Genomic DNA, 288,358 nt, shown 5'->3' with positions numbered 1-288,358 from the left:
AGTCTTCATTGCTGCCGGTGTGTGCTAGCTTTTATACAGAAAGAAAGGAACAAAAGCTTACTTGCAATGATGGATAGGAAAGGTTTGTCAGTGATCTGCTTGACACCACACAGTAATAGCTCTGACAAGACAGGACAAGATGACAAGATGGCTGACACAGATTGGTTCGTTAAATCTGGGTGAAACAAAAAATTGAATCTCACAACTATATGCTTAAAAAAATCAAGAGGTATTTTAAACATACAATCTATTTGTGACCCAACACTCTACCTAGTACCGTAGTTTTTACAACTGATTGATGCTATGCATTTTTCTGTATAAATATAACACTGAATGGTTTCAAACATGATAAAAAACGCTAGGTTTCATTTTTACGCACCCTAGATGCATGGCTGGTAGAAAATAACATTATAAAGAAGTCAAAGGATTTTAGGAGGTGAGCTCTACCTGCATTCCAGCTGACATCCAGGATTTTAAGCCTCTTGAGTCTAGGTGCTACAGATTCCATGAGATCCCCTGCTATACAACTAACTGAAGACAGGCCAACGTCCTCCAGGTTTGGACAATTATCAGCGAATGCCTGAAGCGTTTCTGATCGCATGAAGCGCTGCCTTAGGAGTAAGGTCTTCAGAGATGGGCAGTTAAGGGCTATCTTCTCAAGACCAGCATCTGTAACGTCTTCACACCATAGTAGCACCAGCTCTTGAAGCTGAAAATGAGGGGAGAAGAATAGAGAGTTGTCCAAAAATGCAGGATTACTAAATGGACTATTCACAAGAGTAATCTGTAATGCCCTACAGAATTAATACGACTGAATTCAAATATCATAGTAGAGTATTCTCTTCTAGTAAGTGAAATAACAGGGAGAGGAAAAACCTGTTTAAAAAAGGGTCTCAATCATGTTACTGACAACAATGACAATTGTCAAAAACAACTTTAAAGAGGTTTTCCAAATTGTTCCTTTTTTACTCATTGAACATACCTTTGGACCGACGGTTGTAGCAATTCTGTACAGGGTGATATCAGTGATACAGGTCGCTGACAGGGTGAGGTCCATGATACTGTTCTCTGCCAGCTTGATGGCGCTCAGTCTGCTGTTAGCGCCATCTTCAAAGAGGGGGTATATTCCTTGATCACCAACATGGCTCAGGCCTGAATTTAAAGAAGTGTGTGAAAACTATAGTAGTAACCAATGAAAACGATTCCACAGGAGGGAGGGAGATAATGGCAGTAGAAAGGGCGACCTGTTCTTGTCTTTTTATAGTTATTGTCTCTCAACCTGATATTGACCTTACAGGTTTCTGTACCTGTGATTATCTATGAATAACAAGAGACATCTAGCTTCTGACCACAGCATCTTGTATGTATTAAAAAAAAACTTATTTATTGGTTTTAAATGACATGGCCTGTCCCTGTTAAGTCATGCCTTTTTGCAATCTCAACTCAAATGCACTCATTCATAATTGGACCAAAATCTCATGATTTGAAGAATTACCAGCCCAAACCCTCTGTAGTAATGCAAACACATATTACCGGTAGTCCTACAATACTGGCTAAAACTGTTGGTCAAGCCTGTTACCGGTATACTCTTTGTTCAATAACAATAAACCTCCTGTGGAAAACAGTCCTGTCATGTTTGCAATGTCAGTCTGTAATTATGACAGTATAAAATTAAATCCTTACATGTTCTTCATATACACACAATAGGGACTTTTAGATTTGCGTGGACTGATACGTGTGACGTCCATTGAAGGCAGTGCATTACAAGGACGTTGATCGTAGCGTAGACCTATTGTCTTCGTGCGAATCTAAAAGTTTCTATTGTCAAATGTTTCTCCTACTTGACTTTCATTTTTCCATGTATCTTCCTCACTAGCAAGATACAAATCAGAAAGTCTAGAAAAAACTTTGTAGTTTATATGCAATTCACAGAATCAAATATGTGGCTCACCTTGGATATCTAGGTGTTGGAGCTTGGGACATCCTTTCAGGAATGATGCAAGACCTTCATTGCTGATTTCAGGACAGTCAAACTATGAGTATGAAGCATAAATATAATCATGCATACAGTGCCAGGGCTTAGCCCTGTGCATGACAAATATAACAGATGCAAATTAATAGAAATGAAGAAAAAAAATCATTCAGGACAGCTAAAATGATCCAGGTCTTTTGGTATTGTATTGCATTTGTGTACCTATGGAATTCACACAATCATCAAAAACAATAAACTTTGTTCAATATCAATGCCTCAAAAAGTAAAAATCTTTGAATGACCGGTTTTACCATACCGGTACTCGTTTTCCCCAATAGACTGTAGTGTTATGAAAACCGTTAGGAAAACACAAAATTGTGTTTCGATTTTCAATCAAAAATATCTTGATAATCAGACAGATTAGAATATTCTGTATGTTGTTTTCAATGCCAGCATGGTGGCTTTTTGCATTGTAAGAAAGTTCGTACGCGAAATGCATGGTATTGATTCCATTTTTTTGCATATCATATTAAATGTATGCATACAAGCGTATGCAAACTATACAGTCACTCGTATGAAAATGCTTACCATACTGTAATGTCTAAGTTCCTTGACGTTTTTAGAGATGATTTCAAGCGTGGCATTTGTCAGACCTTTCTGTGACAGGACCAATTTCTGCAGATGACGATTAACTGAAAAGAAGTCTTCCAAACATGATGCAACAACAGCATGGTCCCAGTCAATGAAACTAATGTCCAGGGAGACTATGTAAGGTTCAAAGAGGCGAGGTAGTGTTTGCATAGCAGCTGGCAATGATGGGTCAAGGCCTTCTCTAGGTTCTGAAGACGTACCAGCCTGCAGGGTGTCATCATCATCCGAGACCTCCATGGTGGATTGCATATTGACAGGAGATCCAGCAGTATTTGTAACCCCGTCACTCAGAGATGAACTCCCAGCTCCACTTAAATTGCTGTCTTTTGTTTCGATTGCACAACACACGGCAGTAGCTTCAACATGTAATGTTTGGCTACTACTTGAAACACTTGCCTTATTCATTTGTAAGCTTCCTTCATCTCCACATAAGTCTGTGGTTTCCATCACGCAACGTGAAGCTGTAGAAGAAGCTGAAAACCCTGAACATTCAGAAGCACCTTCACATGGCAAGGGAACAGCATCCAGCGAGACATTTTGTCCACTCTTTCCACAAGATATATGTTCACTACATTCCACAAGGGATTGTGTAGGAGTGAAAGAACTTGCTGATGTGTTTGTGTTATCCTCTACACCAAAACAAGAAGAGGGAGTATCATGACATAGATTACAATTACTTCCTAAAGCAGAACTTGAATCTTTGTTCATAGGTTTGGGGAAGCTTGAATTCAGAGCTGTTCTCTGGTTTTGGTTTATACCACTACATCTGCTTTCCGGTGTGTCACTGACTGACATTTCACTTGTGATACCGACTTGAATATCGGGCTGTGTTGGCAGAGTCCCAGTCTCACCTGAGTCACCTTTTTGTTCTAGAATCTCATTTGCTGATCCCGTTTTACCTAATCTGTGAGTTCTATTGTTATGGCAACAAAACTGGCATTGCATGTTGACATTGCTCGGATACTTGACATTCATGTTTCTATCAGCTGTTACATGTACCTTGTCGTTTTCATCTTCCAAATTATGAAGCTGATCAGATCTACTTGAATTCAACAAGTCACATGCACCACTGTTTGCTTGGTCTTGAGCCATTGATGCTTCACCAAGTTTAACATTGGCATTGGTATTTACCATATCATCCCTTTCTTGTGTTTGTTCTCCAGAATCCATTTCAAGAATGACATCTTCAATGCCACATATGTTCCTGTCTTGTCTTGTATCCATATTTGGGCCATTATATGTTGCAGAGCACATTGAAAACTGGATATTTGGGTCAATTCCTAACTCGGAAGTCAGTCCTGATTGACCAACCTCAGTGTCCCTAGACACCACAAGGTTTGCTCCAGAGCTGATATCTAGGGCATCAAGCTGTGATGTTACAACTGAATCAAGGTCTTCCACCTCGTCTCTTGCTGCGGCAGTATCAGTATCACTTGATGCTAAGCTTGGTGGACAACTACTTCCTGCAGCTGCATCCTGGCATTCATCTGTTTCACTTTCTGATACAGTACTTGATTCAACCATTCCATCAATCTGCTTTTTTGAAGCTGTTTCAGAAGTCACAGATGACTCTCTGTTCCCACCGACTTCTCTGGGGTTATCCTGTACAAGAGTTCCAACATCAGATGATGCACCTTGAGGGCCATCAACCAAGGTACCTCTTTTAATCTCATCTAGTCTCTTCTGTGATGCGTTCAAGGTCTGCAGAAGCTGTTTGACGGCCAATACAGTGTATGGCTCTACTTGGTTAATTGACTTTAGTGCCAATTGAACTGTTGAGGACAAACTATAACCGGACAGGTACCACAGGACAGTGCAGTCCATCTGAAGAAGGAACAAAAAACACATTATCCTTTCACTGTGATGATGTCACTTAAGATTGAAAAACAGAAAAGGTTATGTTTAATCATACTTGATTGACTATAACCTGTTATTTTAGAAATTGACCTCTGAACCCAAAATCTAATCAGATCAACTTCCCATATTGATACATATTATCACCAATTTGAGCCTCATATATTTAGTGGTTTTTGAGATATCGGGAAAACAAGGCTATATCTTGAATTTCAGAAATTTACCTCTGTGACCTTTGACCTAGTTACTCCAAAATCTATTCATATCGTCTTCCTATAGTGATACATATTATCACTAATTTTGAGTTTCATATCTCTATTAGTTCTTGAGATATTGCGATGAGGCGAATACATGGAATTTAAAAAGTTGACTCCTGTGACCTTTGACCTAGTTACTCCAAAATCTACTCAGATTGTCTTCCTATGGTAATACATTTTATCACCAAGTTTGAGCCTCATACCTCTAGTGGTTCTAGAAATTTTGCAATACCAAGTCTAATATCTAGAATTTCATAAATTGACCTCTGTGACCTTTGACCTAGTTACTCCAAAATCTATTCATATCGTCTTCCTATAGTGATACATATTATCACTAATTTTGAGTTTCATATCTCTATTAGTTCTTGAGATATTGCGATGAGGCGAATACATGGAATTTAAAAAGTTGACTCCTGTGACCTTTGACCTAGTTACTCCAAAATCTTATCAGCTTGTCTTCATATGGTGATACATACTATCATCAAGTTTGAAGTTCATATCTAACGTGGTTCTTGAGATATCGCATTAACGAGAAAGCAGGATGGACGTACGGACTCACAGACAACCCGAAAACATAATACCTCCGGCACCACCTTCAGTGGGGGGAGGCATTAAAAAGAGGCTGCCATACACACTTAGTGAGAAAACTGCACCGGAAGATCCATTCTGCATTTGGTTTTGAAAGACATTTGAATTGACATTAAGCTAATGTTAATGGAACTAGATGAAGTGAACAAGATTGTTCTTGTTTCTGAATCCTGTCAATTAAGGAACACTTACTCCTGTGTAAGAAACATTGAGATTCCTCAGGTTAGGTCCACAGAGCTCCAGCAGATGTCTTATACAGGTATTGGTCAGCTTCTGACACCCAGAGAGGTCAACGGATGCAAGATGACTCCCGGGAAGAATGAAATCTCTGAATGGCGCGAGCTCTGAAAGTTGATTCTGACCGAGGTAGAAGACATCATCCGTCAGTCCAGCACACTTGGACAGCTTCAGGGAGGTCAGATGAGGTAGTCCCCTCAACAACATCTAACAGGAGAAAATAGAACAATTAAAAATCATGCTTCTTTCATGTAGAATACAAATTGCCTATAAGTATGAGCTTGCACGGTGATGTAGATTTCAGGACTTCCCAATCCTCCCCCTCTCTCTCTCACATGGTGCAACCGCAAGCCTACTGTATAGAATAGAAGTGTTGGTCACTGTCATTGGTTTGGTTAAAAAATTGTTTTTCTTGGTGCACTGAAGTGATCTAGGACCAAACCAATAATTGTTATTTTACAAAAGCTTTGGAAGTAAATGGAAAACTCTTTCAAGTCAGGACCATGCTTTCTCCTGCAGAAACACCATTCTTCTATGGGAACTTCAAATTTGTCTCATTGGTAAGATTTAACAACACAAAACTACACTTCTTAGTGGCAATATCTATGTTTACATTTATTTTTTTAAAGACTCACAGTCGATGTAAAACAATATAACTGTAAACTGAGGGTCATGTTCATCCTTCATATAATCCATTCTCCTTTGGGAACTTCAAATAGTTTTCCTTAGGTTCACTCTGACACAAACAACAACAGTTATTAGTGAAAAAGTCATGAGACAATAGAAACTTAATCAAAACAATACTACATAATTATCCACACAAATAAACAATGTACAAACGCTTACATGAACATGCTCATCTTCCATTATTGACATATGTTCCAAAGATATTGACATAAGTTGAGGAGCTGTATCAACAATGGCTTCCATCAATGTTTCAATGCAGTATCCATCACTTCTCCTTATATTATCCAGAATCAGGGTTTTCAGATGCATGCATCTGTATGGAAAGAAAACAGTAATGTCATCAGTTCTTTTGTTTGAATTTCATAGGCACTGATAATTTACTTATTTCAATACTGAAAAAAGTAAAGGGATTACCACAACATGCGCACCTCAGCTGTCCCATTCAAACAGTGGAAACATTTGTTGTGTGGGCATATCTAAAGAAAGTCAGTCAGGCGATAAAAACTCTAATCCATCCCTTGAAATTTAAATTGCACTGCCCCTATTGTGTGCTCTTTTTCACAGAAAAGCCCTCAGATTATGCATTCCGCATCTTATTCGGACACAACATTCAATATGGGATCGATGCCCACATTATTGAGTTTGAAACGCACTACTGGTCAAGAATGGCGAAATAATCCATTTAGATAAAAGGGATTAATCCTTAAAGATAAAGACCAGTCATGGTCATGCGATTGCATTGTGAAAGAAACGTTGTGGAATCGATCAGAAAAGGTTGATCATCTAGCATATACGGCAAGGTATTGGTGTGTACTGCAAGGTTCTAGAATCATCTAAATGATAAGAAATTTGGCCCAGTCTTGGTAAAGTTGCAAGCACTGCACAGAAAGATGTATATGGGACAACGCAACAAGTGCGCGACACGTGCGTGATATCTATCAGGTCCAATTAGATATAATAATTTACCAAATATATCAATTAGTAGGCGGTATCTCTCAGACTCTGGCCTGCATGAACTCACTTTGAGAGTGCTTTTCGGAGAACCTGCAGGTCATTTTCAGGCGTTCCGATTTTATGGCATCTTGTGAGATCCAAAACTCTAAGATGAGGTGGAGCTAGGAGGAGCACAAGATCCGATGAGACACGAGACGGATACCTCTTCACAAACATCTTCAGCACATCACCGCTGACAGAAGTAAAGACATTGCTCTCTAGCTGCTTTACGAGATGCTTTCCTGTCCTCCGATTCTCTTCGGAATGTGGATCGCTGCGATCAAGCAATGTTCTAACAACCACAGTACAAGCTGTCTGGTGTAAGGGCAAGATGCTGCTTCCCATTCTGAACTGTGAAAGAAGAAGAAGAATTTAAGGAAGAATACAAATACAAGCTCAATCAAACTGTTTAACATCTAGATCTATGATAATTCTACAGCAGTAGAGTCACAATAAGTGAGATGATCAAGAGTATGTTGGCCTAGCGGTACTGTCCGTGTTACGGCCAGCTCTCTGTCGGATCCAGCCCAGTTTCAAAATGGAGTCATGTCTTTTGAATGGCGACGTTAAAGCCCAAGGGTTGGTCCCAGACGTAATTCACATCTGATTGATACACACCTGTAAAAAAAGAAAAATTAGACCTCAAGAGGTCTACACACATACACACAATCGTGGTACTGGTAACCGCAAAGTTACTATTCTCTGCTAATAGTACTACTACAGTATTACTACTAATACTTTTTAGAGTTAACCTAGCTTGCTGTTATCTGGTTTTGTAAGATGATGACGCCATACAACTTGGATCCTAATCAAATGATTGGTTGAGAGCGTACACGTGACAAGGCATTTGTTTTGCCTAACACGTAATTTTGATAATGACCGGTCATTAGTAAAATCATGTTATAAAAGTAACAAATAAAACATAATCTTATAACACAAATCTAATATGAAAAAAATAAATAGACATAATTTTGTTCGTGAACGTTCGGGCTATAGTAAAATCACCCACACTTGGTACCTTTTTAACAGTCCAAACACCCTCAACCATCGCTTAGGGCGTACGTGTTAGACTGTTCCAAAGGTACCTTGTGTGGGTAATTCTTAATAATGGCAATGCCATATATACCCTCACTGCTAGCTTTGTATTATGTGTATAAATTAATAGTGTTACTCTTTACTAGTTTAGACGTACCGCGGCATGATTAAACATTAACAAATTGAAAGTAGCAAAAATAGGAGATTCAAATCTTGAGAAATTGAAGACACAGAACAGGTCGACTATATAAATAGTCATAGTCAATTCATGTAATGTAGACCCAGCCCTATGGTTATAAATTATAATCACACCTGACGTTGACTTACCTTTGGCTTTTGTCTTTTGTCTTTTGAAACTGAAGACAGTGAAAGGGCCCGGCCCGGTTTGGGATCGCGGGGAGTCACAGACACAGTGCAGTCGCACTGCCACTGCACTAAGTTTAGTTCAACGCATCCATATTATTAATAACAAGTGCTTAGCTTAGTCAATATAAGTATTAATTGCAATGACGTAGCTGATATTCTGAATCACATCAGCTATAGACCAGTTCACGGTTAGCACATTACTGCAATGACCCCGAATATCCACAGATCTTCAAAATATGAAGAGGTCCCACTTTGTACATTTTGAAATAATCACTCCTACAGCGATGGAGGTGCTATATAAATAGCCTTTGTTTCCCCTTTTCAAAGAATACTTCCACCTGTGTATCAAGGAGTGCACTGAAAGTGCATGAATGAATAATGATTACATAACTTTCATGAGCAGTATCCAGTATTTCGTCTCCGTGTATTTCAAAATATGTTCTGCAATGACCTTTATCTGCTCATGCTCAGACTCCAACCGTGAACTGGCTTATTGACACCGTCGTTGCATAAATCAGGCTACGAGTACGAGTGAGCTACCACCAGTACGAGTACCAGTATGAGTGATACGGTACGGTACGCTATACGGCCATTGGTCGGCTAGCAGGAGGTATATAAGCCGTTCGTGTTGCTTCCGCAGCGGGGCCCCGAGACTTGACCGAGGGTTTACGGTACAAGTACGCACGTCAAGACGATGGTAACTGGTGCAGCTGTGTGTTGCTAAGCCGTATATGCGATATAATACCAATACCATAGCCACGCCCATTATGAGCGCCTCGCCAGAATGGTGGGGGGGGGGGGGGGGGGGGGGGGGGGGGGGGAGGGGTAAGTTATGGCACCTCCCCGTTCCTCTTCACAAGGACAAAAATAAAATGACTAGGAATTACCAATTTCTAGAATAGAAAATATTGTAACGATCCGCTCCGCGGTCGTGACGTAACAAAGAGGCCTAACTTAAATGATTGTTGTTTTCAAGCGCGTCATCATACACCGACGCACAATGTTTACGTTAATAATTTGCATACGAGCGATTGACATTTGGATCCATTATTGAGATGCTTTAAGATGTATACTGTAATTGTTTATCAATCTATCACATGAATTTGGATGGAAAGTTGTTTAGACAATGTAACTTGTTAATATTTACTGCAACTAGGTCATTCAGAGTGTTGTATTTAATTAATGGTAAAATAAGAGATTTACTTAGATATTTTGCTCTGAACTAGCACAGTCTTCATGTTAAGTCCATTTTCGCTGCGCGCGTACTTTCCAAGATCGCTTAGCGCACCGATTTCCCCCACGTCCGCATTATGCCTTTATAACCCGTAACATTTCTAAAACGCGAGGAGTTGGAATTGGACGCTCGTCGGAATCAGAACTATTAGTCTCTCCCTGGAAATCCCCCCCACCTAAGGACTTGTATTGGAATTGGGCGCTCGTCGGAACCGGTACCACACATAAGATCTCTCTCCCTCCCTGGAATATAAAGGTACACAAGGAAGTCTACGCTGGAATTAAGATGCTGGAATTAATGAACCACTATAATTAAGATGCAGGAATATTCTAAGTCCACCTCTCCCCCTATGATGCTATGGAATTAAACTAAGACGGAAAACTCCCAAGTCCCATAAATCCCAATGAATCATTGCCCTTCACTTTTTACATGTATTCGAATATAATAACGACAATCGTATAAATTTATTAAGTATAACTATGAGCACAAGGTATTTGTGACAGTGGTGATATAAAGATGTAAATATTTGAAGTACATGCATTAATAAAAATTGACCATTTTCTTTTGTCTTGAAACTGAAATTATGAGTCTATAAACACTTTGTCTTTCTTCTTGACTGGTACTCCTTCATAGTCGTATATTTCGACGAAACGAACGTAAATAAGTATTGTAGCTTCCCCCGTCTTTCCTCAAATAAAAGATAAGATCTAATTACTCTAACCGCTCGGACATTATAAATAATGTCGGCTGACGAATATCCTGACAGATATAAAGAATCAGTTTCCCCAGCTGGAAAGAGAATAATCCCGACGTAGAGGTCGAGGTTGGAGACGGAGGCGGGGGCGGCCGCCACAAATTTGGTGTCAGAAGTGGGATTATTAATATGGCGGAGGTACCAGAGTCTAAGAAAGAAATAGATGAGCTAAGTTGCTCCTCAGATGAGACAATGTCTAGTACAAAAAGTTCAAAGAAAAAGAAGAGTAGGTCAGAGAAATTACAAAGTCGGATATTAAGTCAACTAACGAAGTTAATGGGGCAAATGATGAAGTTGACAAAGAAACCAAGGAAGAGGAGTGTTGGCCCAGACTCCACCACGGAAGAACTATCTGATTCTTCAGATGATGAAGTGGAATTCAACTCCAAACCAAATAGACGACTGATAGGAATGGAAGTCCAACATGGAGACGAGGAAGGAATATCTCATGTCGATGAATCAAAGACGAGGAAACTTAAGGAAGAAACTAACCAGATGAAAACACAAAAGAGGAATGATGACATTCGCTATGCCAAAGAAGATAGAATTCGGGAAACTACTCATCGACCACTGATCATGCCGGACAAGTATGATGGAAGTACCGACTGGAAAGACTACGCCTCGCATTTTGAATCTTGTTGCGAAATCAACAACTGGAAAGATGAGGAATCTGCCAAGTATCTAGCTGCTAGCTTGAGAGGTCAAGCTCTGAGATTACTAGAAGAACAAAGAGGCACCAAGTGGAACTTTGAAGAAATAAAGAGTAAACTGTCATTCAGGTTCTCTTCTGCCAAACAGGCGGAAAGCTATCTGTTGGAACTAAGGAATCGTAAGCGACGACAAGGAGAATCACTTCAGGAACTAGGACGTCATATTAGGGAACTAACTGATAAGGCATATCCAAACTTTGAAAGTCAAGGGGTCGATAGACTAGCTAGGATTCATTTTACTGATGCTATTCGTAGTAGTGAGATTCGTATGGGAATATTTCATGCTAAGGCAACAAGCTTAGATGAGGTAATTCAAGCAGCAATAACCACTGAGACATTTCTACAGACGGAGACTGAGAGGAATGGATGGAAGGTTAAGCCTACTTACAATAGAGGAATCGGCTCTGAAGTGGATCTAGAGAAGATGATCAAAGATGAAGTCAACAAAGTCCTAGGCCAAGCTATGGAAAGTCAACCTAACAAGGAAAGATGTCAGGGATATGTGAAGAAATCAGGAACTAATCAAAGACCAAGCCAAACAGCGCATGAAGGAAGATTTGATGTGAAAACCCAAAAATGTTTCTATTGTGAGAAACCTGGCCATTTCGCAAGGGAATGCCGTGAGAAACAAATGGATCGAAGAGGAAGGAACTATCCAAGTGGTGAATCTAACTGGTCAAGACAAAGATATCAGCGTCAGTCAAACGACAAGTGGTCGCCCCAAAGGGTCGTGGCGCGGCCAATCGTCCAAAATTAATTGAGACCCAAACTAGCAAAACAAAGACAAGTTTCATACCCAGTATAAATCAAAATGTTGATGGTCTTTATGTTCCAGTGCATATTCAGGACAAGGAATACAAATTTCTAGTTGATACTGGTGCTTCAGATTCTTACATTTCTAGACGATCATATGAACAATTAGATGAAAAAGATAGACCCCCTCTGCAACATCGTAGCATAAGTGCACAGTTAGCAGATGGTTCACCATTAGCCATTTATGGAGCAATAACTCATGAGATGAAGATAGGACCAAATAAAGGAGTAATTACAGTTTTGGTAGCAGATGTGAGTAGTGATGGAATCCTCGGTTTGGACAATCTAACAAGAATGGGGGCTAGCATTGATCTGACTAATTTCCAACTCACCACAAAATGGGGCAAAGTAGAGTGCAAGAATGAAAGTGGAGAAAGACTATCCTGCCGCATAACTGCGTCAGAAACTACTACAATCCCCGCAGGACATGAAGCTGTAATACTTGGATCAATGAAGGAAGGAGATCGAATTAAATCTAACACCCTAGGTTTAATAGAGGCTGGAAATGTTCAACAACAATTAGTGAAGAAAGGACTCATTACAGCTAGAACTCTAATCAAGACAGGGGAGGAGTTAGTGCCTGTTAGAGTATTCAACCCATCTACTTCCAACAAAGTAGTAAAGAAGAACACACCAATCGCTATGATGACCGTAATAGATACAAGTGAAGTACAAGAAGTCCCCAAGTACACCACTGTTGGTGATGGAAAAGTTCCGGAACATTTGAGGGATTTGCTAAAGAGAAGTACAGAAGGAATACCAGATCAGTATCGCCAAGACGTGGCAAAGTTATTGACGGAATGTCAGGATGTATTCTCAAGAGGAGATGATGATATTGGAAGGACTAATTTGGTACAACACAAGATAGATACTGGAACTCAGCGACCAATTAGACAACGACCACGCAAGCACCCTTTTGGGCAGAGAGACGAAATCAAGGAGCAAGTGGAAGGGCTACTACAGAAAGGTCTTATTGAACCAACTGATAGTCCATGGGCTTCAAACATTGTACTCGTAAAGAAAAAGGACGGAACTCAGAGATTTTGCGTGGATTATCGGCAACTGAATGCTGCCACGATCAAGGACGCCTACCCCCTACCTCGTATAGACGAAACATTGGATGCTTTGTCAGGAGCGCAGTGGTTTTCAACCCTGGACTTGGCAAGCGGATACTGGCAAGTAGGCTTAAGCAAAGATGCTAAGGAAAAATCAGCTTTCGTAGCTGATGGTGGACTCTACTCATGGAACGTGATGCCTTTTGGACTTTGTAACGCCCCAGCCACTTTTGAGAGATTAATGGATAAAGTACTAACCGGATTGCATTGGGAGACATTACTTGTCTACTTAGATGATTTGATTATCTTTGGTAAATCGATACCAGAGGAACTTTCACGGTTACGTCAAGTATTCTGTAGACTACGACAAGCCAACTTAAAGTTAAAACCAAAGAAATGCTTTCTGTTCAGGAAGAAGGTGTCCTATCTCGGACACGAAGTATCAAGCAAGGGAGTCTCAACACAGCCAGAGAAGGTTGAGTCTGTAAAAACATGGCCGACGCCGAAGAATGTGACGGAAATTAGAAGTTTTCTTGGTCTTGCATCCTACTACAGACGTTTTGTTGAAGGTTTTGCTAGTATAGCCAAACCTCTTCATCAACTCACGGAAAAGCGCCGTGCCGGACAGTTCGAATGGAGCTCTGTCTGTCAGGATGCGTTTGAAGAGTTGAAAAGAAGATTGATTACTGCACCTATTCTGGGATACCCAAATACGGAAGGTGCATTCATTCTTGACACAGACGCCAGTAAGGATGGGATTGGAGGAGTGTTGTCACAAGTACAAGATGGAAAGGAAAGAGTAATTGCTTACGGAAGTAAAGTGCTAAGTAAGGCAGAACGGAACTACTGCGTTACAAGAAGGGAACTACTTGCAGTTGTCGTTTACTTGAAGCATTTCAGACAATATCTCTACGGTCGACATGTAACGGTGAGAACAGATCACGGAGCTTTAAGGTGGCTAACAAATTTCAAAAACCCTGAAGGACAGCTGGCAAGATGGCTTGAGGTCATCGCAGCTTATGATATAGAGATCATTCACAGGGCTGGTAGAAGTCATGGGAATGCAGATGCATTGTCGAGAAGACCATGTGGCCAGTGTGGAAGAGGACTGGAGTGCGAGTTCAAGGAAGAAACAGCCAAAGCACGTGTAATAATGATGACAAATGAGAAGAGACTGTCTGAGATGAGGAAAGATCAACTAGACGACCCAAATATAAAGCCTGTGCTAGAGGCTATGGAAAGGAAGACCACACCACCAAAGGAAGAAGTTTCCGCAATGTCTAAGAAAGTTAAAGTCTTGTTAGAGCATTGGGAACAACTTGAAATCAGAGATGGAATACTCTACCGTAGATGGGAATCAATAGATGGCAAAGAAGTGAAGTGGCGACTAGTATTACCTGGAAGGAAAATAGATGAAGTTTTGAAAGAACTTCATGGTAGTGTTTTAGCTGGTCATTTGGGAGCAACTAAGACACTGAAGAGTAGTCAGATGAGATACTACTGGGTAGGAATGAAGGCAGATGTGAGGTCTTTCATCCGTAAATGTGAATCTTGTGCTCGACGGAAGTCAGCTGGTAAGAAGAGGCGAGCACCTCTACAGCAGAGAAGAAGTGGAAGTCCGATGGAACGGATCGCTCTTGATATACTAGGACCTTTGCCAGAAACGAATGACGGAAATAAGTACATAATGGTAGTAGCTGATTACTACACTAAGTTCGTAGAAGCTTATCCCATACCTAATGAGAAAGCAAGTACTGTGGCACCCAAACTAGTTGAAGAGTTTATATGTAGATACGGGGTTCCAACTGAGATTCACACAGACCAAGGAAGGAACTTTGAGTCACAGTTGTTTAAAGAAGTTTGCCAGATCCTGGGAATAAAGAAGACAAGGACGACGGCATATAACCCTAAATCAGACGGTATGATTGAACGCTTCAACAGAACATTGCTCGATATGCTTGTTACGCTAATAGAGCCTGGAAAGAATCAGCGAGATTGGGACAAGTATGTACATATAGCTACAACGGCATACAGAAGTTCAGTTCATGAGACAATAGGAGAAACGCCAAACATGATGATGTTCGGAAGAGAACTGAAAATGCTTTCAGATCAGTACATGATCCAACCAGATATGGAAGTTGGAACAGACTACGTCGAGGAACTACGAGACAGGATGGATAAAGTCTATACAAGGATTACTGAGCACAGTCAGAAGAATCTCCGAAGACAGAAGAGAAACTACGACAAGAAGATTACTGGAAGTAGTTACGAAGAAGGAAATTTCGTTTGGTTACGAAATAATCAGAGACACAAAGGCATCAGTCCCAAACTAAGTTACAGATGGAATGGCCCATTCAAGATTAAGACGAAGCTGTCTGATGTGACATACAGAATCCAAAAGAGCCCTGGAACCAAGATGAAGGTTGTACACTTTGACCGTTTGAAGCCATGTGAAGGAGACGAGCCTAAGGAATGGAAGACAGCTCATACTAGACGGGAAGACGCTGGAAATGATGCCAGAGAGATGGAGTCCAACTCTGAAGAGGTTGATCAAGATTCAACGCCTGACGTGACTGTAAATAGAAGACAAGAAGATACTCGACGCTATCCACTGAGGAATAGAAGACCCGCAAATTTCTTTTATTAGAAATGGTTTTGTGGAAATAAAGTTTAGAATAATATTTGTTTTACTTTGGATCTGTTTCCTTCTCCTCTTTCCTTCTCTATAACTTTCTATCTCACTTCTTTCTTTCTTCTATTCAACTCTGTTTTCTCATCTATATCTCTTTCTTATACAGATTCCATTGCTTGTATTGTATATACATGTACATTATTGACATTGTAACACCACTGAGTAGGTTTAAGAATTAGAATTTATTTGTGATAGGTAATCTAGGGCGATGAAAATTTAAGAATATATAAGTGCACGTTCCATGTTGCATAGGAACAGAGAATTGACAAGTTTTGGAAGAAAAGCAGATGTGTTATGTTGTAGATGTATATTTGATTGATGCTGGTGTTGATAGAGAGATTGTGATGTAACAGAGAAGGAGAAGAAAAGTGGGCAAAATAAGACAAGTGTTTTCTTCCAAATGTCACCTACCTTATTGGTAATATTGAGTGAAGTTATTGTTGTTTTTGTATATACTTGCAATCGAAATTAGACAAGGTTGCATCGTAACAAGTTATCGCCCAGGAAAACCTAATGTCTTAAATGCGAGGACGCATTTTGTAAGGAGGAAGGCTGTGTAACGATCCGCTCCGCGGTCGTGACGTAACAAAGAGGCCTAACTTAAATGATTGTTGTTTTCAAGCGCGTCATCATACACCGACGCACAATGTTTACGTTAATAATTTGCATACGAGCGATTGACATTTGGATCCATTATTGAGATGCTTTAAGATGTTATACTGTAATTGTTTATCAATCTATCACATGAATTTGGATGGAAAGTTGTTTAGACAATGTAACTTGTTAATATTTACTGCAACTAGGTCATTCAGAGTGTTGTATTTAATTAATGGTAAAATAAGAGATTTACTTAGATATTTTGCTCTGAACTAGCACAGTCTTCATGTTAAGTCCATTTTCGCTGCGCGCGTACTTTCCAAGATCGCTTAGCGCACCGATTTCCCCCACGTCCGCATTATGCCTTTATAACCCGTAACATTTCTAAAACGCGAGGAGTTGGAATTGGACGCTCGTCGGAATCAGAACTATTAGTCTCTCCCTGGAAATCCCCCCCACCTAAGGACTTGTATTGGAATTGGGCGCTCGTCGGAACCGGTACCACACATAAGATCTCTCTCCCTCCCTGGAATATAAAGGTACACAAGGAAGTCTACGCTGGAATTAAGATGCTGGAATTAATGAACCACTATAATTAAGATGCAGGAATATTCTAAGTCCACCTCTCCCCCTATGATGCTATGGAATTAAACTAAGACGGAAAACTCCCAAGTCCCATAAATCCCAATGAATCATTGCCCTTCACTTTTTACATGTATTCGAATATAATAACGACAATCGTATAAATTTATTAAGTATAACTATGAGCACAAGGTATTTGTGACAGTGGTGATATAAAGATGTAAATATTTGAAGTACATGCATTAATAAAAATTGACCATTTTCTTTTGTCTTGAAACTGAAATTATGAGTCTATAAACACTTTGTCTTTCTTCTTGACTGGTACTCCTTCATAGTCGTATATTTCGACGAAACGAACGTAAATAAGTATTGTAGCTTCCCCCGTCTTTCCTCAAATAAAAGATAAGATCTAATTACTCTAACCGCTCGGACATTATAAATAATGTCGGCTGACGAATATCCTGACAGATATAAAGAATCAGTTTCCCCAGCTGGAAAGAGAATAATCCCGACGTAGAGGTCGAGGTTGGAGACGGAGGCGGGGGCGGCCGCCACAATATGTATAAATAATGGGAATAAATATACTGCTCGGTAAATGCATCGATTGAAATATATTTGGCGCAGCTAATTCATATTCAGCATGCATTTTTGATTCTGAGGTGCAGGAATAGGGAGGGGTAAGTTATGGCACCTCCCCCATTTCTCTTCACAAGGACAAAAATAAAATGACTAGGAATTACCAATTTCTAGAATAGAAAATATGTATAAATAATGGGAATAAATATACTGCTCGGTAAATGCATCGATTGAAATATATTTGGCGCAGCTAATTCATATTCAGCATGCATTTTTGATTCTGAGGTGCAGGAATAGGGAGGGGCGAGCTTTGGATTAGATGTGAGGGGGGTGGGGGAGATTCGCACAGGGGCGACGGACATGCCTGGCGACGGAGCAACTCGCAAAGTGCGGAGGGCACCAACAAAAAAGGGCACTTAGGCTGGAGGGGAAAAGGGCAGCTATACAAAGGGAAATATCAAGGCGAAATGTACCCCTATATTTGTGATAACATTACATCCGGGATTTTTTCACTATTTGTTTTTCTTAATACATCATACAAGATATTGCTTAAGCACAGGGGCGGATCTAGCTTTTTGCTAAGGGGGGGGGTTTGACCAAAATAATGACGATGCGGAGCATCGTCCACGAGCCGCGAAGCGGCGAGCCGATTTTTTGGGGGGTGTTTATTTGAACCCCGTAAGTGATGTTTTCCTGGCATCTATTAACACAATGGAGACCATAAAAAGCAGTGCATGATAACGTCTTTTTAAATCAAGTAACAGTTTAATACATAGTTATATCCAGAGTTATCATGTGTTTGGTTAAGTTACCAGATGAGTTGAATATCTTCTCACAATATTTGCACTTGAAAGGGTTTCTCTCCAGCGTTTGTCTTTTTTCTTTCTTTTTTTCTTTCTTTTTTTCTTTTTTTTTCCTTTTTTTTTTTTTTTTTTTTTTTTTTTGGGCCGCCCAAGGGGGGGGTTGCAACCCCCCCCAACCCCCCCCCCCTGGATCCGCCACTGAAGCATCATACTTTGCAGTTGGGTGTGATGGTTCATTTGCGATTGTGAGGTCGCAGTGCAAACATAGAAGAAAAAATCCTGTTGCGGTTATAAACACATTCTCATAACGAAAGACTAAACAAATATTTGATAGGTAACAAAATATTATTATCTATACATGCGAGCGTATGGCCAGCCGTTTTAACATTTATTCCTATTTCTTGAGATCAACAAATGATCTTTATATCAAGAAATTATTTTCTGTTGTATAAAGCAATGATAATTCTTGATCAAGAAAAAGGAATAAATGTTGAAAACGGCTTGCCATACGAGCGAGTGTAGCGAGCAAGCTTTGGGGGAAATTGGTCTTAGTCGCTTTAATTAATGGGCACCTTAATGATGAGAGAAAAGGGGGACACTAATCGAAAGGGATAAATTAAGATACAGTTAGAAAAGATAAGGAGCACGTGTCAATTAAAGTACAAATGGTAATTATCAGAGGTAAACGTGGGGCATTTATGAGAATAGGAATTGGGCATTTGGCAACGGAAAAGGAGCACCCATCAGATTTTAATATAGGGTCGTTGTTGTTGTTGCTTTTTAATTTAGGCAAATCAGTCAGTTTTTACCATTATTACCGAATACCATAACAAAGTTGTTTTGAATTCAAATTTACGTATATACAGGGCCGGCATTTGTCCGAGGTTTAAAGGGGGACAATAAGGAAAAGGGAAAAGGGGATAGGTCTCTTATTAGAAAGAAAAAGGGGCATGTAGGGAAACATCAGAGGTGAAAAGGTGCACTCATCAGAGATTTTTAAAAGAGCACTTATGAGGAGGGGAAGGGGCACTCGTCAAAGTAAAACGAGTATCTCTTACATTTGAATAGGGGCAATTATCGGAAGGGAAGTGGGCACTTATCTGAATTGAAAAGGAGTGACTTCTCGTACATGGAAAGGGTCATTTACCAGATGAAAAGGGGCACTTATGAGAATGAAAAAAGGATACTTTTCATATAGGTGAAAAGGGGCTCTTTTTAAATGGGGGCATTTCATAAGGAAAAGGGGCACTCATTAGACAGGAAAAGGGGCAAATGTGAAAATAAAAGGTGTGCTTATCCAAGTTAAAAGGGGTATTTAATAAAAGGGAAAGGGTAGCTTCTTACAAAGGAAAAGGGGCACTTTTCAAAGTAAAAGGGGCACCTCTCAGATTCGAATAGCAATTATCAAAGGTGAATGGGGACACTTATTGCCAAGAACTCAATAGGAACTTGTTGAAGGAAAGGGGGCATGTGTCAACATAAAAGGAGCTCTTATTAGAGGTGAAAGGGGCACTTTTACAAAGGAATAGGGGCACTTTCCTATGTAAAAAAGGGCACTTCTTACAACGAAAAAGGGGCACTTCTTACAAAGTAAAAGGGGCACTTCTTACAACGAAAAAAGGGCACTTCTTACAAAGTAAAAGGGGCGCTTCTTACGATGGAAAAGGGGCTCCGCCTCTGCTGTGACAGCTATCGGAGATGATTTCATTGGACCACCAATATAAAAGCAGAATACTATATCCTTGGCTCGGAATAAGCTAGGCCTAGGCCTACGCCCCATTACGATGACTATAAATTTACTTTGAAGCTCAGTCCGTTTGAAGACTTCCCAAGTTATTTGTTTGTTCGTAATATTCTTTTATTTCTTTCATTTAATTCTCAATATTCTGTACTAACCTGAAGGAGAAAAAAACACTCATGACAAGGTGTAAACCCCTGTGTATAAACATGTAGCTTCAGAATTGTCTTCATCATTACGTATTGTGTACATAAGAAAACGACAGATACGTTATACATCATTAACTTAAAACATCATCTTATTTGAATCATATAGCCTAGTGTATATAATTGAAAGTACAGTTTCAATTCAAAATGCCGTTTTCTCAATTTGTATCACCAAAAGAATTTATAAAAGCCAAGCTTCACCCGTAACACAGATGCCAGTGCCACACCCCACACCCCTACGATTGTAAATCAAAAGTTTGAGTCAAGTGCCCCTGTGACCCCCCCCCCCCCTCCCCCTACTTCCGATCCTCTTCCGCGCGCAGATCAAAACATGCAACGTTGCCCATAAAGATCGGCTTGCCTCTTTCAAAGAAATGATGACAATAAATTATTGATTGATCAATAAAGTTCTGAGAATTAGTTATACATTTCCAAATTTTCACGATAATTTCATGAAAAGTGGTATGAAAAAAGATATTCCACCTAATATGGGCAGTGTGTAGCAAAGTTTAGCCCGTGATATATTTCCATCCCGCCCCCCCCCCCCCACTCCGGGGTCGGAATGACCCCATGCGTGTTACCAAAATGTCCGGTAAAGGGGTACTTTTTGTGCGACAAAGTCCGGCCCGAGAATTGTAAAAAAAGGGGTGTCTTAACTTTTCACCCGGAGATTTCTTTAAAGGGGGTGTTTTTTCTTTTTTTTTCTCTCGTCTCTTTGGACTCCTGAGAAATTATTCCGAATTTAGGGGGGTACATTGAGCATTTTTCATGATTTAGGGGGGTCTCCAAGGCAGGAAAAAGCCCGCGTAAGGGGTTCGGAAATTTTGGCAGTCCTCAGATAGGGGGTGCTTTCAAAAAGAGGGAACGAGCATATGCGTACCCTAAATAACACTGAGTGGGGGGGGGGGGGCCGGGATTTCCATATTGTCACGATCATTTCATGGACAGTGGTAAGAACAAAGCTATTCCAATCTTATGGGCAGTGTATAGCGAAGTTTAGCCCATGTCTCCCCTATAGATCGTCAATCTCTGTAGATACTACCTGCACGGTTGATAAGTTTGAACAACACAAATAAATGAATTGCATACATTACTTTTTTAAAGATATAGGTCTATAATTATGTTCAATTTGTGGACCCCTACGGTTTTTTACCAACAATCTTATCATGAAAAATTGCACCCTTTTACTTTTTAGGTGGGTCAACGGAAATTTGAATAAAGCACGTAACCCTTTCCCCCAGCTCTCACCCGGCCCTCCCACCAGCTTGACAACTTTTGTCTAGATTTTTAGACTAGCCGTGTTGTTTTTGTTTCTTTTTCTTTTGTGTTGTCCGACGTCAGTTGCCGCGTTTTCCTCGCCCATTTTTCCTCCGTTTCGCACGTGATTTACCATCGGTATCTTGTTTTACATGGCGAGTGTTGGCTTTTGCTGGCTTGTTTTGAAAGTTTAGTTTATTAACCCTCTAAATTCCTCAAGTATTCTAAAAAGTGTTTCTAAGGCTTCTTAACGATGCAGAATGAGCTTCAAAATAATCCTGGAATGGAAACAGATGTAATAGCTGCTGCGTGGGTTCAAGAAGCTGGCATGACTGATCCAGCAGAAGAAATTGTTCATGCTCATGATGATGATGGTGGAGAATCAATTGACGGAAAAACGCCCAAAACGCCGAAGTCCAAACGTTGGGGAAAATACTCAAGGAGGTACAATAAGTCCTGGGAAAAAGAAGCTGATTTTACTCAGTGGTTGATGCCTGTCGTTGGGGACGAAAAATCAGCTACTTGTCGATTTTGCCGGTGCACACTTCGAGCTCATCACGCTGATCTCAAACAGCATTCTCGTACGGACAAGCATCAAAAGAACGCCACTAAATTCACTACGGTAAGCTAGCTGGCAGCACTGCACGGGACTTCCGCATGCATCCAGGTGCATCGCGAGCTCGCGATCAGCCCGGCGCTGCCCCATTGCAGTGAGCATGGCTCAACCCACACATAGACTCTAGCTGCATTTCTATCCTGGCTGTGTATACCTGTTCTATTGATTCTCAACATTTCAAACACCACTGTACAAAACTCAACTGATTTCACTCAAAATCGTTTTTTTTAGGGTTAAGTAACAATTGATGACACCAAGTAAAATAGCAGTAAAATACAATTTTGTCAAACTGACAAGTGACAGGTTACAGCCACATGATCGTCTTCATAGTGTGCATTTGTGTGTTATGTGTGTATTGAATATTCATGTGTGCAATAGCTACCTATTACTATAGCACGTAGTACAGTGCTAAAGAGGTCAATACGCATTAGCATCGACTCTGTATGCTTTGCTGGAGTGACTCAACCGGGCACCAATTTAGAAATAGAAGTTCGCAAAGATTTAGTGATCTTTTTTCTATCAAATCCTCAGCACATTTTTGTAGCAATATTGGCACATTCTATTGAATTTATCCCCATTACCATCATCCTATTCAATATCTATACATTTCTTTCTTGGTATTATTATTTTGACAGCTGATAGGAAACTATTTCTCCATGAATTCCAAGGAAGTTTTGACCGCTGCCAATCAGCTTGTATCTTTCATCAACAAATCTCCATCACCATTCCATGGTAAGCATGTCTTCACAAGTTCACATTCACATTGTTTTTAATTGATGTTGGATTTGGAAATAAATGATTTGATTTGATTTTGATTTTGACATTCAATTTTTTAGACAAATGTGAAAGTCAACACCCTGTCAAAGATAAAGACCAGTTATGGTCATGCGATTGCATTGTGAAAGAAACGTTGTGGAATCGATCAGAAATGGTTGATCATCTAGCATATAAGTATTGGTGTGCACTGCAAGGTTCTGGAATCATCAAAATGACAAGAAGTTGGGCCAAGATTTCGTAAAGTTACAAGCACTGTACACGGAAAGATGTATATGGGACTACACACACGTGCGCGACACGTGCGTTTATCTTTCACATACATGTACCAATAGATAAACTAATTCACCAAATATATCAATTAGTAGGCAGTTTCTCGGCAAAGTGTTTATCATGCATTGGTCAAAACATATTCTTTCACATGATTGGTAATAAGAGCTTCCATTTCATTTCTTGAAATTGGGGCGTTTCCAATACTGGTCTTTACCTTTTAGAACTTTGATCAGGTACAAGACACTTGAAGGTGCCATATTAATTTTTTTGAATTAAACATTAATCATTTTTTTGTTATCATCACGATCATCATCTTCATTATATATATTGGAAGTCAAATCCTCCCTTAAAGAATAAGACCAGTTATGGTCATGCGATTGCTTTGTGAAAGAAACGTTGTGGAATCAATCAGAAAAGGTTGATCATCTAGCATATAAGCATTGGTGTGTACTGCAAGGTTCTGGAATCATCAAAATGATAAGAAATTTGGCCTAGTCTTCGTAAAGTTACAAGCACTGTACACAGAAAGATGTATATGGGACTATATGCACACGTGTGTTTATCTCTCACACACCAATAGATAAACTAATCGACTAAATATATCAATTGGTAGGCGGTTTCCCGGCCGTAGCATCAAACATAGTTGACAAAAGACTTAACTCCGTTTCGTTGAAGATCAGCCATGCATCAGGTCTTTCATCTTCTTTGTGCATGGCTGATCGTCAACGAAACGGAGTTAAGTCTTCTGTCAACTCTGTTCGTTGCAACCGCAAGAAGCCAGTAAAAATGAATCTGTTTGATCAAATTATGGAAATGCAAGCATTACTCTAAACAAACAGAACTTTGTTATTCCTGGCTCATTTTTCCTGATTGAGGTGTCATATGAAAGGGGAGAAATTGAACTTTATAGAAATGTAATTTTCCCTTTAAAATTCAGATACCGCCCGCCAAATGACTTTTTGGTTTCCTCTCTTCAAATTGCTTTTAATCACTCATGCATGAAATATGCATCATATGAGTTACATCAAATGAAAGAGGAGGATCTAAGCTTTCCAAATATGTGTCATTTATTAATTATAATTGTAATTAAGTTATGATAAAACATTGATGATTCTCGGTTTTGTTTTTTCTGGGACGCACTGTATTTGTAGGTGTATGCCTCAATATTTGTTCTTTGATCTAGTGAAAATTTGAGGTGAAATTTTCTAAATTAACCAATATAGTTTGTAAATGTACTTTGTGTACACACCCGACACCTGCAATCTACCATGACCTACATTATGTCATCATACAGCTGTACAAGCATGTCGACTAAAACTGAAGGATGCAGGATTTGAAGAACTCAAGGAAAAGGATACCTGGTATCTTCATCCAAAGAAGAAGGTAATCAAGCGTTTCTGGACCCAGCTGTTTCATAAAACTTTTTATCGATATCAATAACAAATGTTAAATTTCTATGACAAATTTGCTCTCAGCCAAATAAAATGTGACGATTTCAGTAGCTTATAACAGTCATTGTGACTTGTTATAGGTAACAATTTTTATGAAACAGGGCCTAGGTTTGAATAAGATGCATAGATGGGCATGGTTTTCATTATTGTTGTCTTGTTTATCTAAGTATTGGAAAACATTGAGATTAAAGATGATCGTTTAGCAAATATTCAACAGTAAGAAGTGATGATGAATTAAGTGAAGAGACTTCTCACAGCACTGCTCACAACATGTGATCAACTTATCAAAGAATCTCCCTCCAGACGTCATCAATATCAGTAGTGTAAATTCATTTTTAAGTCAAACTTTAGAAAAAGCATAGAAACATCTGCCATACATGGTAAATACAAATCAGTTAGTCAATCATGTAATGAGCCATGTAAGCAGAATGAATTTGGCTTTTATGTTGACTGAAAGTACCCATCTTATAAGATATACTGCACTTAAAGGTAATGCAAAGTTTTGGGAAATGTTGAAAATTGGATGGATAGTAGTTTTTTACAATTTTGATATATTTCGAAGCCCCTGTGGATGTATTATAAGCACTAAAAACTGTAGCTCCTAAAACACTTCTGCTTTTGAGAAATTGAATAATCAAAAATTTACCGGTTCTCCCGGTAAATTTTGAATATTTCAATTAGCGCCTAAGGCCACTCCATGGTAACTGCGATCATGAAAATCTCAGAATATGCAGTTCTGATATATAATTTCCAAACGGGAATAGCAAATCAGTCGAATGTAGTCAAGAAACATTGTTTCAAAGCGGAAGTAATATCAGTCTTCAGAGGGCGCTATACAACATAAAGAGTTTATTATTTACAATGTCATCACTTTAGACTCGATTTCAAACGCGACAACAATCATCGAATATTGTAAAATCGTATGCTTCCAATATCCTCATTTAAACCAAATTCATGACCCCATACCAAAACTTTGTATTACCTTTAACAATGTTTGAAGAAAGAAATATACAGATACCTGTATAACATTGGGAATATTCAACACTATTTAATGTTGAGACCGCTATTGCCACCAGCATCACCAATAATTTCTGAATAGTGAAGATTGAACAATTCTCCAAATATCTAATGTTTTAAATTTTTGTTTGAATGTTTTTGTCGTCAGTACTTCTTTACAAGGAACCAGTCCACCCTGATAGCATTTGCTGTTGGAGGAAAGTATGCTGCAGGGAATGGTTTTTCTATGATAGGAGCACACACAGACAGTCCATGTCTAAAAGTAAGTAGAAATACCATGAGAAAGAACTCCCTCTAACTACTTTCCGGGGTTGATCTTACAAAGTAGATCCATATTGAGCTACCCGGTACAGATATAAAATGTGTTGATTCTTATCTTGAGAATCCATATATACTATGGCACTGTAATTATTATTGTGATTGATATCTCAAGTTTCCCATATAAAAAATAGTGTTTTTAGAGTCCAGGTTATAATTCCAATGATTTTCCTGATGTTTTGAGCCATACCAGGACTCAAAACATGCTTTATTGAAGCTATTTACCAATAAATATCTACCATTTAACCTATCAATTGAAAATCTGCCATACAGGTATTTTTTAAACCAAGTTTGCTAAGGGATATTTAGATAATTATATGGTTTAAGATTTGAAATATGTTATATATGATAGCACAATTTGTACATTTATTCTTTGTTTCTAAGAAACTTCTCATTTTCATTTTTTTAAATATACTTCTTCCATGTGTCCTTACACTCAGGTAAAGCCTGTTTCTAAGATAGAGAAGCATGGATATATGTCTGTTGGAGTAGAGACTTATGGAGGTGGGATATGGAACACATGGTTCGATCGAGATCTTACCGTCGCTGGACGTGTTTTTGTCAGGGTGAGTTCAAATCGCTGTCTGCTGTGATTTTTATATGTATGGTTATGGGAAAAGGGGGCTTCAGTAGAAAATTATTGTTGTAGAGACCTGGGCCCTGTCTTACAATGAGTTGCGTTTGATCCAAATCAATCGCAAGTCCTCTAATCAATCCCAAATTTGCAGTCTCCTATCTCTTATGTACATAGTTGCGATTGATATCAACTCTTTGTAAGGCGGGTCCCAGGTATTTGGTCCAGGCTTTATTTTGTCATAGACATATGGTTTAAAGGAAACCTCACCCCAAAGAATATTAAAGTGTACCGTAATTAACGGTGTATTAACCGCTGAGTCTGCAATTTTTTTATTTTTTTATTTTTTTGGGGGGGGGGGGGCAAAAAAAAGGGGTGCGGTTAACACACGAGGGCCGTTTATACACCGTTAATTACGGTAGGCATGCTGAAAGATGACATGTTTTCCTGCCTTTTGATGTGCAATATTCCTTGCAAAAGTGTAGTTAAGAGATATATAAATGAAGATATTCTTGCTGTGATGCAGCCATTGGGTTTTAGATCAGGTTAAATGTTTGGGCTTTGTATCCAGTTTGCTCCTGGTTCCTTAATGGACATTAGGAATTCTGTGTGTGTACAATATTCGTTCCAGAGCTTGTGTTGTAGAACCCTTTCATGCAACTTGTACTCCAACATCATAATTCATTGCATTTAGTAAATATGCTATGTATTGTTAAGGCGGGATGATGATATCATACATATCTAACGTTTCAACGTAAACTGAATGAATAAGAAACTATGGTTTTGGATCATCTATCAATCAATCTTTTGTTTGTTCAGCACATTGCTTTTTACTTTAGTGAAATCCCTGAGTTTCATGCCTTTTTTTTTTTCTTCTTCCTCAGAATGGTGAGAAGATTGAGCATCGCTTGGTCCACGTTGAGAGACCAATTATGAGAGTCCCTAATCTGGCCATACATCTCAACAGAGCTGTCAATGATGGCTTTGCCCCCAACAAAGAAAATGAGCTGTAAGTCTTTCACAGACCCTTAGAATGAAAACCTCATCAGGGGTATCACTGTAATGTAGAAAGCTTAGGGCTAATTAGTAAACGTAGTATTTTTCTGATTTGTTTTTTGTTTTTTGAGTTGATTTTTTTCCTTCTGTTTTTGCCTTTTCTTTTCTCTTTTTCTTCTGTTCTTTTACTAGAGGAAGAATGATATTGTGCTAGTTGACCATCACTATTAAACAAACTGATTGATCTTTAGATTCGGACATTCATAGAAATTGTGTAAAAGCAAAATACAAAAGTACATGTACAACCCCTCATTCAAAAAGTCATTTGAAATAACAATGACATTTGAGAGCTAATTTTGAAGAAAAAAACAATTCTTGCATTATTTAGTCTTATTCTAAAAATCAGATCAAGCTAGAGTAGAAATATTTGGATTAGCACTCCAAATTGAATCAGATCTTGATTGCTGCATCATTTTATGTCACTGTAGGAAGCCCATCTTGGCCACTAGCATCACCGCACAGCTTGAGAAAGGTTTAGTGGATGAGGATGGCAAGCAAATTGCAGTGCTTTCTGAGGTAAGTGCTGAACAGCAAAACAACAAACACTTTCACTTGTCTTCAAAGTGAGTAAATACTCAATGTACATAAATTGGTTTACACAAATTAGTTAAAGGGGAAGTCCGCCCTGATATTAAATCGGTTTTAAAAGAAGCAAAAAAGTGAGAGGAAAATGTCAGTGAAAGTTTGAGCGAAATCCGATTGAAGAAAAGAAAGTTATGAATTTTGAAGTTGCGATCAATCAAATACAAATTGGCAACTCTGTGACATAGAAGAGGGGAAGGTTTGGGTGTTGTTGCTTTTTGTCCATCGTACATTGATGGCCTCTATAATTATGAAAAAAGGTCAACAACAAAAAACACAGAAGTTTATATATATGGAAACAAATCAATAAGAGATTTAAGACATAAAATCCTTGTCATTTTGCAATATGTTGTTTGTATACGTCTAAACTCATAATGGAATATGGTGCATTACCGTAATTGTCTCTCTTTTTTCATAGGAGAATGAGAAACATTCCTCCATCCTGATGAACCTGCTGGCAGCAGAACTAGGAACCGCTGCATCGGATATCATGGACTTTGAGCTCTGTGTTGCTGACACACAACCTGCAGTATGTACCTAGCTGTCTTTACCATCATTTGAACTTTGTCCAAACTTAAAGAGAAGGTTGAGTTCTGGGAAGAGGTGAAAAATAATTTGTGAGCGTTATCTTTGTTATCATGCAAGTGTGGAAGAACATCAGATAAAACATGCTCCCTGAAAAGCATGGCTCTTCAAATGCCTTCATATTCTAAATATGGCATGTAACATCGTAAAAATCAGGACGGATTTTTACGCCATGTGTTCATGTAGTCCCATATACATCTTTCTGTGTACAATGCTTGTAACTTTACCAAGACTTGGCCAAATTTCTTATCATTTTGATGATTTCAGAACCTTGCAATACACACAAATACTTATATGCTAGATGATCAACCTTTCTGATCGACTCCACACCATTTCTTTCACAATGCAATCGCATGACCAGAACTCAAATTTATCTTTAAAGGGTGGTATTCACAAAGCAAACCAACTTTAGTCCATGGTTTAATCCATCGACTAAGTATGGAATGCCGAGTGTCCATATGAATATATTTTTGAATAATTTGAAATGTCCCTAAATTACCATGATAACATAATTATATCATAGTTAAATTGTTTTTTATTAATTATGTTATTACATTTTATTTCAATTAGGTGACAGATTGAATTATTCAAAAACAAATTGATATGGACACTTGGCATTCCATTCTTAGTCATTTGATGAAACCATGGACTAAAGTTAGTCTGCTTTCGAGAATACCACCCATAATGTGTATACATTGTGATATACTTCATCAGATAGTAAACATTGAGTATGTGTGTCAATAAAAAAGAAATTCCTCATTCAACTCACAAATTTCTCAAGAAAACTAATTACATTGGCTTAAATCCAATATGTTGGTTATCATAGCTTCTAAAACTTGTCCCCATTTCACATGTTTATCTTTTAGATACATTCAAAATCATCAGTATCATTAAGTTGATAACATTAAGATGATGCCAGAGTATGATTACTTTTATTAGATAAATATTATTGTTCATCAAATGGGCATTCTGAATTTCATGATGATAAACATTCAATCATTTCATGTTACTGAATTTAGATACTGGGGAACATTTCTGCTATAAATTTAAAAGATGAAAGATGAACCGATTCCACATTGATTTTCATGTTAGCTTGTAAATTATTTTTTTGTTATAGATTTTGGGGTTGGATGGTATTCACAATTTGATTATCTTTAAACAAATTTAAATTAAGACGTTATTTTTTTATGATCTAGTTTGCAATGTTTTTGTCGTTAACAGGTAATTGGAGGAGCCTTACAAGAATTCATTTTCTCACCTCGACTGGATAATCTCTTCTGCTCGTTTGGTGCGATTCAGGTCAGATGATTTTGAGTTAATGGCTGTTAATGATTATTTAGTTATTGAGTTAAAGGGTGCAGTTCTTTGCCAAAGTGGTGATCCAGTATCAGTTGATCCTGAGAAATATAAGAAACACTGACTTCCTTATTACATCATGGGGTATTGCAGGGCTCCACACTAATTTTTTTTTGGGAGTGTATCAAAAAGACTAAGATCGACTTTAAGTTGGACTTAACTATGGCAGGCCGTTCATTCCACTGTTTGCTCTTACCATTCACTGGTATTGGTGTCTCAAGGGACGTACAAATCATGGACTCAAATCGACAGAATTTACATTCTTTTGATTAAATATCTAAATGTCATAATGGTGAGAGCAACCGGTGGCATGAATGGCCAGCCATAGTTAAGTCGGCCTTAGTCTTTTTTTAAAACACCCCCCAGGATTGAAAAATTGTTGTGGTTCCAGACTTCAATTTTGGGAACCCATGTGTCCCAGGCGCCAGTGTCAAGCCCTGGGAATTGTATTAAGATTAAATGTAATTAATTAATTTTCTCAAATAGAAATGGATCATAAATAGTTTTTGCTGTGCATCTTCCTATCTAAAGCCATAGTTTTATATTACAATTTAAATCTGGTCTGCCACATTCCATTGATACATACATCATCCAAATGGTTCAATGAACAAGGTTATTGGCCCTATTGGAAGTGAAAAATGAAATAGATGAATTATATAATTCATCTATTTCATTTTTCACTTCCGACAGGCTCTTAACATTCTTCCTTGAACTATTAAATATCAATGAATAGCTTATAAGCCATAGATTACATTCATTGATATAAAGTTGTATTTTCATTGGATAGGGTCTTTAAGGTTTATGAAGAAAACTGATTTAATTGTTATCTGTAATTTGATTCAACTGTGATTTTGATTCATTTCGTCCATTGCAGAGCTTAATGGCATCATGTGAAACTCCCAACAGTCTTGAAGAGGATCCTAATGTCCGAGCTGTCATGCTCTTTGACGATGAAGAGGTAACATATACATTTTATCACAACATCGATGAACATCATTTAATGTTTTCTTGCAATTTTTATTTTTAATGTAAGCACAAAAATTTCCTTCCATGAAGTGATGTTGATGTCCTTTCATTGGTGCATTACTTCTGTACATATGAAGCCCATGCCATGTGCTAGTCATGTGAAAAATATATAGTTCTCTTGAAACCGGACTTGAAAGTTAAAACCAATGACTATTGTGGTTGCTACAATTCAGAGGGCCTAATCTTATAAGACGATGATATTAAATCACAGAGGGAGCTATCAAGTCAAGTCAAGTCAAGTCATTATTAGTGAAATGGAGACAGAGCCAATTAAAAGCGTAACGGTACTTAGGATCAATGAGGGATTTAGCTCTGAGAAACCAAAAATCAGTATTATAAATTAACAATATACAACAATATCAATGTGATAAATCTTGTTCTTTAAAAAGTCAAAAAGAGCTACTGAAACATAAAATAGTATAGAGATATCGACTGCTTGGAGAGGCCTGTCACCCAGGCATGCCTCGGGTTCATTGCAGGATATGTGCACGTTCCCTTGAGCCTATAAAAAGCCAGACCTCAAATATTAAAGGTACTATGTCCCATTTACAGGCCAAAAAAAATGAAAAGGTTAAATTCCAACGGCATTTGAAAGATAATACTAATTTAAAACTTTCCTAAAAAAAGTGGGGCTTGAAAATGTCTTTTAGTGGTAAAATAACGACTATTAGTTGTCGAATCGACGTAAGAGCTATAGAGCCAGTAAGTAATAGTCTGATTTTCAGACCATTGTACCGAATGGTCGTTCATATTGTGCTGCGCAAAGAATCATCAGTTTAATTTTGGCCATTACAAGAAGTGGGTTATTGATGTAGACAAATGCTCATGTACCCTTTACAGCTCATTTTATGTGTGTTTTTACCAATGAAGAAAAAAAGCCAGTCAGTCACTCAATAGTGTCTGACAGTGAAGTCTAGCAAGTAAACAGGTTTCCTTGCATAATTTGAATATTAGGACACTGCTAACGTTTAAATTTCACAGATAGGACATACATGACGTATTCATAATTCCAGCAAAGGTCTACAGAATGTGATGTTGGCTGCAAAAGGGACATAGTATCTTTAAAGCAGTCAATATGTCTTTTATATGCCGAATTGAAACAAAAAACTACCAAGAATTCTTACCTTATCTTTTTATTGAGTAAAGATTGGCTAAAATATCACAGAAAATCTGAGACATTGTCTGTTAATCTTTGCCGGAGAAATGGCTGAAAATTTCAATCATTTGGGAATTGCAAACAAATAGCACTGTACGGTGCCTGCGCTCGCACAAAGACAGTTTTAACACGTTAAACCAATGGGGATCGCAGCATGAGGGCATAATTTAAAAGACTATTGACCGGTAGGCGGGTATGAGCGCAATTTTCACAAGACTAATGACTGGTAGGCAGGCATGGCTAAAATCACGACTCCAATTTCGACCAAACATATGGCTAGATTTTTAAAGAGAGGTATATGATATCTTTTACACAGAGACAAACTGAATAAAAATGTGTCTTCCTGTTATCATGTGTGAATTGAAATTTGCTGTGATCTTTATTGAACGATGTAGGTAGGTTCAACGAGTGCTCAAGGTGCCCAATCCTCTGTGGCTGAATACTTCATGAGGAGAATCTCTGCCGGCAGTCACCAGACGGCCTTTGAAGAATGCGTCCCAAAGTCATTCCTTCTCAGTGCCGACATGGCCCATGCAGTCCATCCTAACTACCCGTAAGTATGGAAATAATATACATCTCGTAGATACAAATTGTCGTCAAGGACAGGGTTTTTTGTTATGATTTGAATACAAATGCAAAATGATAAAATGATTCCTGAGCTAGACAAATCATGTAAGCCCCATTTTGAGGCTGTTTCCTTTCTCATTAATGGTTTAGCTGAAATAATATCCCACACTTATCTAGAACGTCCTGATGGAGAAATCTAACTGTATAGCCTACATACAGTAATAGCTGTATCACAGAATAAGTAAAATTTATAATTTGACATGCATGGGCCAAGATCAAACATAGTAAACTGTATTTCTCTTCCCCCTTTTTGTTCTCTCTCTCTCTCTCTCTCTCTCTCCCCCTCCCTCCCCCTCCCTCCCCTTCTCTCTCTCTCTCCATCTCTCCCTTCCCTCCCTCTCTCCATCTCTCCCTTCCCTCCCTTCCCTCTCTCTCTCCATCTCTTCTGTCCATTACAGAGAAAAACATGAAGAGAATCACAGAATTAATCTACACAAGGTAAGAGTATGATGTAATGATTGCTCAATAAATAATCACATTCTGTATTTTGTGAAATGATGAGGCAGGTATTTCTTCATCCTCTCCCATTGCATTTTAGCTATGTTTCCATGTAATTTGGTGGTAATGATTGAATTGGTTTGTTGTATTGCAAAAACACATCAAACAATCAGCTTGCAGGTTGAAAATGTTCAATTTACAAACAAATTTAAGATATAGAGAGATATAAACATATACAAAACTAAAATACATATCAGGGCTCGAATTACCTGCCGGCAATCAGCAATTTGCCGCCATGCCCCTCTCACTGGCCGGAATGCCCTTTTTAAAATCAAATTATGGCCACAATATTTTAATCCACAAAAGTTTTGCCGACATTATAGTCATCATAAGTCAACCCCGACTTGTAATGTTAAAAAAGACAAGGTTTTGTTGCCCCTACGGAGATCTAAAAACAATAATTATCGGCAGGGTTTTGTTGCCCGTACGGAGCTCTAAAAACAATAATTATTGGCAAGACTTTGTTGCCCCTACGGAGATCTAAAAACAATAATCATCGGCATGCCTTCGCTGCCCCTACGGAGCTCTAAAAACAATAATTATCGGCAAGACTTTGTTGCCCCTACGGAGATCTAAAAAAACAATAATTATCGACATGCCTTCGCTGCCCCAATGGAGCTCCAAAAACAATAATTATCGGCAAGACTTTGTTGCCCCTACGGAGCTCTAAAAACAATAATTATCGACAAGGTTTTGTTGCCCCTACGGAGCTCTAAAAACGATAATACTCGGCAAGGTTTTGTTTCTCCTACAGAGCTCTAAAAACGATAATAATCGGCAAGGTTTTGTTGCCCGTACGGAGCTCTAAAAATAATAATTATCGGTAAGGTTTTGTTGCCTTTACGAAGCTCTAAAAACAATAATAATCGGCAAAGTTTTGTTGCCCGTACTGAGAACAATAATTATCGGCAAGACTTTGTTGCCCCTACGGAGATCTAAAAACAATAATTATCAGCCAGACTTTGTTGCGTCAAAGGGGGAAACTCCCCACACCCTCCACCCACCTTACGGTCAGATCCAGCCGGCAGGCGGGGGAGGGGACCAAAGAGGGGGCCCCCGGCCCCCCCCCCACTCAGGTTTCGAAATGACCGCTTGCGTGTTCCAAAGCTCTCCGGCTCGTAACAAAAGAAAAAGGTCGACCCGTATTGACTTTACACACCGGACTTTTGCTGAAAGGGGGGGGGGGGGGGTGCTGGAAAAATCTTGTATAACAAAAGAAAAAGGTCGACCCGTATTGACTTTACACACCGGACTTTTGCTGAAAAGCTGGGAGAATATTTAGTGGCGAAACAGCCAGCCTGTTAATAAGGGTAGGGGGGTAGGGAGCACTATTTTTTTTTGCTCCCAAAAATTGAAAATCGCGCCGGCCGATAATTCGCTCAGTTGGGGGGGTGCAAATACCCCCCCCCCCCCCCCACCACGAAAACGGCATGAGGTGATTTTACGCACACTTTCGCCTTAGTGCCCCTTAGGATAGATTTGTTCCCCTTTCAGTGGATTTGTGCCCTCTCAAAAAAGTGGCCTTGACCCAAATTTGATGTAATTCGAGGCCTGACATATTGTAAGTCAACTTTTGCAGAAATTATTTAGCTGTGGTAAGATGAAATCAAAATTGCAAAACAAAGTTATAAGTTTAATGTAATAATACACTTTTATGTTGAAAGACCAAGACTGTGAAAAGGAGAGGATGGAGAAAGAAAAAATGGAAGTTGTTTGAGCGAAAGAGTTGAGAAAGTATGTAACAACTGCTAAACAAACATGTCTATTACAAAAATTGAAATTAAGCATAAAAATACGTATTGGAAGAGATGAAATTATACCGTAAAAATCAAAATGATCAAAATTAAAATTATATTTTGCCTCCTATGTGCTTTGGACTCCACATTGCAAAAAAAAAGGAGAAAATGTTTCGGGGGAATAAGGATAATATATGCTCTAATAGCATAGCACATATGGCATAAATATCAAGACTCTGTGTGCTTCCCAAGAGCTTTAGCTTAGTGTAAGTATTTTGCAATTCATCTGTTTTGGGCAAATCAAGAATGATGTTTAAGATGTTAGTTTGTCAATATTGATACTTATTTGTTTGTTTGTTGTTCAGGGCCCAGTTGTGAAGATCAACAGTAATCAACGCTATGCAACCACAGCAGTCTCATCAACCATTCTCAAGCTGATTGCTGAAACGGTTGATGTTCCCCTGCAGGTGAGTGAGAGATATGAAATCTAGACCACCCTGTATGCCATTGTAGCTGTGTACTTGCTTTGAAATGTACAATAACAATGTACACTTTTTTAAAAGTGGTTATTTATATGGGCTGTATAGAGCATTTACAGACATTAGCAAAAGGAGTAAAGTCATGTATCCAAGCGGGGAAAATAATATCTTGTGTGCAAACATAGAATCATCCTTTCCTAATATTGAGAATGACATGGACTTTATTATAGTTCTATATACTTTGTATTCTTTACATGTAATCTCCATATAATCGTGTTGCTACTTGCCTGGCATGGTTCAGAGTTGATTTTTTTTTTTTTAAACTTGGATGAAATCAGTGTTTGGAATATATCTCAGTAGAACAGTGGTTTGTCAAGTTATTCTCTTTTTTATGTAACAGATTATATCATGCTTTTTGTGGTTCTGAATAAATGAACTGAACTGAACTGAACTGAATTGTTGCTTATCAAGACATGTTAGCTGATTACACTGAATGCTCTGTATATCAGACTTTATTCACATTTAGATTAATTCTCATATTCTACATTAACAAGTCAACAGGTGAACATTATTAAATGCTTGTATTTGAAAGAACTGATAACATTAATATGACATTACACTGACTATGACATGTTGTTATTTCATCCATATACATTGTGTCTCTTTCAATTAGGAATTTGTTGTGCGGAACGACATGCCATGTGGAAGCACCATAGGTCCACTCCTAGCAGCCAACCTTGGATTGAGAACGGTTGACGTTGGCTGCCCTATGCTTAGCATGCATTCCTGTAGAGAGATGAGCTGCACTTCAGGCATCGTCCAACTCATTCTCCTCTGCAAGGTAAGACTACCCAGGGGGTGTTTCACAAAGATCCTAAGTCGATCTTAACTCTAAGTTGGACTTGAACATTATGGAGAGCAGTTTGTAGCTTTAAAATATACCGGTATTCAAAAGCAAACATTCAAATATTTAGACTTTTCTAAAGTTTCACATTAAGAACATGAAATCTCCTTGATAATAAAAAAATATGAATGATTTGAATCGTCATTTTATGCCTTTTAAAATAACTTTTACAAAATATGTTCAAAGATGCTAACGACTTTCCATAATTGTTAAGTTCAACTTAGGATCGTTGTGAAACACCTCCCAGTATAGCTAGAAAATGTTTAATTTCTACTATCATAAATCAAATTCATTTCGAATGGCAGTATTTTAGGTATAGTATAGTAGTAGTAATAGTAGTAGTAGCAGTAGTAGTAGTGATTGCAGTAAAAATTAATATCAGTTACATTGAAAGTAGATGTAGTAGAAAATGTGTGCTTTCGAATGGTGCTTCAATTCTTGTGTGAGGAGGGGGGGGGGGGGGGCTTACAGGAATCCTGGTCAGGGTTTGGTCCTTTACATTCACTGTGATATAAGTTATTTCCGCCGTAAGTAATATTATTTATAGCCTGAAGCCTCATATCTGGAGTATTTTTTTTATTTCAGCTTGGTTGCTCCATAGCATGAAGGTTTACTGATATCTTCATTCATATTTTACACAATGCCGTACATGGATATATCAATGATATCAACTAATGATAATTCTTAAGCCATTTTGAGTTTAGATACAGAATTTCATATAATGCAAAATGTGATGCTTCACATATTTTGTCAATATGAAAATTTACTGCATGGTTACAGGGTCGCCACGCCCATGATAGTTTTCTCATTGGTTCTTTTAACATAAGCGTTTTATATATTTCACTCTCTCTTGATCCCCAGGCTTTCTTTGAAGAGTTCCCTGCTGTCGATGAACGTGTTATTGTGGACTGAAACTGATGTTGAAGATACGGAGTGCAATTGTATACTGTCGGATGTCCTATTTTGAACTTCTAAGTACTGAAATAGCCGAGATCTATATATCTATCATAAACTTGATACTTTGTTTACATTTCCATGCCTTAAGTTTTCTCATAGTACATACTACATGTAGAAGCAAACAGAGGATGTGTTATTTTTTCAAAAGTGGTATTAAACTAATCAAAATGACATTTGACTATTTCTACATTACTATATTTCTATATACCGGGTACATGCAGGTATTTCCTCTTTCTTTGTGTGTTCAGATGTAAAACGTTACATTGATTTAACAAATGAAAGCAGAGAATACAAATGTATGTGATTATTAAACTGCCAAACAGCATGGCTTGTATTAGGTATTATACATTTAACTAAGTTTTTTCTTTTTATTAATTTACTGTCCTCAAGCTCAAGATGAATTGAAATTAAAAAAAAAGCTTTTGCTGAGCACGGGCAAACATGCATGGTGTACATGCATTAGGTGTTTTGGTCGAGCGAACATGTCCTGGATTACTGGTTCATGGTACGAGTCATAGCTGTGGCTTTAATACCAAGGCATTAATCTACATTTGCCACTCTTAACTCGGGGTGTAGCCAATGGGTACCTGGTAGGAAGTATTTCCTTGAATGCTTTCAGCACCTTATAGGGCAGCTAAGCTAAATTCATGGTAATGTTAGTAATTTGCAGAGAGAGGAATATTTGTGTGTGATTGGTAACCTTTAAAGCCCTACTGCACCGCTTGTAGCTACTTGCACCCTCTATACAGCCAACAATGCCTAAGCGGTACTCATTGAATCCCCATGGTCCCCTTTTTCTTATGTTACGGGTAATTGAGAGCTGATTTGATGAGATAACCACCTGCCATTTACCTTGCAGGGAGGTCTAATCCATCCATGCCATATTAGTGCAGAGGGGCTTTAAAAGTCTACATTAATTTAATGTTTGATGCATATCAATTCTATAGCCTGTTTAGCTTGTGTTATGTGATAATAGGCAGGAAAAATGTCATGCTTTTTTAATATGATCTCTGACAAGTAGAGTAAGTGGAATATTGTTTGACTTGATGGGAGCAGAAAATTCATCTTGATGAATGCAAGATTCATATTTGTATGGGCAGTGTTAATGAACATGTAGGTGATAGAAGCACAAAGTACAAACTGAATTTCAACAATTACCGTGTTTGTTAAACCTGGTATGGCATATCGTGCACCTGATGTCAATTGATGTTTCACAAAACTTGTCATTAGTGACAAATGACAGTTATTGTTATTAGCTACTGAAATCCTTGCTTCTGATTGGTTATCAACTGATTTGTCACTGATTTTTGTCATAATTGAAAAAAGGCTTTGTGAAACGGGTCCCTGATGTCACCAGTTTTTATGAGTCACATTTTTTGTATCAAAAATGACTTATTTAATGCCATTCTTTATATTTTGGTTTAATTTTTGTTTTTAAAGAGAGGGTTATATATATATATATATATATATATATATATAAATGGATTTAAATCCATTCGCCATTAGTTAAAATTATGACTTGAAATAGGGATAAAGGTACACTGGACATGATGAGCAATCGGCATTCATTCTATTACTGGCAGGTCTTGTTCATCCTATAAACTATGAGTTTGCTGTGTAAACCATACCATTCATACCTTTACTAATGTTTATGTTGTAAATATAAGCTGTTCCATGAAAATAGTTTTTAAATATGACATCCAGCCCTGACGGTGGTCAAATTTTATGTGTGTTGATCTTGATATTAGTGGTTGGATAGTCATATATTAAATTTATAGTTTATGGAATTATATCGTAAATGATATATAACAAATGCAAGTTACCAAACAGTCTTGCAAATTTGGAATAAAATATATCACAAGAATATTTCATTTTCTTTTTGATTTCTGTTTTGTGTGTGTGTGTATGTTTGTGCATATAAGCTGGAAATCAGTAAGGTTTTGTATGATTGTGAGTAAAAAAAACTCTGATATTTACAGGTCCAAATGATTGTATTTCTCAAAACGAATCCCCACAGACATCATACTTTTTGTAAGGAGCCAATTGATTATTGAGGATGAAAAGACAGGATCTCACACATGCAGATTGGCAAATGATTATCATTCAAATATATAAACAAAAATCTCATTCATTTTATTTATTTGTTATATTCTTGTATTCAATGCCAAAGCCACCCTCTCCATTTTCTATGGTCCAGAAATAAAATAATTGGTACTAACCAACATGGGGTTGTCCAGATACATTAGCCCCCCACCCCCTGAGTGGCTGCCCATTTTTCATCTTGATATACAACTGCTTTCTGCTAAATGAATTAAATCATTGGCTTGAGAAGTAATTTTCACATTCATGTTTTCATGTTTCATGAAACAATTTAGTCAGCGCTGACTAAATGTGACCAATTACAGGCCTGGAAAAAAGTCGATGACAAAAGAATTGTCGGTGAACATGATATTAGTTGTTGAAAACCACCGACTAATTGTTTAAGGAAACCCCCCAGGCTTTGCATTCATAATGTGCTGATAGCACTCCCTATAAAGATTATTTTAATGGTTGCTGACCCTCAAAATAATTAAATTCGGGTGCTGCAGCGGTCCTGGCTTTAAGGTCCATTCCAACAGTAAATGACTATAAATAATCAACAACCACATTCCCTAGCTCAGCTCAACACTCTGGCCACGTAAAGTGTCTGAAGATGTAGACTATTTGACATCCCGGGAATCGGACATCTTCGGACTGTTTCGGTGTAGCGCGCGCTTTTTCGAAGTTTCGAACTGTTTTTTCTTCGTTACGGGTAAGCTTTATTTGTTCTGAAATTACAGATAGTATTCCTTTGTGAAATATCGATGTAATAGGAGTCAAAAATCTTTTCAAATTCTGAATAAGTTTTGAAAGGAAAATACCAATCCTGGCTGAATGAGTGTTGATTAAATTAACCCAATACTTTCGATCTATTTAGCTTACTTGTTTGACTTCGGTCCCATCCGTTAGACTTCGAGTATTGTGCAATGAATGTGATGTTGACATGCATGTTGTTGCATTTGGTTTGAGTTTGAATAGATATCTAGATCTAGACTATTAATATTTTGTTGAATTTTGTATTGAATCGTCTTTCTTAACTCAAGTTTAGAAATGCTGAAAGTAGATCTAAATGTTTTGTAACGATCTAGATAATCTAGTTAAAAGTTTGGGCGCTAGTGTAGTTCCGTATCCATTTTTTAAGCAGTTTTTTTAGCAGTTTAATATCGATTCTTAGCAAAGGAATTTTATCTCAATTTTTTACTAATTTTAATCATAATCATATAGGTCTATTGCATTTTCCACCTGAATTTGGATCACATCCAACATCAGGAAGCCTCCGTTTAGGGCTTCGATGTCGACGTCGTCGCTCAGTACCGTCTCTGCGCTAGACCTATATAGCTCTGCACCTCAAACTGAAGCTAAAAGTATCAGTCTAAAATTATGCAAACTTCGCGTATGCTTTATGGTATTACGCACATGCACGATACCATAAACTAGGCGAGAAGCTTGTTGTATTGCCCATTAGGTGCCAAAACATCGGTCGGCGGGTCAGAATTTTTTTTTTTAAAACTTTTTTTGTCGCCCTCTTTGGGCCTATATTTTTCAGTTTTTAATGCTTTAATACATGTGTTTCAGAGTCATCATTCCATTCATATCTTTTTCACCTCATAATAATCCATGGTTTGCAATGTTGTGTTGAGACAACACTCTGCGCTTTCCTGCTGACGAAGTTGGTTTTCAACTACCTGTAAGTGTAAAACTTGCTAGCAATGTGAAGATTGTTTGGAATAATTTGATTTTTTGCATTTATATCCTAAGTCAAACAAAATACGTATTTTTTCATTCATTAGTACAAAGAATTCTAAAAAACGGTTTAAAAAAAAAAACTTTTTTAAAATGCCGACTGTAGATTTTCAGATTTTTGGGTCGGTCGCAAAGGGCGATACAACAAGTTTTTATTTTAGGCCTTAGATTCTAGGTCAAGCTTTATTGAAAATTTCTCTGTAGCTGAGTCACCAAAGTGCCCTTAAAATTATACTTTACCTCTTGCAGCCACGAGGGAACAAGTTTGTTGGAGGTTGGATGAAAAAAAAAACAACAGTTATATTGAGGGTTAGGTCTTGGGTTGCCTGTGTAACAGATTTTAGTTAGTCTTAAACCTTGGTGTATGACTTTCATGTCTTTCTTGATACTTTATAATAGGTAATCCCTTTGGCAGCTCTAGACTATCGTCTACTACTAGGAATAGGATGAAGGATGAGTTTTGTTTTATGGGGTTGTTTATTTTGCTGCCCATAAATTTGTGGGAACCTATTTTCCAATATATTTTTTTTAATACAAAATGATATGTAGGCCTACTTCTATTCATCTTCAATATGAACTGTTCATACTCTCATACTCTTTCAGTTTGCTCCACTGAATTGGAACCAGCACCATGGTGACATGCAGCAAAGAAAAGGAGCTGTTTTTGGCAGCTTGCCAAGCAGACGATTGTCAGTCCTTCCTGGAATTTTTGGAAAAACATGTGAGTGTCTTTCAGAAGTTTTTGCATATATGTTACACATACCCTTTGCTCCAACATGCAGATTTTGTTCAATGTCAATATCAGTGCTCGATTTATGCATTTCATTTCAATATTTTGAAACTCATGTCATATAAATAACTTTTAGTTTTTCATTATTGATAGTATACCACTTTGGATATCATGGCATACATGTAGGACACTATAAATCCTGTTGTAAAAAAAAAATATGTTGACACCTGTAATAAATTTCTTCCAAAGCACTTTTCTAGATTTCTAAAAAAAAAATTCCAAATTTGTTTTTGTCTAACACAGTTTCATTGAATATTGATGACTGTTTACATCATTATATCTCTGTTCATAGAAATCCAAGTCGGACGACTTTAACATCAGTGACATGCTGTTGAGTGTCTCTCGGAAGCAGCATGAGAAGCTTTGGAGCGGACTCTTCGATCTCTGCGCTAGGACACTGGCCAAACTCAATCCATCTGCTGACCCTATCGAACAGGTATTGTCATCATTCCTGTCCAAATTTGAAATTGGAAAGAGTATATCATCAGGGACCCATTTCACAAAGCCTTTTTTCAATCACAATGACAAAAATCAGTGACAAATCTCCTGATAACCAATTAGAAGCAAGGATTTCACTAGCTTATAACAAAAACTGTCATTTGTCACTGATGAAAAGTTTTGTAAAATGGGGCCTTGGTGTAAACCCTGTTTAAAGTTTTATGAGTTAGCACATTTCTGGCTCCGAGCAGGCGATACCCTCTATTTCAGTTATACAGTTTATCTCTGCTGATTGTGCAAGTAAAAAAACCTTGAAGGAATCTTTTTGTTGGCTTTTTGGATTTTAGTCACAAATGTGTAATTTGTTCAGCCCTCTAATTCTTGGATTCAATCCTAACTGTTGTATTTTTCCAAACAGTAAAACAAATGCCATCTTATCTATTCTTCTGTTTCACATTTCTGTTTAGTCAACGTTGGATGTTGTCCTAAAATGCCTTCAAGGAATTGTGACCGTTGGAACATGCTGCCTCGGCACAGAGAAACCTGTAATTGTGGACAAGATGCTTGAAACCATGACAGTTCTACATGGTGAGTTTTTTTTTCTTTTCTTTTACAACTTTATTTATCAAGTAATTTGTACATACATCATGATAACAATAATCATATCTACATGGTGAGTTAACAGTAGCTTTATTTGTCAGATTATTTTTCACTAGAATTGAAAATGTAACGAAAGTCAACACCAGTTGTGAATGTGCTGTTATATCTTTTATACATCAAAGTTGACCACTGTTTTTGCTCTGCCCCTCAATCTACCTCTCACTCTCTCATTCATTTTCTCTCTCCTCTGTTTCTGTTTCTCTCAATATCTCCCTCTCAAACTTATTTCTGATTCCCTTCCTCTTTTTAATCCAATTCTGTTTTCCTAACACCATTATTTGAATCAGAATAACTTTAACAAAATTGAATCCTTGTCTTTTCTTTCTTCTCAATCAGGCGTTCTTCTCGACCTTCCTGATTCAGCAAGCAAGCTGCAGCATAACATTGCAAAATTGTGCCACACATGGTAAGTTTCTTTCAATAAAAGACATAATCTATGAGTAGGCAATAGACTAACAACTCGTCTGTCCTATAACTACACATATTATTTCGTCTGTCATCCCTCTTGACTCCCAATACAAACAAATAACACTATAACACACTTCAATTATTGTGGGATAGCCTGACAACATTGGGTCCAGCAATACCGCAGCCGCCCTTGTGGACCAACCAGCTGTCCGGCCTGTAAACACCTTAGACTGTTAAGGGGTGAACTTGCGGACATTAAACTTCTTCCTTGAAGCTTCCTTGCCCTTTTTCTTCTTTTGAACCCTTGAATCAGCTCGATTGATTCTCTTCTCATCAGCCGAGTCGTCTGCCAAACTGTTCCTCAAATACTTGTCTACGGTGTTCCATCCTCCTTTGGAACTGTCCACAATTTTGATTAATTTTTGACGATGATCAAGCATTTGAACACCTTCGGCAATCTTTATGTGGGCATCGTCCTTGTCAGCTCTCCCCTCTTCTATCAGCATCGACTTTGTACTGTTCCTCATTACCATGTTTGTAGAACTTGTACACGTCCTTATTCATCTCCTCAATTTTCGCTTTTTGAGAATCGCTAAATTCTCTCTGATTGTCGTTAATACGCTGCTGAAAAGTTCCTGATTTATTGGGAGTCAACGAATCGAGCTGGCTTAGAAGCCCCATCTGGCTTCCCAAATTTTCGTGCTCATGAGATCAGCAACTTCGGCCGGCTTCATGGTAGTTGTCTCATTGAAAGTTCAAGCTAGAATGATTCAATTACACACTAATTGATGCCACTCCCTAGTCTCCATGGCAGAATTAGCTCGCACACCTGTACGAGCTGCCTATACAAATTACATTCCATTGGGGCAACAGCCCAGAACTCAACTTATGTATGCATTCATTAATGATACAAACATTTGCCTGCTACACAATCGTACCGCAGACAAATAATATTCTTATACTGCGATTCATGCAAGTAATGAAACTTAAAGGATGTTTAAAGAATAGGAATGTAAAATTCCCATATCTTTTAGATAGAGATGATGTTACTACATGACTATCGTGATTACACAAGTAGTGACCTGATAGCTACTATTGTTTACAGTGAAGAAAAAAATAGTTTAGAAATTAAGAAACATTTCTGATAAAAGATGAGTAGTATTGATAAACACTGATAATCACCTTAAACAAATTGATGGCAGTTCAAAAATATCAAACATTTATTGACATTATGATGATATACAAACTCTGTTTTCCTTGTGGCTTATCAACAATTTTCATTATAATGTGAATCTGAGCTTCTTCAGTCTAAATTTCCTGTAAAGTCATATTAATGAAGTTTCCAGTATCTTTTGTCAAACATAAATTAAATAGTGACTTTCTTCATATATGTCTTAATTGATTTTTCAGGTGGAGTGCTGATTTACCTGAGCGAGAGCTACTAGTGCCAAATACGATTATGTACTTGCTGGTGAAAACACTTCAACCAAGTGGTATGGTAAGTTTGTCACAGACACATTTTTATTTATATGAGGGATATTACACACAAAACTAGCCAAGGCATATACAATTAAAGCTCTATAAATTAAAAATATGTGATCCCATTAATTTCCATTCCAGTATGATCTCATTTCAGATGTAAGTTTATTGCGATCTATGTAGTTTCTCAGCCATCTGCAATGATATGATTGCAGGTCCCTCAGGGAGAACAATATTAATACCCTGGGTAGACAAGACATATTATCATTATTATTATAATCTGTTCGAACATACAGGTATCGGATGTGAAGCTGCTATGCTCCATGAGAGAATCATTCTCCCAACTCAACCTGGCTGATGAGAGTAGTTCTTCACTAAAAGAGTTGCTGGAGCAATGCATCATCAATTCCACCTTCCTCAAGAATGATGATGTAAGTTTCTAACAATGAAACATATCAACACTTTGTTTGTTTTATTTTCTGTATAAAAAAGACAACATGCATTCAGTAAAGCAAAAACGAATAGAGTTTATGAATTACAAGATGAAATAAACGGCTTGATAGCCCATATTCAGCAGTATCGTTATGATGCTGGGGACCAGAAATGGTACAGTAAAACAAAACAATTTACATTGACAAACAACAAAGAAAAATGGCAAAACATAAATTCCCAAGCAAAATATAGTAAGAACTAAGAAATTAAATATCCAGGACAGACAGTAGAGAAAAGAATTGAGTTTTTATTGAAACAGAATTGTGTGAAGGTAAATTACAGATAAATGTGAATTCTCGACGTGCTCTATACTGTCACTAAGGTCTCAATATAAGGTTCACATTATAGCTACAACAACAAAATATACAATTATCTAGGTCAAATGTCTCTTTGATTGCATGTGCCCATGTTGAAGGGCTGCAGTATTTTTGTTTAGGTGTTTCCATGCTTCCTTTACAGCCCATTTGAGGCCTCATACTTCAGAATATAATTTCAGATTCTTTGGTAAAGAGAGTAGATTGCTGAAAATAACAGAGCCCAAACTGTGTAGGATTTTTTTGTCTCTTCCTGTGACAAAGACAAGAATTTAGTTCAGTTTTAAGACTTAATTTATTTATTTTTCCCATTGACCTATAAATAGCTGTTTATACTGATCTACTATGTTTTCTTTGTATTTCATTAATGTTAAATGTTATGAAGGCAAAGGATAAACTATAGACTGTTTTGTCTTGGCTCCTATACTTCTCATTGATAATAAAGCAATTATTTATTGACAAGCGTTCAGTAAATCATTATCAACTTCAAGTTCAATTTAATTGATCATGCACAATTACACAACATAAAAATCATTTTCCGGCTGTTTCTCAATTTATATCTATTGTAATTAATAAGATATTATGTCCTTTTTATTTAGGGGCGTAAATTCTTGAGCTTCATCTTCTGTCTGGACAGTGATCTTGCGGAGCGTCTTCATTCAGCCATCAAGAACCAACTTCCATCATGCCCAAAGTAAGCTCTCCTCAATCACCTTGGTAATACAGTCAAACCTGTCTATAGTGACCGCCCAAGGGAAACACAAAAAGTGGTCTTTGTAGACAGGTTCCTTTAGTACATGTTTCAATGAGAAACCATTTTCAAGGGAAACAAAAATTGTGTTCTTTGTAAACAGGTGGTCACTAAAGCAGGTTTGACTGAAGCAGCTTCAATCCTGCCCAAATTTACCGGTAGCTTAGTTTGATGTTTGTGAAATTCGCTCAGCCAGTAAAAACTAAATCTCATTAAACTTGATGAATCGATCAGAAATGGGTATATCTGTGAAAATCAACAGTGAATATTGATTCTTTAATAATACCAACCTGTGAAGGCAAACTACTTCTTACAGGTTCTGTTCTACCATCTTAGGTGTTTCCCAAACCTTAAGAAAACAAGGAATTGTACTGCAATACCCATATTGTCTTTGAACAAATGGTTTATTATTGACATTGTGTGCTAATAGATCAAACACTCAATAGATTATTCATGTAGATTTCTCTTTACCATAAGTATGCCTAAATACCACTGACTAGTACAGTTTATTCCATTAACAATCAAGTGTTTGGCGGGACAAAGTGGAGAATGTGTTTTGATATATTCTTTTTTACTTCTCGGTACTGTAGGAGTATGATCAATTATTACGGAGAGGTGTACTTCAAGGCGTGGCGGAACTCTGCACCCCCTGTGACGGCCAAACTGGAGACGTACTGTATTCAGGACTTGATGCACTGTGCTGTACATGCAAGGCGTGTAGGAACACGTAACCTCTCACTCACACTCAGACAGGTACATCTCATTAGAACACCGATAGGTCTATTTATTTATCTGTACTTCAAGTAATTCTGGACTAAATGTCTATTGTGCTAAACAGATATACTTGCACTTTAAAGGATGATCATAAGATTTTGATGTTCCAGAACCCAATTTCTCTGTCTTGATAAGAAACTGGGGTGTGATGTTTTAAAAGCATCGTTTAACAATGTTAAATCTGAGATGCATGGCCCTATGTCTTATCAGTGTCTTTGATATGGTGTAATATTGAAGCCCTAAAAAAATTCGCTTCAAAATGATCATGAAGTGCCTCAAAAAAGTAAAAACCTTTGAGTGACCAGTTTTACCATACTCGTTTTCCCCAATAGACTGTAGTGTTATGAAAACTGTTAGGAAACTGCAAAATTTGATTTTGATTTCCAATCGTAAATATCTTGATAATCAGACAGGTGATCCTAAAGATTTATAATTATCATTGCAGCATGAGCTAAATCCAGGATTTTGTTTCAGAATATAAAACAAAGTTACCCAATCCCTTTAATGCTTAGTCTTTGTTTTGTAATTTTGTCTTTATGGGATACTCAACATAACAAACACAACTTGTTATCAAATAATATCATTCCTTATCTTTGGTGTTGATTTTATTATTCAGCTTTTGAGCTACTTCACCAAGCAGAAGAGACAGCAAGGGGTAGACCGCATGCTGCTCACTCTGTATCAACCTATACTGTGGAGAGCTTTCAAGGTATAGTTTGCTTAGTGACATATACTCAATGACAAATGAGATAAAAGTAATATAATATGCTTTATGGTGTCGTCAATGCTGCTAACTCTATCAACCTATACTGTGGAGAGCTTTCAAGGTAAAAATTTGCTTAGTGACATACTCCTTGACAAATGAGATAACAGTAATATAATATGCTTATATGGTGTCATCAATCCAATGTAGAGTAACATACCATGAAGGCAGGATATTCCAAAAATATAAGTTCATTACTTCACAACCGTACAGAAACCAGTGTTGAAAATTTGTATGTCCTGTGGTTATGTGGTCTCTCTCTCTCTTCCTCTCTTTCTGCTGTACAAGGAATGTTACAATAAAAAAATTAAATTTGTCATTTCGGGGAATCAAAATTTCAAATTCAGCCTCGGCCTCGGCCTCCTTTTCTTATTAGATAGAAAGTAAAAAGCTCTTATGCATGGGGGAATCTCTCCTTTCTCTATGCCTAAATTTTCAGACCTTGTGGTTATCTGAAAATTGAATCAGTTTGTATGACTCAGATAGTTTAAACTGTCGTTTGGCATTGAAAAGCTTGATTATAAGAACTAAATAGAAATCCATTACAATATAACTATTGTTTTATTATTCTAGGTTGCTAATGCATCTGTACGAGCCAATGCAGCAGCTCTTCTCATCGATGCTTTCCCTCTCCAGGATCCTGAGGCCAATAAGGAGGAGACCGATGCACTCCTACAGAAACAGATTGACATTCTACAAGTAAGATACTCATTGTGCTAACCGGATTATTGTCCTGCTATAGGATGAATCATTGACAAGCTGATTTAAAAGAAATGAAGATGTGATGAACTCAAAGGATTACATCAATGCCAATTTAATTCATTTGAATAAGAAAATTAAATTTGAATTTAAATTGAATTATATATTAAATTAAAAATGAATGACTAAAAACAAAAAACAACAAAAAGTGAATTCCAATATTTTTTTTAAATAATCAATGCATAGTAATTTTATTTATATATTCCTTTTCCATGCAGCACATATGATCTATATGTGACATTTCAGTAGATGGTCAGAGGGTATTTTAACCATTCACATTTCTTAAATTTGTCTGCATTTATAAAGGTTTTCCTGCATAACCCACTACCCATGTCCATTGTTGAGAGTGACCGGTGTCAAAGGAGTCTGTAGGATCCTGACCATGTCTTAATTTTCTGTGTTTATAAAGGGTTTCCTGCAAGACCCATGTCCAGTGTTGAGAGTGACCGGTGTCCAAGGAGTCTGTAGGATCTTAGGAATGTTCTGGGAACTGATTCCGGCCCATGTCTTGACCATGTCTTAATTTTCTGTATTTATAAAGGGTTTCCTGCAAGACCCATGTCCAGTGTTGAGAGTGACCGGTGTCCAAGGAGTCTGTAGGATCTTGGGAATGTTCTGGGAGCTGATTCCGGCCCATGTCTTGACCACCTTCCTATCCAAACTGATCCAGGACATGGCCTTTGATGCAAGCTCTAGTGATGTCAGAGTTTCTGTGTTCAAGGTGTGATAATGTAGCGTAGGATGCCTATTTACTGTAAGACCAGGCTGTTTAGTAGATAATATACTATTTTAAAAAAGTGGAAGTGTTTTCGTTATTTGTCTTTCTTATATTTTGCCTCAATACTTTTTATTTTGATTTGGTTTTGTTGCTGGAAGCAAAAGGTATCCATTTATGACTAAATAAATTTTGTTATTGCATTTTGGTACATCTGGGTCCGTCTTGTAAAGAGTTGCGATTGATTATACTCAATCGGAACTTAAAATGAATCGCAACTCCTATCTCTTAAGTACACAGTTGTGATTGGTTTGAATCAAAGGCAACTCTTTATAATACAGGGCCTAGATCTCTCTTATGCATTCTACATGTGATTTGTGTGAATTCATGTTCTGTAAGAATATGTATCCACAATGTGTAAATGTGAAGCGAATTGAAACCAGGTTTGTTGAAATTGCCAATTCATCTTGGCCTGTTTCTTTGATGGGGAATGTGGAACTTTAAAAAAAAACATATATATATAATTTTGAAAGTATAAGTTCTTTTTCAATGAAACCTTGGACTAAATGGTTATCAAGTATCCCCGATCATGTGACACAAATTCCAGGTCACAAAGTCAAGGTTAAAGGTCATTTTAGGTCAGTAGACTTGGATTATGTTCACAACTTAATATGAGCTTTTATAAATCAATTTTTGTTATTTGTTCATATTTCATGAAAGTTATCAATCTTGGTACAAATAATAGTAAATAATTCATCTGATGATTCTTAGTCAATATTCACTTCAATATTCTGATTATATTCAAAAGATTTTATTTTGGGGAGCCTGCTAATGGGCCATGCATCCTGCCCAGAAATAATGTCTCAACCTCAATTTTTCATCATATCAAAATGCCTGATGCAGGCGAGACCGCAGAGAGCGTTTCCCTTGTTTAAATTTTCATTTTGAATTCTGTGCAGGGTTTGATGTTTGTGATTGACAACCCTCTGAGCCATCCTCTGCTCAAGAACTTGCTTCCATCTCTCAAGAGCTTCATTCATGACACCTCGGAGAAGGTCATCCTTGCATTTGTTGACCTCCTGTTAAAGGTCAAAGGTCTCAAGACAATCAAGGTGAGCCATGGATCCATCCCCAAATGTTAAGCAGCTTTTCTGAATTCTGATTACAAAATTTTTGTTTGAGAAGAATACCATTTAGCAGATTGTTAACTGCCTTTTATTCTGCATTCATCTCAATAGAAGAGGCCAAATAATGATCATTTTTAATGTGAGGTATTGATGTACCAAACACACATCGTGTTTCTATTAAGAGTTCATAAAAGTTGCTTGAATGTTCTTTAGTATGAAAAGTTTAATTGAACTTGCCGTTCTTTTGGTCTACAAGAAGATCCTACTTGAAAGTATGATTCTTTCATACTATATTAGAATCCCTAGAAACATTTAAAAAAAATCTAAAGTCACATATGTTCGCATGTTATTTTTTAGTTAATTATACGTTGAATATACATCTACGCATTTAAAAAAAATATATATATCCTCTTCTCAATTCTCTATGTAACTCATTCTAATTCTATCCCTCTGCGCCTCAGAATAGTTTACTAGATCGATGGCGCATAACAAATGCTGTATTATTATTATTATTGTCACCCCAGGCAGTCATGTATGTAATCCATTCTATCACCTCCTCTAGGTATGGAGTATTGTCCCAGTGGAAGACCTGTTGGCTAGACTGGAGATGGATTCGCCTCCCGTATCTCGTAGGCTTGTCCAGCTGCTCTTCAAGTCCTTCCAGCCGACGGATCGTGATGCTAGCGTTCAGATAGAACGTGTCATGGCCCTTATCTGCATGAATGGAGGGGCAGCAAGGGTTTTCTACCAGTATGCTCATAAGCACATGTCTGTCGACACTGCAGGTTTGTCCCGATTCACATTCTTAAGATCACATTGTGCTTTAATAAGAAGCAAAGTCACACACACACACGCACAAATGTTCGTTGATATTTGATATTTGATATTTGATATGTGTGGCATAATTTATTTTGTTAGGGATGTTATTTGGATTTGCAAAGACCTAATTAATACCCAAATCCCAATTGTTTTATTCAAGCATCACATTAGCCACTTTGGCGCAAGTCGATTTTTGCACTCTTGCAAACAATGCCTCCTGTTCTTCTCCATGGTGCAGATAATGTCAAATCTGCAATAATAGCATGTTTTAATTTAACTTCTTGAAAGTGCATGATGAAGATTAAATAATGCGATATAACCTGTATGCTTTGATAAACCTCCTATGTCAGGATCATTCAACTACATTATGATATGCAACCCGAAAAAAAAGGCAACCAACTATATCTTGTGATTTCTTTATCATACTTGTACTTGCAGCTGATTTCATGTTGCTCCTATCCCGCTGTGTGCGAGGCTGTGTCAACCAGGAAGAGCATCATAACTCCTTGGTGTCAGCAGGCGGGGATGCCTCTACAGAGGAAGAAGAGGAGGAAGAGAAGGAGGGCCTCTCTCTCAAAGATACCGATGTTATTGACGGGATGCTGGAGATTATTGCTATACTGTGGACTGGTATTGCTCAGCAACTAGCGAAAGTAAGTCCATGAGACAGTAATATGAATCTTAGTCTCGGTTTAATGTGTTTAATTATCTGGATTTGGTTAAGGTCGATATTGTAGTTTACATGTATTTGCATAGCATATTTGCTGTAAAATTAAGGAGATCATATAAACCTCACATTCTTTTTTCATGCATTTAATCTTATGTTGTCTTGTTAAAATGATGTTGCACATAGATGATTAATGAATTCAAAATGGGTTTTAAAAAAGAACTGTATTAAGCAATTTTTGTTGATGTATACATACAAGATTGGTCTATATGAATACCTCTCTGTCCAAAATATGTACAATTTATTTATTTTGTATTAATTCATTCATTTTTTCTTTGTTGTTGTCTTCCCATTCTAGCCTGTGAATCAGACAATCATGCAGAAGCTTGTTCACCGATTCGGTAAAGATCTACCCAGATTTATCGCTACTTTCAAGGTAAATGTTAATTTTTAAATTCTTGATACGCATGACTAATATCTTTACTAAGCCTCTGCCATTGAAGCAAGGGCAAGGATATACTGGAAGGCTTCTGCCATAAGATCAAGGAACGTCACCTTTGCATTGTTGCTCTCTATATGATTGGTTAGCTGTCTATTAAATTGGTGCTCAGGTTTTGTTCCAATTTTTGCAGTATTGAAAGTACCAATCCTGGAGTTATTACTGCTTGAATTTGGGAATGGGAATTTGTTTTCTAAATTTCCATTAATTTATTGAGTAATTTTTTAGTATGTTTGTATTACCATTCATATTTTCTGTCTTGTTTTTTCCATAGGATGGGAGATCTCTGTCTGCTGTTCTGATACTTGTTTCCTTTCTTCCTGCATCATCAATTCCAGCTTTTAGGTATGTGCTTAAGATAGTCTGACTACTAGAGTCACCATGGACATCTTAAAAGTTGTTACAGAAAATCAACTGCCAATTATAATTATGTAATATCAGAAGGTCACATCTAGATTACCTAAATATTTCTTTCTCCTAGTGAGCGCAGACTTTCTAGAACATCACCATGGAAACTAATTAACTTGGTTTTCTGATCTACAACACATTTTGTTTGCAATAGATCCTAGTGTCTCCTATGTGCATGTATGAATATTTTAAATTGTGTGAAGATGATCCAATCCAGATTTACTTGCACCTTTTCAAATAGTACTTCATGAATAAATTTTGATCATCCAATATTTGGAGATGATCCGGGCTCTAAGTTAGGTTGTAGATGGTCTCTTGGAAAGACCAATATATTGCATGCTAGGTGCCTTGTCTGTTTCCAGACATTGTCTACTTTTTTTCTACTTCTATCTCTTGTTCTTTGTAATGTGACCATATAATTATTCAGTTGTCATTTTCCGACTGTGAATGTTTGGACATTGTTTGTCACAATTGCCTGTATTTGAAGAGCTTAATTCCAAAAGGAGCTAAATCCACTTTTGATGAAAATTGAATATTGATATCAGAACATTGTTCACTTAAGCGCCCGTCTTTCAAACAAATTATTTACCTACATTTTGGGAGCAATCATGAAAAAAAGCACCTTGTAATATCACTTTTCCATAGACGCCTGTACAACATCTGGTAAACAATTTTTTTTTTTTTTTTTAAGTTACAAAAATGAATTTAGCTCCTCTTGGAATTAAACTCTTCATATACAGCTGTCTTTTCCAACTGTGAATGTTTAGATATTGTTAGTCACAGGTGCTCATAGATTTTTGTTGGAATTTTCACACTTGTTTTTCTTCTTGCATTATCCTGCAGCCATAGTTGTTTGTCTAAGTTGAAGAGCATGGACCCCTTGGCTTCCTCTGATGCCTACAGTCCTCTCATTCAATGCCTGGTATCATGGGGGAAGGGTAATGATGTCATCAGGCTCATCTCTGATTGGCTAGAGGCAGCCATCAATCAAACTGATAAGGATAGGGAATCTGAAGAGGAGGAGGAGGAGTCTGAAGATCAGGTAACTATGGAGGTTGTATATGATGCTTTTAGGTGGGTTAATCAGTGACCAACCTGTTTGTACGGTTCACAGGGATCTGTCTATTTCTTGGGATGTTTGATGTTATCTCAGACATACAAGCATTAGTCTAAAAAAAGATTTTTTTTTTGCTCCAATGATGATCTGAGTCTACTTGACAAAAGAGTATTTCAAAACACCTTTGAAAGGTTGAAACACTGATTAATATTTTATCATCATTGTTAGTTCATGTGTGTTAGACCATATAGTTCATTTTAAATAATTTGTTGTGATCGCAGTCTCATTTTCTGCACCAAACCCCTGCCTAGCGGTACTTAATACATCTATTAGCTTCAAGTAAATAAGATAATGTCATCTGTAAGAACATAATTTTGTAATAATATTTTTTTCAGATGTCGGGTAAGCTGAAGAAGAAGAAGGTGACGTTCAACGAACCCCTTAAACCTCAACCTAGATTGGCCCTGGCTTACCTAGACTGGTTGCTATCTAACTACTCATGCCGTACTCTACTGCTGGATACATCGGGGAAACCACTCAAAGAAATGGCTACCATTCTCAAGTGTATCCTCGTAAGTATTAAAGGGAGAGTTGAGTTTTGTTGCAGAGGGCACTACACCAAAAATATTTTTTTGTGAGATAATAAAAAACTGTGTGTCAAATTTGAAAGAACATAATATTTAAAATGACATAATCATTTTTGTTTGATCGAAATCGGTTCAAAGACGGCTAGAATATCCAAAAATATAACCATTTCTAATATTTATATTTGAACTAGCCGTTAAAAAAAAAAGATAGCGCCTTATACGTTTTATTCCAGCCAATGCGAATGTCGGCTTTTTTAAAAACTTTTGCGTGTTCCACAATTGGCATTTAATCATAGACAGGTTTTTCTATTCTGTTTTTTAAAAAAGCACAGAATATTCAAGACTGGCAAAGTACTGAATTCTTGTGTTTTCATTTTGCAGCCCTTGATTGAGAAGCGACTGATGAACCCTGGACCCCTGAATGACCTGATGTCAGATGAGATGCTCGTTAGCATCATTGAAGGATACTGCAGGATTAGTATTCATCTACAATCACTTGAGGTTTGTAATTCTAGGACACATACACCTTTTAATGTATACATAGATAATATTCTTTGTTGTACAAGAATGAGGATGACCCTCCATTAAAATATCCAATTTAACGCCCTTCTGGCTCTGAGCATGTAAATAAAGTATTTGTAAATCACCATCAATCTTGGCAGGGTCATTGGAGGCTTGATGGCTCTGTGGTTTAGAGCAGAGGTGTCGTAACCAGGAGGTCCTCAGTTCAAAATCAAGACATTAAACTACTGCCCTTCAGTAAGGCATTAATCTTCATACCCTCTAGCCTCCCTCATATTTTTTCTTTCAAAGCGATAGGTCTGATTGGTTGTTTCCATAAGGATTTGAGTTCCTGGCTATGATTTGAACTCTCATATTTAGCTTGAAGAACTCATCTCAACATTCCTTCTACTTAAGATTATATATTGCATCAAGTAATTGCTTATCATAACATATCATCGTCAATTCATTTATCATACTTGTCATTCAGATATCATGAATTGAATCTTTTTTAAACACTGATTTTCTTTCCACTTTTTAGAACTCTGAGCCCAGTAGTCCCACAGCCAGTGAATCAAGTCATGTTAGTGCTCAGTTTGATGAGTTGCTTGCCTGGTGCGACAGGGAGCTGCTGTCTGCCCTGCCCCAGAGCTCAGGGGAAGAGTGCAGTGCAAAAGCTGATGAAGGGGTCAGAAAACTAGCCAAGGACTGCCTCATGGTAAGGAGAGAGTTAATCAATGTTTGGGGATAAGTTTCTGGAAGTAAAGCATATGCTTTTTTATTCTAGAAGTGCAGGTTAAATGATATATTATTTGGGATTCATATTTTGTTATTTACTTTTTTCCCCCTGTTTTAACATAAAAGTGATGTTTATATATGCACAGTTGACTAATCTTGTGGTCTTTGAATACTGTATATAAGTTATGGTATTTTGTTGTCTGTTGAGTAGAAATTAAGAAGGTCCTCTTTACAGTCTTAAGGGTATGATGTTGTGTTTGGCATCTTGGTTGATAATTTATATGAGTTTCTTATGCAAATATCAACATATTTTTGTGCACTTTCCCAAATTGTTTCTGTTGTAGGTTGTACTGCGGTTTGCTTGTGACGTGGTAACTCTTGGACTGGGATCGGATTCATTCTGCTCTCATCTTGCTGATTTCTGCCATCTTGTTCTCAAAACAGGTAATAATAATGTTTTCCCTTTCAATTCCATATTATTGGAGACAAAGCAGTACACAAACGGTTTAAAGATGGTAAACACAATGTATTAAAAATTGATTTGACCAAACAGTATTCTTTAATCATACTCATCATGGCTCTAGCATCACTTATTTCTTTTAGGTTACTAGCTGGGTGACTTTGACAATTCTGTAGGTTTCCAGTTATATCTATGGTGATCAGTAGACAATACACCTGACGGTGGCCTTTACTGCAACTGAGGAAGAGGAAGAAGAATTTCTCTGAAATAATAGCATAATATCAGGCCTGATAAAAACCCAATTTAAATCGGTTTCCCGATTTTTTTTTATTTTTCCCGATTTTTTCCTGATTTAAAAAAAAAAAAAAAAAAAAAAATTACCAATTTTTTTTTTCTTCCCTATTTTATCCGGATTTTCCCGATTTCACTCTTATTTTCTCTATTCTTCCCTATTTTGCACTATTTTTTCCCCAATTTTCTTACTCGAAAGAGGGGGAATGTTGTTAGATGCCATTTTCCCCCGCGAATCTTCTTCTTTTTTTTTTACTCAAGGGGGGCGTGGTTGAGGGGAAAACAAAAAACCTATATTTTTTTTAGTGCTCACTATCACCCCTGTAATATACAGCAGGATTACAACTATCATGCATAATAAAGCCTCCAAGTATCAAATTTCTACAAAAATGGGTCACGTCTGTTTCTGATTGTATTTATGTCATAAACGTCAACCAGCAGCACTATTTCATTAACATTATCATATGTTTATTTGACAGAGGATAATGTGGAGTTTGTCCCTCTAGTGGCCAAAGTTATGTGCCACCTTGGACGCGGAGGATCAGTCGTTGATACCAAGCAGCAGGACCTGGTAGCAGACCTCTTTACCAAGTTTATCAAAGCTGTAGGTACGACGGTCAGTCAGGAAGAAAAGGATACCACTCAAATACAACAGGTATAGTGATAGTCGATCATAAGATATTGGATATTATGTAGTAACTGTTCATCAGCCTTCTGGTGACTTGGAGGGGAAAAACAAATATAATCATAGTGACCCTCATGTCTCTCCTCCCAACTTATTTTTTTCTTTGTAATTATTTTTTACAAGGCGTTGTGTGGGATGTGTCCGGGTTGTGTACTGTATGAACCAGACTTGGTTCATGTGGTGCACAACTTTTTTTAATTACCTTACCAACTTTACACAACACATATACAGTGTATGCACTCAGAGAGCAAAATAATTATTCTGTTTATTTACTGATGTAAAGCGCTTTGAGCATGTTTATGTAAAGGCGCTATATAAATATCAATATGTATGTATATATGTATACCAATAGACCAAGTTTACACCGTAAAAATTTCAAGAAGTGGTGTGGCTTCATAACATGCATATGACAAGACTCTCATTTAGAAGTTTACAGAAGACCTTATTTAATGGCTTCTCTAAGGGATAGTGTATTCCATTGTTTCCTGTCATGTGCTTTATGAATAGGGGAGGGGCACGTCTAGACATAACTGGTGATAGAGTTTATGGCCCAGCAGGGTATAGTTCCCCCCCCCCCCCCCTCATATGAGAAGTAGAATTATACAATTTGTGATTTCTCCTGTATTGTACCAGCAAAACCGTGAAAGTATCAAAGTCAACATTGAATCATGAATAGTACGGTAACTGTAAATTCCTCATGCTCCTCACTATTTATTGTAAAGTCTTTCTTTGACAAATACTTATTGGGAGGTATGTCAGAAAACTTGAAGGACTCTCTTTTGTCCCACAGACATTATCCAGCATCAAGCCAGCCGTATCCGACATCCTCAGAAACAGCAGCAAATCCAACGTTCGTTTCCATGACGATGTCCTGGCATCCAGCATGGCTGCCTGTGTTGGGGAGATGACGAACACGGTAGCCAAGTCAGAAGGAACATTGGATGCGGCTCAGTCATCGGGAGATCTGCCTTTCGTATCGGGGTTCTTGGTTGGTGTGGTGTCCAGTAACAAGGAGCTGCTCAGGTTAGTAGGTTACCAAGAAACTTTGAATTCAATCAGTTTTTTAAGAGGGGGAAAATGTTGCAATCGGCAATTGCATCTGCAAGTCAAAGACTTGTTTTTTTTGTGTTTTTTTTGTGACTGGCACTCTGAAATAACTTTCCACCCCTCTGGAACCTGTTTAATTTTGTCAGGGTATCTCTGAGTAGTAGGATTGATTCAGTCCATTAGAATGATGCGAAGTAGGTGCTGTACAAGAAATGTGAAAAAATGTTAAATGTGGAACAAACCTTCCTGAAATTCATTCATCACTATTAAAATTGCCTATTTAGTGGTGGTCCGACAAAGAATGAGAGAATCCAAACTTCATGTATGGATGACAACTGTTCCTTGTAAGATCTGTTTGTTTTCTTACAGGTCGTTCGTGTATGAGCTTGAGCGATGTGTATCAGTGGGTGCCTTACAGACCTACCCAGCCCTCCTAGCAGCCTTACACATCCTACATCCATTGAGTCAAGATAAGAGAAGAGGAGGAGGAGGTCGAGGGTGTGGCATCAAAGAATGTCTCACAGCTGTGAAACTACAGATGGATAAACTCCAACCTTCTGAAGATGCGAGCAAGGACCAAGATGAAGATGATGATGATGGACCCAACGATCATAACAGGTGCAGTTTTACACTTGTTTAGAGAACGAAGTATCTATGATTCATTTCTCTCAGCAATTTCATTTGTGAAGGGTTCATATTAAGATTTCTATTGCAGAGGGGGTTGGGGGGGGGGGCAGGGGATGAAAATAGTCACTTGGATTATACATGTATATAAAGCTGTTTTGCCATGAGTGAGACACAAAGAAGGACTCAATTTGGAACATCCAGTACCTCAACTGACTGATCTTCACTTGGCCAAATTTGTAATAGGAATATTCATCCTTACTGCTAAGATATTGTATGTTATTGTGTTTGAGAGCCAGAAAGGTGCTAACTCTGTTAAAGTAAATGAGATAACATCCTCCAGGCTCCAGGCTATCGACAGACTTTTATCTTTAATTTGTACGATTTCAAGAAAATGAAATTTCAAAAAAAATGTTACCCTATCTTCTTACAGGTTTATGTTTGACCAGATGCAGTCCCTTGAGAAGCAGATATCAGAGGCTATTGGGGCGGTTGCCTAGGTTACCAATCACTTTACACGGTGTGGTATTCAGCATCTCACAAGAAGATTGATAATCACCATGAAGGAAGCGCATCTATAGTGTCGGAGCCACAAGTGACAGAAATGGGATTTGAACCAGCCTAGTTTAAAAACAGCTGGGTCATTCAGTGGAGACGGGATGAATCGCCTCTTATCTTGTTTTGGATGCTAGCATCTCAAACTAGCAGGAATATTAACCCATTTGTAAATGTGCCCTAAAAAGTACATTTAAAACAGTATCAATATTAAGCAGTATTTTTTCACCCATGTTCTTGGTTAGAATAGAGAGTGAGAGATGATATTCTGTTTACTTATATAGTTATTGCAAACTTGGCATTAAGATCTCAAACAGAGCTATCAAGACACTATTGTTGATGTTTTATCAGAGTACCAATAGATATTTTCAGGTTACATAATGTGGGAAAGCAACAATTGCAAATATAAACTTTGAATAACTGTTTAATTTCATCGATTATAATTAAGAAAGAAATATATGAAATATTGAATTATATATTACATGTTTTTGACAGGATTATTAAATATAAATGATTACCATTGCAACCCCCCCCCCCCCCCCCCCCCCCCCACTACAGTAATGTTTCTTGGAAGTATATTCCATTAGGGATGTAAAACAAAAATATTGTTTTATTATTTGTAAGTTTCTAAACATTTTCTTTGTAGTGCGTATGCTTATATCTGCATTAGATTAATTTTTTAAAGATATAGAATACATATAGAAGAGAATTAAAATACCAAATTAGATGAAAGTATATGATGAAGCCAAGACATGGCACTGTACAAAATACATCACATGACCAGTGCAAAAATATTTTCACACTCCAGAAGGTATCAAGAGGGGAGTTCTAAGATCTGGGGAAAACAGGTGACAATTTAGAAGAACTCAAATCTTATCTATATGCACTTTGCATTGTCTGTATCTTTCCTCTTTAACTTGTACATGATTCATTATTCATCGTTGTAGGCAAGGTAGAGCAGTGCGATTACAGTATACTAGGGGACAACCACAGCACAGATCTTTTGCTCAAGAGTAATTACTGTCATTGAGGGGGAACAAACTACCCCATGCAGAAAGTTTGAAAAGAGAAATCCTGTTATGTCCAATAATGGTGTGTAACTTTCTTCTTTTTTTGGGGGGGGGGTGGACGGAGAGCAAACCTCCTTTTCCCTAGCAGTCCCTGGAAACTGGTCTTCTTGAATATGATAACTGATGTGCTGTAATATAATAAATATGATTTTTATATTTAGGCATTTGGCCGAAAAGAAATGTATGTGTGTACATTAATAATATTCATACTATATTCATACCATATTTGATGGTGAAAGGCTCGTTATATTATTGATGATGTATTATACTTGTGAATTAAGTTTTATACGATTGAGGGGGAGGGGAAGCAGAGCAGACCATGACCTCCCGGCCAGTCCAAGCTTTGGTGTCCCAGATGTTACAGACCACTTGTCTAAGATTTTAGTATATCTGATAAACTGTTTTGAGGTGACAGCCCAACTAGAGATATAATTGACGAAGTATCAAATAAAATGATAAAATTTATGTTCACAATGCCATAATATAATGTATGGGACATACCGTACTAGATTTAGACTTGTTCATCTAATAATTATATCACTATCTTTTCCTCTCGAAAAATTCTGTCCTCTGGTTAAATGGTTTATACGAATTAAAATCACTGCACAAGATACTTAGTTGTCTGAAATAGTTTATTGTTAATGTTCAGTGTAAATACATTAAAATTATGTGATTTTTAATCTGATGATACATTATATCTATATTCATTTTATTCATTTTTAAAATCAATTTATGTACATGTACACATCATCGCGACAATGTCTAAAAGGGTAGATAGAAGCATCAAAGGCCCTCTAAAATATTTATATTTATATATCCCTTAATATTATGACTTATGTCATGATGATCCTTGCGATCGATCGATCAGACTCATTTATTCAAATTCAGAATGGACTCATAGATTCAAACGTGAAATTATTGAGGTTACTGGTTTTTCAAATAACCTAACATTTTCAAAGTTTCAAATTCAAGTGAAATTAGACTTACATTATCTCTTAAATTTACTTACAACTTCATACAATATTTGATTGTGGACAAACCACAAGAAAATAACTTCCAATAAATTCCTATAGCGTTATTACTTATGAGTAATTCTTATCAATTTGAAGAATGTGTTACATGGCATCTTCAATATATAAATGAATCATTATGACATTTAAAAGAACATTACAGATACAAATATTATAGAAGAATTTTAAGAAGTACAAGAAAACAAGCAATAACCTATGACCAAAACAAAATGGTGTAAAAACTTAAAAGTAAACGAACTATGGCACAGTACACAACCATACAGGGAGGGAGACGCATTGGGTAGCTGAGCCCACCAAATTATTAAAAAAATTACAAGAATTATTCTGATATTAATAAAACAAATTAAATCTTCATGCATTTTTCTTCCCATTTCCATCACTTGGGGTTTAAAAGACATAAATTACAGTGAACTTTTAGCTATTGTATTTTGCATGCGGATTTAAAAAAAAGAAAACATGGCACAGAATAAAATTGTAAAAATGTGCATGCATTAAAAATATTTGATCACATCAAAGGATTATATAACATTTTAAGAAATACATTATTCAACAAGAATTATTCTGGCAAGAATCTTAAATGGAATATATTGGACATGCGACAAATGTATGAATTACAATATCCTACAGAGAGGGCACAAGTGAATTAAAAGATTTAGTACACATGCATCCTTTTACTACCAAGACTTTTATATACCGGTTAACCATAACTTTTTAGCTTGCACAAATTTATTCAAATGTAAGATCATTGTCTGAACGAAAGTACATTTGCTAGATCGACAGATCGTTCTCTTGTAGTCAAACAGTGATCCGCTGAGACCATACCATATTCCAATGTCCCATCTTCATTGTAGAGTTGTCCATACCAGGGTGGTCATTTCAAAATATGCACTTGCATCATGACATTTCATCCTATTATTCAGCTTCTTCATGACTTGTCAATCAATCGGTATACAATTTTTGTTCTATCAAATCAAAGTTATTAATTATTGCAAAAATTTTCATTTAACTCCATCTCCCTGCCCATTCTTTGTGCCTGATTGGTCTGTATAATTATATTTAAAAGATTCTATTGACAATCTAAAAAAACAGCTGCTTTATTGTCTCCTCTTTACTTCAATTCCTACTACTCTACCTGACCATTCTTTGGAGCCTTGGTACAAGATGTATGAATCATTGTTCTACAAAGTTCCTGCACACTTGTCTCTTCAATGCTACTGCCTTGTTCATGCATCTCCTGTGCCTGTTTGGTCTACCAACAACACTGATTCAGATTTTAACATAGCTGCCTCACTGTACAGCTGCATTCAACTCTCACTATTCTACCAGTAAATGGCGAATCATTCTTTGGCTTGTTGTTGTTATGGAGATGACCTCTTTCTCTAGTCTTCACCTCTCCATTCGGGGTCATTCTGCTGAGCAACTTGACTGAATCCAAGCTGCTCTTCTGCTTCTTCCACTGCAATTAAAAAATATGACCAAAAAAAGGGATAATGATAAAGAGGCACATACTTTCATTTTCTTTTGCTCATGCTTCTTAAAACACTTATCAATTAAAGTTTTAACGTGACTATGCTTCCAAATCACTTCTACTTCAAGCAATGAAGAATAGTCCTCTACAATAGGTAATTAAAGGGATCCGGTAACTTTATCTTAGATCCTTTAAAAAAATCCTTGATTTAGCTCATGCTGCAATGATAATGATGACTTTTACAAGCCGATCGCCTGTCTGATTATCAAGATATTTATGATTGAAAATCAAAATCAAATTTTGCGTTTGCCAAACGGTTTTCACAACACTATAGTCTATTGGGGTAAATGAGTATGGTAAAACCAGTCACTCAAAGGTTTTTACTTTTTTAAGGCACTTCTTGATCATTTTGAAGCACAATTTTTTTAGGGCTTCAATATAACACCATATCACAGACACTGATTACACGTAGGGCCATGCATCTCAGATTTAACATTGTTAAACATTCCCTTTAAGGTACTATGTCCCATTTGCAGACCAAAGTCGATAGATAACTAGTAATACCTGTGGGTACACTTCCCAGATGAGCCTTCTGCAAGAGTTGAACGAGGGAGTCCATATCACTCTCCTCTGAACTGTAAGCACATCCTGTGTAGCCTCCTTTCTGGATGCAGAACTCCAACATTCTAGCAAAATGAAAAGTAACGATCAAGTCAAGTGTTTGTGGACCACTAATACTCATGATTGATTGATATCAATAACGAGTCTCTATTGCTTTACAGATATCATTGCCCCGGTCATCGGATTCATTCACGCACAATATGCACCATCTCCACACCCTGGGGAGTATTCCTACCATATGGTCACCGTGAGGGCATAGGCAATTACTAACGTCATCCTACCAGGTCCCCATATCTCTCTTGGGTATTGAGTGGCAAATGTAGATTAATGCCTTGCCAAAGGACATTAGTGCCGTGTCGGGGATCAAACAATATATATCTCTTTTTGCTGGCTGAGGTAAAGGTAGTAAGGTCAAGGTGATTACATTGAAAACATCCTTTATTTCTTAATTCTATGGTCTTCTTTTAATATATTGAACCAATCAAATTTTGATGAATGAAACAATTTTTACCATTTCCAACCCCACCTCTTCTCATGTTTTTTTCTTCTAATTATTAAAGGAATTTTAGAGCTCTGGAAGATGAAGCGTTATATGTCGATCCTAGACACAAAGTAATGTGATAGGGTGCTCAACTTTTAAATCAATTGGGTGGTTTTCAGATCATCAGACAAAACACTTTGGCTTATATAATGTTCTCTTTGTTGCATATGATCATATATTATGCAGACAAAATAATCACTTTTGTTATAAACCCAACACCTTGACCAGTGCGGTTTACTTTTATTCTGAAAAGCTAATTTAATGGTGATCTACATGTACTTACGGGTTCCAGTGTTCATCTTTGCTGAGCATGAAGGGGTTTCCTACGATGATTAGAAGGGCTTTGGCTCTGGTCACTGCCACATCGAACCTCTGAAACAAGATGCACATGCCATATATACGTTAATACACAAAACCTGTATACCGTTGATTGCAGAACATGAACAAATAACCTGTATGCTACACGGTAAAGCACTGTTCTTAGAGTTAAGTGTACTATTCTTCATGACCATATTAACAACAACAACAACATCTACATCCACAAACTACACATATCGCATGAAATATAACTCTGGTAGAATCCTATAATGACTAATTATCAGTGGTTCGCTTGTATATGACTGTGCACTAGAGATAATACAAACACTAATTGATCAATGCATGTAAAAACAAATTTTCCCGCACTAGACAATCTTGTTTAAAGCACTCACTTATGTATCAATTCTGTCAACCCTTTAGCAACTAAACCGCAAAAAACCCTGTGGTAATTTTAAACATGCGTAATCCTTACGATTCTGCATAGAAAAATAGCGCATGTTTCATATTGTTCAGAACAATATCAAAATGAGAGCAATATTGCAACATCTTGAGTAGGCCATTTTTACAAAATCTCTAGTTGCTAATGGATTAATCCATATTGCTCATGGTGAGACTTCATACCTTGGGATTCTTCAAGAAGCCGAGTTTGAAGTCTATCCATCTCAATGTACTCCGCCTTGGTGCTACGGACGGTGGAGATGATGATCACCGTCCTCTCCTGACCTTGGAACTCCTCCACCGACCCGACCTTGATGTTGCTGTAGCGACGCTTCTCCAGGACCCGACGTAACTTCTGAACCTGTACAGTGAGGAAAAAAAGATGCACCATGGTATTAAAACCTTGACGATATTGGCTCTATCTCTTCCATCCGTAGCCAAAAATTTTATGAATTCTGGAAAAATGTAGATACAAATGGTGAGATAACACCAATGTCCTCTTGTTTGATCTTCTGTCCTCCTCCCTTATCCATCACCTTCTTCACATAATCCACTACAATCTCAATCTCAATCACTATGATCTACACCTCTCAATTTTCTTACCTGTTTCCTGTATGGTGAGATAACACCGATGTCCTCTTGTCTCATCTTCTGCCCACCTCTCTTGTCCATCACCTTATTCACATAATCCACTACAATCTCAATCTCGGACTTGTTGAAGAAAGATGGACTCTGTTCCTCTCTCTCATCCTGACCCTCGACTCCATGGAAGATGATTGGGAAACCCTGAGGAGAGAGATATGTTACAATAGTTATGATAAACCGGAGTGTTGGCTCAGTACCGGAGTGTTGGCTCAGGCAGTAGAGCGTCCGCCTCACAACCGGGAGGTCGTGGGTTCGATCCCCGGCCGCATCATACCAAAAGACGTTAAAAGATGGGAGTTGCTGCTACCTTGTTTGGCGCTCAACAATAAGGGATAGAGCAACGTCGATCTGGCGCTGCTCAGTGGCTGCCGGGCTCACGATCAATTGGGCAAAAAGAATTTTCATTTCGGTTTAATAAAATTTGGAGTGGACTAAAAGATTATTATTATTATTATTATTATTATTATAAAAAAAATTCGACAAGGGTCATCGTAATTATGTAAAATGACTTTACAGAACTAGAAGTATGTTCACGATTTATTCAATAAATATTACAAGTCCAAAAAAAAACAAAAAAAACTACAAGATGTACAACAGTATCAGTCCTATACTCCTTTGCCCTGGATAAACAAGTTCAATATCTGTTACGGCACCTTTGAGTAAATTTCAACTTTCTGCAAAGTGGAATCATAGGCTTCTGCTCAGTAATCAAATGGGCCACTTCTTTAAAATAGTTCTTTGACACTGTCCTAATTACTATAGTTAGTTCCAAGCTCGGAGAGATTTGCATCTCAATTCATTACCTGTTTTGGCAGTTGGTCCCATGTGCAGAACGAGTTTCTGACCACCTCATTGGCGTGGACCTTGAGCTCCTGGTCGTAGAACATCTTGTTTGGCAGCTCGAGGATGTCCGGGTGAGAGCGGTAGTTCTGCAGTAGCTTAGTCAAGATCCTCTGATCGTAGTGTGCTTCAGAAGTCCCTGCAACTGCCTTCCGGCTGTAGGCTTTGCACTGGGTCATCAGCCTCTCAAGGAACGATAGGACTGATTGGTGAATTTAAAAATATGAATTGAGGGTTCAGTGACACAAAAACGTAACTCCATATTTTTCCAAAATGAGTATTTGATATCAAAATGTTCGGAAAATGTGGGCTTTCCGGGAAACACAAAGACTTAAATCCATCCAACACCTCATTGAAGTCAATTAATTGCTAGAGATTATGCGTTGATCTGTCTGAGTTTGTGTTTTCTATCACATATGAGCTACCTGTAATGTTAGTCTGGCCACTTCAAGCAATGAACTCTATAGGACCGACTTATCAAGACTGTCTTAGATATGAGGCCTTAACCTTATTAAGCGTCATATGACGCGTTTTGACACGTTTTTTCAAACCAGGTTTGTAAAAAACGCGTAAAAACGCGTCATATGACGTACATAAGCCTCGGTTTGTCGACAAACCTCCTTTGTGAATTCGGGCCATCAAGACTGCATTGGATGTGAGGCCTCAACCTTATTTAGCACTGAACTCTTCAGGACCAACTAATCAAGATTGTCTTCAATGAAAGGCCTTATTGACCTCATCATGCACTGAACTATTTGGGACTGACTTATCAAGACTGTCATAGATGTGAGGCCTCAACCTTATTGAGCACTGAACTCTTTGGGAATGACTTATCGAGAATGTCTTAGATGTGAGGCCTTGACCTTATTAAGCACTGAACTCTTTGGGACTGACTAATCAAGACCTCATAGATGTGAGACCTTGGCTTTATTTAGCACTGAACTCTTTGGGACCAACTTATCAAGACTGTCTTCAATGAAAGGCCTTGACCTCATCATGCACTGAACTATTTGGGACTGACTTATCAAGAGTGTCTTAGATGTGAGGCCTCAACCTTATTAAGCACTGAACTCTTCAGGACCAACTAATCAAGAGTGTCTTCAATGAAAGGCCTTGACCGCAAGCACTGAACTCTTTGGGACCAACTTATCAAGACTGTCATAGATGTAAGGCCTCGACCTTATTTAGCACTGAACTCTTCGAGACCAACTAATCAAGATTGTCTTCGATGAAAGGCCTTGACCTCATCATGCACTGAACTATTTGGGACTGACTTATCAAGACTGTCTTAGATGTGAGGCCTCAACCTTATTAAGCACTGAACTCTTCGGGACCAACTAATCAAGAGTATCTTCAATGAAAGGCCTTGACCTCATCAAGCACTGAACTCTTTGGGACCAACTTATCAAGACTGTCATAGATGTAAGGCCTCGACCTTATTAAGCACTGAACTCTTTGGGACCGACTTATCAAGACTGTCAAAGATGTGAGGTCTTGGCCTTATTGAGCATTAAACTGAGTTAGCCTGACTTACCTAGACCATTCTCAATGGCCAATGGTGACCTGAGCACAGGTCCAAGCTGTTTGGGGTCACCAGCCAAGATGATCTGGCCACCATTAGGGTTATCAAGGTTTATCAGTCCAGCCAAAGCAATCAGGGCTTCTGGCTCGGTGGCATGACCTGCCTCATCAATGAATACATGGGTGAAGAAATTCTCTGGAAACTGGGCCAGTGCCAGCCTGTAATAGACAAATGAGCGTTATAAGCCTTAATTATTACAATAAAAATTATTATGTGATTATGTCAAGAGTGTCTTACAAGTTATAACAGATTCGGGGAGGAATAAACTTTTCCATCATCTTTCATCAATCTTTTTGACAAAATTGTTTTGTTTGTGGCAGAAACACATTCTATACGATATCTTTTTAGCTTTTCACAGCATTTTTAGGAAATCAAAAGTATCTCAGGATCAGATATAAACCAGGAGATGGCTTTTCACAAGTACAAGTCGACCTCTGGGAGCCAGAAGGGCATTTACTCTTATATTATCATACATAGTCAACACTTTTCTGGCTCTTAACAGACAGAGTATTACATAGCAATACACATCAGTATCCATACAGAAAAATCATCAATTTGGGTAAATATGTAATTTCCATCAAAATGATAATTCGCTCTTGTATGAAATAAGTATTTCCACTGACCTTCCTGAATTAACGAGGGTTGTGACGACAACTCTCTTTTCCAGGATCTCCTCTTTAGATGGTATGTAGAGATCATACGCTCCAAGGTTACAACACTTCTTCTCCTACCACACAAGGCATGCAAGATAAAATAACAATTAATTAAGGTAACTAGACTATTAAAATTGAAGAGGAAATTACACACAGTAGACTAGTCTCCATTATTTTTGTCAGGTGAAAGCAGTGATCTCATGACATAAATCCTCCAAATTTTCAACTGTGAAATATAAGACAAATCTATTACTCCTGGGTGTTACATGAACACATCAAGTGTTCTTTCAAAATCATTCAAAACGATATGGGCTCGTCATACACGCACAAAAACAAAGCCCTAGTAAACCTTGCAAACAATTTAAACATCTAGTTAATACATGTAAATAAATGGCAATGAAGGTGAGACAAAAGTATCTGCATGTAACAATAGCCTTGAAGCACACTCACTTACCCTTGTTTTATTAAATATGAATATGTGAGGTGCACTATGCTTGGCTCATTTATATTGCTGTGGTAGTTTTTTTTTAGGTGGTTTACCATTGTATATGGGAATACGGCAGTATAGTGTTGCTATAAACTCTAATATACACTGTGATAGCTCTTTAAAAACCCAAATCTTTGAGCGAATTGCCGGCGAATCCTTCCACCTCGCTCAGTACAACAAAAAAACAACCATCAGCAGTCGCAAGATCTTGAGTAAATGAGTAAAGATGTCAAAAATCTAAATAAGAAGTGGCGTCTGGAAAAATTCCCTATAAAAGATCTCTTTAATGTGTGTCTTTCAAAATATTTATTTACATTATTTTCATACTTTATCTTCGTAGCACCAAAAATACACCATGAAACAGAGCCAATGATACTGATTAGATTTTAGGGTCATGAGGTCAAAGATCAAAGGGTCATACAGTAAGACCTACCTTGAGAACATGATCGAGGGCGATGAGAGGTCTGCTGGGAGCATACATTCTCATAAGGTGTGTCTTAGCAATGGGTGTTCCTGTATTGAGCAGACGGACAGCAACTAAATCAGCTGCACTGTTAGAGGGCGCACTAACAAGAACTCTGCTCTCGGGCAACAACTTGTAAACCTGTGGAATATATATTGTCAAGTTTACTCATTAGCAACGATTCCATTTGAAACTGATGGCACTCAACCTCTCTCATATTGAATAGCTAATAGATGCTCAACCTATTTGAATATACTACCAGAGACACAAGAATTGTAGCAAGATTCTTACATGCTTTCACACCTGGGACCCATTTCACAAAGCCTTTTTTCAACGACAAATGAAAAAAATCAGTGACAAATCAGCTGATAACCAAACACAAGCAAGGATTTCACTAGCTTATTACAAAAACTGTCATTTGTCACTGATGAAAAGTTTTGTGAAATGGAGCCCTGCTATAGTGACATATTTTACCAATTGTGCACAAATGTAATAATCCATTACATAGTTTGAGTTTTTAATAATTGTATACAGGCATGACATAAACTGGCAGCAGGCAAAATATCAGCTCACACTCATTTAAATGATTTCAAAACAGATTTATAAACATAGCCTTCTTCGTAGATACAATTTACAGGAAAAGAAAAATGTCCAGGGAATCCTTTTGACAGGGCTTCATACTAACCTTTTTACACTTGAGTCTGGATTACAATTTAAAATGTTGGTATGCATGGGCCCCATGTTTAAATTTTTTAATGTTATAATGCAGGAGCCTATGTACACTTGGACCTTGGTTTGGGGGGTAATGTATGCCATGAAAAATTGCCTATTGTTTCAAGACTGTTGAAATGTAAGAGGTAGCACCTGCAGATCAATTAACCTACCTGCTTTGCAGCCTCCACGATGGTTACAGTCTTCCCTGTGCCGGGAGGTCCAAAGACCAGGTACGGAGCTGGTCTAGCGGTTCCTGTCACAATCTGGTGAACAGCCTGGACTTGTTCCATGTTTGCAGACAACTTCTGATCAAAGAGGGTCCTCTTGAAAGCCCTGTAGAAAGGTCAAATGTTAAATTGGTAATGTAATGAATGTCAAGATTTAATAAAAGAAAAGTTAAATTCACACTTTACTCATTTTTTCTTTGTAAAGTAATCTTACACATCCCTATATTAAACTAGCCTATAATCATAACACAGCTGAGAGTTGAAAGTCATGGACAGTGCACTACCTAAAAATACGTTTTGCAGGTACGTAAAGCCAAAATACCCATTTAACAAACCAGAAGTGTTTGAAGTTTATAGGAGTAGAATTCAAGCAATCAGTTTTATTATTCAAATTCAAGACATCAAAAAACAAATATATCTTTTCATGTTGCTTTTGTCTCTCTAACCCAAACCGAACAAAACCGAGGAGAAAACACAAAATAATCCAACATTCAGATACATGGACACATCCCCACGATGAGAATCAAATTCACTTACTGTAGTTCTGGAATCTTTGAAAGCTGGCCTTTACTCCCGACTTGACTCCCCGTCCCTGGAAAGAGCGCATCACTAAGCCTGCCCTTTACTGTGGCCGTCTCTATGGCTTGATGCTCATTACGTATGGGGAATCGGGTGAAGGTGAACTCAATGTCAACCTTCCTACCTGTGATGTACTTGCTCCTGAAGCTGAATAAAGGGAGGCAGAATACATTCAGAAAGAATGGCATTAGAAACTCCTAGACAGACTACAAACTTTGCAACACCAGAGGGAGGATGGTTAAACATGAAATGTTATTTGATTTCACATTCATTAAGATGCACTAGCAAAATATTAGGTCACTTCACATATCCATTTCCCACTGCATTGGAAAACAAGACAAATGTGACTGCGTCTCCAATATGCCTCTGCCCAAAATTAAGTAAGGCAAATGGATGGAATATCACGTTACTAGATGGAACTTCGACTGCGCGCAGTCGAAATGATGCCTCCGTCATAGAGCAATTTACAAACCAAAACAGAAGAAATTTTTCAAATTCAAGTTCAATTGTAATCCATTAACAGGTTCTCAGAATATTGTGATTACAAGCAATTTTTCATATACATATATGACCCTTTGATATTTGACCTCATGACCCTAACATCTACTCAGTTCATTGGCTCTGCAAGATGTCCCGAGTTAATCCATCTGTCTGTTCTAATGAGAATGTGTTCACAAGCTATTTTTGCATACATAATGAGCCCATGACCTTTGACCTTTGACCTCATGACCAAAGAATCTACTCGGTTCATTGGCTCTGCAAGATGCATATATACATGATCTAAGTTTGGCAGGAATCCATCAATCTGTTCTAATGATAATGCGATCACAAGCTATTTTTGCATACATAATGAGCCACATGACCTTTGACCTTGACCTCATGACCCCAAAATCTAATCAGTTCATCGGCTTCGCAAGTAACATACATGACCTAAGTTTGGCAGGAATCCTTCAATCAGTTCTTGAGATAACGCAATCAAGAGCAGTTTTTTCAAACATAATGCGCCCTGTGACCTTTGACCTTTGACCTCGTGACCCCAAAATCTATTCAGTTCATCGGCTCTGCAAGATACATACATGACCAAAGTTTGGCAGGAATTCATCAATCGGTTCTTCGGATACGCGATCACGAGCTGTTTTTGCATACATAATGAGCCCTGTGACCTTTGACCTTTGACCTCGTGACCCCAAAATATAATCAGTTCATCGGCTCTGCAAGATACATACATGACCAAAGTTTGGCAGGAATCCATCAATCGGTTCTTTGGATAACGCGATCACGAGCTGTTTTTGCATACATAATGAGCCCTGTGACCTTTGACCTTTGACCTCGTGACCCCAAAATCTAATCAGTTCATCGGCTCTGCAAGATACATACATGACCAAAGTTTGGCAGGAATCCATCAATCGGTTCTTTGGATAACGCAATCACGAGCTGTTTTTGCATACTTAATGAGCCCTGTGACCTTTGACCTTTGACCTCGTGACCCCAAAATCTAATCAGTTCATCGGCTCTGCAAGATACATACATGACCAAAGTTTGGCAGGAATCCATCAATCGGTTCTTCAGATAACGCGATCACGAGAACGGGACGTACGGACGGACGGACGGACAACCAGAAAACATAATGCCTCCGGCTACTTCGTAACGGAGGCATAAAAAGCCTATAATCAAATGTCAATCAACGACTATGATCTTGACCTACTAGCCCCAAAATTTAATTGGATCATCTTCTTATAGTAATACTGGCCCCATGTTTAGAAATTGACCTTTGATCTTTACCTTTAACTTAATGAGACTTTCTAAAGTGATATATACTATCAATGGTTCTTAAGATATATCCTGATAACAAGGATAAAACCTGTAATTTTAGAAATTGACCTCTATGACCTTTGACCATTGACCTATTTCCCAAATGTCTAATCAGATTGTCTTCCAATGATATGATACATAGTATCACTATGTTTGAACCCCGTATCTCTAGTTGGTCTTGAGATATCGCAATAGCAAGGTTACAACCTGTAATGTCAGAAATTGACCTCTGTGACCTTTGACCAACTTACCCAAAATCTGATCAGATCATCTTCTTATGGTAATACATATTATCAAGCAGTTTAAGCCTCATATCTCTAGTGGTTCTAGAGATATCGCGATATTACTAGAAAGCTGGACGGACGAGCAGGATAACGAGTCTAATAGCTAAAATAGCCTCAGGCACCATCTTCGGTGGGTGTAGGCATAAAAAGGTGACTTTTAGAAGAGTTGGACATCCATTTCTGGCTTTCACTAATTTTGCTAAAATCTATAAAAAACAGTAACCATGGCATAAATAAGTTGGCTACCTTGCAGTTTCAGACCATCAATATATACCTGTACTATGTTTACTACAGACCTATGGTACTGACAGGAAATTATTTGCAAGCACATAGTCAACAGCATGACCTTATATTTTGTACCAACTAGTTCCATCTGCTGCTTCACATTTTATATTCTACTTTTGTTCTAAACTCCCATTTCACAAACATCCAATTGGATAAAAATGAAAGTACGCTGGATAACATGTTGATTAGGCCTACAAAAAAAGATCTTGTATTGCCCTTTAGGTGCCAAAACATGGGTCGGTCGGTCGGTCGGTCAGAAATCTTTTTTTTTTGTTAAACTTTTTTTTTCTCCCTCTTTGGTCTAAAAAAAAAAAAAAAAACTAAAAAAAAAAAGCTAACCATAGATTTCAAGATTTTTTGGGTCGGTCGCAAAGGGCTCTACAACTTTTTTTTTTAAGGCCTTATCACAATTATCCCCTAAGCAAAATGATGTAGTTTGAATTGAAAGAACTTGTCTTACTCTCCATGAAATCCCAGGACCAGATCCTCCTGTTCTACCCTGTGCACGTAGCCCTTGTAGCTCTTATTATCAGACTTGTCGCTGAACCTAGCAAACAGATGATCTCCTCTGAGAACTGACGGTCGATTCTCGGCAAGACCAGGTACCTATTAAGAAAAGGAACACAAAAACCTACTTATAAATACCTGTGCCATCAAGTTATTGAACAACTGTGGCTTAAATGAACTTTCGATAACTTGCAGTTTATGCTGTTTTAATTACATTTTGGACAGAAGAAAAGTGACCATTCCCAACACATAGTGCAACACTCAAACTTTTGGGTGGGAGAGGTTGAAAAATGTTTTCTACAGGGTAAAAACTAAATTGAGAAGACACATGGCCCTTTTCCATTTTTCTCCATTTTTGTTGGGGAGAGGGGGCTTTGAATAGCCAAGACAAAGGCAAATAACAATTTCAGAAGTGTTTTCTGAGCACTACGGACCCCAGGGCTAAAGCAAGGGTAACAACATCCAAAGTCCTTTGGAAGCACATGGAATGTTATATCATAATCTGATGTGTGCTACTATACAAGGCTGGACATGCGATGTGCTATACATGAACAGCATACATTATTATTATAAACATAGTTACATGAAGTCTCAGCATGTTGGGTTGTTTGTCCTTGGCCAGTGTCTGACCTATCTTATCATATCGTCTGATATCAACCTGCATCTGTAACTCCTCTATGTACAGGAGCTTGTGGAACTTCTCTCGATGGTTGTCTACTGTCAGAGGCTGTTTCAGTTGATCCCTGCAGGCAGTGAAAGGAGACAAAAGGGTACAGATAAAGTAATCTGCCTCAATTCAATATATACATGAAATACTTTGAGAGCCAGAAATACCTGGATGTCAGATTTGTTGTCTAATTCTAATATATTTATTTCCCTTTAAATAAGTGGGGAGGAATGGGAATTCCTATTAAATGAATCTTCTGTTATTAAAATCCCATTACTTGCAATTTCTTGTTCATTCCAAAAAGAGATGCCATTCATGTATCCTCCAACTGATGAACAGCTACGAGCTTGCCTCTTATCTTTGGTTTTAACTAGGGTGAATAATTCAATTTAACACCTCATTTGAAGTATATCAAAACAAAATTATAAAATACTGATGAAATGAAGGGTTCTTGCAAACACACAAGCAAAAGTTGCTTTAAAGTAATATCTAAATCAATGCACATTTTTTTCTTGTGATTGACTGCTTCAGTCATGCAGACAGACCTTCATCATATAGAGTAACATAGTTACTTTATACAATGAGTACTTACTATCCAAATCTATTAGCTACACCACATATTATTTTAATTTCGTACTAGACCTATATGGGGCGTTGCCGGCAAGAAAGTAAATCAAGAGCAAATCCCCAAAATCAAGCATAAGTATTGCGAATTTCAAATTTGCAATTGATCGCAACTCATCTCATTTGCAACGCCCCATTAGTAAGAGAGAGAGGAGGGGAGATTAATTGTTAAAACTTTATTCCTAACAAAATCCTAGGAAATTTAGGAGACTAGTGGAGCGTTGCAAGAAAGTTGACTTAATTACAAGCGATTGCAAATATCAGTTGCAAATTTTGCAACTTTCTTGCAACGCCCCACTAGTGTATTGACATGGCATGCGACAACACAACATTGTATTACCTGAGTTGGGGAAGGTTCTGTTTGCTGTTTACTGTGTGCTGAAGGTCCCTCGGAACATCAAAAAATTCAAGAGGAATACCCTTCAGTGGATTTTCTCCCCAACTACGAGGGGAAAGAGAAGAAGAAAGAACATACATCATTACAGAGATCATTTCAAAAGAAGGGAAATTTACTGTTTACATTATGTATGTCCTACATATCTTATTTCCTAGCTGATTGAGCTAACAGATCACTTAACCAATACAGTATGACAGCCATATACAGCTATCACATAAAAAATGAGAAAAAAAACAGAATAGACACCGTTTTTGACGGCGTAAAGGCAGGGTGCTACAAGAATTTTTTCACCACTTGCCCTGTTGGGCAAGTGGGTTTTCAATTTACTTGCCCAAACAATATTTCCACTTGCCCAAAACTTTAAAGCGAAAAAGGACTCGAGGTTAAAGCATTTATTATCTCGTAATGATAAGTTAGTGTTTTAGATAGCAAATTAATGCACATACATGTACAGTGTAACTGTACTGAATAATAACCTAATATGTCAAAGAAAATGGTCAACAAAGGATGGTTGAAGGTTTAAAAAACGCATTTTATTGATTCTCCATAAATAATCAGATTCACATGAATCTCGGCAAGGTAGAATGGTTCAAGCAGGTTTAAGTTTTTAATATTCAGTCATGTATATCATGCCAAAATTTGTAAATTCTTACTAAATAATAATATTGAAGATATTTTACGATAAATCTCGGATAAGTATGCGAAAACTAGACTAAACAACGTCGCTAAAACCATGAAAACAAAACAACAACGGCTTATATTCTGGGGGTCTCGATACTATTATCAAAATGACTCGCTCGGTCGGATCTTGAGACCGCAGTTACAATAAATTGAAAACGAGACAAAAACATTCATCTGATTTATATGAGCAGCGAGTTTTAAATAATATGTTCACAATCATTAACAGTCATTATGAATAAATATCAAACATTTGACTTTTTGTACTTACTAGAAAATCCCTGTTGTTTATTCCATTCCGATTTGCACGTGTTCATTTCCCTAGAATAATGACGTCATATTTGGCGTGATTCAACCAATCGGCAATCAGAGAATAGCAAAGGCCTGTCGGTGCGGCCTGCAGAGCTAGAGAGAGAGAGCGCGAATAAGCTCGCAGCTGGTACGATCGCGCTAGCTGTCTCTAGCTAGCTCACGGCCGGCCGTGCGTGGAGGCGGAGCGGCATTCATGGCTTGAAGTGTCACTGTTGCATGCGCGCTGAGCTAGCTGAGCTGGCTAGCTGTCTGTGAAGTTTTTTCGAAATCGGAACGATCGCTTTTTTGCTTCTGGATTTTGACGACGGGTAAGAAGTTGACGGGTGAATGGTAGAGTTCTTGGACACTGGGAAATTACTGTAAAAGTATCACTTGCCCGAATCGGGCAAGTGATAATTTGATTTACTTGCCCGACGGCTCAATTTGGTTGCCCCGGGACGTCGGGCAAGCGGGTTTGTCGCGCCCTGAAAGGCCGCAGTATTTTTGGAAGAGAAAATATCAAAAGGTCGGGGTGGGCCCTTTACGCCGAAAGAGTAAAAATAGCAAGTCAAAACAGCACGTCATTATTTGTAGGCAACTTCATACAAAAAAATATATTAACAAAATTGACTTGAAAACACATCGGACAAGATCTAGTCTGATCGAACCACATCAGCAGCAAATTTGAAGAAGTTATCTTTTTAATCGTTGTGCAACCAAAGAAATAAGAAGAAAAGTGACCAGATACTCGTACTAAAAATCGTACTTGTAAAAATGTCCTAATTAGACAGCGCACAGGTACGTAACCAAAATCATACCTCGCTCACACACTCCGTGGTGGGGAGCTAGGGGGCTGGGAGTTGCCAACAAAACCAACGCACCTTCGGAGATTCCCAGCGCGCAAATTTACCGGGACTCGAAACGTTCGTCATGGGAAGCTGGCAGGCTAGCTTTTTACCAAGACGAAGCTAGATCGGCAGCTGGCAAAATGAACGTAACTACGATCGAGAACATCGTTGGTGTTCTTCATTTTTCAGTAAGATAATTCTGAATTATAATTGAGACTATCTAATTAATTAAAGCGACAAAACTATAACCTCGGTTGATCTCTAATAACAATACAAAAGCTTGTTTATTTTCTCCATTTGACGGTACGATAGGGGTAAGACCGGATAACATTATAAAAAAGATACATCCTTCCACCCTGCGATATCCATGGCCACAGCTTGGATATGGCAGGATTATATTAGTGCCGACTCACTGCATGCAAGCTAAAGATGGCCATTCAGGTTTCTTAATGCATGCGAAGCGCCCTCTAGACTCCCATGAATGTGCTAATCTGCCTGCAATACAGTAAGCTTAAAAATCGATGAAGATTTGCTAAATTATGATCATTTTTTAGGTAAACTTCCTGTAAATTTATAAAATGATTGACAATTTCGGTATTAGTTTGTAGGAAAAATAGAGTTCTACAGGAAAAAATTTTTTTCCTTTTTTTTCTCTACGAAATGTCAAAGTTGGGGGTGCGGCCTATGCGGCGGTGCGGCCTTTTCGCCGGCAAATACGGTAATAAAAGTGACTGCTGCAAAATCAAAATATTTAACCTGTCCTTTCACTTAAATGCAGAATCCACTACTTATCTGCAGACATATTGTTTGCTGATAGAGCTCTCAACAACAATAAGGAGTACCTTTTCAATTAATATAGTCTCCAAAATCTAACCCAAACATATTTCATCATATTAAAGGGGTCAGTGTCATATATGGGGCAGATGGGATCTAAATGGAAAGTAATGAAAAATATAAATACATACCCTGAGAGTTCAATTCCGTTTACGATCTCTCCTCTCTTCATCTTTGCAGCAAACCTTGGAGGATTGGTGTACGGTTTGGAAGGTGGGAGATCTTCGTTGACATCACTCACAACAAACACAGAAACAAACCGCAAGATCTTGAAAATCTGTAAACAAATTAAAAAAATCATGATTGATATTTTCATAAAAAGTTTTCTGTGAATAGAGAAAAATGAAAATGAATCTATAGACACCAAAATAGGAGCTCATTGCGCACCTATATTGTTTTTTAAATTGGAGTTCAATTAGACTGACAGTAGAGAAAGCCAACGGATCTCTTTCGTTTTTACTACAGAACACACATATACTCCATGAAGGGGTGTCATTCTTGCCAACACGATAATTAGCTGAGCAAGAACTTGCTGCTCCATGAAGCAAACCTACATTTCCAATACACATTAATTTGCCTAAGAAGGTTATTAGTAGGAAGAGCAAGTGCCCATGAAATAAGCGCAACATTTGCTCGAAAATATGCACATACGGTTTAAATACGTTAATTGTTCAGAAACTATGCTATTGGCTGATTTGCACTGTATCTGAGTATCTGAGAATTATTGTAATGAAAACCTTTGTCTATTCTGCAGTTACTGAGCTGTTTTCGGGTTGTCCGTCCGTCCGTACGTACGTCTGTATACGTACGTACGTCCCGTTCTCGTGATCGCGTTATCTGAAGAACCGATTGATGGATTCCTGCCAAACTTTGTTCATGTATGTATCTTGCAGATCCAATGAACTGATTAGATTTTGGGGTCACGAGGTCAAAGGTCAAAGGTCACAGGGCTCATTATGTATGCACAAACAGCTCGTGATCGCATTATCTGAAGAACCGATTGATGGATTCCTGCCAAATTTTGGTCATGTATGTATCTTGCAGAGCCAATGAACTGATTAGATTTTGGGGTCACGAGGTCAAAGGTCAAAGGTCACAGGGCTCATTATGTATGCAAAAACAGTTCGTGATCGCGTTATCTCAAGAACCGATAGATGGATTCCTGCCAAACTTAGGTCATGTATGTTACTTGCAGAGCCGATGAACTGATTAAATTTTGGCGTCACGAGGTCAAAGGTCAAAGGTCACAGCGCACATTATGTATGCAAAAATAGCTTGTGAACGCATTCTCATTAGAACTGACACATGGATTACTATTTAACTCGGGACATCTTGCAGAGCCAATGAACTGAGTAGATTTTAGGGTCATGAGGTCAAAGATCAAAGGGTCATATATGTATATGAGAAATTGTTTGTAATCACGATATTCTGAGAACCTGTTAATGGATTACAATTGAACTTGAATTTGAAAAATTTCTTCTGTTTTGGTTTGTAAAATTGCTCTATGACGGATCGGGCATCATTTTCGACTGCGTGCAGTCGAAGTTCCATCTAGTTTTTTTAAACAACAATAAATGCTAGAATAAAGAAAGGAGAGGGAGAGGATGGACTCAAAGAAAGGGTAACTTCTCTTACATCTCTGGTATCTTCTAGACGAAAAGTGAAGGCAACAGGGCTATCAAGTCTTCCCAGATTAGAGGCATTGGTACATGACAGCTGCACTGTGTATTCAGATCCTTGGATTGGGTTGGAAAAATAAAATAAATGATTGTTCTTATTAACAAGGAAAGTGTAGCTTCATTGTTTTGTAACACAGGTTACAAGAAAGCACAAACTATGCGTTTGTTCACATGCATTATGTCAGCTGGACTGAACAAGAAATATGTTACAGCAAAAGAATAAAATCATATACAGTGAAACCTGTATATATAAGGGTTGCTCAAGGGAAACATGAAAAGTGGTTTTTATAGGCAGGTGGTCTTTATGTACAGGATCAGTTTCAATGAAAAACCATATTTAAGGGAAACAAAAATTATACTAAATTACATACTTGTTTGAATGTGCTGGCATCTACAAGATGAATAAAACCAAACACAACAAATTGAATTTGAATTGAATTGAATTTATTTCCACAAAAACAAGAAATAAAAGTATACAAAATGATACATGTACAATCAAACTAGGTGGAGGGATAACAAAAGTATAAATACTTATCTACGTTATCCCCTTAAGCACTATCAAAGAAAATAGGTACACAAAGTAAATAAATTACAAATTTCAATTTACAACAGATCAAGACAAAAACAGTCATGTCCTGAGTTTATAGTAACATTTGCTGTAGCAACTTACCCGAAGGCATCTTAAATGTATTGATCCCGTCAAACACATTATGTTCATCTTTGACCTTGAACTCAGGGCGAGGTCTTGCACTTAGTAGAACTATAGAGATCAGAGCTACCTCCCTGTCACTGTGTAAGAAATAACAAAAACATGCAATGTCAAAAAAGAATCAGATTCATGCATTCTTTATTATCTTTTTGTGTTGTAACAGTACACGTTCGCTGTATGCACACCTATAGTACCTGTACACACGTTAATGATCTGTATCCACCAAGTCTGGTGTCAGCGAATTATGGCCTTCTGCACATGAAAACTGACGAGTGACTCGATCCCTTTAAAAGGGTCTCTGTGCTCTAAGCTACAGATATTTTTCTTCGTACAACCTGTACTTCTAAATGTAGTTTATTCAAAAGTTGCCAAATGTATTTCAATTGTTGTCTGCCATTCTTATAGAGTAATTGTAAAGTGGAAGTCAATCCATATATTGAGTTGGTTTTAATAAAAGCAGAAAAATGAGAGAAACAAACATGTGAAGGTTTGAGCAATATCCCATTAAAAACAGGAAAGCTATTTTTGCAGCTGTCATCAGGAAAACACAAATTTGCAACAATGTGACGTATCTTACAAAAGCTCTCCAATTTGCTCTGTATAGAAAATTTCATAAACTTTTATTTGCTTAGTTATGATGGAATAGACTAGTTTCAGACAGGGATTGTATAGAAGCATATTATAAAAGGAACCTAGTTAGGCTAAACACAAATTGGCAACACTGACTTACCGGGTATCTTGCAAGACCCTCTCAAATTTGCTCTGTAGACAGTTTCATAAACTTTCATTTCCTAATTTATTGATGATAGAATAGACTTGTTTCATACAGGGGTGTATACAAACAAAATATTTGCAATAATTATATTTAGGGTGAATATGATAGTAATTTTTTTAAAGGCATCGTTTAACAATATAAAATCTAAGATGCACGGCCCTTACATGTTATTAGTGTCTGTGATATGGTGTAATATCGAAACCCTGCAAATATATGAAAAGTAAACGAGAACTTACCGTTTGAAGTTTAATTAGTATTTTATTAGTAATAGGAGGATGATATTACGTGTATGAGAGAGCCCGTTACTGCACATGCATCAATCTTAGTAGCATAGAAGGCGACTGTGGATAGAAACTTAAGGTTTGAAGCACAAGGGAGGGTGAGGAGGGACGTAATATCATCCTCCTATTACTAATAAAATACTAATTAAACTTCAAACGGTAATTTCTTGTTTAATTTTCATATTTTACTACGTAATATCGTATGAAATTACGTGTATGAGATTTTGAAGCACCCCAGTCGTCTTCTAGGAATGCAGCAGAGCTGCCCGTAACAATTTAGAGACACCCAACTGGGTTAGACATGAACATAGAAATGCTCCACAAAAAAGGAGACAGTTATATCCATAAAGCATACCATATATTTTATGAAGCAGCAGAACAAACTTGTCCTGTTACTGACTTAGGACGGCTTGAGAAAAGGTCCTTCCGCCATCCATCGGTTTGTTGTAGAATTTACTGAATGTCTTTTCATTCGACCAGCCCGCCTGATTTAGAGCTACTGGTAAGTCACTGTTCTTTGCCGCTGATGTTGATGCAGCTCTAGTAGAGTGGGCTTTGTACTTGGCTGTGTCTATGCCTGCTGAACTCATAACATATTTCAACCAACGGGATATCGTCTGAGAAGAAACCCATTTGTGTGGTTTCTTATAACTGATGAACAACCTCCGTTCAGCTTCTCTGATCGACTTTGTCCTCTTTAAATAGTACTTTAAGTATCTTACAACACAGAGCCTTCTATCTGGAGGGTAAGCTTCAAGGGTTACAGATGTATCTAAGTTCCCCCGTCGAGTGTTTAATAGAAGCTACAAGGGGTATTTCGTCGAACTATCGTCAAAAAAATGCTACTTCGAAGATGAGTCCGAAGATGTTTGAGGATAAATTAACCGAAAACGGCAATCAGTGAGACACCATTTGCAAGCTGTAACGTAATTGACGCATGTGCAGTAACGGGCTCTCTCATACACGTAATTTCATACAATATTACGTAGTAAAATTGCTCTTCAAAATGATCAAGAAGTGCCTCAAAAAAGTAAAAATCTTTGAATGACCGGTTTTACCATACTCATTTTCCCCAATAGAGTGTAGTCCGAAAACGCAAAATTGGGTTTCGATTTCCAATCATAAATATCTTGATAATCAGAATTGTATTGTAAAAATAGTCCTGGGATTCCTGACTGACCTAAAATTTTATGATTATCATTGCAGCATGAGCTAAATCCAGGATTTTGTTTCAGAATCTGAGACAAAGTTACCAAATCCCTTTAAAGGAAAATACCTTTTTTTTTGAAGATTTTTAGTTCAGGGTAAATGAGAGAAGACCTCGCAAGATACAGTTGTTCGCAACAGAGTTGCCAATTTGTGTTTGATTGATGCACCTGCAAAATTCATAACTTTCTTATTCTTAACAAGTTTTTGCTCAAACTTTCACTGACCTGTTTCTCTCATTTTCCTGCTTCAATTAAAACTAAAGTATATCAGGGTAGACCTTCCCCTTTGAAGATTTATGCAGAGGGTTGCTTGCAACCTTCAAATGAAACATAGTTTGGCTAAATACTTTTGTTTTGTAACTGTACTTACCTGATTGACTTGATCTTGAAGTTCACTTCCTTCGTAATGTCCCTCAAGTGCATCTGAGTTGTTACATTTCCCTTGCCATCATCATATTGTGTAGTGATTGATACTCCATTCTTGGCTTCAACTAGGTCGTTCCTTATAGAGATGGTGGCCGGAGCGAAAAACAGGGATTAATTTCCTTACCAATGACTTCCTTCTTCCTGTCTTTCTGTATATTTCTTTATTATGTTCATATGCAGAATTTGGAAGCATTAACATCTATGGGATTACCGATAAATGCATGCATGTCAGATTTTTTTGTCAACATGTTCAATAGTTGCACATTCGATTCAAAGTCAGTAGGCATCAAATCAAAATATGGACAAAAAAAATTTAGAATCTAAATCGCGTACTCAAAAGCAATAGGGTTTATATCTATCCGAAGAGGTATAATAAAATATGAATCATTTAATTTTTTTTAATTTCTTCTCCTTGGCAATTTCACATGGAAATGGAGATTATAGTAAGCACTTAAAAGACATTAATACATGAGAAAATTGTAACGACAAAGCAGGTCCTGTCCGGGATCTAAGTACTTTTCAAAATGCATACTATACTACCGGTATATATCTTGACTCTTTCATTGCCGATTTAAAAACTGTTTTTGTTTTTATTTCTGTCGCTTTAATGATTCAAGGGTGGGCAGAATATACAGTGTTGGAAGGAAAAAGTACAGTGAGACAATATGAGATATGATCTTAAAATTAACCTCTTTGAGTTGATGACCTTCTTCAGCATGTTGACCCGATGGCGCTTCCCTCGGATGTGGTCCCTGTAGGAGACCTCAGAGTTGACAATCACTCCGCAAACCTCACAGAGGCAAGGGTAACGTTTGCGCTGAGCAGACCGCCTTTCTCCATCGCCTGCTGCCCTTGCTGGTGACCCCTGACCGTCAAAAGCCTCCTCGGACCTCCTAATGGTCCTATACTGGTCTAACGCCACAGAGTCATAGGCCTTCTGAGGGAACACATGACCGTTCTGTACACGTATCCTCTTGCTGCGTTTCAAGCACCTCAACAACGTGGAAAATCCAAAGGCTGAAAAAATGAAAACATATACGGTCAAAAACTATAAATCATTCCTACCTCTTGTATATTAGGGGAGGGGGTTGGTGTGTTTTTCTTGAATCAAGAATGAAAGTTAGATAAAGTCCTGGGACCATGTACACATTTATCCGTGTATACGAACGAACCACCACTACACATGTAAAAAATTCACTATACGGATAAACAAGAAGAAAAGAAGTTTTTCAGCATTATAATTGCTGAAGTAAAAAATTTCACAAAAATATCCGTCATCAGTCTAAAAATAGATTTAAAAATCTAATGCTACTTCAATCAATAATTATTTCCATACACTGTACAATTTTGATCCAATTATGCCATTGAGTCTCTTCTCTTGTCTTCATGCAAACAATGCCAATCATTGCAGTCTGACTTTCCCCATGAGCACGATGGTTTCGTGTGCAGTAATGTTTCAACAGTAACAGCTTTTTCAAGAAAATCCTTGTTCCGACGCATGTGCAACGTTTTCCCTAAGCGTGAATGCACACTGGTTTCCATCATCCTTTTGTTTTAGTATATAAAAGATAATACTGCAAACCTTTGCAGCATTGGGTACAATACTCATGGGAGGAAGCTAGTAATCAAAATGAAAAATAATGTTTTGCAGACAATATTGTGATTGAATGAGAAGTTGTAAAATCAGTATTTATCATAAGGATCGCATTTTAATGAAGTCGTAAAATTCGGCAGCCATGTATGCTGGATTGCTTACGTGGCTGAAATACTGTTTTTGTTTTTGGTAAATTTCATAGTCGTGTACACGTTTACACGCACGCATTAACTGCCCCTGCATGTACACAGATAGGAAATTACACGCTAATTCTCAGCACTAAAGGTGGACTGGCTGAATTAGGGCCTTTGTTGAATACTTTTATATATAAGCTTTAATATTTTTTTTTCTGACTTGTTTTTCAATTACAGATCGATCAATCGATCTTATTTACTGGGTGTAAGCCACAAATATGTTTAAACTATTGAAATTTCTCCCAGGAAGCATTACATTTAAAAAAGTTATTGTCCTATGGCGGACTAATGAATATTAACAAGTCAGAGTGAATCAGGAGAGCTTGGGTATTTGTTTCTAGTTCATCGTGACTGTGCCATGGACCAGTGATGGCCTGGTGATAGAGTCGCTGCCCAGCAAGCAGTAGATGGCAGGTTCAAATCCCGCTGGTTCCAAGATTTTTTCTGACTTGTTTTTCAATTACAGATCGATCAATCAATCTTATTTACTGGGTGTAAGCCACAAATATGTTTAAACTAAGCTTTAATATGTCACAATCTCAAAAGACATAGGGACAACTCAATTTTTCACATACTTCAATTTGGCTACGGTATGAATAATTTAATTGCTAACTGTAGGATTATTGCTTAAGTAAAAATGACTCCACAGTAAGACTGCCAATATTGGGGGCCTTTAAAATGTAAAATCTTTATGCTATGGCTAATTTTGACCCTGACCACACGTTCCTATAGTTATAGATCACCTGATCCCATAGTAATACAGGCTAATTAGGGATACATGTCACAGTTTTACATCAGAATCAACACACTAGGTTTAAAAAAAGGAATAAGTATTTTGGCCCCACCCCCCCCCCCCTTTAAACAAAACAAAAATCCCAATAATGATGAAGACCTTTTACATTTTTTATTGATTCATGTTGAATAGAAAAGATGAAGTTTGTCTGCATCCTTCCTATGAAATAAATATGTTGAATTTTTCGATTTTTTTTTTTTCATTTGAAATTTTATGACGTTATATATAAGTATTTTGGCCCCACCCCCCCCCCCCTTCAAACAAAACAAAATCCCAATAATGATGAAGACCTTTTACATTTTTTATTGATTCATGTTGAATAGAAAAGATGAAGTTTGTCAGCATCCTTCCTATGAAATTAATATGTTAAATTTTTCGATTTTTTTTTTTTTCATTTGAAATTTTATGACGTTATAATAGCATGTTTGAAATGGAATAACAATTAATGCATAGCTTTGAAACAATCCTTGTTCACCATCTTGGTAATATATTGTGTTTTCTACTTTCTGGTTTAAACAATTCACAGAAATGAACATCATTAAAAAAACAAGAAAAAGGGATTTTAACATCTTAATTAACAAAATCTTCTGGTTGCTTACTTACCGGTACAAGCATATTCCGGAACACGCTTTCTTTAAGTAGTCAGGTAAAACAAACAAACCAACAAATTTTTGCAATTAACCAGTTACCTTTGACCTCATAACTAGAAATGCTGTCAGTTTTTACAGTGCGTACTGGTCCAATGATGCTTGTCCATTAAAATTTGTTTTTTGTACATTAAAGGAAACCGAACCCCAAGTAATAACTTTACTTATTATGAGAGATTTATTATGTTATTACCCATACATCTACAAGATTCCACACCAAAGTGTATGAGAGAGGTGTAAAGCAAAAATAAAGTACAGTTTCTCAGCACGACATGGGCATCGCCATTTTCTTGATAATGTGACGTACTATTCGAAGTCGTTTATCAAGTAAATGTATTCAAATTTATGGATGCTTCTTTCCCAGATGTGTGTGGTGATGAAGCATTTCATTCACCTGCTATTATCCTTTGTACTATAATTGCCAGAACGCAAATTGCATAAATTAGTCAGTGCTCTTGGGGCGAAGGTTTCCTATAAATGAAATAGATTTGTCAACTGCTATAGTGTAGTATTTACATTGTATAAATGAATTTGTTACAATTGTGCCCCTGTTATTTATTTTTCACCTAATATAATTTCTATCATCTCAGTTATTATTTCTTTTCATTTTTTTTCTTCCAACTAAAGCTTGGTGCATGATACATGTACAACTTCAACAGATACGTCACATTTTTAAGAAAATGGCTGCGCCCATGTCATGCTGAAAGGCATCACATCATGCCAGGAATATCTTCATTTATATGTATATATATATATATATATATCTTGTACATTTTCGTAAGGAATATTGTACATCAAATGGCAGGAATACATCGCATTTTTCAGAATACCTACACTTATTCTTTGGGTTTAGGTTTCCTTTAATATGTAAAATTCTAAATTATAGGAGACGTCTAGACAGCCCCACCCTCTTGTACAGAAAGGACCTTTTTCTTTCCCAACTATTGGTCACCTGCACGTTCACAGGACTGGTGTTGAGAAACTGAATGCCTCCAACAACTGGACCCTTCAATGACCAGCGGACCTGACGAACTTCCACCCAAGCTCTTAAAGCTGGTAGCTCATGAGATTGCTTCTCCACTGTTCCTTTTCCAACAAAGCTACAACAGTTCCAGCCCAATGAAAGCAAGCACTGGTTACCCCAATACACAAGTCGGGAGAAAAGTGTGACCCCTCCAACTACCGTACAGACCAATCTCACTTACCTGCGTCTGCTGCAAAGTAATGGAACACATCATCCTGAGCCATGTGTCGATCGAAGCATGTTGCAGTGAATAATATCCTCACTGATGCACAGCATGGCTTCCGGCAGGGTTTATCAACAAGCACCCAATTGACATCAGCAGCGCAGCCAAGTTGATATAATCTTCTTGGACTTCAGTACTACAGAATAAGCGGTGACTCACTCCAGTGGATAATGTCACTCGATCCTCACTGATAGACAACAGGCATTCCTGGTTGATGGATCTAAAACAACATGGAGGGATGTAATATCTGGTGTCGTCCAGGGATCCATCATCGGCCCTACCCTTTTCCTGCTGTTAATTAACGATATCCAAGAAAACATCCAGTCCACAATGCGTCTCTTTGCAGATGACAGCACCCTCTTTCGTGAGATTCAACGCCCTGAGGAATATCAATCCTAAAGGATGATCTCACCAGCTGTCCAGGTGGTCTTCAAACTGGATGATGGACTTCAATGTAAAAAAGTGCGCTATCCTCAACATCACACGAAAGCAGAATACCACCTGTCAAATGGACTGATCCCAAGAGTCAAAGTACCTTGGAGTAATGGTTTCTGCTGATTTTCGGTGGAACAAGCACTGCCAATCCATCCGGCATACAGCAAGCCGTACACTAGGTCTTCTTTGCAGGACTCTCTCCCCCTGCACCACGGATGTAAAGTCCAGGGCTTACACAGCCCATGCGCCTCTGCACAGTCGCAAAAATGCTAGAGCAAGTACAAAGAACAGTGGCTCGCTTTGTGTACTGTGACTACAGATACACCACATCACCCCCAGCTCTTGTGACAGCATTGGGGTGGGACACGCTCCACACACGTTGAATCCTTGACCAATGCACACTTCTATACAAGATCAATCACCGTCTTGTCTCCATGTCCAACTTTTGTCATCCCTGCTACATACTTCGGAAGACACAACCACAACCTGAAGTATGTAATTCCTGTTGCACTATCGACTCTTTCAAGTTCTCATACTATCCAAGAGCAACAAGGATCTGGAACCCACTTCAAGGAGGCTGCTCTACCCTCCATCAGAATGATGCAGCCCCCCGTAGGTTCTCACATCATGAGCCTACTAGCTTGGTTTTTACTGGCACTGGACTTAGCATATTTTACTGTAAATTAACAAGTGCTTTGTCCACACACCATTCCTGCACTTCGTGATACTCCATGTACATGTAGTTACTCGCCTCACCTACCATCCTAGTATAACTTCCTGAGTGAGCTGCCAAAGGTAATACCCAACGCTACCCCGCGCGTTACTCCTGGATCAATCCAGGAGTAAATTGGTCGGGGTTAAGGTGGGCGTAGCTAACATGACCATCGCTCAGACGACATTTGAACAAGAATAGTAACCCACATCTTGTAATGGCCAAAATTCTGCTGATTGAATCTTTGCGCAACACAAAACGTCAACCATTCGTACAAGGGTCTGAAATTCAGACTATTTAATAAAATGACTGCAATCCCTAAATTTGATTCGATAACTAATAGTCGCTATTTTTCCACAAAAAGACATTTTCAAGCCCCTTTGTTTTGAGGGAAGTTCAACATTAGTATTATCTTTCAATTGCTGTTGGAATTTAAGCCTGCGAATGGGGACATATGGTACCCTTATGGACCATGCAAGCACACCATTTTGATGGAGAGCTAGAGACATACAATACAAAGAAAAATATCATGTGGCTACCACTTGTCAGTTGATCATTACCTTTAACACCTTGCCTTAGAAGGGAAGGCTTGAATTCATCATAATAGAGGTCACGTAAAGCTTCCTTCTCCGTGACCTCTTGGTGACCTGTACTCCCAAGATGTTGGAAGAACCTCTCTCCAATGTCAAGCACGTCTTGGACTAGATAATTTCTCTTTGGCTTGGTACGCATCTTGGATTGATGACAGAGTCAGAATTAATCTGGAAATTGGAAAATAAACAAGACTGGAATTCATCACAGCTAGCTGATGAATTACATGTACATAGTAGGTGATTTGCAGCAAATCCCATAGGAAAGTGAAAAGTATGCCGCAGACCTGCCGCAGACCTGCCGCAGATCTGCCGCAGACCTGCCGCAGACTTTTAGTCTGCGGCAAAGAGTATGCCGAAGTATGCGGCAGAAAGAAATTTTGCTGCAGACTTGCCGCATACCAGTATGCCACAGGAACAGTCTGCGGCAGATCTGCGGCAGGATGAAATTTTGCTGCAGACTTGCCGCATACTAGTATGCCACAGGAACAGTCTGCGGCAGATCTGCGGCAGGATGAAATTTTGCTGCAGACTTGCCGCATACTAGTATGCCACAGGAACAGTCTGCGGCAGATCTGCGGCAGGATGAAACTTCGCTCCAGACTTGCCGCATACTAGAATGCCACAGGAACAGTCTGCGGCAGATTTGCGGCAGGATGAAATTTTGCTGCAGACTTGCCGCATACTAGTATGCCACAGGAACAGTCTGCGGCAGATCTGCGGCAGGATGAAACTTTGCTCCAGACTTGCCGCATACTAGTATGCCACAGGAACAGTCTGCGGCAGATCTGTGGCAGGGCGAAACTTTGCTCCAGACTTGCCGCATACCAGTACGCCACAGGAACAGTCTGCGGCAGGTCTGCCACAGGAAATCCCATTAAAGTCTAATAGGGCCAATTGAAACCAATCATCTCATGCATATTCATTATTACTTTACACGTGTGACAGAAAAATACATTTATCATGATTTGTTAAGCAAATTAAGACAATGCACATCATTTTTGTGATTTCTATTTTCCTTTTGCCATTATTAACCAATAGATTATTTTGTCTGATCATGTTACAATTACATTCACGTTTAAGCAATAGATATATTGATTACTAACCAAGAAACTGATTACTAACCAAGAAACAATATACATATTTAGTATATATATATGTGTACGAGCCTGTGTCACTTTAATTGTTACTCTTGAATACACTTCAAATGATCAATGTGATGAAGTTAATACAATTGAGAATAGAATATGCCTAATTGGTCATATATATATATATATATATTGGTAATACCTAATTAGTAATATCGATATTGCCAATATCGATTATGAAGTATCAATCAGTTTATCACTGGTTCTTCTACATGCATACTTTGTTGCCACGTTCTGGATATGAAAGAGTATGCGGCAGGTCTGCCGCAGACCTGCCGCAGACTCTTCATCATACTGAAAGAGTATGCGGCAAGTCTGCAGCAAGTCTGCGGCAGACCTGCCGCAGACTCTTCATCATACTGAAAGAGTATGCGGCAAGTCTGCGGCAAGTCTGCGGCAAAACTAATTTGCATGTGAAAAAGATGACTGTCTGCGGCAGGTCTGCTGCAGATCTGCGGCAAGTCTGCCGCAGACCTGCCGCAGACTCTTCATCATACTGAAAGAGTATGCGGCAAGTCTGCAGCAAGTCTGCGGCAGACCTGCCGCAGACTCTTCATCATACTGAAAGAGTATGCGGCAAGTCTGCGGCAAGTCTGCGGCAGACCTGCCGCAGACTCTTCATCATACTGAAAGAGTATGCGGCAAGTCTGCGGCAAGTCTGCGGCAAAACTAATTTGCATGTGAAAAAGATGACTGTCTGCGGCAGGTCTGCTGCAGATCTGCGGCAAGTCTGCCGCAGGAGTATGCGGCAGGCTCATTTCTTTCCTATGGGATGATCTTATGAACGATTGACAATCACTCACAGAAAGAGGAATTCCATCATTAAAGAAATTCTGTAGAGAAATTCCGTCATCCCAATATGAGGGTGAACTACAGCAGTGGCGGATCCAGGGGCCCCGCCCCCCCCCCCCTGGGAAAAAACATTAAATTATCCTTTTTTTTGGAGATGCCCCCCCCCCCCAACTAAGCGAAATATCGACCGGCTGTTTCGCCGCTAAATATTTTCTCACGAATTGGGCCCCCTCCCCTGCCGCCGGCTGGATCAGCCCCTGAACTAAAGTTCACCCTCATATTTGGATGACGGAATTTCTCTACAGATTTTGTACAGAAATTTCCTGTTCCACTACGGATGTTACGTGAATTTTCTCAGTAATAAAAACTCCCCATAGGGTTTGTACACAAACATCTGAGCATAAAATCTGGATAAACAACAGTCTTGAAATAAGACTAATATATAAGAAAGATGTGTTAGATAAAGTATGAATTTTCAAATGTATTATTTTCCTATTGGCTTTCTACATCAAATTTAGAATGCAATAACTGATACCGGTCAACAACATAAGGTCTGGGCATCATCGATACAAATGTATCAGGAAGATATCTCTCATGGGACACTATGAATACAATCATCCCACAAGAAATACATTAATTGTAAATCCATTTTTTATTTAAAAAGAGTTTTTTCAGACGGGTGTGTTCTTACCAAATAAGAGATTTGGACTTTCACCTTTAATTAAAAAAATTGACTATGATCCCAACGTCAAATTAAAAAATAAATGGCAAATTTTTTTCTAGAGTATACGTTCAGCTACAAAATACTAAAAATTTGGGGGAAATCGGTGATACTGTCTGATGTACATCAACAATACAAAAACAAGACAAATGCGACTGCATCTCCTATATGCCTTTGCCCTAAATAGGAAATTATGGATTTATTTGTGACATTTCACGATGAAACAAAACAAAACAAAATGTCTATAATCAATTGTCAACCGCCGACTATGATCTTGATCTACTAGCCCTAAAATGTAATTTTCCTCTTCCAATAGTAATTCCATTTAATACCACGATTACATATTGCGATAGCAAAGCTAAAAATCTTTAATTTAAGAAATTTACCCCTGTGACCTTTGAACTACTGACCTTAAATATTCCTATGGTGATACATACTACATGTATCACCAAGTTTGAGGCTAATATAATGCTGTGAATGGTTCTATAAAGATTTTGAACTAACAAGGATAAAACCTGTAATTTCAAAAATCAACCTTTGACCATTGACCAATACTTACCAAAAATCTTATCAGATTGTCTTCCAATGATGATACATACTATCACGAAGTTTAAACTCCATATCTCTATTCTCTAGTAGTCACAATCGCAAAGCTAAAACCTTTAATTTCATAGATAAACCTGTGACCTTTGACCTTTTTACCAAAAATCTGATCAGATCATCTTCCTATCGTGATACATATTATCAACTAGTTTGAGCCTCATTGTTTCAATATCACTTTATTTTTAATCATGAACAAAGTAATAGTATACGATTGCATAGATCTATAGTTAGAAACTACTCCCAACAAAGTATAGAAAAGTAGAAAAGTGAGAAGAAAACTAGATGGAATTCGACTGCGCGCAGTCGAAAATGATGCCTCCGTCATAGAGCAATTTTACAAACCGAAACGGAAGAAATTTTTCAAATTCAAGTTCAATTGTAATCCATTAACATGTTCTCAGAATATCGTGATTACAAGCAATTTCTCATATACATATATGACCCTTTAATCTTTGACCTCATGACCCTAAAATCTACTCAGTTCATTGGCTCTGCAAGATTTCCTGAGTTAAATAGTAATCCATCTGTCAGTTCTAATGAGAATGCGTCCACAAGCTATTTTTGCATACATAATGAGCCCATGACCTTTGATCTTATGAACCATTCATTGGCTCTGCAAGATACATAAATGATCTAAGTTTGGCAGGAATCCATCAATCTGTTCTAATGATAATACGATCACAAGCTATTTTTGCATACATAATGAGCCGCATGACCTTGACCTTTACCTCATGACCCCAAAATCTAATCAGTTCATCAGCTCTGCAAGTAACATACATGACCTAAGTTTGGCAGGAATCCATCAATCGGTTCTTGAGATAAGGCGATCACGAGCTGTTTTTGCATACACAATGTGCGCTGTGACCTTTGACCTCGTGACCCCAAAATCTAATCAGTTCATTGGCTTTGCAAGATACATACATGACCAAAGTTTGGCAGGAATCCATCAATCGGTTCTTCAGATAACGCGATCACAAGCTGTTTTTGCATACATAATGAGCCCTGTGACCTTTGACCTTTGACCTACGTGCTCCAAAATCTAATCAGATTGTTTTCCTATAGTGATACACACTATCACTAAGTTTGAAGTTTAAATCTCCAGTGGTTCTTGAGATATCATGATAACAATCTCAATGTATGGAATTTCATAAGTTGACCTCTGTGACCCTTGACCTTTAACATACGTGCTCCAAAATCTAATCAGATTGTTTTCCTATAGTGATACACACTATCACTAAGTTTGAAGTTTAAATCTCCAGTGGTTCTTGAGATATCATGATAACAATCTCAATGTATGGAATTTCATAAGTTGACCTCTGTGACCCTTGACCTTTGACATACGTGCTCCAAAATCTAATCAGATCGTCTTCCTATGGTGATACATACTATCCTTAAGTTTGAAGTTTAAATCTCAAATGGTTCTTGAGATATCGCGCTAACAAACTCAATACAAGGAATTTCATAAGTTGACCTCTGTGACCTGTGACCTTTGACCTACGTACTCCAAAATCTAATCAGATCGTCTTCCTATGGTGATAAATACTATTCCCGAGTCTTAAGTTTAAATCTTAAATGGTTCTTGAGATATTGTGATAACGGTCAAACGGGACGGACGTACGGACGTACGGACGGACAACCCGAAAACATGATGCCTCCGGCACCACCTTCGGTGGCGGAGGCATAAAAAAGCCCAGGACATGTTTTATTATTAACAATGCTGTGCTAGTACTTCATATTGTTCATGATGGAATATGTGACACACAATGTGCAAAGATATTAACAATGCATTTCACATGTCATCTGTTTAGGGTCACAAGTGTTTGAACTCCATGTCAAAGTAATATGGATCAATGCCACTGTACTGTACTGTGGCTCCAAACAGACGTTACATAAATGCGAAATGGATATATAGAATTTAGAAACAATACATGTGATTGATGTGTAAGAAAGAAAACAACCAAGTTTTATCTGAACTCTAAATTCATACAAAAGCTCTTGGACAAGTATGAATGATGAATTAAGCATAAAAAAAGAATCAGAAACGAGACTATCTATTCCTAACTCAAACGGAACAGTCAATTCAAGAACGAAAAGTTTCTTCTTTTTTCCCCAGAATATACAAAGGTTGGGTTTTAGGTTTGTTTGGGTACATGCTTTATGAACTGTTGTAACAGGCGAGTATTAAACCAGGGAGATTGGAAATGTCATGTTTTTATTCCGAGGTTGGGGGAAGATGATGTACATGTACATGTTGATGACATACTTGCTTGTCTGGCTTTCTTGAGTAGATATGAAAGTATGTTATTGTGGCGCAACGTGTAGCGCCCCTGTTCTAAGAAGGTTGGACAACTATGTAGCACGTGGTTGAACTACAAGTTCTTTCACATGATTGTGAAAGAAGTCAGAAATTTCGGGTCAATGTCGCTATATTCATAAGGACCGCTATTCATAGGGACCGCTTTTTATAATTTGAGAAAAGGGTCATTACTCATATTCATAAGGGTCATTATTCATAAGGATCGCTATTCTTAATCAACAAAGAGGGTCAGTATTCATAATACGGAATGAGGGTCGCTGTTTATAAGGTTCATTATTCATAAGTGAAGAAGATGGTTGCTATTCATAATACAAGATCGCCTGTCTGATATTCAAGATATTTATGATTGAAAATTGAAATCAAATTTTGCGTTTGCCCAACGGTTTTCATAACACTACAGTCTATTGTTTTACCTTGTTTGGCGTTCAACAATAAGGGATAGAGCAATGCGAGTGACAAGTGGAAGGGAATGCCATGATTTGAAGGCGTGTGTTTAGTGTATGATACATGGTTAGTGAGTGTGTTACGTACATGTATAGTGAGAGAGAGAGAGAGAGAGAGAGAGATAAATAGTACACGCCTCTAGCTCTGCGTACGTTGCAGTCCTATTGTTGATTCCGGATTGTGCTAGTTGTCAAATCGACTTAGGAGCTAGAGCCAATAAGTAATAGTCTTGATTTTCAGACCATTGTAACGCATGGTCGTACGTTTTATGCTGCGCAAAGATTCAATCATTTTAATATTGGCCATTCCAAGAAGTGGGTTATTGATGTAGACAAATCCTTTACAGCTCTTTTTAGGTATGTTATTACCAAAGAAGAAAAAAGCCAGTCAGTCACTCAATACTGACATTAGTGTCTGACAGTGAAGTCTAGCAAGTAAATGGGTTTCCTTGTATAATTTGAATATTAGGACACTGCTAACTTTTAAATTTCAGGACATACATGACATATTCATAATTCCTGCAAAGTTCTACAGAATTTGAGGTTGGCTGCAAAATTGGGACATAGTATTCTCGAAAGCGGCCTAAGTTAAATCAGTGGCCTAAACCTGGTTTAAACCATGGACTATCTTTTTTGCTATTCTCGAAGGTGGCCTAAAGATAAGCCAGGCTTAAATACGTCATAGTTCGGCCTAACTTTAGGCGGCTAAGAGGGCAGGTTTAAATACGTCATAGTTCGGCCTAACTTCGCGTGTCGTCACGTTTTAGTTAAATCGACTGTCCGCGGAGAGTGAACGGTAAGTTTTGCATTTGAATTTCTATATTTGATAACAATTTACACTCTTTTGAATGGATAAGCGCTCATGAAAGTTACACCAGCTAATAAAGTATTGTTGTTACTTTCATGTTGCTGTACTGGTGATAATCTAAAATGCTTTTAACTGAATAAATTTGGGGAAAACTTGGTAAATGTTCACAGTGTTGCAGACCAGTCCCATACGTGCAAATAATTGTCGGTTAACATTTTCGTTTCCTGAGATTGAGCAATTTCTTACCGGGTAATTTTTTTCTTGGCACTATTGTACTTTCGTACGCATATACCACCTTAACACCAACTTAAAACTATCATTGCTAGACGTAGAAACTACTGTTATAGTGGATTTTCGAGATGCTGTTGCCAAAAAGTGGACTAGCACTAGGCCTAAATTTAGATCTAGCTGTCTCTTTCGTTCGTTAGCCTCTGATTTGGGTAGGGTCGGCTCCTCTTTTTCAGCCGACCCTACCCAAATCAGAGGCTAACGAACGAAAGAGACAGACATTTCGGTCTGGTATCACCTCTGCCTGAGCTGCAGTGCTAGTTGTGGCTGTTGGTGTGATAATTTTCTACAGGATGATGATGATTTTCATAACCAACCATCCCCCCCCCCTCCCCCAAGAAAAACACATTTTTAAACAATATTACTAGACCTAGATCTAAATTTCATCAATAAGAGTCTAGTCTAGACAGATCTAATAGAAATTGAAAGGAAATGGACAGAAGCTTCCTTTTTTGACATACATTTGCTGATAATGTTACAGTAGTTTAGTCTAATAATACTATTAGGCCTTAGTAAACTACAGAGAAAGAGAAATTGTAATTTCTTATCAAATATCAACATAATTAATTAATTTTCATCTTGATTTTCTGCTATTTCAGGTTCTTTTCAATTGATGTATGGGGATGAAAAAGAAGGCCTCTCCCAAGCTACGGTGTCCCGCCTTGTGAAGTCCATGCATCTCAATAGCCAATGCCAGGAGATCGGACCAATACATCTTAATTCCTTCAACAAGAGAGGCAGTCCTGCAGAGTGCAGACCCAACATGAATTTTATAATTACTGCCATTTCCCTGGCGTTAATATGGTCGGTGCTATTGATTGCACCCACATAGGCATCTTCAAGCCAGTTGGCCCAACACCAGTTATTTCCTGAACAGGAAAAATAGATACTCCATTTTTCTTGGAAAGTCTGCTGGTGAGTAAAGCTGTAATTACTCCTAAATTTTGTAAACTAAATCATGTTTAGGCCTATACAATGTTTATTAAAAAGATCTGCTGATTTTATGAATCTACAGATGTGTCTACAGGTACATTATGAAGTGATTTAAAATTGTTTTGTCTGATGAATGTAGGTGCAATCTACACTCAAACTTGTATTCATTTTACATCAGCACGAGCTAATATTTTCAGCTCGATTGCCATGGCTACCAGTCACTCCTGACAGTGACAGCTTGGCCTAGACTTTTGGGCGGAACTATCTCTGAAAATAAGACACAAATAATCAACAGTTGATTAACTACTTTCAAATTTGGGTCAGAAGAAAATTCAAACCTACCACTAACAATTCTAGACCATATAAGACTTATCGACCTACAGACTGCAGTACAGTACAGTGCAGTATTTTTTTCATTTTACTTTTTTCCCTTTCACGAAGCTCATTTTGGGAGATAACATAAACAATAAGACAATCCTTGGTCTAATGTTAGATTGAACTAAAATGGAAAAGTTGGGCTCTAACGATTAGGGCCTTGTAAAATCTACAACCCAGGCTGCGTTTACATCTAGGTTAGGCCAACTGTCGGCTGGTTATCTAAGTAAGATTTAGACCTCTAGACTTGATATTAGGAAAGGGACTAACTTGGCTATAGACTTTAACTACTTAGGGCTTCTTAGGCCATGACATGGCAAGTACAACTGGGTGCAAGCACATTTATGAGATAGTACTGCAATAATGTGTATGTTTGTTCTTGACTTTAAAAGAGATACCGGTAGTCATTCTGTAAATCAATGATTACTAGTAACTGAGTGGGGAGGGGGTACCTAGTCACTGCCTACATGAAAGGCGCCTTCATTTTTTTTAAAAGTTAGAATATGATTGACACTATAACTAAGACCAATTATCAATGGAGTAGATCTTTGATATTTTAATGAGGTCTCAACCTTTTTAATTTTGTTTCAGGATGATGTTCTTCTTCAGTAAAATAAATGAAGGCAAATTCCCTGATAAATGAGACAAATTCAGAGAGAGGAAGGAGAACTACTGAGCTGCTGAATTTCTGACAGGTAGGCTGTACGAATAAGTTGTTGTTTGTATGACCAGGTACTTCAAGGAGGGCATTTGTTCATTCACATTTTTCCATCAATACTTTCAAATAATTGATTATGCACTCCACTTTTACCACAATGTGCATGTAAGTCCACTTTGGTCACAATGTACATGCAAGACCTTGTTAATGTTAATGTTTAACAGAAATAGGTTACAATGTGCTTCCTTTCATTTTCTTCTCTTTTTATTCAACAGACATACTTGCAAGGACTATGAAGTTCTACTTAGCCTCTTCAATGAACCAGACTCTATCTGCTGTAACTGTGACTGCATGGGAATCAAAACCTTTTTATTATGATCCTCATAACATGAAGCTAACAAACAAGCAACCATTGATAAAAAGCCAGATATGTCCTTGTTGTGTGTGTGAACCACAAAGCAACCATCGCTCATAAGGATGTTTTTATATACATCAGATGTTCATTGTTTCACTGGAAAAATTGTGATTTTTTAGTTATTTAAGAAATCATGTTTTATAATGTGTTTTATAATATAGTGCAAGTCATGATATAACAGATTCCCTGCAAAAGAAAGACGGCTCAAAAGAAGACTATGCTTTGTTTTTAAAAATGGGAAAAAGTAATGTAACAAATGTATAACTTTGAATTCTAATAATTTCAAATAGCAGATTATGAGGCTATTGGAGCTTAATATTTGACCTTCAATTTTATAATCGTATTCATCGTGAATTATAATCTTTTCTGTTTTAAGAAAAATAAATATTAAATTGAACGTAATTGTTGATATGTTATATACAATATTCCTTTCATATCTTTTGATTTTAAGTGTGCATACTGTTGGGTTCATTGAATTATACATGGAAAAAGTCTGGAAATAGAACAGTCAGAGAACAGAGAGCTAGCGAGAGAGAAAGATAGAGTAAAAGAGAAAGGGAACCAAATGAGAAAGAACAATTTAATGGTGAGAGATGTCATGAAAATGAGAAATAATCAATGATGTGAGATAGTGTGTGTGTGTGTGTGTGTGAGAGAGAGAGAGAGAGAGAGAGATGGAAATAGGGAGAAAGAGTTGGGGGGGGGTACAGTGCCCCCTTTTTCAAATGCCCCTTTTTATATAGGTAAGTGCCCTTTTAACTTTGTAAGAAGTGCCCCCTTTTCCATAGGAAAAGTGCCCCTTCCCCTTTTCACGTCTGATAAGTGCCCCTTTAATTTTGAAATGCGCCCCTTTTCCTTTGACAAGTTTCCATTTTCCTTGGCAATAAGTGTCAATTTTCCATTGTTATAAGTGCCCTTTTAAATCTCTAGTAAGTGCTCCTTTTCAGGTACGAGAAGTGCCCCTTCACCTCTGATAATTGCCCTATTTAAATCTGAGAGGTGCCCCTATAACAAAATTATCGGTGCCTCTTTTTCATTCTCATAAGTGCCCCTTTAAAAATATGTTCAATGCCCCTTTTCAGGTGCGATATGTGACCCTTTTGACCTCTGATAATTTTCCTTTTAACAATGATACAATTCCAGCAAGTGCCCTTTTTGTTGGTGCTGCCCCCCGCTTTGGAAGTCACTCCGCCGCCCCTGGACGTCATATTGCTCAAGTTGTCGAGGTGATGCATCCTCTCCACACTGCGTGCATCCATTGTCTTAGCCCATTGTCTTAGTGCATTGTGACGTCATATTGCTCAAGTTGTCGAGGTGATGCATCCTCTCAACACTGCGCGCATCCATTGTCTTAGCCCACTGTCCTAGTGCATTGTGACGTCGCAGCTTCGGTACTGAGCATGTGCAGAAACCGTAACCATGGTGAATAATCCATGGACTAAGTTAGGCCAGGTTTAAACCATGGATCAGTTAGGCCACCTTTCGAGAAATGAAAATGACTTAGGTCAGCGGCCTAAGTTAAGCCTGGCCTAACTAAACCACGGTTTAACTTAGGCCAGGTTTAACTTAGGCCGCTTTCGAGAATACCACCCAGTATCTTTAAGAGCTGGATATGATCATATCTCCTATTTTGGAACTTCAGGGGGGTGTTTCACAAAGATCAAAAGTAGAATTTAATTCTAAGTTGGACTTAAAAATTATGGACAGCCATTGGAGTCTTAAAATGAAATATATTCAAAAGCAGAAATTCAAGTATTTTATCATTTTTTATAAATTCCAAATCCAGAACATGAAATCTCCTTGATGATAGAAAATATGAATGATTTGAATCAACATTTTATGCCTTTCAAAATAACTTTTACAAAATATTTTCAAAGATGCTAACGGCTTTCCATAATTTTTAAGTCCAACTTAGAGATAAGTTCAACTTAGAAACACCCCCCTGGAGTCGGCAGATGGGTGAGTTGTCTTAGTTAAAGAAAATACTTTCTTTTAAACTTTGTTTTATTTATATAAATAAATGAGTAATTAAAAAGTTAGATTTTGGTATTGGCCTCCCTACTTGTGTGTACAGTGCTTGGAACTTTACCAAGACTTGGCCAAATTTTCTAATCATTTTGATGATTCCATGCAGAACCTTGCAATACACCCCGGCCCCCCCCCCCCCCCTCCAAGAACGGACGGACCCCATGCGTGTTACCAAAATGTCCTTTCGTAACAAAAGAAAAAGGTCGACCCGTATTGACTTTACACACGGACTTTTGCTGAAAAGGGGGGGGGGGGTGCTGAAAAAGGCTTGTATAACAAAATAAAAAGGTCGACCCGTATTGACTTTACACACCACAAAGAAAATATCCTTACATTTAGCGCTTGCGCAGTTAAGTTCAATCGGTCTCCGCTCATTTGAATCACCCGCCCGTGCCCCGCCCACAATGCAACGTTCTTGTTCCTTATGATTGGCTGTAAACGGCCCGCCATTTGCTTAACGTTACAAATATGAGTGCGACGAGATAGCTTACTATTTTCCGTTTTTTTTTATACCAAAATTGTGATATTTCAGTCAAACCCTCTATTTTAATGATTTTTGCACTTAAGTATTTAACTTAAGTATTTCACTTAAGTATAAGTCTTACTTAACTATGAAAAATTCTCAAAAAAGTCATATTTAAGGTACAAACTTCATTTTTTTTCTGAAATGTCCGTTGACGTTTCTATTTTATGTGTATGGAGTGCCATGTGTGCGTCACCTATGTGTGAAGTGCGTCACCTGTTTAAAGCCTGAAATTTGAGTGTTTTTGGTAGCCATTTTTGCATGATTGACAGCTAGGGCGTCAGAGCTGAAGTTTGCTTCCTTTGTTCGGTAATAATCCGAACCATACAGCTGGGTGTCGTATGACATCGTTCGCCGTGTTTACGTCTGATTGTTACTGCGTATATGAATTGTACTTTGAACTGGTTGTGGTCAGCGTTCGTAGTATTTCCATGGTTACGCGTTTGCGCGGCCTGGCCTAGCCTGGGCCCTGGGTGAAAATGCCTGGCCTGGGGGAAACGGCAATGTGATTTTGGCGTTTTGTAAAAACACAACAGGAACTAACTAAGTTTCGAAGGGTGCTCAACCGAGATTTGGTGGTCTCCATTCCTACATTGATTTCTTTGTCAAATAATAAGCACTTTGTCAAATAATTAAATGCAAATACAAGTCCCAAATGGAAGTTGTAATATGACAATTAAATAACATATCACTAATAGTTTTAAAAATGAGAGGCAGGTAAGTATACTTGCTAACAAATTTGATAAAAATGGTTAAATCTTGAGAGGATTTAGATCGTTTGATATTATTTAGAAAAATCTAATTGAGTTTCCCAAATTATTTTCAGTAACGATGTTGCATTTTTTTTTGGGGGGGGGGGGAGAGGGATGTTTTTTATGTGGGGGAGGAGGTTTTTTTTTTTTGTGGGGGGGGGGGTAATTTTTTTTTAGTGGGGGGGGGGCTTTTTTTTTGGTAATTATATTTTTAATATTTCTTTTTTGTATGTGTAGTATCATATTATTATGAATTTGTTATGCTTTCAGTCATCGCTTATTATATTCATAATGTATATATATATATATATCTCTCTTTCCGTCTCACTCTTTCGTCCCCCTTCTCTCTCTCTCTCTTTTCCTCTCTTTCTCTCTTTGTCTCTCTTTGTCATCACTCCAACTCTCCCTTTCCTACACCTCTCCCTTTCTTTATCTTTTTTAACAAAAATTTGAATTTGATCAACAAATTTTTATGAAATGTCTATAGGGGGTCTATGTTTGATTTTTGATTTATGTCATATTTTGTGTCATTTCAATTTAAATTGCATTGTATTGTATGTTTGTGAAATGGATCGCAATTCAGCCATTAGCTGCGATGATCTTTTTAATAAGAACCATTTCTATTCTATTCTATTCTATGTATTCAAATAGGTTATTCAGAGATTTATTTTCAATAAAATGGCCTGTCGGAGGGTCCACAAATTGGAAGAAAAAATCTTTCTTCTTTTCTATCAGTTACAAAAGAACTTAAATGTAACTTATGTAAGTGCATACATCTTTGATGCGGTCATTCTTTTCCTGTTCAGTCCAATTCCATATCAAATCAGAGTGAGATGTGATGGAAAGGGTGTATGAGATTAAGATAAATAATTAGAGAGCCTAGAGAGAAGGAGAGAGAAAGAGAGAGGGAGGGGGGAGGGGAGGGGGGTTGTGCTGGATGTCACTTTTTCAAAGCTCAAATACACTCAGGCGTGGATCCAGGATTTCTTAGGGGGGGCCCAAATTTGAAATTATGCGAGCCAAATATTGGTAGTAATGGTGACACCGGAAGTGGCAAAATGAGCAAAAACGTATTGTTTGTTGTTGTTGTGTTTTTTTTTTTTTTTTTTTTTTTTTTTACCCCCCCCCCCCTCCCCCCCCCCCCCCAAAAAAAAAAAATCATTTCACATTTTGGCCCCCCCCCCCCTAAGAAATCCTGGATCCGCGCCTGATGACAAGGCAAAACAGTTTCCATTTAGGCTACCTTTGCAACACCAAGTCCCTCATTGGCAAATACCACCCCCCCCCCCCCCCCCCTTCCCTATTCAGTCTATAGAAGTGGTAACAATAGCAATGTTGCAATGGTGGTAATCAACAAGTTACAAACCATGTTTAATTGTTGTGTCAAATTAACAAAAGGTTGATTGTGTGTGATAGCTCACACAACCATGGCCGCTCTGCTAAAGAAGGTGCTCCTGAAGGAGCTCAAAACTAGCAATCCCCCAATCGGACTAGCAGTCACCCTAGAGTGGCTTCATTACCAAACCATCAAAAGTTATTGTTTATTCAAACATTATATGTTTACATGTGCATCTTATGAGGAATTTTATTTAGTTTTTTTTTGTTTTTGAGCACGACTTTGAGGAAGTTGTGTTTTATATGCGCCCCTCAATGAACCTGCCCTGCCTGATACCTGTGCAGTTTGTCCATCCTATTTAGGTGAGTATAGTAGTATTGTGGAGAGCTGTATATTACTAGTGACCCTCACACATGACAGTTATTTTTATTAAAAAATGTAAAATGTAGAAGAAAAAAAAATCATAGAAAAAGGTGAAAAAGGGAGAAACAATCCAAATATTCCCTTCAGTTTGCCAGGCTTCTATTTCCATTTGTTAGGAAATTCATCTCTATGCATTGACTGCGAAATCATGCTGAATAAACTTACACCAGTCTAATTGTAGGCGTCGACGCGACAGTTACATTTAAAAAGAAAAATCAGAAGTTTACCGTAGGCCTAGATTATTTCAATTGAGCACATCTCATCCTTATACAGTTATCTTGATTATCTTTGGTAGATGTGAACAAATTAAAGAGACTTCGCAAATAGCTCATTGCTAGTCCAGTCGATCAGATCTCCTCCATTAGATTATGATTTTCATTTCGCCCATGCTAATTATAACACCAATGACTAGACTGCATTCCTTGAGCTGGCGAGGCACGCGCAGTTGAACTTTCCATGAACTCAAATCATGCCGCAATGCACATAACTGGGCTCGCTTTCCACGGTCAAACTTTTCGGTATTATCCGAAACCGAAAAAACCTAACCGGGGAATCGTTCGGAAAACCGAGGTATCGTTCGGACGCCCAAGCAGAAGAGCAAAGTAGACGCCCCAAGTCAAACTAAGGTCAACCTGATTTACGCATCAATTTTCTGATTGGATCAGGGCCCGGGGGCGTTACTTGGCATTTTTTTGCTAGATTGATCACCCAATGGGGGCTCGTAAACTCATTGTTCATGGATAAACGGGATATTTTCTTCATGCACACCAGACTTTTGCTGAAAAGGGGGGGGGGGTCGCTTGGAACACGCATATGCGTACCCTAACTAAGGGCCAGGCAATACACACAAATACTTAAATGCTAGATGATCAACCGCATGACCAGAACTCAACTTAATTATCTTTTACTGCATACTAACCAAGTCCAAGATGCAACTGCAGTGCCAGACAAAAAGCTTCAGTCTCTCTATATCGTTGGTTGTTCCACCAAGAATACGTCTGGCTCCACTAGACCTCCGTATAGGTATAGATCTATAGACAAATGTCAGTGTTAAAAGGAATGATCGACCCATGCCAGATGGTTATAGAGCCATGGCATTAAGACGAAGTCTAACTCGACTCAGCTCCATGCAGACTAAGGCAAGAGGCAAGACTCTGTCTCTGGGTCCATTTAGCCAATGATCACGACCAAACCCCCAAATTCACACAAACGAATCAGGCAGTCACAGGCCGTGTTATGACTTTACCCTTGATCAGGCCGAAATTCACTTGTAGATTAACGGGCGCCGCATGCGTGCGCATGCCGTGCGCGAGATGCTTGAAGCCACAGTGGGAATACACCAGTTTACAGTTGTATCAGTGCGCATGAGCAGACAGTTGACCTCGGGTCATTGGCCCCAAAATTGGGGCCAATAACCTCTGACCTCTGGTATTTATGCGTAAATTAAGATTGCGCCCATGCAAATGATGATATGCGCGCACAACGCAGCGCGCAGGCAGTGATATCATCATAATTTGCATGGGCGCAATCTTAATTTACGCATAAATACATGACCTCTAGGTCATTAGCCTTGTTTAAAATGGCGCACACAACTGTAAACTGGTGTATTCCCTTTTTCACGAAAACTCGCATTGATCAGTTAGTCTCTTTTCTCAGGAGTTTTAACGATCATGTATAAAGCTACGCAATTTTCAAACTAGTAAAACTACCGAGTCATAAAATTCAGCGTAGATCTATATAGCGAAATTTCTTAAATTTATCTTTACATATCTGAAGATGAATTGTTGGAAAAAGTAGTCTTATATCATGGTACGATGTACTATATTAACGCATTTTCACTCAAGTCGATGGTTTTAACTTTTAATATTTGGTTTTAGCAGATTTAACGATTGAGTCATGTATAGGCTATACTCATGTAGTAAATGAATGCCCATCTTGCTGTTGAGCATAGGAGATCAGGGTTTTCTAATTCCCCAACGAATTGTGACAACAACAAAAACAAAAATAATAATTTTAAACAATAGACAGGCTATATTTCCTTCTTTTTTTTATAATCCACAGGGAAAGCGGTTGAAAGCGGGTGGCTGATCGGTTGCCAAACTGTACCAGCCACAAAATTTGCAAGCCTACATATAGGTCAATGCAGGTAGGGTTCACAAGCTAGCTAGACATATTCATCTGGCTTTAAATCATTACCATGATAATAACACTAATGATAGTAAGAAGAAGAAAAAGAAGGAAAAGGAAGAAGGAAAAAAAAGGAAAGACGAAAGAAGAAGGGGAAAAAAGGAAAGACGAAAGAAAAAGAAAAAGAAATGGTTATGTCTGTGTATATAGTTAGATCAGTGTTGCCAGGTCTCAGAAGAACAATATCACCAAACGGCATGTGAAAAGTCACCTGATAACAGTGCCAATACGGGCAAATGTTAGTGATGTATTGGATTTTTATCACCGTAAATTTCATATTAGAGAAAAGGGAATAAGAAGAAAATTGAAAGAAAAGAAATCACGTTTAGCATACCGGTGGATATATTGTGCCCAGCTCAGTGCGCATAATAGCTTGTCAATTACAAACTCACTCTCTCTCTCTTTCTCACTTAGGCCTACTCATTGATATATTTACTCCTTTTTTCAAAACTACCAAAAATCACTAAAAAATCACAAAATTTTGGTCATAATGATTATTAAGGACGTTTTTCCACCTGGTATTTTCTGTAATATTGATTGCAGTAGTCAGAGATCTACTATAAATTATATGAGAACCGTCTGATCGAAAATGGGGCTCATAATATTCGCCCGAACGTTGGGAGTTTCCCACTCAAGATTTAATATCAATATTTTTAGATAATCCGTTAGTAAAATAGTGGATCAGACCAGGAAATTTATGACTAAAAAAATAGGTGCCCCTTAAAGGCGTGCGCCTTAGGCCTTATTCCTTACGTTAGCTTGATATATCACGTTTCTTAAAAATTAAATAATATAGAAATAAGCCTACCTTTTAGTTTTCGAACGACGTTATTTGCACCATAAAATATTTCTCCACTCATGCAGTCACGTTCAGACACCCGATCAAACTTTGTCAGTGTTCATGAAGAAGAAAATAATGACCAGGTTTAGTTGGCAATATTCGACTATCTCTCTTTCAAAGACTTGGTTTCCCTCCGGCATCGTTAAGCCATCTAGCATATGGAATCCCTAACAATATCGAATAGAGTAAAAAAAAATCTATAGCCTATATATTTATGACTGTACGGTAATTTCGGGAAATAGTCTTTACCAGCCGTCACTCGCATAATCTTTTTTTCTTCGCGTATACTTTTAAGTAGTTTTAACCTTTTCGTGTGATCATGCATGAGGAGAAAATGTAAACACCAACTGTGTCATAAAATTATTCCAGTTTATATGCCTCAACCTATGGGTCATCGGTCGGGTCAATTCTGCGGTTTATCGATACACTGAAACTGTGTCTGCGACAAAGACTGTACTGTAATTGGTGGGAATACCCAACTTAAAAATTATTTCGCAATGCGCGAGATATCGTTCCCATCAACAAGACATTATGCTATAGCCCACGGATGGCCAACCTTTTAAAGCTTGGCGGGCCGTAGCTAGTCTCCCCCCTCCCCACACACACACTCATGCAATACGTGTACACACCTGAAATTCTGCAAAAACAAACAAGCAAACAACAAGATCAGTGAGAAAAACAAATCAGGCTTATATTTAGTGTGATTTCTGTGGCTTGCACTTTTCTACTATGTTGTTAACCTCCATTACATACTCTGGTGAAAATGAGGTAAAGTGGTCCACCTTTCTCTTCTATGAAGAAATACTTTAGAGACCAATCTGATTTAAAGTTTCTGCCTTCATCAGAAACTCTCCTTTTCTTCGCAGGTCTCGAGGCCCCCCCCCCCCCCCCCCCCCCCCACTCAGTGTTATTTAGGGTACGCACTATGCTCGTTCCCTCTTTTTGAAAGCACCCCCTATCTGAGGACTGCCAACATTTTCGAACCCCCCTTTCGCGGGCTTTTCGCAGGCTTTTCCTGCCTTGGAGACCCCCCTAAATCAGGAAAAATGCTCAATGTACCCCCTAAATTCAGAATAATTTCTCAGGAGTCCAAAGAGATGAGAGAAAAAAAGAAAAACAACACCCTTTTTAAAGAAATCTCCGGGTGAAAAGTCAAATACACCCCTTTTTTTACAATTCTCGGGCCGGACTTTGTCGCACGAAAAGTACCCCTTTACCGGACATTTTGGCAACACGCATGCGGTCATTCCGACCCCTGAGTGGGGGGGGGGGGGGGGGCCGGCTCTCGAGGTCGGTGCCATGTTGGTTGTTATTCAATCAAAATCAAGGACACAGCAGAAAGACGCGGTGAACGCGGTGTAGAGGGAAGGGGACTGACTATAAAAGTTTACGATTAAGATTCATGAGAAAATTGTACGGCGGGAGAAAAGAGTTGTAAGTTTGAAAACAAGTATGGCATTTCAAACATTATTTCTCGATTCACAACAGTACTGTTGTTACTGCGTGCGGAAATTTACACGGCGAGTGATATTAATGCGGGTATTAATGTCATTAATATAATATAATGAGAGGGAATTTGAGGAGTCAGTGTATCACAACAGTTAATGTTGTTACTGCGTGCCGAAAGGAAAAATGGTTCATAATTCCGAAAAAGAAATAATAGGAATCATAATTCCGAAGATTCATAATTCCAAAAATGAAAAAGGGTTCATAATTCCGAAAATGAAATAGGGTTCATCATTACGAAGGTTCGTTTTTCCTAAAATGATATAGGGTTCATAACTCCGAAAATGAAATAGGGTTCGTAATTCCGAAAATAAAAAAGGTACCTAAACAAGAGGCCAAGACAGCCACCCCCTCTCCCCACAAGACCGTAGACAGAGAGAGAGAGAGAGAGAGAGGGAAAAAAGAGAGACAAAAAAATTAAAACAAAAGACAATAGGAAAATATACAAAGAAAAGGAAAGAAAGGAAGGAAGGAAGAGAGGAAAATCAGAAAGAGGGGCCGGATAAGATTGAAATCGGTGATAGAGAGTGAAAGATAGAAGAGGGGGTATCATGAATAATATGGTAATAAGTGGAGGTAATCTCACCGATTTCGTTTTATTTTCTGATTTTTTAATTTTGTTTATTTATTTATTTGTTCATTTGTTTGCTTGTCGCTTTTTTATTTGGTATTTGTTATTGTCTCCTCCGCCCTTTTTCTTTCCTTTCCTTTCCTTTCCCTTCTTCCCCCCCCCCCCCCCCCTTCCTCCCGATCCGCACCAGCGCAACTTGTTGACGGGAAACATCGCAACTGATGTTCCTTTCTTTTTCCCCATTTTTTTCTTCTTCCTCTTTATTTTCTTTCCCTTTCGCTCCTCTTTCCCTTCCTTCTATCTCTCTCTTTTTTTTGCTGGGGGGGGGGGGGGTAACAGCCGGGGAGGCCCCCGATCTCCTTCCCCCCTTTTCTTTTTTCTTCCTCTTCTTTCTTTCCCATTCTCTCCTCTTTCTTTTTTTTCCTTCTCTCTCTCTCTTTTGTTGTTGGCGGGGGGGGGGGGGGCAAGGCACGCTTGGCCCCCAGGATCGACGCCTGTATTCAGGCATTTCTTGAGGGATTTAAAATAAATCACGTCCGCCTTTTAATATCAGCTAGTGCTTTGAATCATACCTTAAAGGTACTATGTCCCATTTGCAGGCCAACAAAATGAAAAGGTAAAATTCCAACGGCATTTGAAAGATAATACTAATTTAGAACTTCCGTAAAAAAGGGGGCTTGCAAATTTCTTTAAGTGGGAAAATAACAACTATTAGTTGTCGAATCGACTTAAGAGCTATAGAGCCAGTAAGTAATAGTCTGATTTTCAGACCATTGTACCGGATGGTCGTTCATTTTGTGCATGCTTCGCAAAGAATCATCAGTTTAATTTTGGCCATTACAAGAAGTGGGTTATTGATGTAGAAAAATGCTCATGTACCCTTTTCAGCTCACTTTATGTATGTTATTACTAAAGAAGAAAAAATGCCAGTCAGTCACTCAATCGTGCCTGACAGTGAAGTCTAGCAAGTAAACGGGTTTCCTTGCATAATTTGAATATTAGGACACTGCTAACATTTAAATTTCACATATAGGACATACATGACATATTCATAATTCCTGGAAAGTTCTACAGAATTTGATGTTGGCTGCAAAAGGGACATAGTATCTTTAACCTGTGAAAAATATTATTAGAACTTTAAAGGTGAAAATTAATATTTGTTAACATTTTCTCTTCGAGTGTAGCCTGCTTACCCAGGCAATACCTATTTTGCATTCATGCATTAGAAAGAGAAGACGATAGAAGTAAAGCAACATAAAATATGGAAAGATAGAATTATCTGGCGGCCGCCAAGTAATCTAGTTACTATATGTTACGCTCTAGATAGAAACAAGAAATTATAGAAAAATAAAAACAATGAATTACATAGTGAGAGATAGAAAGAGAAGATAGAAGGGAAAACAAATAAATAAATAATGAAGATAGAAAGAGGAAATGATAGGAGGATAAAATCAAAGAGTATCATACGGAAAAATAGAAAGAGAAGAAGATGGGAGGATAAAAACAAAGAATAACATAAGGAAAGCAACATAACATAATTATGGAAAGATATAGAATTATTTGGCGGCCGCCAGATAAATCTTATATTCCTGATGTTAGGTTGTAGACAGAAAGAGGAAATAAAGAAGAATAAAAACAAAGAATAGCTTAACATAAGGAAAGATAGAAGGGGAAGAAGAGAGAAGGAAAAACAAAGAATAAGGAAATGAAGATAGAAAGAGGAAATGATAGAAAAATAAAAACAAATAAATACATAGGAAAGGATAAAATTATCCGGCGGCCGCATAATTCACTGGTTCTTATTCAGTAAGAGTTTTCTTTTCCCTTTCATCTCTCTCTCTCCCTCATTTTTAACCATTGATATGGAGAGGGAGGGCTGCTCAGTCGAATCGGTCTTCCCCTTCCTCCTTTTTAGGTACCCTATTTCATTTTCGGAATTATGTACCCTATTTAATTTCCGGAATTATGAACCCTTTTTCATTATCGGAATTATGAACCCTATTCCATTATCAGAATTATGAACCCTATTTCATTTTTCGGAATTATGAACCCTATTTCATTATCGGAATTATGAACCCTATTTCATTATCGGAATTATGAACCCTATTTCATTATCGGAATTAGGAACCCTTTTTCATTATCGGAATTATGAACCCTATTTCATTATCGGAATTATGTACCCTATTTCATTTTTCGGAATTATGAACCCTATTTCATTATCGGAATTATGAACCCTATTTCATTATCGGAATTATGAACCCTATTTCATTTTCGGAATTATGAACCCTATTTCATTATCGGAATTATGAACCCTATTTCATTATCGGAATTATGAACCCTATTTCATTATCGGAATTATGAACCCTTTTTCATTATCGGAATTATGAACCCTATTTCATTTTCGGAATTATGAACCCTATTTCATTTTCGGAATTATGATCCCTATTTTATTTTCGGAATTATGAACCCTATTTCATTTTCGGAATTATGAACCCCATTTCATTTTTGGAATTACGAACCTTATTTCATTTTTGGAATTATGAACCCTATTTCATTTTTGGAATTACGAACATTATTTCATTTTCGGAAATACGAAACTTAGGAATAACGGACCTTCGAGCAGGCGCGGATCCAGGATTTCTTAGGGGAGGGGGCCCAATTTTTTTTTTTGCTCCCGAAATTTTGAAATCGCGCCGACCGAAAAGTCGCTCAGTGGGGGGGGGGGGGGGGGGGGGGGGGGGGGGGGGTAGTGAGCACAATTTTTTTTTTTGCTCCCAAAAATTTGAAAATCGCGTCGGCCGAAAAGTCGCTCAGTGGGGGGGGGGGGGCTGGTTCCGCCACTGCCTTCGAGTAACCACCTTCAGAAATACGACATGTAACCAACAAATCTACTGCAAGATAAAATGAATCCAGAATAAATCATAGCAATTATCTCTCAAAATACGATTCCCATATACCAGAGCTCCAGAGTAGCTTTATAATGTCCACATTTAGTTTTTTTTTTTTTAAGAAAATGATATAGTCTAGTATGGGTACGTTAACTGGACCATTAGTCATGTTCATCAAAGTCTATACATAACAATTTACAAATATTTTTCGTTGATGGACTCTTTCACGTTGTGCCTGCCATTGACTGCCAATCAGTAATGGGCCCCAGCAGAGCTCCCAGGGGGCAGGTGGTCACATATGCAGTGCCCCTCCCACCTTTTTAAGTAAATGTACCCCAAAAGTGCTATTTTGTTTATTTCTAATAGGGACCAGTTTCACATCCTTATAAGTGCCCCTAACACCACCTCTGATTGGTACCCTGTTCACCTACAATAATTGCCCCTATTCGAATCTGTTACTTGGTCCAGTGCCCCATTTCTTTGTAATAACTGCCCCTTACCCTTCTGATAAATGCCCCCTTTTCATCTATGAGTGCCCCTATTCATTTTGACAAGCCCCCCTTTTCCTTCGTAATAAGCGTCCTTTTTCCTTCTAAAAAATGCCCCTATTCCTTTTTAATCATCTCAGGTGAGTGCCCATTTTCAGCTACAAGAAGTGCCCCTTACCACCTTTGATAAGGGCCCCCTTCACCTCTGATAATTGCCCCTTTTCAAATCTGGCGAGTGCCATTATTCAAGAGAGATGCCCCTTTCCTTTGTAATAAGTGCCCCTTTTTAATTCTGACAATTGCCCCTTTTATATTGACAGGTGCATCTTTTTCCTTTTTGATAAGAGTGCCTTCTTCTTGAATTTTCCCCAAAGCTTGCTCGTATTTATAGTTAATGTAATTATGTAACTTAGTAAAGGTCTTTTCAGTCTTTTATGATGAAATTGTGCTTAAAACCCCATCAGGACTTCTTTCCTATGATCTAATTGGTCGCAATGCGACCTCATACATCTTTAAAATGTTGCTTGCTCTCTTCACTCACTCGCAAATAAATATTCAGACTATCACACGCAGCTGCAAAGCGTAATATTTGTCCGGGGTACCCTCGCTAGTCATAATGACCGCTATTCAAACAAGGTTAAAGCCAGTGTGTTTGAAAGTTAAACTTCGATCTCAATTCAAAATCTATAACTCTGAAATTTTCAGCTGTTCAGCAACTGCCTTTGCAGCGATGTGACCCAAATTGACTTTTCTGACATACAGGTTTACCAATGTATTTTGATCGATAGTCACATATACAGTTTTTTTCTTTTCACACAAATTTGCACCTCAAATAGCTAGGTTGCTTTATCATATAAACATGGGTACGGTAACTAATGTTTCTGATCTTACAGAATATTCACAAAATTAGATATAAAGATTTCTTCATACTATTAATATCGCGGTTTGTTTTTATAAAAGAAAAACCTAACAAAATCCAAGTTTCAAAGTCAAATAAAATTAGACTTGCATTATCCCTTAAATTTTTCTTTAATTTCAGACAGTACATGTACTTGCCTGTGGACAATCTACAAGTAACTAACTTTCAATAGATTCCTATTGCAAAACAGGTAATTCTTATCAATTTGAAGAACCTATTACATGACATCTTCGATATACAAAGGAATCATTGTGACATTAAAAAACAAATATTACAGATACAAATATTATTGAAGAATTAAAACCACAAGAAAACAAGCAAGAACCTACGAAGGAAACAAAATGGTGTAAACAAATTGCATCTTATATTCATAACTTAAAAGTAAACAGACTATGGCACAGTACACAACCATATTTTCTAAGTTTCTTGAGATTCAAAATAAAATTTGCACAAATATGACTGTCGTAAATCATATCCGAGAGAGAAATGACATGCCGCATAGAGCACAGGGTAGCTGAGCCCTCGACCAAATTGATCAAATTTATTTTAAAAATTACAAGAATCATTCTGATATTAAACATTTTAATATTATTATAGACAATTTATTAAAATTGCATGCATTTTTTTTCTTTACATCTTTATCACTTAGGGTTAAAAGACATAAATTACAGTTCACTTTTCAGCTATTACATTTTGCATGCGGATTAAAAAAGAGAATACGACTTGTACATGGCACGAAATATTATCATCAAAAGCAAAAATGTCATGGAATGTTAATAAATCTGATTCTTATTTGCAGACTAAAATTGTAAAAAAATGTGTATGAATTAAAAAGATTCCACATCAAAAGATTATGTAACATTTTAAGAAATACATTATTCAACTGCACATTCTTCTGGCAAGTATCTCAAATGGAATATACTGGTCATGCAACAAATGTATGAATTACAATATCATGAAAAGAGGCACTAGTGAATTCAAAGATTTAGTTCACATACACCCTTCAACTACCAACACTATTATGGATCTTATCTCAAAAACATGAAAATGTCCAACTTTGTGGGCATGTGTACCGGTACATGCACAAGTTAATACGTATGAAATGAAATGAGATATATGTCTGATAGTATATATATATGTACTTGTACAACATTCACATGAAAGTTGTACCAATGGATATACTACTGTCTACACAAAGTATCAAATATATTGGTTAACCATTACTATTTAACTTGTACAAGTATATCCAGATGTAAAATTATCATTGTCTGAACAAAAGTTTTTTTGTTTTTTTTTCATTCGCTCGACCAATAGATCATTCTCTTATATCAGACATTGATCCGATGAGACTATATCTGGTTCCAATGCCCTATCTTCATTGCAGAGCTGTCCATACCAGGGTGGTCATTTCTAAATATGCACTCGCATCATGACAATTCATCCTATTATTCAGCTATGATCTTCATGATCTTCATGATCTTCGGTATACAATTTTTTGTTCTACCAAAGTTTTTAATTATTGCAGAAATGATCATTTAACTCTAACTCTATCTCTATATAAAAGCTGAACATTATTATTATTATTATTATTATTATCTCCCTGCCCACCCTTTGTGCCTGTTTGGTATGTATAATTACATTGAAAAGATGCTATTGACAATATAAAAAACAGCTGCCTTATTATTATTATTATTATTCCTACTACTCTACCTGCTCATCCTTATGCATGATGAACCATTCTCTGGAGTCTCGGTACAAGATGTATGAATTACTGTTCTACATAGTTTCTACACATCTGTCTCTTCAATGTTACTGTCTTGCTCATCTCTCGTCCTGTTTGCCGGGTCTACCAACAACACTGATGATTTTAACATAGCTGTCTCACTAAACAGCTGCATTCGACTCTCACTATTCTACCAGTAAATGGCTAATCATTCTTTGGCTTGTTGGTTGTTATGGAGATGACCTCTTGACCTAGTCTTCACCTCTCCATTCGGGGTCATTCTGCTGAGCAACTTGACTGAATCCAAGCTGCTCTTCCACTTCTTCCACTGCAATTAAAAAAATACAAAAAAGGGAATAATGATAAAGTGGCACTTAATGTCATTTTCTTCTGCTAATGCTTCTTAAAATACTAATCAATTAAACTTTTAACATAACTATGCTTCCAAATCACTTCTACTTCAAGCAATGAAGAATAGTCCTCTACAATGGGAGTTAACATATGTGCGAACAGGAGAGAGAGAGAGCTCAAGTTCCACAGGGGGTTGAAAAAATGGTATACTTGTGGATCTCCTTGAACAAATTAAAGGCTGGAATGAGAAATCTACCAATACTGCCTGGTATAAGCACTGAAAGTGTTTGTGCAATGAATGCATTTAAAAAAAAAATCACTTTCAACATAAATCTAACAAATTATTCAACTCTCCAATCCATAAAACTTCAATAAATATATGTGTATTATCTTGAATAGCAAATAAACTCTGTCTGTCTGTCTCTCTCTCTCTGTCTCTGTCTCTCTCTCTGTCTCTGTCTCTGTCCCACCCTCTCTCTCTCTCTCTCTCTCTCCCTCCCTCCCTCCCTCCCTCCCTCCCTCCCTCTATGAATTGATAGATAACTATACCTGTAGGTACAGTTCCCAGATGAGCCTTCTGCAAGAGTTAAACGAGGGAGTCCATATCACTCTCCTCTGAACTGTAAGCACATCCTGTGTAGCCTCCTTTCTGGATGCAGAACTCCAACATTCTAGAAAAATAAAAAGTATAATGATGAGTCAAGTGTTTGTGGACCACTAAATACTCATGATTGACATAATCATGAGTCTGATGATCAATGATAATAATAATCTGGATTTACTTAGCGCTTAATACCGAATACCGTCTCTAAGCGTTATACAGATATCATTACCCCCGTCATCGGATTCATTCACGCACAATGTGCACTATCTCCACACCCTGGGGAGTATTTTTACCATATGGTCACCATGAGGGCATAGGCAATTAAAAACGTCATCCTACCGGGTCCCCATATCTCTCTTGAGTATTGATTGGCAAATGTAGATTAATGCCTTGCCAAAGGACATTAGTGCCATGTTGGGGATCGAACAATATATATTTCTTTTTGCTGGCTGAGGTAAAGGTAAAGGTGAAAGTGATTACATTAAAAATGTCCTTTATTTTATTATTTTTTTTGTCTTTTTTTTAATTATATTGAATCAATTAAATTTTGATTAATGAAACAATTTTGACCGTTTCCCACCCCACCTCTTCTCAGATTTTTTTTAAATTAAGGAACTTGAAGTGCTTTGGAAGCCGAAGCATTATATACCAATCCACAACTCAAAGTAATGTGATAGAGTGCTCAACTTTTAATTCAATTGGATGGTTTTCAGATCATCAGACAAAACACTTTGGCTTTAATATATAATGTTCTCTTTGATGCATGTGATCAAACATTATGCAGAAAAAGCTATCACTTTTTTTATATACCCAACACCTTGACCAGTGCAGTTTACTTTTAATCCGAAAAACATATTTCATGCCGTGATCTACATGTACTTACGGGTTCCAGTGTTCATCTTTGCTGAGCATGAAAGGGTTTCCTACTATGATCAGAAGGGCTTTGGCTCTGGTCACTGCCACATTGAACCTCTGAAACAAGATGCACATGCCATATATACGTTTATACACAAAACCTGAATACAGTCGATTTGTAAAACATGAACAAATAATCTATATGCTACATGGTAAAGCACCGTTCTTAGAGTTAAGTGTATATTCTTCATAACCATATTAACAACAACAACAACATCTACATCCACAAACTAGACATATCGCATGAAATATAACTCTGGTAGAATCCTATAATGAATAATTATCAGTGGTTCTTGTATATGACTATGCACTAGAGATATTAATACAAACACTGATTGATTAATGCATGTACAAAAATATATATATATATATATACATATATTTTCCCACACCAGACAATCTTGTTTAAAGCGCTGACTTATGTACCAATTCTGTTAACCCTTTAGCAACTAAACCGCCAAAAACCCTGTGGAAATTTTATACATGCGTAATCCTTACGATGTCTACAGTAGGATTCTGCATAGAAAAATAATGCATGGTTCATATTGTTCAGAACCATGTCAAAATGAGAGCAATATTGTAATATCTTCCAGTGAGTAATAGGCCAGTTTTACAAATCTCTAGTTACTAATGGGTTAATCCATCGCCAATCTACATATTGCTCATGATGAGGCTTCATACATACCTTGGGATTCTTCAAGAAGCCGAGTTTAAAGTCTATATCCATCTCAATGTACTCCGCCTTGGTGCTACGGACGGTGGAGATGATGATCACCGTCCTCTCCTGACCTTGGAACTCCTCTACCGACCCGACCTTGATGTTGCTGTAGCGACGCTTCTCCAGAACCCGACGTAACTTCTGAACCTGTAGGGTGAGAAATTAGATGCAACCTGGTATTAAAATCTGGACCATATTGACTGTATCTCTTCCAAATGTAGCCGAAAAATTTATGAATTCTAAGTGGAATAATCTAGATACAAATCAGTCATTGAAGCCTCGCTGCAAATGCTCAATTTACAGGGGGAAAAATGATGGAAAGAGGAAATGACAGACCTGTATCTGTCATATTTCATGTCCACTTCTTAAGAAAATGATAAAATATAAATTTCATCAAAATCAAAATAACTCTTCATGAAACAAAAACCCTTGATTTACATTACATTGAAAGATTAATCCTAAATAAATTTAAACATGTACACATACATTCAGTGAATCATAGGAATTCTGCCAAATTTCATGAGGAAAGAGGACAATAAATCTTCAAAGCAAAGAATGACATTTGGCCTCTTTATACCTGTTTCCTGTCAGTCAGACTGCAGCCGGTGCAAAAACCCTCTATTTTATTCAGCACGTATGCAAGAATTTAAGTGTCTTGCATACGTAATGAGTAGTGCAGACGGCCTTCCTGATTGGCAGTTTTTGCCTTTATAATTGTTCATTTCTCATGAAATGGGTCTTATTTTAAAGATAAGAAGTTGCACTCTCTATATACTTATATGACAATCATGTTGAATATATTTTGGAAACAGATATTTCGCCTTGAAAATGGGGTTTTTCGACGATAAATCTATCTAAAGGGTAGGGCTGATTTTCACATAGAAATCGTTCTTGCGTCAAGAAGATGTAATTACCAGCATAATTAAAGCATAAATATTTTTTTTTACAACGATATCAAAATTATTATATTTTACGCTGTACCAAAGTCAGGAACCAAGTAAAATCACGCGAATGTTCATGAATAATTAAAAAAAGTAGTCAACTCTGCCGATGTGATAATAGAGCGTTCTGATTGGCCCAATACGTCAACTACGTCACATATGTTCCGCTTTGGTTTATTAACATTCTGAATACCTAATTTGAGTAAGCATTCCTTGTGGCGTGCGCCTGTAATGCACGTGCGCGCAAGCAATCATGACAACAATCTGAGGACCCTGGATCAATTACGTCACCTCCCCTTCAGATAATCTTTTTCTACATTATTTATTTTTTAATCATTTTTCTTATTTTTTCGGCCAGTCGATGGCGCGGCGGAGCTCCCTGGAGTTTAATAATCAGTTATGCAGTGCCATTGCTCAAACGGCGAGCGTGCACGAGTATGAAATCACATAATTTCGCACCATCTTATAAAAAGAACAAATTGGTAATTTCCAGGTTTTTAGGGTCTTAATTACTATGATTGTAAAGAGAACAAGATTTTGCGTCAATTAGGTTTCGACATTATTTTGATCAGTGACTTTTCATCTTTCCAACGAATCTCAAAGTAAACAAATTAATTATGTACCAAAGTCAGGAACCAAAAGCGAAATTTCGGGTACAAAATAGCTGTTGAAATGTTACAAAAAGAATAAAAGTGGTGAAAAAGGATTGTTTCAAAATTGTGAAATATGGCAAGTTTCATATCAAACTGAAGCTGAGAATCTCGAGAGTAATTACCGTTGCGTGCTGCCATGTTGACAAAAGTTATCGACCACAAAAGCAGCTGCATGTACACCCTTACAAATCTCACGGAAAATCTCGTGAATTTCAGCACACGTGAATGTACAAGATAACCAAAGAGACGCTGAATAAAAATCAGCGTATAGCCTCATTATCGCGCACGCTGCGGTCTGACTGCTGTATGGTGATATAACACCAATGTCCTCTTGTTTGATCTTCTGCCCACCTCTCTTATCCATCACCTTCTTCACTTAATCCACTACAATCTCAATCTCTCTCAATCTCAATCACTATGATCTACACCTCTCAATCTCTCTCAATCTCAATCACTATGATCTACACCTCTCAATTCCCTTACCTGTTTCCTGTATGGTGAGATAACACCAATGTCCTCTTGTTTGATCTTCTGTCCACCTCTCTTATCCATCACCTTCTTCACATAATCCACTACAATCTCAATCTCTCTCAATCTTAATCACTATGATCTACACCTCTTAATTCTCTTACCTGTTTCCTGTATGGTGAGATAACACCAATGTTCTCTTGTTTGATCTTCTGTCCACCTCTCTTATCCATCACCTTCTTCTTCACATAATCCACTCCAATCTCAATCTCTCTCCATCTCAATCACTATGATCTACACCCCTCCTAATTCACTTACCTGTTTCCTGTATGGTGAGATAACACCAATGTCCTCTTCTTTGATCTTCTGCCCCCCTCTCTTATCCATCACCTTCTTCACATAATCCACTACAATCTCAATCTCGGACTTGTTGAAGAAAGATGGACTCTGTTCCTCTCTCTCATCCTGACCCTCGACTCCGTGGAAGATGATTGGGAAACCCTGAGGAGAGAGATGTTACAATAGTTATGATAAAGAAATACTATAGTGCATGAAAATTCTTTAAGGGTCATCGTAATTATGTAAAATGATTAAAAAAAAATAGAAGTATATGTTACAAGTTTTAAAAACTAGAAAAAATACAATGTTTACAAAATGTATAATAGTACCTTGCCCTGGATAAACAAGTTCAATATCTGTTATGGCACCTTTGAGTAAATTTCAACTTTCTGCAAAGTGAAATCATAGTCTACTGCTCAGTAATCGAATGGGCCACTCCTATTAAAGATAATTCTGACACTGCCCTTAATGCTATAGTTTGCCCCAATCCTCGGAGAGATTTGCATCTCAATTCATTACCTGTTTTTCGGGTTACACAGATGAAGACCTGGCCCTTGTAATTGAGACGGCCATCGCACCCATTGGGGGAAGGAAGAACTTAATTCAATTTAATTTAATTTAGGAACTTTACATTAATCTTGATCTAAGGAGACATGAACAAACGAACCTGTTTTGGCAGTTGATCCCATCTGCAGAACGATTCTCTGACCAGCTCATCGGCATGTACCTTGAGCTCCTGGTCGTAGAACATCTGGTTGGGCAGCTTGAGGATGTCCGGGTGAGAGCGGTAGTTCTGCAGTAGCTTGGTCAAGATCCTCTGATCATAGTGTGCTTCGGAAGCCCCTGCATCTGCCTTCCGGCTGTAGGCTTTGCAGTGCGTCATCAGCCTCTCAAGGAACGATAGGACTGATTTGGGAATTTTAAAAATATATACAAAGCCAAGGAAAGTTTACTTCCTACTGATGACATAGTATATGCTGAAAATCCAAAACAGTTTAAGTATATGAAATGATCAGGATTTTCTTTTAATTTCAAAATATATGTCTTAGGTAGATCCAATGGTCAGTTGGAAGTCCATACTCCACTTCCAATGCCAAACACACCCATGATACTTCTCTTGATAGGCCTCATGCAAATACATGCATCTGAATGATTGTTGCTAGAGATTATGCGTTGATCTATCTGAGTTTGTGTTTTCCATCATATATGGTCTACCTGTAATGTTAGTCTGGCCTCATGAGCAGGGCTCAAATTAATTTTTTGTCCACGGGGGCTCTTCCCCCGAAAAAAGAGCCCCCGTGAGCCTTCTCACGGGGGCTCTTTTATTACTGACGGGGGCTCTTTTTTATACAAATATCCATTGAATTGGTACCTATGATGCTCCTCACTTATTTGCTATTTCAGCATTATCATTTCAATCAGCATTTTCCCTCTTACAAATTTACAAGCTACATAGCTGTTACTGGCCTGTGTATATAATATATACGCATACAACATTGATCTTTATGATGTCTTTAACGTGACATATCTTCTTCTCCCCTTGCAAACGTAAACGAAAACATGGTCATTAAAAGGGATTAAGCGACAAATAATGATTGTGATTCAAATTGATGCGAATATTTGTTTGAATAAGCACTGCTATTCACCCGAATCTTCTTTGTAAAAACAACTTTTACAAATCTCAGCCATGCTTATTGAGTTGAGACGTTTCATTCAATTTAAAATACCCATTACATAATACACTTCTCCTAATCTCAAAGTGATCTTACAGCACAGTGGCAGAATTGCATGGCTGAGATTTGTAAAAGTCGTTTTTTTACAAAGAAGATTCTGGTGAAAAGCATTGCTTATTCAAAAAAAATCCTTGCATCAATTTGAATCACAATGATTATTTGTCGCATGGTCCTTTTATTAAATAACCTTGTTTTCTGTTTTGTTTGCAGAGGGAGAAGAAGCTATGTCACGTTAAGAAATCATAAAGATCAGTATTATGCGTATATATGATACCAGAACAAATGTTGATTATCAGAATGTCATTTTGGAATACCTCTATACAAATACCACATTGTCTTTAGCCCGTGTCAGTATTAGTATGATCCAATATAAAGCTATTATTCTTTATTTAATTTAGTATAATGCTTTTCCTCAAAAATAGTTTTGCTATTTTTTTAGGGTTGAGACGCTAAGAAATGGTTTCAAATGTACATTACACGAACCCTGAACCATTGCAAAATGATGGTGGTTCTCTCTCTCTCTGTCTCTTTATTTATTTTAATCATGCATTATCAACTACATATAAAGCAGCAACCAAAAACTTAGGGTTATCTGAGATAGGTGAAAGTAAGAGTTAAAAAGAAAGTCATGCTCAAACGGCGCTTCACTTCCCCCCGCCCCCTGAAAAAAAAAATAGATTAGTAGTCCTCCTCTCCAGAATCCCCCTCCCCCCCCCCCCCCCCCCCCCCGCTTTAATATCACATTTTCACTTGGCAGCCAAAGGGGGCCGGGGGGGGTGGGAGGAGGGGGTTAAACCCCTACCCCCCCCCCCCCCCCCGCCGTAGATCTGCCCATGTTACCATATCATTCCACGCAGGGGCGGCGATCCCGGGGGGGAGGGGGGGACACGTCCTCCCCTCAATTTTTTCAGGGGACGTGGACGTGTTACGTCCTTTTAAGGCACTGGCAATCACATGTGACGTCCTTTTAAGCACTGGCAGTGCCTTAAAAAGGAGGTCACACGTTGCAGTCCACGTTCTCATCGTGCAAATCTAAAAGTCCCTAATATTGATTTACTTGTCGAGGTTCATTATTTGCTGACAACGAAAAACTTCTCCAGGCCATGACCATGTTTCTGCCCTTGCCCGATCGCCTCCAGCTCCAGCAGACATGGCGCGGCAGCGTGCACACGCACCGCTACTAACGGCGCAGTAGGCCTATAACCACTGCTTACGGCGGCACTGCACTGCGAGCTGAATCGGTAATAATAGGCCTACTCATAAAACGAGAAATCTTGCACGCTAATCTTAGTTCCATTTCATTGGTTTAAGGTTTGAAAATTGAAACTCAATATTGTGTTAAAGTTATAACAGAAAAGATTATCTTTATTTTATAATTCCACCGGGGCGATTTTTAATTTTGCAATCGCCCCCGTGAGCAACCTGACGGGGGCGATTTTGTAGCTCACGTGGGCGAATCGCCCACCGCCCCCGTGTATTTTGAGCGCTGCTCATGAGGGCGATGAACTCTTTGGGGCTGACTCATCACAACTGTCTTAGATGTGAGGCCTTGACCATATTGAGCACTGAACTCTTTGGGACCAACTTATCAAGACCATTATAGATGTGAGGCCTGGACCTTATTTAGCACTGAACTCTTTGGGACCAACTTATCAAGACTGCCTTAGATGTGAGGCCTCCACCTTATATAGCACTGAACTCTTTTGGACCGACTTATCAAGACTGTCTTAGATGCGAGACCTTGACCATATTAAGCACTGAACTCTTTGGGACTGACTTATCAAGACCGTCATAGATGTGAGGCTTTGACCTTATTGAACGCTGAACTCATTGGGACTGACTTATCAAGACTGTCTTAGATGTGAGGCCTTGACCATATTGAGCACTGAACTCTTTGGGACCAACTTATCAAGACCGTTATAGATGTGAGGCCTGGACCTTATTTAACACTGAACTCTTTGGGACCAACTTATCAAGACTGTCTTAGATGTGAGGCCTTGATCATATTGAGCACTGAACTCTTTGGGACCAACTTATCAAGACCGTTATAGATGTGAAGCCTTGGCCTCGTCAAGCACTGAACTTTTGGGACCAACTTATTGGCCCGAATTCACAAAGGAGATTTGTCGACAAACCTTGGTTTTCGTGCGTCATGTGACGAGTTTTGACGCGTTTTTTCAAACCAGGTTTGTAAGCCTCTGTTTGTCGACAAACCTCCTTTGTGAATTCGGGCCATCAAGACTGCATTGGATGTGAGGCCTCAACCTTATTTAGCACTGAACTCTTTAGGACTGACTTATCAAGACTGTCTTAGATGTGAGGCCTCGAGCTTATTGAGTACTGAACTCTTTAGGACTGACTTATCAAGACTGTCTTAGATGTGAGGCCTCCACCTTATATAGCACTGAACTCTTTTGGACTGACTTATCAAGACTGTCTTAGATGTGAGGCCTTGACCTTACTGAGTACTGAACTCTTTGGGACTGACTTATCAAGACTGTCTTAGATGTGAGGCCTTGACCATATTGAGCACTGAACTCTTTGGGACCAACTTATCAAGACCGTTATAGATGTGAGGCCTCCACCTTATATAGCACTGAACTCTTTTGGACCGACTTATCAAGACTGTCTTACATGTAGATGTGAGGCCTTGACCTTATTGAGCACTGAAATGAGTTAGACTGACTTACCTAGACCATTCTCAATGGCCAATGGTGACCTGAGCACAGGTCCAAGCTGTTTGGGGTCACCAGCCAAGATGATCTGGCCTCCTTTAGGGTTATCAAGGTTTATCAGTCCAGCCAAAGCAATCAGGGCTTCTGGCTCGGTGGCATGACCTGCCTCATCAATGAATACATGGGTGAAGAAATTCTCTGGAAACTGGGCCAGTGCCAGCCTGTAGTAGACAAATGAGCGTTAAAAATGATTACGTGATTATGTCAAGAGTGTCATAAAAGTTATAACAGATTCGGGGAGGAATAAACTTTTCCATCATCTTTCATCAATCTTTTCGACAAAATCGTTTTGTTTGTGGCAGAAACACGATCTATACAAAATCTTTTTAGTCTTTCACAGCATTTTTAGGAAATCATAAGTATATCTTCTGCTACGGTCACAAAGGTTTGTACGAACGATAATTTCGTACGAATCTCCCCGTTTTTCCATTGTCTTCTCGAATTTCCATTGTCTGAAAATCGTTCCTACGGCGTTCATAGCAGTTCGTAATGGCATTTGTGACCAAGGCTTTAGGATGAGATATAAATCAGCAGATGGCTTTTCCACAAGTACAAGTCATCCCCTGAGAGCCAGATAGGCATTAATTCATATATTATCACAAATTTTCTGGCTCTTAACTGACAAAGTATTAATGGCATTGCAATACATATCAGTATCCATGCAGAAAAATCATCAATTCGGGCAGATACCAATTTTCCATTGAAATGACAATGAATTAAATTGTACAAGGAGATCTTATATGAAATAAGAACGATATTTCCACTGACCTTCCTGAATTAACGAGGGTTGTGACCACAACTCTCTTTTCCAGGATCTCCTGTTTAGATGGTATGTAGAGATCATCCGCTCCAAGGTTACAACACTTCTTCTCCTACCACACAAGGCAGATAAAGATAAAATAACAATTAATTAAGGTAACTAGACTTCTTCTTCTTCTTCCAGTTAAGTGCCGCTTCATGGTGATGAAGATAATCGCACTGGTTTTGTGTGTATATGTGGAGACTTTCACATGTCCTGTCATTCCACATTTTAACTTGTTGTTCTTGTTGTGCAGGTGCATATATACATGTGTAAGTAAAAAAAAACATTCCCAGTCTTGTAGACATTACATCTGCATCCCACTCAAGAAGACCTTGAAGGCGTCAAGAGAGTGGTATTGGGCTGGGTCCTGTGGAAGGTTGTTCCAGTCCTTGCAGGTTCTTGGGAAGAAGGAAGAAGCATAGGTCTGACTACTGCAGTTGAATGTCCTAAAACGAGATCCATGTCCTCTTGTTATTGATGTCAGTTCAGTGAGAAAGGACTGCCAGGTAACGTCGACAAGGTTGAAACGGATGCGATACAGCATGGCAAGGCGGCTGTGAAGGCGTCTGGTGAGTAGCAATGGCCAATTCAGGTTTTCAAGCATAGCCGTTACACTGGAGGTTTGATTAAAGTCACCGGTGACGTAGCGAGCACACCTTCGTTGGACCATTTCAATCTTGTTGACATTCCGCTGTGTGTGTAGTTCCCATGCTGTTGCAGCATATTCCACCACTGGTCGGACGTATGTAAAGTATGTGGCCTGCTTGATCCGCCGTCTACAGTGTTTAAAGTTCCGTCGCAAGAAGCCTGTCACAGAATTAGCCTTCTTGACTGTAGTATCAACATGACTATTGAAGTTGAGCTTCTGATCGATGTTGATTCCAAGATACTTGGCGGAACTCACTAATTCCAGGTCGTGCCCGTGGATGTTATACAGGCCTAGGATTTGTTTCCTCTTGTTGGTGACTCTCAGAGTCTGGCACTTGGATGGGTGGAATTCCATCCGCCACTTTCTCTCCCATTCCTGCAGTCTGTCAAGATCTTCCTGAAGATTTGTACAATCTTGGACTGATCTGATGCGTCTATATAGCATGCAGTCATCAGCGAAGAGGCGTATGGTTGAGTGCTTGACACTGTCTGGTAGGTCATTGATGTATATGAGGAAAAGCAGCGGGCCGAGAGCACTACCTTGGGGCACTCCAGATGTAATCTTGGCCTCGTGACTACGCTGGCCCTCCAGTGTGACTTGTTGAGTGCGGCCACTAAGGAAGCTTTCGATCCATTTAAGAGTAGTGCCACGTATACCATAATAGTCAGCTTTGAGGAGGAGTCGTCGGTGAGAGACTTTGTCAAACGCTTTGGCAAAGTCTAACAAGACGCAGTCTATCTGCTCTCTATCATCCAGTCCTTTGGCAAGGTCATTGATGGCAAGGATGAGTTGTGTTTCACACGATCTTCGCTTCCTAAAACCATGTTGTGAGTCTGACAACAGGTTGTGATTGATCAGGTGATGTATGACAGCACAATGCACTATGTGTTCACATAGTTTTGATAAGATTGCTGTCAGTGAGATTGGTCTGTAGTTTGCTGGAGATGACTTACACCCTTTCTTGTGGATAGGAACAACATATGCTTTCTTCCAGTAAGAAGGAATTTCGCCTTGAAGTAGGGAGGCCTCAAAAAGCAAACTAATGGCAGGTGAAATCTGATCAGCTGTCACCTTGAGGAGTCTAGCAGAGATGCCGTCTGGCCCAGTAGCTTTATGTGGCTTCAGTTTCTTCAACAATTTCGCTACACCTGCTCGGCTAACTGATATTAAAATTAAAGAGGAAATTACACACCAGTGGCGTAGACAGGTTCGTACACCTGGGGGGGGGGGGGATGACTCAGGGGCGGATCTAGCTTTTTGCTAAGGGGGGGATTGACCAATAATGACGATGCAGAGCATCGTCCACGAGCCGCGAGCCGATTTTTTTTTTGGGGGGTGTTTATTTTAACCCCGTAAGTGATGTTTTCCTGGCATCTATTAACACAATGGAGACCATAAAAAGCAGTGCATGATAACGTCTTTTTAAATCAAGTAACAGTTAAATACACAGTTATATCCAGAGTTATCATGTGTTTGGTAAAAGGGATCCGGTAACTTTGTCTCAGATTCTGAAACAAAATTCTGGATTTAGTTCACGATGCAATGATAATTATAAACCTTTAGGTCAGTCAGGAACCCCATGACTTTTACAAGCCGATCGCCAGTCTGATTATCAAGATATTTATGATTGGAATTACAAATTTTGAAAACTGTTCGCCTGACGGTTTTCATAACACTACAGTCTATTGGGGAAAACGAGTATGGTATAACCGGTCACTCAAAGATTTTTACTTTTTTGAGGCACTTCTTGATCATTTTGAAGCGCGATTTTTTTAGGGCTTCAACGTTACACCATATCACAGACACTGATAACATGTAGGACCGTGTATCTCAGATTTAACATTGTTAAACGATCCCTTTAAGTTACCAGACGAGTTGAATATCTTCTCACAATATTTGCACTTGATAGGGTTTCTCTCTAGCGTGCGTTCTTTTTTTACTTTCTTTTTTCTTCTTTTCTTTCTTTTTTTTTCCTTTTTTGTTTTGTTTGTTTTTTGGGCCGCCCAAGGGGGGGTTTAAACCCCCTAAACCCCCCCCCCCCCCCGTAGATCCGCGCCTGTTTAACCACAAAATACTTGTAAGATTTTCTTTTTTTTTACCGTCTGAATTGGCTTTCACCGTGTGAATGCGGCTAATAACAATAAACACAATTACAATAATGATGAGGATTATTATTATCATCATCATCATAAGTATTATTATTATTAATATTATAATTGTTATCATTATTATTATTACTATTATTATCATCATTATGACTTATTAAGTAAGCAAATATCATTCCCCAAAACCTGGGGGGGGGGGGATGATTGTACATGCCATCCCCCTCATCCCCCCGTTGTCTACGCCCGTTACACACAATAGACTAGTCTCCATTATTTTTGTCAGGTGAAAGCAGTGATCTCATGACATAAATCCTCTAAATTTTCAACTGTGAAATATAAGACAAATCTATTACTCCTGGGTGTTACATGAACACGTCAAGTGTTCTTTCAAAATCATTCAAAACGACAGTGTGGGCTCGTCATACACGCACAAAAACAAAGCCCTAGTAAACCTTGCAAACAATTTAAACATCTAGTTAATACATGTAAATAAATGCCGGCAATGAAGGTGAGACAAAAGTATCTGCATGTAACAATAACCTTGAAGCACACTCACTTACCCTTGTTTTATTAAATATGAATATGTGAGGTGCACTATGCTTGGCTCATTTATATTGCTGTGGTAGTTTTTTTTAAGGTGGTTTACCATTGTATATGGGAATACGGCAGTACAGCTATATTGCTATAAACTCTAATATACACTGTGATAGCTCTTTAAAAACCCAAATCTTTGAGCGAATTGCCGGCGAATTCTTCCGCCTCGCTCAGTACAACAAAAAGTCAACAATCAGCAGTCGCAAGATCTTGAGTAAATGAGTAAAGATGTCAAAAATCTAAATAAGAAGTGGCGTCTGGAAAAATTCCCTATAAAAGATCTCTTTAATGTGTGTCTTTCAAAATATTTACTTACATTGTTTTCATACTTAATTATCTTCGTAGCACCAAAAATACGCCATGAAACAGATCCAATGATACTGATTAGATTTTAGGGTCATGAGGTCAAAGATCAAAGGGTCATACAGTAACACCAACCTTGAGAACACGATCGAGGGCGATGAGAGGTCTGCTGGGAGCATACATTCTCATAAGGTGTGTCGTAGCAATGGGTGTGACTGTATCGAGCAGACAAACAGCAACTAAATCAGCTGCACTGTCAGAGGGCGCACTAACAAGAACTCTGCTCTCGGGCAACAACTTGTAAACCTGTGGAATATATATTGTCAAGTTTACTCATTAGCAACGATTCCATTTGAAACTGATGGCATTCAAGCTCTCTCATATTGAATAGCTAATAGATGCTCAACCTATTGGAATATACTACCAGAGACACAAGAATTGTAGCAAGATTCTTACATGCTTTCACACCTGGGACCCATTTCACAAAGCCTTTTTTCAACGACAAATGACAAAAATCAGTGACAAATCAGCTGATGACCAAACACATGCAAGGATTTCACTAGCTTATTACAAAAACTGTCATTTGTCACTGATGACAAGTTTTGTGAAATGGAGCCCTGCTAGTGACATATTTTACCAATTGTGCACAAATCTATGTGTAATAATCCATTACATAGTTTGAGTTTTTAATAATTGTATACAGGCATGACATAAACTGGCAGCAGGCAAAATATCAGCTCACACTCATTTAAATGATTTCAAAACAGATTTATAAACATAGCCTTCTTCGTAGATACAATTTACAGGAAAAGAAAAATGTCCAGGGAATCCTTTTGACATGGCTTCATACTAACCTTTTTACACTTGAGTCCGGATTACAATTTAAAATGTTGGTATAATGCATGGGCCCCATGTTTAAATTTTTTAATGTTATAATGCAGGAGCCTATGTACACTTGGACCTTGGTTTGGGGGGTAATGTATGCCATGAAAAATTGCCTATTGTTTCAAGACTGTTGAAATGTAAGAGGTACAGCACCTGCAGATCAATTAACCTACCTGCTTTGCAGCCTCCACGATGGTTACAGTCTTCCCTGTGCCGGGAGGTCCAAAGACCAGGTACGGAGCTGGTCTAGCGGTTCCTGTCACAATCTGGTGAACAGCCTGGACTTGTTCCATGTTTTCAGACAACTTCTGATCAAAGAGGGTCCTCTTGAAAGCCCTGTAGAAAGGTCAAATGTTAAATTGGTAATGTAATGAATGTCAAGATTTAATAAAAGAAAAGTTAAAAACACCTTACTCATTATTTCTTTGTAAAGTAATCTTACACATCCCTATATTAAACTAGCCTATAATCATAACACAGCTGAGAGTTGAAAGTCACGGACAGTGCACTATCTAAAAATACGTTTTGCAGGTACGTAAAGCCAAAATACCCATTTAACAAACCAGAAGTGTTTGAAGTCTATAGGAGTAGAATTCAAGCAATCAGTTTTATTATTCAAATTCAAGACATCAAAAAACAAATATATCTTTTCATGTTGCTTTTGTCTCTCTAACCCAAACCGAACAAAACCGAGGAGAAAACACAAAATAATCCAACATTCAGATACATGGACACATCCCCACGATGAGAATCAAATTCACTTACTGTAGTTCTGGAATCTTTGAAAGCTGGCCTTTACTCCCGACTTGACTCCCCGTCCCTGGAAAGAGCGCATCACTAAGCCTGCCCTTTACTGTGGCCGTCTCTACGGCTTGATGCTCATTACGTATGGGGAATCGGGTGAAGGTGAACTCAATGTCAACCTTCCTACCTGTGATGTACTTGCTCCTGAAGCTGAATAAAGGGAGGCAGAATACATTCAGAAATAATGGCATTAGAAACTCCTTGACAGACTACAAACTTTGCAACACCAGAGGGAGGATGGTTAAACATGAAATGTTATTTGATTTCACATTCATTAAGATGCACTAGCAAAATATTAGGTCACTTCACATATCCATTTCCCACTGCATTGGAAAACAAGACAAATGTGACTGCGTCTCCAAAAAGCCTCTGCCCAAAATTAAGTAAAGCAAATGGATGGAATATCACGTTAAAAACAAAAAGCCTATAATCAAATGTCAATCAACGACTTTGATCTTGACCTACTAGCCCCAAAATTTAATTGGATCATCTTCTTATAGTAATACTGGCCCCATGTTTAGAAATTGACCTTTGATCTTTACCTTTAACCTAATGAGACTTTCTAAAGTGATATATTCTATCACCAAGTTTGAGGCTAATACCTCTAATGGTTCTTAAGATATCCTGATAACAAGGAAAAAACCTGTAATTTTAGAAAGTGACCTCTATGACCTTTGACCATTGACCTATTTCCCAAATGTCTAATCAGATTGTCTTCCAATGATATGATACATAGTATCACTATGTTTGAACCCCGTATCTCTAGTTGGTCTTGAGATATCGCAATAGCAAGGTTACAACCTGTAATGTCAGAAATTGACCTCTGTGACCTTTGACCAATTTACCCAAAATCTGATCAGATCATCTTCTTATGGTAATACATATTATCAAGCAGTTTAAGCCTCATATCTCTAGTGGTTCTAGAGATATCGCGATATTACTAGAAAGCAGGACGGACGAGCAGGATAACGAGTCTAATAGCTAAAATAGCCTCAGGCACCATCTTCGGTGGGTGTAGGCATAAAAAGGTGACTTTTAGAAGAGTTGGACATCCATTTCTGGCTTCACTAATTTTGCTAAAATCTATAAAAAACAGTAACCATGGCATAAACAAGTTGGCTACCTTGCAGTTTTAGACCATCAATATATACCTGTACTATGTTTACTACAGACCTATGGTACTGACAAGAAATTATTTGCAAGCACATAGTCAACAGCATGACCTTATATTTTGTACCAACTAGTTCCATCTGCTGCTTCACATTTTATATTCTACTTTTGTTCTAAACTCCCATTTCACAAACATCCAATTGGATAAAAATGAAAGTACGCTGGATAACATGTTGATTAGGCCTCCAAAAAAAAGGATCTTGTATTGCCCTTTAGGTGCCAAAACATGGGTCGGTCGGTCAGTCAGAAATCTTTTTTTTTTGTTAAACTTTTTTTTTCTCCCTCTTTGGTCTAAAAAAAAAAAAAAAAAGCTAACCATAGATTTCAAGATTTTTTGGGTCGGTCGCAAAGGGCTCTACAACTTTTTTTTTAAGGCCTTATCACAATTATCCCCTAAGTAAAATGATGTAGTTTGAATTGAAAGAACTTGTCTTACTCTGCATGAAATCCCAGGACCAGATCCTCCTGTTCTACCCTGTGCACGTAGCCCTTGTAGCTCTTATTATCAGACTTGTCGCTGAACCTAGCAAACAGATGATCTCCTCTGAGAACTGACGGTCGATTCTCGGCAAGACCAGGTACCTAAAAAAGGAACACAAAAACTTACTTATAAATACCTGTGCCACCAAGTTATTGAACAACTGTGGCTTAAATGAACTTTCGATAACTTACAGTTTATGCTGTTTTAATTACATTTTGGACAGAAGAAAAGTGACCATTCCAAACACATAGTGCAACACTCAAACTCTTGGGTGGGAGAGGTTGAAAAATGTTTTCTACAGGGTAAAAACTAAATTGAGAAGACACATGGCCCTTTTCCATTTTTCTCCATTTTTGTTGGGGAGAGGGGGCTTTGAATAGCCAAGCCAAAGGCAAATAACAATTTCAGAAGTGTTTTCTGAGCACTACGGACCCCAGGGCTAAAGCAAGGGTTAACAACATCCAAAGTCTTTGGAAGCACATGGAATGTTATATCATAATCTGATGTGTGCTACTATACAAGGCTGGACATGCGATGTGCTATACATGAACAGCATATATTATTATTATAAACATAGTTACATGAAGTCTCAGCATGGTGGGTTGTTTGTCCTTGGCCAGTGTCTGACCCATCTTATCATATCGTCTGATATCAACCTGCATCTGTAACTCCTCTATGTACAGGAGCTTGTGGAACTTCTCTCGATGGTTGTCTACTGTTAGAGGCTGTTTCAGTTGATCCCTGCAGGCAGTGAAAGGAGACAAAAGGGTACAGATAGTGTAATCTGCCTCAATTCAATATATACATGAAATACTTTGAGAGCCAGAAATCCCTGGATTTAGGTTTGTTGTCTAATTCTAATATATTTATTTCCCTTTAAATAAGTGGGGAGGAATGGGAATTCCCATCAAATGAATCTTCTGTTATTAAAATCCCTTTACTTGCAATTTCTTGTTCATTCTAAAAAGAGATGCCATTCATGTATCCTCCATCTGATGAACAGCTACGAGCTTGCCTCTTTTCTTTGGTTTTAACTAGGGTGAATAATTCAATTTAACACCTGATTTGAAGTATATCAAAACAAAATTATAAAGAACTGATGAAATGAAGGGTTCTTGCAAACACACAAGCAAAAGTTGCTTTGAAGTAATATTTAAATCAATGCATATTTTGTTCTTGTGAATGACTGCTTCAGTCATGCAGACAGACCTTCATCATATAGAGTAACATAGTTACTTTATACAATGAGTACTTACCATCCAAATCTATTAGCTACACCACACAGGGTTGGGTGGTAAATACCGGTGGCGGTAAATACCGGTAAATACCGTCCGGTAAATAAGATGCGCGTCCGGTAAATATAAAACGGGAAATATGATTTTAACTCTCTATTTATTAATAATTTTACTTGTTTTTAGCCTCATAACTGAAAATATTGTTCTGAAATAATTAGCAGCACAATACTCATATTAGGAACACACAAACAGATTTATAAAATCCTCACTGCATACAAAATTGTACACACCCAAACAAATGGCAAAAAGTGGTAAATACCAGTAAAAAGCGGTAAATACCGCTTATTTCCCGGCGTCCGGGAAATAAGCCTCCGAAGCGTGAAATATGCCAACCCTGACACCACATATTATTTTAATTTCGTACTAGACCTATATGGGGCGTTGCCCGCAAGAAAGTAAATCAAGAGCAAAACCCAAAATCAAGCATAAGTCTTGCGAATTTCAAATTTGCAATTGATCGCAACTCATCTTATTTGCAATGCCCCATTAGTAAGAGAGAGAGGAGGGGAGATTAATTGTTAAAACTTTATTCCTAACAAAATCCTAGGAAATTTAGGAGACTAGTGGAGCCTGTTGACTTAATTACAAGCGATTGCAAATATCAGTTGCAAATTTTGCAACTTTCTTGCAACGCCCCACTAGTGTATTGGCATGGCATGCGACAACACAACACTGTTTTACCTGAGTTGGGGAAGGTTCTTGTTGCTGTTTACTGTGTGCTGAAGGTCCCTCGGAACATCAAAAAATTCAAGAGGAATACCCTTCAGTGGATTTTCTCCCCAACTACGAGGGGAAAGAGAAGAAGAAAGAACATACATCATTGCAGAGATCATTTCAAAAGAAGGGAAATTTACTGTTTACATTATGTATGTCCTACATATCTTATTTCCTAGCTGATTGAGCTAACAGATCACTTAGCCAATACAGTATGACAGCCATATACAGCTATCACATAAAAAATGAAAAAAAAAACAGAATAGATACCGTTTTTGACGGCGTAAAGGCCTCAGTATTTTTGGAAGAGAAAATATCAAAAGGTCGGGGTCGGCCTTTACGCCGAAAGAGTAAAAATCAAAAAGCAAGTCAAAACAGCACGTCATTTCGTAGGCAACTTCATACAAAAAAATGTATTAACAAAATTGACTTGAAAACACATCGGACAAGATCTAGTCTGATCGAATCACGTCAGCAGCAAATTTGAAGAAGTTATCTTTTTAATTGTTGTGCAACCAAAGAAATAAGAAGAAAACTGACCAGATACTCGTACTAAAAATCGTTCTTGTAAAAATGTCCTTAGACAGCGCACAGGTACATAACCAAAATCATACCTCGCTCACACACTCCGTGGTGGGGAGCTAGGGGGCTGGGAGTTGCCAACAAAACCAATGCACCTTCGGAGATTCACAGCGCGCAAATTTACCGGGACTCAAAACCTTCGTCGTGGGAAGCTGTTGGGCTAGCTTTTTACCAAAACGAAGCTAGATCGGCTGCTGGCAAAATGAACGTAACTACTATCGAGAACATCGTCGGTGTTCTTAATTTTTCAGTAAGATAATTCTGAATTATAATTGAGACTATCTAATTAATTAAAGCGACAAACTAACCTCGGTTGATCTCTAATAACAATACAAAAGCTTGTTTATTTTCTCCATTTGACGGTACGATAGGGGTAAGACCGGATAACATTATAAAAAAGATACATCCTTCCACCCTACGATATCCATGGCCACAGCTTGGATATGGCAGGATTATATTAGTGCCGACTCACTGCATGCAAGCTAAAGATGGCCATTCAGGTTTCTTAATGCATGCGAAGCGCCCTCTAGACTCCCATGAATGTGCTAATCTGCCTGCAATACAGTATAAGCTTAAAGGGAAAGTCCACCCCCAAAATGAGTTTGTTTCGATAGAGGCAGAATAATAAGAAAATCAGGTGAGTGAAAGTTTGAGCAAATTCTGAATGAAAATAAGAAAGTTATGAATTATTGAAGTTGTGATCAATCAAATACAAATTGGCAACTCTGTGACTTATTATACGAGCTCTCCTTCATTTGCTTTGTGCATAATATTCCATAAAATCATGTTTTCTTCGTTATTGATGACGGAATATATATTTGTTCCTTGCAGGGGGAGTATAGAAACATATTTGCAATTATTATATTTAGGGTGCATGTATGGTTGAAATTTTTCTTGAGGGAAAATGAAAATTTTAGATTTTTTTAGTACTGAGCAAATGAAAGTTGAGCTCGCATGATACGTCATAGAGTTGCCAATTTGTGTTTGATTGATCACAACTTCAAAAATCCTAACTTCCTTATTTTTAATCGGAATTTGCTCAAACTTTCACTGACTTTTCTCTCATTTTTCTACTCCTATTAAAACTAACTTAATTTCAGGGTGGACTTTCCCTTTAAAAATCGATGAAGATTTGCTAAATTATGATCATTTTTTAGGTAAACTTCCTGTAAATTTATAAAATGATTGACAATTTTGGTATTAGTTTGTAGGAAAAATAGAGTTCTACAGGAAAATTACGATTATTTTCTTTGGTCCGTTTTTTTTTCCTTTTTTTTCTCTACGAAATGTCAAAGTTGGGGGTGCGGCCTATGCAGCGGTGCGGCCTTATCGCCGGCAAATACGGTAATAAAAGTGACTGCTACAAAATCAAAATATTTAACGTGTCCTTTCACTTAAATGCAGAATCCACTAGTTATCTGCAGACATATTGTTTGCTGAAAGAGCTCTCAACAACAATAAGGTGTACCTTCTCAATTAATATAGTCTCCAAAATCTAACCCAAACATATTTTATCATATTAAAGGGGTCAGTGTCATATATCGGGTTGATGGGATCTAAATGGAAAGTAATGAAAACTATAAATACATACCCTGAGAGTTCGATTCCGTTTACGATCTCTCCTCTCTTCATCTTTGCAGCAAACCTTGGAGGATTGGTGTACGGTTTGGAAGGTGGGAGATCTTCGTTGACATCACTCACAACAAACACAGAAACAAACCGCAAGATCTTGAAAATCTGTAAACAAATTTAAAAAATCATGATTGATATTTTCATAAAAAGTTTTCTGTGAATAGAGAAAAATGAAAATGAATCTAGACACCAAAATAGGAGCTCATTGCGCACCTATATTGTTTTTTAAATTGCAGTTCAATTAGACTGACAGTAGAGAAAGCCAACGGATCTCTTTTGTTTTTACTACAGAACACATATACTCCATGAAGGGGTGTCATTCTTGCCAACAAGATAATTAGCTGAGCAAGAACTTGCTGCTCCATGAAGCAAACCTACATTTCCAATACACATTAATTTGCCTAAGAAGGTTATTAGTAGGAAGAGCAAGTGCCCATGAAATAAGCGCAACATTTGCTTGAAAATATGCATATACGGTTTAAATACGTTAATTGTTCAAAAACTATGCTATTGGCTGATTTGCACTACAAGTATCTGAGAATTCATATTGTAATGAAAACCTTTATCTATTCTTCAGTTACTGAGCAGCACAAATCAATTAAGAACATCTATAATCCTTGAGATAATTTTTTTTTAAACAACAATAAATGCTAGAATAAAGAAAGGAGAGGGAGAGGATGGACACAAAGAAAGGGCAACTTCTTTTACCTCTCTGGTATCTTCTAGACGAAAAGCAAAGGCAACAGGGCTAGCAAGTCTTCCCAGATTAGAGGCATTGCTACATGACAGCTGCACTGTGTATTCAGATCCTTGGATTGGGTTGGAAAAAATAAAAAATAAATGATTGTTCTTATTAACAAGGGAAGTGTAGCTTTATTATTTCATTTAACACAGGCTACAAGAAAGCACAAACTATGCATTTGTTCACATGCATTATGTCAGCTGGACTGAACAAGAAATATGTTACAGCAAAAGAATAAAATCATATACAGTGAAACCTGTATATATAAAGGTTGCTCAAGGGAAACATGAAAAGTGGTCTTTATAGGCTGGTGGTCTTTATGTCCAGGATCCTAATTAGTAAAGGTTTCAATGAGAAACCATATTTAAGGGAAACAAAAAATGTGGTCTTTATAGACAGGTGGTTGCTAAAGCAGGTTTGACTGTATATGTACAATTTAAAGGAAGCAAAAATTTAACGCTGGATGTTTTTAATGAGCTGAGGCAGAAGGCTGGAGGCACGCAAGAAAACCCACCTCATCACCCTTGATATCAAAACCAAATACTTGTTTGAATGTGCTGGCATCTACAAGATGAATAAAACCAAACACAACAAATTGTGTTGAATATCCACAAAAACGTGAAATAAAAGTGTACAAAAGGATACATGTACAATCAAACGAAGTGAAGGGATAACAAAAGTATAAATACTTATCTAGGTTATCCCCTTAAGCAATATCAAAGAAAATAGGTACACAAAGTAAATTAATTACAAATTTCAATTTCAATAACAGATCAAGTCAAGTACGGTCTGTTACGATATGCAATATCCGAATATCCGGTATCCATCGTAGTAGAATAAACATGTCTACCATCATCACAAACCCGACTGCCGACTCGTCAATTATCATGAGTATCTACCAATTCTAAGACCATCGAACTCATCATGGTGGCAGCGGTGGGATCCTTGGAACCAATTTTGATTGTTAACACCACAATTGATCCAGTTCATGACAGTTGGGAAGTATCATTTAGAAGACAATTTTTGTTTGAAAAGTCCGTCGTTTTAACTTCTAACACACATATCAAAACAGTATACCGAAACACTGTGAAGATGCTGCATATTCTCGATTACTCGTACGTGAATGGTGATGAGTGTATGAGCATATGAAGGTTCATAAAGCCTGCTCAGAATAGCCTTATCAAGTTATAACTGTGCTCAATCACTGACACAGGGGTCTCTATAACTAAACTAAAGTTTGAAACTAAAATTAAACTAAATCAGAACTTCAGAAGTTTAACCTGTTTTCAGATAATATTAACAATAATATCTGGTGTACAGTAGGTTTGCGGGTGCACCATGTGCGAGAGAGAGAGAGAGAGGGGTGTGTGCTGTCGGTGAGACGCTGTGTGTGTCCCCGACGTAGGCGGCGTTGTAGTCTGTTGTTGTCTGCTGTGTATTGTAGCTGTGAGGTTGGCGGCTGCTTTGAGGGTTCGGCGGGTGGCGGTGGTTAATGTACGGGTGTCCGTCGGGGTGGTGAGGGTGGTGCTGGAGGCGGTGGTGGAGGAGGAGTGACCGGGTACTTGTTGATGAGGGGTTTCCAGATGTCGTTGATGTATAGTCCCGAGTCTTGGGGCACGGTGTTGTGGCGATGAATTTCGATGGCTTCTCAGATTCGGCGTGTATGCCAGTGCTTCATTATGGAGATGAGATGACTGTTATCCCATTCGATGGTGTGTTCGTGTTGCTGGGCGTGTTTGACGATAGCGGACTTATCCCAATCGCTGAGTCTGAAGCTGGTTCTGTGCTCCTTGAGTCTTGTTTCCAGATTTCTCCCCGTTTCAACAATGTAGACTTTTCCACATTCGCATGGTATTTTGTAGACTCCAGCTTTCTTGTGGTTTGGATGCTTGTCTTTGTGGGAGTATAGTATCGAATGGAGTTTGTTGGAGGAACTGTGTCGAACTTGGATATCTGCTGCTTGAAGGATACGTTGAATCTTGTGAGAGGCTTGACCGATATAGGGAAGAACAATAGTTTGCTTCGGTGGTGTAGCTGCGGGTTGGTTCTCTTCAGGGGTGGTGTTGGCTGCAGGCTTGTTGGCGGGAGTCTTGGATTTGATCTTATGTCTTGGGTATTTGTTGATGCTAGTTAGGTCTGTGGTGACATGCTGGATTTCCTGGTCTAGATGGTCTGCATCGCTGAGTTGATGGGCTCGGCGGATGAGGGCGTTGGGGACTGATTGCAGTACGGATGGATGGTGGAAGGATCTGTAGTGAAGATATCTATCGGTGTGTGTGGGTTTCCTGTAGACTTGATGAGCGGGCTTGCCGGATGGTGATTTGGTAACGAGAAAGTCTAGGAAGGGGATGCTGTTGTTTTGCTCGGTCTCCATGGTGAATTTGATGCTCGGGTGATGCTGGTTGATGTGGGCAAGAAAGTGGTCTAAGTCACGTACGTCTGCTATGTGGCCAGATGACGAATGTGTCCTCGACATATCGGAGCCAGAGAGAAGGGCGGTGTGAGAGAGCCTGGAGTGCCGTAGTTTCGAAGTGCTCCATGAAGATGTTGGCTATAACCGGTGAAAGAGGCGATCCCAGCATGGCTGCACCTTGAAGTTGGTGGTAGTAATTGTCTCGCCATTTGAAGGAAGTTGAGTTGAGGTAGAAGTACATAAGGTCATGCATTTCATCCGGTGTCAGCTTCGAGGCGTTCTTTGACGATTCGGCAGGATTCGGTGACAGGAACATTGGTGAAGAGAGATTCAACATCGAAACTGACCATGGTGTCTGTATCGTGTATGGTGGTCTTGGAGAATCGTGGTCAGGTTTTTGGCTGTGTCATAGCAAGGTGATCCTTCGGTTTGAAATGATGGGGCGAAGTGGAATGGTAGGTTTATGTATCTTCGGCTGGCCAAACAGGATGGGGCAGGTAGCTGAAGATGAGCGAAGTTTGAAGTAGAGTGGCTTGGATATGACTTCTGTTCTGTGAAGAGAAAGGAGTCGCTGGTTGAGTTTCCTTTCCGTTGCTAGTGTGGGATCTTTCTTTAGTTGTTTGTAAGTCGGAGTCTTGAGGAGCGCACTGATCTTATTGTTGTAGTCCCCTTTGTTCAGAACTACTGTAGCGATGCCCTTGTCTGCCTGTAGAATGTGTATTGACTGGTTGCTGCGTAGATCTTTGATAGCGGCTCGTTCTGGTTTGCTAATGTTGGGTTGTGGTGGCTTAGCTGTAGATAGGGCTTGGGTGACTTGGAAACGGATTTGGTCCGCTGCGGTTCGGCTCAGGAATCTCAGTTTGGGTTCTACTTGTTGAATGACTTCTGAGAACGGGATCTTCTTGGGTGACACGGCGAAGTTGAGACCTAATGATAGGACTTTGTGTTTGGTTTCCGTGAGTGGATGGCTGCTGAGGTTGATAACGGTGTCCTTGGTGCTGGTTGGTGTAGGCTGGTTGGTTGATTGATTTTGGGCTGTTAGCTAGAAGTTTGTTAATTTGACGATCTGCTTCTGTCGGGTTGACTGGAAAGTTTTTCCAGCTGTAGAGGTGTTGAAGGCCTGGCATTTCCGAAGATCAGCCGGTTCCAGTAGTTGGGAGAGGTTTACTTCTGATGTTTGGATGTCTTGCTCCATGGTATGGAGTTGATGGCGGGTGTTGGCGATGCACTCTCTGACAAGGGCTTGCCCTGCCTTGTGTACGATCAGTTTTGCTCGTGGAGTGCTGAATGAAGACTTGAGTTGTAGTCCGGTTGGGGTGATGCTTGAGTCACGGCAACGCTTGAGGAAGGTTAGACATTGAGTGAGAGTGATCAACATTTTCATTGCATGAGACGCCTAATGACATTCACACAGGTGCGAGAGCGTACAAAGGTATACGTGTACGAACCTTATCAACACCAGCCGGTTAGAACCTGTTCACACTAAGATTAACAACACAAAGATCTACACTCATTCGTATAATCTGTCGTAACCAATAAGCACACGTGAACATACACAATGAGTACTAAGTATCCAGAGATGAACTGGGAGGTACCAGACCTACCCGAAGAGTTCAAACTATTCAAGCAAAGAATGGAGCTTGTGTTGGCAGACCAAGATGTAACTGATAACAAGAAAAGGGCTATCAAAATCATAATCGCTGTAGGCAATGAAGGTTTGCGCCAAATCAATGCGTCGGGGCTATCAGAGGCCGACCAAGAAAAACCACAAGAGCTGTGGAAATTGTTTGAAACACAAATAAAGGTGAACATTAATTTTCGAGTCCATCGTCTCGAGCTGATGTGATATCGGCAGAGACAAGATGAGAGCATTGATGCATTCGTTACTCGATGTAGAGACAAAGCAAACATTTGCCAAATCGAGGAATCCGAACTTGCCGAGCGGATAATGGAGGTAGTCATCACCTCAACACCAAGTCTAGAATTCCAGAAATTCCTATTGGACCAGCATAAAGGATATCAAATCAAAGCAATTCTAGTAGAGGGTCGAAAATATAAGGCAGTTGCGGCGAGCAGAAAATGCCTAGAAACGCTTGATCCGACGAAAGAAAACATAGATTCATTCAAGCGGAACCAGGGACGAAAGACGTGTGGAAACTGTGGACGTATCCACAAACCTCGTCAGTGCCCTGCGTACAAAGATGTGTGTCGTGCCTGTGACACAAAGGGCCATTGGGCTAAGTTCTGTAGAAAGGCTAAGAACGATCGTAGTCGTAAACAAGATCGTAAATCAGATGACCAGAAATCTAATGACCGTAAACCGAAACACGGTAACCAATCACGATCAAAATCAAAGGGTCGAAAGTATAAACCGATAAGTGAAACTGAACATGATACTACCACAGATCATGATCACCAATCAACATCAGATCCATTGAACTTCGTACACTTCGACACCATACACACGATCGGACCACACACAGTGATCAACTCACAGGGTACAGTAGCTTATGCAAACATTGACATCATATGCCCACAGAAATCAGGTCAGCATTACCTTTACCTGAAAATAGACTCTGGGGCAAGCGCTAATACTATCACAGTATGCACAGCCAAACAAATATATGGTGACAAGTGGAGGCAAGTAGTGAAACGTACACCAGTAAAGTTAGTAGCATATGGCGAAATATCAATACCATGCATTGGTACATTAGACATAGCTTGTAGATACAAGAGTCTAGAATGGTATACACATACATTCTACATAGCAGACGTGAATGGACCAGCTATCTTAGGGTTGTTAGGGTGCACAGATCTCAGGATTATCACAATCCACACAATGCACAAGGACATACCTACACATATACCTATCACAAGTGTTAGTGACCTTAAACAAACATACCCAGGTCATTTTAATGCCATAGGAAGCTTTAGCGGGAAAGCAAAGCTGCATCTGAAAGATGATGCAGAGCCCACCATAGATGCACCTAGAAAGTGCAGTGTCCACCTGAAGGACAAGATCAAAGCCGATATAGATAACATGGAGAAGCAAGGAGTCATCAGAAAGATAGAACACCACACAGATTGGTGTAGCTCGATGACCACCGTTGTGAAGAAAGATGGATCCATACGGATGTCTTGACCCCAGAAGGTTGAACGATGCCTTGAAAAGGTGTCCAAAAAAATTCCAACCTTGGAAGAAATCCAACCGATCTTCGCAGGAGCTCAATTCTTCTCCAAGCTAGACGCAAAGGCTGGATACTGGTCAGTACACCTAGCAGAGGAATGTCAAGACCTGACCACCTTCAGAACACCATTTGGAAGATATTGTTTCCAACGATTACCCTTTGGCTTATGCACAAGCCAAGACATCTTCCAGAACACATGGATAGGATCGTCCAGAATGTGCCTGGCTGCGTATGTATCGCGGACGACATTGCCATTGTCGGGAAAACAGAGGAGGAACACGACAAGAATCTCCACTTACTCATGGAGACAGCGAAAAAGGAAGGACTCGTGTTCAACAGCTCCAAGTGTACTATCAAGAAGGAAGCTATCAGCTACTTTGGATCCATGTACACAAGATCTGGAATCTTCCCAGATCCAAGCAAGGTTGAAGCTATCAATACAATGCCTTCACCCAAGGACAAGGAAGATGTTCAGAGATGCCTAGGATTATTCACATACCTAATCTATCAGGGAAGTCAGCACCACTTCGTGAACTCCTTCACAAGGAAATTCCATTCGTCTGGGACGAGGATCACGAACATGCCTTAAACAGCCTAAAAAGCGCTGTCTCATCGGGAGCATGCATGCAGTTCTTTGACCCAAAGAAAGAGACAACCGTTAATTGAGGTAGATGCGTCGATGAAAGGGCTGGGAGCATGCCTGCTCCAAGATGGCAAACCTGTAGCTTTTGCATCCAAAAGTCTTTACAATGCGCAGTCCAACTACTCGAACATAGAGAGGGAAACCTTAGCCCTAGTGTTTGGTATCACCCGATTCCATACAGTCACATGAGATCACCTGCAGAGATGTTATTTGGAAGACCCATCAGAACAACACTGCCAAGTCATTATCTTTCAAGAGAATCTACCACCACTGATCATCTCTTGAATCGACAGAGCAAGATGAAAGAAACGCACGATCGACATGCGGGTCCAGATCTTCCACCCCTCCAGGTAGGACAACCAGTCAGAGTCCTACAAAGATCATACTTGGATACCAGTCAAAGTATCCAAAATCTGCGACGAGCCTAGGTCGTATGAAGTATCAACACCCAACGGAGGAATCCTGAGACAAAACCGATCTCACCTGAGGGAGATTCCATCGTCAACCAACCCAACTCCAAAGCGTGTTAGGTTCGACGAAGACTACACCTCATCTACTCCAGCAGAAACACCACAACAGAATGGCAACAACCATCAACCAACTCCAACACCAGAAACTCAGAACATTCAATCTAAAGGACCAACGACAAACTCGTAAACCACAACTAGATATGGACGCAACATACGTACACCAGCGAGATACATGTTTGAAGATTGAAACTGAACTCTTAAATTTCTTCAAAGAAGAGAGAAGATTAAAAGAACTCAGAAGACGTATAGTTTAATGTAGTCTTAAAAAGTTTATTGTTCATATGCATGTATAACCATTGTACAGTATTTTTGGTATGACAAGCATAATGTTTACAAGCCAAGAAACAGATGCTAGCCCAAACATGTTTCGTTTGGAAATTTATTTTATAAAGGAATCAAGTTATATCAAAACTATGTTCCATCTTGCAGATCAACTGTGAAGTTGAAAGTGGAACGATATAATTATTTATACATTAAATACTCATTCGTTAATACAACGTATTAAAAACAAATCAAGATTTTATGTTATATAACCTGATTGGAAAAAGTTCATTAGGAAGCAAATAACCAAAACTTGCATACTACCAAAAGTATTGTTAACAAAGATGTTATTAATCATCGATCAGTGATGTTCACTGATTCCCAATCTTTCCAGAGGAAGGGGGATGTTACGATACGCGATATCCGAATATCCGGTATCCGTCGTAGTAGAATAAACATGTCTACCATCATCACAAACCCGACTGCCGACTCGTCTATTACCATGAGTATCTACCAATTCTAAGACCCTCGAACTCATCAAGGTCATGTCCCGAGCATTTACTGTAGCAACTTACCCGCAGGCATCTTGAATGTATTGATCCCGTCAAACACATTATGTTCATCTTTGACCCTGAACTCAGGGCGAGGTTGAAGTAGAGCTATAGATATGAGAGCTACCTCCCTGTCACTGTGTAAGAATTAACAATGTCAACAAAGGATCAGATCCATGCATTCTTTATTATCTTTTTGTGTAATTGTAACAGTGTCACAAAGATATCTTTTATGAAAATACAATTTGGTGAAGATTTGAAGTAGTTTAAAGATTTATGCAGATGGTTGCTTGCAACCTTCACAAGGAACCTATTTTGGCTGAATACTTATGTTTTGTGACTGTACTTACCTGATTGACTTGATCTTGAAGTTCACTTCCTTAGTAATGTCCCTCTGCATCTGAGTTGTTACATTTCCCTTGCCATCATCATATTGTGTCGTGATTGATACTCCATTCTTGGTTTCAACTAGGTCATCCCTATTAAAAAGAGATGGTGTAGCAAAATAAAAAAGGGATGAATTTCCTCACCAATGACTTCTTTCTTCCCGTCTTTCTGTATATTTCTTTATTATGTTCATATGCAGAGTTTGGAAGCATATAATCATACATCTATGTGATTACCGATAAATACATGCATGTCAGATTGTTTTGTCAATATGTTCAATAGTTGCACATTCGATTCAAAGTCAGAAGGCATCAAATCAAAATATGGACAAAAAAAATTTAGAATCTAAATCACGTACTCAAAAGCAATAGGGTAATATCTATCCTAAGAGGTTTACTAAATCTGAATCTTTTAATTTCTTGAACGCAGTGAGTGCATGTAGCTAAAATGAAAATCAATTTCTTCTTGGCGATTTCACATGGAAATGGAGATTATATAGTAAGCACTTAAAAGACATTAATACATGAGAAAATAACACAAAGCAGGTCCTGTCTGGGAGCAATAAGCAGTTGAGATATCTAAGTACTTATCAAAATGCATACCACTAGTACCGTCAATCTCCGTGTATAATGCACGCTTTTTTGCCGCCGAAAAAATTGAAAGTCGGGGGTGCATCTTATACACAGGTACAATTTTTTTTTTTTTTAAGTTTCGATTCATGCCCCTCCACCCGGGGCTATGCCTGGCAATTAATTAATGTCTCCCAGCTCAGTAATCTGTGTGTTGTCTCACCACTCGGAAACTACAACAACACTCAAATTTGTCTGTACTCTTGGTTTGAAAGTAATCTTTCTAATAGATCTCGATATGTAGTTTATAATAATAATTCCTCAAATTTTTCTTCTATTACACATGGCGTACTACAAGGTTCTATCCTAGGTACTCTCCTGTTTTTAATTTACATTAATGATCTTACACATTCTTCTAAAAATGACATTGTTACTATTATTTGTGACAAAAAATCGGCGCCTTCATTGGCACCTCGATGTTAAATGAAAGTCCTTCCCCGCGTGGGTTTTCGGCAACAAAACAGCAACAAAAAAAAACAAAAAAAAACGAGAGATTTACGGCATATATCTTGACTCTTTGATTGCCGATTTAAAAACTATTTTGGTTTTTTATTTCTGCCGCTTTAATGATTCAAGGGTGTGCAGAATGAACAGTGTTGGAAGGAAAAAGGTACAGTGAGACAATATGAGATATGAGCTTGAAATAAACCTCTTTGAGTTGATGTCCTTCTTCAGCATGTTGACCCGATGGCGATTCCCTCTGATGTACTCCCTGTAGGAGACCTCAGAGTTGACAATCACTCCGCAAACCTCACAGAGGCAAGGGTAACGTTTGCGCTGAGCGGACCACCTTTCTCCATTGCCTGCTGCCCTTGCTGGTGACCCCTGACCGTCAAAAGCCTCCTCGGACCTCCTAATGGTCCTATACTGGTCTAACGCCACAGAGTCATAGGCCTTCTGAGGGAACACATGACCGTTCTTTACACGTATCCTCTTGTTGCGTTTCAAGCACCACAACAACTTGGAAAATCCAAAGGCTGAAAAATTGAAAACATATATACGGTCAAAAACTATAAATCATTCATAACCCTTGTATATTGGGGGGGGGGGGGGTTGGTGGGTTTTTCTTGAATCAACTCGCTGTGCGTAATGATGAAGAACTCAACAAGCTTTTGGGTGGGGTGACGATCACTCAAGGTGGTGTTCTGCCCAACTTTCTGCCCAACTGGGACCACACGTTTATCCGTGTATGCGAACGAACCACCACAACACGTGTAAAAAATTCACTAAACGGATGCAAGAAGAAAAAAAAATCACCTGTTTTTCAGCATTATAATTGCTGAAGTAAAAAATTTCACAAAAATATCCGTCATCAGTCTAAAAATAAAGTTTAAAATCTAATGCTACTTCAATCAATAATTATTTCCATACACTGTACAATTTTGATCCAATTATGCCATTGAGTCTCTTCTCTTGTCTTCATGCAAACAATGCCAATCATTGCAGTCTGACTTTCGCATAAGCGCGAGGGTTTTGTGTGCAGTACCGTCACTACAGTAACAACTTTTTCAAGAAAATCCTTGTTCCGACGCATGTGCAATGTTTTCCCTAAGCGTGAATGCACACTGGTTTCCATCGTCCATTTGTTTTAGTATATAAAAGATAATACTGCAAACCTTTGCAGCATTGGGTACAGTGTTACAACTCATGGGAGGAAGCTAGGTACCGGTAATGAAAATGAAAAATAATGTTTTGCAGACAATATTGTGACTGAATGAGAAGTTGTAAAATCAGTATTTATCATAAGGATCGCATTTTTATGAAGTCGTAAAATTCGGCAGCCATGTACTATGCTGGATTGCTTACATGGCTGAAATACTGTTTTGGTTTTTGGTTAATTTCATAGCCGTGTACACGTTTACATGCACGGATATAACTCCCCCTGTACACAGATAGGAAATTACACGCTAATTCCCAGCACTTAAGGTGGACTAGTTGAATTAGGGCCTTTGTTGAATACTTTTATACCAGTAGGTAAGCTTTAATATGTCACAATCTCAAAAGACATAAATTGAGACAACTCAATTTTTCACATACTTCAATAATAACAAAATTTGGTTATACAGTATGAATAATTTAATTGTTAACTGTAGGGTTATTGCTTCAGTAAAACCGACTCCACAGTAATTATTTAAAATGTAAAATCTTTATGCTATGGCTAATTTTGACCCTGCATGGCCACACGTTCCTAGTTATAGATCACCTGATCCCATAGTAATACAGGCTAATTATACTTAAGGGATTGACCATAGACAGGCCTGCAGGCCTAAGCTATATTGTCGATCCCACTATTATCTCTTATGTTATATTTATGGTGTATTCTTGTTTGTCTTTTGACTGTTTTGTATATTATCAGATTGTGGAAATAAACTAAACTTGAAATATAGGGATGCATGTCACAGCTATACATCAGAATCAACACACTAGGTTTTAAAAAAGGAATAAGTATTTTGGCCCCACCCCACCCCCCCCCCCCCTTTAAACAAAACAAAAATCCCAATAATGATGAAGACCTTTTACATTTTTTATTGATTCATGTTGAATAGAAAAGAAAAAAATTTGTCTACATCCTTCCTGTGGAAAAATTATGTTGAATTTTTCCATTTTTTTTTTCATTTGAATTTTAGGACGTTATAATAGCATGTTGCAGTGAATAACATCCTCACTGATGCACAGCATGGCTTCCGGCAGGATTTGTCAACAACCACCCAATTGACATCAGCTGTCCACGACTGGTCCTCCATCCTACAGCAGCGCAGCCAAGTTGATATAATCTTCTTGGACTTCAGTACTACAGAATAAGCGGTGACTCACTCCAGTGGATAATGTCACTCGATCCTCTATGATAGACAACAGGCAGTCGTAGTTGATGGATCTAAAAGAACATGGAGGGATGTAACATCTGGTGTCGTCCAGGGATCCGTCATCGGCCTGTTCCTGCTGTATATCAACGATATCCAAGACAACATCCAGTCCACAATGCGTCTCTTTGCAGATGACAGCATCCTCTTTCGTGAGATTCAACATTCAGATTCAATACATACTTCGGAAGACACGACCACAACCTGAAGTATGTAATTCCTGTTGCACTATTGACTTCTTCCAGTTCTTATATATACTATCCAAGAGCAACAAGGATCTGGAACCCACTTCAAGGAGGCTGCTCTACCCTCCATCAGAATGATGCAGCCCCCCGTAGGATCTCACATCATAAGCTTACTAGCTTGGTTTTTACTGGCACTGTACTTGGCATATATTACTGCACCATTCCTGCACTTCGTGACACTCCATGTACCGGTAGTTACTCGCCTCACCTACCATCCTAGTATAGCTTCCTGAGTGAGCTGCCAAAGAGATTACCCAACTGATTGAATCTTTGCGCAACACAAAACGTCAACCATTCGGTACAAGGGTCTGAAATTCAGACTATTTAATAAAATGACTGCAATCCCTAAATTTGATTTGATAACTAACAGTCGCTATTTTCCCACAAAAAGACATTTTCAAGCCCCTTCGTTTTGAGGGAAGTTCTACATTAGTATTATCTTTCAATTGCCGTTGGAATTTAACCTTTTCATTTTTTGGGCCTGCAAATGGGGACATATGGTACCCTTTTGGACCAAGCACACCATTTTGATGGAGAGCCAGAGACATACAATACAAAGAAAAATATCATGTGTCTACCACTTGTCAGTTGATCATTACCTTTAACACCTTGCCCTTGGAGGGAAGGCTTGAATTCATCATAATAGAGGTCACGTAAAGCTTCCTTCTCCGTGACCTCTTGGTGACCTGTACTTCCGAGATATTGGAAGAACCTCTCTCCAATGTCAAGCACGTCTTGGACTAGATAATTTCTCTTTGGCTTGGTACGCATCTTGGATTGATGACAGAGTCAGAATTAATCTGGAAATTGGAAAATAAACAAGACTGGAATTCATCACAGCTAGCTGATGAATTACATGTACATAGTAGGTGATCTGCAGCAAATGATCTTATGAACGATTGACAATAGAAAGAGGAATTCCGTCATTAGAGAAATTCTGGAGAGAAATTCTGTCATCCCAATATGAGGGTGAACTACAGCAGTGGCGGATCCAGGGGGCCTGCCCCCCCCCCCCTGGGAAAAAACATTAAATTATCCTTTTTTTTGGAGATGCCCCCCCCCCCTGACGCTCAAAGGGGGGTGCGATTTTTCAGGGCCCCCAAAAAAATTAGTGCTTACTAGCCCCCCCCCCCCAACTAAGCGAAATATCGACCAGCTGTTTCACCGCTAAATATTTTCTCACGAATTGGGCCCCCTCCCCTGCCGCCGGCTGGATCAGCCCCTGAACTCATGTTTACCATCATATTTGGATGACGGAATTTCTCTACAGATTTTGTACAGAAATTTCCTGTTCCACTACGGATGTTACATGAATTTTCTTGGTAATAAAAACTCCCCATAGGGTTTGTACACAAACATCTGAGCATAAAATCTGGATAAACAACAGTCTTGAAATAAGACTAATATTTTAGAAAGAACCATATATTACGATGCGTTAAATAAAGTATGAATTTTCAAATGCATTATTTTCCCATTGGCTTTCTCCATCAAATCTAGAATGCAATAACTGATACCGGTCAACAACATAAGGTCTGCATTGGCATGATCGAGACAAATGTATCAGGAATATATCTCTCATGGCACACTATGAATACAATCATCCCACAAGAAATACATTAAATGTAAATCTTAAAAATAATAAATTGGCCATAGAGTTTTTTCAGACGGGTGTGTTCTTACCCAATAAGGGATTTGGACTTTCACCTTTAATAAAAAAAAAATTGACTATGATCCCAACGTCAAATTCAAAAATAAATGGCAAATTTTTTCTAGAGTATACGCTCAGCTACAACATACTAAAATTGGGGGGGGGGGGAATCGGTGATACTGTCTGATGAACATCAACAATACACAAACAAGACAAATGTGACTGCATCTCGTATGCCTTCGCCCTAAATAGGAAATTATGGATTTATTTGTGACATTTCACGATGAAACAAAACGAGACAAAATGTCTATAATCAATTGTCAACCGCCGACTATGATCTTGATCTACTAGCCCTAAAATGTAATTTTCCTCTTCCAATAGTAATTCCATTTAATACCACGATTACAAATTGCGATAGCAAAGCTAAAAATCTTTAATTTAAGAAATTTACCCCTGTGACCTTTGAACTACTGACCTTAAATATTCCTATGGTGATACATACTACATGTATCACCAAGTTTGAGGCTAATTAATGCTGTGAATGGTTCTATAAAGATTTTGAACTAACAAGGATAAAACCTGTAATTTCAAAAATCGACCTTTGACTATTGACCAATACTTACCAAAAATCTGATCAGATTGTCTTCAAACAATGATACATACTATCACGAAGTTTAAACTCCATATCTCTATTCTCTAGTAGTACTTGAGATATCACAATAGCAAAGCTAAAACTTGTAATTTCATAGATTAACCTGTGACCTTTGACCTTTTTACCAAAAATCTGATCAGATCATCTTCCTATCGTGATACATATTATCAAGTAGTTTGAGCCTCATTGTTTCAATATCACTTTATTTTAAATCATGAACAAAGTAATAGTATACGATTGCATAGATCTATAGTTAGAAACTACTCCCAACAAAGTATAGAAAAGTAGAAAAGTGAAGAAAAAAAAGCCCAGGTCATGTTTTATTATTAACAATGCTGTGCTAGTACTTCATATTATTCATGATGGAATATGTGACACACATTGAGTGATTTTAACTTTGGTGTTAGTGTTAGTGTTTAGAGCAGTCAAGAGCTCTTAAATCGAGCGGAAGATTTGCTGATGAAATTAAGAGCCCGATAGCAATATCAAAATCGATAGCTTAACACCAGCCGTGACATCACCACATACTTGATTTCACAACGTTGATTTAAAAATAGTACATAAAAACTAAAGATATCATGAAAAGTACAGAATAAATTTACACCTATTTCTCTCGTCTTATAAAATTACTAATTTTACACAAAAGAATATATGAATTACCTGTTTCACATATTTGTATTTGATTGTCAGACAATAAATTGGCATTGTTAGTGTGTTGACTGTGTGCGGGTACAACACTAACACTGAACTGGAAATCAACATTTGCTTACACTATGAATATGACTGACAAAGAAAGCGGACAAAATATACAGTTCCTCAGCTAAACAAAGGAACATCCCTTCACTGCTATTATGTAAAAATGTGTAGAACATGTGTCACATGCATATTCACCTTTTTACATAATAGCAGTGAAGGGATGTTCCTTTGTCTACCTGAGGAACTGTATATTTTGTCCGCTTTCTTTGTCAGTCATGTTCATAGTGTTAATCCCTAGGGGCTAGTGTTAGTGAATAGGACATTTGTACGTAAAATATTAAGACCAGCCACAAAGATCTGTTCAGCAGACGACAATTTTGCAAAATCGATAACACTAGCTACCGGAAGTTGACGATATTCAGAGGTCAAAGCCTTAACACCAGCTGATTTCCATTTCGGTGTTTAGGCTGGTGTTAGTGTTTATTAAACACTAACACCAGCCTTAAACACCCAACATGAAATCACTCAATGTGCAAAGATATTAACAATGCATTTAACATGTCATCTGTTTGGGGTCACAAGGGTTTGAACTCCATGTCAAAGTAATATGGATCAATGCCATTGTGGCTCCAAACAGACGTTACATAAATGCGAAATGGATATATAGAATTTAGAAACAATACATGTGATTGATGTGTAAGAAAGAATACAAACAAGTTTTATCTGAACTCTACATTCATACAAAAGCTCTTGGACAAGTATGAATGATGAATTAAGCATAAAAAAAAAAATCAGAAACGAGACTATCCATTCCTAATTCAAACAGAATTACCTTCAATTCAAGAACGAGAAGTTTCTTCTTTTTCCCCCAGAATATACAAAGGTTGGGTTTTAGGTTTGTTTGGGTACATGCTTTATGAACTGTTGTAACAGTTGAGTATTAAACCAGGGAGATTGGCAATGTCATGTTTTATTCCGAGGTTGGGGAAAGATGATGTACATGTACATGTAGATGACACACTTGCTTGTCTGGCTTTCTTGAGTAGATATGAAAGTATGTTATTGTGGCGCAACGTGTAGCGCCCCTGTTCTAAGAAGGTTGGACAACTATGTAGCAGGTGGTTGAACTACAAGTTCTTTCACATGATTGTGCAAGAGGTCAGAAATTTCGGGTCAATGTCGCTATATTCATAAGGACCGCTATTCATAAGGACCACTTTTTATAATTTGAGAAAAGGGTCATAAGGGTCAATATTCATTAGGATCGCTATTCTTAATCAACGAAGAGGGTCAGTATTCATAATATGAGAAGAGGGTCGCTATCCATAATACGAAATCGGGGTCGATCGATCGCTATTCATAAGGGTCGCTATTCCTAATAGGAGAAGAGGGTCGCTATTCATAATAGGAGAAGAGGGTCGCTATTCATAATAGGAGAAGAGGTTCCCTATACATAATACAAAATGAGGGTCGCTATTCATAATACGGAATGAGGGTCGTTATTTATAAGGTTCATTATTCATAAGCGAAGAAGATGGTCGATATTCATAAAACAAGATCACCCCTGATTATCCGATTACATCTGATTATCCGAGTACACGTCTCTAGCTCTGCGTACGTTGCAGTCCTATTGTTGATTCTGGATTGTGATCGCGGCAAGATGGATGTTAATTGGATTTGGATCTCGTAACTTCTCGTTGATAATGCAGTGTCAGACTGAAGTCTTTACTCATGAGGAAATACTATTGGAATACAACCCAAATCTAAGGTAATGTAGCATAACTAGTCTAGTAATTTACTAAGACATAGAGGGCGTTATAGTTAATTGTGAAATATATATGTAGACATCGTGAGATGCCAGTCAGTCAGCGTTGACCTGTCGTTGCGACAGGTCCGTAATTTCGCGACATGAAATTGATTATTCCAAGGCTCTTACGGACGGCGTAGAAGGAACACCTTGAACAACTTAAAGGTACTATGTCCCATTTGCAGGCCAAAAAATGAAAAGGTTAAATTCCAATGGCATTTGAAAGATAATATTAATTTAGAACTTCCCTAAAAAAAAGGGGGCTTGAAAATGTCTTTAAGTGGGAAAATAATGACTATTAGTTGTCAAATCGACATAGGAGCTAGAGCCAATAAGTAATAGTCTTGATTTTCAGACCATTGTACCGCATGGTCGTACGTTTTATGCTGCGCAAAGATTCAATCATTTTAATTTTGGCCATTCCAAGAAGTGGGTTATTGATGTAGACAAATCCTTTACAGCTCTTTTTATGTATGTTATTACCAAAGAAGAAAAAAGCCAGTCAGTCACTCAATTCTGACATAGTGTCTGACAGTGAAGTCTAGCAAGTAAATGGGTTTCCTTGTATAATTTGAATATTAGGACACTGCTAACTTTTAAATGTCAGAGATAGGACATACATCACATATTCATAATTCCTGCAAAGTTCTACAGAATTTGAGGTTGGCTGCAAAATTGGGACATAGTATATGATATGATGATATCTCCTATTTTGGAACTTCTGGAGTCAGCAGATGGGTGAGTTGTCTTAGTTAAAGAAAATACTTTCTTTTAAACTTTGTTTTATTTACATAAATAAATGAGTAATTAAAAAGTTAGATTTTGGTATTGGCCTCCCTACTTGTGTGTACAGTGCTTGGAACTTTACCAAGACTTGGCCAAATTTTCTAATCATTTTGATGATTCCATGCAGAACCTTGCAATACACCCGCCCCCCCCCCCCCCCCACTCCGAGAACGGACGGACCCCATGCGTGTTACCAAAATGTCCTTTCGTAACAAAAGAAAAAGGTCGACCCGTATTAACTTTACACACCGGACTTTTGCTGAAAAGGGGGGGGGGGGGTCGCTTGGAACACGCATATAAGGGGGCCAGGCAATACACACAAATACTTAAATGCTAGACGATCAACCGCATGACCAGAACTCAACTTAATTATCTTTAACTGCATACTAACCAAGTCCAAGATGCAACTGCAGTGCTAGACCAAAAGCTTCAGTCTCTCTATATTGTTGGTTGTTCCACCAAGACTACGTCTGGCTCCACTAGACCTCCGTATAGATCTACAGACAAATGTCAGTTGTATTAAAAAGAATGATCGACCCATGCCAGATGGTTATTTATGTCTACTGCAGTGCAAGCAAGAGCCGTGGCATTAAGACGAAGTCTAACTCGACTCAGCTCCATGCAGACTAATTAAGGCAAGGGGCAAGACTCTGTCTCTGGGTCCATTTAGCCAATGATCACGACCAAACCCCCAAAATCAGGCAGATGTCAGACCACAGTCACAGGCCGTGTTATGACTTTACCCTAGATTAAGGCCGAAATTCACTTGTGGGCGCCGCATGCGTGCCGTGCGCGAGATGTTTGAAGCCACAGTGGGAATTCCCCTTTTCACGAAAACTCGCATTGATCAGTTAGTCTCTTTTCTCAGGAGTTTTAACGATCATGTATAAAGCTACGCAATTTTCAAACTAGTAAAACTACCGAGTCATAAAATTCAGCGTTATAGCTAAATTTCTTAAATTTATCTTTACATATCTGAAGATGAATTGTTGGAAAAAGTAGTCTTATATCATGGTACGATGTACTATTAACGCATTTTCACTCAAGTCGATGGTTTTAACTTTTAATATTTGGTTTTAGCAGATTTAACGATTGAGTCATGTATAGGCTATACTCATGCCCATCTTGCTTTTGAGCATAGGAGATCAGGGTTTTCTAATTCCCCAACGAATTGTGACAACAACAAAAACAAAAATAATAATTTTAAACAATAGACAGGCTATATTTCCTTCTTTTTTTTATAATCCACAGGGAAAGCGGGTGAAAGCGGATGGCTGATCGGTTGCCAAACTGTACCAGCCACAAAATTTGCAAGCCTACATATAGGTCAATGCAGGTAGGGTTCACAAGCTAGCTAGACATATTCAACTGGCTTTAAATCATATAATAACACTAATGATAGTAAGAAGAAGAAAAAGAAGGAAAAGGAAGAAGGAAAAAAAAGGAAAGACGAAAGAAGAAGGGGAAAAAAGGAAAGACGAAAGAAAAAGAAAAAGAAATGGTTATGTCTGTGTATATAGTTAGATCAGTGTTGACAGGTCTCAGAAGAACAATATCACCAAACGGCATGTGAAAAGTCACCTGATAACAGTGCCAATACGGACAAATGTTAGTGATGTATTTAATTTCAAATTGGATTTTTATCACCGTAAATTTCATATTAGAGAAAAGGGAATAAGAAGAAGAAAGAAAAAAATCACGTTTAGCATATACCGGTGGATATGCCCAGCTCAGTGCGCATAATAGCTTGTCAAACTCACTCTCTCTCTCTCTCTCTCTCTCTCTCTCTCTCTCTCTCTCTCACTCACTTAGGCCTACTCATTTATTAATTTACTCCTTTTTTCAAAACTAACAAGAAATCACTACAAAAAATTGGTCATAATGATTATTAAGGACGTTTTTCCACCTGGTATTTTCTGTAATATTGATTGCAGTAGTCAGAGATCTACTATAAATTTTATGAGAACCGTCTGGTCGAAAATGGGGCTCATATATTCGCCCGAACGTTGGGAGTTTCCCACTCAAAATTTAATATCAATATTTTTAGATAATCCGTTAGTAAAATAGTGGATCAGACCAGGAAATTTATGACTAAAAAAATAGATGCCCCTCAAAAGGCATGCGCCTTAGGCCTTATGTTAACTTGATATATCACGTTTCTTAAAAATTAAATAATATAGATCTAGAAATAAGCCTACCTTTTATAGTTGTCGAACGACGTTATTTATCTCCACTCATGCAGTCGCATTCAGACTCCCATCAATTACATGTATAAACTTTGTCAGTGTTCATGAAGAAGAAAAGAATGACCAGGTTTAGTTGGCAATATTCGACTATCTCTCTTTCAAAGACTTGGTTTCCCTCCGGCATCGTTAAGCCATCTAGCATATGGAATCCCTAACAATATCGAATAGAGTAAAAAAATTCTATAGCCTATATATTTATGACTGTACGGTAATTTCGGGAAATAGTCTTTACCAGCCGTCACTCGCATAATCTTTTTTTCTTCGCATATACTTTTAAGTAGTTTTAACCTTTTCGTGTGATCATGCATGAGGAGAAATATGTAAACACCAACTGTGTCATAAAATTATTCCAGTTTATATGCCTCAACCTACGGGTCATCGATCGGGTCAATTCTGCGGTTTATCGATACACTGAAACTGTGTCTGCGACAAAGACTGTACTGTAATCGGTGGGAATTCCCACTAGAGCTTAAAAATTATTTCGCAATGCGCGAGATATCCATCGTTCCCATTAACAATACATTATGCAATACACATAATAACCATGTTTGCATGAGGCAGCATCAGGGAGGTGACCCTGGGCAATATCGGAATATAATACTTGTACCATAATACTTGACAAAGAAACACGGAGGAAGTGGTTCAAGATAAACTTGAGTTCTGGTAATAGAAAATGAAATTCTGACAGAATTCGACGAAAATATGTGATGTGCCAAACAATTTTGGTAGAAAATGTATGGTGGCTGACGCTGAGTAATGATCATATAAATAAAAGGAAATTCGGGTAAGTAGGCCCGAAACGTACATTAATAATAATAATAAAAGTTAAACGGTGCATCTTATAAACTCTTGTAAGTCTCACTCAAGGGTGTCGATTTGTATCCGTGGTTGGGGGGGATGATAGGTGCCAAAATATTTTCGGCAATGGATCAAAGCAACCAAAGTGGTAGAAGCGTGTGGCAAGTTGCACCCCTCCCAAGCGCGTAGCCAGGATTTAATTTAAGGGGGGGCGGTAGTTAGCACACGAAGCGCGGTTCCTAAGGGGTTGGGTGCAGGGAGGGGGAGTCCCCCCCCCCCCCCCCGCAAAGCGAGGAAGCTTTGACGTTTCACTAAATTATTAGAGAAAGAAGACGATTCGTTGGACCGTTCTCGACTCTTAATCCTTGTTTGAATTAAATTCTCCTTCCTCCGCGCGTAGCGCGGTAGCTCTGACGTTTCATTAGATTATTAAAGAAAGAAGACGATTCTATGTACCATTCTCGACTCTTATTCCTTGTTTGAATCAAGCTCCCCTTCCCCCGCGCGTAGCGCGGAAGCTCTGACGTTTCATTAGATTATTAAAGAAAGAAGACGATTCGATGTACCATTCTCGACTCTTAATCCTTGTTTGAATCAAGTTCCCCTTCCCCCGCGCGTAGCGCGGAAGCTCTGACGTTTCATTAGATTATTAAAGAAAGAAGACGATTCTATGTACCATTCTCGACTCTTAATCCTTGTCTGAATTCATTTTTACCCAATCCTGCGCGAAGCGCGGAAGCTTTCACATTTTATTACATTATTAGAGAAAGAAGACGATTTGTTGTATCGTGTCCTTCATGAATTCAGTTTCCCCCCTACCGCGCGAAGCGCGGAAGCTTTAATGTTTCAATAAATTATTACTCTTTATCCTTGTCTGTATTCACTTTCGCCCATTCCGCGCGTAGCGCGGAAGCTTTCACGTTTTATTAAATTATTAGTAAAAGAAGACGATTAGTTGTATCGTGTACTTTGACGTTTCATTTGATTATTACTCTTAATCCACGTCTGAATTCAGTTGCCCCCCTAACAGCTTTGCCCTGTTCGCTAAATTATTAGAGAAAGAAGACGATTCATTGTACTGTTCTCTATATTAATCCTTGTCTGAATTCAGTTTCCCAACTGAAAATAAGTTGTGACATAATAATCTTTCTCCAAAAATGAAAAATGTTTTAGGAAATATCAGGAAATAAAATGAGTGAAAAAAATAAAAATAAAGATACAATGACGTGAATTTTAAAAAGGGTGAACGGAAACAACATAACAACTAGTGAACTATTTTATAAGTCATACTAATGTCCGAAAATCTTTCTCTTTGTCTCCGATCTCATCACGAAATCGTCACAGAGTTCATCTATGTTTACACTGTCCAGGATTGTCTGATGTGCATTGCAGATTGCTACTTTTGTGCTTCGCGCTTAACATTTAGCTCGTTGCTTTTGATGCTGCGTCTTTGCATTTGGCGCACTGCATTTCTATGATATGCTGTTGATTGAACAAATTGAATAAATTCATCAATTCCTGATGAAGCCGTATGAGCGAGAATTCAATTTATTCTTGTCTCATGTACGGTTGTCTTATTAACTTCGTATATAATGTATGTATTATGAAAATGAGATAGCAAAATGTGTATATTGATGGTCATCTTGCGAGTAATAACAATTAACTACTCTCATCGGACTCTCATCATTAATTTTTCTCTTCATTTAAAAAAATAATTTTATGGTGAATTATTGGGGGGGATGATTGTACAGGCCATCCCCCCCACCTGAAATATTGGGGGGGATATATCCCCCCCATCCCCCCCGGGATCGACACCCATGGTCTCACTCTATGTGCATATATGGGATTTGTGGTTTTTATCGGCGAAGAATGCTCTGTAGGATCTGTAAGTTTTTCTGCGTTTGTGTTTATTTCACAGGTTCAAACAACAACCAATCGGGGGACACTCGTTTTTCCGAAGGTTCGTATTTCCGAAGGTTCATAATTCCGAAACACAAATTTCCCATGCCTAGGGACTCATAATTCCGAAAGGAAAAATTGTTCATAATTCCGAGAAAAAAAAATAGGAATCATAATTCCGAAAATGAAAAAGGGTTCATAATTTCGAAAATGAAAAAGGGTTCATATTAATTCCGAAAATGAAAAAGGGTTCATAATTCCGAAAATAAAAAAGGGTTCATAATTCCGGAAACGAAAAAGGGTTCATAACTCCGAAAATGAAATAGGGTTCGTAATTCCGAAAATGAAAAAAGGTACCTAAACAAGAGGCGAGTAGGGTCGGTTTCCTTCTCACTTCTTTCTTTCTTCTATTCATCTCTGTTTCTGATCTATAATATCTTTCTTATACAGATTCCATTGCTTGTAGTGTATATAAATGTACATTATTGACATTGTAACGCCACTGAGTAGATTTAAGAATTAGAATTTATTTGTGATAGGTAATCTAGGGCGATGAAAATTTGAGAATATATAAGTGCACGTTCCATGTTACTAGGAGACAGCCATCCCCTCTTCCCACAAGACAGAGACAGAGACAGAGAGAGAGAGAAAGAGAGAGAGAGACAGAGAGGGGGAAAAAGAGAGACAAAAACAAAAGACTATAGGAAAATATAAAAAGAAAAGGAAAGAAAGGAAGGAAGAGAGGAAAATCAGAAAGAGGGGCCCGGACAAGATTGAAATCGGTGATAGAGAGTGAAAGATAGAAGAGGGGGTATCATGATTAATGAGGTGATAAGTGGAGGTAATCTCACCGATTACGTTTTATTTTCCGATTTTTTTTAAATTTTATTTATTTATTTGTTCATTTGTTTGATTGTTGCTTTTTATTTATTATTGTCTCCTCCGCCCTTTTTTCTTCACTTTCCTTTCCTTTCCCTCCCCCCCCCCCCCCTTCCTCCCGATCCGCACCAGCACAACTTGTTGACGGGAAACATCGATATGTTCGTTTCTTTTTCCCTTTTTTTTTCTTCTTCCTCTTTATTTTCTTTCCCTTCCTTTCCTTCTATCTCTCTCTTTTTTTTGCTGGAGGGGGGGGGGGGGGGTAACAGCCGGGGAGGCCACCGATCTCCTCCCCCCTTTCTTTTTTCTTCCTCTTCTTACTTTCCCATTCTCTCCTCTTTCTGTTTTTTCTTCTGTCTCTCTTTTTTGTTGTTTGCGGGGGGGCAAGGCACGCTTGGCCCCCTGGATCGACGCGCCTGTATTCAGGCATTATTTTCTTGAGGGATTTTAAATCAATCACGTCCGCCTTTTAATATCAGCTAGTGCTTTGAATCATACCTTAAAGGTACTATGTCCCATTTGCAGACCAACAAAATGAAAAGGTTAAATTCCAACGGCATTTGAAAGATAATACTAATTTCGAACTTCCCTAAAAAAAGGGGGCTTGCAAATGTCTTTAAAGCCCAAGTCCACTCCAAAATAACTTGATTTGAATATAAGGACACTGCTAACGTTTAAATTTCACAGAAAGGACATACATGACATATTCATAATTCCTGGAAAGTTCTACAGAATTTGATTTTGGCTGCATAAGGGACATAGTATCTTTAACCTGTTAAAAATATTATTAGAACTTTAATGGAGAAATTTAATATTTTTTAATATTTTTTCTTCAAATGTAGCCTGATTACCCAGGCAATACTTATTTTGCATTCATGCATTAGAAAGAGAAGACGATACAAGTAAAGCAACATAAAAATATGGAAATATAGCATTATCTGGCCGCCGCCAAATAATCTAGCTACTATGTTACGCTCCGGATAGAAACAAAAATTATAGAAAAATAAAACAATGAATTACATAGTGAGAGATAGAAAGAGAAGATTGAAGGATAAAACCAAGAATAATGAAATGAAGATAGAGAACGGAAGATAGAAGGGAAACAAAGAATTAAATAATGAAGATAGAAAGAGGAAATGATAGAAGGATAAAAGCAAAGAGTATCATACGGAAAAATAGAAAGAGAATAATATGGGAGGATAAAAACAAAGAATAACATAAGGAAAGCAACATAACTTATGGAAAGATATAGAATTATTAGGCGGCCGCCAGATAAATCTTTTATTTCTGATGTTAGGTTGTAGATAGAAAGAGGAAATAAAGAAAAATAAAACAAAGGAAAGATATAAGTGGAAGAAGAGAAAAGGAAAAACAAAGAATAGCTTTAACATAATAATGATAGATAGAAGGGGAAGAAGAGAAAAGAAAAAACAAAGAATAAGGAAATGAAGATAGAAAGAGGAAATGATAGAAAAATAAAAACAAATAATAACATAGGAAAAGAGAGAATTATCCGGCGGCCGCATAATTCACTGGTTCTTATTTAGTGAGAGTTTTCTTTTCCCTTTTATCTCTCTCTCTCCCTCTTTTTTAACCCTTGATATGGAGAGAACGGGCTGCTCAGTCGAATCGGCTTCCCCTCCCTCCTTTTTAGGTACCTTATTTCATTTTCGGAATTATGTTCCCTATTTCATTATCGGAATTATGAACCCTATTCCATTATCGGAATTATGAACCCTATTTCATTTTTTGGAATTACGAACCTTATTTCATTTTCGGAAATACAAAACTTAGGAATAACGGACCTTCGAGTAACAACCTTCAGAATTACGTACCCAAGTTCGGAATTATGAACCTTCGGAAATACGACATGTAACCAACAAATCTACTGCAGGATAAACAATCCAGAATAAATCGTAGCAATTATCTCTCAAAATAAGATTCCCATGTACCAGAGCTCCAGAGTAGCTTTATAATGTCCACATTTAGTTTTTTAAAGAAAATTATATAGTCTAGTATGGGTACGTAAACTGGACTAATAGCCATGTTCATTAAAGCAGGGGTGAAAGTGAGCACTAATAAATAAATAAAAATAGGTTGCCCCCCCCCCCCCCCTTTGAGTAAAAAAAAAGAAGAAGAGGATTCGGGGGGGGGGAATGGCATCTAACAACATTACCCCTTTTTGAGTACGAAAAATTGGGGGAAATAGGGACAAATAGAGAAAATAAGGGAAAAATCGGGATAAAATCGGGAAGACAAAAAAAAAATCGGGTAAAAAATAAAAGAAAAAAATCAGGAAGAAAAAAAATCGGGCAAAATATCGGGAAAAAATATATAAAAATCGGGAAACCGATTTAAATCGGGTTTTTTATCAGGCCTATAAATAACAAATTACAAATATTTGTAATTGATACACTCTTTCACGTTGTGCCCGACTGCCAATCAGTATTAAATGGGCCCCAGCAGAGGTGGCGCTCCCAGGGGGCAGGTGGTCACATATGGAGTGGCCCCTCCCACCTTTTCAAGTAAATGTACCCCTTTGTTTATTTCTAATAGGGACCAGTTTCACATCTTTATAAGTGCCCCTAACACCACCTCTGATTAGTACCCCGTTCACCTACGATAATTACCCATATTCAAATCTGTAACTTGGTCAAGGGCCCCATTTCTTTGTAATAACTGCCCCTTACCGTTCTGTAAATGCCACATTTCATCTATGACGAGTGCACCTATTCATTTTGACAAGCCCCCTTTTTCCTTCCTAATAAGCGTCCCTTTTCCTTCTAAAAAATGCCCCTATTCCTTTTTAATCATCTCAGGTGAGTGCCCATTTTCAGCTACAAGAAGTGCCCCTTACCATCTTTGATAATTGCCCCTTTTCAAATCTGGTGAGTGCCATTATTAAAGAGAGATGCCTCTTTTACTTTGACAAAATAATGCCCCTTTCCTTTGTAATAAGTGCCCCTTTTTAATTCTGATAATTGCCCCTTTTATATTGACAGGTGCATCTTTTTCCTTTTTGATAAGAGTGCCTTCTTCTTGAATTTTCCCCAAAGCTTGCTTGTATTTATAGTTAATGTAATTATGTAACTTAGTAAAGGTCTTTTCAGTCTTTATGATGAAATTGTGCTTAAAACCCCATCAGGACTTCTTTCCTCTTAATATGATCTAATTGGTCGCAATGCGACCTCATACATCTTTAAAATGTTGCTTGCTCTCTTCACTCGCTCGCAAATAAATATTCAGACTATCACACGCAGCTGCAAAGCGTAATATTTGTCCGGGGTACCCTCGCTGTTCATAATGACCACTATTCAAACAAGGTTATAGCCAGTGTGTTTGAAAGTTAAACTTCGATCTCAATTCAAAATCTATAACTCTGAAATTTTCAGCTGTTCAGCAACTGCCTTTGCAGCGATGTGACCCAAATTGACTTTTCTGACATACAGGTTTACCAATGTATTTTGATCGATAGTCACATATACAGTTTTTTTCTTTTCACACAAATTTGCACCTCAAATAGCTAGGTTGCTTTATCATATAAACATGGGTATGGTAACTAATGTTTCTGATCTTACAGAATATTCACAAAATTAGATATAAAGATTTCTTCATACTATTAAAATCGCGGTTTGTTTTTATAAAAGAAAAACCTAACATTTTTAAAGTCCAAGTTTCAAAGTCAAATAAAATTAGACTTGCATTATTCCTTAAATTTTTCTTTAATTTCAGACAGTACATGTACTTGCCTGTGGACAATCTACAAGTAACTAACTTTCAATAGATTCCTATTGCAAAACAGGTAATTCTTATCAATTTGAAGAACCTATTACATGACATCTTCGATATACAAAGGAATCATTGTGACATTAAAAAACAAATATTACAGATACAAATATTATTGAAGAATTAAAACTACAAGAAAACAAGCAAGAACCTATGACGGAAACAAAATGGTGTAAACGAATTGAATCTTATATTCATAACTTAAAAGTAAACAGACTATGGCACAGTACACAACCATATTTTCTAAGTTTCTTGAGGTTCAAAATAAAATTTGCACAAATATGACTGTCGTAAATCATATCCGAGGGAGAAACGACATGCTGCATAGAGCACAGGGTAGCTGAGCCCTAGACCAAATTGATCAAATTTATTTTAAAAATTACAAGAATCATTATGATATTAATAAACATTTTAATATTATTATAGACAATGTATTAAAATTTCATGCATTTTTTTTCTTTACATCTTCATCACTTAGGGTTAAAAGACATGAATTACAGTTCACTTTTCAGCTATTACATTTTGCATGCAGATTAAAAAAGAGAATACAACTTGTACATGGCACGAAATATTATCATCAAAAGCAAAAATGTCATGGAATGTTAATAAATCCGATTCTTATTAGCAGACTAAAATTGTAAAAATGTGTATGCATTAAAAAGATTCCACATCGAAGGATTATGTAACATTTTAAGAAATACATTATTCAACTGCACATTCTTCTGGCAAGTATCTCAAATGGAATATACTGGTCATGCAACAAATATATGAATTACAATATCATGAAAAGAGGCACTAGTGAATTCAAAGATTTAGTACACATACACCCTTCAACTACCAACACTATTATGGATCTTATCTCAACAACATGAAAATGTCCAACTTTGTGGGCATGTGTACCGGTACATGCACAAGTTAATATGTATGAAATGAAGTGAGATATATGTCTGATAGTATATATATGTACTTGTACAACATTCATATGAAAGTTGTACCAATGGATATACTACTGTCTACACAAAGTATCAAATATATTGGTTAACCATTACTATTTAACTTGTACAAGTATATCCAGATGTAAAATTATCATTGTCTGAACAAAAGTTTTTTTGTTTTTTTTCATTCGCTCGACCAATAGATCATTCTCTTATATCAGACATTGATCCGATGAGACTATATCTGGTTCCAATGCCCCATCTTCATTGCAGAGCTGTCCATACCAGGGTGGCCATTTCTAAATATGCACTCGCTTCATGACAATTCATCCTATTATTCAGCTATAATCTTCATGACTTGTCAATCAATCGATATACAATTTTTTGTTCTACCAAAGTTATTAATTATTGCAGAAATGATCATTTAACTCTAACTCTATCTCTATATAAAAGCTGAATATTATTATTAGTAGTATTATTATTATCTCCCTGCCCACCCTTTGTGCCTGTTTAGTCTGTAATCACATTGAAAAGATGCTATTGACAATATAAAAAACAGCTGCCTTATTATTATTATTATTATTCCTACTACTCTACCTGCTCATCCTTATGCATGATGAACCATTCTCTGTAGTCTCGGTACAAGATGTATGAATTACTATTCTACAAAGTTTCTACACATCTGTCTCTTCAATGTTACTGTCTTGCTCATCTCTCGTGCCTGTTTGCCGGGTCTAACAACAACACTGATGATTTTAACATAGCTGTCTCACTAAACAGCTGCATTCGACTCTCACTATTCTACCAGTAAATGGCTAATCATTCTTTGGCTTGTTGGTTGTTATGGAGATGACCTCTTGACCTAGTCTTCACCTCTCCATTCGGGGTCATTCTGCTGAGCAACTTGACTGAATCCAAGCTGCTCTTCCACTTCTTCCACTGCAATTAAAAAAAAATACCAAAAAAGGAATAATAATAAAGAGGCACATACTTTCATTGTTAATGCTTCTTAAAGCCTATCTGCACTAGTTTGGCCAGGAGGGATTAGAACTCCATATAGTCCTTGTTTTCACGAAAATCGTAACGCAAAGTGAATGCAATTTTTTTTCACTACCGTCACTTCGTGAAAACAGCGACGATATGTGGTCACTGACAGGTGGTTATCTCATCAAATCAGCTCTCAACTAACATAAGGAAAAGGGGATCATGGGGGACCAATGGGTACCACTTAGGCATTGTTTGCTATATAGAGGGCGCACGTAGCAACAAGTAGTGCATTCCCCCTTTAAAACACTAATCAATTAAAGTTTTAACATAACTATGCTTCCAAATCACTTCTACTTCAAGCAATGAAGAGTAGTCCTCTACAATCGGTGTTAAGATATGTGTAAACAGGAGAGAGAGAGCTCAAGTTCCACAGGGGGTTGAAATAATGGTATACTTGTGGATCTCCATTTACAATTTCAAGGCTGGAATGAGAATTTTACCAGTTCTGCCTGGTACATACAAGCACTGAAGAGTTTGTGCAACGCATTGAAAAATCACTTTCAACATAAATGTAACGTAAATTATGCAACTCTCCAATCTATAAAAATTTCAATAAATAAACACGTATAATCACAGATTGGGAAAAAACTGTCCCTGTCCGTCTCTCTCTCTCTCTCTCTCTGCCTGTCTCTCTCTCTCTCTCTGTCTGTCTCTCTCTCTCTCTCTCTCAATCTCTCTATCAATCGATAGATAACTAGTAATACATGTAGGTACAATTCCTAGATGAGCCTTCTACAAGTCTCTCTCTCTTTCTCTCTCTCTCTCTCTCCCTCCCCCTCCCTCCCTCCCTCAATCGATAGATAACTAGTAATACCTGTAGGTACAGTTCCTAGATGAGCCTTCTGCAAGAGTTGAACGAGGGAGTCCATATCGCTCTCCTCTGAACTATAAGCACATCCTGTGTAGCCTCCTTTCTGGATGCAGAACTCCAACATTCTAAAAAAAAAGAAGAGTAACAACGAGTCAAGTGTTTGTGGACCGATAATACTCGTGATTGACATCAATCATGAGTCTAATTATGAGCAATAATAATAATCTGGATTTATATAGCGCTTAATATGGAATACCGTCTCTAAGCGCTTTACAGATATCATTACCCCAGTCATCGGATTCATTCATGCACAATGTGCACCATCTCCACTCCCGTGGGAGTATTCATCCCATATTCCTACCATATGGTCAAAGTGAGGGCATAGGCAATTACTAACACAAATGCTTTTTTCATCCTACTTGGTCCCCATTTCTCTCTTGTGTATTGAGTGGTAAATGTAGATTAATGCCTTGCCAAAGGACATTAGTGCCATGTCAGGGATCAAACAATATATATCTCTTTTTGCTGGCTGAGGTAAAGGCAGTAAGGTCAAAGTGATTACATTAAAAACATCCTTTATTTCTTAATTATGTGGCCTTTTTTTATTATATTGAATCAATTGAATTTTGATGAATGAAACAATTTTGTCCATTCCCCACCCCAGCAATTCTCAGGATTTTTTTAATTAAGAACTTTAAGTGCCCTGGTAGATGAAGCATTATATGTCAATCTTAGACACAAAGTAATGTGATAGAGTGATCAACTTCTAAATTTTTCTGTCTGGCTGCATCATAAAATCAGATCAATGGGATGGTTTTCAGATCATCAGACAAAACACTTTGGCTTATATAATGTTCTCTTTGTTGCATGTGATCATGCATTATGCAGACAAAATAATCACTTTTTTATAAACCCATCATCTTGACCAATGCGGTTTACTTTTAATCTGAAAAACCAATTTCATGGTGATCTATGTGTACTTACGGGTTCCAGTGTTCGTCTTTGCTGAGCATGAAGGGGTTTCCTACTATGATCAGAAGGGCTTTGGCTCTGGTCACTGCCACATTGAACCTCTAAAACAAGAAACACATGTCATATATACGTTTATACACAAAACCTGAATACCGTCGATTTGAAGAACATGAACAAATAATCTATATACTACAAGGCAAAGCACTGTTATTCGAGATAAGGCCATTTCAACAACAACTGCATCCACGAACTACACATATCACATGAAATATATGAAATAATCCTATAATGACTAATTATCAGTGGTTCTTGTATATGACTTGCACTAGAGATAAAATAATACAAACACCGATTGATCAATGCATGTGAAGAAAAAATATATATACACATATATTCCTGCACCAGACAATCTTGGTTTAACCACTGAATTATGTACCAATTCTGTTAACCCTTTAGCAACTAAACCGCCTGTCCGTTTTTGCAGTTTTTGAGACGCTGTATAGTATGCCTCTTTGGGGTCTACCATGATAATGTAATACATGCATAATCCTTAATATGTCTACAGTAGGATGCTGGATAGAAAAATAGCGCTTGTTTCATATTGTTCAGAACAATATCAAAATGAGAGCAGTATTGCAACATCTTCCAGTGAGTAAAAGGCCATTTTTACAAAATCTTTAGTTTCTAATGGGTTAATCTATTGCCAAACCACATATTGCTCATGATGAGGCTTCATACAAACCTTGGGATTCTTCAAGAAGCCTAGTTTGAAGTCTATATCCATCTCAATGTACTCCGCCTTGGTGCTACGGACGGTGGAGATGATGATCACCGTCCTCTCCTGACCTTGGAACTCCTCTACCGACCCGACCTTGATATTGCCGTAGCGACGCTTCTCCAGAACCCGACGTAACTTCTGAACCTGTACAGCGAGAAATAAGATGCAACATATTAAAACCTGGACCAAAAAGTTTATGAATTCTCACCGGAAAAATGTAGATGCAACTCGGTTGTTTAAGCCTTGCTGCAAATGCAAAACTTACGGGGGGAAATGGAAAGAGGAGATGACAGACCTGTATCTGTAGCTGTCATATTGTATGTCCAATTTCTTAAGAAAATGATAGAATATAAATTTCATCAAAATCAAAATAACTCTTCACCAATGTCCTCTTGTTTGATCTTCTGCCCACCTCTCTTATCCATCACCTTCTTCTTTATATGATCCACTACAATCTCAATCTCTCTCAATCTCAATCACTATGATCTACACCTCTCAATTCCCTTACCTGTTTCCTGTATGGTGAGATAACACCAATGACCTCTTGTTTGATCTTCTGCCCTCCCCTCTTATCCATCACCTTCTTCACATAATTCACTACAATCTCAATCACTATGATCTACACCTCTCAATCTCTACCAATCTCAATCACTATGATCTACATCCCTCAATTCTCTTACCTGCTTCCTGCATAAAGAGATGACACCAATGTCCTCTTGTTTGATCTTCTGTCCACCTCTCTTATCCATCACCTTCTTCAGCACATAATCCACTACAATCTCAATCTCTCTCAATCTCAATCACTATGATCTACACCTCTCAATCCTCTTACCTGTTTCCTGTATGGTGAGATAACACCAATGTCCTCTTGTTTGATCTTCTGCCCACCTCTCTTGTCCATCACCTTATTCACATAATCCACTACAATCTCAATCTCGGACTTGTTGAAGAAAGATGGACTCTGTTCCTCTCTCTCATCCTGACCCTCGACTCCATGGAAGATGATTGGGAAACCCTGGGGAGAGAGATGTTATATTAATTATGATAAAGAAATACTATAGTGCATGAAAATTCTTCAAGGATCATCGTTATTATGTTAAATGTTTCTAAAGAACTAGAAGTATGTTAATGATGTTTTTTTGATATTACAAATCAACAAAAAAAAATACAACCTTTACAGGATGTACAAGATGTATGATACTATCACTCCTATGCTCTTTTGCCCTGAATAAACAAGTTCAGTATCTGTTACGGAACCTTTGAGTAAATTTCAACTTTCTACAAAGTGGAATCATATAGTTTACTGCTCAGTAATCGAATGGGCCACTACTTAAAGATAATCCTCTGACACTGCCCTAAATGCTAGTTTGCCCAAAGCTCGGACTGAGGGATTTGCATCTCAATTCATTACCTGTATCGGCAGTTGGTCCCATCTGCAGAACGATTCTCTGACCAGCTCGTCGGCAAAGACCTTGAGCTCCTGGTCATAGAACATGGATGGGCCACTTCTAAGATAATTCTCTCACACTGCAATTCATTACCTGTTTTGGCAGTTGGTCCCATGTGCAGAATGATTCTCTGACCAGCTCATCGGCGTGGACCTTGAGCTCCTGGTCGTAGAACATCTTGTTTGGCAGCTCGAGGATGTCCGGGTGAGAGCGGTAGTTCTGCAGTAGCTTAGTCAAGATCCTCTGATCATAGTGTGCTTCGGAAGCCCCTGCATTTGCCTTCCGGCTGTAGGCTTCGCACTGTGTCATCAGCCTCTCAAGGAACGATAGGACTGATTGGTGAATTCAAAAATACAAATCGAGGGGTCAGTGACACAAAGACGTAACACCATTTTGGCCAGTTTGAGAAAAAGTGGTTAATGTTTCACTGAGCACTTGACCTTAAGGAGTTAAGTCTATGTTTCACTAGCCATTGACTTCAATGGGGTGTTGGGTGGAGTTAAGTCTTTGTGCTTCCTGGAAAGCCCACATTTTTCTGAACATTTTGATACCAAATACTCATTAGGCAAAATATGGAGTTACGTCTTTGTGTCACTGAACCCTCGAAATATGAAGCCAAGGAAACTTTACTTCCTACTGATGACATACAACATGCTGAAATTCCAAAAAAGTTTAAACATATGAAATAATTGGATTTCCTTTTGTTTTCAAAAGTTTAAAATGTCTTAGGTATAGATCCAATGGTCATTTGAAAGTCTACGCTCCATCTCCAATGCCAAACAAATGGACACCCATGATACTTCTCTTGACAGGCCTCATGCAAATACATGTACTGTATCTGAATGACTGCAGCTAGAGATTATGCTTTAATCTGTCTGAGATTGTGTTTTCCATCACATATGGGCTACCTGTAATGTTAGTCTAGCCTCATCAAGCACTGAAATTTTAGGGACCGACTTATCAAGACTGTCCTAGATGTGTCGTAGAAGTAGAAGTGTCGTAGTCGAGTGGTTTAAGCACTTGACATGAAATTCAAAGGTCGTGGTTCAATCCCCAATACTGCACTCATGTCCTTTGGCAAGGCATTGATCTTCATTTGCCACACTCGACCCAGGTGAGGTAAATGGGTACCTGGCAGGACTTGATTCCTTGAAATGCTGGCAGCTAGGCTAAAGCCAGGGTAATAATTAATGTGCCTCGGAATAGAATATCTAGATAGACAGCGCTATAGAAATGCCTATAGTTATTATTATTAATTATGTGAGGCCTTGACTTTATTGAGCATTGAACTGAGTTAGAGTGACTTACCTAGACCATTCTCAATGGCCAATGGTGACCTGAGCACAGGTCCAAGCTGTTTAGGGTCACCAGCCAAGATGATCTGGCCTCCTTTAGGGTTATCAAGGTTTATCAGTCCAGCCAAAGCAATCAGGGCTTCTGGCTCGGTGGCATGACCTGCCTCATCAATGAATACATGGGTGAAGAAATTCTCTGGAAACTGGGCCAGTGCCAGCCTGTAGTAGACAAATGAGCGTTAAAAATGATTACGTGATTATGTCAAGAGTGTCATAAAAGTTATAACAGATTCGGGGAGGAATAAACTTTTCCATCATCTTTCATCAATCTTTTCGACAAAATCATTTTGTTTGTGGCAGAAACACAATCTATACAATATCTTTTTAGTCTTTCACAGCATTTTTAGGAAATCATAAGTATATCTTATGCTACGGTCACAAAGGTTTGTACGAACGACAATTTTGTACGAATCTCTGTTTTTCCATTGTCTTCCCGAATTTCCATTGTCTGAAAATCGTTCCTACGGCGTTCATAGCAGTTCGTAATGGCATTTGTGACCGAGGCTTTAGGATGAGATATAAATCAGCAGATGGCTTTTCCACAAGTACAAGTCATCCCCTGAGAGCCAGATAGGCATTAACTCATATATTATCACAAATTTTCTGGCTCTTAACTGACAAAGTATTAATGGCATTGCAATACATATCAGTATCCATGCAGAAAAATCATCAATTTGGGCAGATACGTAATTTTCCATCAAAATGAGAATGACAATGAATTAAATTGTACAAGGCAGGGATCTTATATGAAATAAAAATAGTATTTCCACTGACCTTCCTGAATTGACGAGGGTTGTGATGACAACTCTCTTTTGCTGGATCTCCTGTTTAGATGGTATGTAGAGATCCTCGGCTCCAAGGTTACAACACTTCTTCTCCTACAATGCAATGCAGAAGATAAAAATACAAGGTAGATTAAATCAAAGAGGATATTACACACAATAGCGTAGTCTTCATTATTTTTGTAACATGAAAACAGTGATCTCTTGACATAAATCCTCCAAATTTTCATCTGTGAAATATAAGACAAATCCTTTGCACCTGGGTGTTACATGAACCCGTCAAGTGCTCTTTCAAAATCATTAAAAACGACAGTGTGAGCTCGTTCATACACGCACAAAAACAAATTTAAACATCTAGTTTATTTGTAAATGAATGGCAATGAAGGTGCTCAGACAAAGGTATCTGCATGTAACAAAAGCCCCAAAGCACACTCACTTAACCTTGTTTTATCAAATTTGAATATGTGAGGTGCACATAAGCTTGACTCATTTTAAATTGCTGGGGTAGTTTTTTTTAGGTGGTTTAACACTGTATATGGGAATGCGGTAGTACAGCTGGTGTTGCTATTAACTCTAATATACACTGTGATAGCTCTTTAAAAACCCAAATCTTCAAGCGAATTGCCGGCGAATATTTCCGCCTCGCTCAGTACAACAAAAAGTCAACCATCAGCAGTCGCAAGATCTTGAGTAAAGTATGAGTAAAGATGTCATAAATCTAAATAAGAAGTGGCGTCTGGAAAAATTCCCTATAGAAGATCTCTTTAAAGTGTGTCTTTCAAAACATTTATTAAAATTTGTTTTCACCATTCATCTTCTTAGCACCAAAAATATGCCATATGAAACAGAGCCAATAAACTGATTAGATTTTAGGGTCATGAGGTCAAAGATCAAAGGGTCATACATTAAGACCTACCTTGAGAACAGGATCGAGGGCGATGAGAGGTCTGCTGGGAGCGTACAATCTCATGAGGTGTGTCTTAGCAATGGGCGTTCCTTTATTAAGCAGACGAACAGCAACTAAATCAGCTGCACTGTTAGAGGGCGCACTAACAAGAACTCTGCTCTCTGGCAACAAGTGGTAAACCTGCATGTGGAATATATTGTTAAGTTTACTCAGTATAAACTATTCCATTTGAAACTGATGGCATTCAAGCTCTCTCATATTGAATAGCTAATAGATGCTCAACCTATTTGAATATACTACCAGAGACACGAGAATTGTAGCAAGATTCTTACATGCTTTCACACCTTGGACCCATTTCACAAAGCCTTTTTTCAACGACAAATTACAAAAATCAGTGACAAATCAGCTGATGACCAAACACAAGCAAGGATTTCACTAGCTTATTACAAAAAACTGTCATTTGTCACTGATGACAAGTTTTGTGAAATGGAGCCCTGCTAGTGACATATTTTACCAATTGTGCACAAATCTATGTGTAATAATCTATTACATAGTTTGAGTTTTTAATAATTGTATACAGGCATGACATAAACTGGCAGCAGGCAAAATATCAGCTTACACTCATTTAAATGATTTCAAAACAGATTTGTAAACTTAGCCTTCTTCATAGATACAATTTACAGGAAATTTTCTGTCCAGGGAATCCTTTTGGCAGGGCTAATTCATACTAAGCTTTTTACACTGAAAATCCAGATCAAAATCTAAAAGGTCTGTATGCATAGGCCCCGTGTTTAAATTTCAAAATTTGGAGGTCCAGAGTTAGAGTGCAGAAGCCTATGTGCATGGTTTGGGGGTAATGTCTTTCATGATATTTTGCCTATTGTTTCAATACTTTTAAATGTAAGGGACGGGGACAGCACCTGGAGATCAACTTACCTGCTTTGCAGCCTCCACAATGGTGACAGTCTTCCCTGTACCGGGAGGTCCAAAGACCAGGTACGGAGCTGGTCTAGCGGTTCCTGTAACAATCTGGTGAACAGCCTGGACCTGTTCCATGTTTGCAGATAACTTCTGATCAAAGAGGGTTCTCTTGAAAGCCCTGTAATAAAGGTAAAATGTCAAATTGGTAATCTATTAAGTTTCATGATTTAATAAAAGAAAAGTAAGTATCACACCTTACTCATAATTTCTTTGTAAAGTAATCTTACACATCCCTATTACGGTAGCCCATAATCATTACAGCCGAGAGTTGAAAATCAAGGACACTATCTAAAAATAAGTTTTGCAGGTAAAGCCAAAAATACCCATTTAACAAACCAGAAGTGATTGATTTCTATAGGAGTAGAATTCAAGCAACCGGTTCGATTATTTCAATGTCAAGATATCAAACAAACATCTCTTTTCATGTTGCTTCTGTCTCCCCAACCCAAAACCAAACAAAACTGTGGAGAAAACATAAATAATCCAACATTCAGATACATGGACACATCCCCACGATGAGAATCACATTCACTTACTGTAGTTCTGGAATCTTTGAAAGCTGGCCTTTACTCCCGACTTGACTCCCCGTCCCTGGAAAGAGCGCATCACTAAGCCTGCCCTCTACTGTGGCCGTCTCTACAGCTTGATGCTCATTACGTATGGGGAATCGGGTGAAGGTGAACTCAATGTCAACCTTCCTACCTGTGATGTACTTGCTCCTAAAGCTGAATAAAGGAAGGCAGAATACATTCAGAAATAATGGCATTATAGAAACTCCTAGACAAACTACAAACTATGCAACAGCAGAGGGAGGATGGAGAAAGCGGGACAGACGGACGGACGACCGGAAAATCATAATGCCTCCTGCACCACCTTGGTGGGTGGAGGCATAAAAAGGTACAAGTTTTCAGAGGCTGTGACTTTTAGAAGAGTTGGACATCCAGTTCTGGCTTTTACTAATTGTGCATAAATCTTTAAAAAATAGTAACCATGGCAAGAACAAGTTGGCTACCTTGCATTTTTAGACCATCAATATATAGCTGTACTACATGTTTTACTACATACCCATGATACCGACAATTATGTAAGCACATTGTCTACATGACCTTATACTTTGTATAAACTTCTCTCTGATGCTTCACATTTCATACTCCACTTTTGTTCTCAACACCCATTTCACAAAGAGCCGATGGGATAAAATGAACATACGCTGAAATTTTCAGCATCACACCATGACTATCTATCCCTGAGTGAAATGATGTAGTTTGAATTGAAAGAACTTGTCTTACTCTGCATGAAATCCCAGGACCAGATCCTCCTGTTCTACCCTGTGAACGTAGCCCTTGTAGCTCTTATTATCAGACTTGTCACTGAACCTAGCAAACAGATGATCTCCTCTGAGAACTGACGGTCGATTCTCGGCAAGACCAGGTACCTATTAAAGAAAGAAAAACAAAAACGAACTTAATACCTGTGCCACAAAGTGAATGAACAACTGTGACTTAAATGAACTTTCAATGACAATGAGTTTTTTGTTGGGGGTGGGGGCTTTGTTAGCCACGACAAAGGCATATTTTGAAAAAATCTGTAAATTAAGTTGACATTATAAATCACACAAAGTCCAAAACTGACTGAGACACTTCATCATTAATAAAAATGATGATATTAATCAACAGCACTTCAATGCATGCCCAATTTGTTCATATATCTTGCACACTCACCTAACTACATGCATAATCCATTAAGGAGGTGTATAACTGTAAACCACAAGATACAGACTTTGAATCCCTGTCTCTTCGCAAGACTTAATTCTACATTTGCCACACTCGACCTTGGTGTACCGAGTGGGTACCTGGTAGGATTTATTCCTTGAATGCACTGATCACTACGGATACCAGAACTAAAGCGAGGGTAACAATATCCAAAGTCCTTTGGAAGATGGTGCATGGACATGTTATATCATAATCTGATGTGTGCTATACAAGAACAGCATATATTATTATCATTATTAGCATAGTTACATGAAGTCTCAGCATGTTGGGTTGCTTGTCCCTGGCCAGCGTCTGACCCATCTTATCATATCGTCTGATATCAACCTGCATCTGTAACTCCTCTATGTAGAGGAGCTCGTGGAACTTCTCTCGATGGTTGTCTACTGTCAGAGGCTGTTTCAGTTGATCCCTGCAGGCAGTGAAAGGAGACAAGAGGGTACAAATAATGTAATCTACCTCAATTCAATATAACCATGAAATACTTTGAGAGCCAGAAATACCTGCATGAATGTCAGGTTTGTTGTCTAATTCTGATATATTTTGTTCCCTTTAAATAAGTGGGAAGGAAAGGGCTTTGTTACAGCATCCCCTTGAACAGATTCCTCTCAAAGTGCCTTTAATTGCTATTTGTTTATTCCAAAAAAAGATGCCATATGTATCCCCCATCTGATGAACAGCTATGAGCTTGCCTCTCATCCTTGGTTTTAACAAGGGTGAATATTTCAATTCTCCACTTCATTTCCAAACAAAATTATAAAGAGCTGATGAAATGAAGGGCTCTTACAAACACACAAGTAAACGTTGCTTTAAAGTTATATTTAAATCAATGCATATTCTGTTCTTGTGAATGACGGCTTCATTCAGACAGACTATCATCATATAGATTAACAAAGTCACTTTATACAACGAGTACTAACCATCCAAATCTATTAGCTACACGACATACTATTCGGATTCCGTACTAGACCTAGTGTATTGGCATGGCATGCGACAACACAACACTGTATTACCTGAGTTGGGGTAGGTTCCGTTTGCTATTTACTGTGTGCTGAAGTTCCCTCGGTACATCAAAATATCCAAGGGGAATACCCTGCAGTGGATTGTGTCTCGAACTACGAGGGGAAAGAGAAGAAGAAAGAACAAACATCATAACATAGATCGTTTCAAAAGAAGGGAAATTTACTGTTTACAAATGTCCTACATATCTTATTTCCTAGCTGATTGAGCTAACAGATAACTTAACCAGTACACATTATGAGAGCCATACAGCTATCACATAAAACAAACATAAGCAGAATAGATATGAAAGTGACTGTTGTAAAATCAAAATATTTATCCTTTCCGTTCACTTTAATGCAGAATCCACTAGTTATCTGCAGACATATTGTTTTATTTAAGCTAATTCAATGAATAACTAAATTTGACAGTTAGGGGTTGTGTGAAGTTAATGGGGCAGGATATGTAGCGAGAATATTTCTATTTTTAGATGGAGTTTCTGCTTGCTATTACCATATCCAAATCTAACGATATCTAACGACTGAATTATGTTTGTGTGTGTTTTTCAGAACTCAAATATGAAAGGTGGATTGGTTGAATTAGGGCTTTTTTTTTACACTTTCAGATGTAGGCTTTAATATGTCACATTCTCAAGAAACATAAACCAGGAAAAAAATTTTTTTTATAGTTTTTAACAGTATACCATCTTCTCTTGTTTACTGATAGAGCGCTCATCAACAATAAGGTATACCTTACAAAATTTGTGACTGTCAATCAATATAGTCTCCAAAATCTAACCCAAACATATTTCATCGTAAAAGGGGTCAGGGTTGTATATGGGGTTGATGGGACCTAAATGGAAAGCAATGAAAACTATAAATACATACCCTGAGAGTTCGATTCCATTTACGATCTCTCCTCTCTTCATCTTTGCAGTGAACCTTGGAGGATTGGTGTATGGTTTGGAAGGTGGGAGATCTTCTATGACATCACTCACAACAAACACAGAAACAAACCGCAAGATCTGGAAAATCTGTTAAAAAAACAAATTTTAAAATCCTGATTCATATTTTCTTTACTTTTCTGTGAATAGAGAAAAATGAAAACAATTGCATATTGCCAATATATGTTGAAAAATGAAAATGGATCTAGAAACCAAAATAGGAGCTCATTACACACAGGGTGTTTTTTAAATTGCACTTTTAGTAGACTGATAGTGGAGTAAACCAACACATATCTTTTTTTTACTACAGATACACACGTATAATCCATGACGGGGTATCATTCTTGCAAACATAATGATTAGCTGAGCAACAAACTGCTCCATGAAGCAAACCTATTTTTCCAATACACACTAATTTGCCTAAGAAGGTTATAAGTATAAACGGCAAGTGCCCATAAAACAAGAGCAACATTTGTTTGAAAATATGAATGCGGTTTAAATACATTGTTCTAAAACTATAGGCTAATGGCTGAATTTGCACAACGAATACCTGAGAATTATTGAAATGAAAACCTCTATCTATTCTGCAGTTATTATTACCGGCCAGACGAGCAGCACAACTCGATGAAGAACATCTATACTCACTGAGAGAAAGTTTTTTTAAAAAACCACAATAAATGCTAGAGAAATGAAAGGAGAGGAAGAGGATGGACACAAAAAAAGAGCAACTATTTTTTACCTCTCTCGTATCTTCTAGACGAAAAGCAAAGGCAACAGGGCTAGCAAGTCTTCCCAGATTAGAGGCATTGCTACAAGACAACTGCACAGTGTATTCAGATCCTTGGATTGGGTTGGAAAAAAAATATTTTACACATTTATTATTCTCATTAACAAGGAAAGTGTAGCTTTACTATTTAGTAACACAGGCTACAAGGAAGCACAAATTATGCATTTGTTCACATGCATTTTGTCAGCTGGCTTGAACGAGAAATATGTTACCCAAGCAAAGGAATAAAATCATATACAGTGAAACCTGTACATAAAGACTGCTCAAGGGGAACATGAAAAGTGGTCTTTATAGACAGGGGGTCTTTATGTACAGATCTCCATGAGAAACCATATTTATGGGAAACAAACAAAATGTGGTCTTTCTATACAGGTGGTCGCTAAAGCTGGTTTGACTGTACATGTACATGTACAATTGAAAGGAAGTCAAAATGTAACACAATATGTTTTATATTGAGCTAAGGCAAGAAGGCTGAAGGCGCCCAGGAAACTACACCTCACCACACTTGATATCAAAACCAAATATAGAAATGAACAATGCCTGGCTTTGGACACTTTATTTTGGGTTCCACTCTTCAAACTCATTGACAGTTCCACGTAAACTTAGTGGTAAGCAAATTGCGTTAAAATTTGCAACCAATTTTGTAACAATTACAGTGTGCAGACTGCAGAGAAGTTACATTTTTTAGCAATACCTTATCCGTCTTATCTATCTAATGCTACTTTTTTTACAATTCAGGATAGCCCACCTGAGGATCAAGCACTATACTAAATTTACATTTTTTATTAAATGTGCTGGCATCTACAAGATGAATAAAACCAAAACATCAACAGATTGTGATGAATTGAATTAATTTACACAAAGCGTGAAATAAAAGTGTACAAAATGACACATGTACAAACAAATAAAGTGGAGGGATAACAAAAATATACTTATCTAGATCATAATAAAGACAAAGACAAAGTAAGTGTTAGGCGCTATATAAGCACTGTAATTATTAATTATTATTAATAATAATAGTAAATAGGATTTATATGGCGCTTAATACCGAATGCCGTCTCTAAGCACTTTACAGATATTATTACCCCAGTCATCAGATTCATTCACGCACAATGTGCACCATCTCCACTCCCTGGGGAGTATTCCTACCATATGGTCACTGTGAGGGAATAGGAAATTACTAACACAAATGCTGTCATCATCCTACCGGGTCCCCATTTCTCTCTTGGGTATTAAGTGGCAAATGTAGTTGAATGCCTTGCCAAAGGGCATTAGTGCCATGTCGGGGATCGAACCACGACCTTTGAATTTCATGTCAAGTGCTTAAACAATATCAAGGAAAATAGGTACACAAAGTAAATGAATTACAGATTGAAATTGAAATTTCACCAACAGATCAAGGACGGTCATGTCCCCGGTCTGGTTTCATTTAGTGTAGCAACTTACCTGCAGGCAGCTTGAGTATATTGATTCCCTCAAACACGTTATATTCATCTTTGACCTTGAACTCAGGGCGAGGTCTTAGTAGAGCTATAGAGATGAGAGCTACCTCCCTGTCACTGTGTAAGAAATAACAAACAATGTCAACAAAGGATCAGATCTATGCATTCCTTATTATCTATTTGTATTGTAACAGTGTCACAAAGATATCTTTTAATCTTTCATAAACTTTCGTTTTCTTAGTTATTGATGATGGAATAGACATATATTTAGGGTGAATATATGATTGTAATTTTCTTAAAGGGAAAATACAAATTTTAGAAGATTTTTAGTACAGGGTAAATGAGAGGAGACCTTGCAAGATATGGTTATTGGCAACTGAGTCACCAATTTGTATTTGATTGATCTTATTTATTCAGAATTTGAATTCATAACTTTCTTATTCTTAACCAGTTTTTGCTCAAACTTTCACTGAACTGTTGCTCTCATTTTTCTGCTTCGATTAAAACCAACTGAATATCAGGGTAGACCTTCCGCTTCAAAGATTTATGCAGATGGTTGCTTACAACCTTCACAAGGAACCTAGTTCGGCTGAATACTTTTGTTTTGTAACTGTACTTACCCGATTGACTTGACCGTGAAGTTCACTGCCTTAGTAATGTCCCTCTGCATCTGAGTTGTTACATTTCCCTTGCCATCATCATATTGTGTCGTGATTGATACTCCATTCTTGGTTTCAACTAGGTCATCCCTATTAAAAAGAGATGGTGTAGCAAAATAAAAAGGGATTGATTTCCTCGTTAATAACTTCTTTCTTCCTGTTTTTCTATTTATGTCTTCGTTACGTTCATATGCAGAATTTGGAAGCATATTCATACATCTTTGGGATTACCAATAAATTCATGCATGTCATATTATTTTTGTCAATATGTTCAATAGTTGCATATTCGATTCAAAATCAGAAGGCATTGAATCAAAATACGGTAGGGAAAATAATGAAGAATCTAAATCACAAACTCAAAAGCGATAGGGTTTTTCTCTGTCGTAAGAGTTATAAATCAGAATCTTTTCATCTGTTGAACGCAATGAAAATTAAGTTCTCTTTTGCAATTTCACATGGAAATGAAGATTAAAGTAAGCACTTCAAAGACATAAAACACATGAGAAAATTATAGATCAAAGCAGGTCCTGTCTGGTAGCAATAAGCAGAGATATCCAAGTACTTATTAAAAGTGCATACAGTACTACTATATATATATATATATATATATATGTTGACTCTTTGATTGCTGACTTACAAACCATTTTTGTTTTTATATCTTTGGCTTTAATGTTTCAAGGGTGTACAGAGTGTACAGTGCCGGAAGGAAAAAGTGCAGTGAGACAATATGAGATATGAGCTTGAAACAAACCTTTTTGAGTTGATGTCCTTCTTCAGCAAGTTGACCCGATGGCGATTCCCTCGGATGTGATCCCTGTAGGAGACCTCAGAGTTGACCTTCACTCCGCAAACCTCACAGAGGCAAGGGTAACGTTTGCGCTGACCGGACCGCCTTCCTCCATCTCCTGGTGCCCTTGTTGGTGACGTACTGCCCTGCGCATCGTCCAAAGCCTCCTCGGACTTCCTCAGGGTCGTATACTGATCTAACGTCACAGAGTCGTAGGCCTTCTGAGAGAACACATGACCGTCCTTTACGCGGATCCTCTTGTTGCGTTTCAAAAAGTTGATCAATGTGGAAAATCCACAGGCTGAAACAATGAAAAAATATATGGTTTTATACAACTCACTCCCAGATCCTAATCAAATGATTGGTCATGCGCAGTCACGTGTGATTCATTTACTGAGCCTATTGCACTCGTTTTCATGAAAAGGAGTGTAATATTTTACAGTACTATTGTACTCGTTTTCAGAGCGCAGTAGTGCACGTAGAGGTTAGAGCGCTTAATACTGCGTGAGCATGAGCCTATTCTTGCGCAGCACTATTCGTAAATAGGTATAGGGGTTATTATATGCGCTTACTATATCTATAGCTATATGTAAGCACTAAATTAAGCCTTATTAAACTTGAGGTTTATTTGTCAGCCATAAACTGTTACAAAACAATCTTGAATGAATTCTTTTTACATCAAATAACAAGGATATAGGAGTTTCGTTGTATAAAACAAATGATGCATGTTTTCATTCGTTCATTATACAATCTATCCACCCTCGTTGTTGCTGTGTGTCTATCGCACTCAGCCTAACGGCTTCGTGCGAGAGATACACATAGCCTCAACTTGAGTGCGGATAGATCATATAATGAACTCATGCGCATGCAATCTTTGTATAATAACAACTAAATCATTCATACCCCTTGTATATTGGGGGGTGTATTTGGTGGGTTTTTCTTAAATTAAGAATGAAAGATGAACTGTTTTCATCAGAATTAACACACTCTGGTTTAAAGGGAATAAGTATTCTGACTAGTGCTGTAAGTCAGACGCTATGTTCGTGTTCGGTTCGGTTCGGCAGTGTTCGGCAATTTTTCACCCGAACTTGGTTCGGTTCGGTAATATAATGGCAAGCAGCGTTATAGCCACCGCGGTCGGCACTGGGCGGGCCGGCCGGACGGGCAGGCCAGACGGGCCCGACCAGCACGGAGGACTTCTGCCCACTCCCGATGAAATACTGCTTCAGACCAGCACGAATTTCACATTAAAAAAAAATGCTCTAAACGTAATTATTTGTGAAGAAAAGTACTACTTACATTCGTATTTTCGTCTTGAATCGTGTTTTATTTGCAATTTTAAAGAATCATGTTTTCAATTTGTCAATAAATGACATTTTTTCAAGATTTTCCAAGACGGTTGTTGTCTAATGTTAGAGTCATGAAAGCTGCCATCTTGAATAGCGACTCAGACTCGTCGATTACCGTTTTTTATAAGTGTTTATTTTCAATAGGAAAAATATAAAATCCCTATTTTTCCTGAATAACTAAATACCATACTATAATATATATTTACTTCATTATTTATATTGTAAAAAAAACATAATTATTTGTGAAGAAAAGTACTACTTACATTCGTATTTTCGTCTTGAATCATGTTTTATTTGCAATTTTAAAGAATCATGTTTTCAATTTGTCAATAAATGACATTTTTTCAAGATTTTCCGAGACGGTTGTTGTCTAATGTTAGAGTCATGAAAGCTGCCATCTTGAATAGCTACTCAGGTTCGTCGATTACTGTTTTTTATAAGCGTTTATTTTCAATAGGAAAAATATGAAATCCCTATTTTTCCTGAATAACTAAATACCTTACTATAATATATATTTACTTCATTATTTATATTGTGAAAAAAATGTCAATTTTTATCTAAAAAGATTTAAAATATTTTGCTTTCATTAAATTAAGATTTGAAAAAAAAAATTGATTCAATTCAACACCAAAAAAATACTTTTTTTTTCAACTCCCAAATAGTAAACCAAAATAGTACTCTCATATAGTACTTTCTAAAAATAGGTCAAATATTTCTGGTCATGTTACAAGCTCTCAACCAATCAAAAGCCAAACAAATTTTTGATGCAGGATATAATATAATATACAGTATATTTACTTCATTATTTATATTGTAAAATTTGTCCGATATTGTTACAATTAAAATATTAATTTTTTTGTTGAATAGGTTTGAGCTAAACTTGTTTTGATCAGCGCCTAGATCACGCACATGTATTCGTGTTAATGGCATGCGAACGCGATGTAGCAGAGGTCAGGATTTGGGAATTAAATGACGCCAGTGAAGTTGCGCCCACCACTGGATAGGCATGAATCATAAAGGCGGAATATGGGAAAAAAGTAAATATAAAATGAGCAATTAGGTACAAGATGACAAGTTTATTAGCTTGCGAAAACGTTTACATTTTTCTGCCGAACATCCGAACCAGGCCTTTGCGTTCGGTTCGGTTCGGAAGTGCCATGTTCAGCGAACTTCTGTTCGGTTCGGCTACAGCACTAATTCTGACACCCCCCCCCCCTTACTTACTTACTTACTACAAGCATATACCGGAACACGCTTTCTTAGCAGTCAAGTAAAATAAACAAATCAACCAATTGAATTATTACAATTAACTAATTACCTTTGACCTAAGTCCTAATAACCGGAAATCCTGTCAGTCTTTTTTAAAAAAAACATTTATATCTGAATTTTAATATAGGAAACAGAACAGAGGAACAAATATACAACAGAATACTTAAAGGACCAAGTACATCCTTTTGATGCAGAGCCAGACATACAATACAAAGAAAAGTATTATGTTTCTACCACTTGTCAGTTGATCATTACCTTTAACACCTTGCCCTTGGAGGGAAGGCTTGAATTCATCATAATAGAGGTCACGTAAAGCTTCCTTCTCCGTGACCTCTTGGTGACCTGTACTCCCAAGATATTGGAAAAACTTCTCTCCAATGTCCAGCACGTCTTTGGCTGGATACTTTCTCCTTGGCTTGGCATTGGGCATCTTGGATTGATGAATGACCGAGTCAAAATTAATCTGGAAATTGGAAAATAAATTTAAGTGGACTGGAATTCATCACAGCTGATGGTTAAACATGTACATATTGTAGGTGATAATCTGATGTACAATTTCAATAAGGCATAACTATATAGATCTAAGCAGAGTAGAGGTTTAACTTACTCTAGTCTGACTCTAAAGTAAGTATGGTAGACTAGTTCTAGATCTACTTATTATAGCTTCACTTTCAGTCAAAGCTGCACTGACAAATGACTAACCAAGTGACAAGTCCAAGAGGGTCTCCGGAGTCCGGTTACTAATTAAGCAGGTCCAGAATTTAGCCAATGACCACGACGAAACCCCAAGTTCACACAAACGAATTGAGCAGACCACACAGCCGCAGGCCACAACTACTTCACAACTACAACAAGTTCAAGCTGTGTTATGTTGAGTGTTGCCAAACCAAAGCAAGGAATGGATAGCCGAAATTCACGTGTATATTTCCTCAGCGCATGCGCATGGTCCATAAGAAAAAATACTGGACGCCGCGCGCGAGACTAGATGCGCTTGAAGCCATAATAAGCATGAAGCGCAGCATTTAAATAAGTGGGAATTCCCCTTTTACGAAAAGTGGGGTCATCAGTTAGTCTCTTTTCCCAGGAGTTGTAATAATCATGTACAAAGCTACGCAGTTTTCAAACTGTAAGTCACCATATTCAGCGTTAAATAGGTAAATTTACATATCTGAAGATGAATTGTTGGAAAATGTAGTCTAAATGGTACGACTTACTATTCATTTTCAAGTCAAAAGTTTTAACTTATATTAATTTTTTCTACCAAATTTAACGAGTCATGCATGTAATCAATAGCTGGTATCACTTTGATGTAATTACTCATGAGTTACACACAAAATCTAAATGAATGTCCTTCTTGGTTTTGGCGTTTGGGAGCAGGCGCGAATCCAGGGGCCGAGCGGAATTGCCCCCCCCCCCCCCCCAAAAAAAAAAAGATGGACCCCTCCCCCCTGGCTAATTTTATTATTATTTTTTTAATTGTGACCAGAAATTTACCTTTTCTGCTCAAGGGGGGGGGGGGTAGTTTTTGTTTTTAAAGCGCTCACAATGCCATCCCCCCTCCCCCTTCCCCCCACCACTGAGCGAAATATCGGCCGGCGCGATTTTCAAATTGTCGGTGTCAAAATAGAAGGAAAAAATTTAGTGCATACTACCCCCCCCCCCCCCCCCCCCCCCCCCCCCCCCCCCCCCCAAAAAAAAACAAAAAAAAATACTCAAACCAGGGAGGTGCATGACACCTCCCTGCTCAAACATCATCAAATTCAAAAAATATATTATACAAATATACACTGCCTTGAGAGGTACTGGTTAAAACTATGCGCAAGAGGTGACTCCAATAGTACTATTTGCTGAGGGGCACAGCCCCGAAGCAAATGGTACTTTTGGAGTCACCGAGGCCCATAGTTTAACCAGTACCTCGAGTAGAAGGCATGGTATATTTGTTTTATATCCTGCATCAAAAATTTATTTAAAAAAAAACAAACAAAAAAACAACATTTTTGGGAAAAAAAAATTTAGAACAAAAAAGTGTCAATTTTTATCTAAAAAGATTTAAAATATTTTGTTTTCATTAAATTAAGATTTGAAAAAAAAAATTCACATTTTTTTTCAACTCCCAAATAGTAAACCAAAATAGTACTCTCATATAGTACTTTCTAAAAATAGCTCAAATATTTTTGGTCATGTGACGAGCTCTCAACCAATCAGAAGCCAACAAATTTTTGATGCAGGATAAAATACCTGACATCAGTGCCAGTAAAGGCCTACGGGCTAATGTTCGTAGTGATGTATTTATTTTGAATTGGATTTTTGACTATTGGATTTTTCTCGGAAATTTCATATTATAGAAAAGGGAACAAGAAGAAGAAAGAAAAAATCCTCACCTTTAGTGGTGGATATTGTGTGCCCAGCTCAGTGCCCATAATTTATGAACTCCCCATCCAATGACAGCTAGACAATTAATTCCCCTCTCTCTCTCTCTCTCTCTCTCTTACTCGATTGATTGACAATCTTACTTGATTTATTTACTCTTTTTTTTCTCCTCCAAATCACCAAGAAATCACTAAAAATCACAACATTTTGGTCTCACTGATTTTAGGGACGTAATTTCTTCACCAGGCATTACTCTGTGATTGGAGTATATAGAGATCTTCTCGAAATTATATGAGAATCGTCTCTGGACCGATCGAAAATGGGACCCATGAATTATATTCGCCCGACAGGCGTTGGGAGTTTCCCACTCAAGAAGATTTAATATCAATAATTATAGATAATCAGTCGTTAGTAAAATAGTTCAGACTCTATTACTACCCCAAAAAAATAGACGCCCTGTATAGTCATTATGTTAGTTTGATATATCACGTTTCGTAACTAACTAAATAATATATAAATGAGCCTACCTTTAATAGTGTCGAACGACGTTATAATTAATATGTCTCCACTCAGTCACATTAAGGCACCCAGCAACTATGAAACGTGTTCGTGAAGAAGAAAAGAATGGCCAGGTTTATATAGTTGACAATATATTCGACTAGGCCTATATAATGTCTCTTTCAAAGACTTGGTTTTCCCCACATCGATAATTTAGCATATGGAATCCCGGACAATTTCGAACAGAGTACAATACTATTTGTTAATAATAATGCTGTAGGCCTATAGTGAAGAAATACACGGTTAAAAATATATTATCAGATTATGTAAGTTGTCCCTTCAGTCGCATTGTGTTAATATTTAAGAGAAATTTAGCTCTGAGGGAGCGCTGATAAAGGCATTCCTACGTAACCTTTTATTTGTATAGCCTTAATTACGACTGTACGGTTATCGGGAAATGGTCTCACCAGCCGTCACTTACATAATATTTTTCTTCCTCCAATATACTTTGAACCATTTTATGTAATTATGTGAGCAGATATATGTAAATACCAACTGTGTAATAAAAGAATTCCGATTTATACGCCTCAAAGTACGGGTCATTAAGCGGGTCAATTCTGCGGTTTATCGATATACTAAATTGCGTCTGCGACAAAGACTATACTGTAATCGGTGGGAATTCCCAGCTAAAAATTATTTCGCAATGCGCGAGATATGCACCGTTCCAATCAACAAGACATTATGCAATACCCATAATCACCATGTTTGCATGAGGCAATCATCGACCGGAATATGATACTTGAAATCAGTTAATGTCATTGTTTAGTGTTTTAAAGAAAATAATGTACACTGTCGCTCTTATAGTTGGAATATTTTTGTTTAACCCCAATTTATGGAATTATTTAAAAAATAATGTATTCCTAATAGATCTAAAAAAAAAATCTTCTGGACGGCCATGCATTATGGCTCAAGGCATGGGCACACAGAGGATTTTTTTTTTATGTTGGGGACCGGGGTAAAATGCATTAAATTATTGAAAATTTATTACATTTTCTTTGGGTTTTTTTAATTATGGAAACTGCCCCCTACCCTACCCCCCGCTGCGTACAGTCTTGGTTTAGTGACAAAACAATGGCCTCGTAACTGAGGCCCCAGGATCAAAACCGTGTCGATGTGCTATATCAGTGCCCTTTCGTGGGGGCGTAGATCCCCTAGTTAATAAGCATAGTAGCATACACATGCTTTAGCAGTCACGCAAAACACACATTGGCAAATTAATATAATCTGAGAATGTATACTATTATCTAGATCTATTAGGAATAAATTATTTTTTAAATAATTCCATAAATTGGGGTAAAACAAATATATATTCCAACTATATGAGCGACAGTGTAGATCTATATTATGTACGTAAAGAAAATTGATACAAACTGCTCTAAAAACCAAGTTAACAATAAATAGCCTATTTATATCTATACAAATATTTTACATTGAGACCCTTTCACATTTTTTCCTGAGTGCCAATCAGTAATGATCCCCAGCAGAGCCGGTACTCCAGGAGGCGTTAGATTGGGGTTAGGTGCGTGTTGAGCCTATGGGAAAGTTTAGGGTTAGGGTTAGGGTTAAATCAAGACCTGTTTTTTTTTAAAGCCCCAATCTGTGCCGCAGAAGAAAATAACGCCTCCGGGAGGGGGGAGAGTAGTCTGCAAGCACAAACCCTGGTCCGGTCGTAATCTAAGTCTGCACTATAAGACTACCATTAGGCCATGTACTATCCGTGACACAACCAGTAGGTAGCTGGGCTAGGCTTCTCTCAAGGCACAATGATTGTAATTTGTTTGATAAAGTGTCAAATTAGGGTCTGTGCTTGCAGACTAGGGGGAGCTGGTAGGCACAGTCCCCCACCTATTCAAGTACATGTACACAAAAGGTGCCCCTTATACCACCTCTCCTGTCCTGTTCCTATTAAAATGAAACTTTGACAAGTGCCCCCTTTCTTTGTTATAACTACCCCTAACCTTTCTCTGATAAGTGCCCCCTATATTTTGACACGTGCCACTTTTTCCTTTCTAATACGCTTCCCTGTTATAGCTTCTGACAAATACCCCTTTTCCTTTTGATAAGAGCCCATTCCCATTCTCATAAAATTCCCTTTTTCACATCTTTGATAATAGCCCCTATTAGTGTCCTTTTACTTCGACAAAAAGTAAAAGTGCCCTCTTCATCTCAGGTGAGTAACCATTTTCAGGTCTATTTTACCACCTCTAATAAGTGCCCCTTCATCTCTGATAATTGCCCCTTTTCAAATCTGGTAAGTGCCTCTATTCAAATCTAAAAGATGCCCCTTTAACTTTGAAAAATTCCCCTTTTCTCTGTGCAATAAGCGCCCCTTTCATTTTGACACGTGCTCCTTTTCCTTTTTGATTTAAGCGCCTTCTTCTTGATTTTCCCCAAAGCTCACTCGTATTTATAGTTGATGTGATTATGTAACTCATAAACGGCCTTTTCAGTCTTTTATGATGAGATTATGCAGTTGTGCTTAAAACCCGACTAGGATAATATTGACCATGTAGAGAGATGGTAATAAAATATTGAAACCATATACAGGCCTGCTAATGTATGAATCACAATGTACAGATAGGGATATACAGTGTATATACCAATGTCTAGAAAATGTATGTTTTCGCTTTTAGGTTTTCCTATGTAGGTGCTCCTTTTTTTCCAGAAAGTGCCCTTTTTTGTTCCCCCCCCCACTTTGGAAGACGTTCCGTCGCCCATGGGTCCGAGGAGAATCGAGAGTGCTCCGCGTAGCGCTTGAAGCTAAACCAAAAACAAACAAACATAATTATGATTATTAGGTCTATTGGCTTAATTCTAGAAGCAACAGGGAAACAAGGATCTAAGTCTCTAGAGTAATTTGATACCCTAACTAACTTAAGGTAAACGGTTTCCTGTAGATAGGGTATCAAACTGTTAGTACTCTAAGAAGGATTAAAGTCTAGGGTAGTTTAATATCCTATCTTCAGGGAACGGGTGAAGTACAGTGCATGCTCGATATGACTCCCCCCCCCCCCCCCCCCCCCCCCCCCTCTCCTCGGAAATTTGTATTACTTTGGTTTCTTGACGTGTAATTTGGTGTCATATTAATGAACCCGTCTAACATGTCCGATTTTTATATTTTTGCATGGTATAGTACTTTACACTATATTCGATTGCTAGGGGGTAGAGGCAGGGCACATCCCCCACTTTTTCAATTAACCCAAAAGTGCCTCTTTTTAAATAGGAAAAGTGCCCCTTTTATTTTGACACATGCCCTATTTTCTTCGACAAATTCTCACTTTCATTTGCAATAAGTGTCCATTTTCCATTCTCATAAGTGCCCTTTTTAATCTCTAGTAAGTGCCCCTTAGGTACGAGAAGTTCACTATTTGACTTTTGAAAAGTGCCCCCTTCCCCTCTGATCATTACTCTATTGCTGAGTCAGCATTAACTGCCCCTTTTCAGATCTGAGAGATGCTCGTTTTAATTAGACCAGTGCCCCTTCCCCTCCTGATAAGTGCTCTTTTCATTTATGATGAGTGCACCTTTCACCACTAATAACTTTCCCTTTTATTTTGACACGTTCCCCTTTTCCTTTCTGATAGATGCTCTTTTTCCTTTTTATGGGCCCTTCCCCCTATGGTAAAAGCCTCCTTTTACACCCGATAATACCGAGAAAAAAATCTGATTAGTACCCTTTTACTTTCAACAAATGCACATTTTCCTTTATTATAAGTGCCCCTTTTTTCACTCCATAAGTGCCCTTTTTATAACTGGTCAGTGCCCCTTTTCAGGCGCGATAAGTGTCATTTTTCATCTCTGATAATATTTCCCTTTTAACAATGATACGTGACACTTTTTCTTTCTAATGATGGACCTATCCCCTTTTCATAAATGCCCATAAATTTCACTTTTTATAAATGCCCCTATCAATATATGATGGATGCGCCTTTTCCATTGACAAATGTCCATTTCCCATTCTCATAAGTGCCCTTTTTCATCCTAGTGAGTGCCTTTTTTCAGGTGTAAGAAGTGCCCCATTTTCACATCTGATAATAATCCTTGCTCTTTTTCTTTTCTAATAAGTGACTTATCCCTTTCGATAAGTTTCCCCTTTTCCTCTCATCATTAAACGTGCCCCTTTGATTTAAAGCGACTAAGAGCAATTTCCCCCAAAGCTCACTCGCTACACTCGATCGCATTTATAGATGATATAATTTATGTTACTTATCAAAGTTCTTTTCAGTCTTTCGTTATGAGTATGTGCTTATATCCTTCAGGATTGGGTTTTTCCCTCTTTATAAGACGTAATTTTTTCGCACTGCGACATACAAATCTTACAATGTTCCTCGCTCGCTTCACTCGCTCGCAAAAGAATTTTCAGACCATCACACCCATGCAATCTTGTATCGGATGTATAAAGAGAAACAAATATCGAAATCATCCCTGATAATGTAATCGCAATGTAAAATAGTATAGCCTATCAATGTCTAAAGTGATGATATTTTCGCCTTAAGATTCCCCTTTGTAGGTTTTTTTTCCAGAAAGCGCCCCTTTTTTTTCCTTCTGACAGCTCCATCCAAATGTACTTTAATTTTACAAAGTTTTGTTTAAAAAAAATAATACTCTTCCGCCATCTCCCCTTCTTGTTATCGATTCTGACCCACTCTAAAAGCAACAGGTTAAAGACAACAAAGTGCCACTTCAGGCCAATGTAATGGCCCCCTTCTCTCAACTTTTTCTTGATTATCCTAGGTAGATGTTCACTTTGAAAATAAGAACAGATATGAAGTGCATGTCAAAATGCAAAGAGAGACCAAACTCTAACTAATAATAATAAATTAATGATCAGTGATGATTGAAATTAGGCCTATATAGCCTATATCTTACAAGTTTATCCATGCATGGGAACGGTAGGCGTGAGATTTATTCAACATTACAAAAAAGAACAGCAAGAATAAATAAACTACAACAAAACAACAAATCGGAAAAAGAAAAAATTAACAAATAAACAAACAAAAATCATTAAAACGACTGCGTGGTGAACATTATGCAGGTTAAACGGTTATATAGACGGGGGTGTGCAGCCGAAGTCTTGAAATCCCTATCCATTTTAAGGGATCATTTGGGGGGAGTTTTCGAAATAAAGCCCATTTTTCGCAATTTTCGGGTATTTGACATGCCCGGACACCCGAAAATTTTGAAGAAACGGAAAATCGTGCAAAACGCAACTCATGTTTATGGTTTTGCCGTTTTCCATTTTCATGAAGGATTTATGAATTAGTCAGAAGCGGAGCTCAAATTATAAATGATATTGATAAATCTGTGTGACCATCGGCAAGGACTTTGGATGCAAAACCGAAATGTTTTCAATTATATTTTGCGGGATTTTCACTTTGGCGAGATTAATATCCTGAGAAAAATAGTAACCCATGTTTAAAGATAAACTCCAGTACTGGTAAAAATAAAAAATTAATTCTCACAGAATCAAACAAAACTTACACTGAATGTTCAAGATTACAAATAAATGACATGTGCCAAACAATTTTGTAAGAAAATGTATACTGGCTGAGTAATGAGCATAGAAAGACAAGGAAACCAAGGTAGTACCATCCCCGACACCATGTGTGTTGTCCCATATATAGCTTTCTATGTGAGTGTTTGTTACTTTACCAAGACTCGGTCAAATTTATTATGATTTTGATGACTCCAGAACCTTGCAGTGCACACCAATACCTACATGCTACATGATCAACTGTTTCTGATCCTTTCACACCTTTTCTTTCACAATGCAATCGCATTACCAGTACTAAAGTTTAGCTTTAACCCTATAGGGCAATCAAAATAGAAGGAGAAAAATCACACAAACCAATCAAAATCGGAAATTTTACCAAGCTATCTTGTTTTTGAACTCAACACAAGATTTTTTTTGCGAAAATGTCGAGGGGAGGGGGGCTAATTTAGCCATCCCCCCTCCACCTCCCCCGGAATATTGAGGATTAAGGCCAACTTCTCTAAAGTGGGGGCACTTATATTTTGTAAACAATCATAACCCATGTTTCGGGATTTTTTGCAAAAAAAGGAACCCATGGCATTACATGTTAGAGCGGTACATCACGCGTACCCCTTTCCCCTCCTCCCCCTCCCCCCCCCCCCCCCCCCCCCCGGCCCCCTGAGCCCCCGGGGTATTTGGTATTGTTTTTTTTCTTCTTCGATGATTCGTTGTATAGTGTATGTAGGTACTGCATGCACTGCACTGCACCGTGTACCATTGCGTGGCCTGGCATAGTCCAGCCTCTGTACCGTTTTCGTTTAGCGCACCCAATCAGCTGATAAAATAACACACCCTCAACGTTGAAAGTAGACCTAGCCATTCCTCTAAATCTGGGTCCTGAATACGTGTGGACGGAAATTTGGGGATTGCGCGATCAGTGGAGAGACCGCGATGTGTGTGGGGGATAAAAAGAACGAACGGACTGAATCTGGACTAGGCCTGGCATGGCCTGGAAGTTCAGCTCAACAGTGTAGTGCGCTAGTGCTGTAGGATGGGAGGTGTATTTGTATACCGCGCGCGCACCGTAATCTCTGAGGAATAATACGAGTGAAACAGCTTTCTCTTCTTTGCTTAAAATCACTAGATCTACAGTACTGAGCTTTGATGCCAAGGACGTATCGGTATCGATCTATCGCCGAGGTAAAAACCTATTAAGTTAATCCTTTAATTTATTGACTAGACAAAAATAATCGTGGACAATTGATATGTCATCATGATCATCAGTCTCTGATTAGTCTGAGTGTGATATCGGGGTGTGATATCGACGGTCGTTCCGCTGAGATTCTTCTGACCGCCTCTAATGTGTATGGCCTATGGGCAGTATGGGGAATGTTGACAAATGTCAGAACGACCCATACCAGAGGGTTATTTATGTCTAGTCTAATGTCTTTCAAGAGAAATAATATTGTAAATATTTGATTGTTCAATAGTCTAGGCCTATGACTTTACTTCTTTAGAATTTATATTCTGTAATCTGTCTAGATCTAGATCTAGTATGAGTGACTATTCTATGACTTGTTGTATGACTATGATTTTTGTGTGAAGTTGTGATGTCTTTCGGTGTTACTGTCAAGCTACTGACCACCGCTGTTGGACTGGAGCTCGGTACATGATGTACAGCAGCCTTTAATCTCAACACCGAGCACCGTACTTGAACTCCCCCATTGATCATCAATCAGCGTCCAACATAGACCGAATTTTCCGTCTCTTTCGTTCGTTAGCCTCTTATTGGGGTAGGGTCGGCTCTCTCTTTAGAGACGGAAGCCGTTTATACACATGTCCTTGCTAACGCCACGGCCAGTTCTGGTCGTAGCGTTTTGCCCCCAAAATCCCCCAAAATGTCATTTTACCTCGAGCATGTTATATTGTAAATTAGGCCTAGGCTATAATAAATCAGTTCCACTTACCAACTTGACTGAAATAATCAGTTTAATAGTCCCTTTTTAGGAAATTATGGGTCAAAATCGGAATCCATGTTGAAAAAGATTCCGATTTTGACCCATAATTTCCTAAAAAGGGACTATTAAACTGATTATTTCAGTCAAGTTGGTAAGTGGAACTGATTTATTATAGCCTAGGCCTAATTTACAATATAACATGCTCGAGGTAAAATGACATTTTGGGGGATTTTGGGGGCAAAACGCTACGACCAGAACTGGCCGTGGCGTTAGCAAGGACATGTGTATAAACGGCTTCCGTCTCTAAAGAGAGAGCCGACCCTACCCCATAAGAGGCTAACGAACGAAAGAGACGGAAAATTCGGTCTACGTCCAACAATGCATGGCAATGAGTGAATGATGTTCTAAACTGTCCATAGCCAGGCCAAGGCGTTGTTTCACGAAACTGTCATCAGTACAAGTTCAACAACATCTCAATGCTGTTGTTCGTTTTTCACAAAACAGTCTGTGCCAAGACGAACGACGGCTCCTCGACAAGAGACTTGTCGTTACTCCAAACCTGTCTTCTTTTTAAAAATTAGCTGAAGATTGTACATGTACATGTACATGTATGATGTATGGGCCCTCCAAATTGGCTGATTCAGCAGTGTTACTGTGACGTACATGTAGTGCCAGTAACATCTGCCACATTTGTTCCAATGCTCAAGATGACTAAAATTCAAATTTTTCAAAATGTATGGCTTGTGAGGGTCTTTTTCTTTATATAGAGAACCTTTAAAGGGGAAGTCCACCCTGATATTAAGTTGGTTTTAATAAAAGCAGAAAAATGAGAGACACAAATTAGTGAAAGTATGAGCAATATCCAATTAAAAGAAAAAGGAAAGTTATGATTTTTTTAAATATCCGGGATAATCCGGCAGTCATCAGTGGAACACAATTTGGTGAAACTGACTGACGTATCTTGTGAGCTCCTCTCCAATTTGCTCTGTACAGAAATTATCAATTTCCTAGTTATTGATGACGGAATTTTGTGCCATACAGGAGTTGTATAAAAACATATTTGCAAAAATTATATGTAGGGTGAATATTTGATTGTAAATTTTCTTCATGGAAAGTATTAATTTTTGAAGTTATTTAGTTCTGGGCAAAAGAGAGGGGAGAGCATAAGATATGTCACAGAGTTGCCAATATGTGTTTGATTGATCAAACCTTCAACAAAAAAATTGTAATTTCTTACATGTTGAACCGGTTTTTGCTCCAACTTTTACTGACCTCTTTCTTTCATTTTTCTACTGCTAATACAACTAACTCAATATCAGGGTGGACTTCCCCTTTAAAAATATAGACCTATGCTACGAACAATTCATTTTGAGACATGCCTCAAGAAAGAAGGCGCTTGGGAAAAAAAAAAGAAAGTTAGGATATTTTTGTACACAACAGATGGAAGAGTTGACCATGAATAATTATCTGGATTTATATAGCGCTTAAAGGCAGCGTTTAACAAAGTTAAATCTGAGATGCATGGCCCTACATGTTATCAGTGTCTGTGATATGGTGTAATATTGAAGCCCTAAAAAAAATTGCGCTTTGAAATGATCATGAAGTGCCTAAAAGTAAAAAACGTATGAGTGATCGGTTTTACCATACTGACTTTCCCAATTGACTGTTTTGTTATAAAAAATGAAATACCGTCTCTAAGCGCTCTGCAGACATTATTACCCCGGTCATCGGATTCATCCACGCACAATGGGCACCATCTCCACTCCCTGGGCAGTATTCTTACCATGTGGTCACCCTGAGGGAATGTGGCAATTACTTACACAGAGGCTTTTGTTATCCTACGAGGTGGTCCCCATTTATCTCCTGGGTTTGGAGTGGCAAATGTAGATTAATGCCTCTACGTGTCGAATACACAATCCAGTGACCAAATTGCCTCAAAGACATTAAGTGAAGCCAAATGTAGTCTCAGCGGAACATATCCCCGAACGAAATAGACTGATTTGTTTGACTAACATTCAACATGTAGTAGACTATTCATCATGGTAGGGTACCTGGTAGTCAACCTCGCACATGTCACACACTCACACAGTTACATGTACATGTCAGTAGTACTGTAGTCTATATGTGCGTAGATCAGTAGATCTAAAAACAGTTGGAGATTGGTACTGTTGAAAATGTATTCTACCTGTACTTTAGGTCCCTGCTTCTGGATGTAGGATGGGAAGCCTCTTCAGTATGTCCAGATTATGGTTAAGCTAGGTCTTTACTTTTTTATGTCAGCTACTGGACTCGCGCTTCACTGTGAATGATATTGACCTGGGCAGGATGGTGCATAACAGTTCAAAAAATACTATATTGCTGTCATCAGTGTCATGATCTTGAACTCGTGATAGTCCTAATTAGAAAAAAATGGGCAGCCTTATGTTCTAGTTTTTATGTTAGACATTTTGACTCCCCCTGTATTTCATAATCTACCAAACCTACATGTTCTAAAGGCTCTCAATTTAGTATTTGTTCAATTTGAATCCTTGTTATTTTTGACATTTCACCTATAAAATCCTAGACTTACATGTAATTATGATTTATGATATTGGATCCTGGATTAACACTTGCAGAATCTGACTTGCTATACATGTGCATGAAAAGACACAAACTTCACAAAGCAAGTGGATTTTCGTGCAACATGTATGTGATGTCATACAAACACATACCGGATACATGTACAATGTATGACTGTGTATGAGTGGATTTGTTTTGCTACACATGTATGTATAAATGATGTTACTCCATTTAAAAAAAAAATACTTTAGTAAATAGTATTCCTGAATTTACTGATACAACCAAAGAAATTGTGGTATGTGTACAGTATTTGTTTAATACATACAACTTGAACTTATTGTTACTGTGGTAGATTACCTGCTAAGCTAGACAGTGCTAGTCAAAGTACATTGGGGTACTCACCTACATACACTGTATGTACATGTACCTCCTGTGTTTTCAAAGGCTATGTACTTTTAGGCCAATTTCCTTTGGTTTACCTCAGCCATGTTGACTGCTTCTAGACTCTTCTTATTTTGAAGTTTGATTATACTTTGATTGTCATGTCAAAATAGTGCATGTTAAGTTGATTATTTAGTGAACAGCTACAATATTTTTTAATGACCAAATTGACAGGTCCTTAAGCTGTGCACATGTAAATCAAGTGAAGGCATGCACGTAGTGATTTCATGTGACTGAACATTGTGAGTTAATTTAACTTACTACCGATACTTGTAAGTGCAAAACTTGCCTTATAAATCTATATTACTAATACCACTAATCGTCGCGGGGGGTCCAAACGGGTACAAAACGGTTCCTCAAAAACGTCTTTCCCCGACCCCGCCCGCCTCCGCCGGGGCGCGGGGAGGGCGGCACAATTCTATGAGGCCTGTCTCCCGTAACCCGCGTGCCACGTCGACCCCGCGATCGACGTCCACGCCGTTAAACGCGGTTTCGGGGTTCCGGGGAGGACGGGCGGGCGAGAGCACGGCGGGCGTCGTGGATTGCGAGGAGGCGAACCCGCGAGAGCGATTCGGCAAGGCGTGCACCCGCCCTCTGTCTAATTATCAAAGAGAGACGAAGAGACACACGATGGACGAGAATCCACTCGCGTCAACGGGTGTAGCAAATCCTATTGTAACGGGTGTGCGGCGTACCCCGAATTAGACCTCTTGCTATAGGATACGCTTTGTAGCATGTAAGAGAAATACACATTAACAGATGACTCACTCAGGTGATGGGATGTAGCCAATATGTACGCTCAACGGGTTGAGCGTACCCGTGAATGCGTCTTTCTATAGGATATGCTTTGTAGGCCAGGCGCCCACAGTGTACATGTATTACACGCTCTCAGGTCACACACATGCACACACCACAGTCGATTCGAGTCGAGGCGATTGCGACAACTGGCGCAAACCATGTACCTATTTTCACGTAAAATCTTTACTCTGAAAATAATTATACAAATTCTGTGATCTATGCCAACATAATCATAGTCTAAGCTTCTGTTTTATTGGTCTTTTCATGAAAACTACATCGAAATCACAACAAGAATAGCGCAAATAGATCTGTGATAGTACGCCTTCACGTGACAGTTCAGTTGCAAACTGCCCTGAGTCCACAGTGTATTGCCACGGCAGCTGAGCGCTGCTGTCGGCGGTGCTGTCGGAGCTGAGTGTGTGAGCATGGAGTAGCGGTGACCGGAGTAGCCAGGTCTGTCCGTGGTGTGAGGAGAGTCTAAACAACACTTTGAAATTGCTATTTGCCCCGATTTCAATATAGTTTCGTGAATAGATGTATGAAACCTGGGCTTGGATTGTGATTATTCTGGCCATGTATAGTTGTATACTGAATTTCGATAACCATTTTTCAAAGTAAAGTTTTCACAAGAAAATCAGACGGTCGTCATGGTCGTTTAAAAACATGATAATACTTTTAGCATGATACAGTTCTTGCATCAAATCAATTTTTAAAGTATGGGGGGGGGGGGGGGTCAGGTAACTCAAAGCGATTTGAGTGCAGGCGTGGTGTCCACGGGTACAAAGGGCTGAACCCCCGAAAGCTCAGGGGTTTTAGGCATTTAATTACGGTCAGATGAGCATATTTTTAATGCCCTATTTGTGACACTGGCAGGTCGATCACTAATTGGCATGGGGTCCATAGTTGAGTTGCGTACCAACTACGCTGAGCTGAGAGTACGCTGGCCTACGTTACTATACCCTGAGGGACACAAAAAAGTACGCAAGATGGACGCAAACAATTTAATATGTTTAACAAAATTCGCGTACTTTCGGCGTAGAAACTTGACGCAGAAAGTACACCTTTTTTTACGTAACACTACGCTACTAAACTAAACAAACTGCATCTTTAAATGAATTAATGAAAAATTAGCCCAAGAAAAATGAGCCCCCGAAAGATAAAAAAAAGTAGCCCCCCAAAATTTTCCCAAAATTTGATATAGATCGAGTCCCCGAAAAAAAATAATCTTTCACTGGATTCTACGCTCACAGTCCCACACACAGTCGAGTCAATTTGTGCACAAACCGTCCGATTTTTCGCGTAAAATCTTTACTTTGAAAATAATTATACACATTTTGTGAACAATGCCAACATAATCATAATCCAAGCCTCTGCATATGTAGTCTTTTCATGAAACTACATTGAAATCACAACAATAATAATGCAAATAAATAGTAATTATCGAGATCCTATCTGACATAGTTTGTTTTACGATGCGCCATTCATGGTCAAACAACATATATTATAAAAATTCTCTATATAAAGATAATCTAAAAAAAATTTGGATAGCACATAGGCCTCTATCTATCTATTTGGCCCCCTCCCCTAGAATCCCGTGGATTTTCCACGGGTCCTGCTAGTAATCTCTATATTGCTCTTATTTGCAGGTGTGTTGATTAATAAACCCCGTCTCAAGTAGGATGTAAGTTACCTTTTAGCATCCAAAAATCCTCCTTGATACCACAACTTTGTTTGCATATTTTGTTTGCTGTACGTATTATCATTGTGTGTTTATTTATTGCCTTTTTCTTTTCAAAACCATGTAATGTTTGGAAACGAATGTATAGATGATATACTAATGTGGACCAAACTTTTCGTGATTGTCTCATTGATAGGTCCTGCCACATTGCTTTAGATCTTTCAGCAGTTTTTATGACGTGTGATTGTTCGTCAGCACCAAAGATGTTGACCACTCTACAGCACCAACGTACATGTAAGTACTAACTATACCTTAGTCTCTTTAGCTTTGACCATATAATGAATACACTGAATTGAGAGATTTCTATATTAAAGTTTAATATGAAACCACATCATTACTTTAAATTATACAACATCAAAGTGCATGAAACCATTTTTTTTTTTGGGGGGGGGGGGGAATCAGAATTTGTATGAGTTGAGCAAGTGAATGGATCTCTTTAAAATCAAATATATTTTGTTCATGTGATACTTCTCAGTTCTTTTCTGTTTAAGTTAGTTTTTCTTGGAGGCAGTATTTTTTTCCAGAGATTGGAGGGTTTTTAAAAATAAACAAAGACCCTCATACATGTATATTTCCTTTTGCAAGATATCTGCACTTCCTTACTTTGACAATTTTAAGGAAAAGGAAATAATTGTCATGTGATCTTGTCTGAAATTAGTGGGAAAATAGTATTGTTCACTTCATGAGTATTCTAACATCATGTTTTACCTAACAAGAATTAAAGGGATATCCAACCTTTGAAATAAGTTTATTTGTATGAATTAATGAAATTGAAAGAATGAATGAATGAATGAATAAGTGGAATTATTAATAATTAAACTGTCTTGAGTAAAATTTTGGCGACATCCTGTTGGAATGTGTTATTAAAAACATATTTTTAGACTTTAAAAGAGTTGATATATAGGCAACTTGTAATTGGAATGGAGCAATGTCCCAGGCCCTCTGCACATGTATCAAGGTGCAAACTATAAAATGAAGAATAGAACGAGTAAATTCTAAGTTAGTAAATCTATGTATGTTTCATTTCATTCCCTCAGCTTGTGTACTTTACATGTACGTATGTTTTGCTGCCATTGGTTTTTTCCTGGTGTTGTGTATAGCTCCATCCGCCCGTGCACAGGTGAGTCATCATGGCATTGATTGTTGGGGAAACAAGAGGATGTTATTTTTTTAACAATTTACACTACCGGTATTTCAGGTCAGGTTCATGGATATGTAACCTTACATGGCCTTTAGCTCCCAACTACCGGTACACATTGTAATACTAGACCAATCATTCAACCTGATTAAAAAAGTCATACTCACAGTGACACAGTTTATACAGACAAGCTAGGACTGGAAGTATGCTCTCTTTTCAATTTTATAATTGAGATTTTTTTTTTTTTTTTAATTCTCAGACTGTGCACAAATTGCAGTTAAGAACATACCTACTCTTGCCCCACAAAACTGAAGGCAATGATAGAGGCATTGACTGTTGGGAAACAAAAGGATGGTATTTTTAAAACAATTTACGCTACTGGTAATCAGGTCCGTGGATATGTAACCCTATATGGCCTTTAGCTCTCAACTATACTTTGCAATACTAGACCAATCATTCAAACTGATTCAAAAAGCCATACTCACAGTGACACAGTTACAGACAAGCTAGGACTGGAAGTATGTATATACTCTCTTTCCAAATTTATAATTGAGATTTGATTTTTTATATTCTCAGACTGTGCACAAATTGCAGTTAAAAACATACCTACTCTTGCCCCACAAAACTGAAGGCAATGATAGAGTATACACATAATTCATGTGTGCGAGTGCATTGGTGATCGAATTTTCACTGCATGCACACAGTTTAAGTCACAATAGGATAATGAATAAGACTTGTGGAGTTCATTGTCAGTCTCATTGGCCCAAATTCACAAAGGAGGTTTAAATTTTACCCATGGTTTAAACCTTCATTTACATAACCCATGGTTTAAAATTAGCGCAAAATAAGCTTGACACAGTCAAGAGGTCCAATATTAGACACGCGCAAGACAAGGTACGCTTATTTTGCGCTCATTTTTTAACCATGGGTTATGTAAATGAAGGTTTAAACCATGGATTAAATGTAAACCTTCTTTGTGAATATGGGGCATTTAACCAAAGTGCAGTGCATATCACTAATACAAGAGTTAAAAATCATGTATTATTTTTGTTAAAGATGAGTCTACAATATGAAGAAGTCTGGACTTGATGGAGAAAAGAAAACAAAGGAGAAAGAGAATGAAAAGGCCCCAGCCTGTTTAAGACTGATTGCATCTAAAATCTGTGATAAATACTACCGAAGTACATTGTTAAAAGCAGAGACATTCATGAATAAGAAGACTTTTAACATTGATATAGTGCATGCTTTGTTCTAAAAGATATGATTACCGTACTATTACACAGATGTACTTGTTGATGTACATGTACATGGCACTGTAACACTACCCTACACAATGGGGGACTAAAGCAAACAGGAAGTCAAATACGCAAAGGGGAAAGAGAATGTCTAAAACCTTGTCATTAATGACAAAAACTTCTTGCTTGCTATACTTTATATTTCATGATGTGTTTCAGAGTAAGTTGAATGTTTGTGACCTTCAGTTACATTTCTAAAACAGATCTAGCCCACATTTTATTATTAAAGCTGGATTTATTTGGTTAAAACTACCGGTACATGATTTGTACATGACTATGTGTGTTTGACATGAAATGAACAGCCTGTACACAATATAAAATTAGCATATTGATATTTGTTTCATATGACCTACATTCATGAGATCGAGGCAAGATGCTAAATCTGCTTCCAGATAATCATGGATTTTAATTTTTTATTTGCATATATGTGTTCATTTTGATTTGTATACATGTACTATTTGATTTATATACATGTACATGTACATGTTGATTTGTATGTATGACTGGATTTACATGTACGTCTTGATGTACATGTACATGTACAAGCTGATTTGTATGTACGACTGGATTTACATGTACAACTTGATTTTATATGTACAACTTGATTTACATGTACATCTTGATGTACAAGTTGATTTGTATGTACGACTGGATTTACATGTACAACTTGATTTTATATGTACAACTTGATTTACATGTACATCTTGATTTGTATGTACGACTGGATTTACATGTACAACTTGATTTTATATGTACAACTTGATTTACATGTACATCTTGATGTACATGTACAAGTTGATTTGTATGTACGACTGGATTTACATGTACAACTTGATTTTATATGTACAACTTGATTTACATGTACATCTTGATGTACATGTTGATTTGTGTTCGACTGGATGTACTGTATGTACAACTTGATTTGCATGTATAATTGGATGTACATGTACAACTTGATTTGTATTTACAACTTGAATTACCTCTTGATGTACATGTGCATGTTGATTTATGTACAACTTGATTTACATCTTGATGTACAGTACTACATGTACACTATGCATGTTGATTTACATTTTGATGTACCGGTACATGTTGATTTGTATTCATGTACAACTTGATTTACATGATTTATAGATGAAATTCTTGACATTTAGCCATTGATTGCACATGTGTCTCATGTCATTTGTTTTGAGGGGCTCTTGTAAAGATGAAAGGAACACAGTATACAGATCAAAACACAATCACGGCAGAAACTTCACCAGTTTTCAGGGTGTAAATGCTCGCTCTCAAAACAGTGCTGAAATATTATGATTTTTGGTCACGTAACTCTCCTCACATCCATTTCAATGCATGCAGGGCAGTGAAAAGTGGCGCATGCACACAACCCATACAAAAACACAGAATTATTAACACCAACAATTTCTTATACGGTAGGTTTTTTCCAGTAGTCTCAATGGCAGTCCAGAAAACCAATGTTTTTTTCAAAATTGTTTTGGGGCTGTGTAAATGGGCCTAAAATGGGAGGTTGGTATTTTTCAAAACATGCAAGTCTACTGTAAACTCCCTGCATGTAGTTGTAGGCCTAGACTGCTCATGTACATGGTATGCAGTTATGTATTTCATAAGGATGTGACTCATACAATACATGTACATGTATGGATATTTGTGGAATAGACAATAGAGTAATTAAGTACAAAGCAATTATACGTATGATATCTATTCGCTTTTTTTGTGAAGTATGAGAGCCCATGCAGCATATCCAGACCAAAAGAGTGTTCTAGTTTGATTTCTAATGTGCTTTATCAATTCTGATGCAAGTGTTGTGATTGAGTGGTTTAAGGCATTTGACTGTGGAAGCGAAGGTCGAGGGTTCGAATCCCGACACGACACTAATGTCCTTTGGCAAGGTATTAACCTACACTTGCTACTCTCCACCCAGGTGTTAAATGGGTACCCGTTAGGATGCGACCGTCATTGTTGGTCAAACAGTTTTGAGCATCAAGTAACGCCTGGCTGGAATGCTCCCCAGGGAGTGGAGATTGTGCACACATTGTGTGCGGGCAAGCACTAAATCCAATGACCAGGGTAAAAGTATATCTGCAAAGCACTTAGAGACGTCCGAGACGTATTAAGCGCTATATAAAAGCTGAATATTATTATTCTTATTCTCATTAACCCTTCCCATTATCCCTTCACTTGATTCAGTTATTAATTCTTTTTTACTTTAAGATTTTAATCAAATTGAACTTTGAACGTCTGTTGTAAAATAACGCAGTACCTGATTTTATGATATCATGTGCAGGGCACAATTACATGTTTATTGATGAATACATGTGTTACAATTACTGACATCACCTTTATTAATTTGATCACTATTTGCATTTCTTTGCAGTCTTGCACGCTCCCAGACTGCTTTGTGAATGGGACAAATGAAATCCAATGTATTAGTTGTCCTGTTGGTTTCGGAGTTGAAGTGAAAGACCGTGAACTAATGCTTTGCAGTAACTCCCCTCCAAGAAACACCAACTGTGAGCCATGTATAGCAGGTATGTGCTCTGTCTTTCATGATTGATTTTGCACTATCAATCGCCAACAAACTTATTTAATAATCCAGTATTAAAGTTGATTTGATCTAAAGGTGAAGACATTGACACCATAAATCTATGTTGCTGTTGTTGTTCTTATTATTATTATCTGTACACATATTTCTCAAATTTCCAGTGATCTATTGTTATATTCCACATACTAAGAATCATACGATTGTTCAAAAGTAAATCATGTGATGAAAGATTTCGCCCATTATTGATGGGAGAAGCAAACAGTTTGTTACACTGTGTAGATAGTACTACTATCTACACAGTGCAACGCACTTTCACAGAAGATAGAGGTACTATCTACACAGGGCAACGCACTTTCACTGAAGATTATCCAAAAGCGCCCTAAAACAGGCGTAATTAAAGGTAAAGACCAGTATTGGAAACGCCCCAATTTTAAAAAATGAAATGGAAGCTCTCATTACCAATCATGTGAAAGAATATGTTTTGACTAATACATGATGATAAAAAATTTGCCGGGAAACCGCCTACTAATTCATATATTTGGTAAATTTGTTTTTCTCATGGTCTGTGAGAGATATAGGGTAGTCCCATATACATCTTTCTGTGTATAGTGCTTGTAACTTTACGAAGAATGGGCCAAATTTCTTATCATTTTGATGATTCCAGAACCTTGCAGATGCTAGATGCTAGATGATCAACCTTTTCTGATCGATTCCACAACGTTTCTTTCACAATGCAATCGCATGACCATAACTGGTCTTTACCTTTTAAGAAAACACATGCGCGCACCGTACCCTCAAGGGGTTGGGTTAAACTTAAACTTTTTTGGTGTGGATTTGGGCCTAGGTGTCTTTTATGTAGATACATACACGTCCTTTTCTTTTTCTAGTTAAATTTTTTTAGATGTGGAATATAAAGCAAATAATCACCTTTTGGTTTCAGGCGATGGCAAACTATCACTTCCTCGTCGGTCAGAATGTATACGCTATCTTTCCTCAGCTTCGCTTCAAAAAGATAGCTACATCCAGATCGCCTCGGAAGTGATAGTTTGTCCAATCACCTTCACCAACGGTAATAATTTGCTTACTATCCTTTAAGGTTACTTCGTTTGAGCAAATTTAATGTTTGCTGAAGATATCATTTAATTTGGTAAAACTTCTTCATTGCAGGAGTCAACTTCTCGGATACGAATGATTTGGGAAGTCAATGTTCAGAATGTCTAGTCTGTCATAGCACAAAGGAAGTCGAGACTAAGGAATGTACAGCTACATCTGACAGAGAATGCACCTGCAGTGAGCAATACTACTATAATGTTGGGCTTAGAAGCTGTTTCCCCTGCAGAACATGTGGAGAGGATGAACAAGAGACAATACAATGCACTCCTACAGTAAACAGAGAGTGTGGACGCAGGATTGCTCCCCCTGTAATAACCACTTCAGTCCCTCCAACGGCCAATCAGACAGTGTCAACTAGTACCGTCAGCACCGACCCTCGTAAGTTGTCAGCACATGGTCAATTTGATCAATTTCCTGTATTACAGCTGAATAATTTGAGAGTGAATTTTTGCAAATACAGTTGTTGTTTCTAGACGTACAATTGACAAATGACAGATCAGAAGTTTCTTCTTCTGTTGTTAAGTCTGAAAACAACAACAACAACAAGAGATTGGTACATTCATAAACGTAACCCAGACATTTACTGTTCCGTCGTAAATTGTCAGCATTGTAGCATTCTTCATTCATGAACAATTCCTAATAAATGAAGTAAGGTATCGAGAGGATGATTTGACATTTACTCCTGACAGTCTCCAAGCTTTATTTCATGAACAATTTTCAGTTAGGGTTAATAACATGTCTTGTTTTACCCAGGATAGCCTCATCAGTATTAACACTGTTCTCCTCACGGGCCTTGCAACCATATTTCCCAGGCTTTGGCCGAGCTACCATGATTAGGCGCTAACGCATTCAAGGAACTTCTTCCTACCAGGTGCCCGTATACTACACCTGGGTGGAGAGTGGCAAATGTAGATTAATATCTTGCCAAAGGACATTAGTGCTGTAGCTTAATAAAGAACATTTTGAATTAAATTGAATTGAATTTTAATTGAATTCATCTCTTGTTTCTCACTCTCTTTCTGTTATTTCTACTCAGCTGATGAAACTGGAATGTCAACAAAAGCTGAAACAGGTGGCAAGCCTTCATCTACAGGAGTGATTGTTGCTATCGTCATTGGGGTTGTTGTTGTTGTCGTTGCAATCATTGGTAAGGGAATGTGTAATTTGAGGAATGAATACAAGAAAAATAGAGTCTAATAGAAGGGTATGAGGAAACGCTAAAGGCCAGTCCTATTTGAATTTAATGATAATGATACTTATAACTACCGGTATTCATTACCAAATTTGATTGATGTGGAAAAGGTATTGGATATTGTTGAACAAGGTCATCAGGATTGTCTGAATCATAAGTAGTGATTTCTATGACACATCCAAATAGTATTTGCTTGTGACGTTCTTGATTTCTATGGTTCAGACACCTTTCTTTACACATGTACTGGTAGACTGAAGTGATTTGGTGTTCACCACATGATGAATATCAGACAACTATTATGTGCCCAATCTCTGTTCATGTTATGTTATTGGTGTTCTTTTAATTAAGAGGGCTTCGCAAATCCTTCTGTGCCTACTCTTGGTAATACCCATCATTTCCACTTTGATTTCAGGAAACCAATGTGGGAGCAATTTTGTTACAATTATTGTTGTCATTGGTCACATGGGACTGACCTTTCAACACAGATTCACAAAATATGAACAAATGGCAATTCCAAAGCATGTTGGGGTTTTCTTTTAAATGATGATTTACAGTAAGATACCTCTTCTCTATAGGCAGTAATTAATGTAAATTTGAGCAAAATTAAAGTCTTTTAATCAATTTATACACTTGAATATGGTTAGACAAATGCAGCATTCACTTTGAGGAAAGGTTCAATTTAAAAATTGTTAGTTATGTAGAAATTTACATAGCAAACTGGCTCAGAATTTTGTAAACACTGGAGACCTATTACTGTAACTTTATATATTTCAGTTGCCTGCCATCCCTTTATCTTTTTATAATTTGTATTAGTTATACCGGTAGATGTAATGAGTGGATGTAAATAATCATACTAGATGATCTAAAACCGTGTTGTATGTGATGGTTGACATCTCGATTTCAAGTCTATCTAGCTGCTACTACGGTTGGTTTTGGAATCTCCTCTGTGTGTGTGTGTGTGTGACTTCTGATGGCTGAGATACCAATTTTGGACTGGCTGAGGCGTATATGTCTGATTTTTAATGACATGAAATCTCCCATAATCCGTCAGCTGTTGTCTGCATAGCCAATCAATAATTCATTGATATGTTTTTATTTGTCTCTTTTTCAATGAACACAGTCCTGGTCCTGGTCCGCATACGTTTAATCAAGTGTCCTGGAGGTAAGCTGTATTCCTTGCATGCTAAATTTGGGCTATTAAAGCTCATAGATACATTCTTATTATATCTATTGTTTTATTTCTAATGCATTCTTTTGTTCTGGAATACATCAAGTTACTTTGAGAAACATATCAAAGCAATTTGATATCAATTCATACCTCTCACTTATGAAGAAATACATCTAAACCTGTATTCACATCTCTGCTTGTAAATGAATATCTGCAATTATAGCACTTTTTTTGATGACTTGCGCATTTTAATTGTTATGTTACACCCTACAGGTTTAAATGATTTAGATGAAATGGTATCAAAATGTGTGTACGACTTGAGAGGAAAAAGTAATGAAACAACAATTTAAAAATCAAAGCGGTTGCGGCGCAATCTCCAAAAATGTTGAGGGGGTCCCAGGCCCCCCCCCCCCCTTGTGCATTAAGGGTTAACCTTCGTCACTCTCATCTTGTTGTTTACAAATAATTTGTACAATTTCCTTTTTCAGATATCTGTACTGGAGGGGAAGGTAGGGGTGACATTCCTTTGACCTTAAACTGTTGTATAGGAGTCCAGACCAACAAATACAGTAAGTATTCATCCATATTTCAAGTTTCTCCATCAGCTGCATCAGCGTTATGTGTCCGACATTCAAAAGTCATGATCCTCTCCAACAATGGATCAAGCTTGATGATGCATTTGTGATTTGTATTATAGTTACCGTAATTAACAGTGTATAAACCGCCCTCGAGTATTAAAGGTAATACAAAGTTTTGGTATGGGGTCGTGAATATGGTTCAAATGAACATATTGGAAGCATATGCGATCCTACAATATTCACTGATCGTTGTCGCGGTCGAAATCGACTCTAAAGTTATGAAATTGTAAATAATAAACACTTTATGTTGTATAGCTCCCTCTTAAGGTCAAGATGTTAATTAAGCTGTAAAACAATGTTTCTTGACTAAAATCGACCGATTAGTTATTCCCGTTCGGAAATTATATACCACAAGTACATATTCTTATATTTTCATGGTCGCAGCTACCATTGTACGGCCGTAGGAGCTATTTGAATTTTTTTCAAAATTTACCGGGAGCACCGGTAAAACTTTATATTCAATTTTTAATATTTAATATATCCACAGGGGCATCCAAATATATCAAAATTGAAAAGAATCACTATCCACCCATTTTTCAAAATTTCCCAAAACTTTGTAATTCCTTTAACCGAACCCCTTTTTGTTTTTGTTTTTTTGCCGACTCTGTCGGTAGCAAGCCAAGCCAAGGTTAAAAAAGCCTCGCGGGAAGGCCTTTAATATAACTACGAGGTGCAGCTGAATGTGTAAGATCATTAATGTAAATTAAAAAACAGTAGAGGACCTAGGAGAGAACCTTGTGGTACGCCGTGTAATAGAAGAAAAATTGGAGAAATTATTATTATAAACTACATATTGAGATCCTGCTCCTGCTCTGCAACTCTACTCAACTCTTCAACTCAATCCAGTCTTCTACTCAAACCTCTCATCCTATCTACAACTTTCTGGTTTACAGTCCTTTTCAGGACTATACTCACTTCTGAAAGATACTCTTCCTTCCAATCTCCACTTTCTCGCCTTTCTATTTTCACTTCCATTTTCTATCCACTTTCCTTAGTCCTTCTAGGACTTTACACATGGTGTACCGTAAACCTCTACCGTGATTATTCATACCACCATGCAAACCTTCAAACATCATCTGATATTGAGATCAATCAGAAAGATTACTTTCAAATCAAGATGACAGACAAATTTGAGTATTGTTCTAGTTGTTTTTGTTTGTTTTTGTTTTTTGGTGTGTACCGTGTATAAGACGCACCCCCAACTTTAAAAAAAAGTGCGGTTAATACACTGTTAATTACGGTATTGTTCTTTTAAATATAAAATACAGTTTAAATTAAAAAATATACATTACTTGAGAGACTCTTGTTAAATCTATTGGATTGAGATGACAGTAGTATTCCCTGGAATGCTCAGCCTTGAAGGAAATAGTACTATTGCAGTAGCCGAGACCCCATAGATTTAGCTGGCATATATTAATTTGATATCCCTCACCTTTGAATAGTTAGCTCTTGGGCATTTTGTTAAGTAAAAATATGAAGAATGACTTAATAAGTGCCTTATTACAACAAGTGCCATCACTAAGTGACATCGTTATTAGCCAGCAAATGTGAATACAAATACTTCTCTGCCATTGCTTGGCCAATTACTAACCTGGCTGTCAACAAGAGTAGCCGATATTTGTAAGCCAGTCTGTTCTTTAACTACTGAAGAAAACTGAACTCCACGAGCAGGCTATTACATTATATTTTAGTTATTACGCTGATATCATAGCTATGAAAAATGGCTATAATAGGGGTTGCTCATGTGACAGAATTATGTTTGATCATTTGAAGTATACTTGACTACAATACATTGATATTGGGAAGTCAAGTACAGTAATGATATGAGGAATCTCCTATTTTCTAAGCTACTTGGTCATGTATGTGTGGTACCACCAGAACAAATGAAGACATGAGATAGATATTGCTTTGATAGAATACTCTTAAAACACCAACTGATTTCAATGTATGTATTTTTATTCCAAATACAGATAATCCAAATGTATCAACAGTATCAACGCCTGGTAATACACAGTACAATCTAGTTCCTATTGATCCAGAGGTTCGGCCTATTGGGGCCATCGGTGGACTGCCTAATGGGGACGTCGTTAGACAGCCTAATGGGGCCGTCGATGGACAGCCTAATGGGGACGTCAGTAGACCGCCAAATGGGGCCATCGGTGGACTGCCTAATGGGGACGTCGGTAGACAGCACAGTGCCACATCATCCACCACAGAGGAAACAGAACATCAGCAGTCTGTTGAAGATGCTCTGGTATAAAAGCTGATTATTTGTTTAGGGATCCATCGTATTCATTTCTCATGCTTGCACAGACCAAACGTGAAAGACTATTGTTTGTGGAGTGATCCAAACATCACAAACACATAGCGAGCTATTTGCCAGTGATTATATAATATATCTGATCACGATAATTGAACATTTTTGCTACACTACTGTTACATTACTTATGTTTTACTAATCGTTCAGTATTTTCCAATTGGATGTATAGAAAAGGCAATTTTGTGAGATACTTGTAAATGATGAATCCATTTATGATCTTTGAAGGAAAAAAAGTGCTATCATTGAAAGAATTGCACTCCATTTTTTGTAAAAGAACGTGCCAGGAAGCAATATAACTGTAGAGGATTATCATCAACAACAAAAATCATTTAAAATGTTATACCTCGTTTTCAAAAAATGTCAAGCAAGCAAAACTGTTTATTAGGCATCATGCATTTATCCAAAGTTGTTAGGACAGGTCATGAAAGTTTCAGAAAATTCAGGAAGTAATGAAACTATTCAAAAAGTTGATACAGTATGGATTAGAGCAGTGAATGTGTGATTTATCTTCATTTAACAGTTTTCAGCAGAAATACGAGAGCGCGTCATCAGAGCGCTAGATGCCAATGATGGGTTGATGCGGAATGCTCATATGCTCGCTAGTAAGAACTTTTCACGTGGTACATATAACCTCCAAGCCACCAACACACCAGCCTCAGATGTCTTAGACATGTGGGTAGAGCGAGGGAAGACGAAAGCAGCATTGACTGCAGCCCTTAGAGCTATGGGAAGAGATGATGTTGCTGACATATGTGAGGAAGGTAAGTCATTCAATTGTTGTGAAAGGGTGCATTGCCTGGGGTTTTCTGCTGATTTGAAATTGATAAGATTTGATTGCTAAAGGAGACCAATAAAAATGATAATTATTTCAAAACATAAAATTGGTGACCCCGATATTTGTCCCTGCGACACATTACAAAAAGCTCTTGTTAAAACTATACCCCACCACTATAACACAGGAACCAATGTAAATCAGGTGGGGTATCACGACCCCACTTTTGTTTCCATGTTAAAACTTGGACAGAGCCACTATACCCCACCTCTATAACACAGGAACCAATCAGGTGGGGTATCACGACCCCACTTTTGTTCTGTCGTTAAAACTTGGACAGAGCCTTGCAGCTAGCTCTGCATGAGAGATTAAGATATTGGATTGCAGCTGTATTCTTCATCACCTTAAGTAATAGTGTAAACAAACTCTTACTGGGGCTCTGCCTTGAAATAAATGAGAAGTAGGAAATATATATTTTACTCATTCTAAGATATTTTCATGTCCAAAAGTCACTTATGATTTAGATGAAGACCATAATGAAAATTCGAACGAAGCAAAATAACCCAGAATTGGCGATATACCAACAATTTTAACTGAAAATTAGCACTCTTTCTCCCTCTATCAACAACATTGTATAGCGCTAGTGTTTACTTTAGGCTTAGCTCTAGGAGTGTTGAAAGTCAAATGGGGTTTCAATATTAAACGACAAGTTTTCTTCATGAATTGCTCTGGGTTTTATTTTGTCAAATGTATAAGGTTAGGGTTACAATTGGGGTTAGTTTTGGGCCCAGGGTTAAAGTTCAGGATATTGTTGCAGGAGCAAGTGTCATACAGCCATAAAATCATCCCATGAAAATCTTTCGACATCCTCAAATGATTATAAACTAAGAGCAATAGGGGGAGATATTACTTCATGTCAAGCTACAGTTTTTGTGTGCACGTACAGATCTGTTATTGAGTCTCCTCACAAGTCCCTTTTACCCGTATATAGGGTGTATAAAGTGTTGTAGATATTGCTTTACTCAAGTTCTGTTAAAGTCGATGTTTTGATTGAGTGTTTGAGCATGTAACCTTAAACATACTGGGCAAAAAATTCTGGTTATTGGTGGCCTGTCAGGAAGAGCATACCTCAGATGGGCATGTAAGCAAATCAGACTCTTGGAGAACAAGCACATCAATAATCATTTCAGTTTGTTCCTTAAGCATTTCAAGAGAGAGCTGTGCATAATTTGAATATCTCCATTTTCACATGAAAATTGAGAAAGAAAAAAAGTTTAATGAGCAGGTACTGAATCAAGTTATAACAGGTTTGACTTTATGAAAAATATCAAATACCCTGGAATTTATCTCTTTGTTTTCTTTATCTTCTTGGTTTCAGATTCAGCTGGTTCTTGAGCAAAGCTAACTGCCACCACAGATCCGAGAATGGACATTTAAATATGCAACTCTGGGCAATAACATTTCAGACTCTTCAAGGAACTGTTTTCTTACAAAGAAATGCATTGATACTGCAGTCTAATGTTATATATCAGGTCGTAACTATTTGACTCGGGGATCACAAGTGGATCTGTGAGGATCAGGAGAGGTGGTTCAACTTTCATACTCGAGATGCCAGAATTATCTTTCTCTCTTGAGACGAGGATTGTACTCCTGCAAGCAGCTGATGAAAGAAAGTGCTAAGTGTGTGAAAGATGAGCAGAGAGAGAGATCCCTGGCTGTTTAACAGACTTAAGACTAAGGGCATTATATGTGAAACTCATTGGAAGTCTGCCCATCTTAAATGCGGAGAAGCAGACCTATTCAGCAAGACAAAGATTTATGCTGGGATTGTGCCTTGGCCTTCAGAAGAAATTCTGGCATTATTCTATTTACCATCATCTGGTGGATATACATACATGTAGGTAAAGAATTAAAGGGGTTTTTGTTTTATTTTACAACTCACAAAACATTTCAGAAAAAAATTCTCATTACTTGAGAAGTTGAAAGACAACATAAATAGAGATGAAAATTCTGAGAGGTGGTCCATCAGTTTGTGTTCTGCTGTGTAGAACAGAGGAAGCTTGGAAATGCCCAAGACAAACCTCCTATAGAGATGAATATTGTGTCTGCTGAAATAGATTGCAAGCAATTCATTTGTTACTGTTCCTTTTTGTTTGCCAATTACTGATCTCAGCTAAATATGAAATAAAGATTGTCATCTTCTCCTCAAAAAGAAATGTTTATTAGATTTTGATTGGCGACAAACTTAAGCATGGTGTTATATAGATTTCAGTGTGCATGATTGGTTGCTCAAGGTCGTACAAATGTCACATGCACATGGGGATATTTTTAAGGAATCCAACCACAAGATGACACCTTGACCTCTCTGCATGTTCGCTGTGGGACCGCCTGAGCTCAGCTTCAAGAGTTGAAATACTGGTTATCGATGTGGCTGCTGCCCTAAAATAGCAATAGTCTGACCAAATTCACCAGACAATGTTGTCATTGCATATTGATCGCGAATCCAGAAGTGCACTCTGGCGATCGATTTAACTTGTTGGTAAAATATTGAACAGTATCTAGTTCCAATAACATCTCAACTTTCATTTACCATTATAAAGGATCAGTTTATGTTGCTTTGTGACAAAATGCCTTGGACTTCTGTGGGTTTTCGTGGTTTTTCAGTGATTTTATTATATAGTTAGGATTTATTTGTTTAATTACAGATGTAAATGCTTGTAAAGATTTCATCCTTGTAATTGTTCAAACTTCAAATCATAACTGTAACCAGTACTTTTCTAGAAAGTTTTGTTTGGAAATAGTCAACACAAGGATTAGCCAGCCAGGCTTGTGTGTTTCAATATATGCCTTTGATTATGACTGATGCTCTGAAATATAACAAACTGAAATTAATGTACTCATTTCATCAAGCACAGCAGAACTTTACAAATATAGATATCACCCATTTCTCATTTTGATGTTGTCTGATAAAAGCCAGAAGAATGTACACTCTGTGTTAAAGTATACAACTTAACACCCTTTTGACTCAGAACAGACAATCTAGTTGTTCGCTTCTTAATCTTCTACAAATGAAGTAAAAATATCTTGTGAAAATGGAAATAGGCAGAACTCTATTCATTTATTCAGAGCTTGTCAACCCAAAATACATATGAACCAAATAGTATTTGATATTGTAGAGGTTTCATGGTCGAGTGGATACGTCACTGGACTGTGGATCACTATTGTCCTTTGGCAAGACATTGATCTTTATTTGACAACACTCAACCCAGGTGATGTAAATGGGCACCTGGCAGGACTTAATTTCTTGAAATGCTAGAGCGCTGTAATGGCAGCCATGCTAAAGCGAGGGTTATAACAAGCGCCAGGGGTGTCAAGTCTGACAGATATGAGCGCTATACAAGAACCCAATATCATTATTATTATTATTGCAATATCGATTTGAAAGTATGTTCAATTTATTTTCTATTCTACTCTTTGTTTGTTGCAGATAAGATTTAATCTTCAATAGGTATAAGTATTGTTTTTATAATGTTCTTCTTGAATGAGTGTGATTGATCATGATGGTATACAAAGCTAAGCTTATGTCTTAAAGATGCATGTACATGTAGTAACAGAACTATAGAATAGATATCTTTTAAAAATGCTTTGGATGATTTATATAAACTTCCTTCGTATCTGTGATGTGAGTGGGTACTATCAAGTCTCGTTATGATAGGAAGTGATAAACCATGGTTGTTTGTTTTTTTAATGTGTAAATGAACGACAACTGCGTGCAACAAATGTCCTATATGTCCTGGGGTCCCCCATGGGCTTATAAGATACAGAATTGTACTTTTGTTGTGAAAAAAAAAAACAGCCACAGTTCAAATCTAAATGGGGCTTTAGTATGGTTCTAATTCTCTCCCTCATTACTCGGCTCTCTTGTATTTTCTACCAATTTTTTTTTTGCAGATGTCCTTTATTGTTTGTCTTGAATATTTGAATTTGAATTGAATTCTACAAGAATTTACCTTCCATCATTACCAAAACTCATTAGAATACCATTATCTTATTCCATGTTTATGAGAAAAAAAGCTTCTGGAAAGCACACAATTGTTAAAATCTAATCATCATTTAAAGAACAAAATCTGAATTTGGAAAAGAAAATATGTATGTAACATATTTCTAGATTAAATCTTCTTATTTTTATGTTTTTATTTTTATAATTTATATATATATATACTTGAATCATACTTGTTTGAACATATCGAAATGAAAATCAGGCAAAATGAAATTCTGATATTGTATATTTTGCTAGATATGAGAGATAAAACGTTTTCCATGTTATGTTGAACAGAAAATTATTTTGTAAACTTTTCAATACAATATTTTTGGTTATTATTAAAATGAGTTGTTTGATGATAGGACTTCTTCCTATGCTTTACGATTATTTTATACAAGAATGAATTGAAATTTCTTGAGAAGCAAAACCTTGAAAGCAACATAAATAAAATGTGAAGATCATCATCATGGTGTTTGATTTATGAACTAAATGTGTGGCATCCGCAACAAAGTAGCCGGAGGCATTACGTTTTCTGGTTGTCCGTCCGTCCGTCCATACGTCCCATTCTCGTGATCACGTTATCTCAAGAACCAATTGATGGATTACCACCAAACTTGAGTCATGTATGTAACTTTCAGAGCTAATGAATTGATTAGATTTTGAAGTCACAAGGTCTAAGGTCACAGGGCTCATTATGTATGCAAAAAATTGCTCTATGGCGGAGGTATCATTTTCGACTGCGCACAGTCGAAGTTCCATCTAGTTATTCTTCGCTCTGGTTTATACTCTAATCTGTCCACTCTGCTGCTTGTAAACAATATTTTGGGTTTCTAATGGTTTATCTTTGTTGTTGTTGTTCAGTTTTGATCTGTTATTGGTAGATAAAGTGACATAAATCATTAGTAATTATGCACTAGAAAGGCACTGGGTATATATATATATGCTTCCAGTTGTTTGTTGTACATTTTGGTGACCTGAAGATGAAATTAAAATACAAGTGACTAACCGCAATATTGTCACTCCAAACAATATACTTATTGTAGAATGAAATATATCAAAATGTAGTATTGTAGTCTAATTTTGTTGGAAATTATTTTTGTGTTGATCTACCTTAGCTTCTTGTCAAAACATGACAAAATATAACGCCTTGAAAATACAGATTTGCATTCGATCTACATTTGATAGAACGACAACTGGAGGTGAAAAAACAGTACCGGTAGTACAACAAAGGGCCCAAAGTGTACTTATCAGTGATGATTATGTCACTCTATTTTGTTACGGCATAGTTTCTGAGGCAGTTTTGCATGTCTTGTGTGATAGGTACTTGACAGGTAAAAGATAAATGATGGAGACATTAGTTGCAAATATTATGTATATTTGGAAAGGGGTGTTGGAAAAAAGAAGGAAAAAAAATTGTAGGACTAAAAGTCGCAGTGAATCTTAAATTTTTGAAAAGATTTTCTGTCATGCATTGGTAGCAGATATTATGGTTATTCTGGAAAGGATTGAAAGAAAACAAAAGGGAAAATGAAGAAAAAAACAAAAAAATCATGAATTGCAATATGTCTTTCTATCATGTGTCTTCCCTTCAACATGAAATGTTACAATCTTGTATGTGACTCGTATTATTTCTCTATTTTTTTCTTATTTTCTTAACATTATTGTTAGTAGAATATTGGTATTGGTAGAGAGAACCCCAACACCTCCCCCCTTCCTCTGAAACGTCAATTCTCGTCTCATGAAGCGGTATGCACTGCTTGTAAATCACTTGTATCTCCCAAATTTACCATAAGGCTGTAAAAAAAAAGATGTTTGTATTGCCCTTTAGGTGCTAAAAGATGGGTTGGAAATCTTTTTCTTTCTCCCTCTTTGGGCGTATATTTCTCAGTTTTGAAAGCTTTAATACACATTTTTGTATCCATTTTCTTTTTCTAAAAAAACAGTAAAAAAAAAAAATTAAGATTAAAAAGCCGACTGTGGATTTCAACATTTTGGGGTCGGTCACAAAGGGCAATAACAACATCTTTTTTGTTAGGCCTTATTAATTGTGTTGTATTGTTCCTCTGAATGATAAAAGGAAATTCTGTACCATGTATGGATTAGTTGTGTATTAAAATACATTGTATAATATATAGAATTTCAGGTGTGCTGATTTTTTCAATCAAAATTTTTTCTAAAGGTAATGGAATTTTATTCAGGGGTATTTTGTTATGGGGGGGGGGGGGGGACTCAGGCCTGATAAAAACCCGATTTAAATCGGTTTCCCGATTTTTTGTTGTTGATTTTTCCTGATTTTTTACTCAATTTTTTTTCTTCTTCCCTCTTTTATCCGGATTTAACCGATTTCCCCGTTATTTTCTGTAATCTTCCCTATTTTGCCCTATTTTCCCCCAATTTTCTTACTCAAAAGGGGGGAATGTTGTAAGTTGCCATTTCCCCCCGCGAATCATCTTCTCTTTTTTTACTCAAGAGGGGCGTGGTTGAGGGGAAAACAAAAAAAAACTATTTTTTGTTTAGTGCTCACTATCACCCCTGGGACTTTAAAGTCCTTACAGCATCAAATTATTTCTTCCCCCTGCATGTGCTTAACAGAAAGAGAGAGAGAGACACATTGAGAGACAGAGGGAGACACATTGAGAGAGAGAGAGAGAGAGAGAGAGAAGGGGGTGGAATGAGATGCAGAGAATAGAGAAAAACGGGCAATGTGGTTGGAATATGAAATAAGAGAGCAATACATGACAGAAAATGAGAAAATAAGATCTTAGACAGAGAAACGGCAACATCAACAAAATAACATTAATAAATAGCAGAGCCATCTTGGAAGAGATGTAAACAGAGAAATATAAAACGAAAAGAATGGGAGACAGCATTTCAATTTTGAATGTTGTATAATTAGGCTGTATTGTCTCCCAAAACTAAAGACAATTATCTTTAAGGAATTAGCCGAGTTTTACATAATATAAACAACCATGTAACATAGAACAGGATGAGGGTCTATATAGCGATGCTTTTAATACGAGAGAGAGAGGGAGAGAGAGAGAGAGAGAGAGAGAGAGAGAGACTGGGAGAAGGGGAGATGTGTGGGGGGGGGTGGAAAGAATAAGGGTCCAACTTACGAAAAAATACACACGGAGTAGAATTATTGCGGATGTTTTATAATGCCTTTTGCATTTCGAGATTCATTGATTATTACCGTTTGACTATAAATGGAAAAACAGTAGTGATTTTCTCTCTTCATTCAAATTATTCTTTTATCAGCTCACATATTTTGGAAAGAGAGGATATAGTAAGAGAAAACTAATGACATCATCACCGTTTATCGCGGTTCATCTATTTTTATCAATGTACCATCGTAAGCATACAAGACAGTCTAAAGCTCTTTATATCCATTAGGCAGAGGTCATGCATGTTTAACGCCACCTGAGCTACAATTATTTTTTTTTAGTATATTTGTTTTCTTCTATAAAAGACAGCTTCAAACAGGAAAGGGGGAGGGGGGATCCGGAACTGAATTTAATATTTAATGTATAAATTGGGACTGTATGGATTATAAGATAATAAAATATTAGATCTCCCCTTTCTTACAACATGTTACCCTATATCCCAGTTTTATTTGTTTAACGACTACACATTCCACAATATAATTTTTGCTATTTATCTTTTAAAACAATGATTGCGAAGTATCATGTCTGTTTGATATGCGCTTTATTTACAAAGTTCAAATGGCATAATACTTGTAAAAAATTTCATTCAAAATAATGAAGTATAAACAAAAATATAGACTTAAAGATCGTTGTATATATTATAGATGAGGATAACTACAATCTACATTATCTACAAAAGTTGGCATACATTATTTTGTCCGATCTCCGAGAATCTACGCCAATAAAAAAAAAAAGTACATGTACAACAAGAAAAGCAATTTCCCAGCAATGAAAAAAAAAGAGCTGAGGACAGCATCCAATTATCCTTTTTTCCCTCTTTCGCGAATGAGAACTTTATATTATATCATTTTTGTTTTCTTCTTCCTAATTCGGTCTCATCTTAAGTTGACCAGCGCGTCTTTCTCTCAACCGCATCACTTTCTCAGTTCCTATATCTTCCAGCAAAAATTTGTCATTAGTCTTTTTTCACTTGATTGGGCTTAATTTCCCGTCTTCCTCATTTTTTTTCTTCTTCAAATAGAATGGTTATGTTCAAGTCCGATTGATTGTGATTAATATTGTGGTTACGCCATGTCTTATTAATTCACCCAAGAGGTTATGGAGTAAAAAAAAAATGAGGTCATAATTTGCAATTTTAGACAGTCTAATCGATCAAAGTTCATTTTGTTTGCAAAAGTCCACATGCGTTTTGATTGTCATCTTTAATGATGAAAATGCAAGGATAAACCAATTTAGCATCAACCCATTTGGATGTGCTAATGGATTCATCATGAAGTTAATTGCTGTTCAATGACACACTGAAGCGTCTTTCCCCAACTTCTTAGAGGAAGCAGATTATGCAATTTTGAAAAAAAATGAACTGATGTATACTGACACGCTGAATAATAAGATTTTTGGTATTTAAGCAAGACGTTTTTGTCTATTTGCCGTTCATTCACATCGATTGAAGGAAGGCTATAATCATGTTTGTCAGCTCATTCTCTCCAGTCCAAAGACAATCACTTCGACAGAAGTCATCTCTAATTCCTATCATGTCTCAGGTTTTGATTGCAGTTTCGATATGCTGTTTGATTCATCAAGGTAAGTCAAGTAAAATCAATTTATTTAGCTTAATTGATTTTTTTTCTTCAAATGCTTGCTTGAAAGATATCGATTTCAGTTTTGTTTTAATTCATTCATTTAGTTATTTCTTTCTTTCTTCTCCTTTTTTTTCTTTTTAAAGGTATGCATTATTCATTAAAAAAATGACACGAGGCGAGAATCAATTAAGAGATGCTATCGAGAAGAGAAATAGAGGAAGATAGATGGAGAGAGAGAGAGAGAGAGAGAGAGAGAGAGAGAGAGAAGTTTTATTTCACTACCTTGGGCTATATACGAACATCATATAGAATTAATAAGCTTCTTTTTCCATCAGGTTATAATTACTTACCTCGGCAATTCGTTATATTATTTTACTTGCAATGAAAATTAATCATTCATTTTGTTGGTCGTATACATTTTAATTATCGTTATATTATTTTCTGCATCCTCATGGCGATACACTGTTGCCCATAAACTTGGAATAAACCTCTTTTCATGACATGGTTGTGACGATATGATTTATTCTAGATAGATAAAGATTAAATTTTCTCAGAATTTATTGATCAATAAATTATGAGAAGATGTAAACTTATCCATCAAGAATAAATTATATTCTCACATTAATCTCAGTCATGAAGAGAGGAAAAGAAACTCTATGGGCATCATTGTTTATATTTTGCTCAAGTTTTATGCATATCCATTAGTGATCAGAGTCACAGTCTATTTTTGAATTGATAATTAGGCCTATTTCAATGTTATCGATAATTGAATGTTTGATTAATAGAATGTAAAGGAAGTCAAGCGAACATCCGATTTCCAGCGGCATGGGCTTTTTCAAAATTCTAAGCAGCGTACAATGAAGGAAGACATTTTTTTACTTTCTTCGGATGCCAAACTGAAATAAGTTAAAGATAAGCAACAACCAGAGCTTTGACAAAGAAAGTCGCATGCGTATACCTTTTGATAAAAATAAATCGTGTTATATAGTCTCCCCCTTTTCCATTTTTTCTTCAAAATGTTCTTTTTATTTCCCTTTTTTAAGGTTCTGCCTATCAGCTTCAGGAGTATTCACACTCTCCTACAACATTCGACTTTTTACAGGTAAGCCTAAGGTATATTCCGAACAGAATATAAATCATGTCATGGTTGTTCCGACCGTGGTTCAAGATGAAATGTAAATCTTTTTTATATTTTCAAAGTATTTTCTAAGACATATGGCCCCCAAAAAGGACCTTTACTTCGGCCTACGCATACTAATGATTCAACGACATACGTTGTATAGTGAGAACCTGAAACAATGTAAATTAATTTGTAATCAGGCTTATAATCTATGTCAATGAATTTTGTTTCTGTCATAAAATCACATTGTGTTAATCAGGTATCAGGCATGGTATTGCAATCAGTTCTTTTTCAAGAATAGGCTGACACAATGGGCAGAATACTTGTTGCAATGCTTTTTTGAAATGTTCGTTTTGACAATAATATTAATAGTCCGGTTTACTAACATATTCAGAGTTTTTGCATACTTTTTAAACAAAATTTGTTCTTGACAACCTGAAATCTTGCACGAGGCTGGATTCCAAGTATTGTAGATCATTCATTAATAACAGGTTAATGGAATAACTCGTCACTATAAGGCCTTTATAGGCCTTTTTCGTTAATTATTATTTTGTTTCATTTTGTAGACTTCCTCATTCCATTTGGATTTTAATTTTCGACCCCGACTTTTATCAAATTTGTTTAAAAGATGAAAAGCACCATTACTTTTTTATATTTTTGTCTGTTTGACAGTATATTGCGAAGACGATTGATAGCAAGCTACATGGTGCTGTGTCAGTGGAAGGTGAAACGGTAAAAGGGGAGACACCATACGACTCGGCTGGGGGTCATGATATGGAGAAAAGACAAGTAGGTACACCCCCCCACCCCCCCCCCCCCCTCCACCCTTCGTTTCTCTCCCATCCCTATTTCTCTCTCTCTCTCTCTCTCTCTCTCCTCCCTCCTCTCTATCTCTTACCTTTTTATACCAGTTTCTCTGTCCTCTCTCTTTCCCTCCCTCCCCTCTCTCTCTCTCTGTCTCTCTCTCTCTCTCACCCTTTTTCATACAAATTTCTCTGTGCACTCTCTCTCTCTCGTCCTCTCTCTATTTCTCCGCTCTTAATTCGAATGAAATATTTCTTCAAACTGAATTTTATCTCTATGCGGTTGCTCTGGCGTAAATTTGGAAATGGATTACGTTTTTTAGAGAGACAAAATGTGTTATTAAAAAAAAAATATCAACATAACTTTGTCGATAATGACTTTAGTTGATGAAGTAACTAAATATGTATATTATGAGTTAGTTGGTTGATAAACATGTAAGATATATAGCCTTTCTTTAACAAATTTTTAATATCTTTCGAAAGATGATAGCAAGTGAATGGCTTTATAAGTGGTTTGTTTTATTCCCGCCCCCCCCCCCCCCTCACTCCGGGGTCGGAATGGCCCCCGATGCGTGTTACCAAAATGTCCGGTAAAGGGGTACTTTTTCGTGCGACAAAGTCCGGCCTGAGAATTGTAAAAAAAAGGGGTGTATTAACTTTTTACCCGGAGATTTCTTTAAAAAGGGGGTGTTTTTTCTTTTTTTCTCTCGTCTCTTTGGACTCCTGAGAGATTATTCCGAATTTAGGGGGGTACATTGAGCATTTTTCATGATTTAGGGGGGTCTCCAAGGCAGGAAAAGCCCACAAAAAGCCCGCGAAAGGGGGGTTCGGAAATGTTGGCAGTCCTCAGATAGGGGGTGCTTTCAAAAAGAGGGAACGAGCATATGCGTACCCTAAATAACACTGAGTGGGGGGGGGGGGGGCGGGGTTCTCTTTAATCAGAAGTATGATCACAGGATGATCGTTCATCGTTTTTCTCTTTTTCATGATCACAATTGCCATTTCAGCTACCAGACGATAGCAACTGAAAGCACGCCCTGACAAAATCCTCTATTGCATTTTTGCTGTTTTTATTACCTATTTTGATGTAGGCCTATCTAATTTCAATTTGTTGATTCCTACACTGGTATTATTATCACCCATACTAGTACGAGATGTTGTCTGATCCATGCGCCGAGGTAGTCAGGCATGAACGATTGTTCAACCTTCAGAATAAGAAAGGAGAGCCTCGAGAGTTTGCTCCAGACTTCAGAGTCGACATCTACACATGTCGAAACTCAGGCTCCACTTGCGCTGGTTTGCAAGGTAGGGTGGAATATTGATGTAATTTAATTTTTTTTAAACCAGTTTTATTTGTTTCGAAACCTAGCTCTTGATTATAAACTGCTTTGAGTGATCAAATTGCTATTGTAATATTTATATGTTTTCTATTGATTTTGTCTCGATTCATGTTTGTGATATTGTTGTATTTATGTGACTTGATTTGCCAAATAAAATAATAATAATAATAAATCATCATGATGGAGATCACAGACTCAAGTATTTCTGAAGTTTTCTTTTTACCATTGATGTAATGCCTGGAAAGGTAAAGGTTTCCTGTTTATTATAATTAATTATCTTGCAGACAACTTTTAGTTAGCAAATGTTTTGAATTTGGTGTTTGTGTTATTTTAATCTTTGTATTTCTATCTCGTTTTTAGTATATTTAAGAAACTTTTGATATACATTTTATTATCTTTGGGAATAATCTTGATAGGCCATTGGTCTCTGTTTTTTCCCACCACATAATGATTTAAATTGAAGATGTTTCATTTTAACGTATGTTATTGTATATATGCATATAAATTGTACTTGTGTTTTTAAAAATCAGATGTGGAAATAAAAAACTTTAATTCCATTTTTAAAGATCATTCTTTTTTCACATTTTGTAACATGGTAGGTACCAACACGCATTCATCAGAGAGAAATTAACAAAGCAATTATGTTTGGGAACATCTATTTACAACATCTTTGAATGTGGTAGGACTTCAAGAATGGTTCTGGTGATAAGTTCTTCTAAATAAAGTGCTTGATATTAACTGTTCTTTTATAGTGCATGAAATTCTAACCAGCTTCGCATATATTCACAAATTTCAGATGGCTATGTATTTTATTTCATAGGATGGTGAACTGAAACCATAATAGCTCTAGAGCAGTGTTCAAAATTCATTTCTCTTTTACAGCATCCTGTTGGGGTAGGTTATTTAGGGTATATAATGTAGGATAATAAATATTTGACCTGTCAATTTGTATGGGTAATTATTGAACCACCCCTTTCTGTATCTTGGAGTTATTATGCTTACAAGATTACTTATACAGTTGCATAAAACAATCTCTCTCTTTTTTAACTTTCACAAGACCTCATTAACATTTTCTGCTTCCCTTATTCTTATTTACCGATATATCTATTTTAATTTTGAAGTCTCCATTTTTCTCATTGCAGTAGCAGAAGCATTTGGATTGGTTTCTACTTTTTTTTATTACAATTCTGTAAATACATAATGGTAAGCCTATATGGTATATATTCTTCCCTATATACACAGCCCCATCTGTTGTTCGGGAGATCAGAAAGACCGTTTGCAAGGAGCGGATGGGCTGGATCCTGGCCCGAGTCTGGAACCCAAATGACAAGACCACTGCTTTCACCTACGAGATGGTAGGACCTGTACCTCGAGGCTGCTTCTGTGGCATCCGAACAGCCTAGGGGAACATCGTGCCAGAGATAGACCAACATCACAAAGAAGGACCACATGGATTTGCTTACACCAACTAGTACTACTATTCATCAATTCAGATTTGTTTTGCATTCTAGCATGTTATACTGTATTTTGTTGATGTATTTTGGTTATGTTCCAAATTGAAGTGTCATACTGAAACAATCCCTATTTCTCTTAGTCCGGGTGGGGGGGGGGGGGGGGGGGGGGGGTTTCATGAAACAATTAGTCGGTGGTTTTCACCGACAATTCTTTTTTCACCGACTATTTTCCAGGACTATGATTGGTCAAATTTTATAGTCAGCGCTGACTAAATTGTTGGTGAACATGATATTAGTCGGTGAAAACCACCGACTAATTGTAGACATACCTGTGTAGCATATTAAAAGTAAATTATGAATAATGTACTTTTTCATTTCTTTACAAGCCATATAAAGTACAACTACCCGTGTACTAGGATGTGCATATGTAAATACATGAGTTTTCACAAACAAACATTCACAAAACTTGTATTCCTCTAGACAATGACCTTTAACCTTGCCATCTCAAAAGTGCAACTTGGGGTCGAACCTTGGGTCATTTAGACCATTAGAGTTAACTACTAGACCAACTCACATCTCCCAATGTCTCAACTTAACCAAACATGTGTCTATACAATTTGTAAAAAAATGAAGTAATTTTCCTTTACTTACATTCAAGTTGTGGAATTGGTAAAGAGTTTGCCAGATGAATGGTGTTCAAATAAGACTTTATAAAGTCAAATAGAAAATTGTGAAACAAATAAAACATTTACAAAGCAATTAAACTTTGCATAAAATTCTTTGGCCTGATCATTGTTTTGGTTTTGTCAATAAATATGTTGCACAGAATAGAGGAATGTACTTGGAAATTCAAGTTCCATTATACAGAAAGAGAAACACTCACAGAGATAGAGTGTGTGTGCGTGTGTGTAAAAGAGGATGGGAAGAAAGAGCAGGAAAAGATGAGTAGAGATAGTTAAACGAGAGAGTGAGAGAGAAGGAGAAATAGGTACAGTGAGGGGAGAAATAGGAAGATGGAGGAGGGGGTAGAAGGAGATAAAGACTGATATAAAGGCAGACAAAGGGAGGTTGATCTAGTTAGGTTTACCTTGCTCAATAAATATGCTCAGAAAGCAAGTATTAGTTCTGTTCATTTCAAGTCATCTTTAATATAACATTTAAGACATCATTTCCACAAAATTACCTGTATTGATTCAAAAGAATTAATATATATACTTCTATACTGTAATATCGATATGTCTGCATGGTAATACAAATCACCTTTTATTACAAATAATTAAATGTACCATCTGTGTCGAGCCAGAAAGGCGTTAGCTATGTGAAAGTATATGAGTTAACACCCTTCTGGCTCCAAACAGACGATACATGTGAACTGGTTATGACATCTATCAAGTACTAACAGAAGAGCTTTTATGAGCACATTATCACATAACCACTTCAAATCATTTTTCTTTTTCCAAAAATGAACAAAGTTATAAAATTATGCAAGTTTTTTTTCTCATGAGAAATAATAAATAAGAAGGCACATAGATAAGCAAACATCAAATGAGATTTGAATGATGATAAAATCACAAGGTACTAAAGTGAACATGTCAAGCTTTCTCATTGTCTCTCTGCTTCTCAGTCAGCATAAAAGCATTCTGAGGACTTTCAAAGAACACTATCAGTATCTTCATCAGGCACTTCAAAACATGGCCATTCGGTCAGGACTGAAAAACAGAGCAGAGCTCTCTACATTACTTTGGCAATGGATCAGATCAAAGAATCTTTTTTAATGTATCTTACAGGTGAACTTTCAAACATGTTTACGGCTGCTGCAAAGTGACCTTGTTAAATCTTATCTAACTCATCTATGGATTGACACCTTTACTGACCACTTCCGTAGATAAAGTATCTGTGTACTGTAGAAAAGAATATTTCTTAAAACACAATTCTCCACAAACAAAACTTGGATTTTCTCAGAGACAATTATCACTTCATTGATCATAATAAAACATTATTCAGATGTAGACAAACTTTTCAGATGTGAAATCGGCCTCTTCCCCCAAAGCTTATATCTCTTTCTTCAAAAAGTGATTATAAATTATAGAATAAACAATTTCCTCCAGGTAATTACGATTAGCCTCTGCAAAGATCTTTAAAATGGCAATCACTCAGTTAAGAATAATTTCTCTCTTTTCCTTGAAAAGCATTTCGCGATGAATTTTGGAAGAAAGGGAACAATTGAGACCACTTATCTACTACAACAATTTTTCTTATTTCCCTTGAGTACTGGTAGTTAGTTATAAACAGTTCAATAAACATCACCATACCTGACTTCAAAGTACTTCCAAGTCCATCAACATGATGTGACATGGGCTGAAGAAACGTCTTGCAGAATCTGATCAATCAGACATAAAATTCTTTACACATAGAAGCCTGGATACGGGCAATGCATCAATAGAGCTGCAAAGCATCCTGGCTTGCTTACTCTGGACCTGAACGACTGTCTTCAGCCCAGGACACATTACACGATCCGACTGCAATCTGATTTTTGAAGAATTTTTTATAGAATTTTACATAAACATTTAAACATGTAAAATTTTAATGAGGGAGGATCTGAATAGTCATATGATCAATAAAACCTAAATTTCAAGGATTTCATGCTCCCTTGGAGGGGTAAAAGCTAAATCAGCTCAGAACCTTAGTGACGTCAAGCCAGTAGTGCGATTGCCTACGACTTGAAGCTGATTCGGCTTTCAATCCGACTAGAAAGTTAATTGCACTCAAATTCTGGTTGTTAATATTCTTATCATTATTAAGAACCTAAATCAAGAGAATAGTGGTCGTTTACATTTCCATAGCTAGTATAATAGCCCTTACTATGAAAATCAGATCGCATGAGAATTGTATACTGTGCTTTGGGATTTAAATTAGTGTCAAAGGAATACATATACTTAAAGATAAAATTGACTTCAGGCCATGAGATAGCATTGTGAATTGCATAATAACAATGAAAATTCTCACAAATTATTTTTCAACTGTCCCCATAACTCAACATTCTCTTTTATCATTTAGCCCAACGACTTCATGTCTTCGGGGTAACTCATCCAACTACCAATTTCAAGATTTCCATGATGTACCTCAATGTTTCTTGAGCTATTACCGTACTTCCATGCTTGTGTCCACATACATTTCTTTGCTTCAGAGATCTCTCTCTCACCATCAACAGGAGAATGTTTCAGGTATAGGACACAAGATTTACCCCATAGTTACCATCAACCTGGATGATAACAGAGATTTCAGGCTCCTTTGGAGGGGGAAAAGCTAAATCAGTTCAGAATCGATCTGAAACTGATTCATCTTTCAATCCAACTAGAAGAGTTAAATGCACTCAAATTCTGGTTGTTGATATTCTTATCATTATTTAGAACCTAGATCAGGAGGTGTCAACATACTTGGCTTCAGAGATCTCTCCCTCATCATCATCATCAGGAGGGTGCAAAAGGAGAATGCTTCAGGTATAGGACAAGAGATTGACCTCATAGCTACCATCAACCTGGATGAAAACAGAGAACAAAAAACAGTAAACAAACAAAAATGTTAACAACTCTTCATTTGCTTTGTACATAGGACATTTTGAATTGTTTAAAAGTAAACACCAGTGTTGGAAATACCCCAATTTCAAAAAATGAAATGGAAGCTCTTATTACCAATCATGTGAAAGAATATGTTTTGACTAATACATGATGATACAAATTTTGCCGGGAAACCACCTACTAATCAATATATTTGGTAAATTAGTTATCTATTGGACTGTGAGAGATAAACGTATGTGTCGCGCACGAGTGGGTAGTCCCATCTTTCTGTGTACAGTGCTTGTAACTTTACAAAGACTGGGCCAAATTTCTTATCTTTTTGATGATTCCAAAACCTTGCAGTACACACCAATACTTATAAGCTAGATGATCAACCTTTTCTGATCAATTCCACACCGTTTCTTTCACAATGCAATCGCATGACCAGAACTCAACTTTATCTTTAAGTCCTCTCTGAGAGACTTGGTAATCAGGATTAATGCCTTATTAAAGGGCACTGGTGCATCTACTTGGTCTGATAACCAGGACCTCCCAGGTACGAGACCACTGGTCCTTCTCTGAACCACCATGCTCCCACTATTCCATCATTTAAGAGATATTTTGAGCCAGTTTGCACATAAAATCATTCCATAGAGGCAAGTTCAGATACCTATAATCAGTGACCTTCATGATTTTTTATAAATGAGATCAGCAATTTAAATTAAAAAGACTTCATTGGTGTGTTGCTGTTTTTCTTTGGGTTTTTTCCTAATCTTATTTCTAATCTTATTTTACGAAATTGCATGTATATATTCACAACACTATTTTTTCAATTAGATTTCCCTGTAAAAAGCTCTTTCCTTGACTGATGATAGACTTACATCAAATCTTCCCAAAGCGCTTTCCGTCTGATTCTCCTGTACCTTAGCTGTCAGAGCCCACAGCCTCTGTAACCCCGCTGCGATCTCATCAACAGGCATCAAACTCTATAACAACACACAAGAAAAAACATTGTAAAACAATGAGATGATTTGAGATTAACAGATGCTGCTGGAGATTAAATATGAACAATGAATTTAAACCACACTGTGGGAATTCCGATGTAAAGTACATTGATACAAGTGAACATTTGTTTAAAAAAAAATTAAAATGCAATATGCCTTTCAGGTTTACACTACTTGAAAAAAGATTTAGAGATATAATGTTGCAGTATGAATTTCATGGTTGGTTATAGAAGTAGCAAAGACATGTTTTAACTTCAGCATTTCAGGATTGACACTAGCTTAACACCAGTCGCACAAAACTTTAAAATCATATTTATGGGACTGATGGTCATTCAAGGTGTTCAAATTTTTCTTAGTTCTACAGTTGAAAGATAAAACATATATTACCTTAGAGTCAGAACGAGGTGTCTGAGCCAATTTGTGTTGGTGTTTTTCTAGCCATTCAACCATAGGAGGAATCGTTACTCTCTGGAAAGAAAAAGATAAGGGTATTGAAATGAGGATGTAATCACCTGATACATCTAAATGTAAAACTATTGATTTCCAGGAATCTCTTTGTTGCATGGAGAAAACATAGAACAGATTACTATCAAAACATGAATTAATTTTCCTCCTCACCTCTTCATTGTATTCTGTGATAGTCACATTGTCAACTCCAAAGTTGGCCCAGACAGTAGAAGGCTGCTGTAGGACGAGACGTAGCGCTGTAACCTTGTCAGGCAAAACCAGCATCTGAGTTCACAACACAAATTGTTGAATAATACAGATTACTATAAAAACATGGATGAATTTTCATCCTCACCTCTTCATTGTATCTTAAAATGACTCTTTCTTGGTGCATTCTAGTTTTCTTTAATGAGCTCTGATCCCTCAAAACAAATAGAGGTTAACCTGTCCAGCCTGAAGGAAAAAAAATGTTTTCCATCAAAACCTGTCTTCTTTTGGAATTCCTAATAATTTTCTGATCTTAATTTACAGACCTACATGTATATACAAATGACTTGAATATATCTGTAAATTGTTAATTTGGGCACAATTTCACCTGTCATAATTGAGTGAATTGGCCATTATAACATACTGTAAGGCATTAAGCAGTGACAGTAATTAGGTAACATGCACCAACACAAATCAAGTATTTTTTCCCCCGTAAAAGTGCAGCCACTTCAAAGCAAACTCATTTCAGGGATCGTCTCTATTCATTGAAAAATATTCAAAAACTTGAAAAGCTATTTCTGACCCTTGGAACATTTACCTACACTGTGCAAAACTTGTGTTAGCTGCATCAAGGTATGATGGGGCATTGGGTGTCCGGGCATTGGGTGTTCGGACAATCTTTTTGCCTTTGGATTTTTAAAATTCAAGATATTCATCAAATAGCACTACCCATCATGAATATCTTTCCTTTCTATATTGTCCAACATAATATTGCTTGTAAAGATCTTCAAATTGCTGGTTTAAATCCGGACATACAACGTCTGGGTATAGCTGCTCACCTGGTCTCTGGTAAACGTATAGTAATCCTGGGAGGAGACATCACAATGTACATCAGGCATCAGCTGTGTGAGTTTGATACATGTTAACCATTTAGGGTCACCTAGCATATAGCGAAGAGAAAGATCGAAAAGTTATAATAGTTTTAAACACAATTTTGAATAGTAAAATCAATAAAAACAATTTTAAGTAATTCAAACAGGACTTCCTGAACCTTGTCAGTATAACTTTCAGGTCTTCAATTTTCATTTCTTTTTCAAAATAATTCTTATTACTGAACTTATAAAAATATGTTCTCAATATTCATTACCATTATTTGACCAATAAGAAAATTACAGGCACTGCTTAAAGTAATTTGGAAGAAGAAAACAATTAATACACAACGTATTCACAAGTTGAATTTCAAAAAGAAAATTAACATGAAAGCAGAAGGGGGAGCAGAGAAGCTATATCCTGTAACAAAGGGTGAAACCCTTTTTCAGATCGATCAATTCCTTTCTCAAACCAAGCTAAGGATGACAATTATGACATCATGACAAATTAGTTTTCAGGGTAGTCGATCCTTAATTAAAAGAAAAGAAAAATTATGAAACATATATTGAATTTTAAATTTAATCTGATTCATAATTAATCGCCCATAGAAATACCTTGGTTTCCGTCTTTGTTGCTTCTTAGCTTTATTGAAATAAACCCAGTGTAGTTGTTCTTGAATGTAATATCTCCAATCTGTTTAAAATGCAAGATATATTATAATAAAACATAACTAAGGTGGAAATTTATTATGTTTGGTTAGAAGAAATACACATATCATCAGGGATAACAAAACACAATATCACTATGACCAAGATCGTTCTGGAAAGAGGTGGTCATGCAGCGAAGCCAGACATAGTTTCACTCTCAGTGACATAGCCGTTGGAATAATTTGAAGCTGTTGTTGGACTAAATATAGGTTCTTGAATAAAAATACACATAATCAACCATGCATCGATGATCGAGTTCGCTTTAAATAAATAGCGAGCTATAATTTATAAAATCTAAAAATAAGATCAGCTCAGCCAGCCAGCCTACACACATTATTGCAAATTGAGGCCAAGTATTCTCAAGTCATTTCCTGATTTTCCTCCCAAATCAAGCCAGGTTTTGCCTTTGCCACCAACCTTTAATCTATCTTTATTTACCCGAGATTCTATGCCACTTACACTTCTCAAATGTCAACTAATCATCCATTCATTGTGATCTATTTTCATGACTTTAGATATAACAAATTGGTGAAATATTGTTCAACTTACATCTACGAATTCAAAATTCGGAAAAGTGATGTCCACAACAGACACGCCACAAGATGCCTTGTCTTTGCCGTCTGAAGATTTGGCATACAAATCTACAGGTTTTTTCATGGTGCAACTGAGCACATTCCCTCGCTTGTATTTTTGAGACATTTGTAGTAGCCTATGTGATTAAAAAGCACTAGGATCTATCAAACAAGTTAGAAGCAATCCACAATCTTCTCTTTCTGACTTGTTTTGAGATCAGGGAAAGTCGATAAATGGTTCAGACGACTACGGACTAGCCGGTGAAAGGTCCCCCCGAAGTCTGGCGTAGGCCAAATGCGCTTTCGCTACCGCTCGAACGTTCTTGCTAGTTCCTCCATCCAGCTCCTAGCTATACCGGTAGAGTTCGGAGATCTCAGGGTTAATCAATTGAGCCGGTGATAAAATAGCGCAGTACCAGCAGCACGCACGCTTCAAGAGCACATTCAATTCATCGTTGTCGGTTCGCGCGCGCTGCGTGAACTTTGTAAGATAAAGATTTCTGCGCTAGATGTTCCGTGCCTCAGTGAGTTGGTCACGTCATGTCAAGGACGGGTACTGTTTGCCGTGCCTTAGCAACAGCCACGCAAGAGAGATATAGATCCGTGTTGTTTTGTTTATCGAATTGCATGCATTGAGTGACAATTGCAGAGCTAGAGCTATATCATATCCACCATAAAGCCGCGAACGGTAAACACAGCAAAACAGAGGCAGCTTCACTTGGTTTACTGTCTGTTAAATTCTGTTTAAATTATTGTAAAGTCTTAAAGAAAGGTACATTAATCTTCATTTGAAATGGAGCAATCTGGAAATCAAGCCCAACATCATCACGCTGGCGCTGGACAGGTAAGCAAGATTTATACTTTTTTTCAGGCTCCAACTTCGAAGAGTCCGAGTCCAAATCAATTTCAATTTCACTAACAACATACAAACCGTCGGTGGGGTGACATGCTTGTATCTCAAAAATCATGAATTTTTGTAGAGCGAAAAAACTTTCCTGTCTCAACAAACTTAGTGCTGTGACACCGTCCTTTCTTTTTAAAACTGGAATATTTATACAATTTTTAGTGTCATTGTTGAAATAGAGTCTAGATCTAGATCTACAGTAAAATAATTGTATATATTTGAAAGTGAGTTACAAGGTTTTTGCGTTTATCTACATTGAGATAGATCTAGATCTATGAGTTTTTTAGTTTGTATTCAAATTGAGATACGAGTTCTTACTTTTAACTCTGAAGGAGTTGCGAGGATTTGGTTGAATAAGTTACGAGGATTTGAATACACTAACTTCGGTACTGATGATAGGCCGTCTGTGAGTTACGAGGAAAAGGAATTACGTATCTTATGTTACGAGGTTTTGTCAGTGCAGCTTCAAAGGGGGTTAAAGTTACGAGGTTTAGTTTAACTGGATTTTGTGAAAAAAACCGAGATCGAAGGAGGCGTTCCATGGATTTATCAGGTGGTGTCGTAGGCCATATTAAGTACAACATTATGCAAAAAAAATCAAAATCTCAAATAATTGAGATACAAGGTTTTGTCACCCCACCAACAATACAGTATTCATGATGGTCTAACTAAAGTAACAGGTCTACCAGCTTTTGAGACTTAATCTTCTGTCTGCAATTCTTTGACTGTTGTAACTTGTAATGTATGCATTTGGTGATATCAAATGGTATTTCATGTGCTACTGTGCTAGTTCGATCACCAATTTTATCTTTGCTTATTATTTTTATATCTTTTGACTTTTATGTCATAAATTTAACAGAAAAAACCCATCTGAATGCATTAGGTCTATATCTTTTCATTTTATTCAGTACCACCTCGATCTAATTGTCTTTATTTAGTCATCTCCAGCTTTTTGACTTATGGATCCTGCTGAGTATCGTCGTAGAAGTAGAAGTAGAAGCATGTGGTCATCTCAGAGTCAGATTAAACTTTTAAAACTAAAAATCTAACTCAGTCGATCCTATTCTTTCTTACAAAATGTATAAAAATAATACTGGTAATCAAATTAAATAGATGAGAAGGGTGGTTCAAATGGCACCTTAGTTAAAGGCTAACTGGGCGAACACTATAATGGACCAAAATACTTTTTTTTATTAAAACAGTGTAATTTCCTTTGTCAAACAGATGGAAACTGAAAGGAAAGAGCGTGATCAAGTCCTTGCCACAACAACACTTGAGAAGAACCAGGGAGCCAAAACATCGGACCATTATAGAACACAAAACCTTCCACACAGATTTGAAAATCCTGGTAAGTTTCTGCTAATTGCTATTACTTGCAATCAAAATGGTTAGGTCTAGAGTCTATTTTCACTTACAATCTCCATGCTTATATAGACCCTAGACTCAATTTTAGGTTGATTCATTTTTAATTTGATATTGTTTGTATGGTACTGTAATAAAATCTTGACATGTCTTGTGTAAATGTCTACACTTTTGATTATTAGTACATGCTCGTTGAAAAAGGAGTTCACATAATATTTGTTAAATTAAAATGTCAATTTGCCTTTTTCTATTGCCTGTACAGTATTCTTATGCATTCATGTCTTATTTTTGTTACTATAAAAAAAAAAAATTTATATACTTTTCAAAAAGATTGTGTGGAACGTCTGCCACTTTTTACAACTGACTTTTAATCATACCAACCAATTCTGATTGAAACATTGAGTTGCAGTTAATCATTAGTTCAAGATGAAGTCCTTAAAATTTTAAGAACCCCACTGAAAACCAATTCTAAATGTGAAATAAGCATCCTATTTCATTTTCCTAAATGAATGAAAAAGTTTATTAATTATCTCTCTCTCTTTCTCAACCTCTACAGACGTATTTGAAGGGTACAATCACAAACCACAGAACCCTCTCTATTACACTACCAACATGGGATATGGCAGTATACCTCCCACCGTCGACACGGTACCCACCTGTTTCCATGCAAAAACAAACAAGTTCTCAGAGGTAAGCATCACAACCCATAACGTTCGTACATGTACGTTCTTGTTTTTGCAGCCAGTTGTGTAGGTTTACATGTAAACTATTTAATCTTCTCTCAAGCACAAGCTCAAAATGTATTGCAATACCATCTTCCAGCGATTGCCTATATTGATGCAGTGTCAAAAGTAGACCACCATCAATTTATTGTGTGTATGTTTGTGAAAAATACTGTTAAAAAAATTGATATTAGCATTTTGTGCTGATATGTTCTTTTCATCTTACAAGCCCATTTGTTATGAATATTTTTGATGTGCATTTATGGGTGTAACATAAGGGCATGACACTGGACAATAACAACAAAATGTGATAAAACTGACTGAGGAGAAATGCATGAATTTTTCACTCATTTATCAAAGCCATTTGAAAGCTTTAATAATGGCTATGCTTTACCCCAAAAAAGAGTTCAAAATCATTTGAGCAGCTCAAGAGCAATTTCCATGCCAAATAATTCTTTTGAACATAAAAATTTGAGATAATTAGAAAATATGTACATTTACATTACTGGACCTCTTGAAATCCAGGCACAATACTGTATGAGTGCAGATTTGAAAGTGATGAACTTTATGGTTGTGATAACCTTTTCATTATTTTTCCCCTTATTTTTCAATCCAGCATTTAGGTAAATGTGGCATGTACCGCAATGAAGGACTTAACACAGGCATGGAATCAAGCTGAGCGTGATGAGCAGATGACATGCTAGCTTCATGATCTCAACAGTCAGACACAAATATTTATTCAGCCAAAGTAAAAGAGAGACATTGCTATGAGGTTATCACTTTTGAGAACACAAGAACAACAAATTGTTTTATGAATTCCATCGTTTGAGAATCATATATTTAGTAAGTTCTACATTTAGAGATATACATGTATTCATCTTTATGACTAATTTGATAACTCATGTGTTGCAGGAGATTACTAGTTGTGTTATATACAATTCACTCTGTACATATCTTAAAAATAGAGATGGATATTTCTCCTTTGTTCTTTTACAAATTTAAATGTTTAAAGGTCCGTATAGTCCAGCAGGCCAGACTGCATGTTGCGTTAATTCTGTCTAACTTATTTGGAAGAGATTTATAAAGCACATGTATACAACCAAAGAGGACCAAGTACACCACCAATCAAATGCTTTACCTTGGTTAGTTACCGGTATAGCTTTTATAAGACATCCTTAATTGTATCAATTGGGATGAAATTTATAATGCATTACCTTTTTAAAGAGGAATAGTTGAGCAAGTGCTAAAATAGATTGCTAATGTTAAAGTTATGTCTAACAATAAACTTATTGAGAGTGATTTGTTTATTATGATCTGAAGACATACCAACGTTACCTCTGGGATGATATGATACAGCAATCACATACTTATTCCATTATGTTCTAGAATTATTATACATGTAGTCTTTAATATTGAAGATTTACACATTATGGACACATACATGTAACTTATTGTTATTTCAGCCACATGATCTAGCTTTTGTAGATCTGATGCTCATTCAAAGTAAAAAATATTTCAAAGTTAAGATCCAACCGTGCAAATACAAAATGATATCAGTCAGGTATGAAACTCTTGTAGCTTTGAACATAACTCATCTCCTTTATGTATTCACACCCACATACATGTATGTTTGCATGAATGAGAAGGAACGGACTCCTCTAGAATTTGCGACTAAATTTTGTTGACTGGGGCAGCATCTCATCTCATCTACATGTATGCAAGTTTGCCAACATTATATTGAAATGCATGTTAATTCATGACTGTGTTTCAATGGTATGTTCACAAACTTGAGTCTGCATGCCCGGCAGCCCTGATATTTAGCTTAGTAGAATGATCTCACTGGTCAAACAAACATAATTATTTTATTAAAACTCGGTATCAAATAAGAATTGGGGTGCAGCAAACCAGAAATGTTTCCAAAGAGAGGTATGTCAGAGATGTGTATATTACAGTTGCCAGCCTTCAAATTTGTAGTTGATTTTGATCTCCTTGTATCGTTTGCAATGTGTAAATCTTGAGAATTGAAACTCTTTGGGAAGGCATATTGAAGTCTGGAATAGCCAAGTTGTATGAAATTATTTGCCGTAAAAGATTTGGTTTATACTAGACAGAAATAACCGTCTGGTACTGACGTTTGTCAGCCTTTGGCTCAGGCGCTTAGTGGGGACAGACTTAGTCTTAGACCGAAGCTTTTGGACTAGATTTCATTAGAATTGTTGGCTATATATGGCAAATGTGGTGAAGTATGGCATTACAGTGATGGTACTCACTTTAGAGCTTTCTTCATGTTCCCTAATGCCCATTTAAAATGCTTTGTGTGTACCATCTTCACAATATTTCATGCAGATGTTTAATACACTACCAAAAATGTAACATGAATTTTTTTCATTTTTATTTCTTTCATTGTATCACGAATTTGAGAATAAATAACTAATATGTATATATATTGTATTTTATATCTTGGATTTGCCTCATTTATTCAGTCTGTAAGGATATTGCAGTTTTATATATATATTTTTCTTCTACAAACATCCTTAAATATGATCCACATTGAATATTGTGATGTAGCTGATTTGCATCATAAATGAATATCTCATACATCTTGAAAGAAAGACTAATTAGGAACTCTTCCTCATGGAGGGTGTACGTGTGTTTGGAAGGGGAATTTCGCATTGGTTTCTTGCTTTCTCCACTATATCCAACATTTAAGGATGGAGGGCTGGGGTATTTAGTACCCTGACAGATATATTTCAAAAAAATAAAACTAATTCAGAAAACCTTATTTATAACTTGCGATACACAGGAGCACCATCTGAATAATTAAAGGGGAAAGGAGCAACAATTTTCTTGAAGTGAGAAATGAAACCTCTGAACTTTTGAATGTGAGCTAAGGAGAGAGATGATCTTTGACTAACCCCCCCCCCCCCCCCCCCCCCCTTCCTCAAAACGATGTACATCTGGAAAGCCAGGAATTATAATTGTAGATTTCATTAGCATTAAGCACATTACAGCCTCAAAGGGCAAAATGTGTATGTTATTTGTACTGCAAAAAAAGGACCAAAAAAAAACAATGAATCAATTGATTTTGAGTGCTGACCATAACCCAGTCCAAGAGACTTAGTTTATTGCACAAATAATATCTATATATTAGTTTAATATTGACCAGCCAAGCTGTTCTTACTCTTAGTGATATATCATCACAAATCCTCATTGACAAAATACCTATTAACTTCAATACATACATATATAGTACACAGGTTTTTGTTACACTATCATTTCACAAATGATACAATATATTTCTTTACATGGATAATACGCATGTACATGCACTGCTTTTACTGTTTTTACAATACAAGTATGTTTACATCACAGTTAAATAATAAACGGCACAATACCATAACTATTCTGCACTGGAAAACCGGATTTGATAAATGATGGATATGAAACTAGTTGCACAAGTCCAAAAATAAGTTACCGTTAAGAGCATAATGCTTTTCTACAACTTTTAAGAAGATGTGTATATACCAAATTTGTAAGCAATTGGAGATTTTATAGATAGAGAGAGGGGAGAGAGAGAGAGAGAGAGAGAGAGAGAGAGAGAGAGGGGGGGGGGGGGAGAGAGAGAGAGAGAGAGACAGAGAAGAGAGAGAGAGAGAGAGAGAGAGAGAGAGAGAGAGAGAGAGCTAGGCAGAGACAGGGGTGTTAGGGGGAGAGGGAGGAGAAGGGAAATGGGTGAGGTATGAACATACATAAGACAAACATGTGGAATGTGCAGAAATGTGTACCAATATTATCACTGAAAAATACATAAAAAGAATTATTGAATATTATACAAAGAACAATAGATGTTCAGAAGTCTTTAACAATTTACTTGGTACTCCATAGAATTCTGAAAGAAATATGAGAAATTAGTTTTATACAAATGAATACTGTTTTTGAAAATGTATATCTAGAAAATAACACGAGTAACTGAAAACACCATCTGCTAGTTATTATCTTTATCTATTATATAAACTGCAATAAATCTATAACAGTGCTTACAGGCTTAATCTGAATAAAACATTCTAAACATGTTCAACAAACAATCATAACACAATGATGTTCAACAGTCAACACATGATAGCATATTCGATAACATTGTTTTACCATGAGCCCGAACTATTGTATAAATACCGATTATAAAACAAACAACCGATAACTTCCGACCATCAACCCTCAACTATTATCATCTAAAAGTTGTCAATATTATAATACTAAAGGGGTTTAGGCCTGCAACATGACATAAGATAATAACACAATATTTTAAATGCAATTCCTTTCATAAAAATGATAAAATTAGACTCTGTGGAAACCTTCATCCCTACCCATCCCAAAGAAAATTATCATTTATATGTAATTTGTAATTTAAAAACCAAGAATCTTTGGGTTGGGTTCATATTTTATCATTAGGAGCGGACACTTTCCACAATCAAATGATTTGAATATCTTTGAAAAGCACTGTACATATTATCATTTGCTATTTTTGTCTAACCTTCCACATATGTGATTACCCAAACATGCGAATACAAGTATCTTACATATTTTCTTATTCAAAATCTTGCTGCATTTTTGCATAATTAAATATTAAGTACATTTCAAGTTATTACATAGATATCAACATTAGAAAAAGATAGTCATCTAATACTGCTACATGTACCGGTAGTAGTACTATGGTTCTCAAGGAATTCTTAATACAAGATTCCCCATGCGATTAAACACACATCTGACGTTTACATTTATGCAACTGATCTGTTGGTAAATACAGAATTGAGCAATATGACACAAAACATAACTTAGTCACATATTCTTATTATGAAATTATATACATTTAATAGAGCTGCATTAAAGGACTTCAGGGATAAACACTTCAAGATAAACTTGAGTACTGGTAGATATAGATAATACATTTTCACAGAATCCAACGAAACTTACACTGAATGTTCAAGATTACAAATAAATGACATGTGCCAAACGATTCTGGTAGAAAATGTAAAGTGGCCGAGTAATGAGTATAGAAAGATAAGGAAATCTGGTTAATTACCCCGTAGGCCCGAAACCATGTGTAAACAAAGGTCATTATGTGCAAATGTGGTTTTTATCGAAGATGATGCCCAGTAAGTTTTTGTGCGTTTGTTTTTTTATTTCACTGGTTCAATCAACCAATCTACTGAAGGATAAACAATCCAGAATAAATCGTAGCAATTTTCTCTCAAAATACCAGAAATAGGATAAACATCAATCCAAAGTGTCACAATGTCATAACTCTCTAATGCTAAATGAAACTTTTATGTTACAAGCAAACTGGAATAATAATAATGGTAAAAGAACCCGCATAATATCAAATTTTTGGAAACTTTCTGTAGTCAACTTTTAACATATACAAACAAAAGTAATATTGTATACAGATAAAATGCAATAATCTATACTTTTGAATATGCATGTTTTTATGGACCTTGCCAGTGAATTTTTTTCAATCATTTACTGATTACAGACTAAATATCAGCTTGCTAAAGATTGTCTTGCATGTGGTAATCAATGGAAAACACCACGTTAATGAATACTACCTGATCACACAAAAAAGCACTTCACTCTAGGTATGGTCAACTCATTTTGGGCAAGTGGATGGGATATTTGGGCAAGTGAAGTACAGTACAAGCATAACTGCCTTATTTCAGGGAGGCATAGTTTATACAATCATTTGGATCGCTATGCTAGCTTTCACACCATTCAAAATAATCACATCATCAGTCACATTTTGAAGAAAATTATATTTTTGCCCAATTTATCTCTTCATGTGGCTATCCACCCAGTTAGTATAATCACCGTAAGATTAAAGGTTAGCTAACATGAACATCTGTGATTGTATTAGGTGTGTCATCTCAACGGATTGATTATAGAAGCAAGGAATGCGGATCAATATGGGCACGTCCAATTAAAAGGGATCCACAGTATTGTACAGTGGTTTTTCTCATACTCGGTGCTGATAGTGATATAACATTCATTTGTACATTGCACATAGACTCTATAGAAAAATAAAACATGATACATCTTTACTATTAAAGATATATAGTTATACTAAGTTTAATGTACAATATCGCAACTGCACTGAAATACCATGATCACTGTTCAGTAATGTTGCATTGTCGCTGTGATAAAAAAACATAATATGTGCTACTAAAACAAACTGATATACAAGTTGTAAAGGAATTAAAAGACATTTAAGAAAAGCTGGTCCTCCGCTTTTTTGGACACAAATAATATAAGTTTTCTGGTATACTCTACAATGCGGGCAGTCATCTAATTGTACAATGTACATGTATAAGAGCATCCCAAATAATCAGAAATATACAGACAACTTTTAGAAGAACGTTGCCCCGTACATATTAATCAAACTACTTGTACTGTTAGGATCTTCAACAAACAAAATGCTGACTTCACAACGTATCCAGTTCTTTTGCAATAAATATTTGTAATGAAATACATTAGATACAGTTTAGGTGATATATGTAAAGCACAGTGTTCAGCTTCCATTGTAGATAATGATGTGATGCCGGTACAGACGTTTGAACTGTTCACATGTCTGGGCAAGATGTGAAAAAACAAATACCGGTAGTAGGATCTCTCTAGATGCTCCTTGAAGCGAAATATATACATGTATCATGTAATAAAATGGAGAATTGGGTTACCAGTGCTATGGAACTCTTGATAAATACACTATATACACCACATCAATAAAATACCTTGTTAAGTTAATTAATCATAACAAACTAAACAAAAGCTTCATGGTACTAATAAATATAGAAATCCCACTAAGTACTGTAATTTTATCTCTCTGGAGTACTATTTTTACAATTTGGGCTTGAACCTTGCTGTTTACCTGACAAGGTAAGCAGAATGCAACATGATTTAACAGATAAGTTCAGCTCAAACAAGTCAATATCAAGACATCAAGACATGAACACATAGCTTCTATGACTGTTTAAACCATCAAATGCACAAACGCATTGACACAAATTCTCATTGCATCTCACTATTCATGTTGTGTATTATGTGGACACATACATGGGGCAACTGGAGCAATGTATGAAGGGAAATACATTTACTTGCTTCAATAGCCCAGTCTTTGGAATTGGATCTACTGCACACTGACCAACAGCAACGGTATGATTACAAAACATTGTTTTTTTGAAAAATGACATGTTCTCTTCTAATCTACATGTATAACATGACATGATAAACTTAAACAGATTATACATCTGCAAGAAATGGCATGAAGGACAACCATATAACAGTGGAATTATAATAAACCATGATTATTCCAGTACAGTCATAAGATTAGTCTTGAAGCATCATCCCTTCCCTACATACTGGGTTTGTTAGGGCAAGTAAATAAGGTAACACTCTCTGTATCGAAAATCAGTTGTTTGCATTACACAGACCATTACACTTTGTATTGACATGGCAGGATAATTACCAATATTCTAGCATCATCAAATTCCCCACTAAAATGAAATGAGAAAGGAGACGACTTTGTCTGAAAAATGAGGCAACCAATTACACTTGGGGTAAAACGGAATATATATACGTATTGTATATATCTAAATAATAAGCAAGTCAAAGGCGATCAAAAGCATGGTTCATGTACTATTTGGCAGTAAATTAACTAAGCTACATGTAAGTATATCATAACGGCATGAAAATACTATCTTAGTACATGTACTTTAATAGTACACTGAAGATCATATTTTGAGGAGAGCATGTACATGTAATGCATACCAGAATTATAACAATTACTTGTGATAATTGCCGAAATATACAACAGATATTAGCAACGCCCATGTACAGTTCCAATAATTGCAATGTACATTAATGCACAAGCAGGATACAGAGTCCATTTCAATGGAAATCAACCTCACTGGTTTACTGTTTAAGGTTACTACTGTTGTGACAGCACAAACATTCATCAAAATGCCCACATATCATGCCTCTTTTATACATTCACTCGCATAATGAAGACTATAAAGGGAGTCCAACTTACACACATGCCTAGACAAGTTGGATACCACTGTACTGATTACATTAACAAGAGCCTTGGATTGTTGCAGCAGCAGAGCCATTAAGACCTGACATACCAGTTGGTCCATCTTTCCCAGCTGCTTTGGTTCCTACAACTTGGACCTGGGGCTTGGCAGCCTCAGATTGTAGATACTCCAGATACAAGGCTCTAGCATGATGTAATACCTTGCTCAAATGGTGCTTGCGTACCATCCGATCAAACAGCATGGCCATTTCATTATAGTCCATCTTATTGGCCATGATCCTGCGGCTGTGCCCCAGCAGCAGAGCGGCACAGACAAACATCATGAAGGGGTTTCCCCCACCAAAGTCTTGAGGAGGGGGCAAGCCTCTGTAGAGGCTACGGGAAGGGGAAGATGGAGACTGACGGGGGAACCTCAGCGGTGACATGGGGTGAGGTCTCTGTGGAGATTTGGGAGGAGACTTTGGCAAGGAGTTGAGGAGAGGAGAGGTTTCACTTCCAGGAGTGGTCAAATCATCACTGGATTTCTGGTAGAATGCGAGGCTGGTTGGATGGCTCTTTGCACTGTCTGCAACTTGCCCTCTGCCATGATTCACAATACCTTCATTAGTACTTCTCTCTGAAACATCTTCCTTTTCAATAGAAATATGTAACTCAGTTCTATACGTTTGGGCTTTAGAGGATTTTGATTTCTTTTCTACGGGCTCTGATTTGGTGGCACATGATTCTTTCTCCTCGCCCTCTTCTTCATTCTTGTTACTATCTGCCTCCTCACCATCTTCTTCCTTGAGTGTTTCACTCACTCTGCTTTGATCTTCTTCCTTCTTCTGTTCTTTGGAATTGCTATCTGCGTGTGCAACCACAGACTGTGGAGTTTTGTTCAAACTACTCTGACTACCTAGACTGTCCCTGGAAGAGCTCCTGAGACGTGAGAAGCGGAAGCGTACCCTGTCAATTGCATATGCTGAAGGGGAATTCCCCGTGATCGGTCCATTGAGGGTAACACCATCTGTTGGGGGATCTGGAGGAAGGGAACTCCACATGATCTCCAACATCCTCAATGCATCCTGGAATGCAAACTCTCTCTTCAGCTCCAGAAGAAGCCACCGATAGCAGAAGTAGAGATCATCTGCGTTCTGCTCTTTGAGGTAATCGTAAAAGTCTGGAGCTAGACAGCGAACAAGTTCGGTAAGGTGCAAGAACTTGATGGACATGGCATGTCCATCAGGCATGAAGTTACCTTTCAGACGTTTCATCAGACTGCAAAAGCAAATATAGGCCTGTGCCTCATCATTCATGACATAGAGAATGGGTGAGGCCAGGTCACTCATACCTTGGCAGTATGATACATCAGGATGTGACAGTGAGTAGGTTGTCAAGACATTGAACAGCTTAATACCATTGGGGTTTTCATCCCCACCTGCATAGAACTTCTCCAGACGATCAGTCCGCAGAACATCCTTGCGCACCATGTTCTTAATGTTCTTGAAGTCCTCTCTGGGGTCGTTCTGAAGTCTGTCTCTCAACCGTTCATATTCTCTTGACTTCATTCGAATGTAGTCCAGCCTCTCATTCCCTGTCATACCCTCTGGGTAGATGTTCAAGAGATGGCGCCAGACTACCTTGCGCAGGGACGATTCCACACCTCCCTGGTACACCCTGATACGAAGCTCCTGTGGTCTCTCAAGACGTCCCAGTGGATCCAGGAAGGACCAGAACTCCTGATCATCCAGGGGCCTCATAGGCATTTCATACTTTTCACTTTCTATTGAATCATCATTGGTTGTGAAGATTTTCTGAAACCGATTAAAGGTCTTTCCAACTTGATCCATAAAAGCTCCCACTAGTGGTACCGAATGGCTGCGATCATTGGAGTTGTGTATAGGTGCTTCCATTCCAGTTATTACATCCCAGTCTTCCAAGAGTCCTGGAGTAGATGGTAAGCAAAATAGAAACAATCAGTGCACATGATAACATAACACATACCTTCCAACCTTCGCGCATCAACATTTAGGCATCTCTTGAGATACATTTGGAAGTCATTGCATTTGCATTTTTTTACAAAGAATTTTTTCAGCTAGGATTAAAAACATTAATCAGTGTATGTCCTATGTAGAGGTGTTGTGGTCGAGTGGATACGTCGCCGGACTGTTGATCACAAGGTCCGCGGTTTGAGTCCCGCCGCCGCACTAATGTCCTTTGGCAAGACATTGATCTACATTTGCCACACTCCACCCAGGTGAAGTAAATGGGTACCTGGTAGGAATTTATTCCTTGAAACGCAGCGCGCGTAACAGCTGCACTGCTAAAGCCAGGGTAATTATGCTGCATTATTGTAGAGCGCTTAGAGACTTCTAATAAAGTAAGTGTTAGGCGCTATATAAGCAAATATAATTATTATTATGTATTGTCCTTCATGAAAAGAGGCCTGTGTACGAACTGAACGTTGAAATAAACACAGCCGACAGATGACATACCTGGTCCATCAAATGGTTTGGCATCCACTTTAAGCCTAAGGCATGGATCTGAAGCTCCACAGATGGCTGCATCTAAATCCCAGTCAGATAACATGGATAGATAGACCTCCTGACCTTTATCATCATGTGATAGGTAGCTGATCGTGAAGCCACTGGAACAAAGTAAAAGTCAAATAAAGAAATCTATTTTTCAAAAAAAAATCATGCAACTTAGCTAATGGAACTGATATACATGTGTAAGTTAATCATGTTTCACTAATTACTGTACAGATGATGACTTCTCATATATTTTCAAAAATATTTCAATAAAAACTATAACAGCAGATGCAATTAGCCATAGAAGTGTATGGCCATAGTAGGTAGTCATCAAACTGAATGACTTGAGCAATAATATTGGGTCACTGCCTTGAAGTGTCAGTACTAATATGATTATGATGTTGATTTTATGTAACTTTAACCATTCAGGGCAAAAGACAAAAAACAAACTTTTCTGGGAAGAAAAACAAGGGAAACGCTCTTGGCGGTCTCGTCTGCATTACGCAATTCGATATGATGAAAAATTGAGGTTGGATAATTATTTATAGGCAGGGTGGCCATTAGCAGGCCCCAAAAAGAAATCCTCTGAAGTGAATATTGATTAAGAATCATGAACAAATAAGAAAAATTGATTCATTTATTCTCATATTAAGTTGTGAAAACATAATCCAAGTCTACTGACCTAAAATGACCTTTGACCTTGTGACCTGGAATTTGTGTCATGACTTGTGATACTTGATAACCCTTGGGTACAAGTTTCATTGAATTTGAACAAACACTTTTGAAAATATGCTAAAAATTCAAAATCTTGATGTTGATGCCACAAAAAAGGCTAAGTTTGTTGACCTAAAATGACCTTTGACCTTAACTTAGTGACCTGAATTCTGCTCACATGATTAAGGATACTTGATTACCCTATAGTCCAAGTTTCATTGACTAAGAACTTATACATTCAAAATTATATCAAAAATTCAAAAACATAACCTGAGGTTAAGTTTTCGATAATGATGCCACAACATAGTCCAAGTCTGTTGACCTGAAATGACCTTTGACCTTGACTTTGTGACCTGAAATTCAAGTCACATGATTGGGGATACTTGATAACCATATAGTCCAAGTTTCATTGAATAAGAACTTATACTTTCAAAATTATATCAAAAATTCAAAAACTTAACCTTGGGTTAAGTTTTCGATAATGATGCCACAACACACAGTAGTCTAAGTCTATTGACCTGAAATGACCTTTGACCTTGACTTTGTGACCTGAAATTCAAGTCACATGATTGGGGATACTTGATAACCATATAGTCCAAGTTTCATTGAATAAGGACTTATACTTTCAAAATTATATCAGAAATTCAAAAACCTTAGGTTAAGTTTTTGATGTTGATGCCGCCGCCGCAGTCACAGGAAAAGGGGCGCCTGCCAGCCTATGTCTCGCTTTTTTGCTATGCAGGCGAGACAAAAATCAATTGTCATTTCTAATGCATTCCATTTAATTCATTAAAACATGAAGGCTTTCCGGGAATTTGAAATTAAATATGCAATGATTAGGATTACACATCAAATTTCAATCATTCCTCTCTAATACATGTCATATTTGATTTGTTTAAGTAACATGCTGCTAGAGCTATTGCAGCTGAATCCCATGTTCTATTTTAGAGCATTGCAGTAGCGTGTGGGTTAAAGATACTTGAAGAACACACTTTGAGTGGCTTCAAGTGCATTCTTACGTCAGGGCTAAAGCATATTGATTGAGGGCACTGTAATGGCTTCATAACTTAAGTACAGTCCTACAATGTATAACTAAGCATTCTAATAACTATTGAAATGAGTTAAATACACAACACAAAATAAGTCCAATGAATATGAACATAACAGACATGACATGAAAAGGGAGATCTGGAATCTGGATCTGGAAGAAACATACTCAGTAATGTAATTGAATTACATCACTACTTGCCATGCTACGCTTCATATAATTTTGAACATTTTGGTAATGAAAGACTACAATCCAGATCAAATATATGATGCCATTTTTGGATTTTCTGCATCATATCCTTGATACTATACAACTCGAACACCTTGCGAAAGTTGCTTGCAAACAAATTTTGAGAAATGCAGATTTCCAAAAGATTTGGCCCTATCTATTAAAATTAAAACATTGTACCGGTATTTGATTTCAATCTATATGTTCTCTTCAGTGAAATCAAATGGAATTTCTACTTTAACATGTTTAAAGTATACCAATCACCAGAAAATATTTTACTCTGTAATGTTAGGGGTTCCCTTTCGCTATATTATAATGAAATATGATCTATATTGCAGGTTCAATTACACTCTCAATTTAAAAAAAGCAGCAACTAATGAGAAGAATTGCTGATGCAATCGTACATGTTCATGCTCACAGCAAAATAGGGCACACAGGGTTTTTATGATATGTTGATATCCTTTATTATCTCCCTACTTCTTGACCGCTAACCCATAGAGTGCCATTTGAAGATTTTTATACATTCTTGCTGTACACAATGTATTATTTGAGCTGGTTGGGACATCTTTCAGCATAAACTTAATGTTTCACATTAAATTTCTGTCACTTACATCTTGAGTTGAAATGCTTGTACGAGGAGAAGCTGTAGCATATCATAGCTGGTGATTTCAGGGTCTATACTGAAGCTCTTGTACTCAGGTTGCAACAGGCCGGAACATTTCTGATGAAAGAAAGAAAGAAAAGAATTAATTTAATACTCCATATCAGGTGTACTTTTCACAATATATGTATTACAATTGGGTGTATGAATTGCAAGCTTTTCTACTGACCATCCCTCTTGATCTTGATCACTCTTACACTAGCATCATAAAACTTTTCTATATTTTGCTTATTTCCATCGCATTTTTTATCTATTATCAAAGGCACCAAACCTAAGCATCATCTAAACAGGAGATTCTCACACAGACCGAGAGACCACACTGCTAGGTCTGTCTTTAACAGCTTGAGTTTGCCAAATAACCTGGTATATTCTCATCCTTCATTACTCAGTTAATGACTCACAGATTACATCAATAACAATCTTTATGGAAAAGCCTGCCAGACCGACCTAGAATAATCGTCCCAATAAAAATAATCTATTTGAATCTCTAAACCTCCTACAAAAACAAACACCAAACTATTGTTCTGTATTAAAATTTCCACTTGAAATTTGTGTCGTGTATCTAGTGTCTGACAAAGCTAGAATGGCTACCACGCCCATTTCCCTCTCTTATTATGCCTTTCTGAACATTCCTTTCCTTCTCAATACAATAACTTACACCTGCCAAAGTTATTCGAACCATCCCGCTTCGCGGAATCGTGGCGTCTCGCCACTCCCATTACGTAATCATTAAACGGATCCGCATATACAACATTTTCCTGCTATACGTTGTACCGCAGGAAAATACAATTAGTTTCAGACTTGGGATGTTATCCCGTAGCTCGAAATTGCATCTTCTGTGTCTTCACCAGACAGATACGCTCACTACAAACAAGCTCGGACAGGCGCAAAGTATCCCGCTATTTAGGAAATCGCAGGATATTTTGGAAATAAAACTTATTTTTCTCGGGATATTTTCTTGACCAAATATCTCGCTAACTGCAAGACGCAAATTAACTGGTTATTTTGCAATCGGGATAGTTAAAATAGCGGTTTATTTGGCAAACTCGAGCTGATGAAAACAGGACTTCTGAGAACGCAAACACTGACTTGTATGTAGGTGAGGTCTAGGCAGCATCCCCCCCCCCCCAGCTCCTCGCTTCTTCATATTGAAAAAAAAGTATCTTTATAGTTTTCACATTTCTCTCCTTCCTATTTCAGGAGAAAATAAATCTCATACAGGAAAATAGAACATTTTAAGAAAATGGCCTCAAATGGGAGATTATGTTATCACAAGTACCGTAAATCAAGAGAGAACTCGACATTCCCTAAACAAGAAGCCATTTATGCATAGCTCAAGTATTTATGATATCCATTTCCCATAGATGTACTTGTAGTACTCAAGATGAGTCAGGAAAATAATGTGCCAATTGACCACCATCTACATGTACTTATAGGCCATTAGCAATAAGAAGGTCCTCATAGTATACACTATACATGTCATATACATTAGGCTGCAAGATGTCTATTGGCCTACATGGTACATAGCGGTATGTGCTGACAGGGTATTTGAACTAATTATCTTATTTCATGTTGAATTCTACTAGAACAATTCTATGACAAGTAAATATTACAGAATGAGAACTGGTTATATACAGTAGTAAGTAAAACTTTAAAACCTAAACTTGAGCAAACACTCAGTAAATACAAAATATGGGGAATCTCCTTGCTTTATGAACAACAAAGGGCCTATATGAATACCAGTACCGGTAATTATATTTTTCAATGCACTCTAGCCATTTCTGTTGTACATTTTCCAATGTTTTCTTGTCAGTTTTGTTCTAGTAGAGAGACACACATTTTTCATTGCATTCTGACCAGTTCTGTTCTTTTACATGTAAACACATTTTGTCTAAGCTTTATGACCAGTTTTATATGCAATTGTGTACATATATAATTATATACAATGTTCATGACTACATGTACATGTATAATCACATTCTTTGACCAGTTCTGTTATAATATGTAAACACATTTCCATGGCATTCTGGTCAGTTCAGTTCTATACAGACATGTATTCTGTTGTATTGTTTACATGTATGCGAACAAATAGTTCAATGTATAATAACCATGCTGTTACATGTCACACGTAAACCATTCTTTATTCTTGTGCATTACATGTATGACCACATTACCTGTATGACCACATTACCTACACACCTGACTGAAAATGTGATTACAATCAGAGTGATGAAATAAATGACTGATGACACACAATCTATTGAATCTAACATGTTATAGTGGTACATGTCAGCTATTCTCTAGGGTATTTCAATTAATATACTGATCTACCTGTATGAGCATGACATGTGATGTACATGTACACCTGTACATGTAGACGTACTGATATATTCCTAAATTAACTGGTTAAAGGTAAAGACCAGTATTGGAAACGCCCCAATTTCAAAAAATGAAATGGAAGCTCTCATTACCAATCATGTGAAAGAATATGTTTTGACTAATACATGATGATAAAAAATTTGCCAGGAAACCGGCTTCTAATTCATATATTTGGTAAATTTGTTTCTCTCATGGTCTGTGAGAGATATAGGGTAGTCCCATATACATCTTTCTGTGTATAGTGCTTGTAACTTTACGAAAAATGGGCCAAATTTCTTATCATCTTGATGATTCCAGAACCTTGCAGATGCTAGGTGCTAGATGATCAACCTTTTAAGATCGATTCCACAACGTTTCTTTCACAATGCAATCGCATGACCATAACTGGTCTTTACCTTTAAACTTTAAATAATAGCCCATTTTACAACAGATAATTATAGTATTAGTTATAATGCGAGTGATATCAAGCATTGCAAGCCCTGTCCATGTCTTTATAGTCATACTCTAGCAACCATGACAGACAGTTCATTGTGTTGTAAAACATGTAAGCAACAGGCACCACTGCTACATGTACGTGTAGCTTATCTATCCATCTTTAATTTTAAAAGAATTAAAAGAAGAACATTTAAAAAAACATAGGATGATAACAACTATTCATTAACCATTTTTACAGGTTCATTTTGGAGTTTAATTTGTACAATGTAAAATCAATATGTTAATGAAATATATGTAGCTGACTAATACAAAATCATTTTTTAATAAAAACTACATCTCTCATGAGAACGTACATCAAAGTGTGCTGAAAAAAATATTCCTGCTTATCAACTTATCAGGCTTCTCAATATGAATAATACACACACCTAAAAGGAAATCAGCTATCACAACCTACATGTACAATTGTACATGGTTTCTTTCCCAGTATAGAACAAAACAAAAATCAATTATATTATTGGTTTGCAGTGTTGACCTTCAGCTGTAAAAATTCAGGACCGAATTAAAATTTTCATCTCTTTATCGACAGCTCAATTTTCAGGGGCTTTGTTTGCAGCTCGAAGTGAGAAAAAAAGCAGTTTGCGCCATTCAAGGTCCCTCCTTCATCTACATTTAGATGAACCAGAAATGAACAGGCCATTGTTAGCACATGTGGGTAGAAAACGAAGTGAACGGACAAGATCAGAAAAGGAGGGCTAGGGCGCTCTATTTCTACATTTATTTTCTGATTATACCATTAACAGTACCTCCTCCTCCCTATTTTGGGATCATTTACTTTCAATTCTTAGAAAAAATTAAAAATTACGAAATTACCCAAGTCATATCTATTCTGCTAAAGATTACTTTATTACTAGCCTACATTATACATGTACATGTACATTTGTACTTACGGTAACTGATCTCTGAGAAGTGACTAATTTTTGTTTATAAGTGCCCAAACATTGTGGAGCGGTGTGTGCAGTGCTTTGTAACCGCAAGGAAAATGCGCTACATGTTATCAAATATCTTTTTGATTGGATTGGATTAATTTACAATTCTGTGTCAAAACTAAGCACCAAACTGTTGCAAAAGAAGTCTTGTAGGCCTTGAAAATAAATTGGATGTAACAATATTAGATATTGACTAGCATGACCCTTTACTGTAGATTCAATGGACAGCATGGAGAGTTTTTGCATGCATAATTTGTCCACAATTTTATATTACCGGTAATTGCATTTCACTACTAATGTATGGTAATGTATGTATAGTAAGATGATTATAATGCAGAGTTGCAGGCAGCCCTTTTTTCACTGTTTCCCTAGTAAATTGACGTGTGATTTAAGAAAGGCAATGGGTATTGCTCATTACACGGTTGTTGCATGGTTAGTATACTAGAATGAGCAACTTAATATTTTGCATTTTATTACTGGTACTTCTATCTAATAAAATAATACAAATAAATTGTTATTCTTAAAGAATTAAAAGTTACATGCACATAGAACTAACAGATGTGTTTACCACAGTACTTACCACAGATAAATCCGTGCTACAGTTTATGTCACATATTACAGGCCAGTACAGTTCAACAATTAATATTTCTCTAAGCATGTACAAGAGTCTCAATCAAAAGGCATTGCCATGTACATGCATATCATTGCCACAGCCTGTTCACATGGCTAAAATTATTTTGTCCATTTGTATAGAGTTATTGTTCAATGCTAGATATATACATGTACATGTAGTTTCCCCTACATGTGAACATGCTGTGATATGTCATTGATATGATGCCCTTAACTTATCCTGTCAATCATTCAATTTATCTTACCAGTATCTTATTTTACATCCGTCTGGTACATTCTGAGAACAGCTGACAGAAAAAATTCTTTTTTGAATCATTGGAATGATATATGTAAACAACGGCTACACAGATAATTCATTCAAAATGAGACTTAATATATGTGCAATGTGTGAATGTTTGTGGCTGAGGTGTAAAGAGATAGTTGTCTAGAATTATTATCTCCATTGACTTTTTGGTTAGTCTGCATGAGGTATTTTCTACAGTATTGACTATTGTCAGCAGTATTATCACTGGTATGCTAGGAGACATCTTAAAAAATATATTGTACCCCAGTTATAATGCCAAATTGAATCTACAGTCTCCATCAATTCTGACTTGACCCATTCTTGACCTTAAGAGACAATGTATTTCTTTTATGTCTGTTGTCAATCTTGTTGATGTGACAGGGGTATTACCTATCACGGTCTCTGAAATTGGAATGCTTGCTCCACATTACAAGTTGCACTGCCAGCACCCATTTGAAGATCTTCGGCATTCAACTACCCATTTTGCTAGCTTGGTAAATCACTTAGTACACACCATACATGTTGGGGTGAAGTAGTGTGACTGTCACCTGTTACGCACTATTCTTTTTGGTCAAAATACTTTTTGCAGTTCCTATATAAGAATTTCTTTCACGACTGATCAAGTGATCACAACATGAAGATTTGAAGAAGAAAAAATTCTTCAGTATCGCAGTACTGATTCCTAATTATATGCGGCCTTATTTGTTGGTCTAGCAAAGTACTCGTCTGTTACAACAGTGTAGTATTTTATCAGGTCTCCATATAATGATCATATTTATGCCAATTTTGTGGCAGAGAATAACTGATACCCTGAATCAAGTCATATAGAAATCAAATGTAATCCTACAGACAGTGATTTTGGTGTTTTTTTTTATACTAGAGCAACAGTGAATACTTGCCAAAGGCCCAACATGTATTCATGATATGAGGCAATGAGCCGATTGGGGGCTTTTTTAATTTGGATTTACACTATTGATGTATTTTAAATGCCTCATTTTCTCCCCCTTGATTTTCATCCATAATTTATACAACTCCCACTGTGAAAACATTATCATAAACTTTGTTTGAGAGGTTAAGAGCATTTTGCACCTTGAGTTTGAGTAAATTTGTTGTTGTTTTTATTGTCCTTTGTGTACACGTAAGTCTGTTTCCTCTTGTATTCTCTTGGTAGGTACATGTTAAGCCCCTCTACACTCGTTTGACATGGAGGGATGTTGTCTTTGAGCTTTGTTTGTCCAGTTAGCTCTTCATTATCTTCACTTCTGTACCTAAATTTCCTGGGCACTTTTTTCTGACTACAATCTGCCTTTACACAGATATTGCAAATATCAGGAAGGCTTTAATATGGGATACCATATGAGCAAAATCAGAAATATCAGGTTCAGGGGGAAAAAATCCATTCACAATCTCATAATACATGTGTTTAGTAGATGATTTTTGTGACCTAATTACAAATTGATTCTATATTTTGCTAGTTGAGATTAATTCCAAACAAGCGTAAATTAATTAAATTTGACACATACATGTACTACCCATCACATTACCATACCTGAAAAATAATCAACCACAAAGTGGGGAGGGGGAGGGGGGGGGGGGTGTTGAGGGGATTTGCGCTTTATATCTGAATCGGCCTTGATTAAAGGAAAACATTTCTACCAAGTACCAGGGAATCATTTACTAAACCTGGCCCTGGGTGGAGAGTGGCAAATGAAGATTAATGTCTTGCCAGAAGACATCAGTGATTAGTGCCACAGCAGGACTCAAAACGCAAACCATATGATCTGCAGTCCGGTGACATATCCACTTTACCAAACGGCAATTGACAAAATGACATTTATTTTTGAACTTGTCGACTCGTCCAACTCTGTCTCTGAATAGACTACAGCAAGATCTATTTGTGCATGCGCTTTTCCTGTACCAGTACTACAGTAGGGGTGCTGGTCCGAGAATAAGGATTGTCTGCATAAACTAGAATCATCTTCGTTTAACATGGACAGATGCGTCCTAAAAAATGAGGATCGTCCACATTTTCGCGGATGATCCTTATTTCCCACCCGCGCGTTGGCGATGCGAAAAAACAGACCCTGCAAAGATGCTCCTTGATGCATTTTGCATTGACTTAGTACATGTAGCCTACAGAGACTTTCACGTTATGAACGATAAATCCTTGGGAAGACGGACAACCCATGAAAATAAACGGTAAACTGGGGGTATTTTATTACGCGGAATCCGTTTTCGCATTGCCAGCGCGCATATCAGGAACCTTACATCCATATAGCACAGAGGAAAAATAACGTTTACGAAAATGCAGACAATCCTTATTTTTTAGAACACTATTTGTTCACATTTTATACCAGGATATCCTCCTTTATTAATAGGGTGTCTGAACGATTTTTCAATTTTCAATTTGGGATCGTTTTTCACCATTTTTGTTTGATATTTGAATTAAAAATGTAATCAGAATAATACATTTCAAATTTCAAGTCTCGCCGATGTTTCTATCAAAAGATACAGCCCCTTCAAAACGATGAAATATTCATAGCATTTTGCTCAGAATCGACGAAAAAGACGTACACACAGAGTTATGTTGTTTTGCTAAATTTAGCCAAACAGCTGTATCGCGCGATATGCAAGCGTATGCATATCGTACCCAAGTTGCTCAGCCAATGCGCGACTTGCAAGCTTGAGCCACGCTGTCTCCGCGATATGTGCCATTGACTAGTATGGGTTACCGTTCCCGCCATAGAACCCGGAAGTGAATACACGTTGTAGTCAATGGCAATATCGCGGAGACAACTCTCCGCGATATTGCCATTGACTACAACGTGTATTCACTTCCGGGTTCTATGGCGGGAACGGCCACCCATACTTTCATTCACTATAAGCGCACATGTTACGCGATGTAACCATGGTTTGGACTGAGCGGAGCTCACGCCTCCCTAATTAGCTGATTCCAAAAACGTGGGAAGGGTATTTTCAAACTGTTATAACAAATGATCCCTTGGGGCTAGCGAAAAAAAAAGCATCTGGATATTATCCTTACGTCTAGCCCTGCTTAAGCCGCGGGGCGGCAGCTCAGGAAAGTGGCAAATTTTGGAGCTAGGATGCAAACAACATTTCAATCGCTGTTTTGACCAAGATATTTTTAGAATTCTGGGGGTGGCCCCCGATGGGGAATATGGAGAAAAACCTGCTCTTTCATATGACACCTCATTTATTGAGTTTCACCTTCAGGATCATTTGTTATAAAGGTTTGAATTTCAAATTTTTTCATAAAATCATTGACCAATTTTGGATGGTCGCGCAATGCACGTAGACCACATAGGGAAGCGTACAATCTCTATGGGAAGGGTTTTAGCACACAACATTGGGTGCGCGATCAGACACCCTATTATTATGCGGACGATCATCATTCTCGTACCAGCTGTGTACAGAGTTCATAGTCATACAACCATAGAGATTTGAAGGCACTTTCATAAGTTAAAACACTCTAAGCTAACGTAACACCTCCACCACCAGCATACATACATCCATCCAAATCAGTTTATGAGTTATGCCAGTTCATATCATCAGTCTGCAGACCAGTGTATATCATAAAATCCAAACACACATTCCCACGTATGGGACTACATCCTAACAGATAATGCAGATTTATGAGAGGATGCTTCGGATGCGGTGCCCTACCTTACGACCATCATAATATACTTAACTTACCATAACTTGCACTCTGATTGCATCTCGCCGCCGGGTTCCTGTCTTTCCACCGATTCCTGCCATTTTTGCGACTACGTTCATCTTGTAAAACTATAAATTTACTATGAAAAGACGGAGGATTGAGATTCTTCCGTTCACATCTTGATCACTTCTCATCTTCATCAATTCACGATTTTGCCGATGCATAGAATCCTGCACAGCTTTCCGCTTACGGTACAAATGCCACGTAGGGAAAATCTTGTGAAGTTCAGCGAAATATAACGTAGGCGTGGATTATGATAAATGAACTTTCTTTATTTATAGCAGATAATTTACCTTCACCTTTAAACAAATATATAGGTGAGCCCGCAGATACAAAAACACACATACTAGCAAACAATGTCCATATTAAAAATGATATGCTTTTAAAAATAAATTATAGTTAAAATATATCAACAAAACGAGAGAGAGAGAGAGAGAGAGAAAAAAAAATCATGTTACAAGTTCAAACAGCTAGGAAAGAGAGGAAACTTGATTTATGAAATGAAATGAAAGGAAGAATATGGGCGTATCAGGACAATTACCCCTCTGTACAATCTTCCCCGGAAAATTATCCGGGCCTACCCCTAAAAATTACCCCCTATATTCAGTAGCGGATCCAGGTCCCCCCCCCCCCCCCCCACCCGGTAGAAAAAAAAAGGAGGGGAAAAAGGAAAGAAAAGGGAAGAGAGAAAGAAGAAGAAAAGAGGGAGCCCGGCCCCCCACTCAGAGGTCGGAATGACCGCATGCGTGTTGCCAAAATGTCCGGTAAAGGGGTACTTTTCGTGCGACAAAGTCCGGCCCGAGATTTGTAAAAAAAAAGGGGTGTATTTGACTTTTCACCCGGAGATTTCTTTAAAAAGGGGGTGTTTTTCTTTTTTTCTCTCATCTCTTTGAAATCCTGAGAAATTATTCCGAATTTAGGGGGGTACATTGAGCATTTTTCCTGATTTAGGGGGGTCCCCAAGGCAGGAAAAGCCCGCAAAAAGCCCGCGAAAGGGGGGTTCGGAAATGTTGGCAGTCCTCAGATAGGGGGTGCTTTCAAAAAGAGGGTACGAGCATATGCGTACCCTAAATAACACTGAGTGGGGGGGCCGGGAGAGGGAGGAGAGAAAGGGAGAGGAGAAAAAGGAGGGGGAAAGGAAGAAAGGGAAAGAGAGAGGAGAGCAAATGCGGAAAAAGGATCGAGAAAGACGGAGGAGATAAAAGGGGGAAAAAAGCTTTCTTTCTTTTCCCTCTTCTAAGTATACTGAGAAGAGGGAAAAGAAAGAAAGGGGGATAATATTAATATAAGAAGGGTTTGTTTTTTTCTCGCAATTTTGCAGAATGCATAATATGGGGTCCCTCTTGCCAGGCGTGTAGCCCCCCCCCCCCCTCCAAAAAAAGCACAAGAAGAACCACCAACAAAAAAAAAGAAAAAAGGGGAACATTAAGAGAGAATTTTTGTGAGTTAATTAAAGGAGAAAGGGAAAAAATGAATGAGAATTAAATAACGATAGAAGAAGGGTGCGATAGCATGATGAATTGCATTTCTTTTAATCTTTTTAACGGACAAGGAAACATTTTTGTGAATTCAGACAATGATTAAGAGTCGGTACAACGAATCAACGAATAATGAAACGTCAAAGTTTTCGCGCTTCGCGCGGAAGGGGGGGGGGGGGGGAACTGAATTCAGACAAGGATTAAGAGTCTAAAACAGTACAACGAATCGTCTTCTTTCTCTAATAATTTAATGAATCGTCAAAGCTTCCGCTCTTCGCGCGAAAGGGGTGAATTGAATTCAGACAAGGATTAAGAGTCGAAAACAGTACAACGAATCGTTTTCTTTCTCTAATAATTTAATGAAACGTCAAAGCTTCCGCGCTTCGCGCGGGAGGGGGAAACTCAATTCAGACAAGGATTAACAGTATAGGGAACGGTACGACGAATCGTTTTTTTCTTTTTCTAATAATTTAATGAATCGTCAACGCATCCGCGGGAGGGGGGAAACTGAATTCAGACACGGGATTAAGTATAATTTAATGAATGGGCGTAAAAGCTTCCGCGCTTCGCGCAGGATAGGCGAAAGGGAATTCAGACAAGGATTGAGAATAATAATTTAATGAAACGTCAAAGCTTCGCGCGGGAGGGAGGTAATTAAGAGTCGGAAACATTTCAACGAATCGTCTGCTTTCTTTAATGATTAAATGAAACGCCAAAGCTTCCGCACTTCACGCGGGAGGGGGAAACTGAATTCAGACAAGGATTAAGAGTCTAGAACGGTACAAAGAACCGTCTTCTTTCTCTAATAATGAAATTAAACGTCATAGCTTCTGCGCTTCGCGCGGGAGGGGCGATACAAGAATTAAGAGTCGGGAACGGTACAACGAATCGTCTTCTTTCTCTAATAATTTAATGAAGTGTCATATCTTCCGCGCTTCGCGCGGGAGGGGGGAACTGAAAAAATAACTTAGTTCTTAGCCCCGGGTTTATAGGGTTAAATTTGTAGACATTGGGACATTGGCATTAATATATTTGTCTGTAATTGGTGGCTAATTTTCTCGGTAATCGGTGGCCTCTACACCCCCCCCCCTTTCACTGAAAAAGGTCTAGCGACGCCCCTGATAACAACATAGTTTATACACTCGAGATAAGTTTTGCAAGTACTATATGGTGAAGTACCAGACCATCGTCTTTGTGCATTATGCAGCGACGAAGCGTCTCATGACAGATCACTTTTCTCTAACTTCTAACCAATCAGAAAGCCTCGTTTTTTCCAGGAAGTGCCGGTGGACATTAATGCGCCAAAATTAATGTGGTTCTCAAACTGCAAACGATCCCTTGGAGGGGGTAGGAGCAGGGCCGTAGCCATGGGGGGGGGGGGGGGCACGTGCCCCCCAACATTTTCAAGATCGGTTGAACTTTTTAGACCCTTCCTCAGGACGTCGATCAATTACATGTATGTGCCTGGGTAGGAGAAAGCAATTTTACGTCATATTACTCCAGGAAGTGCCTGGAAATGCGCCTATATTCTAAAATTGCAAATGCTTCCTAAAGAGAGGGAGTCTTTACCTCCTCCCAGACCCGCCCTCGCTTGGTCGCTCCGCTCCCTCGCCGCTGTCGCCTCGCTCCATCGTTTTCCATATATTTCACTCCATGCGATTGTGTGCCCCCCCCCCGGTAAGAAATTCCTGGATCCGCCACTGTATATTATATACAGTGGCGGATCCAGGAATTTCTTACAATAGCTATAGCATTACCCTTCGAGGTCAATCAATTACCCCACCCCTAAAAATTACATATAGCACAATCATCCCGTGGACATTTACCCCCGAGGAAAATTCCCCCCTTGTACAATAATACCCCCCCCCTCCGAAAACAATAACCCCTACCCCTAAAAAACACTTAAGAGGACGATTACCCCCGTGGACAATAATCCCCCCCCCCCCCGAAAATCCCCCCCCCCCACCCCCTCGCTGAGGAAGTCTACCCTGATAATAAGTTGGTTTTGATAAAAGCTTTTTTTCAGGTGGTAATTGTCCTGGGGGGAGATTGTCCAAGGGGGTATTTTTCAGGGGAGGTAATTCTACTCGGAGGGGGGGGGGGGGGGGAGGGTAATCAACCTATGGGGTAATTTTCCTGGGGACCCCTCCCCCCCCCCATTAATTAAAAAAGAGGGATAGCAACCTCAATTGTCTTTATAGGATTATTTGATCCAATAAGTTTTGAACCATCAAGTAAATTTTCTTAAACTGAATCTTTATTAAAAAAGTCATTTAGAAATTAGAATACTTTTTATTGTGAAATTAAGAATGAACAATAACTATTATTGGCAGGCACGTAGTCACGGGGGGGGGGGGCATGGGACGCACGTGCCCCCCAAAAATTCCAAGATCTGTTGAACTTTTTTAGACCCCCTTTTTTTTTTTTACCTTGATCGATTACATGTATGTGCCCCCCCCTCCCCTCCCAAACATCAAACTCTGGCTACGTGCCTGATTATTGGAATACATTTCACATTGAAAGAAGCTATTGATATTCGTAGGTCTGTAGGTATAGCCTCAATGTCCATTTCTTTCAGTTACTTTGATTTAAATCCGGCTACCCCTCCCCCCCTCCTTTTTTAAAATTATAGTAATTTAAAAGAGACTATAAATTAGTTCATCATATAGATTTCTTTAAGTTGTAGCAACGTGTAATAAATAATTTTCTCTTAGATTTGGCTGGTTAGGGGGGAAAAGAGAAATATTTTCAAGCTGGTGCTTTTTACTTTAGGAGAGTCGGGAGAGAGAGAGAGAGAGAGAGAGAGAGAGGGAGAGAGAGAGAGAGAGAGAGAGAGAGAAAGATCTCCCCCTCTCTCTCTCTCCCTCTCTCTCTCTCCCTCCCCCCTCTCTCTCTCTCTCTCTCTCTCTCTCTCTCTCTCTCTCACCACTCTTTCCCCTCTTCTCTCCCTCAACGTTCCTTCCCTCTTCTCTTTATTTTCATGGCCCCTATTTTTCCTTTACTGTTCTTCCTTCCCTTTCTGTGTTTTACTTTTGCCTGGTATTCATTCATTCGTTTTCAAATCCACCTGTTCATAATGTTTTTTATGCAGTAAAATAATTTTGTATGATCTTGAATTATTGTTAAATAACGAAATGTAAATATGATGTTTTTAATCAAATATTTATAAATCATGCATGCAATTCAGCCTTTGGTGGCGATATGTCAATGAATACCTGACCTTACCTTACCTTCTTCAACAAACAGGGGTGGCGAATTCTTTTCATGACGCGGGGGGGGGGGGGGGACGAAATGCGAGATTTTCTACAATATTTTGCTGCATATTTTGAAGGATGTTATGCGCGGGAGCGTAGCAAGTGAGCAAGTCCCTCCCCCCCCCCCCCCTCCCCCTAAAAAAAATTGAGCCGGGATCGCCGCCCCTGTTATCAACCATTTATGTTACACACTTGTAAAGTACTTGTCACGTCAGCATGCAAGGATTTATATACGGTAAAAGGTTTTAAAGTAATAGGAAATAGAACAGGAAGAGGATCAAGGCAAACTTCATTGTGGTATCGTGTATGTATGTTCAGTGCATGCTATAATTATAGACCTATACGTAGTTGACTTCACAAAACACAAACTAGGATTGAAGATAGGAAGCAAGAACAGAATAGTCACGGTATAGCTAGAGCAAGAAACACCAAATATGGTGTTCCCGATGCCTACATTTTCTACAAAAGATTGTGTATTATGGGCGTAGCCGCGGGCCGATGGGGATAGGACTTCCTTCAACATTACAAATGGAGACAAATTTAATTATTTTGGGCACAAAATATTATACGGTTTTGTGGGCTTTAAAAATGAGTCGTCCAAAATGCGAAATGTCCAATATTTTGAAACTCTGATTTCAAGCTCACTCAGTTGCTAGACTCGAATCCCTAAAAGATCTGTCCCCCTCCCGGCAGCAGCAGGTGGAACGAGTGAGAGAGAGAGAGAGAGAGAGAGAGAGAGAGAGAGAGAGAGAGAGAGAGAGAGAGAGAGAGAGAGAGAGAGAGAGAGAGAGGGGGGGGGGGGGGGGAGAGAGGAGAGAGGGAGAGAGAGAGAGAGAGAGAAAGAGAGAAAGAGAAGGAGGTTGGTGGTGGGATAGTAGGAGACTTGATTAGTGGTGGAGCCTGCATTCTCTTACAAAATACCCACCGGGGGGGGGGGGGGGGGGGGGGAGACAAATTTTAGTTGAACAACCTACACAGTATCTGGCAAAGTTTAACCAGTTGGGGGGGGGGGGTGGGGGGGGTGGCGGGTGGCGGGTGGCGGGTGGCGGGATGTATCCCATTTCAGACCATGGAAAGGTGCCATCATAAATCTATAATCATTTCCAGGATTTTCTTTGCTCCTCATTCCCCATCCGACAGACAAGGGCAGGAAATCATACTTTACAATATACTGTAAAGATGCATTTACCAATAAAAATGAATATCTGTAATCAGACATTTTGAAACATTTTATGTGCTTATAAAGCACCTAAAAAACTTGTATTGAGGGAAATGTTTGCCTTACCGCTGATTGGACTGTCAACAAGATATATTAGTTTGTATCTCCCCCCCCCCCCCCCCCCCCTCTCCATCAAATAGTATGCCTCTAACATGCCTAAATGCTAAGGAAAGTCATTTTGATGTAGATGTCATTATCTACTATCAAAATATCAAACACACACAGAGGAGAATACACATTTATCAATGACAATATATTATGTGTGTGGTAGTCAAAGTCTTTAATTAGTTCTCATTGACAATCAATTCATATAAGCATTTTCAAACTACATGAAATAACAAAACTTGAATGTTATTAGCTCTTGGTTTCTTATTTAGGAGTCTACTAAATGGTTTTGTTAATTGATGTAGTGACAACTTTTTAACTCTGAAGAAGACTTGTAACAGATATAACATCAACCCTCATAATAATATTAATATAGAATTATAAAAAATGTCTGGATTTCCCTGTTCCTATGTTCCATTCAAGTTCATTTGTGTCTATAAACTCAGTGTAAATTATTTGGAAGCATTTATTTAAAAAAAACTCTCATTTTCCCTTCTCTTTCATACATGCTGAAATATATAAAAGCTGTTAACACATACATGTATTCATATCTGACAATTGAAGATTATAATCTTGCAGACAATCACCACACAATTATTTTTGGAAATCTACAGAAACGCAAGAACTACATTTACATACAACGCACCTTCCCTTCTCATCCATACATTAGCTGGTATATTGTGCACATTGCGATGAAGGAAAATAACTCAAAACTGGTATTTATAATGAAAACAATTCAAATACACATCCATGCAAAGTTGCTTGACGGATGTCTACAGGTGCAAGGTCTAATATTGGAAGTTGAACAAATATAGTTTCTGGGTACATATAATTTTTCAGTCTTAAACTGATGGTGAGGATCACTATACTGTAAAATATAAATTCAGTGCAAATGATATATTTAACTGAAGTAAATTATACGTCTATGTCTATCACATTGTAAAATAAATGTTTCTTCATTTGACTTGAATAAATCAAGAATATATTGCATTAGTATTTCACTCATTAACAGTACATCACAATAATGTGCCAGAAAGCAAGCACATGCAACATTATGTTCATTTATATGATATTCTTCTGCTAACAAAAGAGCACTGAAGTCCAACGTCCATCATGGATGTGTACCTGAACATACTATGGGCCAAGCAAATGATGGGCCAGGGGAATTCACATGTGCAGCAATGTAAACTATGGATGTAAATGTCAATGTTGGGGTAAAATGACAAAAAAGTTGCTTGTAATATTAACATACATGTACAGGTATTTGCACTATATCTCACTTCCTTAGACAGAGTGTATGTTTTTACATTTGTTCTTTGTTATGAATTTTGTGGGAAAAGCATTGTGGGAAAAATATGTAAAGAATCACTCCTTGCATTGTAAACTTTATTCTGTCCAAGTGAAAAAACAGAAAAAAAACTTAAGTAATCAGAGTTATTGAAACCTTGAAATCCATCTCAAATCTTTATACACCACAAGTCATGTACACCATCAGGAAATAATAATTGAAATGTTCCTGCGTCGTTGATAAAACTCAGTGCACAGGAGTGACAGACATACGTCACCACCAGCTTGAACAGTTAATAGTCATCTTTATGGATCACGTGCTTCTCGCTGCCACCTACTTAACAATTAAAACCTCCCTCAGCTATATACATTTACATACAAAATTGCAACACAAGATACCCCTTATAACTTCTCTTGGATGTTTATAGTCCTTACAATTAAATTCAATGTACAGAAAAGAAGACACATAAAGAGGGGAGGGGGAATATGTACGTTTTCATCATTAGAGTACAAAATAAACTTGTTTTAATACTTAGACAAAGCAATGAATTAGAGATACCTAGATGACATGATTTAAAGTGGAGGAGAAAGTGGTAATAAAGACTCTATATAAATTAACTCTCCATAACTAAAAGAACTAATATAAGGCTCCCTCATGTGCCTTTCTTTGATTAAATAAATGAAGACGAAGAAAACAAAGATCAAGCTAAGCTACATAAATTACTCACTTTGTAGAAACAATAAGTACTTCTAATTTCACTTCCCTTGTTGCCATAGGTATATGTTGGCTTCAAGAGATAGATAATCATCAAAACAACAAGCAAGGTGGAGCCAGCTGCAATGCTACCCGAGAGATCAAGTCAGATTTTGTTTAAATTGAGCTGAATTTTCAAGTCCAATATCTGCAAATCTTGCAAATCATCACATATATGGTCTAAAAAATCTTTTTGTTACAACCCAAGGTTAAGTCTAGGATAGATAATCTTAAATCCTGAAGCATGAATTGCATCTTTCATATTGAGATATTTCATAAGCTCTGCTTCAGATATCAAACTTTGTATTGATGCTCCAATATCACAATATAGAGGCTCAGTGAGAATTCAACCCTGGAACTGTAGCAATAGCTCACACTGGTCTCCAAATAGCCCATGGTTTGGATGATTTTCAAAAGAGCCCTAAAAAAACCCACATATCTAGAGTTGTGATGCTCTTTGTATACAGATTTTGAATGAACTCTCTCTCAGGTAGCATTACATGTCCAGACTACAGACGCACACCCAAATCAATCTTTCTAACACATCTCGGTGACACTATACAAAGTTTGATTTGTGTATGCGATTTGTTTTTTCTTCAGACAAACTTGTTTGTGAGAATTTTCTCCATGTACAAACATTTTCAAAAGCTGAAAACAAAGGAGATGATATTAACAGAGTCTAAAGACTTAGTTGGCCTATATGTTTACAGTCTTTACAGATTAAATATTCTATATTTTTCACACAAAGTGTAACTAAAGGCGTACAAAAAGAATGTTAAGAGGTTTGCGTCTTCCTTCAGACCACAACAAAAATATATCTGCCGACGAAATGCGGCAAGGACAAGATCCAATGGCGCACTCAACATATATATATTTAGATATACATTTAGATAAATGTTAACTGTTGCTGTAAAAAATATCCAAGGGAGGAAACAGATGTGTGGATTTGTGTTTCTTTTTAAAGCATGAAGTTGCCAAAATGGGGGCTACAAAGTTCTCATTACTGGGTCTGGTTGAGCTTCTTGCCGATATCATAGTGATTCCATTGCTTCCAGTTGAACTTGCTTCTGGTGATCGGCAGTTGCCTTCGGAGAGCCTTGAACGTCGTGTCCGACATTGAGATGTAGTCCTCCGATAGGTTGGACTGGTACACAAGCTCTGCATCGGCGATCGCTTTCACAAAAGCTGCTGCTGTGTTATCTGGCGTCTGCACAAAAAAAAAAAGGAATACAATGTGTCTACATTGAAAAAGTGTCGGGACCAAGCGGGAATCTATGTAATAATTTGCTAAATTTGCAAGAGACAATTTATCTGTGGTAGCAGTTGTCAATTATTGTAAGAAATACTGAATGCTCAGGATGATTAGATGAAGTATGTTTAATGAGCTTGTGTGGATAAGGCTAATTAATTTCGTTTTTGGTTTTTTATATCCATATATGACATGAGTACCTTAGAAAATTCTACTTCCACAAACTCAGAAACCCCTTTCATTACATATACAGTCAAGACAATACTACTTAACAATGGTGCCCTGGAGATTGCAGTCCTCTCCTGATGTCAGCATAAGGTGATAAGGTAATTTCAACCTCAAAATCTCTTTCCTGTCAAATGTTATCCACAGCAATTCATATCAATACTTCCTTGTGGTTTTTAATTGCCTTAAAGCCCCACTGCACTACTTGCTCCCTCTATACAGAAAACAATGCCTAAGTGGCGTCTGTTGATCCCCCATGATCCTCTTTTACTTATGTTATTTGAGAGCTGAGTTGATGAGATAACCACCTGTCAGTGACCAGCAGGGTGGTCTAATCCCTCCTGGCCAAACTAGTGCAGACAGGCTTTAATGTTCTACAATTGGCACTGGTATTTATGACCAACATCTCTATACCTCATGATTAACATTTCCTAAAAGCCTGCTTGCCAGACCTAGAAACTAGTAGGATTGATAAACTACATGTCAACCGAACACATTTCCATTTTCATTTTCCCATACTGCATTCACTGGGCAAACAAGGAGGTTTGACTTTGATGTGGTGTTTAAAGGTACTATGTCCCATTTTTTAAAAATACATAATAAATAACAAAGATAAGTGGTCAATATGGAGTACTGATTTAACTAAGAGAAATATGATGGGACCTACACGAAAGCAAGCTTGTAAAGCTGTAGGCCCCAGTGAAATAGTTTGTGGTAATAAATGGAGGACAGATGATATAGTGACCAGTCTACCGGTAAATGATTAATACAAAAAAAATATATAAATAAAATAAACATGCGGTGGTGCTATTTATATTGTCCCTTCCTATCTTACAGTATAGACAAAAGTACACGTACTTAAATTATCATACAATGAAAGACAATACTAATTTAGAACTGATAGGACATTCATGACATATTCATATTTCATGCAAAGTTCCAGCAAAGTTCTACAGAATTTGATGTTCGCTGCAAAAGGGACATAGTATTTTTAATCAACTTACTGTGATTTCAAGGGGTATCTTGATTTCCTTGTGGCTGACCAGTTGAACATTACCATCTTCATAGTAGTGTACTTGCACCTTGATGAGCCCACTTGCCTCTACTGACCCACCCGATGGGTCAACGGTCACTGACCACTGTGATCGCCAGCGACCATTCCTGAAACAAATAATAATAGATGATTATACATGGACGGTCGGTAGAGAACATTGGATTGATTGCTGACAGGGACATTACAAGTGCCAGATAATCAGGTCTATACCACAGTTGACAAAAACAAATGCAAGTTGATAAACTTTTCCCAGGACCTCAAAATATATGGGAACAGGTTGTGAATTGCACCCCCCCCCCCAAAAAAAAAAAAAAAAAAAAAAAAAAGCATTAATCCATGTGCCCCCTGTATTTTACTTCTTTTCTTCTAAAGGTCAAACTTTTTGGTGAAAAATATTTGAAGTCTGTTTTTTCCACCATGTAGGAATCATACATGTTCCTGAAATGTTCATTAACATAGAATCAATGGAAGACATATCAGTGCACATTTGATAGAGCATCTCACCAGTAGTTGTTTGGCTGGAACAAGTGATCCTCAATACATGCTACAAGGATGATCTTCTTGTCTTTAGTCCTTCCAAATACCTGAATAAGACAAAGAGAGAGAGAGAGAGAGAGAGAGAGAGAGAGAGAGAGAGAGAAGGCACATGAAAAGATGATGAAACATGTATCACCTTCTCCAACATCTCTAAACATGTGGAATTAATAATATGCATTTTAACCACACAGTAAGACTGGGACACCCCCCCCCCCACCCCCTCGTCTGGATCGTGCTACATTACTGATAAAGTGTGAAGTGTAAACCCATAATTATGAAGACTTTTATAACAAACTCTTTTAACAAGGTCATTCTTCCAGTCATCCTTGTCTGTATTCTATTCTTTTTGAGCCCTGAATGCTCCACCACCCCCCCCCCAATGTTCTCTTGGCATATGAATACCATACCAGAGCTCAAGATGAGCTTTAACAAAATAAAAATCACTTTACATAATTCTATTCAAAGAAAGTCATCATCACACCAAGTCACCAACGTACGCATGTGTGTGCATTTGTTCAGACTAACTAGTTCAGACTATAAATGTATTCAAGCTGTTTGGTTTCGGTTTCTGTACAAGATCAGTTTGCATGGGCTTGGAAGGTGTTCACACAACACATGCATCTGAAATACTATCATTTTAATATATACATATATATATATAATAGAATTGTATTATGCCACTACTATTTGATTATTAATCAAACTTACACTTAATATATACAGGTATGAATGCTATAAAAGCAAAGAGAAAACCATCAGAAAATGGCAAAAGTTCAACTAACAAATCTTTGCTGAGATAATTTTGTGATATACCTAGATGTGGTGTACTTTCTTACATTTTACCAATGCAACTAAAAGCATATAATATGGTAACAACTTCCTCCTTAGAAACTGTATTATACATTCATGCTAGCAAGAATATTCAAAATAAAGATTATAGATCCAAAAAAGAAATCCTACATGAATACTCTAAATAAAATTTATAGAAACAATAGTCCATATTTAATGTTTTATTATCCTAAAATACCAGGTGAACAAGACCCCCACATGTGTGCTGCTGTTGTTGTTGTTGTTGTTATGGTGGTGGTTGTGGTGGTTGATGATATACAGTCAAACCTGAATAGTAAGGGTCACCCAAGGGAAACAGGACATGTGGCCATTCTAGACAGGTTCTACAGCACCAAATTCTTCCAAGGGGAAAACAATATACATGTTCACTGTAGAAGGCCCAAAAAGACAAGTGGCCATAACAGAGAGGTGGCCATGATAGAGATCACTAAGACAAGTTTGTCTGTACAGGTCTGTCATTACATGTATCTGTTAGTGGAAGAGGACAAAAAAGGATGATACTTACTGAACTGTTTCCATGAGGGAAATGATCCTTGATGTACCCTCCTACAGCATTAGCCAAGGCTAACCTCCATGGTTCTGAGTTATTATCGATGCTGGCAGGCTGCACGTCACTCGCCTCTTTCCTCATGTGATCATACTTGAAGGACTGCTTGGAAGTGGGGTCGAAGAATTGTCCGTTGTGATCGTTGAATTGTGTGATTAAGGTCTAATGGAGAAAAAAAGTGAAATGAATTACCGGTTAGATGCTTGCATGTCTCTGAACAAACGAGTAAATAATTTCATTCACTTTAACTAAACAATAAACACTTCAACCAAGGACACTAACGAGGCATTGCAAGAAAGTTGCGATTGATTGCAAGTTGCAAAATTTGCAACCGATATTTGCAATTGATTGCAAACCCAACTTTCTTGCAACGCCCCACTAGTCTCCTACATTTTCTAGGATTTTGTTAGGATTAAAGTGTTAACAATTAAATTACCGGTAAGTTAACTAGATCTAATGAGTTGCGATCAATTGCAAATTTGCAATTAACTGCAACACTTACGCTTGATTTTGGGGATTTGCAATTGATAATGATTGCAACAAGTCTCACAATCAGTTGTCAAGCTTCATATTATAAGCTATGTGAAATGTCCATGTAGTACCTACTTTCATGAACATTGTAATATGATGTCAAACACATCATTCGTCAATTCTAATTCTGAAATTTATCATCTTGAAATTACGGTAAATGAAAATTGTTGTAGCAAGACATCCATTCTAGGTACATGTAGCTATACACATATATTTTTTCCAGGTGATTGGTAACTCTAACTTACTTGTTTGTCGAAATGGTCCACTGTAGAAAAACTACTTTGATTATATATCCTATGATAATACACTTTAGAAAAGGAAGTGTTACCCAAACGAAAAATATTTTGTTATTATTGTGCAGTAATTCTATGATTATTGTTATCATGATGTAAGTACGAATTATTTGATCAATGAAAGTCTTAAAAGATTTAAAAAAACGTTACTTGTTTGTCTGCTCCATCAATAGTGGCGGGTGTGAATTGGTCCTTGTTGTATTTGGCAAATGCTCTGTGAAAGAAACCGGGTATAGAAGTAATTATGGAGTGGTTTAATGAGGTTTCGATATGCTCAAGGGCTCAACCAAGTGAAGCAGCCCAAATTCCCGTTCCAGACATAATTCAATTGGAAGAGCTCAAAGGAATAGCCAATCTGCATTCTATAAGTTCTAGTATATGTTGATGGAAATACATGTATGAAATATTAGGAAGGATGCACTTGGCCACTTGCATATCATGTAAATCGATAGCAAGTAAATTGTTATTGACATTATATCATCTTTTACTAATAACTTGTGAGTGCTCTAATAATCATTTGACACAGAAAACATCACATTTGGCATAAAAAGGTCTGATAATTTCAGACACTCAAATACAGAGAGTTTAAAAACAAATATTTACTACACATGTATAATGTACATGTATCAAATTCATCAAAGTATAGAAAAAGATATTACAATATTGTTTACCTAAATGAATATTACTAATCTATTTATGAAAATTAATATAAAACATAGATATATACCATCTGTCAATACTAAATGGTTATAATCTCCCATAAACAGTACTTTTAGACAAATGTTTCATACATGTATTTTACAAGTGAAATAGTACGTCTAACCTGTGGGATACACCACTACACTTAAAATCCTTGAAGAGGTTCATCTGATTGCTAGGAATTCCATAGATTGAATTTTCATAGTTTCACTATCAAAAAGAAACTATGAAAACTTAATCAATGGCATTACTGCACTGTTCTCTATGGGTACTTCTGATGCATTTGATTTGATCAGCCAGTCCACTTACTCTACAGTCAGTGTTCATTATATTGCAAAGTGTGAAAGCAATTAAGAAACATTTATAAGCAACCGTGGAACACAAAGAGTAGACGGGAATGCACATCATGGTCATTTATGGAGCCTGGTAAAAAGCAACTGCAGTATTCATCATCATTTGACAGATGCCATGCTTTCACTTGACTCAAGTCATTAGCTGAGAAATAGCTTTACAATCTGCATTCATGTCCAACATCTTTAAATACATACCATTACAACTCCTAAATAAGATTCAAGAGACCATCAAACAAAATGAAAGCAATTCTACATTTGCAATCATCTTCATCCAATTATAAACTCCATAAAAACATTTAATGAATGTCATTAACAAACTGCAAGTACAGAATATTGCTGTAACTGCTTTCCCATTACATACTGTACATGCACATGTACAATGTACGTTGAATTTATCTTCCTTGAGGATTAATTGCCACAAGTAAATGTATAGTTATTAATTAAGCAACATGAAAGTTACATGAATGTACACATATCTATTTTGAGTCATCACAGATTGCTTGTAAAATACCAGAAATGTGGTTCCTCCAGTTACATAATAAAATTGGACTTGATGTTTTGAGGTTGATGTTTCAGTCCCGTTTATTCTGACTACACATCATCTTTTCAATGATTGCTTAGACTGATTTATACAGATGAACATGAAACATTTATGTAAACAATGAACTTCTACACAATTCCACCCCTCTTCCTGAACTTAATAATTATGATATTTATCAGAGAAGGCCTGTACATCAAAATGGCCACTAGTATTACCCTTTTTATTTGACCATTGGCACTCTCAAATATAATTGGAAAAAAATGTACTGTGGATATATTTTCTTTAACTCACTCTTAAAAATATCAAATTCTTGCAGTCACTATGAACATGACTGACAAAGAAAGCGGACAAAATATACAGTTCCTCAGGTAGACAAAGGAACATCCCTTTACTGCTATTATGTAAAAATGTGTAGAACTGGTGTCACATGCATATTCACCTTTTTACATAATAGCAGTGAAGGGATGTTCCTTTGTCTACCTGAGGAACTGTATATTTTGTCCGCTTTCTTTGTCCATGATGTTCATAGTGAGTACACTTGAAATCAATGTCAATTAAATCAACATGCTTGTTTCACCTTCCACATTTACATATGTACAATACAGTTGTTGAACTTGTAATTTTATTAATTTTTAATCACAAAAAAAGAAATAATAATATAAAGAGAAAGAGAGAGAGACTGTCTTATAATAGCTAGTACATGTAGACTATGGCAAACCACTTAGCTGCTAACATAACAACATCTAAGCATTTAATATTCTGCAACCCTACATATACTGTATTTGCCGGCGATAAGGCCGCAGCACCACATAGGCCGCACCCCCGATTTTGACATTTAATTTTAAAAAAATATTTAAAAAATATTTTAAAAACTTTTGTCAAAGGCGGGATTCAAACTCTTGCGTACAAATGTAGATTGGGACCCGAAACCACCGCCGCCTTAGACCGCTCGCTCGGCTATCCCGACTCTAATGTTTTCTTCTGCAGCTTTCTTTTATGTATTGCTTCTCTTGTGTATTGCGCCATAACTTTGCTCACACCAGCTGAGAAGATTGAGATTGCGACATAGCTTTGGCAAAAACTTAAATCTAGATCTACCAGTAGAGTTTGGTTGGTAAGTTATGAATTTTATTTACGAGATTGACATGTGTTATTCTAGACAGTTATTTTAGAAATGTCCATCACCTTTCATTGTTGTCCCAAATGTACAAATTTGTGCTGTCTTTCATTGTTTTGACTTGCAATTTTTAATTTTTTTTTACTCTTTTGCCGAAAAAAGGCCGCACCCTGACTTTTTGATATTTTTTTTTCAAAAAATACTGCGGCCTTTACGCCGGCAAATACGGTACACTTAATTTGCCTTGTATGAAGCAAATTCTAACTGTCTGAAATTAATAAATAAATAAAAAAATACACCTGAAATTCCTATCAAACATACATTTAGTTATTTACAACAAAAAGTTCATATGAACCTGGTGTAACATTTTACAATAACTACCATAATCAATATCTTAACAAAAATATAAAATTGTCTTCCCACTAATAAAGATCAAACAAACCAAAGAAATACTACTATTTCATTAGCTTAGGCATAATCATTTTTTACCAAAAATACATTCCAATACACAAATGAATACAAATATCTATTTCAAAATAATAATTATTAAAGAAGGAAGGAGAAAACACTTACTCTCCGGCTCCCTCTCTGAGAAGATCATCATTATTGACTAAAATTCGGACATCTGGAGAAGAAGAAAACAAGAACAACAATGGTACATTATGTACAAGTATTCGAGTATGCTTTTTGAGCAAAGTTTGATCTTATCTTACATAATGTATGTTGGCAGATCTTATCACTATTGGGCTGAATTGACATGTTACATACATGTATCATGATTTAAAACTTCTACCATGTAAAAAAAATAAGTGTATACATGTATAACAGAATATAAGTTATTTTTCATCCATTGGACATGAGAATAGTGGATACTGGATACAATGTACATACATGTATGCAGAGGTTAAAGCTATGGTTTAAAACTGTAAAAGGTTATTTATAAGCCTCTTTTCAGGATTTGTAATTTTTGTAATTTCCCATATTTACACAACATGAAGATAATTAAAATTAAAATTCATAAATCCTCTGAAGAAGTCTCCAAAACACTGCACAAGATAATCTCAAAGTGGGCGTAGCAGACTAAAGATGTCCCCTTTATTCCTGTATTATTGTTTTTTACTCTTTACAATCACTGAATTCTTAAACCAATATAAGTTTGTAACCACTCAACATATATGTAATGTATGAATATTTATTCCACAATATACATGTTCAAGAAAAATATAGTCCAATCTCATGTTCCAGCTTAAATCATCATCTTCACTTTCGGAAAGAAAATGTAGATCTCCATAATATCATCATGCAAAAGTAACATGCTTATTTTAAACATAATATGGGTCTACTTACCGGTACAAAGCATTATTTACAAAGTTTTCTTTGACTTTTGACATTAGCTTAGGATGGAACTGACTATCCCTAGATGTCTGACACCATACATGCATGTTGGTGCTTTAGAGTTTCATACCTGCCCCATACAAAAGAATGAAAGTACACATGCAACTACAACTCACCATTAAAAACTTCATTGAACTCTCCTGGAGGTGCATGGAGAATGAAGTCTGATGCAATTTTTGTCTGAAAATGAATGGAATGAGAGAATAATTGTGAGTGTGATATTTACAAAGTTTACACAGATATATAGTTTTCTCATCTTCAATGCAAGGACCAGATATTTTTAACGTCGTTGACTGTACTATGATTACAAACGGAATATAATTTGACCAATGAGTTAAAGGTAATACAAAGTTTTGGTATGGGATCATGAATTTGGTTCAAATGAACATATTGGAAGCATATGCGATCTTACAATATTTAGTGATCATTGTCGCGATTAAAATCGAGTCTAAAGTGATGAAATTGTAAAAAATTAACACTTTATGTTGTATAGCTCCCTCTAAAGGTCAAAATATTAATATAACTATAAACAATGTTCCTTGACTATAATCGACTGATTGGCTATTCTCATTTGGAAATTATATATCACAACTCCATATTCTGAGATTTTCATGGTCGCAGCTACCATTGTAAGGCCGTAGGCGCTATTTGAAATTTATCAAAATTTACCGGGAGCACCGGTAAATTTTTAGATTCAATTTTTCTCAAAAGCAGAAGTGTTTTAGGGGCCAAATTTTCTAGTGCTTATAATACATCCAGATAGGCATCCAAATATATCAAAATTGTAGAGAATCACTATCCAGCCAATTTTCAAAATTTCCCAAAACTGTATTACCTTTAAGAAACAAAAAGAAGTTAAAATGCACTGTATATATAAAGGGAAACTGGGTAAGTTCACTCTGATACATGCACACGTACCGGTATCTAGTTCGCTCAAATGTACTCAAGTATGGTGGTGTGACCATAGTTCGCACGCGACCTAAGTTCGCTAGTAAGGTCTCGATGTCTTTATGACTTTTTAAGTTACAGCGCGCACGCCGATTTGACATCGAAATTTTAGATCCCGATATCTCTGGAATCCTTTGATGATAAATTTTCGAGTCGAACCAATTTGTAGTAAAAAAAAACTTTGCCGTCCATTTGGTAATAATTGAAATATATAAATTTGTGTAGAATATGAGAAAACATAGATCAAATATCACATTTTATAACTTTTTAAAAATCTCCGCAAACTTCCGTCACCCCTTCATACATCTAGCCTTTTAAAAGGCTAGATCTCATTTGAGTAGCTGCTCACAAGAAAATTGCTTAGGCCCTATTCACTAAATACTTGATCTAGTCTCTAAAGACTCTAGATAATAATATCCACAAGTAGTCTACTAGATCTAGATGATAAGGCATTGTTTTTTGTCTATATTTTTTTTATATCATCTTAGCTGAACTTTGGGGAAATCACATTGCATGAATTAGGAATGCAATTTGTTGTGGAGGGTGAAGCCTAGACCTCTAGACCTACCCTATGCGGTATGCCAACGCCTACGAAATAAAATAAAAGAAACTAAACTGCACTTTAACAGTAAGTTGAACAGTCACAACTCACACTGTTAAAGCTGAGTGAGACCCTAACATTTTACATCTCATTTGTCAACCATCATAACCATACCCACATCGCTTCAAGTATTCATAAAAACAATGTCTTTGTTAATGTTATGTCTCGCAACAATAATCAGCTGCTGTTTAGTGTTACTGCAGTGTACGTGTTACAGGGTAATGCTGCCGATGGAAAAGCAGGAAGTGAATTTTTGTTATGAAATTCTCGGCTTTATATTTCCATTTATTCAGTAAAAGGAACACTTCCTACTTTATAACTACTTTCAAGTGTCTATCAGTTACTAAAGGGGTGATAAAAATCCAAAATCTCACCTTTTCAGCGTCTGAGATTGGCTCGAAGTCCGACATCTTGATGGCTAGCGCTGGGGAATCCAATGTAAACCCTCGTAAAATACACTAAGCCTACGCGCGATCAGCTAGTACGGCGATTCGCTGAGCTGGGATGGGGGAATCCTGGCGTAGGTTCCGCAAAAGATACGTAGGATACGTTCGTGTATACTGGTAGCATACACGCCTTTCTTGCGAATGGGATTGTGGGAAAGCGAAATGGGTTTGTCGCCCTCTGTAGATAAGTAATCACACAACCCGGAAGAAAATAACACACAAACACCCACGTACGTACGTACAGTCGAGTCGAGTCCAGCGCATGTAATTAAGCATGCAGTAATTTATGAGAAAAACATTTGTGGTTATGATGTGTGTGCGACATCTCACCGGACTGGTACGTGTAGAATGTAAGTTATGTCAGTCAGAATTTGGAACAAAATCAGATGAACCTGTCCGGGTCACTTTGCTTGAATGTGCGTGAAAGTTGCAATTATAAATCATTTACAACGTCACTTTGAAGTGAACATTTTATCAGCTTTTCAGTTTGCAGCGCTGAAGAGAGAGAAAGAGCAAGTTTTGACTTGGGGCTGAGAGTGAGCTGAGATGAGATGAGATCTGATCAGATCAGATCATCAGACACGATCGGCTTGGAAGTTAGAGCTCGGAGTCGGAGAACAGCAGCAAGGTCAATAACTCTGTGTCTACACATATTGTTGTGTAAGTTGAGTCAATTTGAGCATGTTGAGTCGAGTTAGACCTAAGTGCATTATATAATAGTGAATTTGTTTTTTGAATGTTTATGAAACTGAGTGGATGTGGGCATGATGATGAGTCAGAGACTGAGTCAGAGGTAGATTAGAGGACAATATTTCTTTAACCAGTTATTTATAACCGAGCCTGGCAAATAACAGGGAAAGAGAAATGAAAATGGAGTAGGGGGGGAGGGTCCGGGTTCTGTGTCTGGACACTTTTGACCGAAACAGATCGAGGCAAGTATAGACCGACGAAAATCAGTCTATTTCTACTTCCCTGAATCCCTAGAGCATCAAGATACAAAATCTGTTAAAAAAACTCCTCCAAGGCCAAGCAGAAAGATTTTTCCGTCTCAGATCGGGATGGTCAGAAGGATGGTCAACTTAAGATCTAACATACATGTCAGCAGCACTTAGAAAACATCCCGGCCCCCCCCACTCAGAGTTCGGAATGACCGCATGCGTGTTGCCAAAATGTCCGGTAAAGCCTAGGGGTATTTTTCGTGCGACAAAGTCCGGCCCGAGAATTGTAAAAAAAGGGGTGTATTTGACTTTCCACCCTGAGATTTCTTTAAAAAGGGGGTGTTTTTCTTTTTTTCTCTCATCTCTTTGGACTCCTGAGAAAATATTCCGAATTTAGGGGGTACATTGAGCATTTTTCCTGATTTAGGGGGGTCTCCAAGGCAGGAAAAGCCTGTGAAAAGCCAGCGAAAGGGGGGTTTGGAAATGTTGGCAGTCCTCAGATAGGGGGTGCTTTCAAAAAGAGGGTACGAGCATATGCGTACCCTAAATAACACTGAGTGGGGGGGCCGGGGAAAACATCTGAATGTCCGATGAATGTATTGTATGCACTCCTGCACTATATAAAGTTATCCTGTTGTTTGCAAGAATGATTTTCAAAATTATGAAAAGACAAGGTATCAAAACAACATGTTTGTTGGAAAAGTTTAAGTGCTACCTATCATTTCAAATATAAAAAGCTCTAGAGAAAGAAAACAAGAAATATCCAATGGATTTTGGTGTTTGTAATGAAATGGAAATACTGAGAATTTATTTTTCATAACCATTAAAGGTATACTATTATTAGACCAGTTTTAGATAAAGCCACCCTCTCAAAAAATTAAATGGAAGCTCTTATTACCAATCATGTGAAAGAATATGTTTTGACTATAAATACGTGATGATCCAAACTTTGCCCAGAAACCGCCTACCAATTGATATATTTGGTAAATTATTATATCTATTTGGTCCCGATAGATATCGTTCACGTGTCGCGTAGTATCATATACACTGTACATCTTTCTGTATACAGTGCTTGTAACTTTACCAAAACTGGGCCATATTTCTTATTATTTTGATGATTCCAAAACCTTGCAGTACACACCAATACATGCTAGATTATCAACCTTTTTGATCGATTCCACAACGGTCAACGTTTCTTTCACAATGCAATTGCATATATCTTTAACATTTTCTTAATTATTCATTATTATCCCTTGTATTTCGTTTATTTGTATACAATAATGTTTTTTTTATTATTTCACATTTTCTGTTTTTTAATGCAGGGCTCTGAATTTGGAAAAGCGTGTTGTGGATTCTACAAACCATGAGAACTAATGCTATGTAACAGATGAACAGTACTCATAATAACCGTAGGTTGGGTTAGTCCTAACATCTACCAGAAACCTATAATGCAATAATTCATAGATCATGTAAATTTACATGTGGGACTGTTACTATCAGCTGTGTTAAAAAATAGTGTGAAGTTATGAGACAGAGATATTTGCAGGCCAATACTTCATAGTTGTTGTTGCTGTGATGGACTTTGGGATGGCTCGTGAAGGTCATCAGGTCGACGGGGTCAAGATTCTTCAGGCTGCCAATGACCTGCTTCTCTTTCGTCGCCATGAGGAGGTACTGCGGGTGTGCAGGTTGGGAGTGGACAGGAATCAGGAAATAGTGTTTCCTCGTCTGGGAGACCATGAGCCAAAGAGAGAAGGAGATGGGACAGATGTTCAGAATGGACTCTCTGATAGAAATGAACAGAACCTGAAGAAAATGCACAAAGATGCCATGAGGTAAGAAATGCTCTGTTTTGTTTTGTGGTGGTGGTGTAGGGGTAAATCACCAGACTGGATTACATCGTGGCATTTGAGTCACGGTAGGAAGTAGGAAGTATTCTTTGAATTCTCACGATACCTTACCTTAGGGCAGCTAAGCTAAAGCAACAATAATATGATTACTCTGTAAGCACATTAGGTCTGTCGCCATCAGCCCGAGTTTGCCAAATAACCCGCTATTTTGTGATCCGGGAAATTAGCCCAAAGTTACAAATTGCGCCTTCATCAGCTCAAGCTCGAGAAATTAGCTCTAGAAACTTGCTAAGTATTTGCCCATAGTGCGAGTCTTTGGGCTGGTGAAGATGGACCATAAATAGTGGGGTATGTTGTAAACTAGGCCAAGATATCTTGGGGAGATTTCCTGAGCAAATAGCCTGCTATTTGCTTCTTCACCTGCCAAATAGCCCACTATTTCGTGATCTGGCTAATTTCCTGGATCAGAAATAGCAGGCTATTTGGCCAATTCGAACTGATGAAGACAGGCCTATTAATAAGCACCCATTTGGAATTGGATGGATATCTGTGCAATGTAAGCGTATTTATCCTTTTATGTAGTTTATTGTCTTATACAGTATATATTGTTCAGGGTTTGTTTTGGCTAATCGAGTTAAACTTTTATTTTAAAAAACGTTCGAAGGCCATGTGACAGACTGACAGTATCAGATTGTGTTTCATGATTGTGATTCTATACTCAACAAAGTTAACATGTTGTTTCTCAATTTGTTTAGGGAGTATCTAGAATCAATGTGCATACTTGCCATGCAAGCTTACGCAGAGCTGGATAGATGGGATCAAGCCCTGCCGTTTCTCTTATCTTGTTATGGAGACATCTCAAAGCTTCCTCCTAGGATAGTATTAATGTGGTAAGTTAACCCTTTGGAAACTGAGTTATTTCATTCCCATAGACATAACACAGGTCCTTTTTTTCACTGGGTGAATTGACAGACTTATTATTCTGATGGTCAAAGAAACAGGTAAACCATCCGAAACAGACCTTCTTTGAATTCCAAGATTCAGTTGATCATTTTTTGTCCTTTCAGAGCAGTAATATTTTGAGTGTTCTCCTGTGATTACTGAAATAATGATAATAATCTGGATTTATATAGCTCTTGATACAAAATACTATCTCTAAGCGCTTTACAAATATCATTACCCCAGTCATTCACGCACAATGTGCACTATCTCCACTCCCTGGGGAGTATTCCTACCACATGGTTACTGTGAGGGCATATGGCAATTACTAACACAAAGGCTTTTGTCATCCTACCAGGTCCTCATTTCTCTCCTGGGTATGAAGTGGCAAATGTAGATTGATGCATTGCCAAAGGACGTTAATGATTAATGCCGTGTCGGGATCATACCCACAACCTTGGAATTTTAAGTCACCTCTACTGAAATGAAAAATTTGCATGATCATAGATCCTATACATTTTCACTGTGATCTACCTTTTTTCCATGTTCACATTGTTAAGGATGTATTTGTTGTAAATCGTGATACAGAAATGCATTTACTACTAGATTTAGGAATGATAACATTCTTTTAATATGAGAACTATCTAGTCGAATAGTGCCCAGATGGGATACCTTGTTTGGCGTTCAACAATAATGGATAGAGCAACGTCGATCTGGTGCTGCTCAGTGGCTCACGATCAATCGGGCAAAAAGACTTTCCATTTTCGGTTTAACTTAAGGTAATAAAATTTGGAGTGGACTTTAAAAGATTATTATTATTATTATTATTATTATCCTGTATAAAGTGAAGTGGTTTTGGAAATATTTGAAATCATGCTGGTCTAATATCTTACACTATTCTCTCCCCTTTCCAGCATATTACTATTCAGCAAAGTCCGGAGCTTCACTGAAGCCGAGTCCTTCTCATCCCAGTGGCTCAAGGCTCAGAATGGCTGGTCCATCAACCAGTACTGCTCGGTCCTAGAGATGTACATCAAGAGAGTCTATATAACTCAGGGGCAATGGAAGGCTGCCAGGGAGTATGTGGAGACCAACACTGTCCTAAGCCCAGAGAGAAAGATGAGGTACTTGAAATACTTGGCAGAGCTGCAGCAGCAAAAAGAAAGCAGTTCAACGAATGGTTGTAAAAACGCCAAGCATTCATCACCTGGTATGTTTAAGAATATCAGCTTGTCTATTTTTACCATAGTCAGTATGAATTTGAGAAAGAAATGACAAAGTTATGTTTTCGTTTCTCTTCCATAATTGTACTTAAAGCCTCGGTCACAAATGCCATTACGAACGCCGTACGAACGATTTTCAGACAATGGAAAAACAGAGATTCGTACGAAATAATTGTTCTTACGAACCTTTGTGACCTCTATGCATGATGTGGTACTATTTAACATACACTTCTACCCACACATCATGGAAAACACTGTAGATATAATGCTTTTTGATCTTAGAGGAAAGATGGATTTTCCTTCTTTCGATAGCTCTCTTTTTATCTACCTAGGATGCTCATTCAGAGCATTCCACATGTAAATTGTTCTACACTTTCGTCCCTTTGTATGTATCAGTGACAGATTCAATGAAATGGCTCTTCTGACTACTTCTCGTTAATCTTCATAGTTTTATGACATATCATTATGGATTGGGGGCTTTATTTTTGACATAATAACATATTTGATAATTTTTCCTAATCACTAATGATTGACTGCCCAACAGACTGTATTCAAAATCTTTATTTCAATGCTATTTCAGGAAACATTTTGCTGAGCCTGTTTCAGAAGCTTCGCTCTTTCTTTGTTGCCCGCTTGAGTCCATCAGCATCCACTGGGTTACATCGGATTCAGAACCTTGCCATCATCAGTGTCTTCCTATACCTGCTATTATTTAGGTCAAATACAAGTAAGTAAGACCCAGCAGATCATTTTAAGACCCGCATTAATGTTGTTTACATGTTTATTTGGGGGGACTCGTATCAATCTTGAGTTTTGGAAGGAATATCATTTTAAGAGAAATTAAGGCTTTGAGATTATTGTACAGTACGTTAATTGTTTGGACCTGGGCCCCGTCAAATAAGCAGTTGCGATTATTCACAATTTTGTACATGTCAGATAGGAGACTGCAAACTTGCCATTGATTACTAGATTTGCGATTGATTTAGATCAATCTCAACTCTTTAAAAGACAGGGCCCAGTAGAATGTGAGAAAGAGGAAAAAAGGTTTGCTGAATATCTTAAAGACCTAAACGCACCAAAACATACTTTGCTGTATGGAATTACGTAGTACATATTTTTGCATTGATCAGCCGATTGATGCAATATCTGCAGTTTCCTTTGCCCATTGACTGGGTATTTTGGTATACATTTTCCATCAAAGTTGTGGAATTTACGAGATAGATATTCTTTCCCATGAAGACATGTAAGAAATGGTATAGAAATGGTATTATTATTATGAAAAAATATATATCCATTTAAAGATTGATGAAAAAGATATTTAGAGTACGAGTAGTTGTTGTGGACTATGTGTACTATCTTTACTTCTTTTGTTTCTTCAGGTATTCCCACCGGTGCTTCCCAAGCCAGTGTTGTGTGGCGGAGTTTACAAGGTGTATGGCGATCCCTCTTTGCTCCTTTCCATGTCATGGTCCAGGAAGCATAATGGAAGAAGCATTTCTAGAACTGTAATCATGTACCCGGAGCTACTGTGATGTCGCAGCTCTCGGTACCTGGTGTAACTGTGGTGTCGCAGCTCTCGGTACCTGCTGTAACTGTGGTGTCGCAGCTCTAGGTACCTGCTGTAACTGTGGTGTCGCAGCTCTTGGTACCTGCTGTAACTGTGGTGTCGCAGCTTTTGTTACCTGCTGTAACTGTGGTGTCGCAGCTCTTGGTACCTGCTGTAACTGTGGTGTCGCAGCTCTTGGTACCTGCTGTAACTGTGGTGTCGCAGCTCTCGGTACCTGCTGTAAAGTGACTCAACCTATGATCTACGCATGGTCCAGCCAGCCTGTTCCCTCTTAGATCTGTATATCAGAATATTTGGAACTGATGACTCAGTCCGGTGTCCTCTGCTTGATGTGCAACTTCCAGTGATCCGAGATGGTGTGGAATAGATTTGCAATGAGCTACACAGATACAGAGAAATGATTTGTCTCTGGAAACAGAGGAACAGATATTCAAGTCCTAGTCCAGTATCAAAGAGATTATCATGTATGCGTACATCCAGTAGGTGATGGAACACATCAACTTTATTATGTAATCATCATTTGCTTCTTTACTGTGATTTAGGATTATTATTAAAGCAGGTGTTTACTTCAAAAGGTGCATTCTTCTTTCAGCAGACTTTTGAAAAATAGTAATACTCCCATCACATTGATGAAGCTTACGCCAGAATGAAAAGAGAGTAAGTGACGGAACAAGAATTATTACATAACTGAGGATGGCCAAAGTTTGTTGACTATTTGTCAGTATAGGGTCAATGCTGTGGCTTGGTATAAGAACTTAAACCAGTTCATGCAATGCACACTCTGTACCAGACTGAGCAGACTTGCAAAGCTCTAATGAAATGGATTGTGCATTTAATACGTTGCTTTATGTACATGTTTATCATTGAAAGTTTTAAACATAATTTACTAGACGATCAGTCCTTCATCATGTTAATGTCAGGTAAAACTCTCTGTTCTAACTTCCAGTGTTATGCCAAAGATTAAACACACTGCAGGTTTGAACAGAATTCTAACATGAGATCCATACAGGCTGGATTACAGGAAGCATTTTAAAAGCACCTGTAACCTAATCTCCATTTTATGAAAATATCAATTGATATGCTTGGACTTGTACTAGAAGCATGACAGCTGATGAAAATTGTTTCTTGAAGTTGTACTTTTCGTCATAATCTTTGCCTGAAGTGAGTACAGCCACATGTACTCAACAAATGTTTAATAGTACTCGGTCAAAATACGGCAGTAGTTTGCAGAAGAAATAGGGTAATCAATCCATTTTGTCTATGTAGGTATTTAAGAAAACGAAATGTTCAACTTGTACAAAATGTAAATAGTACAGAGATTACAATAGTAACTGCTAGTTTTTGTATGTGTGCAGTTCTCATGTAATTATTATACAAATAAATATCTCTTTTATAGCAAGAAATTTGTCTTTCCTCTAGAGCCTTAGTGTTGGCTTTATCTTCCTAGTAATCCCAGTGGCCATAACTTGATAGGGCAACACTTTTTCACAGTAAAACAATTAGAATCCTTTTCAGGTGTCATTCTCAATTGCTTTATTTTGACTGATGTCAAAAGCAGTGCTAAAGTTCTGATCAGGACTTTGATCTTGAATGTGCATATCTACATGTAGGTTTTTTCACCCAAAATTCATTCAAAATCATCTTTTTTGTATGACCGAATTGGGTGCAGACAATTTTAGTGCTGCAAAAAAGAATAAAGCATTACCAAGCTAGTTCATTAACCTGCAGTGCTTGTGTAGTTTTTGAAAACATGGTAAGTAGTCACCATCATTGTAACCTAAATAGTTGCTTCCCGACTAATTCAGAATTGTGGTTTCTTTCTGTCTGGGTCCCTTAATGCCAAATTCGGACAAAGCATAATTTTTGAGATCAAGGCCAGTATGTATCGGGCTCCACAAAGAAAATGAATTTCTTGAAGGGAACTACTCTTCTACTTTAGCTTCTGAATCATCTCCAGGTTGAGGGTGAAAGAATGTCATTGTCTACTGGTAGATGAGATTGTTGGCCAGTCCCCTTTGTAGAAGCTCAGGGAGATTTTTGTCTATTTGTGAATCATACAAGAACAGTTTACTGGGACTGAGGTTTGTCTGACAGATCAAACACGATTAATTTTTTTTGTACAGTAAACTTAAAACATGATTGTGTGTTTGACAGATCTATAAAAAAGTGATTTCTATTTTGTCCTTATCTAATTTAAAAATAGAATCAATGCAGAAAGTACTATTCCTATCATGTTATGAAAGTCTGCTTGTTATTGTATTTTTATATGAATGTATTGTTATGTATGACAGCAGAAAATGAATGATGGAATAGGATACTGGATTTATCGTGCAAGTACACGGATTTGGCCAAATATGAAAGGTACGGGTGAGATGATTATTTTCTTAAACCCGACTCTGTATTTTGACAATGAGAAAACCATGGCTATTACATTAGAGATGGACTACACTGAGCTAGGATCAACTGAAACATGGTCTTATTTTTTGTTGAAATGGGATTGATATTAGGTTACTGTTTTGTGAAATGGAAACATTTCCTAAAGTGGTGAACAAATAATGCAGGACATTACATCATTATCTAAGATGCCATTTCAGTAATGGATCAAATTTAATGCAGAAATCTTTGTTAAGTACCTTGTTACAAACCATTTCATCCCTATGTTACAAATAATTGTATTTCAATAGTCAGAATGCTAATTGCATACATTAATTGTTGCTGGGTAGGACATTATGGCTTATCCTACCTAAAAACATGTAATGTATGCAATTCGCATTCTTACTATTAACAATTATTTGTATCATGCGAATGAAATAATTTTAACGAAGCACTAAACAAAGGTTTGTGACTTTGTATTAAATTTGATTACATTATGAAAATGGTCTATTGATCCAATAGTTTTTGTGCGAGCATCAAGTTTCTTGAGCTGATGGATTAATGTCTGTTTTCCCCACATTGGGTACAAGTACTATTTAGATTAATTTGATTGTATAGCTATACATGTAACTTCATTGTACTTTATAGTTTTACTGAAGGGAACATTTGAATCAACTCATTCTTAAAACAGGAAATATTTGATCAATTTTGATGATGCTCAAACTGTTTTACTTTGAGAACAGTATATTGTATTTTTTCTTGCATTCAGTTGAAAGCTGTGAATTAATGTTCTGCACTCTTGCTCATATGATTTGCCGCCATACTCTTCCCAGGCAAGCTTTTTACTGCCCTATCACAGTAAGGTCTAATAAAGAGGCAACATGACAATTGTAGTGTTGTTGAATATTAGTCAAGCTTCTGTTCTCATATGATATGAGCAGGATATGTTTGTTTAGATTTCACATATTTTTTCTTGCCCTTGTTTCAAAGTTCATTCTATCAGGATTTCCTGAAATATATTTTCTATTGTAGAAAATGAAAGCAGCACGGAAAGCCAGAAAGGAAATGCAAAACATATGGTATTGTGCTTCTTTAATGGCCATAATATTACATTAAAGGTAGATTTAGATGAGAAAACCATTATATGAAATTGCTTAACTCTGCTCCGTTTAATTTTCCCTTAAGGGAGGGATGCGGGATAAGGAATGTCAGGAAAAGAGTAATAGATTGCTGATTTGAGAATTATACTGGTAGTGTTCCGATGGAATTACAAAGTGCAAGCTGAAGTATCCTGCTTATTTTTTTATTTTTGAGGGTAGAAAGGGTAGAGAAACTGAAATTGTATAATTTAATTTATGCTGCATTTATTTTGAAGTGTAATACATTGTAATTAACTTTGCAATGGGCTGCGTTAACAAGTACATGTATGTAGTTGATCAGTTGGCCAAAGTTGGTCGG

General features: G+C 37.6%; 13 protein-coding genes and 1 long non-coding RNA gene across 18 annotated transcripts in view; 7 read left to right on the top strand and 7 right to left on the bottom strand.

Moving 5' to 3' along the window:
* Positions 1 to 8,730, bottom strand: part of LOC755050 — a 13,323-nt gene extending 4,593 nt beyond the window's left edge. Inside the window, exons 1-9 of the mRNA XM_011665861.2 lie at positions 8,602 to 8,730; positions 7,268 to 7,590; positions 6,406 to 6,559; positions 5,515 to 5,766; positions 2,561 to 4,447; positions 1,952 to 2,033; positions 983 to 1,152; positions 448 to 709; positions 62 to 175 (exon numbers count right to left, since the gene is read on the bottom strand). Of these exons, the coding sequence (XP_011664163.2) occupies positions 62 to 175; positions 448 to 709; positions 983 to 1,152; positions 1,952 to 2,033; positions 2,561 to 4,447; positions 5,515 to 5,766; positions 6,406 to 6,559; positions 7,268 to 7,584 (3,238 nt within the window). The 5' untranslated portion in view covers positions 7,585 to 7,590; positions 8,602 to 8,730. The remainder of the gene's footprint in view (positions 1 to 61; positions 176 to 447; positions 710 to 982; positions 1,153 to 1,951; positions 2,034 to 2,560; positions 4,448 to 5,514; positions 5,767 to 6,405; positions 6,560 to 7,267; positions 7,591 to 8,601) is intronic.
* A 12,998-nt stretch (positions 8,731 to 21,728) lies between these two features.
* Positions 21,729 to 37,993, top strand: LOC100892626 (aspartyl aminopeptidase). Its single transcript, XM_003729388.3, has 15 exons — positions 21,729 to 22,279; positions 22,909 to 23,005; positions 24,615 to 24,703; positions 25,937 to 26,050; positions 26,547 to 26,672; positions 27,565 to 27,689; positions 28,165 to 28,252; positions 28,737 to 28,847; positions 30,125 to 30,202; positions 31,134 to 31,217; positions 32,837 to 32,994; positions 33,467 to 33,506; positions 35,668 to 35,769; positions 36,455 to 36,622; positions 37,547 to 37,993. Exons 1-15 carry the CDS (start codon positions 21,911 to 21,913, stop codon positions 37,595 to 37,597), a joined length of 1,800 nt encoding a protein of 599 aa, XP_003729436.1. The 5' UTR covers positions 21,729 to 21,910; the 3' UTR covers positions 37,598 to 37,993.
* Positions 37,994 to 40,390: 2,397 nt separating this feature from the next.
* LOC583107 (condensin-2 complex subunit G2) lies at positions 40,391 to 60,402 on the top strand. The gene is made up of 27 exons (XM_030999910.1): positions 40,391 to 40,433; positions 42,068 to 42,185; positions 42,547 to 42,690; positions 43,160 to 43,280; positions 43,689 to 43,758; positions 45,171 to 45,258; positions 45,536 to 45,670; positions 46,645 to 46,739; positions 47,387 to 47,549; positions 48,187 to 48,279; positions 48,907 to 49,032; positions 49,502 to 49,597; positions 49,730 to 49,813; positions 50,767 to 50,919; positions 51,497 to 51,719; positions 52,192 to 52,406; positions 52,779 to 52,856; positions 53,194 to 53,264; positions 54,171 to 54,369; positions 54,780 to 54,956; positions 55,353 to 55,472; positions 56,014 to 56,190; positions 56,555 to 56,654; positions 57,441 to 57,616; positions 58,437 to 58,669; positions 59,063 to 59,311; positions 59,751 to 60,402. The coding sequence occupies exons 2-27, from the start codon at positions 42,096 to 42,098 to the stop codon at positions 59,815 to 59,817; spliced, it is 3,543 nt and encodes a 1,180-aa protein (XP_030855770.1). The 5' UTR covers positions 40,391 to 40,433; positions 42,068 to 42,095; the 3' UTR covers positions 59,818 to 60,402.
* Positions 60,403 to 61,556: 1,154 nt separating this feature from the next.
* On the bottom strand, positions 61,557 to 105,652 carry LOC589386 (putative helicase MOV-10). Its single transcript, XM_030999912.1, is given in 22 exon segments — positions 61,557 to 63,429; positions 64,006 to 64,127; positions 64,887 to 64,975; positions 65,543 to 65,576; positions 65,578 to 65,720; positions 65,963 to 66,145; positions 66,808 to 67,046; positions 68,379 to 68,584; positions 69,050 to 69,153; positions 70,000 to 70,170; positions 70,914 to 71,076; positions 71,508 to 71,696; positions 74,391 to 74,536; positions 75,021 to 75,180; positions 76,069 to 76,170; positions 78,908 to 79,053; positions 80,412 to 80,512; positions 81,126 to 81,244; positions 83,799 to 83,930; positions 84,544 to 84,871; positions 90,037 to 90,237; positions 105,549 to 105,652. Coding segments are annotated over 21 exon segments (3,126 nt in total). The 5' UTR covers positions 90,209 to 90,237; positions 105,549 to 105,652; the 3' UTR covers positions 61,557 to 63,352.
* On the top strand, positions 97,881 to 99,918 carry LOC115929845. The gene is made up of 3 exons (XR_004066753.1): positions 97,881 to 98,101; positions 99,086 to 99,189; positions 99,428 to 99,918. It is a non-coding gene; the product is annotated as an uncharacterized LOC115929845 (long non-coding RNA).
* Positions 105,653 to 113,857: 8,205 nt separating the features above from the next.
* LOC100892395 (putative helicase MOV-10) lies at positions 113,858 to 157,663 on the bottom strand. 3 transcript variants are annotated; one of them, XM_030972099.1, is made up of 22 exons: positions 155,656 to 156,060; positions 150,275 to 150,475; positions 147,219 to 147,546; positions 145,904 to 146,032; positions 145,578 to 145,690; positions 137,934 to 138,034; positions 137,185 to 137,330; positions 134,979 to 135,080; positions 133,584 to 133,743; positions 132,958 to 133,103; positions 131,313 to 131,501; positions 130,721 to 130,883; positions 129,798 to 129,968; positions 125,978 to 126,081; positions 125,165 to 125,370; positions 121,409 to 121,647; positions 120,823 to 120,903; positions 120,418 to 120,519; positions 118,308 to 118,487; positions 117,591 to 117,679; positions 116,653 to 116,774; positions 113,858 to 116,080 (listed from the first exon to the last, which is right to left on the bottom strand). In XM_030972099.1, the coding sequence occupies exons 2-21, from the start codon at positions 150,444 to 150,446 to the stop codon at positions 116,690 to 116,692; spliced, it is 3,006 nt and encodes a 1,001-aa protein (XP_030827959.1). In that variant the 5' UTR covers positions 150,447 to 150,475; positions 155,656 to 156,060; the 3' UTR covers positions 113,858 to 116,080; positions 116,653 to 116,689. The 3 variants fall into 3 exon arrangements, with proteins under 3 accessions (XP_030827959.1, XP_030827958.1, XP_030827957.1); XM_030972098.1 differs by lacking the exons at positions 120,418 to 120,519; positions 155,656 to 156,060 and adding an exon at positions 157,463 to 157,663 and having other exon boundaries at positions 120,721 to 120,903; XM_030972097.1 differs by lacking the exon at positions 120,418 to 120,519 and having other exon boundaries at positions 120,721 to 120,903; positions 155,656 to 156,059.
* Positions 157,664 to 164,525: 6,862 nt separating this feature from the next.
* LOC583129 (putative helicase MOV-10) lies at positions 164,526 to 185,844 on the bottom strand. Its single transcript, XM_030972204.1, has 21 exons — positions 185,595 to 185,844; positions 185,148 to 185,355; positions 182,239 to 182,575; positions 181,449 to 181,577; positions 180,833 to 180,945; positions 179,339 to 179,439; positions 178,544 to 178,689; positions 177,671 to 177,772; positions 176,910 to 177,069; positions 176,178 to 176,323; positions 175,425 to 175,613; positions 174,844 to 175,006; positions 173,917 to 174,087; positions 172,993 to 173,096; positions 172,172 to 172,377; positions 170,957 to 171,195; positions 170,248 to 170,430; positions 169,380 to 169,559; positions 168,650 to 168,738; positions 167,669 to 167,790; positions 164,526 to 166,746 (listed from the first exon to the last, which is right to left on the bottom strand). Exons 2-21 carry the CDS (start codon positions 185,320 to 185,322, stop codon positions 166,670 to 166,672), a joined length of 3,132 nt encoding a protein of 1,043 aa, XP_030828064.1. The 5' UTR covers positions 185,323 to 185,355; positions 185,595 to 185,844; the 3' UTR covers positions 164,526 to 166,669.
* Positions 185,845 to 194,295: 8,451 nt separating this feature from the next.
* Positions 194,296 to 218,577, top strand: LOC100893592. The gene is made up of 11 exons (XM_030972175.1): positions 194,296 to 194,493; positions 200,924 to 201,021; positions 201,825 to 201,907; positions 205,613 to 205,766; positions 206,948 to 207,271; positions 207,930 to 208,040; positions 209,206 to 209,247; positions 209,742 to 209,822; positions 211,862 to 212,145; positions 212,732 to 212,972; positions 214,362 to 218,577. The coding sequence occupies exons 2-11, from the start codon at positions 200,961 to 200,963 to the stop codon at positions 214,376 to 214,378; spliced, it is 1,398 nt and encodes a 465-aa protein (XP_030828035.1). The 5' UTR covers positions 194,296 to 194,493; positions 200,924 to 200,960; the 3' UTR covers positions 214,379 to 218,577.
* Positions 218,578 to 221,000: 2,423 nt separating this feature from the next.
* LOC105441991 lies at positions 221,001 to 226,504 on the top strand. Its single transcript, XM_031000306.1, has 5 exons — positions 221,001 to 221,770; positions 222,813 to 222,871; positions 223,562 to 223,678; positions 224,841 to 224,997; positions 226,275 to 226,504. The coding sequence occupies exons 1-5, from the start codon at positions 221,653 to 221,655 to the stop codon at positions 226,433 to 226,435; spliced, it is 612 nt and encodes a 203-aa protein (XP_030856166.1). The 5' UTR covers positions 221,001 to 221,652; the 3' UTR covers positions 226,436 to 226,504.
* A 1,101-nt stretch (positions 226,505 to 227,605) lies between these two features.
* On the bottom strand, positions 227,606 to 234,412 carry LOC100891632 (nicolin-1). Its single transcript, XM_030973173.1, has 7 exons — positions 233,828 to 234,412; positions 233,186 to 233,264; positions 232,541 to 232,641; positions 231,666 to 231,779; positions 231,435 to 231,515; positions 230,925 to 231,029; positions 227,606 to 230,024 (listed from the first exon to the last, which is right to left on the bottom strand). The coding sequence occupies exons 1-7, from the start codon at positions 233,975 to 233,977 to the stop codon at positions 229,983 to 229,985; spliced, it is 672 nt and encodes a 223-aa protein (XP_030829033.1). The 5' UTR covers positions 233,978 to 234,412; the 3' UTR covers positions 227,606 to 229,982.
* A 93-nt stretch (positions 234,413 to 234,505) lies between these two features.
* LOC100891474 (UPF0691 protein C9orf116 homolog) lies at positions 234,506 to 239,292 on the top strand. Its single transcript, XM_003731300.3, has 4 exons — positions 234,506 to 234,694; positions 235,979 to 236,102; positions 236,673 to 236,806; positions 237,455 to 239,292. The coding sequence occupies exons 1-4, from the start codon at positions 234,644 to 234,646 to the stop codon at positions 237,515 to 237,517; spliced, it is 372 nt and encodes a 123-aa protein (XP_003731348.1). The 5' UTR covers positions 234,506 to 234,643; the 3' UTR covers positions 237,518 to 239,292.
* Positions 239,293 to 240,674: 1,382 nt separating this feature from the next.
* On the bottom strand, positions 240,675 to 258,709 carry LOC580124 (TBC1 domain family member 25). The gene is made up of 4 exons (XM_030973171.1): positions 258,507 to 258,709; positions 250,030 to 250,139; positions 247,393 to 247,544; positions 240,675 to 246,842 (listed from the first exon to the last, which is right to left on the bottom strand). Exons 1-4 carry the CDS (start codon positions 258,585 to 258,587, stop codon positions 244,957 to 244,959), a joined length of 2,229 nt encoding a protein of 742 aa, XP_030829031.1. The 5' UTR covers positions 258,588 to 258,709; the 3' UTR covers positions 240,675 to 244,956.
* Positions 258,710 to 264,735: 6,026 nt separating this feature from the next.
* On the bottom strand, positions 264,736 to 278,178 carry LOC577039 (F-actin-capping protein subunit alpha). Its single transcript, XM_031000215.1, has 8 exons — positions 277,939 to 278,178; positions 276,132 to 276,195; positions 275,194 to 275,245; positions 272,061 to 272,124; positions 271,045 to 271,248; positions 269,658 to 269,737; positions 269,104 to 269,260; positions 264,736 to 267,832 (listed from the first exon to the last, which is right to left on the bottom strand). Exons 1-8 carry the CDS (start codon positions 277,972 to 277,974, stop codon positions 267,626 to 267,628), a joined length of 864 nt encoding a protein of 287 aa, XP_030856075.1. The 5' UTR covers positions 277,975 to 278,178; the 3' UTR covers positions 264,736 to 267,625.
* Positions 278,179 to 278,254: 76 nt separating this feature from the next.
* LOC100893962 (peroxisome assembly protein 26) lies at positions 278,255 to 284,823 on the top strand. Of its 3 annotated transcripts, XR_004066778.1 has the most exons (7): positions 278,269 to 278,670; positions 280,271 to 280,783; positions 281,554 to 281,688; positions 282,652 to 282,947; positions 283,541 to 283,687; positions 284,340 to 284,506; positions 284,573 to 284,823. XR_004066778.1 is itself a non-coding variant. In XM_031000214.1 (6 exons), exons 2-6 carry the CDS (start codon positions 280,524 to 280,526, stop codon positions 284,441 to 284,443), a joined length of 942 nt encoding a protein of 313 aa, XP_030856074.1. In that variant the 5' UTR covers positions 278,255 to 278,360; positions 280,271 to 280,523; the 3' UTR covers positions 284,444 to 284,823. The 3 variants fall into 3 exon arrangements, 2 of the variants coding, with proteins under 2 accessions (XP_030856074.1, XP_030856073.1); XM_031000214.1 differs by having other exon boundaries at positions 278,255 to 278,360; positions 284,340 to 284,823; XM_031000213.1 differs by having other exon boundaries at positions 284,340 to 284,823.
* Positions 284,824 to 288,358: the final 3,535 nt, after the last annotated feature.

Source organism: Strongylocentrotus purpuratus, unplaced genomic scaffold, assembly GCF_000002235.5.
Source record: "Strongylocentrotus purpuratus isolate Spur 01 unplaced genomic scaffold, Spur_5.0 spur5_scaffold_6, whole genome shotgun sequence".
Classification (NCBI taxonomy): Eukaryota; Metazoa; Echinodermata; class Echinoidea; order Camarodonta; family Strongylocentrotidae; genus Strongylocentrotus; species Strongylocentrotus purpuratus.
The sequence above is the reverse complement of the archived record's forward strand: the minus strand, read 5'-3'. Positions and strand labels throughout refer to the sequence as shown.

Coding starts and splice junctions, on each gene's coding strand:
- LOC577039 (XM_031000215.1), bottom strand. CDS start 277,974: ATGTCGGACTTCGAGCCAATCTCAGACGCTGAAAAG. Junction 276,196..277,938: donor CAATCTCAGACGCTGAAAAG/GTGAGATTTTGG, acceptor ATTCATTTTCAG/ACAAAAATTGCATCAGACTT. Junction 267,833..269,103: donor AGATACCCCTTGAAATCACA/GTAAGTTGATTA, acceptor TTTTTTGTGCAG/ACGCCAGATAACACAGCAGC.
- LOC580124 (XM_030973171.1), bottom strand. CDS start 258,587: ATGAACGTAGTCGCAAAAATGGCAGGAATCGGTGGAAAGACAGGAACC. Junction 250,140..258,506: donor CAATCAGAGTGCAAGTTATG/GTAAGTTAAGTA, acceptor TTCTTTCATCAG/AAATGTTCCGGCCTGTTGCA. Junction 246,843..247,392: donor CAAACCATTTGATGGACCAG/GTATGTCATCTG, acceptor CATCTACTCCAG/GACTCTTGGAAGACTGGGAT.
- LOC100892395 (XM_030972098.1), bottom strand. CDS start 150,446: ATGCGTACCAAGCCAAAGAGAAATTATCTAGTCCAAGACGTGCTTGAC. Junction 146,033..147,218: donor AAGGACATCAACTCAAAGAG/GTTTATTTCAAG, acceptor TCTTTTTAATAG/GGATGACCTAGTTGAAACCA. Junction 125,371..125,977: donor ACCCTCGTTAATTCAGGAAG/GTCAGTGGAAAT, acceptor TGTCTACTACAG/GCTGGCACTGGCCCAGTTTC.
- LOC100891474 (XM_003731300.3), top strand. CDS start 234,644: ATGGAGCAATCTGGAAATCAAGCCCAACATCATCACGCTGGCGCTGGA. Junction 236,103..236,672: donor ACACAGATTTGAAAATCCTG/GTAAGTTTCTGC, acceptor CAACCTCTACAG/ACGTATTTGAAGGGTACAAT. Junction 236,807..237,454: donor AAACAAACAAGTTCTCAGAG/GTAAGCATCACA, acceptor TTTTCAATCCAG/CATTTAGGTAAATGTGGCAT.
- LOC100891632 (XM_030973173.1), bottom strand. CDS start 233,977: ATGTCTCAAAAATACAAGCGAGGGAATGTGCTCAGTTGCACCATGAAA. Junction 233,265..233,827: donor CGAATTTTGAATTCGTAGAT/GTAAGTTGAACA, acceptor CATTTTAAACAG/ATTGGAGATATTACATTCAA. Junction 231,780..232,540: donor ATACGTTTACCAGAGACCAG/GTGAGCAGCTAT, acceptor TTGTGAACTCAG/ATGCTGGTTTTGCCTGACAA.
- LOC100893962 (XM_031000214.1), top strand. CDS start 280,524: ATGGACTTTGGGATGGCTCGTGAAGGTCATCAGGTCGACGGGGTCAAG. Junction 282,948..283,540: donor CGCCAAGCATTCATCACCTG/GTATGTTTAAGA, acceptor ATGCTATTTCAG/GAAACATTTTGCTGAGCCTG. Junction 283,688..284,339: donor ATTATTTAGGTCAAATACAA/GTAAGTAAGACC, acceptor TTGTTTCTTCAG/GTATTCCCACCGGTGCTTCC.
- LOC100893592 (XM_030972175.1), top strand. CDS start 200,961: ATGACGTGTGATTGTTCGTCAGCACCAAAGATGTTGACCACTCTACAG. Junction 207,272..207,929: donor TACCGTCAGCACCGACCCTC/GTAAGTTGTCAG, acceptor ATTTCTACTCAG/CTGATGAAACTGGAATGTCA. Junction 209,823..211,861: donor AGTCCAGACCAACAAATACA/GTAAGTATTCAT, acceptor TTCCAAATACAG/ATAATCCAAATGTATCAACA.
- LOC100892626 (XM_003729388.3), top strand. CDS start 21,911: ATGCAGAATGAGCTTCAAAATAATCCTGGAATGGAAACAGATGTAATA. Junction 26,051..26,546: donor CAGACAGTCCATGTCTAAAA/GTAAGTAGAAAT, acceptor CCTTACACTCAG/GTAAAGCCTGTTTCTAAGAT. Junction 28,848..30,124: donor TTGCTGACACACAACCTGCA/GTATGTACCTAG, acceptor TGTCGTTAACAG/GTAATTGGAGGAGCCTTACA.
- LOC583129 (XM_030972204.1), bottom strand. CDS start 185,322: ATGCCCAATGCCAAGCCAAGGAGAAAGTATCCAGCCAAAGACGTGCTG. Junction 172,378..172,992: donor ACCCTCGTCAATTCAGGAAG/GTCAGTGGAAAT, acceptor TGTCTACTACAG/GCTGGCACTGGCCCAGTTTC. Junction 168,739..169,379: donor GCTTCTTGAAGAATCCCAAG/GTTTGTATGAAG, acceptor TTCTTGTTTTAG/AGGTTCAATGTGGCAGTGAC.
- LOC105441991 (XM_031000306.1), top strand. CDS start 221,653: ATGTTTGTCAGCTCATTCTCTCCAGTCCAAAGACAATCACTTCGACAG. Junction 222,872..223,561: donor CAACATTCGACTTTTTACAG/GTAAGCCTAAGG, acceptor TCTGTTTGACAG/TATATTGCGAAGACGATTGA. Junction 224,998..226,274: donor CACTTGCGCTGGTTTGCAAG/GTAGGGTGGAAT, acceptor CTATATACACAG/CCCCATCTGTTGTTCGGGAG.
- LOC583107 (XM_030999910.1), top strand. CDS start 42,096: ATGGTGACATGCAGCAAAGAAAAGGAGCTGTTTTTGGCAGCTTGCCAA. Junction 52,857..53,193: donor GATTTATCGCTACTTTCAAG/GTAAATGTTAAT, acceptor TTTTTTCCATAG/GATGGGAGATCTCTGTCTGC. Junction 55,473..56,013: donor TTCATCTACAATCACTTGAG/GTTTGTAATTCT, acceptor TCCACTTTTTAG/AACTCTGAGCCCAGTAGTCC.